General features: G+C 43.9%; 2 protein-coding genes across 7 annotated transcripts; one reads left to right on the forward strand and one right to left on the reverse strand.

The window, feature by feature from the left end:
- Positions 1–104771: 104771 nt before the first annotated feature.
- Positions 104772–223171, forward strand: LOC111157848 (sodium voltage-gated channel alpha subunit 8). Of its 6 annotated transcripts, none has more exons than XM_022519538.1 (27): positions 104772–105056; positions 131588–131706; positions 133792–133881; positions 134509–134637; positions 136156–136247; positions 146204–146425; positions 147498–147561; positions 149832–149973; positions 151496–151702; positions 152545–152838; positions 162352–162714; positions 163586–163588; positions 174730–174862; positions 180106–180344; positions 186622–186795; positions 188864–189220; positions 192642–193112; positions 193639–193756; positions 194288–194442; positions 197732–197905; positions 203224–203346; positions 209204–209488; positions 211368–211421; positions 211937–212074; positions 213097–213201; positions 215791–216061; positions 219702–223171. In XM_022519538.1, the coding sequence occupies exons 1-27, from the start codon at positions 104781–104783 to the stop codon at positions 220847–220849; spliced, it is 5946 nt and encodes a 1981-aa protein (XP_022375246.1). In that variant the 5' UTR covers positions 104772–104780; the 3' UTR covers positions 220850–223171. The 6 variants fall into 6 exon arrangements, with proteins under 6 accessions (XP_022375246.1, XP_022375248.1, XP_022375245.1 ...); XM_022519540.1 differs by lacking the exon at positions 136156–136247 and adding an exon at positions 136406–136497; XM_022519537.1 differs by lacking the exon at positions 163586–163588.
- Positions 223172–233712: 10541 nt separating this feature from the next.
- On the reverse strand, positions 233713–235683 carry LOC111157722 (fidgetin like 2). The gene has a single exon (XM_022519362.1). The coding sequence runs from the start codon at positions 235681–235683 to the stop codon at positions 233713–233715; it is 1971 nt and encodes a 656-aa protein (XP_022375070.1).
- Between the last annotated feature and the right edge of the window lie 8062 nt (positions 235684–243745).

Consider the following 243745-nt stretch of genomic DNA (forward strand, 5'->3'; position numbering starts at 1 on the left):
TGCATAGATGTCTATCTGGGTGGGGGTGCAGGACAGCAGGAAAAGAGCCCATTTTGGAGATACAACCAGACTATTGAGAGCCATTGCTAACACTGAAGGACTCTCTACTGCCTAGAAGCCCAAATTTCAGGGGCCCCTGGCTGGCTCAGTTGGGAGAGCATGTGACTCTTCATCTCAGGGTCATGAGTACAAGCCCCATGCTGGATGTAGAGATGACTTAAAAATAAACTTTAAAAAAAGTTACTCCTCCCTCAAAAAAAAAAATCTAGAATTTAAAAATTGCTCAGCCAGGTTTGGGTTTGGCGGGGCTGGGGGGGTTGCCTATTTATCTTCTTCCCAAATCCGTCTCTTGGAGGGTTGGAGAAAAGGGGAAGAGAGAGGGAATGGAATAAGAGTGAAGAGGCCAGTGAGCGGGGGAAGGCAGGGGCGCAGGGAGAGGCAGTCAGCAAGCCTCATGGGGTTCCTAGAAAGTCATCACCCAAAAACACCCTGAACATGGACCGCAGTGTGGATATTTTATCAAGGAGAACCAGGCCCAGCTGGGCTGTAGACCTAGAACTCACTAGCTCTGAGGACTTTTGTTATCTTTGGGCTATTTTTTCAAATATCCTGATCGTAGACATGAAATGCCGCTTTGTCTCAGAAAAACATGCTTAGGTTGTATTTAGTTGGCGGTAGTGGATGGGAAGGCTGTTCATGCGGGCACGGGCTGGTTCTGATGTGGGGGAGCACTGAGCACTCTCACGTCCAGAGGACTGGCCTTGGGGCTCTGAAGGATCCCATTAAACAATAGGTGGAAAGTACTTAGAATGGTACCTGGCGTGCAGTGAGCACACAGTTAAGCAGCGAGGCATCTGGAGGGAGAGGTTCCTGGAGCAGTAAGTTCGGCAGCCATCACCACATCAGGACTCCAGGACTCTGGTCACAGTTTATGCAGCTCCCTGGGTTTTCCCCTCCTAGCTGTCACGAGATGGCTCCAGAAGCTCCAGGCATCACATCAGCCGAATGCAGGAAGAGAGAAGGGCATTTCTCCAGTTTCTCTCTCTTTTAAAGGGGAAAATTATTCCCAGAGAACCTCCCACCCCCAACCCGGCCATGTCAGTGGAGAACTGAGCCACCTTCCCGTCTGTAACATGGGGAAACAGGGATGGGATGACCTTGTTTGGCTTGGATCAATGAGGTTTTGTTCTTGGGGGTGGGTCCATCTTCCCTGACTGTACTGGTGCTCTAATTCTTGTACAGAACTAGGATTCTGCTAGCAGGGAATAAGGCAGGAGCTAGAAGTGATTAAATATCCCAGGTGTGGGCTGCAGACACAGGAGCAGCCGAACCAGCGGCCCCGAGCGCAGCAGGAAGCCAGAACCTCGCCAAAGGTCAGTGGTTCTCCACCCACCTTGTCCAGAGCTTCATTCAAGGGAGATTTTGAACCTGCTGGTGCCTGATCCCCACTCTACACCAACTAAATCAAGTCTCTGCGGACAAGTGCGGGCACTAATATCTGTTACATTGTCTCCGGTCGGTTCCTACACACAGGCAGGGTCAAGGACCCACTGAAAACGCTGCATCCCCTTGGCCTGACTCTGTTCTTCAGTGTCTGAGCCACTTCCGGCCAGCTGCTCCTCAGCCTTGACCGTGTAAATGTTCTTCCATGCCGTAGCCCTTTGGCCACATTAGTGTCTCTGTGCCTGACCTGCCACAGCATTAGCCACCTACGCATTCATTCACCCTCACTGCCTCTCTGGTTCCAAAATCGGATTCCCAAGTTCGAGAACATGATTGGTCCCTTGGCTGGCAACATTATAGGTCCCTGACCGGCTTATCGATCGGGGGCCTCTCGGTCTGGAGCCATGCCTGGGCCAACCGGGAGGGCGTGAAATGCAAGCAGTAAAAAAGTATGGCAGAAAAGGGGTGTCCCTTTAGTGGAGACTGTGACTTGTCAGTCCCTCTTAGAAGGAGACAAGGGCCATGGAGACACAGGAATTGACATGTTGGACATTTTAGTGATGTCCAGAGGCTGATCCCTAGGTTACAGACCTGGCCACAAATTCACCCCTTGTACCCCATGGTTGTGTTTCATAACAAGGACACACAGGCACACGTTTGCAAGAAAAAAAGTGCAAGCTAGTGCACCACTCCCTTCTTCCCCACTGCCCCAGATGTCCCTAGCCGAGCACAGTCCCCACGGTCTCGCTGGTCTGCTGCTCATGGATGGGGGGAAGCACAGAGCTGCTGGCAGGAGGCTAAGGGGGTGTGACTGAGGCTCTTATCAAGCAGCAGTGTCCACACAGCTAAAGGAGGAACAAGGCTGCCTGGGTTCAAGCCCCAGCTCCACCTTGAGAGCTGTGTGACCTTGGGCAACTTGCTTCATCTGTGCCTCAGTCTCTTAGCTGCAGAATGGCAGCCATAATGCCACCCACTTCATAGGGCCAGTGGGGAGGGCCAAATGAATTCCCAAGCAGGGGGAGGCCAGCCCTCTCTCTACTTGCTCCTCCAGGCCTTGGCTGGGCAGCTTGGTGGTAGAATGGGGTCCTGGGCCAAGGGTAAAGGAGTCCCAGCACTGTAACCTTTGTCTGGGGTGTTTATAGGTATTAACTCCTAGGAAGAAAGAGGCTTCACTGGGCTTCCTGGCCTAAGCCTTGTTCTCTAGTCCAGCTCCCACCTGAGCCTTTCATCTGGGGTTTTGGGGTATTTGCCCAGTGATCAAAATGCTTGATCAGTCTTGTTTGGGTACAAACTCCCTAGGTCCAGAGAGGAGAGACAAGAGTGACCAGGATATTCCCAAGCCCCTGAGGGTAATGGCTATGTCTTTATTATTACCATAGTCTCCAATGCCTCCCCCCCACCCAGAACTTACAGAATGAATTATAATCACCCGATTTCCTTAATAGACACAGTGGATAAAGAGAAGATGCCCAGGTCTCGACTATCTAGCAAAATCAAAAGTTTTCTAGTAACTTCGGGCTCTATGATTCTAGCGCTGATTTTGAGCCTTGTGCCCTCAGTTTCCACTCTGCCAGATGCAGAAGGCTCCTGTCCATGGGCTCCACATCTAAAACACACACCTTCATGAGTACAGAAAAGTAAGCGGGCTTACTGAAAAATAAAAGCATTCGAGAAATAGGAAATTAGAGAACATAACAGTTACATCACTTGTAAATGGCGGTTGAGAAGATGAACTCAGTGTTCCGGCAAGGGTGCCTCAACGTGGCCAGGGACACAAGTTTTTTTAAATGAATGACCAAGGTCATTTGTAACCACTCCTGGGCAATCCCAGGAAAGTTTACAGGGTGCGTTGTAAAGATGTGAAGGGTCGGAACTGATCAACTCTACCAGGAACTGGCGTAAACAGCTGCTGGTGGTAAGATCGTCTGGTTGGAGTTTCCGGCAGCCCCTTGTCTGCATTTGGCGCAGGCAAGCTGTGGTTTCCGTGTACCCGGTCCCAAGGATAGGATCGTGCCCTCTTCAGACGCTGCTAGAAAACAGAGATGCCCAAAGCATGCCCCTGAGAGGGACATTGGAATACATGGAATACATGGGAAAGAGGCTCGGGGAGACTGGCAGCTGGGCTTATCTCATCATTGTCCTAGGAAAGTTGTGTGGGAAATAAAAGTTCTCAGAGGATCTACGATTGGCCCCGTCTAGAAAACAAGGCAGCCCATGTAAAGCACAGTGATGAGGACCATGGGTTCTGTGGGACAAGGAAGGCACCCTTGCAGAGCCTTGGAGGCCGGGGTGCCTCCAAAGATGGGACCGTGTTGGAAGAGGGAAAGAAGAGGGTGTAGACTGGATCCCAGAGGCAGGAGTACTGATGGAACGTTCTGCAGATGGCGAATTTGGCTGGTCTGCTTCAGTGAAGGGTTTTGTGTATGGAAGCAATTGTACGGAAAATTGGAGACACAGGCAAGAAGACCGTAAATGCCCGGAGTAAGGAGCGAGGGCTTCCTATAGGCTTCCTATCAGGAGGTGAATGCGCGTGTGCTGTGGTGCGGAGGACTTCGTCCTGCCTGCTTCGGCGGCAAGGAAGGGCTCCAGGCCTGAGGCGCTGAGGCTCCGGACCAGGGCCAGGGCAGTGGTGACGGAGGAAGGGCAGACCAGGGAGATGAACTGAAGGAACAGAAGTCACTGACTGCGGGCAGGGGGACGCAGGCTGAGTGAACACCTCTCTAACGTCACATGTCTGAGAGAAAAGCTGTCGTGTGGGACAAAGAGGACGTGCCTGACTGAGCTTCAGAGGACACGAGCAGGACAACCTCTCTTCCAAGGAGGCCGATTTGGGCTCAGTGATAGGACTTAGAGGGAAAGCTGCCCAAGACTGAAACTCGCTGCCCCAGGAGCTGTGGCGGGGCGGGAGGGTGGTTGCTGCCCAGCGCTGGGTGCAGGGGGGCCATGTGCAGGAGAGCTGCAGGTGTGGGAGGGTGGACACGAGGACCTGTGATGCTGCCACAGGGACAGGGCGCGAGCTGCAGACAGACGATGTTACCTGGGAGGAGGCTGAGCGATGGGAGGGTGGTGGTGAAGGAGTGGGTGGGGAACAGATGTCTGAGTTGAGTAGACGGAGGGAACGGTGCAGGGAAAAGTGAGTGGGAGGCGGTTGTCTGCTTCTGAGGCCGAGCATGAGGCTGGGGCCTCAGCACTGGGGGTCCCCGCTGCATCTTTGGGTTATGTGGGTCCCAGGTTACATAGGTCTGGGTTAAAAAAAAATCAGGTTCCAGAATGACATAAGAGGAGACTTTCCTGACTGTCCCCTGCCCCCCACCTGCTATGATAGGACCTCCAGGCTCTCTTAAAAGGCCCCAGAGCCCACTTCTGTCTGCTTGTGAACTTGGTGACCTCAGTGTTAACCTCTGTATCCCACGCCCTGGTTCCAGCTCTCTGTGCCATGCCTACTGCTGCGCGAGACCCTGCCACCGCTGCTGCCTCCGTCACCTGCCGCCGACATGCTGTGCCCATCTGTGCTGCACCGGGCCACCCCCCCAACGTGCTTGGCCCACCGGGGCCCTCAGGGCAGCAATGCTGAGCTGTCCATCCTGAGCCGGGCTAAGGAGCCTTTTCTCCCAGCATCAAGGCACCCTCTGCCGATGGATTCCCAAAGCTGGCTGATTGCTTTGGCTCTTCCAGTGTGCCAGAAGAAGAGAGTTCGTTACAAGGTGGCAACTGACTGGAAGCCCATGTCCCCCCCAAAGAAGAGGATGGAACACGTTGCCCTCTACTACCAATTCCTGACCCTGGTCCGACCAGTGATGTGCAATATCAAGGTCATGCAGGCAGCAGAGGCCACGAGTGGGAGTTGCTCCTAGCGGGAGGGATGGGTAGAGCTGGCGTCAGGGCTCGTGAAGTATCCCTAACGTAAGAAGCTATCACACCTTGAGTGCTTAGCATATGTCAAATGCTGGGCCAAGTCCTTTAAATGTACTGTTCATTGAACTCTCACAACAGCTCTTTGAGGCAAGCATTGTTATTCCTTTTTTACAGGTCTGGAAACTGAGGTTAAGAAAGGTAAGTGATTTGCCTGATGACGTATAACCTGTAGATGGCAGAGCTAGGATTCTGACCTAGGTCTTTCTGAGTCCAAAGCACATTCATGCTGAAATCCACATCATTTTTTTTAAAAAGATTTTATTTATTTATTTGGCAGAGAGAGAGACAGCAAGAGAGGGAACACAAGCATGGGGAGTAGGAGAGAGAGAAGCAGGCTTCCTGCTGAGCAGGGAGCCTAACCTGGGATTTGATCCCGGGACACTGGGATCATGACCTGAACTGAAGGCAGACGCTTAACAACTGAGCCACCCGGGCGCCCCTCAAAATCACATCACTGTGCATTGTTCTGACCACACTGGTCCAGCATGTCCATTTACCTGGTTCCAGTCTTGTCCTGCCCACCCCCTTCTCCTCCAGCACCACCCCTCCCCACACCGCCAACCTCATTCTCCCCACCCATGGCTCCCCTCACACGGGGCAAACATGCCAAGGGCTGTCCTGTCTCTGAGAACACCACGGGGCCTCATCCTCTTCACCCCCAGCTCCAGGTCTCACTTGGTTCCTGCTCCCGTGGATCTTCACAGTGCAAGCCCAGCAGGGCCCTCTCCTGCCTCCAGCTCCCCTCTCCTCTACCTCCTGCTCTCGGCCTCACGGGAGAATCAGAGCTGGGTGAGGTAGATGGATGCTGTTGGGCTGTAGGCAGTTTCAAGTGAAACATACCTTCGGGTGCACTGTATAGTAGGAATAATTATTCCTATTTTATAGATAAAGAAACCGAAACTCCAAGATGCTTAGTAATTTCCCCAAGATCGCCCAGCTATTAGGTGTCAGATATGACTCTGAAGCACTTTTCTCGTTCTGCTTCATTGATCTATCACCCAGAACCTCTGGAGGAGCCTTTCTTAAGCCTTTTAAACTGACGCTTCTTATCCAGATATGAAATTATTTCATAACACTAAACATGCTTTTTACTACTCTGTATTCTGTCTCCCCACCCAGGGAGGCTGGGCATATTCATAGGAAGGCATTCTTACCACCCAGACCCCAGGTTCCCAGAGCCACGAGCTACCTTGGAGTGGCATGATTCCATTTAGGGAAGGGCCCAAACTCCCTTGCACTCAGCCAGAAGAGTGAATCCAGAAAGAAGGATTTCTGCCAGTGCCTTAGGATGGGAAGCCCAGGTATGTCTGGGCTGGAATGAGCAGAAGCACACAAGAACCGCCCCTGGGGATCCACGGCAGGAACAGAGCCTGTCCTTCCTTTCTCCTTTGCTTGGGCCATCTGGGTCAGAAAGAGTTTGAGTTCCCCAGAGAGCAGCTCTTCTTCCACTCGGCTTGTCCTGCACTGGAGGGAACCGATCGGCCCAGCGTCCTTCTTCACAGCAGTCTCTTTGCAGACGGCGTCTTATTTGATCCTCAAAGTTTCCTGTGAGCAATTATTCTTATTTTCTTTTTTAGAGATGAGAACATTCAGGGCTCTAGGGCCCGTTAATGCTGTCCTTGCTGCCTCCTGCCAAGGTCCGTACAATTTCACACCCTGTCTTTTCAGAGTGGACATTTACCTGCAGTTTGTTTCATGAGTCAGATCTTAAAAATATACCATGAAAGGAAATCACAGAAGTGTGTTGTCAAAGATGCTGTCCATTTGCCATGTGCGGCTATTTAAACGTAATTAAAATTAAAAATTTAAAAATTCAGTCCCTCAGTCACACCACCCACTTCTCAGGTGCTCCCTAGCCATACGCAGCCAACAACGAGTGCGTTGGACAGCACAGAGGATAGCATTTCCATCATTGCAGAAAGCCCCATTTGACAACGCTAGTACCGAATATTTAGAAGGTACAGAAAATGATAAAGTCACATAGGAGTATAAATGTATTCACTTATAATTGCCGTGTAACGAGTCACTACAACTTTAGTGACTTAAATAACATTTCCTAACTCAGTTTCCGTGGATCAGGAGTCTGGGCACAGCCGTCTGGTCCTCGGCTCAGGGCCTCCACAGGCTGTAACTGGAGTGTTGGTCAAGGTTTCTGTCTCATCTGAGGCTCAGCTCCTCCTCCAAGATCTTCTTCCTCCAAGATCATTCAAATGGTTGGGAGAATCGAGTCCCTTGCTGTTCATGGTGGCCCTCAGCTCCTGGAGGCTACTCATCTCCACAGGCACTTCACAACATGATGCACTGCGCCTTCAAGGCCTGCAGGAAAGCAGCTCATCCCTCTAGACCTGCTTTGAAAGAGCTGACCTGATTAGGTCAGGCCCACCCAGAGCAACTTCCCTTCTGATTACCTTAAAGCCAACTGATTAGTCAACTTTAAATACATCTGAGCAATTCTTAAACTTCACTGTGTAATGTCACATAATCACAGAGTGACATCCCCTCACTTTTGCCATAGTTCATTGGTCAGAATCACTTGCCCCTAATCTCACGGCTTCTACCCACACTCAAGGACAGGGGATTGTACAAAAATGTGGATACCGGGGGCGGGAATCCCAAGGGCCATCTGATGATTCTGCTCACTACAATCAAGTGCAATAGTATGAAAAGACAAATAAAATGAACGAGGATGAAAAGACAAAAACTCAATAAATCCATAACTCTGCCACTGAAGGGAACCATTGCTAACATTGTTATATCTTCTTCCAGTCTTTTCTGAGCATGGTTCTTTTCATACTACTAAAATCATGCTGTATGTACAATTTGAACCTGTTTTTGTTTTTGGTTTTGTTTTGTTTTGTTTTTACCACTATCACGTAATGAGAAAGTCACTGCAAACATCATTGATGACTGGATAATCTGGATAATCCCCTACCACAGATATATTTATGATTATGTAACTATTTCCCTACTGCTAGACAAATACGTTGTTAATTTTTTACCTAATATTATAAGCTTTGATAAAAGCTTTGATAAAAGCTGTGACATACATCTTTTGCATAATTTTTTCTGTATGTCACATTATTTGTTTAGAATAGATTTGGCAAAGGAAATTATTAGCTTAAAGGGTATAGCGATTTGTAAGACTCTTTTTTTTTTTTTTAAAGATTTTATTTATTTGGGGCGCCTGGGTGGCTCAGTGGGTTAGGCCTCTGCCTTTGGCTCGGGTGGTGGTCTCAGTGTCCTGGGATCAGCCTCTCTGCTCGGCGGGGAACCTGCTTCCCCTTTTCTCTCTGCCTACTTGTGATCTCTCTCTGTCAAATAAATAAATTAAATATTTTAAAATTTATTTATTTATTTGACAGAGAGAGATCACAAGTAGGCAGAGAGAGAGGGACGGTTCCCGCTGAGCAGAGAGCCCAATGCGGGGCTCAATCGCGGGGCTCTATCCCAGGACCCCAAGATCACGACCTGAGCTGAAGGCAGAGGCTTAACCCACTGAGCGCCCCCAGGCATACTTGCAATTTTTAAGACTCTTGATACAACTGCTTTCCCCAACCAACTGATATGCCCCCAGCAGGGGGCGCGCGTGCCCATTTGCTGTGTGGGTCATGGTTTGGGACCTCTTGGTTTTGGTCCAGTTGAGATGGTTGAGCCTCCGTGGGCAGGACTGCAGGATCTCTGGCTCAGTGATACCACTGGACTGATCACCTCCTCCAAAACAGGTAGGGGTATCCCAGATCCTGCATTAGCCCCCAGGACTTGAACAGAAACTTTACCAAAAAGCACAACTTTTCTCCAGGCTGGAGAAGCTGATAGCGGTCAGTGTTTTACCCGCAGTTTGAGCACAGTGCAGGTGCAGGTCAATGGCAAGCTCAAGAAATATTTTGAAATTTAGAAAATCTGTGCCCAGATTCTGAGGGATGTCTTCATGTTTCAGGGAACACCCTCCCCACCCCACCTACCATTTTATTGGAGGGCAGCTTCCCCCTTTTCTCTTGAGATTCACATGACAGAGAAGAGAGGCTACTTTCTGGCCAGTACGAAGCATGTTGTAGGGAAAACTCTTCTGTTTTTCTATTCAAAGTCGCAATGCTCCTGACACTAGATGTGCGGGTTTTCCACAACAACAATTCGGAATGCCTGGAGTTAGCACAGACACCATGGTTAAGGGCTCAGTCCCACAGGACTGCCCCCACCCCCCGTTCCCAACACACACCTCAGATGCCACTGGTCGAGTAGTGGGTCCCCAGGTTACCCACAACTTCTGTCCAACTCGGCTATAAACCAGAGGTTCCCATGATCTCCTCTTTCAGGTTTGCTAATTTGCTAGAGTAGCTCCTAGAACTGGGAAAGCAGTTTACTTACTATCGCCAATTTATTGAAGGATATTTTGAAGGATACAAAGGAACAGCCAGATGAAGAGCTGTACAGGGTAAGGTCTGGAAGAGCCTGTCCACTAGCCATGTGCAGCTAATGTCCCCACAGATTTGAGGTGTGCCCCCCTCCCAGGAGGTGAATGTGTTCACAGCCTGGAAGCTCTACGAACCTGTACTTTGGGGATTTTTATGGAGGCTTCATCACTTAGCCACGATCAATTATTAACTCCATTTCCAGCCCAGCTCCCCGCTCTAGAGGATGGGGGTGGAGCCGAAAGATCCCAGCTTCTAATCGTGGCTCGGTCTCTCTGGTGACCACCCCCCATCCAGGAGCCCTCCAGGACCTACCAGAGTCACCTCATTAGAAACAAAACATGCTCCAATCACCTGGGAAATTCCAAGGGATTTAGGAGAAGTGTGTCAGTTGCTTCTCCGGCTCCAGAAATGATAAGGTTTTAAGAGCTCTGTGCCAAGAACTGGGGGCAGAAACCAATATGCATTTTCTATTATTTCATACTCAGCACCGTCCCTTGTGCTTCTGTACTTCAGTCACCCGATACACGGGCAAGGGCCCGGCGTGGAACACTAGTGAGTCTTCTCCCTGCGTGCCAGGCCCGGACTCCACTCCCCGTCTTGCTGTCACCCCAGCTCTCTGTCCAAGCTCTGCCACTCACCAGCTGCATGACCCTCGCTAAGACGCTTCCCTACTTGGGTATCAGTTTCCTTCTCTGGAAAGAGAAGATGCTGCATTTCAACGAGTTTAAGGCCATCTCTGTCCCTATTGCTTTATAATACATTTGAAATTACTCTACTACAACATAACGTACGTGATCTGTATTTATAGTTGATTTTGTAGTATGTAAATATCATGCAATGCCATCCACAGAGAGAATGGGTCTGTGCGTTTAATCCACAAGCACTGACCGGATGCGAGCGGAGCCGATGCTGAGTCCAGAGAGACAGAAATGCTGTAGAGTAAGAGAATCTGAGGAGCTGGCGGTGTGGGGCTTGGGTCGCAAGGAGGGTGGGCTGAGCCGGGGAAGGGGGACACCAAAAGTAATGACATGGAGATCTGCGAGCCTGGCTCCCTTATTCTTGGCTCCCAGCAGCCAGGGGACCCCAGCATTAGGCTGGAGCCCTACACCTTCTTCATTCTTGCTAGTTCTGGGACGTGGCCCCAAGGTCTTCCTTTCCCAGTAGAACCCTTGCAGGGCACCGCTCTGAGGGCCACCAGACTCTGAAAACAATGGCAGCCTAAATTCTACCACTGTGTCTGCCCTGCCTCCTGGAATGGGGTATTGGGGGTGTACAAGTTTACCAGCCCCCCCTTCATAGGGTCTGCTGGTCTCTTCTGGGGAGGAGAACAGAAATGGGGCTACCTCTACTGCCCTGGGACTCCCCAGGGCCACTCTGTGGCTCTGGAAGGTGCCCACTGAAAGGGGGAATGCGAGTTGGAACTCCACTCGCCATGCTAACGCACACAACTGCGCCCTAACACCTCTGTGTTTGGGCGGGAGTAAGAACACCTTTTTCAGATTTGCACAAAGATACCCTACAGGCTTACGGTGGCTCTGGGTTTCCCAAGTGCCTACAATTCCTCCTGTCACCCCCTTGGTCCATCATCCCTTGGCATGTGTCTTAGAGTTCCTCACCTCTCCTCACCCATTGAAATGTGACTCTGGGACCTTGTGACCCGCTGCTGAATCCCTGTTTACCCACTCATCTCTGCCCTAGCTTCACACTTCAGACCGATTCCATTTGAATCACTGCTGTCTCAGACTTCAGACCAATTCTGTCCCTGGCTCAATGATTACCTGGGCTGGGAATCAGGGTATCTGGGGAAAGCCCAGCTTCTGTGGAAGAAAGTGCCAGAAGCATTAAATAGAAAATAATAATTCTAATTATATAATAAATAATTATATAATAATTCTAATAAAATAATAGTGCAGAAAAGAATATAGGGAAGTATATTCTGAAAAGAGAGGGGTTCCCTAAGGACAGATGCAAAGGGACCAGTTAGAGAGAGGCCAAGGATGACGTGAGCCTGGCATGGAGGGCTAAGCTGGTGGGCACGTGAGAACAGGAAATCTTGATCTGGAAGGGGCTTCGGGGGCAGAGCAAGTGCTGTCTGCTGCTCTCCCCGAGACACACAGTGCACCGGGCATCAGGGAGCTGGGAGCTTCGAGCTGCATCGAGGGGTAGTGGTGGGCTGATATCTAGAAAGTGCCTGAAGCCATGCTTGGCTCACAGTAGCTGCCGCATACGTGTTTGATGCATAAACACGGGCTCAGCATTGACATTCCCTGGTTGCTCTTTCTCTCAGAAGGCAGCCTTGCTCAAGCAGCTCTCCAGTGTCCCAGGCAAGCCACAGGAGGTCCCTCCGGGTCTGCAGGCAGAACTGACCCTACATAGGAGTTTCTCACCCACACGTCTGTTATCTTTACTCCATGATCCTCTCTTTCCCCTGCCTACCTGTGGAATGGGTTGTCCTGGAAGAATCCTATACACGCCAGTCCCCAAATGCTCTATAATGAGACTGGACCATAAACGCCTTGAAGACAGGACCCCATTCTATCATGTCCATTTTCATATTCCCAAGAAAGTGCACAAGAGATGTTCATTAACTTTGTTAAATGAACACATGGCCCGACTCTGAGGCAGCATTAACCCAGAACAATATGCTAATTGGGTATGACGACATTTAAGGAGAAGTCAGATCTACACCAAATAGACAAATTACAGAGCAGGCTCAGCTGGGTCCATGCCGAGGGTCTGCTTCCTGGTGTAGGTGTGAAAAAGGAAAAAATCCCTGCACAGTCCAGAGAAAGTCCCGCCTTCACAACATGTCCTTGACCGGGCTCCTCGACGTAATGTTTGAGCCTGCACATGAAGCTTCGTCCCATCTGACCAAAAACAGAGAGACAATTCAAACACCAAAGCAACCTGTCCCCGGGGTCACAGTGTTTCGGAAGACGGGACGAAGTGAGAAGTGGGGAGGAAAAGCTGAACCTGTTTCCACGGCAGCCCGGAAAAGCATTCTTCTCCCTGCCCCCAGCCTGAACTGCCCAAACCTGCCTGGTCTGGGTTGTCTAGAAAGGATATTGCTAGTGCCCAAGGAGGAGTCGTGCCAGGGTTCAAATTGCCCAGAAGTCCGGGAAACTAATGGAAAATGCAAATGCAGTATCAATTGCAGGCAAAACCAAGGGTCTAAATCTGGAGCCCAGACTTGGGGCAAATAGCTTCAAAACTCACACAGAGAGGACTCACCCTTTACAGCAAGCCTAGAAAGCTGTCCAGACGGTTCAGGGCATTGAGACCAAGAGAACTTGTCCAGACTATCTGTCCCACCTTTGCTCAGCCTGCCCTCTGCTGGAGAGACTCATGTCTGGTGGGATGGAGCCGAAGGAGATTCCAGAATTCTACTCACATCCTACTCATCCTTCAGGGTCCAACTTAAACGTCATCTCCTCTGGGAAGCCTCCCCGGGTTCTTGCAGCCAGAAGCAAGTTCTTTCCTGTGAGCTCTCGCCAGACCTTAATTTACACTTCTCTACCTGTCTATCTTGCAGAGACAGGTGTTTGTAAGGTGCTGTCTTATGTCATATCATGGTTATACAGTTTATATGTTATTTCCCTGATTAATTTGTGAGCTCCCACGGGAAAAAGATTTTTTTTTTGAAGTTTACTCCCAAAGGATTTTGTACTTGCTAGAAATGTCTCTGACAACTAAACCCTGAATTTACACCATTAAAGACAGGCTCTCGGGGGCGCCTGGGTGGCTCAGTGGGTTAAAGCCTCTGCCTTCGGCTCAGGTCATGATCCCAGGGTCCTGGGATCGAGCCCCACATTGGGCTCTCTGTTCCGAGGGGAGCCTGCTTCCTCCTCTCTCTCTCTCTCTCAGCCTGCCTCTTTGCCTACTTGTAATCTCTACCTGTCAAGTAAATAAATAAAATCTTTAAAAAAACAAAGACAGACTTTTGAGGGATGCCTGAGTGGCTCAGTTGGTTAAGCATCTGCCTTCAGCTCAGGTGATGATCCCAGAGTCCCGGGATCAAGTCCTAGATTGGGCTCCCTGCTTGGCGGGGAGCCTGCTTCTCCCTCTTCCTGCTGCTCCCCCTGCTTGTGCTCTCTCCCTCTGCCCTGACAAATAAAAAAATCTTAAAAAAAAAAAAGACAGTCACTTGAATTCAAATGCATCTCCAAAAAAGACCCAGTTAAAACCTATCTATGAAAAAATGAAAACATGTTGCTTGCTCTGTGCGTCATTAACCACTTACGGCATTAGCACACTAACAGAGCCCAGAGCTCAGAGCCATGGTGTTATGGGAGATGTTTTCTGATGGCAAAGAGGGGAAGAAAGGAAGAGGGTAATGAATAAAGGAGGAGAGCACTGAGCATGGGGCACCTCTGAAGACAGTTGCCTGGGTAAGGCTGGGGAGAGGTTGGGGCATTAGAGGGAAACAGAAAGTGCTCCTAGGCACTGACCCTGAGAGAGACAGGAGTGGGACACATATCAATGGGGCCATTGTATCATTGTAACATGAAATCATTGGATCAAAATGCCAAAAGAAAACAGTAAAACAAAATTAATAAATACTTAATTACATGTCAGTAAAACATAACATTATGTCAATATCATTAATTGCTAAATTTAGCCTTTTAAGTATTCATTCTATATGAAAAGGACTTGTGGGTTAGATTTTCTCACTTCCTGGGTAGGATTCCTGAGTAGAGAAAGTGACTCCTTAGAACTCGTAACCAATTGCAAATTAAATATTACTCAGAACCAAAGAATTTCCAAAGCAAAATCATAAAAAATCCTTTCAAATTTCCAGGGCAAAATTGTATTTATTGTAGGATATGAGTACATTTTAATATATTTGACATAATAAAAGTAGGAGCCCCTGGGGCTTACAAAGTTTTTAAATGGCCCTATCAAAGATCGATTTCATTCACCCCCTTCAATTTCCCTCCCGGTGACATCACAGGCTTTGCCTGCTGCCGTCAAGCTGCTGGCTTCTCTAAAGGCAAATTTACCTTCTCGTCCACCTGTATGGGCCCATCCCTTACAACTAACTGAGCGATTAAATGCTTGGAATAGATGACTGAGAAGTTTCCCTGTTTCTAAGTGTTATCAATTTCTTACCTGCATTTACAAACAAAAACTGGATACATGTTCTCCACCTTCCCCGTTTCCATAGCTATTAATTTCTTACACCACCACGTTCCTTGTCCTTTCTACTTAACAGTTGAATATCCTCCTTTTAAAAAAGATTTATTTATTTATTTTAGAGAGTGGGGAGGAGCAGACAGAGAGAGAGAGAGAGAGAATCTCAAGCAGACTCCCTGCTGAGTGAGGAGCCTGATGGGAGTGGGGGAGGGGGGCTCTATCTCAGGACCCTGAGACTACAACTTGAGCTAAAATCAAGAGTCAGATGTCCAGCTGAGTGAGCCACTCACGTGCCCCAAATCTCCTTCTCAAAACCCATAATTGGGAGGAAAGTATTAGCAGCCCTCCCCCTCAAAATGGTCCGAAGTGGGGAGAAACATGTACAGCCCTTCAGGAGGCAGAAGCAGTTTGCATCTAGTCAGAAAACAGTGAGCTACAGAATGTAGTTAAAAAGAACCCAAGTCAGGGCCCCTGACTGGCTCAGTTGCTTGAGTGACTGACTTTGGCTCAGGTCATGATCCTGGAGTCCTGGAATCGGGTCCCACATCAGGCTCCCCACTTGGCGGGGAGTCTGCTTCTCCCTCTGACCTTCCCCCTCTCATGCTCTCTCTCAAACAAATAAGTAAAATCTTAAAAAAAGAAAAAAGCTCAAGGCATTTTATGCCGAAACAACGTAGACTACAGGACACAGAGGATGCGGGAGTGAGCCCCAGAGAGGCCTGATGGTCAAGAATGAGCATTTTTTAATTTGCAAGAGAGACAGTGATGAGGATCCTTCTCCTTCGCCTCCTTGTCTTCCTCCTCCTCCTTTCTTTCCTGTCTTACTCTTGCTAGAGATGGAAAAGATTGCCAAGAAGTCTGGAAGGATAGCCACATGGAGTAAGGAGAGGCCAGGGATTCAAAAAAGGCAGAGCAGGCAGTGGGGGGTTGGAGGGCCTGGTCAGAGTGAGGCTGCAGGGAGCTGGACCCTGATGCACCAGATCAGAGAGGCGGGGCTTAAGTCCACAGTTAAGGGAAAAAAGAAGAAAATCCAAGGCTTCGTAGTGTTTTCTCTGTTTGCATCTAAAAACCTAGGTGGGCCCTCGGGTGGCTCAGTCGGTTAAGTGTCTGCCTTTGGCTCAGGTCATGATCCCAGGGTCCTGGGATAGAGTCCTGCATCGAGCTTTCCACTAGGCGGGGAGTCCGCTTCTCACTTTCCCTCTGTTCTCTCTTTCTTTCTCTCTCTCCGAAATAAATAAAATCTTTAAAAAAATAAAAATAAAAACCTAGAGAATGCAACAAAGTGATTTTTATTCAGGGGCTAGTCTGTATCAGGCAGGAGGACACAGCAGTGAGCAAAATAGATCGAGTGCCTGTTTCATGGCACTGAGTTTCTAGTCTGGGAGAAAGACCACACGCAAATGCATGGCAAATAGATGTGATGTGATCCTGGGTTATGATCCCTGCTACAGAGACACAGAAAGCAGGGAAGAGGGACAGAGACTGACAGGATTATGGGGGGAGATGACTTTAGATAGTGTAGCCAGAGAAGGGACTGAACTGTTCCAGTATCTGCATAAGGAAGTGTCCCAGGGAAGAGTGACAGCACATGTGACCAAGTGCTAGGCTTGGAGGGAAACGAGGTTGGGGACCTGGTCATGTGAGCAGAGTCCCGGGCTCAGTAGTGTGGGGAGATCGACATGTAAAACATTGAAATGCAGTACAACAGGAAGGAAAACATCAGAGGGCACCGTGAGACCTCCAGTAAGTATCGTCATGGGAAATATTTGTTCCAAATACATATGTGTACATTCATCAAGTCATAACATACACAGTATCTTACACTAGGTTTCCTAGTCAGAAAGTTTGAAAGCCACTGATGTGAAGTTACTTAATCTGGACCTGGATCGTCTTTACACACACACACACACACACACACATTTATATAATATACATATACGGTTGACCCTTCAACAACACAGGGTTTAGGGGTGCCAACCCCTATCCAGGTATAACAAAATACTTAAAAGTTAACTACTATTGGCCTATGGGTTGACTAGAAGCCTTACTGATAACACAGTTGATTAACACATATGTATATGTCCTATGTATTATATACTGTATTCTCACCATAAAGCCAGCTAAAGAAAACCAAATCTTACTAAGAAAATCATAAGGAAGAGAAAATACATTTACAGTATATACTGTATGTATCCAAAAAAAATTCCCTTATAAGCAGAGCCACATAGTTCAAATCCATGTTCAAGGGTCAGCTGTACACATACACAGTGACCAACTTTTTATTTGGGAGTAGTTTTAGAAAAGACAATTTATAGAAAAGTTGTAAAGATAAAGTACAGACGGTTCCCATATGCCTCTCGCCCAGTTTCCGGCAATGTTAGCATCTTGCATTACCCACAGCAGATTTGTGAAAACTAAGAAACCAACAGTGGTACATCACTATCCATCATTTTTGCAGTTTTCCAGGTCCAGGATGCCCCCAGGATGCTGTGTTGCATGTTGGTGTCCTGTTGCCTTAGCATCTCTGGTCTGGGATAGTTTCAGGCTCTCCTCACTTTTCATGACCTTGACAATTTTAAGGAGTATTGGTATATGGTGTTTTGTAGACTGTCCCTCCATCTACAAACCCCCCAGAGACTTGGAGGGTTCATCTGGTGTTTTTCTCCTGATCAGAGTGTTGTTATAAGTCTTAGGAAGAATCCCACAGAGGTCAAGTGCCCTCTTCATCACATCCTGTTGGGGGTATGGGATGTCGATGGGATGGTAACCTTGATTATTTGGTTTAAGTTATGTTTGCCAAGTTGCTCCACTCTGAAGTGACTGTTTTTCCCTTTACATATGGTATTTGTTGGATGTGAGTCACTAAGTTCAGCCCACACTCAGGGTTGGGGAGGGTGTGGGGTGTGGAAAATCAGCTTTACCTCCTAAGGGTGGAGTGTCTACTGATATTATTCAGAATTTTTCTATAAGGAAGATTTGTCCTTTGCCCTCCATCTACTTGCTGAATCATTAATTTATATCAATATGGACTTAAGTGTATTCTATATTTTGGACTGTAATCCAAACCCACACCCATTTGTTTTGTTGCCCAGAGTGTTCCAGCTTTGGCCACTGGGAGATTTTTCAAGTTGTTTCCCATGTCTCTTTGACACCCTTCTGTTTTCTGAGCACCTTCTTGCTTTCTGGCACTCCCAGCAGCCGATCTTTATATTTTTAAAGTCCTGCTCTGCCATGTACCACTTTGTTGTTGTTTTTCGCCAGCAAAAATTTGCACATTTATGCTTTGATGTTAGACATGAGCAGGAAGGGGGGGGTAGTGCAGAGGAGCAGACTCTTGCTGTCCCCCCAAATCCATCCTCCCTTCCTCCAAAATGACAGAGGTCACCCAGGTAAACCCACGTCCTCTGGCATTTTGCAGCCAGAGGCAGCTGTGACAAGGCTCTGGCCAACGATTTGTAAGAGACGATGGAAGCCACTCGCAAATTCTTGCCCTTAAAAAGATGGAACAGGAAGGAGCTCCCGGGGCCCCTCCTCCTTCCGGCCCGCCCGACAGATGGCAGGGCCCACAGCCACCATTTACTGTTAGCTGCAGCAGCAAGAGCCCAGACCCGAGTCAGGGCCTGGCTCCCCTGCAGCTGCCAGGAGGGGCCCCCCCACCTTCTCTAGGAGTCTTTCTGACACAGCAGCAGCACAGCAAAGCAGACCACGCCAGAGCAGGCGTCCCCTGACATGTCGCATGGCCCAGTGGCCTGCTCGACCCAAGTCCAGGGCAACCGTGGCCAGAGATGGGAGGCCCGAGCAGGAGCAGCTGTGAGCCTCCACCTACCTCCACGCGCTTCCAGAAGGCGGCTGGGCAGAGCTGGTAGCCTCAGAGCTCGGCGGGCGGCCAGGTGAAGGTCTGAGGCCCAGCTCGTCGCTGTCACTGGGGAGTAAATTGCCTTGCTTAGCTGCCAAAAGGGATATGGTTCCAATTTCACCTTTTCCCTTCTCTCTCTTTCTCCCCCTCTCCCCTAGTCCCTTGAAGTTTTGACAAATGCTCAATGATCAGAGACTATGAAATGTTTGAGAAATAAAAAGAATGAAGTGATATTCTGAACCCCTGGGTAAGGATCAAGGAAAACGAACACCTACTGAGTTCCTACTATGTCCTCAACAGTGTGTCATGCAGATTTCTTGGTGGTCAGAAAAGTTAAGTAACTTTCCTAAGGTTGCACAGCAGGAATCCGGCAGAACTAGTCAAGGCCGCCTGTCCCCAGCTCTTTCTCTTATCTTGTCATCTCTTGGTGGGGATGCTCAAGGCCTGCTGTACGTTTTGTGTTTTGCTCCTTGACCCTGTTCTTTTGGTGGGGTGTGATCTGTTGGATCTCTGCAGAGGAGGCTTAACATCCAGATGTCTTGGCTCCCTTTCCTTCTGGGCATTCGTGAGGGACTCTCTCCCGCTCTGACACTGGACCTTCGCTGGCGTTATGTGTCCCCTGCTGCCATTCTGGAGTCCGTCTAGGCTTCCCCCGTATCAGCACCTGTGAGATGTGTCTGGAACTGTGGGGAGAGCTGTGGGCAGAGCCCCCAAACAGAAGCCACAGAGTCACGGCCTGGTAAGGTAGGCCCAGTTCAGGAGTTTGAGAAAAACATGGAAGATGACGATGGGTGGTTTGATTTTGTGTTGTTGGCCTGAGGATGGCTGCTGACATCACCTGAGTAGCCTGGTACGTAAGTGGATGTGCTCTGAAACCAGATGGCGTGGGGTCATCTCCAAGCCTCGCTGCTACTCCTGTTATCTATTTCTCTGTAACAGACTCTCTTGAAGCGTTGTGGCAACCATTTTATTATATGGCAAGCTTTCCGGAAATGGGAATCCAGACTTGGCTGGATGATTCTTGTGTCCACGTGGCATCACCTGAGGTGACTCGGTGATATTCAGCTGGCAAATGCACGGGTCCGAAGGGTCCGAGATGGCTTCATGCACACATCTGGTGCATTGAAGAGTCAGCTGGAAGGCTGGACACAGCTGGGCCCTTCCCTCTTTCCATGTGATCGAAGCTTCCCCCCCCCCCCCCCCCCCCCCCCCCCCCCCCCCCCCGCCGCCCGCTCCCCCGCCTCTTGTGGTCTTTCCAGCAGGGTGTCGGATTTCTCATACGGCAGCCAGTGCTCTGAGAGACCAAAATGTCAGTCCTCTTGAAGTCTGTGTCTGGGGGCACCTGGGTGGCTCAGTTAGTTGAGCACCCGACTCTAGATGTTGACTCAGGTCATGAACACAGGGTCATGAGATGGAGCCCCACTTCAGGCTCGGAGCTCAGCTCGGAGTCTGCTCTCTCTCTCTCTTTCTGCACTTCCCCTCGCATGCTCTCTTTATTCATTTATTTTTAAAAAGATTTTATTTATTTATTTGTTAGAGAGGGAGAGAGGGAGAGAGAGAGAGAGAGAGAGAGAGAGAGAGAGAGCCCAGCAGGGGGAGCAGCAGGCAGAGCAGGCAGAGGGAGAAGCAAGCTCCCTGCTGAGCAGGGAGCCCAATGTGGGGCTCGATCCCAGGACCCCAGGATCATGACCTGAGCCAAAGGCAGACCCTTAACAGACTGAGCCACCCAGGCATCCCTCACATGCTCATGCTCTCTTTAAATAAATGAATACATAAATGCATTAAAAAAATCTTCTTTAAAAGGTCTGGGTCTGGAACTCAGATACCACTCTTTTGGCTTGTCCTTGATTGTAAGTCAAGGCAACCAGAGGCCAGTTTTAAGAAGAGAGAAAAGATTACATTAAATGTGTAGGTCGCTTTGGGTAGTATAGACATTTTAACAATATTTGTTCTTCCAATCCGCGAGCATGGAATGTCTTTCCATTTCTTTGTGTCAACTTCAATTTCTTTCATTAGCATTGTATAATTTTCAGAATATAGGGCTCTCACCTCTTTGTTTAGTTTACTCCTAGGTATCTTATTGTTTCTGGTGCAATTATAAATAGGATGGGTACCTTAATTTCTCTTTCTGCTGCCAAAGCAAAAAGAGAGAGAGGGGCAAACCAAGAAACAGATTCTAACTATAGAGAATGGACGTGGGTGGGAGGATGGGCGAAATAGGTGATAGGGATGAGGGAATGCACTTGTCCAGGGTTCCCTTCTGCCACTTGGCACCTGTGACCTTGAGCTGGGTTACCTGACTTCTCTTCACCTGCATTTTCTCCTCTGTGCCTACCACACGGGACTGTGTTATTAAGGTTAAGTGAGATAATACACAGAAGCCTTGGCCCAGAGAAAACTCCAACGTGTTGTTTGGGCAGTGGGAGTGGGTCCCTGAATCAGAGGATGCATACCTTCCTCTCCCTGGGCTTCAGTGGCAGTATGAGTCTCTAGGTTAAGAACTTGGGCATTCTTCTTTTTTTAAAATAAGATTTTATTTACTTATTTCACAGAGCGAAACACAGTGAGAGAAGGAACACAAGCAGGGGGAGTGAGAGAGGGAGAAGCAGGCTTCCCACCAAGCCCAATGCAGGGCTCGATTCAAGGACCCTGAAATCATGACCTGAGCCAAAGGCAGACGCTTAACAACTGAGCCACCCAGGTGCCCCCACTCCTTTTTTTTTTTTTTTTTTTAATTTTTGAACTTGGGCATTCTTAAGGAAAACGAAGACAAAGTAGAAGGGCCATGTGACGCTGTTTGCTATCAGGGGTTCTCCTGGTGGTAACTGGGAGCCAAGTACCAGGTGAAGTAGCATAGAGGGCTACTTTGCCAAGGCAGTGATGATCCCATGATGGAACGGAACAGAAGAATCAGTGTTGTCTGTTGTCTCTGGACCTCAAGAAACAGACCCATCCCGGACAGGGGAAGACAAATCTTTTCCGCCCCCTGAAAAAGATCAGAAAGAAATCTCGGAACACAACTGGAGTGAAAAAGCAAAAGTGTCAGGGGCTTCCAGGAAGGACAGGTACCGGGTTGTGCCACCTAGCTAACATTTGGGGGTTTGCAGACCCCAGGGAGTGGCTGGAGAAAGGGAGTCTCTGGAAATGGTCTGATGGACTGACAGTTGATAATCCCCACATCACAGAAGCCCGAGGTAACAACACAAGGAGAAGGTATCATCAAATCTCAGAGTTGAGAGGCATCCCAGAGGCCCTGCCGGATGCATGAATAGCTTCCACGTTCTAGAACAGTGGTCATCAATGCCTGCCTGCATACCCCAGAGAAAAGCGGCTTCTTATGTCTCACGGTGGTTAGTTTTATTCATGTCCATCTCTTAATTTAAGGCTTTCCTGGAATGCCTACCCACAGGTTCTAGTTCTGGTCTCTGGTAACACACAACCCAGTCTAATAACACATACTAGTCTTCTAGACATTTTAAATCAATTCCCCACCCCCCCCTTCTCTTCTCCAGCACCAATAGCCCTAGCTCCTTCTCTTGTGTTTCAGTGATATGCTCTGAACTCTTTCCAACATCCTCCTGTTTCTTCTCTTGACCTTCTCATTTCAAGAAATGAAATAAAGGGGCACCTGGGTGGCTCAGTTGGTTAAGCATCTACCTTCAGCTTGGGTCATAATTCCAGGGACCTGGGATCAAGTCCCAGGTTGGGCTCTTTGCTCAGTGGGGAGTCTGCTTCTCCCTCTCCCTCTGCCTGCTGCTCCCCCTGCTTGTGTGCTCTATTTGTGTCAAATAAATAAATAAAATCTTAAAGATAAAAGAAAAATAAAATAACCCAGGTGCCCCACAGCCAAAAAAAAAAACCCCAAACCAACTTTTAATCCATATGTGTCCCCATCCATTCTTTATCTCTATACTGACATTTTCTTCTTCTTTTTTTTTTTAGGTTTTATTTATTTATTTGAACAAGAGAGAGAGAGAATGCAGGGAGGAGAGGGAGAGGGAGAAAGAGAGTCCTAAGTGGACTCCATGCTGAGTATAGCCCCATGACCCTGAGATCATGACCTGAGCCCAAACCCCAGGCACGCCAATGCTGACACTTTCTTTTATAGTGTTTGGGGGTTCTACTTTGTTCCCACCTTGTGGTGGATTGAAAATGGCCACAGACTCTTTCTACTCTTCCCGCCAAGAAATGGAGGCTTTTCCTCCACCCCTTGAATCTAGGCTGGCATTTTTATTCGTTTTGGCCAATAGAACATGGCAGAGGATGTGTGACTTCTAAGCCAGGCTCGCGAGACTTAGCCGCTCTCACTTTGGTCCTCTTGGGATTCTGCCCTGCGGCCATCATGCTGAGAGGACGCCCATGACAGGAGAGCTAGGGGAGAAACCAGCCCAGCCATCTGACACTCCAGCTGACTCAACCGACCCCCCAACCACACTGTGCCTTCCAGCCAGAATCCAGTTGTGGGAGCAGCGCCAGGAAAGACCAGCCTAAGAACTGCCCTTGTAACCCACAGAATGACTGAGTAATCATAAACTGCTGGTGTTTGAAGCTACTGAGTTTGGGGTGGCTTATTGTATGGTGGGTAACCCATACACTGACCACAGAAGTCGCTTTATTGAGTGCTTTTGCTCTACACTTACCCAGAGATTTTCTTCCCTTGCAATAGTAAAATATTTTTCTAGTGACCTTTGCTCCAGGTGTCCCCAGCTTAGGGCCACCAGCCCTGGGGGAGAGAGTCCACCCAGTTGTCTTGTTGGGCCACCAGCCACACGATTGCTGAGAATGCATGCCCAGCATGGGAATGAGCTCCCCAAGTTAGGAAATTAAACTCGTGTCTGAAAGGACAATTGTCACAGGGAAACAGGACTTCTGACATTGACATCAAAGAAGGGCATCTTCCCCAGTGGCTGGTATCTCCCCACCTGACTTTGGCAGGAATTTGGCAAGCCAAGGGGAAACACAATGGTGGATAGAAGAGGCCAAGTGGTGGCCTTTCTGGGGAGTCAAGAGAGGAACAAAATAACCTCCGTTTCCAAAAAGTTGTTTTGTTTTTTAAATATCTTTTTTGGGTCTTTGAATTTCCAGAGAGTGAGACATTAACAGAGGTATGGAAATCAACTCACTTCAACAAACAATTCTGAGCCCCTATCAAGTGTCACACCGTGTGCCCGGGGATGAAGCAGAAAACAGCACAAGCCCTCAAGGGGGTCAGTTCTGAGCTGTTCAGATCCAGAAGTCTTGGTTGCAAGGGGCAATGAACCTAAGTATTTCTAGATATTTGCAACAGCCGTGAAGTGACCTGAGAAAGCTGTGATTTCTATCAGACTTGTTGCCTACATTTATAGTTGGAGATACTGCTGATTTTCAGGTACTAATCGGAAAAAGATTTTTTTCCCCCATTCAAGTGCCCAGGCCCCAGATTGAGACCCCGTGTCCAGCCCGACAACTAAAGGGAACAACTAAAGAGAAAGCAAGACAGTTGTTCCCAGATTGTCGCAACCCAGGTTCTCCTGGCTTCGCCACACAAGAAGCAGAAATGGTCAACCTCGCTGGGGGAGCCCAAGCCTCAGAAGTCCCCACCCCTTCTCCCCCACCCAAGCACCGCTCTCCCTCAGAGCCCCCGCCTCCACGTCCCCTCAAGGAGCCCACACCGATCTCTGTGCTCACAGGCCCCTTGCTGGCCCTTAAGTTCTGCTCCTGTGCCACTTGGATTTGCAGTGGCCTTGGCTTGCCATGGTATCTTATTTTTTGAGGTCTGAAAGACATTTTATTTGAAAAAATTTCAAACTTACATTCAAGTTGCAACAATGGTGCAACTCAGAATACTTAATTCTTAATTCATAAATAATTAATACTTAATTCATAAATACACAGTTTGTGTATTTATCTATATATGTATATATTATATACATAGCTATGTATATAGCTACATCTATCTATATATGTATATATTATAGGCATATGTACATATATATACACATAATATTTTTCTAAACAGTTTGAGAGGATGTTGCATACATCATGTTCCTTTACTCCTAAATACTTTACTGTGTATTTCCTAAATATGGATATGCTCTTCTGGTTCCATACCATGGTGATCAAATTGAAGGAATTTTTTTAAAGATTTATTTATTTATCTATCAGAGAGAGAGAGAAAGCACAACAACATGTGCTCCAGCATGGTGAGAGAGAGGAAGGGAGAGAGGGAGAGGGAAAGCAGACTCCACACTCACCACACTCAGCACCGAGCCCAACTCAGGGCTTGATCTCAGGACCCCAAGATCACGACCTAAGCCGAAACAGAGAGTTGGACACTTAATCGACTACACCACCCAGGTGTCCCCAAATTAAAGAAATTTAACATTGATATATTACTTTGATCTAATCTGTAATACACATTCTGATTTTTGCAATTGACTCAGTAATGTTCTTCTTAGCAATTTTTTCCCCTAAGCAGGATCGATCCGGGAATCAGTATTTCACTTGGTTATCATGCCTTTTTGGTCACCTTGATTCTGGAACAGTCCCTCAATCTGTCTTCATCTTTCTAGTCATTAATACTTTTGAAGAATACAGACCAGATATTTTATAGAAAGTCCTTCACTGTGGGTTTTGACAATATTTCCTGGTGACTGGATTTAGGTTGTGCGTATTTGGCTAGAATAATACATAAGTTAGCTACTCTTGTTAGGGAAATCATATCTGAAAGTTTGTGAAATTCATCTGCCCCTTTTTGGTGATGTGAATTGTGATCACTTACTGTGTTGTCCGGTTTCTCCAGTGTGTTTTGACTATGTTATCTCTTGTAATTAATAACTAATGGGTAGGTAGAAATTTTGAGACTATGTAAATAATTAGTCATTCATCAAACCCATCCCCATTGAATTTACATACACTGATGAATCTTGCCTGAATTGATTCTTACTATGATGGTTGCAAGAGGGTTACTTTTAAAACTTCATTCCTTCCATATTTATTAATGAGTATTTTTTAAACTTTTTATTTTAATTACAGTTAGTGAACATAGAGTGTTATCTGAGGTGTACAATACAGTGATTCATCACTTCCACACATCACCTGGTGCTCATGCAACTACTCTCCTTAATCCCCACCATCTGTTTCACCCATTCCCATCCCTCCTCCACCCTGGTAACCAGCAATTTGTTCTCTATAGTTCAGAATCTCTATGGGGTGCCCGGGGGGCTCAGGGGTTTGAGCATCCAACTCTTGGTTTTGGATCAGGTCTTGGATTCAGGTCAGGTCATGATTTCATGGTCTCAGGATCTTGGGATCAAGGCCTGGGTTGGGCCCTGTGCTGAGCCAGGAGCCTGCTTAATATCTTCTCTCTCCCTCCCCCTCTGTACCTCACTCCCCACCTGTGCATGCTCTCTCTCTTAAAAAAAAAAAAAAAGGAGTCTCCATATTTATAAGTCAGTATTTATTTATCTGCTTATCTGGTTTTTTTTTCATCACTATGGACTCGTGGATTTTTATTTTATTCAAGGGATTATAATATACAACTCTCCTTGAGTATTTTGATGTTCAAAATTTTGATGTCCCAGATTTTGCCTGTAGAAACCTCATAAAGCTGATTCTTGTGTCTTTTTCATATACCCTCCATAATATTTTATCTTACTGTTTTTTAAAGATTTTATGTATTCACTTGACAGAGAGACCACGAAAGAGGGAACGCAAGCAGGGGGAGTGGGAGAGGGAGATGCAAAGGGCCCAGGGGGCCATGCTCTCTAAAAGGTAGAGTAGGCTGCAGGGGAAGTTTGTAAAAGTGGTAGAATTTCAGCAGAGCCTTGCAGGATGGGGGTGCATGGAGGGCAGGAAGTGCCAGTTGCTCCCCAACATCTGTTCTTCCCTTCTTCTTTGCCAGGGCTCATGGTCTTCCAGACGTAAGATAAATTTTTATCTCCCTTGCAGTTTCACACCGTCATATGACAAAGCTCTGGTGTGTGGGCTATAATGAGAAGTAGTGTTCTGAGCATTTCCTAGGTTGTACCCTTAAAGAGAGGGGGCAGACTTTCCTATTCCCTTCCTCCAACCTGCTGCTCACAAAGTAGTTGAAGTGGTGCACCATCTTGGAACATGAGGTCCAGGAGGCTCCGTACAAAAGGCCAAGCAATAAGATAGAAGGAACTGGGTTGGATCCTGGGTGTCTTTCTAGGGGCCACCATTCCAGTCCTAGACTGCAATCCAACTGTGACAAGAACAAAGAGTAAACCTCTTCCCCTGATAGAGCAGCTGTGGAAATGGAAATGTTAACCAGGGTCTCCACTGGAACATCTGATGTCTGCTGGTGCTGGGAAATACCCTGGAAGGGAATCCAATTCAACAAATGTAAGGACTGGAAAAAGTGTCAGGCCAGGGAAATGTTTCAGTCATTTACATATGGAGGAAGAAGGGAGAGCAACCAGAATAATCCCCTGAAGTCTGTTAAATGTAGGGTTACCTGGTATTTTTGAAAAACATTAACTCTCCATGTTTCCATGCAGTTTACTCAATGTAAGAATCAAGCAAAATGTGTTTGTTGCATTAATGATCAGAAGGCCTTTAAAAAGTGAAGTGTTTTCTATACTATTTTCTGCATATTTTCCTATATTATCTTGTAGAAGCTTTAGCATTCTTTCATTTACATTCAGATTTGAAATTCACCTGGAATTGGGTTTTCTGTATGGTACAAAGTAAGGACAAAGTTTCAGTTATTTTAAAAACCATCCTTTTGCTTTTGTTCTACAACTCTGTCACAAATCAAAGGCATCTGGCAGTTCCTACTAGAATTGAACCACAAACACCCTCTGATCCACTACGTCCCTTCTAGATATACACCAAACAGAAATGCATTCCCATGTACATGAAAGGACACATTGGAACATGTTTAGAACAGCACTAGTCCAAATAGCTCAGGAGAAAACACCATTGTATTAAAATCATCATGAACAGACACCTTTCCAAAGAAGACATACAAATGGCTAACAGACACATGAAAAAATGTTCATCATCATTAGCCATCAGGGAAATTCAAATCAAAACCACATTGAGATACCACCTTACATCAGTTAGAATGGCAAAAATTAACAAGACAAGAAACAACAATTGTTGGAGAGGATGTGGAGAAAGGGGAACCCTCTTACACTGTTGATGGGATTGTAAGCTGGTGCAGCCACTCTGGAAAACAGTGTGGAGCTTCCTCAAAAAATTAAACATAGAGCCAACCTATGACCCCACAATTGCTCTACTGGGTATTTACTCCAAAGATACAAATGTAGTGAAAAGAAGGGCCATATGCACCTCAATGTTCATAGCAGCAATGTCCATAATAGTCAAACTGTGGAAAAGAGCTGGGATGCCCTTCAACAGATGAATGGAAAAAGATGTGGTTCATATACACAATGGAATATTACTCGGCCATCAGAAAGGATGAATACCCAACTTTTGCATCAACGGAATGAAATGGAAGAGATTATGCTCAGTTAACTAAATCAAGCAGAGAAAGTCAATTATCGTATGGTTTCACTTACTTGTGGAGCATAAGGAATAACATGGAGGACATTAGGAGAAGGAAGGGAAAAATTAAGGGGGATGGAAATCAGAGAAGGAGATGAACCATGAGAGACTATGGACTCCAACAGACAAACTGAGGGTTTTAGAGGGGAGGGGAGTGGGGGAATGGGTTGGCCCAGTGATGGGTATTAAGGAGGGCACGTACTGCATGGAGCACTGGGTGTTATATGCAAGCAGTGAATCATGGAACACTACATCAAAAACTAATGATGTACTGTATGATGACTAACAGAACATAATTTTAAAAATAAATAAATAAATAAAAATAATCAAACTTGCTGAAAGACTAGAACTTAATGATTTCAACCTCTAAAAAGAAAGGATCATTATATAAGTGATAGAGATGCTAATTATCCCTATAATGGCAATCATATTACAATACAGGTATCTCATTCACACGTTGGACGCCTTAAATTTGCCCAATGGTACATGTCCAGTATATTTCTATTTCTTTAAGAGCTTCAAAAAACACCAAACCATCACAGCCCTAAAATGAAAACAGCCCAAATGTCTATCAGCAGTAGGGTGAAGAAATCATGGTATATTCATGCAATAAAATAGCACTCAGCTGCTAAGACAAGTGAGCTAAACTATACACAATAACTGATAAATTTCACAAAGATGTTGTTGAGTGAAAGAAGCCAAAAGTAAAATAATACAAACTATCTCAATTCTATTTATACAAACTTTAAAAATGGGAAAAACTCATCTGTGCTGTCAGATTATCTCTGGGGAAGGGGAGTGAATAGCAACTGGGGGAGGAAGCACTGAGAAGGATTTCCAAGATGCTATTAATGTTCTATTTCTTCATCTGGGCTGTGTTCACTGATAACGCATTGACCTGTATGTTTGTAATGTTTGCAGTTTTTAAATATGTATCATACATCAATCTAACGTTATTTTATAAAAGAATCTGGTCATTATGTTCCATGGAAATAGGGAAGTAAAGACCAGAAGTAAGACTGAAGGGAGGCCTGTGGAAGTGGCCTGCTTTGGTTTTAGAGTAGCTGTTACATTTCTGTAGCAAAACACCAAAACATACAAGATCCTTGATGTACATGCAAAGTATTGTATGATATTTGATATAAAGTGATGGATAGAAGAGGGGCATCTGGCTGGCTCAGACAGTAGAGCATGCAACTCTTGATCTCAGGGTTGTGAGTTTGAGCCCTACATTGGGTATAGAGATTAAAAATATTAAAAATAAAATCTTTTAAAAAATGGTGGCTAAAGGAGGACAATGAAGCTGGCAGTCAAATTTCAGCAAATCTCAAATACCACTGACTCTAAAATGTACCATTATTTTAATGAACCACTTATGGGGAAAAGAGCTGCTAATATGAAACCATGCCTTAACAATGATCTTGGGTGACACATGAAATGGTCATCACAGCAGTTTCTCATTGCTTTGAGATTTCTTTCATTTACTCCAAGGGATTTGACACTTTTCTTTCCTTTGGTTACCTTATTTGTGTATGCATATGTTTTAGCTACAAAATGGACCACAACTTCATCTAATTGTGGGTCTCTTCCTTTCTTAGGTCCCATGAGACTCTTGGTTGGGCTTTACAAGAGAATTGAGAATTTTGGCCATTCCTCCAGAGTGAAATTTTTGCTTTATTACTACCAACCTGCCCCTACTGCTTTGTTTCTCTGACTTCCTGAGACTATAATAACCTTTTGTTTCAATGAGCAATCTTTGAAAAGACATTTTAAACATCAGTTAAACTCATCCGCTGTGATGCCAGTGGGATAGCCATGGCCAAGTTCACACACGTGAAGGCAGTGACACAGCTGCTCCTGGCCAACGGAGACTATGGAGGCTTCTTAATTTCAGGGACGTTAAATGTGAAAAAATGTGCATCTTAGAATTCATGAATCAGTATGTTGAAGGGAAAGGCAAAGTCAGAAAATTACTATTTACAGAGATAGAGGAAGTCTTACATACTTGCATAATTTGGGCTGAAAATAAGCCGTGATGTATTTCAAGGATCTAGGAGAAAATCAGAGAAGAGGTCAAAAGAAAATAACTGAGTTTGCCTAAAATAAATATACTATGCTTAATGGGGGCTGGTCTTCATTAACTTGATGGGGAGGAGCATGGATGGTCTCCCTCTTCCCTTTGGAGGCAAGGTGGTATGATAAATTAGAGCAATGGAGTGCTAGTAAATGTTTAGCAACTGACTCTGGAAAAAATGTGCATATATATATATGTTTATCATAAGTTTTGCTGATATAAAGGATGTGTAACCCATGGTTTGCAAATAATATTAAATATATAGCACTCTGGGGGCAACTGGGTGTCTTGGTCTGTCAAGCACCTGCCTTTGGCTCAGGTCATGATCCCAGGGTCCTGGGATCCAGCCCCTCATCAGGCTCCCTGCTCAGCGGGAAGCCTGCTTCTCCCTCTCCTGCTCCCCTGCTTCTGCTCCCTCTGTCTCTCTGTGTCAAATTAATAAATAAAATCTTTAAAAAAATAAATCTGGGGCACCTGGGTGGCTCGGTGGGTTAAAGCCTCTGCCTTCGGCTCGGGTCATGATCCCAGGGTCCTGGGATCGAGCCCCGCATCAGGCTCTCTGCTCAGCGGGGAGCCTGCTTCCTCTTCTCTCTCTGCCTCTCTGCCTACTTGTGATCTCTGTCTGTCAAGTGGATGAATAAAATCTTTAAAAAAAATAAATAAATCTTTAAAAATATATATATATATCACTCTGTTATAAATTACTGTACAGCCAAATAGCCCGTTGATTCCCACAGAACGCTTTTGTGGATTTTTCCCTAACTCTGTATCCATAGCCAACCTGTGGTTGTAATTGACAAAGACATGTATGTTGGTCGGTGTTTTTGTTTACATTAATGAATAAGAGCAAAGTGAAACAGCAAAGACATATGCGGGAACTTCACTCACCTGTCAATGACATAAGTGACTTCTTTGTTGAATCAAGTAACAATCTTCTGATGCTGAATCTTTCCTCGATGTGTTTGCGTTGTGACAGCTATAGACGTAGAATGTTCTTTAAAGAAGATCTTATTTATTTATTTATTTATTTGGGGGCAGGTAGGGACAGAGGGAGAGAGAGAATCTCAAGCGGACTCCACACTGAGTGTGGAGGCTGACGGGGACTCAATCCCACAACCCCAAGATTGTGACCTGAGGTGAAATCAGAAGCCAGAAGCCCAATTGACCGAGCCCCCCAGCTGCCCCTAGACACAACACACTTCTAGGTTTTGTTTACATTATTAACCGTTCCCACCACCTTCTTCAGTCTAGACTATCAACAAAATGATAAACTGAGTCCTGAAGCGTAGTGTGTGCCAGCTGCTGTGTTGCAAATGCTCTTCTTGTGGCCAGTGTCAGGCTGTCCGTGTGACCTCCCTGAATGAGGAAAGGGGAAGAGATGCAGAGCAGCACAACATTATGTGGGATTTCCACGCTGCAGGTGGGAGAGTTGTAAATAACCTTCAGAGCATAGACACTAGTAAAAGGTAGTGATAATAGTTAGGAGGTGACGAATTTTGAGTATTTGTTACCTTGTTTTAAATATAATTTATTTAATTATAAGTTTGCATCATTTAATTTTTAATAATGGCCCTGTTTAACAAATGCTCACACATTTCCTGAAATTGTAACTTAGCAAGCCTCTATGAGTCAGCTCTGGCACACCTCTGCTTTGGAGTCAGACAATTTCAAGTTTATATTTAACTTTACCAGTTCCTTGTTCTCCAGCCATGGACAGTATGCTTAGCCCTTTCAAGCCCAGTTATTTCTCTGCAGGGGCTAATAATACCTACATCACAGAGTTGAGTTGTTGAGGATGGCACAAGGTCAAGTTCGTGAAGTGCCAAAGTCGGCACCAAGTCGGAGCACAGTGTTAACTCTTTTCTCTCTTTTTTTTTTAAATTTTATTTATTCATTTGACAGAGAGAGATCACAAGTAGGCAGAGAGGCAGGCAGAGAGAGAGGGAAGCAGGCTCGCCGCCGAGCAGAGAGCTCAACTCGGGGCTCGATCCCAGGACCCTGGGATCATGACCTGAGCTGAAGGCAGAGGCTTAACCCACTGAGCCACACAAGTGCCCCTGGTCTTCCTCTTGTCTGAAGCATCTGCTTGTTAAAATTGTTTTCCTGAAGCAGAGATATTGCTCCGTCCTCCCTCAGACTGACACTGGTATTGAGCGCAAACTTCAATTTGCTATCAAAGCCTCCCTCTCACCAATCTCAGCTTTTCATTACTCCTCAGGAGATTGTGCCCCAACTACAGATCTGTTGACATCGCCCACAGAGTCCTTGTGGGTCCCATCCCCACACCTCTGTGCCCGGTATTTCTTCCTGTTGGGATCTTTAGACCATCTGTGCCCCCACCTCTGTCCCCATCAAAGCACACCTCCACAAGTCATCCTTAGTTAGCCCCACCTGATAATAATTTCTAACTTGTACCAAGTGCAGGGGATATGCAAGGAGGTGTGCAGAGGGCTTCGTATTCGTTATCCCATGTAGTTAGCCCAATTTAAAGATGAAGAAACAGAGGCACAGCTAGAGTAAATAACTTGCCCAAAGTCACACAACTAGTAAAATGGTGGAGCTGGGATTGCATCTCATGTGGTCTGGCTCTAGAACTTGAGCTCTTAGACATAATGTTCTACTTAAATGCCTGGATGATTGCCTCTCAAAATAGATTATTTCTGTTGGTTTCATGTTAATATATCATATATGATGTTATATATCATGTTCTTGGCCTTTTCTATATCACAGTACGATCTTCTTGACAGCAGAAGTATTCATTTACCAAATATTTACCAAGTGCCCTCCGTATGTATCAGGTGCTATTCTAGGCACTGGGAATATAGGACCAGTCCTTGGTTAAGGACATGACAAAATATCCATATAGGAGAATACTATGCAGCTATAACAAAGAATGAGAAGGCTCTTTTTGTAAGTACATGGTAAGATTTCCAAGACATACTGTTAAGTGAATCAAAGCAAGGTACAGAACACTTTGCATTCTATGCCACCTTTTGTAGAAAGTATGAGGAGGGGTTAATCAGTTTTCCGTGTGTTTTTACCTGTTAAAATAGAAGACTCAGTCTTAGGGTGTCTGGGTGACACAGTCAGTTAAGCATCTGACTCTTGGTTTCAGGTCAGGTCATGCTCTCAAAGCTGTGAAATCAAGCCCCACATGGGTCTCAGTGCTCCGTGCGGAGTCTGCTTAAGACTCTCTCTTCCAGTCCCTCTACCCCTCCCTTCTCTCTTTTTAAAATAAATAAATAAATCTTTAAAAGGATTAAATAAAAGACTCAGCCTTCATTGTTATGAAGTTCATAGTGTAGACAATGTACTATCATAATGCTATAGTTGATGTACAATGGAATCTTGATCTTCAAATATATATATACTCTGAAATCTTCACAAATCCCTAAAATCATGAGTGCCCCCATGGCAGCAAGGGCTAACTGCTTAATGAAGTCTCACTGCCCCCTTCGAGAATGCGGAGTTGTTGCTGAGAAGTAGGCTTTCGGCAAAGCACTCTACTTCCTAACCCCCCTTGCATGTGGGACCATACGATTAAATCCTGGACAGCAGAACGTGGACCAAAGGGATGTGACCACTTCTAGGCCCAGCCATGAAAACTTCCTGTGGGGTCTACAGGTAGCACGTTGGCATCCAAGAAGTTCTTGAATGACTAGGTGGCACGAACCTACTTTATTTCTCTTTCTGGCTGTTGCCCATTGGGCTGCACTTGAAAAATGAAAGTCTATTGTGTTTAGCCAGTGAGATGACAGTGTTATCTGTAACTGAAGTGTCTAGCACCTTCGTTAATACCCTGTGCTAGCTACTGGGTATTTACCCTAAAGATACAAACGTAGTGATCTGAAGGGGCACATGCACCCGAATGTTTATAGCAGCAATGTCCACAATAGCCAAACTATGGAAAGAACGTAGATGTCCATCAACAGATGAATGGATAAAGAAGATGTGGTATATATACACAATGGAATACTATGCAGCCATCAAAAGAAATGAAATCTTGCCATTTGCGACGACGTGGATGGAACTAGAGGGTATTACGCTTAGCGAAATAAGTCAATCGGAGAAAAACAACTATCATATGATCTCCCTGATATGAGGAAGTGGAGATGCACTGTGGGGGGTTAAGGGAGTAGGAGAAGAATAAATGAAACAAGATGGGATTGGGAGGGAGACAAACCATAAGTGACTCTTATTCTCACAAAACAAACTGAGGGTTGCTGGGGGGGAGGGGGGTTGGGAGAGGGGAGTGGGGTTATGGACATTGGGGAGGGTATGTGCTATGGTGAGTGCTGTGAAGTGTGTAAAGTTGGTGATTCACAGACCTGTACCCCTGGGGATAAAAATATATGCTTATAAAAAATTAAAAAAAAAAGAAAAAAAATACCCTGTGCTAGTATACGGTTTTCCTCTCACAGTATAACTGAAAATTTTGAACGCCTCCTTCAGATGCTTATTCCTTTATCTTATGTGATAAGTGTATTTTTGGCTGGAACACTTGGTGAAAGAGTTTCACAAATCAATTTTCCTTCTTTTTATCCAATACCTATGGTGGGATCATCCATATCACAGAGCTATGCCAAGGGCACATGTGGCATCTCACCTTTTTATTTTTTAAGACTTTATTTATTTATTTATTTGACAGACAGAGATCACAAGTAGGCAGAGAGGCAGGCAGAGAGAGAGGTGGAAGCAGACACCCCCCCCGCCAGCCAAGCAGAGAGCCTGATGTGGGGCTCGATCCCAGGACACTGGGATCATGACCTGAGCCGAAAGCAGAGGCTCTAACCCACTGAGACACCCAGGCGCCCCGACATCTCACTTTTTAAAGTAATCCAATATTTCCATTTTATTGCCAGAACTACATTTTCCTAGACCTTTCAGCTTCTGTCTCTAGTGTTACCAGCTGCTGTCTTTCCTTTTCTTTTTCTACTTTTTCATAATTTTATTTTATTGTGAGATGATGCATCATACATACAGCAGAGGGCATAAAACAGAGAGTTTTTAAGAAAAGTTAGAAAATGAAGACCTATAAAGGCCACTCTAGTCAGGAAACAGAACACTGGAGACGCCTGGGTGGCTCAGTTGGTTGGACGACTGCCTTCCGCTCAGGTCATGATCCCGGAGTTCTGGGATCGAGTCCCACATCAGGCTCCCAGCTCCATGGGGAGTCTGCTTCTTCCTCTGACCTTCTCCTTGCTCATACTCTCTCTTTCACTGTCTCTCTCTCAAATAAATAAATAAAATCTTAAAAAAAAAAAAAAAGAAACAGAACACTGCCTTCCAGTTGTCCCTTTTCAATGACAATTTCCTTCCTTCCTCCTCAGATGAAGCCACTGTCCTCACCTTGGTGCTAATCTATTTCTTGTGTTTCTTTACAGTTTTACCACCTATGTCTGGTTCCTAAATGTAACGTAGCGGAACTGTTTTTGAACTCTGTACAGAGGTCATCATCGGCTCTGTCCACTTTGTGTCTTGCTTCTGTGTCCGACATGATGTCTGTGCGAGTCATCTGCATTGTTTCCTGCCGCTCTAGTTAGTTCACGTTCATGGGTGTAGAGCCGTCCTTTCTAGAGAAATGACATTTGACTATTGCAAACATTGCTTTTGTGAACATTCTTACTGATGTCTCCTGTGGCCAACGAGCATGCATCTCTCCAAGGTATGCAGCTGGAAGTAAGCTTGCTAGGACAGGGAATACGCTCTTCAATCTGGCTGGTTAACGCCATACTGCTCTGCAAAGTGTCTGTCTGTACCCATTTCTGTGCCCGCCACTGGTGTATAAAAGTCCCCTTTGTTCCTCAGCTATGCCAGTGCTTGGTGTTTGTCAGACTTTAATTGTCTTGTTTGTTTTCTCATCTTATTTTTCTTTCTGCCAATCTGGTAGGCATTTCATTGTGGTTTTAGTGTGGGCTTTTGATTATTATAAGGTGGAACACCCTTTTATGTGTTTAGTGACTATTTAGATTTATTTTGATGCGATGTACCTGTCTTTTGTCCAGTTTCTAATGGTGGTTTCAGTCTGGATTACATTAGTTCTTAATCCTAGACCCATGTCGGTTATAAATGTTCCAGATGTTTTTCACACCCAACACTTCATCTTTGTACTTTATGATAACTTCTGGAAAATAGATGCTCTTAATTTGATCAGGTCTGAATTTACTTTTCCTGTGGAGGTTGTGCTTTTTTTGTGTCTTGTTTAAGAAATCCTTCTTTTCCGTGAGGTCATGAGGTTATTTTCCAGTATTATATACAAAGCTTTTATAGTTCTGGCTTACACATTTAGAGCTCTAGTTTCCCCTGGAAGTCAAGGTCTATTATTTTCCATGTGGTTACACAATTGTTCCAGTGCCATTTTCTGAAAAGTCTGTCATTTCCCCATCGATCTGCAATGTCTCCTGTGGTCATACATCAAGGGTTCGTATACATGGGGTCTGTTTCTGGGATTTCCATTCTGTTCCACTGATCTATTTATCTAACTCTGTGCCAATATCATTTATTTATTTATTTATTTATTTCCCATTTCTGTTTTCTTTTTGTCATTCATTTAACACATTTGAGTACCTGACAGGTGCTATCCTAGGTACCAAGGATGGAGCAGTGAACAGAGTAGACAAAAATCCTTGCCCCCCACCCTGAGTTTATGTTCTAGTGTGAGAGTCAGGTAATAAACAAGGTAAATCAATAAAATACATAGGATGGTAGACAACAGTGTATGTTAAGGAGAAAAATAAAACAGGGAAGGGAATAGTAAGTGTTGGGGCTGAAATTTTGGATAAGATGGCCTGGGAAGGTGTCCTTGAGGAGGAGATATTGAGTTCCTATCTAAATGGAATACTGGAGGGCGCCTGGGTGGCTCAGTGGTTAAAGCCTCTGCCTTCGGCTCAGGTCATGATCTCAGAGTCCTGGGATCGAGTCCCACATCGGGCTCTCTGCTCAGCAGGGAGCCTGCCTCCTCCTCCTGTCTCTCTCTGCCTGCCTCTCTGCCCACTTGTGATCTGTCAAAAAAAAAAAAAAATGGAATACTGGAGTGCCCAGTGGCCCTCTGGAGGATGAGAGGTCCAGGCAGAAGGATCAACAAGTGCAATTTATGTGTTTAGTGGGCCTGGTGTGTCTGAGCGATGGGTGAGGCAGTTGGAGTGAAGATGGAGTGTGATGAGGTCAGCAGTTAATAGGGGCCAATCATGGGGGGCCTTGTAACTCACAGATTTTGGCTTCGACTGCTATTTGAGTTTTGAGTGGAATAACTTGATCTAACTTCTGTTTAAAAAGATCCTTTTGGGGTGCCTGGGTGGCTCAGTCAGTTAAGTGGCTGACTTTTGATTTCTGCTCAGGTCATGATCTCAGGGTGGTGCGATGGAGCCCTGTGTGGGCCTCCATGCTGGGTGTGGAGTTTGCTTAAGATTCTGTCTCTCCCTCCCAGCTCTGTCTATCCCCACCTCCAAGTGTGCTCTCTCTCTCTCAAACATAAAATAAAATAAAATAAAATAAAACAATCCTTCTGAATGCTGGGTTGAGGAAAGACTGAGGGGGGCCAGGGTAGAAGCAGGGAGGTCAGCTAAGAGTCTGTTGAAACAAGTCAGGAAAGACAGAGTGGTGGCTGGGACTCAAGGTAGCTGTGGTGAGAGAGGGCAGACTCTGGATTTGGTGATGGGTCAGATGTGAGTGTTGATAGAAAGACAGCAGTCAAGGGTGACTCTGGAGTTTCTTTTTGGGGACATTTTCCACAAAGGAACGAAGTTTTTATTATTTGCTGAGCATTGCTATCCACAAAATGCTTAGAAACAGAGAAGAGGAACTTTAAAACGGTGTCTTGTCCATCACATTCAGTTTTACCCAGGCCCAGTGGAGTGCCAGGAATGCAGCATCTTGGTCTTTGGAAATGCACATTATAGCTGGGAGGATGGACTGCTTATATAAAGTATATCTGTAATATACTGTGATTATTCCTGTAACAAAAATAATACTAAATGATTGATTTTGACTTGGGAGGAAGTTAGAGAAAGTGTCATAAAGCATAGAACATGTATGGTTCTTGTAGTAGTCAGCTACTGCTGCATGAATGTTGTGTAACAAACCACTCCAAAAGTAAGACTCAAGGGTCTGTAGGTTGGCTGCATCTCAGCTGGGGTGGGCTGGATTCCAGGGTCCAGGCAGCAGGCGTCCAGTTCTGTCCCATGTGATTCTATATTACCCCTGGACTGGAGACTGCGTGGGGACATGCTCTTCTCATGGTAGATCTCAGTGCAAGAGACCAAACCGAATGGTGCCCAGGCACACATAAAGCCTCTGTCTGGATTGTGTCTGCTAACTTTCTATTGAACTAAGCAACTCACACAGCCCCATCCAGAGTTACTGAGACAGGGAAATAAGCTCTGTTTACTCTAGAACATGGCAGGGTCCCATGGTTGGGAGAGGGAAGCAAAAAAGAAATTTTTAATTAAGCCTTTTATTTTAATTCTAGTACAGTTAACATATGGTGTTCTCTTAGTTTCAGGTGTACAATATAGTGATTCAACAACTCCACATATCACTCAGTGCTCATCACCATAAATGTACTCTTAATCCCCTACACCTATTTCACTCATCCCTCCACCTGCCTCCCCTCTAGTAACCATCAGTTTGTTCTCTATGGTTAAGAATCTATTTCTTGGTTTGTTTTTCTCTATCTCTTTTTTCCTTTGCTCATTTATTTTCTTTCTTAAATTGCACCTGAGTGACATCATATGCTATTTGTCTTTCTCTGGTTGACATTTCACTTAGCATTATACTCTCTAGCTCCATCCATGTTGTTGCAAATGGCGAGAGGTCATTATTTTCATGGCTGAATAATATTCCGTTGTATATATATGAACATACATACGTACATATACATACATACATATATATGTGTGTGTGTATATATTTACGCCACATCTTCTTTATCCATTCATCTCTCAATGAACACTTGGGCTGCTTCCATAATTTGGCTGTTGTAAATAAATAATACTGCAGTAAACACAGGGTGCATGTATCCATGTATCCCTCTGAAGTAGTGTTTTTGTATTCTTTGGGCAAATACCCAGTAGTGTGATTACTGCATCATAGACTAGCTCTATTTTTAACTTTTTGAGGAAACCCCACACTGTTCCCCATAATGGCTGTACCAGTTTGCATTGAGGGAAGCAAAATTAATAACAGTCCATTAATAATCCCCCTGCCAGGGACACCTGGGTGGCTCAGTTGGTAGCATCTGCCTTCGGCTCAGGTCATGATCTCAGGGTCCTGGGATTGAGCCCCACATCAGGTTCCCTGCTCAGTGGGGAGTTTGCTTTTCCCTCTCCCTCTGTCCTGACCCACCACTCATGCTTAATCTCTCACTCTCTCTCAAATAAATAAATTTAAAGAATTTTAAATAAATAATATCCCTGTCATGGTAGTAATGGCAAAAGACGATTAGGGCAATGTCAGTGGGAAGGAGGTTATAAAGTCAAAGGCATTAGGGAGCCCAGGATTTAGGATCCATTGGAAATGAGATAAGTCAAGCATAGGGATCTTGAGCATATGGATAATAAACTAATAGTTACAGAGCGCTTAGTAGGTGCTAGCACCATTCTCAAGTATGGATGTACATTGACTAATATAATCTTGTCATAACAACCCAATGAGATATCCATTTAACAGTTAAAGAAACTAACACAGAGTAGTTACATAACTTGCCCAAGATTATAAGGCTCCATGATGCTCAGATTTGAATTCCTGGCTGACCACTATGGCTGACCACTCTGACACTTGACTCTCAACTATGCCTATCAAAGAGCGGGCTTACTGTGTAAGATGCACAGCAGTGCCATCAGTGGGTCTCCAGATGCTGACCTTGAGGCAGGATGTATGCCCTTGTAGATACAATTTGACCCAAATAATTGGTAAATTATTTGCAAAGCTATAACAAAAAGTAGGATGAACCAAAAGTAAGGTAAATGAGAAGTAGCATAGTCCAAAAGTCCATAGGCTAACACACGAAGCGCATTGTGGCAAGGGCTTTCACACTGGCTGTAGTAAAAAGGAAGAATGAGTGATATCGTCCACATCGCCAATATTTCTGCAAGGCTTGCTACTGTGGGAGGAGAGTAGGAGTAATCTCAGAGATAAAGTCTTCAGACTGGAGTCTGCTGGCACCGCAGCAAGCTAAGGAACTAAATCCTGTTTCCACTGAAGGGAGCAGTAAATTTAGAGGAAGCAGTAATGTCTGGAATGAGAGATAGAAGATTAAGTAAATTATTATTGGGTCAAAAGGTAAAAAAGAGAAGTGGGGCAGAACATTCCAAAGGAAAGTACTTCTGCTAGATTTCCATCAGGAAACCCTAGATGACCTCTAAAGGTAGTGGTGAGGATGGGGATAGAACCAGAGGATGACAGGCTCTCAGAGGGGAAGAGGCATGGTCCTACTTCATATTTTAACATCTGTGTACACTGGACATTCTTAAGCTGGGATTCAAGGATGAGATTCACAACTGAACTGTGCCTTAGGATATGTGCACTTGTGTGGATGGGTCTGTAAATTTATCTGGGAAGAAGAATGATACATAGTTCTCTTCAGATTTGCAAAGGAGTCCCTGATCCTAAAAATGTCCAGAACAACTGATCTTACAGCATCTCCTTTAAAACACCTTAGCTCCTTTCCTCAGGGGTGGTCTGTTTTGTTGCTGATCAGCTCTGTAAGAACATCCTTCCTCATTGTGACCTGGCATCTGTCTCCTAGAAATTTCCACCCTTGGTCTTGGTTTTGCCCTCTGCAGCAACACTGGGCAAGTCTAATCCCTTTTTCAACTTTCTAAATGGAAACTCATTTCTCAGTGTATTGAGCTTTTTCCTGATATGAGCTTATTTGTTAAAGGAAATCCTTGACATTTTTGATGACTTCAAAGATTCTCATGGAATCAGCAAATATTCTCATATTTTGAAAAGTTTGTAAGTTTAGCTACCTGGAGCTTAAAAGTAACAGATTCTATTACTTGATCCCAGAGGCTTATTTTCCACATTTGTTAAAATATTGGAGAAAGGATATAGAACTCTGTCCTCTCTCACTGTTGGCAAATAATGTCTGATTATAGCTCCAAAGGGTCTGATTTCCAGGAAAAGCATCTTCAATAAGGAGGACATGCACCCTGCTTGTAACAACTAGAGATTTGGAAAATGCAAGATAAAAACTATTTACAAAGACATCTTTCATAAGAAAAGGATTTCTTTATGTTATGGGATTGCATTTTTTAAAAATCTGAGACCTCAAACTTCTTTTTCTAATGTATTTACACATTGGCTTTCTTAAATGATGTGCTACATAAAGCTTTAAAAATTCTAGTTTTAACCATTTTTGGGGGGGTGAATTTTTCTTTCTTTCCTTCTCTTTATAATCACTTTGGTTTAGTTACCATATTGGAAATCAGTGCTCCATCTCTTTATGTAGTATGGTGCCTGTTCTAATTAAAACCAACTTCTAGGTCAGTTTTCTGGAGACCCCTCAGAAGGCAATCATAAATGTCTACTGATAAAACATGAGAAGAAACAAATGCTCATTCTTTAAGTGAGTATGTGTTGAAAACCTACTGTGTACAAAGCACCCAAAGTTCAAGTAGTCAGAGAACTTACAGTTCAATTTAGTACCCAAGTTACCTTAACCAAGTTAAGGTAAATACTTAAATTTATATAGTGGTGAAATAACACAACAAAGAGTTACAGTTAATAAACCAGCCATATAGATAAAATGGAATGATAAAATATATTCTAGTTAGTCAAAATAAAGCAGAAAATAGAAAAAAATGAAGAAGGAACAAATAGGAAATAGCACAGTTAGATTTAACCTCAACCATATTAATGCTCACATGAACTATAAATAGTCTAACGACCTCAACTGAAAAACAGATTTAGATGGGGGGGGCAGGGAGGTGGGAAGACCAACCCTCAACTATATTTTGCCTAAAAGAAACCCACTTTAAATATAAAGATATATAATAAATAGGCTAACTTAAAAGACTGTAAAAAGAAATACCATGCTAGTCTACGCTACAAAGACAAAAAGACAAAGAAAAAATTTACAAAGCAAATTTCAAGGCAAAAATATAACCAGGGAAAAAAGAAGTTCATTCCATAATGATAAAGGAGTCAATTCATCAGGAAGACATAACAATCCCAAACATTAATCTACCTAATAACAGAACTTCAAAATATGAAGTAAACACTGATAGGATGGCAAGAAGAAACAGACTAACCTGCAATTATATTAACAGATTTCAACATACCTCTTTTAAAAAGGATAGAACAAATAGAAAAAAAATCAGTAAAGATTTAGAATACTTAAACATCACTATCAATCAACTTGACCTAATTGACATTTCCAGAGCGCTCCATCCAACAGCAAGAACACACTCTTCTCAAGTGCACATGGGAAATTTACCAAGATAAATCATTTGGGGCCATAAAACAAGTCTCAAAAAAATTAAAAAGACTTAAGTCATACAAATCATGTTCTCTGGCCACAATGCAGAAAATTAGAAATTGACAGCAGAAAGTTATCTGAGAAATTCATAAATATTTGAAAACTAAATAATACACTTATAATCCATGAGGCAAAGAAAAAAATCAAAGAGGAAATTAGAAAATTTCTTTAACTGAATTATAATGAAAAGCCAACATATCAGAATTTGTGGGATGTAGCTAAGGCAGTGCTTACAGAGAAATTTATAGCAGTAAATGCTAATTTTAGAAAAGAAGAAGGTCTCAAATCAATGACCTCAGCTTCCAATTGAGAAACTAGGGGAAAAAGAGCAAATGAAGCAAAGTAAGCAGAATAAAGGAAATAATAAAGGTCAGAAATCAGTGAAACAGAACATCAAAAATCAGTAGAGAAAAACCAATGAACCCAAGAAATCCTTCTTTGAGAAGATCAATTAAACTGATAAACTTACAGCAGGACTTATCAGGAAAAAGAGAGAGAAAGAGAAGACACAAATTACCAATCTCAGGAATGAGAGAGTTAGCATAATTACAGATTCTGAAGTCAAAGAATAATATGCAAATATTATGAACAATATTATGCCTATCAATTCAACAACTTAGATGAAATAGAAATTCCTTGAAAGATACAACTACCTAAGTTCATTGAAAAAAAAATTAAAAATCAGAATATCCCTACAGCTATTAAAGAAATTAAATCTATACTTTACCTTTCCTTTAGGGTGGCTGGCTGGCTTAGTCAGTAGAGCATGTGACTCTTGATCTTGGGATCGTGAGTTCAAGCCCCACACTGGGTGTGGAGCTTACTTTAAAAAAATAAATACAAATTTAAGAAATGAATAAAAAAAATAAAAACTTTCCCTCAAAGAAAACTCCAGGCCCAGATGATTTCACTGGGACATTCTAACAAATATTTAAGGATGAAATAATATGAATTTTATACAAACTCTCCTAGAAAATTAAGGAATAGAGAATACTTCCTAACCCTTCTATGAGGTCAGCATTACAGACCTGATAACAGAACCAGAAAAGGCATTATAAGAAAACTACTGATCAATACACCTCATGAACATAGATGTAATAATTCTTAACAAAGTGTTAATAAGTCAAATCTAACAATATATTAAAAATATAATACTCCATGATCAATACATTATTCTAGGTTGGTTTAACATATGAAAATCAGCGGATGTAATTTACCATATTAACAGACTAAAGAGAAAAGCCATATGCAGGAAAAGGGTTGCAAAGTCCAATATCCATTCCTGATAAAAACTCTCAGGAGAGTGAGAACAGATAGACCTTCCTCAACATGATAAAGGACATCTAGGAAAAATCTACAGCTAACATCATATCTTCAAGTTGAATGTCTTCCCCCCAAAATGAGGAACAAAGCAAAGACATTTCCTCTTTCTACTTCTATTCAACATATACATATGTATTTCCTTTCTACTTCTATTCAACATATAGTACAACTAGAAGTCCTAGCCAGTGCAACAAGGCAAGAAAAAGGATCAAAAGAGATTCAGATTGGAAGGGAAGAAATAAAACCATGTTTATTTGCAGATGACATGATTGTCTTTGTAGAAAATCTTATGGAACTATCAGATATTGAAATATAAAATATTCGTTATTAAAATATAAAAATACTGTTCAGTAGCACTAAAAATGTGAAATATTTAGCAGTAAATATCAGAAGGGTGAGCAAGACCTGTGTTCTGAAAACTACCAAACATTATTGGGAGAAATTAAAGAGAACTGAAATAAATGGAGTGATACACTATATGTTGTTGTTATGATGCCGGTTCTCCCCAAATTGATCCATAGATTCAATGCAGTCTTGATCAAAATCCCAGGGGGCTGTTTTGCAGAATTTGATAAGCTAATTCTAAAATTCATATGGCAATGCAAAGGATCTGAAATAGCAAAATCAATATTAAAAAAAAAGAAGAGCAAAATCAGGGGGTTTACGTTATCTGACTTCAAGATTTATTATAAAGCTAAAATAATCAAGATGGTATGGTATTAGTGTCCAAATAGACAGACAGATCAATGAAACAGAATATAGAAGCCAGAAATAGACAGTCGACATATCTGAATAATTGATTTTCAACAAGGGTGCAAGGGTAACCAGATGGTGCAGGAACAACTAGATAACCATGTGAAAAAAAAACCCATTAGGTATGACTACAAAAACATGATCCACAGAAGAGGAGAATATAATGAATCAGACTTCATAAAAATTAAGAATTTCTGCTCTTTGAAAGACACTGTTAAAAGAATAATAAGATACGCACAGACTGGGAGACAATATTTACAAATCACATATCTGATGAAAGATTGTATTTCAGAATATATAAACACCGCTCAAAACTAACAACTCAACTTTAAATATAGGCAAAGGACTTAAACACACATTTCACCCAAGACAGTTTACTGATAACAAATAAGCCCACGAAAAGACGCTCAATATCTTAGTTACAGGGAAAATGCCAGCCAAAGCCACAGTAAGACAACTACTCACCTGTTAAAATGGCTCAGAGAAAAAAGACTGATCATAGGTAATGTTGCCAAAGATGTGGAGTAACTGAAAGTCTATTATGTTGCTGGAAGGACTATAAAATGGCACATTCACTTCGGAAAGCAGGTTGGCCCTTTCTTAATAGGTTAAATATGCACACCTACAATTAGACTTAGTCATTCTTATTCCTAGATATTTACTCCCAAGAGAAATAAAAGCATATGCATACAAAGCATATTCATACAAAACCTGGCACACAAACACTCCTATCAGCTTTATTTTTAATAGGCAAATCTGGAAATAACCTAAATGTCATCAACAAGTGACTGGATAAACAGTATATTTATATTCCTATAATGGTATATTCCTATATGGTATATTCCTGTAATATTCCTATAATGGTATATTCCTATAATGAACACTACTGGCAATAAAAAGTCAAACCATCCATACAACTGAATCATCAACAACAGGATAATCTCAATAGAGTTATGTGAGTGGAAGAAGCCATACAAAAAAAAAAAAAAGGACATACTGTATGATTCCATGTATTTAAAATTCTGAAAAATGCAAACTAATGTACAGTAATAGAAAGAAGATTAGTGGTTGCCTGGAGAGGGAATGTGGGAGAGTGATACATGGAAAGATTACAAAGAGGCAGAGGGAACCTTTTGGAGGTGATGGGTATGTGGATGATGGTGATAATTTCTCGCGTGTACACATACGTCAAAATTGTGCACCCTAAACACGCATAGCTTATCGCATGTCAAATACGCCTCCATGAAGCTATTTAAAAATGCATGCAGTGGGCATACTAAGTGATAGGCATACTGTGCGCCAGGTTGCGCTGTAAATGTGTGAAATGCCTTATCTTCAGCCCTCACCACAAAGCGATCAGGTGGGTACTATGGTTGCTCCCTTTTTACCGAGGGACTCTGGAAGTCTCTTACTGAGGTCTGGAGAGTTGTTCAGGTTCCAAGGCTGCCCAGTTGGTAAGTGGCCACCTGACCCTCCTGTTTCGCTCTTAACTCTGAACTCCCGAGCTTCAGAGGCACAAGGAAGTGCGGAGTTCTCACATCCACTACCTGCCTCCTCCGCACGAGTGTGGAGTCAGCAGTTCAAATGTTCGCGCCTGCTTTACATACAGGCTCGAGGAGCTTTAGCCGGGTTAAGGTGGCCTTTACCCAGCTTCACACCGGAGGCTGTCAGGGAAGCGATGCGTCCCTTCTCCTCTTTCCAGGGCCCTGTCCACTGACTCACAGGGCTCCAGCTGCCGTTGATAGACTTCGGCGTTTTGTGTTTTTCAGTCGGCCAAAGACCATGTAGCTTGAGTTCTCTGAGCTTGTAGGTGCCAGAACCCCAACAACGGAGCATTGCCATATTGCTGGGCATTTCCTCTGCAACTGGCGTTCTGGAGACAGGTGAGACTTGGCATTCACCGGGGTCGCGAGGCGTTCGGGCCCACATAGCACCTTCGGGCTTCGACTTCCTGGAGCTGGCAGGTGGCCCGCCGCTGTCCAGCGGCGCGTCCCGGCGCTCAGCCCGGTGCCCCCTCCCGCGCGGCTCCGCGGGGGCGTCGGGGAGGCGGGCCCGGGGACGCTAGCGAGGCGCTCCGGCGCGGCGCCCCCTGCCGGCGCCCTGCTCCCTCGCCCCGGATCCCGTCCCGGAGGCGCGGGGACTCCGGCCTGAGAGCCAGCGAGCGCGCCGGCGGGCGGGCGGCGCGGCGCGCTGCGGGCAAGCGGGCGCGTCCTGCAGGGGTAGGTGGGCCGCCGGGCACCGGCGGGCAGGAGGGCGCGGGCGGCGCGCGCGGGCTGGCCCGGGGTGGGCGGGGGGCGCGCGGCGGGGGTCGGCGCGGGGGCGGAGCGGGCGGGGGGCCCGGCAGCGGGGACGCGCGCGGCGGCGCGCGGCCGGCTCGAGTCATCAATTATGCAAGGACTCGGGCGGCGCGGGGGGCGGGCGCGGGGAGCGCTCCAAGATGGCGCCCACCGCAGTCCCGCGCGCCGCAGCCTCGGCGCCTCTGCAGTCCGGCCGCGCCTCCCGGGCCCCGCGCTAGGGCCGTCGTTGCCTTCCTCGCCGCCGCTGCCGTAAGTCGCCCCGGAGCCCCCGCCCCGGCGCCGCTCCTTGCCCGCCGGCTTCCCCTTCTCGCCTTGGGACCCCGGAGCGGGGCTCGCCCATCTCCGGTTGGGGGCTTTGCCGCAGAGTGCGCGGCGGGGCTCGAGGGGCCGCGGAGCTGGGTTTCTGTCCTCCCGGTTTTGGACAGGTGTTTGGAAGTCTTGCTTCCTTCTACCGTGTTTACCAGGGGTCCCTGAGGGGAGCTGAGGACCACCGGCCACCACCCCCATACAACCTCGCTCTTCTCGTCTCTTGGCTGCATTGGGGGACACTGGCCTGCCCTCGGCGCCCCTTCGGTGGTGCAGCCTCCCTCCCCCCACCTCCAAGGGCCGGGACAGAGTCGGGGCCCCTCTCGGGGTTGCACTGGGAAGGGCAGTGCTGTCGGGATCTTCCTACAGCAGCCCCTCAGCTCTACCCCCTCCCCCATGTCTTACTGCATCCTTCTCCCCCATCCGGCTCCAGATCGTTACCAACTGCAGAAGCCAGGAGCTCCTGGGTTCTTAGGGCAGCCAGGACTCCCCCTGTCCTTTACTCGGATGCGTCCGTCCCCCTCCTGACAGGGTGCTCTGGGGCTGTGTTGGGGGCCCTCGGGACCTTCCTCAGCAGGCTAGAATTCCTGCATTAGGGAGTACATCACTTTCAGAATATCCCCCTTCCCCCACCCCCATCCCTACGCCACCCGATGCAGAGCTTGTTCCTCTCCTCCTTTCTCCCTTCCCTCCCCCACCTTACCAGGATCAGCAGCACCCCGGCCTTCTTAGCGTTTGGCTTACAGGACTGCCCAGCTCCACAGACCCCTCCTCTCTAGTTCTCTCGGTACTTGGGGGACCGCAAAGCCTCTGCATTTTTCCTCAGAGCTCAGCTCCATCCCCTCTGCCTGCGGCAACCACCGGTGGAGACTTGGCAGTTAACTTTCCGAGGGTTAGCTGGGGCTTTCAGACCCATTCAGAGGCCCCGGCTTAGAGGTCGGGTGGGGTGGGAATCATTTTTCAGTTTGATAAATACGATTCTTCAAACCATGCGTTCCTTCCAACTACTCCACCCTGTGCCCTCTTCCTCACTTACACTGCAGTTTTTGAAACACGGGGGAATGCATTTTATATCGGGAGATTCCAAGATTCTCGGCATCGGTGTTCATAATAAAAGAATGTCATCTGTTTGGGGGAGGGGGGAGAAACTTGGCGTTGCATCTGGCTAATCCAGGGAGAGGGAGAAATAATTAACATGAAGCAAACTCTACCACACCAGGAAAATTTAGTGGGTACCAGAGAAGCAGGAATGGAAGCAGGAAATGTGGGTGAGGGCTTGGGAGCAAAGGGCGATAGTGCTTTTTATAACTATTTTCTCAAGTTTAAACCTGGAGAGCCTTCAGAGACGTCTCCGTGTGTTAGGGCTGGGGGATGTTTTAGCTTTCCATAGGAGATTTCGGGTGTGGTAGACTGTTTCACAGTCTCTCTGTACTTTGCTTTCCTCCACGTGCATTATTAGAAGATAATGGAGGTGGGGGACTTTTTTTTCCTCAAAGAAAAAAAATTTTTTTTTTTTGATGTGTAATGCAAATGGCTGGAGAATATTAGCATCCGGTGCCATTCTGGTAGGAATCTCAGGGGGAATCAGACTTAAATTGCTGAAAGCTTTGTAGCACGTTGCCTGTAACCCGGTTCTTGAAATACTGCAGCATTTTTTCTTTGGAACTCATGACCCATAAGGCCTTCAGTTCTCCCTGAAAGAGGATTTGATTGCTTGGGAGGGGGGTGGTAGTGATGGTTTGGTATTCAGCAAGCATCATCTGTCCTAGAAATCGAGTCTCTCCCTGGAGAGGGCTCTGAGCATGTTCTATGTTTTCAACATCTGATTTAGGGTATGTGTAAATGTGCTGTGTTTCTTGGTAGGGCCGGTGGTGGAGATTGCAAAGCAGTTCTTGATAGTGCAGGCCAATTATTGGTTTTTTTGAATTCAGTTTGAGAGGCAGACTTAATATACCTTTGGTTTTCATTTGGGGTTTTGTCAACTTTCATCAAAGTACTTAAAGGATTTTATTTTAAATTAATAAAGGACTATGAAGTAGAATATAGCATACTTAAAAACAAACACCGTACAGTGCTTGTTGCTTTTTTTTGGTAGGAGCTTTAACAAATTTTTCTCATGGTCCAGCTTTGGGTGCCCGTGTTTGGGCTTGCACCAGGGTTTCTTGCTGTGGTGCTTAAAGGACAGTTCCCTGGTTTCTTGCTATGGTGCTAAAAGGACAGTTCCCTGGTTTCTTGCTGTGGTGCTTAAAGGACAGTTCCCGGACCAGCCCAGTCCTGAAGTACGCACATGCTGGGCACGATTTGGGTTTTTCTTTGATTTTATTATCAGCAGGCTTTCTTGTAGATGTGTGTGTGCATGCGCAGCTGGGTTTATTCTTGAGATTGCAGGCCTAGTTATATTTTATTACTCCCACGTAACTTCATTTTGGCTGTCCCTCATGGAGACAGTGTTTTACAGGCTGCAACAGATCCATATGTAAGACATACAGTGACATTTTGCTGACTACATTGTTTTAGCACATTTTGGTAATTTCAAGTAGCAAGGCACAGTTAATAATTATGGGAATTTGGTCTCCACAAGAATTAATCAGAGAGCTTGCTAAGTCAAGCCGGCTCAGAAGGAAATCTTCTCTGGGTTGATTTGAACAGTGAGCTGAGAAAAGGACTTGATACAACAGAGACCAGTATGCAATCCATTATATCACTAGAGTAGACTTGTCAAAAAGTTTATTTTAAAATTCTAGAAAGGGAAGGTGGCCATAAAATTCAGCTCTACAACCTCCCAGCACAGAAATTCCATTATGGGAGATCTTTGCTTTGAATAATTCCGTTGGTAGGGAACTTCCTTCTACGTAAAGTTAGCTCATTCCATTTGGGTTCACTGTGATTAAAGTACTTTAATGTCATTGAAAAGATAACACACATAATGTTAAAAGACTTATGGTTTGGGGCTATATCAAGGCCAGATGTCATTCTTGTGCTAATTACCAAGAAAAGATTGACTATTGATATTCTGTAGCAATTATACAAGAAATCCCCATCTGCTTGAAAAGAACACAGAGATAAAGACATATCCACCTAAAGCAAGAAAAACATTCCATGAATGGAGAGAAAAATAATTATCTTTAATGTGCTGATGTTATGTAACAAGTTCTAGAGGCACAGGCATGAATTAATGAATACATAATTTCATCAATTATATCTGACAAAGAAAAAATAACCCCACATTGTATAGAAAGTGTTAAAGATGCAAAGTTTATCCAGAGTGCGATTAGTTCCTGTAATTATGAAAATAACACATTCTTATTACAGAAAAATTTTAATATATGTAAAAAAAAAACAGGAAAAGGTCATCCTTAGTTTTAACTATCCTAAGCAAAATAGTTGTCAGTGTTTTATTGTATATTTTCAGTCTTTTTTTTTTTTCTATAGGAGGGCAAGAAGCACTTGCAAATGTTATTCAGAATAATAGTATTTAGACTATGAACTTAAGAGTCTAAAAGCCTTGGTTTAAAAATACTATTATTCTGAGTTTCTGAGCATGGTATCATTTTCTAAGCTGGTTCTTGCCACTTAAAATATGTTAGTGCGTAGAACATGGGGCGCCTGGGTGGCTCAGTGGGTTAAAGCCTCTGCCTTCGGCTCGGGTCATGATCCCAGGGTCCTGGGATCGAGCCTCACATCGGGGTCTCTGCTCAGCGGGGAGCCTGCTTCCCTTCCTCTCTCTCCCTGCCTGCCTCTCTGCCTACTTGTGATCTCTGTCTGTCAAATAAATAAATAAAATCTTTAAAATAAATATGGTAATGCGTAGAACAATGCCTCACACACAGTAGGTACAGAGGGAGAATATTTGTTGATTTGATAATTAAGGAAAGATTTCTTTATTCCTCTAGTTATCTTGCCATATTTAAATCAAGAGACTTTACAGGCCAATTCTAAGAATGAATTCTTTCACACTAAAGATAATTTTTTTGAAAATTTAAAAATGATTCAGAAAAAAGGTAAATTAAATATAACCATCTAGTGTTTAAGTCTCTAAATGAAACTATGGCTATTAAAGTGTACAAGGAAGGAAACAGAACTGTCACACTGTAGGTGTATATTAATTGCTGAAATGTGGTATGACAGGCTTTTAGGTCTAACCTGGTAATTCAACCTAAAACAATAATTTTTAGGAATAGGAAGTAAATGCAGGAAAAGGAGAGACAAACAGGAAGTCTTCTGGGAAATTTTTCTCTGTCTCTTTGTGAATGTATGGAAACACAGCTAGGACACACAGTTAAGTACCATGTCTGGAATTAAGGTGAAATGAAGACACTAGCAGGTTGCCATAATTAACACCATTGAGAAGAAGCAGCAGCAGTATGGGCTTAATTAAGTTCATGTCTCAACTCTGCTACTTACTAGGTTTGTGACTTTGGGCAAATTAATGTATTTGAGCTACAGTGTTCTCATCTATAAAAATAAGTATAATAATACCTATGTTTGGGTGTTTGTGGGGATTAAAGGAAATCGCTGTTACCTTGTGGTTTCTGACACATAGAGCTCAATGTATATTTGCTCCTTTCCCTCTAAGGATTTAGCAGCTTAGTGTGTGTTTATACACGTATTTGATATAGTATAGATATGCTGTATTAAATTTTGGTAGTCTGAAAGGCAGATAGTTGCTTTTATCTTCAGTCTGGCATAGAGGATAGGATCTGCAGATACCCTGACTTGGATGGGCATTGCTGGTCTAAGAGGAGAAAAGTTTTATTATATAATTGCAGTGCTGATCTCCACCACGACCATGCAAATATTGTTACCAAAGTAATTCCTCAGTCATTCCCAAACTATCCTAGAGTAGGATGTTACCCAAGAGAAATGCTCTGGCACTGACAGCCAGCTGGCAGGCCGTGAACTGTTTTTAGCTATAGCCTGGGATCTGAAGGCGGAATGGACCCAAAGAATGAGGCTCCCCTTTATTCTTCCTTGAGCTGGATATCTTAATTATGATGAGTGATTATCAAGTTTGGAGTTGCTTTGGTCTTCAGCACCATTCTAAGTTTTCCCATTATATTTGCACTGATTTATTTGAATGGGTCTCATATAGTTAGATCTCACAGCTGACCGTCTACCTTTGGTAATTATTATTCTATGTTTGTCTGTTTATCAGAACTTTTAAAAACCTGGGACGCCTGAGTGGCTCAGTTGGTTAAGCATCTGCCTTTGGCTCAGGTCATGATCCCAGGGTCCTGGGATCCAGCCCCACATTGGACTCTTTGCTCAGCAGGGAGCCTGCTTTTCCCTCTGCCTGTGTTCTCCCCCCACTCCACGTGTGTGCTTGCTCATTCTCTCTCTCTGACAAATAAATAAATAAATAAATGAAATCTTTAAAAACATTTTTAAAAAAGATTTTGTTTATTGGACAGAGATCACAAATAGGCAGAGAGGCAGGCAGAGAGAGAGAGGGGGGAAGCAGGCTCCCCGCTAAGCAGAGAGTCCGATGTGGGGCTCGATCCATGACCTGAGCCGAAGGCAGAGGCTTTAACCCATGGAGCCACGCTGGCGCCACTAAAAAACATTTTTTTTTTTAAAAGAACTTTTAAAATCCTTCTATCAGTTGGTTGTTTGAATTAGGTAAGGCAAATATTATTCTACCCATTTTACAGCTGAGAAAATTGAGTGTCCCAGAACGTAACCATATTGTCTAGGACTACAGGACCATTAAGTCATGGAGTGGAGATGGGTACCCAGGTTGGTTGGCTGACCCATGATTAAAGATTTTTTTTCCCCATGATGTTCATATAACTAAGTAACGTGAACAATTTTGGCTTTATTTTAAGAAATTATCATTATCAAAGGTAGCTAAATGTGTTTTAGTGAGTGGGCATAATTAAAGATTCTGGGATAGGCAGAGGGAGGGCAAAAGTACCTTTGAAGGATAGCATTTTGAAAGCAGGGAAAATGAACAGAAGATGTGTTACTTATTGAAGTAACACACGTGTTTTGTTTCTGCAGCTCTCCTGAGTACTTTTTTAAAGGTCATCGTGTCTGCTTGTCTTTCTTTATTTCTCTTGCACATAAATACATACATATAGTTACTCATAAATACTCCCATATTGCCAACAAAAGTTATAACCAGGACTGTAGAGGAATTATGGCCTCTACCACCTGACTTCTTTGTTTATGCAAAGCTGAAATTGGTGTAGGACTGTATACTGGGGATTGGTGCTGGGAGGGGTATTCAGGGTGCAGCAGAGAAAGGTTCTGGGAGGCTCTTGGGCTATAGCAGCAAAGGTGGAAGTGGATAATAGTTAAGATTTCCCTTAGGTGTTTGGAGATGTGCCCTATTGAGGAAAGGGGAACAAAATAAAAGCTGGGGGCTGAGGGTTGAAGAGGTACTCTAGGTTTAGGACTCAAGTTCTCTTGACCCTGAAGAGTATTGATTGGGTTAGGGTGACTGAAATGTTGGGGGGGGGTTCTGAAGCACTTTCATATTCACTGTTGGCAGTACAGAGAGGCCTCCCATGTTCAGGGGCTTGTTCTGGGACCTGGAAGTGGAAAGCACTGAAATCCCCCAGAAGACATATTAACAGGCTCTTTTCATGTTCAGTTGATTAGTGCTGTTTTTATGCTGTAAAATCTTTGGGTTCCTGGGGAGTAAGGATGTTAGAGAAATCTAAGTGAATGTGTATTTATCCAGGGAATGGATTCTCTAGGCTGTGAATTATACGTCATTTATTTCCCTCCCTTTTCCTACATTTTAGGTATTTAACTGATCATTAGCATATCCACCAGAATGAACTTGGGAAGGAAAAAAATCCAAATTAAAATGTTACTTTAAGTTTTTAGGTAGTGGCTGATAAAGGAAGAGATCACTACTACTTTATCAATGAAAAGGCAATTCATTTTTCAGCTGTTCTTATTCTCTTGTTATTTCAGCAGTTCACAATTGAAGGCTAAACTTCCAAAAGCTTAATATTCACTGGTAGCAAGTGTGCAATAGCATTTTTCCTTCATTTGCGCAACTGTCCTGTAAATAAATAGAGTTTCATATATGACATGGTTAGTTTCTTGTTTTAGGAGGAACTCTTCTTCAAGTAAGGATAATGCATTAGGCTTTTGCTTTATATTCACTGCTGTCTTTTTTGTCTTAACAAGAAGCTGAATAAAACACTTTTAAATGAAAAAAAAATTATGTATTATTATTAAATTGTGGAGAAAAATTGAGCAGTTTGCAAATGAGACTGGTAGAGCTTTCTCAGAAGTCAGAATACCCAGAAATCTCACTTGCTACAAAATTCTCAATTGGATTTCCTAAGATTTTGGCGAAGACTATAGAGGCGAAATGCCTTGCTTCTAGGAAAGAGGCATTAGAGAAAATAGGCATTTTTTTAAATGATTTGTGCTGTGATGAAGAAGAAATTATTGGGAGTGTGAGGAATCATTGGAGCAGACTTTGAGAAAGTATGAGAATGACTGTTGTGAATGGACAAGGGAGTTTGGACGTGAACTTGGGGAACTGCTCATTTTTTAAGAGAAGGAGTTATCTCTCTTCTGCAGACTCTTTTGGAAGCCTCTCTGTGGCCTGATATTCTGGATGGGGTTTGGAACCTTGGAAAGGTGTCTTTTTTTTTTTTTTTTCTTTTAATGTTATTTTATCCCTAGCCTGCTAGAACTGTGCTACAAATTGCTTTCTTTATCCCATCCTTACATTGGAAAAGTTAGGTAGTGTTTTCTTGCTTTATACTAAAAAATTTAGTAACATTCTTAAATATTATTTTGTTTCCTCTTTTTTAAAAAAAGATTCTAAGTCATTTAATATAAAAAATTTTACTCAGAAGGCTCTGTTGAAGTTATCTCTCTCATTCTATGTTGTAAAATATGTACTTTACAATTGAGTAGCTAACAGAGGCTGTTCAAAAATCAGAAGGTTCAAGGTTAAGTCTTCTTATAACTATCTACCAGTTAGTCAGTATGCACTCCACAAAGGCAACTATCATTACCAGCTTCTCTTGTATTCTTTTCTGTGTACATATACACCTGTGCACATTCTCTCCCCTGGCTCATACCCAGTTATTTCTAGTGTCTTTTAGAGAAAACTATTAAAATAGTTTCGGGATTTGAACTCTCCTTTTAAATCACCTTAGATTAATTTTCTCCTTATGATATAGATAATCCCTTATGTTTTATATTTCTTAGTGAAATTTCTTGGCTTATTTAAGGTAAAAAGTTAATTTGGGCCAAAGCACCCATTTCCTACCAACTAAGTTGTTTTTTAGGGTTTCCATATGAGAATTACATATGAAAAAGTATAGAGAAAGACATGGCCTCGAGAACTATTGGCACTTTGATTTCTGTGGGGAACTGTAGATCCCCTATCCTGACCATACCAATCGACAGAATTTTCATGAGTAACAACTAAAGGTGAGGCATTGTGACAGGTGTTGAAAGATACTGTAGAGATAGACCTTATGTTGCAGGAATGTATTTATTGGGTGAAATAAATTATAAACACAACATGTTAAATAAGAGGTGTTCATAATGGCTCATGACAACAACTGTAGGGGGTTTAAGTGTCATATAAATGGTATAGAATTTTTATTTATTTATTTTTTTTTTTAGAAAAGAGAGTTTTAAGCTGATATGATGAGAGGGTGATGGAAGAAGTATGACTTGAACTGAGCTTTACAGAATGGTTGGGTAAGACAGTGTGAGTCAAAGTAAGAAGGTGAGAATGCATGAAGTATTTTGGGAGTGCAGTGAACGAATCAGTGGGGCTGTGGTAGAATGTCACCTCCCCTTCCCCAGCGGGTACGCCTGCAAAAGATAGGATAAAGGTAGCCCAACATTAATGATTTTTCGAAGCTGTGTTTATCCTTAGAGACCATGGAGAACATAGAGGATTTTTGAGGTAGCACAGAATGACACATCATCAAAGCTGTGCTAAAATGTGTCAGGAGGATTGGGTAGCAATGTGTAATAGGACAGAATAGAACATAGAATGGATGTCCAGCTAATTGACTGTTTGGTTTGGCCTTAGATGGGTGGTGACAAGGGCTTGGACCAGGATTGTAGTGATGAAGATGGAAAGGAAGGAAAAGAGAGAGAATTTTGTATATGTGTGTCCCATGTATTTAAGTAATATTTCCCTAATGTAAGAAATAGTTTATAGGACGACTCAGTAGGACTTGATGAAAGACTACATGGGAAAAGGGAGGAGGAGGAGTTCAAGATTATTTTGCCATTTTAAAATTCAGAGATATAATCTTCTATTTAGAACATATGGGTGGGGGTATAGGCTGTAATACATGTTGGCAGTCTAGTCCAGACCAACTTGGTTATTAGCAAGCTATCTTTAATTTTAAAAAGTTTTTTTTTTTTTTTGTAATCTCTGCATCCAATGTGGGGCTCAAATTCATGACCCCGAGATCAAGAGTCAGGTGCTCTTCTAACTGAGCCAACCCAGCACCTTTATTTCTAATTTTTAATCCTTTCTTTGCAGAGAGTTACCACCCACCCCCCCACCCCCCGCCCTTGAGCTTCTAAAGTTTTCTTTAAGAGAAACCTAAGTGTTCCCACTTCTTTATTCTCTGTGCTCGCTCACTGATAAAGATTATTTAAACTTTGTAGATCTCTGTCCTTTTGTTTCTTATTTTGGAGTGTTAAATTCTGTCCATTTGTAGACATTTAACATGTGGTCATTTTCCTTGATATTCTCAACTAAACTTTAGTTTCATATATAAAGAAACAAGTATTATGCACCTTTTCATAGAGCTGGTAGATGACTGTTTTGTCCTTACTGAAACTCAGTGGCTTGCTTTCTTTGATCATTTGGTTATGTTCTGTGTGCTTCATGAAAACCATTGAAATTGCAGGCTTAATTAAAGGTAACAACTGAGAGGATTCTAATAGGTGAAAGCAGAGGGAAAGAGGCTCTATCAGCTAGTGCTGTTGCTTTTTCTTTCAGGTATTGAATCTTGGGCTGTGGATACAAAATGTCAGGCTTGACTTGCGTCAACTTCCTTGATATATCTGGGGTACCAGACAGTGGTCAGTGGGCCCTAATGTGCAACTTCAGTATATAGTGGTAATTTAGAGCAAAAAGTATGCTCAGGTTGCTCAGGTTCTGTTATAGCCTTTTGTATTCAGTAAAGGTCTTTGATAAAGAAAAAAAATAAAGGGTGATTGAAATATCAGAGCATGTGCAAGCAAATTAACAGAATACATGTAAGAAAAAAGCAATTTAATTTAATGCAATAAAATTTTTCATTTAATTTGTTAATATTTTCTTTCTCACCACTAAAATTACAGAGTTCTTGCAAATTCCATTAACATTTGCCACAGTTTGCACTCAGACAGTTGGCAGAAGTCCCCACGGTTTGTGTGGAACCAATAGAGCAGACGGAGTTCATGTACAAGATATTAGTAAATTTAGCACTCTATTTAGGGATACAAAGCATCCTTATGGTAATCCTGTTAGGAGAGTCTCTGTGCAATCACATTATAAGTTTGTACCTGTTTTTTAGTGTGAATGCTCAAAGTAACTGTGATTAAGAATAGTTAAGCAAAAGCTCCTTGGGAAGGCATTCTTAGGGTAGTCTGGAATGAGGAAAGTCTATAAAGACCTCTTAACTGAATGCCAGCAATCTGTTTCACTTTTTAAAAATATTTTATTTACTTTTTAGAAAGAGTGTGAGACATAGAGAGGCAGACTCCCCGCTGAGCAGGGAATCCAACATGGGACTCTATCCCAGGACCCTGGGATCATGACCGGAGCCAAAGGCAGATGCCTAACCAACTGAGCCACCCAGGAGCCACTGGCAATCTGTTTTATTAATCTAGATGTTCTAGAGCAAGTAATATTTTGGTAGATACAGAGATTTTTTTTCTCTTTCCTTCTATTTGTAGTAGTTCTTCCTTATCTCTGGAAAAGGAGGGGGAGGGATGTGTAAGACCAAAGAAGGGCACAGAATGAGTGATTTAGTGGGGAAACAAGGTAGAATAACCACATGAGTACTTCACCTACCTTAGAAGCTTTTTTTTTTTTTTTTTTTTTTTTTTTTTCTGACTCCTAAGAAAAGTTCAGCCATAAGTGCAGAAGGGGTAAGACTTCTATCATTTGGGGATCTGGCATTAGAAACTGCTGAAAAGTTTTATAGGTCAAAGAAAATAAGTGTGTTTTGTGTGATGACTGGATATCGAAAAGATGTTATTAATTAGATCTGAGTGTTTTCCACCTTTAATTTTAATTCGATTGCATGCAGCCTGACCCTTGGGGACTGATAGGCCTTGTTCCTTGCCACATGCTCCTTCCCAACCATTAGTAAGTTTCTGGCTTCTTTTGTGCCTTGTGCGTCGTGGGAGTTGCCACCACTTTCACCTCCCACTCCTTAGCAGGCTGCCGTGCTGCTTCCCAGAGCTGAGGCACAGCAGACATTCCAGGGGCTGTGACTCAGGTGCCTGCTTGGGCGCTGCTCTACAGCCCTGTCTTTGCTAAGGGGACTGCTCAGAGAGAGGTTTGTTGGCTTGTGTTCTTTTTTTTTTTTTTTTTTTGATTGATTGATTTATTTATTTGACAGACAGAGATCAGAAGTAGGCAGAGAGGCAGGCAGAGAGAGGAGGAAGCAGCTCCCTGCTGAGCAGAGAGCCTGATGCAGGACTCTATCCCAGGACCCTGGGATCATGACCTGAGCTGAAGGCAGAGCCTTAACCCACCCAGGTGCCCCTGTTGGCTTGCTTTTTAAGAGCCATACATTTATCACTCAGTACAATTTGTTGCAAAATCTCAAGAAAAAAATCATCCGCAGAAAGCAGTGTCAATTTCTGGCTGGGATTATAGACCCATCAGCTCCTTTTAGGTATTGCTTCTGTTTATAGATGTTGAATTGTCAAGGCTTTTCCAGTTTTGTTTTGTTTTTTCCTCGTTGCTCAGAGAACCCAGGAAGAACCCTTATTTGTGAAAACTGCTGACGTTTGAGGGTATTATAAAAATCCAGTGTGGATCTATAGAGTTCAAAGTATGGACACTAGTCTCCATTTTGGACGAAGGTATCAGATGTTTTTATGGACAAAGTTTAGGCATCAGAACGCCTGCAATCTGGTTGTGGCTTTGGGCCAGTGCATAGTGCCCCTGGGATGAACAGGGTCTTTTTTCCTATTTGGAAACATATTCCTATTAGGGTACTATCACCAAATAGGGTCCTGTTTCTTTCACAAGAATAAGTCCAATAGAATATTTGAAAAACTTTTGAAGTTCTAGCTCAACGTATGGCAAATATATATATTTTTCCTTTTAACATTTTTAACAGCTTTGGTTACTTTTCTTACTGTTACTTTAAAAATTTACAAACAGTACCATTGAAAAAATTTTGGTGTACAGTTCTGTGAGTTTTCACACATGTGTGAATTCATACAACCACCATTGCAATCAACGTACAGAACAGTTGCATCACCTCAAAAAGCTCCCCACTACTGTCCTTTGTAGTCACATTCTCCCTAACCCATAATCCATGCCAACCACTGATTGGTTCCCCATTCCTAGGGTTTTGCCTGTTTTAGAATATCATATAAATGGAAACATACTAGAGTATATAGCCTTTTGGGACTGGCTTCTTCCACTTAGCATGATGTTCATGTTGTATTTATCAAAATTTGTTCTTTTTTTTATTGTAAGTAGTATTCTACTATATGATTACATTACAATTTGCTTATCCACTCATTTGATGAAGGGTATTTGATATGAGATGTGTCCAATTTCAAGCAATTGTGGATAGTGCTCCTCTAAACATTTGTGTATATGTTTTTGCATGAACCCAAATTTATTTTCTTACTGTGAGTTTTGAGAGTTTTCAAAAAATACACATATTGCAGAGATGTCTTTTATCAGATAAATTACCTGGTTATATCTTCTCCTAGTTTGTAACTTCTCTTTTCCTTGTCTTAATATTGTCCTTTGTAGAGCTACAGTTTTCAATTTTAAGTCTCATTTGTCAGTTTCTTTTATGGATCATGTTTTTGATGTCATAGATAGAATTCTTTGTTGAGCCAAAGGTCACGAAGATGTTCTTTGTTTTCTTCTGAAAGTTTTATATCTTCACATTTTACATTTAGATCTATGATCCGTTTAAGTTAATTTTTGTATAAGGTATGAAGTTTAGATCAAGATTCATATTTATTTACTTTTTGCAGATAGATGTGTAGTTGTTCCAGCATCATTGCTATTGAAAAGGCGATCCTTTCTCCATTGAACTGGTTTTGTACCCTTGTCAAAACTCAGTTGGCGGTATTTGTATGGGTCTTTTTCTAGACTCTGCTCTGTTCCATTGATACATGTGTCTGTCCCTTCATAGTACCACACTGTCTTGATTACTGTAGCTTAAAGCAAGATTGAAAATTGTGTATTGTGAACTTTTCAGCTTTCTTCTTCTTTTTTTCAAAATTGTTTTGGCTGTTCCAGTCCTTTTGTCTTTCCTTATCAATTTCAGAATCAGCTTGTCTGGATCTGCACAAACCCCTGCTTGGCATTTTGATTGGAACCGCATTAAATCTGTAGACAATTTGAGAGTTGATACCTTAACTACATGGTGTATTGAATCAATGAATGTGATGCATGTCTTCATTTATTTAGGTCATATTTTATTTCTTTCATCAACATTTTATGGTTTTCAGCATATAGGTTTGTACATGTTTTGTTAGATTTTTCCCCATTTTTTTTTAGCTATTGTAAATGTTTTTATTTTGGATTTCAATTTCTAATTCATTCTTAGGATATAAAAATATGATGAATTTTTTATTTTGAATTTTATCCTACAATCTTGTTAAACTCATGTCTTAGTTCTAGGAACGTTTTTATAGATTTTGGGGACTTTTCATATAGACAATTATGTCATCTGTGAATAATGACGGCTTTATTTCTTCTTTCTAATGTATGTGCTTTTTATTTCTTTCTTTCTTCTACCATTATTATAGACTTTACAGACTTCTAGTAGGATATTAAATGAGAGTGGTGAGAGTGGGTATTTCTTCCTGTTCTTAGGAAAAAAGTGTTCAGTCTTTGGCCACTAAGTATGATGGTAGCTGTTAGTTTTTGTAGGTGTTCTTTAGAAGGCTAAGTTCTCTTCTCTTCCTGGTTTGCTGAGGGTTTTTTCAGGAATGGATGTTGAATTTTGTCAAATGCTTTTTCTGTATCAGTTGATATGATCATAGGATTTTTTTTCTTCTTAATCTATTAATAGAATAAATTACACTGATTGATTTTTCAAATATTGAACTAGCCTTGCATTCTTAGGGTAAACACCACTTGGTTGTGATGTGTTATGTTTCTATGTTGTTGGATTTGATTTGCTAATTTGTTGAATTTTAAGTCTGTGTTCATGAGGCTATTATCAGTTTGTAGTTGTGTGTGTGTGTGTTTTAAGATTTATTTATCTGAGAGAGAGAGGGCACAAGTTGGGGGAGGAGCAGAGGGAGAGAATCTTCAAGCAGACTTCCCACTGAGCACGGAGCCCAATATGGGGCTTGATCTTATGACCCATGAGATCACAACCTGAACCAAAACCAAGGATCCACTGCTTAACCATCTGAGCCACCCAAGGCACCCCTGTAGTTTGTGTTTTTCTTATGCTGTCTTTGTTTAGTTTTGGTATTAGGATAATGCTGGTCTTATAAAATAAGTTAGAAAGTGTTTCCTTTAATATTTTTTAGAATAAAATGTATAGAATTCCTTCTCTTTAAGTATTTGGTAGAATTCTCCAGTGAAGGCATTTGTGCCTAGGGTTTTCTTTGTATGAAGGTTTTTAACTGCAAATTAGATTTATTTATTAGATATAGGACAGCTCAGGTTGTATGTTCTTTTTGGGTGAGCTTTGGGACTTTGTGGCTTTCAAGGAATTGGTTCATTTCATCTAAGTTGTGAAATTTATGTACATAATATATACTGTTCCATTATTATCCTTTTAATGTGTGGAGGTTTATAGTGATAGCCCTTCTTTCATTCCTGATATCGATAATTTGTGTATTTATTCTTTTCTTTTTGATTTGTTTAGGTAGAGGCTTATCAATTTTATCCATCTTTTCAAAAAACCATCTTTTAATTTTGTTGATTTTTCTCTATTGCTTTTCTGGGTCTTTTAAAAATTGTTTTTTGTTTACACTGTTTTTCTTATATTTATTTTCTTCCTTTTGTGTACTTTGAGTTAATTTTCTCTCACTTTTTTTTTAAGGTGGAAATATAGACTGTTTGAGACCTTCTTTTCTAATATAAATTTTAAGACTAATATAAATTCCCCTGTAAGCACTGCTGTGACTATATTTTACAAATTTTGGTATGTCGAATTTTTATTTTCTTTTAGACTTCCTTTTTGACCAACGAATTATTTGAAAGTGTGTTGTTGTGGGGCGCCTGGGTGGCTCAGTGGGTTAAAGCCTCTGCCTTCGGCTCAGGTCATGATCCCAGGGTCCTGGGATCGAGCCCCACATCGGGCTCTCTGCTCCGCAGGGAGCCTGCTTCCTCCCCTCTCTCTCTCTGCCTGCCTCTCTGCCTACTTGGATCTCTCTCTCTCTTTCAAATAAATAAAATCTTAAAAAAAAAGAAAGAAAGAAAGAAAGAAAGTGTGTTGTTGTGAGATATTCTAGAGTCTTTATTTTATTGATTTCTAGTTTAATTCCATTATGGTCAGAGAACAAACTTTATATGATTTCAATACTTTTGTATTTGTTAAGGTTTGTTTTATCACCCAAGAAATGGTCTGTCTTGGTTGAGTGTTCCATGTGCACTTGAAAAGAATATATATTCTGCTGTTGTTAGGTAGAGTGTTCGGTAGATGTCGATTATATCCAAATGGTTGATAGTGCTGTTCATTTGTTCTGTATCCTTGATTTTTTTTTCTTCTCTCTTTTTTTTCTAAAAATGTGATTTAATTATTATTTAATTGCAACATTATATTCCGCCTTTTAGTTTTTGCAGCTTTTTTGAGTTGTAATTGACTAATAAGAATTGTGTCTATTTAAGATCTACAATTTATGTTTTGCTATCCTTGATTAGTTTTTATTTAGTTGTTCAGTTGATTACTGAGAAAGGAAGATTGAAATCTCCAACTGTAATTGTAGATTTGTCCATTTTTTTCCCTTAGTTCTGTCAATTTTTACTTGTTCAGTGCATATACATTTAGGATTGTTATATCCTTCAGTGAATTGACCCTTTTATCATTATTTAATGCCCTTTCTTGCCTGGTAATTTTCCTTGGTTTGAAGTCCACTTTGTCTGATATTAATACCAGCCACTCCAGTTTCCTGTTGATTCATGTTTTCATGTACATATTTCCCCCTTTTACTTAAACATTTTTTAAATTTTGAAATAGTTTCAGATTATTAAAATATTTGCAAAAGTAGTTTCTTTATGCCTTTCACCTAGCTTTCCCTAATATTAACATCTTATATAGCCTTAGTACATTTACCAAAACTAAGAAATTAGCATTAGGATAGTACTCTATTAAGTAAACTACAGAATTTTATTTGGATTTCACCAGATTTTCTACTAATGTCCTTTTTCTGTTCCATAATCCAATTCATATTGCATTTAGCATCCTTTTATTTTTAACCTACATATATCATGTTTAGTGGGTTTCCAGTAAACAACACGTAGTGTGTGTGTGTGTAAATTGAAGTCCATTATGACAATCTCTTTTCTAATTGATGTGTTTAGACCATTTACATTTAACATAATTATTATTTTGAATTCAAGTCTACCATTTTGTTATTTCTTTTGTTTGCTCATTCTGTTTTGTGTTTGTTTCCCTTCCCTTCTTTTGGATTATTTGAATATTTTTTAGTATTCTGTTTTAATTTATCTATTGAGTTTTTTACTGCCTCTGTATAATTGTTTCAGTTTTGACTGGGGATTACTATATACATACTTAAGTATTCAGCCTTCTTAGAATTGGTATTTACTACTTCAAGTGGAATGTAGAAACTTAAGCACCATTAGATTTACCTCTTTACCCTCTTGCTTTTATGTTGTAATTGTCATATGTATTACATTTACATTCATGGAAAACACCATCAGACATTGTTATAATTTTTGTTTTCAACCGTCATTTAGATTTTGAAGACTTAAGTGGAATGAAAATGGCTTTTACACTTATTCAGATATTTACCATTTCTATTGCTCTTCCTCCTTTCCTGAAATTCTAAGTTCCCCTTTAGTTTCATTTCCCTTCCCAAAAAATTTCCATTAGCATTTTTTTTGGGGGGGGGCAGGTATGCTGATAATGAAGTCTCTTCGTTTTCTTCATCTGCGAATTTATCTTCTCATCATTTTTGAAGGATATTTTCCCTGGATATAGAATTTTAGGTTGACAGTTGTTGGTTTTTTTCCAACATATAAAAATCTTGTTCCTTGCCTTTTATCCCTCCATGGAACATCCGGTCACTCACATTATTGTTTCCCTATAGATAACGTTTTCTGACATTTTTCTGACAGTTTTCAAGACTTTTTCTTTGTTTTAGTTTTCATTGGGCAAGAATCTCTTTGAGTTTATTCTATTTGCCATGCACTGAGTTTCTTGAATGTAGAAGTTTATGTCTTACCAAATTTGGGAAGTTCGTGGCTATTGTTTCTTCAAATATTTCCCCTGCACCACACTTTCTCCTTTCCTTATGGGCTTTGATGATATAAGTATTAGGCCTTTTTTATTGTCTGGTGGGTCCTTGAGGTTCTGTTAATGTTTTTGCAATCTTTGTTTCTCTGGTTAGCTTGGATAATTTTTGTTGGATCCATGTTCAAGTTCACTGACTCTTCTGTCATCTTAATTATACTATTGAGCCCATCCAGCAAATTTTAAAATTTCTATTATTGTATTTTCTAGTTTAAAATTTTCCATTTGGTTCCTGTGTGTGCGAACATGTGTGTGTGTTCTTTTCTTTTGTTGAGATTATGTATGTTTCCATTTACTTCATGCGTGTTTGCATTTGGGGCACCTGGGTGGCTCAGTGGGTTAAGCCTCTGCCTTCAGCTCAGGTCATGATCTCAGGGTCCTCGGATCGAGCTCCGCATTGGGTTCTCTGCTCAGCGGGGAGCCCTCTCTCTCTACCTGCCTCTCTGCCTACTTGTGATCTCTCTCTCTCTCTCTCTGTCAAATAAGTAAATAATTTTTTTTTTTTTAAAGAGTGTTTGCATTTATTTCTTGGAGCATGATTATAACTGCTTTACAGTCTTTGATAATTCTTATATTTTGGGGTTGGTGTCTGTTGATTGTCTTTTGCCTTGTGAGATGTTCAGATATTCTTTTGAGAGAGAGAGAGAATGAGAATGGGGTAGGGGGAGATTGGTGGGCAGAGGGAGAAAATCTTAAGCAGACTCCATGCTGAGCAGGGAGCCCAATGCAGGGCTCTATCTCACTACCTGAGATCATGATCTGAGCCAAAATCAAGAGTTAGACTTAACCAACTGAGTCACCCTTGTGCCCCAGGATGTTGAGATTTTTATGTTTGTTTGTATATCAGTTTGGATTTGTATCCTGGACATTTTGAATATCATGTTGTGAAACTTTGGGTCTTACATAAACCCTCTAGAGACTGTTTCCATTTGCTTGTTTGTTCTAGCAGGCATTCAATCTAGTTAGGTTCAGGCTGTAAGTACTTACCTGTCTTCTATGGGCTGGGGGTTCAGTAGCTGTTCAGTTTTCAAAGTATTTGTCATGCTATTTGTGTCTGTTCCATATGTGTACCAGCTAGTGACCAGTCTCGGACCTGGGCAGCGGTACACCCCATAGATCAGTTGTCAAAGCCTTTGTTTGTGTTTAGGGTCAGAGACATGCCATGTGCAGCTTGGGGATGAGCCCTGGAGTTCACACATAGCCTTACTGAGCTCCCTCCTCTTCCTGTCATTCTCCCAGACTGTCCAGACTCTCCTTTCTGCTCCTCTCACTAGAAAGCTCAGACTTTAACTTTCTACTCTACCTTGAACTTCTGGTGACTACATTTCCCTGAGAATCTCTCTGCTCTGCCTGGGATTGAAGTTCCTCTGGTCAGAGAAAAGTTTTCCTGTTTGGCTGCTGTTGTCATTGCCACTGCTGCCCCTTTGTTTTGGGATAAAGCAGGAGAGAACAGAAGAGGCACACAAAATCAGGGTGTTTCCTCTATTTCTTTTGACCTTTAAGGGCTCCCTTCCTGGTTTTTTGCACCAAAAATGGAGGTCTTCTTTTGGAGCTCTTTCTGTGTGCACCTGGTATACAATTCTGGATTTGGGCTGCCTTTGAGTTCAGTCCAGGAGATACAAGAAGAATGAAAAAGGAAAACTCTCTGTTGATTTCATGGCATTTCGAGCTTTGGTTTCTTATTCCAGTCCACTGGCGATCAGTTACTTTTCAGTTATCAGATAATGCATGGAGTTGCTCTATCTATGAATTTTAGTGGCGTTCAGTGGGAGTGAGAGGGTGGAATGGTCTTACTCCATTTTAACTGCTTCTGCCAAGTCTTTTACCAAAATTATAGAGGGAAAAAAAAACCTGAAAGTGCATTAGTTGGCATTTACCTTCTTTACGCCACCTTCTAATTCTGTTAAAAAACATGCTAACAATCTGTGGAGAAAATAGTGTAAAATGGCTATATAGTAAACAGCCAAAAGGAAGGATATAGTAGTTGAGGGGACTTGGATGGCTGGTTGATTAGACAGTGAGTTCCTAATTCTTACAGGTTGGTTTGGATTTAAGCCTTTCTTCTGAGGAACATTTTGTCCATCATGTATTTCCATCTGCACAGCCATGCCTGTGTCTGTCCATAGAGAGATCAGGCGAAAGCTGCCAGCGTTTATTTACTATATTTTTTGGGGTACAGAAGCCATACACATACAATAGTCATTTTTTTCTAATCCCTAAATCAGCATGTGTGATGTAAAAAGTTTTCATGTAAGAAACCGTCTTGGAAATGAAGTTAATATTGTGGAGAACAAAGTGTCATCGTTGAGGGTTTGTTTTTTTAATGGTTTATGGTGTTTGTTTGAAAGCCTTGCATTTTCTGGGGCACCTGGGTGACTCAGTTGGCTAAGCATCTGCTTTTGGCTCAGGTCCTGATCCCAGGGTCCTGGGATCAAGACCCACATTGGGGGGCACCTGGGTGGCTCAGTGGGTTAAAGCCTCTGCCTTCGGCTCAGGTCATGATCCCAGGGTCCTGGAATCGAGCCCCGCATCGGGCTCTCTGCTCGGCGGGGAGCCTGCTTTCTCCTCTCTCTCTGCCTGCCTCTCTGCCCGCTTGTGATCTCTGTCTGTCAAATGAATAAGTAAAATCTTAAAAAAAAAAAAAAAAAAAAGACCCACATTGGGCTCTCTGCTCTGTGGGGAGCCTGTTTTTCTCTCTCTCCCTCTGTTGCACTCTCACTCTTTCTGTCAAGTAAATAAATAAAATCTTTTTTTTAAAAAAGGGTATTTCTAGACCCAAAGAGCTATGATAAGTTTATAGTTGGCAAGGGCCATGCTTGCTTAACTTGCTTTATATGCTAAGCAGAGAAGGTCACAGAAATTTATGAAGATAAAAAGTAAAACATATAGCATTTAAGCAATAAGAGTTCAATAGTCTTTCCTCTGTTGTATTACTTTATAAGACCACAATGTGAGGAAAGACTGAGGTTACCCAGTAAGAGCCATATCTTAGGATCCTTCAGTATACTTGCTATACTCACGTCATTGTAAGAACCATCGATTTTTCCTTCCCATCCTGCCCTGTAGTGATGTCTGATCCTACAGAGCCTTTTTTAAATTTAATTTTATTTATTTGAGAGAGAGAGAGCATGAACAGGGTGAGGGGCAGAAGGAGAAGCAGACTCCTCACTGAGCAGGGAGCCCTATGAGGGGCTCAATCCAAATCTCAGGACTCCGGGATCATGACCTGAGCTGAAAGCAGACAACTGACTGAGCCACCCAGGCACCCCACTAGAGAGCCTTTTTAAAAAATATTTGACTGATGTGGAACAGGTTCAAAAGGGAAACTCAAACAAGAAATTCAATGTTTTATAAAATGACTCCTTCACTGTATTAAGTGCATGGTCTCCCAAGATAACTGTTTTGTTTTGTGTTTTCTACTGCATTGTACTTCTTTAAAAAATTAACACATGCTCATCCCCATTTTTCAGACAACGTGAGGTTAAATACATAAAAAGTTAAAATAAAATGACTATGAAGAGCCACCCAAACCAGTTCTATTACTTAATAATTAGGGTCTCCACTTGGAAAAAAACACTATTCACTTTAAAAAGTCTTTTTTTTTATATTAATGTTCTAGCTAATTTTATTATTTACTAAAATTAATTGATGCAGATTCCAATATAATTAAAGCCAAGTAAACATGAAAATTTTTAAGTACCTCATTGATCTGATTTTTGGTCTCAGGTATAAAGTCCCAAAGACTATTATTAGGGAAATGCAAGGCTTTCTCTCCCGATCTCTCTCTCTCTCTCTCTCTCTCTCTCTCTCTCAAGATGTATTTATTTGACAGAGAGGGAGCACAAGCAAGGGGAGTGGTAGGACAGGGAGACGCAGACTCCCTGCTGAGCAAGGAGTTCCCTTTTGAATGCTGTTTTCTGAATTTGGATTAGAGTTCAGAGCCAGTATACATCTTTCCCAGAGGGCAGCCAATGAATTCTTAGAATTTTAAATCATTAAAAATGTAGTGCTAAGTTTCATTTAGGAGTACTTTTTGAGTATAACCTCAAAAAACGAATGGTAATAGGGATGAGTGACAGGTGTTACTCATCAGTTCTGTTATCTTATGCAGAGCCTATGCTGTTATTTGGCCAGAGGCTAGGACATTGCTATTCTCAGTTCATGTACATGATGATGCTTCTGGAGTAGTTTAATTTGGGAATAGAGATACTGGGGTGGTTCAGCTCTCTTCAGTTCCATGTCAGAGCCAAGAGCGTTGAGAAGGAAGGGGCAGAATCTCAGCCACAGCCCTGGGCCTCTTAAAGGCAGTTCAGGGTCCAGACTAGACAAGGTGGGAGTCCTAAGAGAGGCCAGAGTTCTGCTATATAAGCCTGGGAAGCCCAGGAGTCTCGCAAGAGAAGAAAGGAGTCCTCATCAAAGAAAGACTGTGTATCCAGTAGTTTGGGTATTCTGCTTCTGGTCAGCAAGCATCTGACTGTGACTGTGCCATGGAGATGCCTTGTCTTCATCAACAGAAGTATCACTGGAACGGATTTAGCTTACAGGATAGTACTAGGTCGAGCGCCCTGTACTTGCTCTGTGTAACAGATGTGTCTAACCATGTGATCCTATTCTTCTGTCACACAGGAATCTTGCAGATAACACTTCAATTCGTTTTCTCACTAATCTGACCCTAAACCAGCATTAGGTTATTAAAAAAATCAACTTTTTAATTTTAGAATAATTCTAGATTCACAGGAAAGTTGCAAAGATAATACAGAGAGTTCTGCCTATGGTTCACTCAGCTTTCCCTGACGTTAACACCTTACGTTACTGAGTATAATTGTCAAAACTAAGAAACCAAGATTGGTGCCTTACTGTGAAATTCCAGACTTTCTTTGGATTTTACCAGTTTTTATACTAATGTCCTTTTTCTCTTGCAGGATCCAGTCCAATATATCACATCGCATTCAGCCATCATGTCTCCTTTGCCTCCTCTGGTCTCCTCAGTTTCTCAGACTTCCGTTGTTTTTTATGATACTGGCAGTTTGGAGGAGTACTGGTGAGGTATTTTGTAGACTGTCCCTCAGTTTGGGTTTGTCTGGAGTCTCTCACGATTAGACTAAGGCTGTGGGTTTTAAGGAAGTTTACTTGAAAGGTGAAGTACCCTGTCATCACAGCCCATCAGCAGTGTATGGTATTAACCTGACTTATCTCTGGTGAAGTTAACCGTAGTCATTTGGTTAAGGTAGTGTTTGCCAGGTTTCTCCACTGGAAAGTGACTCTTTTTCCCCTTGCCATACTCTAGTCTTTGGAAACCAGTCACTAAGTCCAGCCCACAGGTGGGGGAGGAGGGAAAGGATTAAGGCCTATCCCCTAGAGGAAGTACTATCTATATATATTATTTGGAATTCTTGTGTAAAGGAAGATTTATTCCTTTCTTCCCTGTGTGTGTTTTTTTTTTTTTTTTTGTGGTTGTTGTTAATTTATATCAGTATGGACTCATGTATTTACTTCATATTTTGGGTTGTAACCCTGCTGTTTATTTGGTTGCTCACATTGTTCCAGTTTTGGCTACGGGGGGCTATTCCAGATTGGCATGTGTCCCTTTGACATGCCATCATTCTTCTGTTACTTGAGCACTTCCTTACTTTCTGGAACGAGAAGATGTCCCAGCCTGTTTTGTACTTTCCCCATCCTCACTTTGGAATCAGCATCTTTGAAAGGAGCGCTGATTCTTTCCATGGGAGAAACCAAGCTCTGAGCATTAGATGTGTGTGTCACTAGTAGGTCTTCTCAGAGGCTAGAACTAGGAGCTACACATATGTATACCAACCCACATATGTATGCATATCTGCAATTATTCCTGAATCCGTCCGTCTGTATGTACGTGTTAAGCAGGGTTCATGCTGAGACCTCTATTCTAATCCAGTTCCACAGTCCTCATTCTAGCCTTCCCCTCGTTTGCCTGCATTTCCTCCTCTGACATTGAGGAACCTGCCTCTCACTGTCCACCACAGCGGATGGTAGATTTTCTTCTTTATTTGGTCCTGCATGCGTGTAAAGCAAGTTCTCAGTTAGTAATCATACTCCCATGAGCAACAAATATCCCAACTAAAATACAGTGTTTATGTTCAGTTTCTTTTGTCTTCAACCTTATAGTTTTTGGTTGAAACAACATTTTCCAAAGTAACAACTCAGCTCCTTTTCTCCCCCACCCCCTTCAGTGAGTTTATGTCATGCATTTATAATATATTAGGTTCATTTGTCATAGTATGCATTTTATCTTGGAATCCCCTGATATCCTTTTGATTTTCTTTTAAATTGCATACACTAATGTTCAGTGTTTGTAAGGTTTAGTTCTGTGGGTTTTGACAAATACATAAAGTCATGTATTACATAGAATAGTTCCATCACCCTAAAAATTTCCCTGTGCATGTTGTCATAGTCAGCCACCTACCACTGCACTGTCATTCTGTTTTATTTTTTAAGATTTTATTTATTTGTCTGTCAGAGGGAGAGAGAGAGCGCACAAGCAGCAGGAGCTGGGAGAGAGGGAGAAGCAGACTCCCCACTGAGCAAGGAGCCCAATGTGGGACTCGATTCCAGGACCCCAGGATCATGACCTGAGCTGAAGGCAGATGCTTAACCAACTGAGCCACCCAGGAGTCCCTGTCAGTCTGTTTTAGACATCGCTAATCTGTTTCCATGCCTATAGTTTTGCCTTTTCCAGAGTGTTACATGAGTGGAAGCCTGCAGTATGTAGTTTTTCAGTCAGCAAAATGCGTGTAAGATTTATCCATATTGGTCCATGGACCAGTAGCTCGTTCTTTTTGGTCATTGACTAATATTCCATTTTTCAGATATACCACAATTTGTTTGTCCATTCACCAGTTGAAAGACATCCTAGTTGCTTCCAGTTTTGGATCTTTATAGATAAAACAGCTATAAATATTTGTGTAGTTTTTCATGTGAACATAGTTTTCAGTTCACTTGGCTAATAATGTAGGAGTGTAATTGCTGGGTCATATTGTAGTTTATATTTAACTTTATAGAAAACTGCAAAACCATGCAGCATTAGAGTTTAATCACCCATTTTGGGGATTATTATTTTTTTAAGGGTGGGGGTAATTAATAATTGATAAGACTGAGGCTAAAGAAAGGTCAACTAATTATCTGTGTAACATCAGCATATCAAGTGACTGCTGCGTATATAGCATTAAATTTGGTGAGTGGGTGATACCTTGTTTAAGTCTTCAAAGGGGTTTGTAATCTAATAGGGAGGGTAAGTTTTTACAAACAGTGATGTAAGGCAGCCTTTAGGATTAGGCTGGGATCTGCTTCTTTGTGTCTTGTTGTGATAGTAATGATGGTATCCAGCTGATTTGTGTCTGGGTCTAATCTGTAACGGAGACTGACAGCACGGAGAGGTAAATGCCATTAAAAGAAGGGTTTATTATTTACAGTCCCCAAGAGAAGGGGTGCCCCACTGGATTTGGTCAGGAAGAGGGAGTAATGTGAAAATGAGGCCCAGAGCCCTTTTTCTGTTTTCCCGGAGACACACAAAGCAGGGCAGGGGAAATGGCATTGGATTAGCTAGTGTGAATCATTCTGGTGGGCTTGGGGGTCTGGGGCTGTTCCTAGTTGTCTCGTACCTGTTCCTGGGTTGATTTAGGGCAAGGGAAATATTGGCTTGGTATGTGAGTTGATAAAGGATATAGTTCAGAGTGTGGGCTCTGGATGGCAGGGAAGGTATAAAGGACCCTGGTTGTTAGTTTGGCCCTGTGATTAATGGATGACAAACTGAGAAATACAGAATATAGAAAAACACAGAATACCAACACAGACTTCCTGCCTAGAGCTCTTTGTATCTACCAGTTGAATAATTTAATTCAATGCATTACTGACTGCCTGCTTTGAAACAGGAATACACAAATATGTGAAATGAGGTCTTTGCCCTCAAGGAGCTCATGATATATCAGGAAAAAGCAGATTCATTCATTCATTCACTAATCATTTACTGAACATCTACCATGTGCCAGGCACTTGCCAGTCTCTTTTGGATGGAATGTGCATAACCAAATAGAGTAGGTTTCTTTCCCTTACAAACATTAATATTTAGGACCAAAATACATACTCTCATTTTGCTCTTTGTTTTCTATTTCCCTCTACCCGTTCCCCCAACTCTTCAGTTGTTTTCTAGACATACATTTAGATGTAGAGGAGCTTAGATTATGGATTTCACATTTATGAAAAATATAAGAAATGGTATATGAGTGACAGGTTTTCTTTTAAGAATATGGAGCACATATTTTTTTTTTCCACTAGAGCAGGTAGTTTAAAAATGTAAAATTTGGCAGGGGGGGGGTGCCTGGATGGCTCAGTCAGTAGAAGATGCAGCCCCTGATCTTAAGGTTATGAGTTCAAGCCCCACTTTGGGTATGAAGCCTAATTTTTCTTAAAAAATGCAACACTTTGATTAGATAGTTGTTTAGACTTTCTCTGCTATGTCTAAGAAGCAGTAATAGGGGAGGTGGCACAGTTGTTTGTGTGGCTGAAGGAGGAGGGAGAAGGGCTGTGGCGGGAGAGTTAGAAACTGGGGGCTAGAAGTCAGAACACTGGCTCTGGTGTCGGTATTGTTGTTAACATGTACATTTTGGGCAGATCATCTTCCTCTTTCTAAGCCTAGTTTCCATTTCCTCATTTAGAGAATGGGTTGATGGTTACCACGTGTTCTACCAATCTTGTATTGTGGTTAATGATGAACTGTGGTATAAATATAGACTTACTATGCAATACAAATGTGGGGTATATTGTAATACCTCATGCATAAAAAGCCTCAGAAAATACTGAGGGAATGAATGAAGCAATCCCTTTTTTCTTTTGTTTCTGATATTTCACTCCAAGGAATGAGAACTAAGAGACCTTGAACCTATTGTCTGAAATTGGGTAGTACTTAACCTCTCTAACTGTAACTTAGTAATTACGTGCTTTCTTAAGTTTAGCTGTGGTTTTGAGTGGGTTAGTGTTGGCACTTCAAGGAGAGTAACTAAAGAGGATACATATTTTCTGTCTCCTGTAGAATCTAGAGTACATTGTAGGAAGTCAGTAAATATTTGCTGATTGATTGATACATATTAAGAGTTTAACATATCTAAGTAAAACCTTTGGGGACTAATTCTAAAGCACAATATTTGTAAGTGAGTGAGAAGTTGGTATACAGACTGGGAGAGGTTATCATGGAATGGAGTTAATAAAGAAGACTTGATAGAAGGTTTGAGTGAGATCCTGATGTTCAGCTTAAAGGCACAGTAGGTTTTGCTTGGGAAGAAAGAAGAAAGGTAAGCCTGATTAGGCTTTCGAGGAGGAATGAGAATGGCACTTTAGAGAGTGAATGAAGTGCTGGGACTGTAGTAAAAGCCAAGTTGATGAGGTATTAGAATCATTTTTAAATTGTAGTTATTACTGAGGGTATACATTTATCAAAATCAAACAAGCCACCTTCCAACTTTATTCAGAAGTGAGTCCTTGTCACTGTATAGACTAGCTCTGCAAGGTTGAGACTCAATGCTTAGAAAGCATCTTTCTTCTGCAGAACAGTCTCTTAGGCTGCTGATATCATTAATTCTATAATCTGTGTAGAGTGTCAGAAGTTTCTAGTAGTTTTGTAGCCCAGCTAAGCAGATAGGCCAGGAATTAGTAGCCTTTTATGGAGATGTACCAAACTTTGGGTTACTTTCCTTCTAGAGGCTGAAGATGATTCTTACAGTGTAGGGAGTCTCACTAGCTGGTGTGTGTGTGTGTATGTGTGTGAGAGAGACAGAGACAGAGATGGAGACAGAGACAGAGGCAGCATGCTGGCCCCTAGCTGTAGGTGGCTGGTAGAGACCTCTTGAAGTGGAAAACTGAGCTGAGTATTGGTATCAACAGACTTGTGTTTGTGTGGAGTAGAGAAGGTGCTTCTCCCCTAAAGTAAAGGTGCTTTTCTTATCTGGGCATTGCGACAAGCTGGCAGGTACTCATCTCCTTCATGTTCACCATCAACCTAGTTATATTTTAGTAAGTACAAGTTACATACTACTGAGTACTAGTCTGGATGATATTTTTACTGGCAGTCTGGGCAACACAGTGTAAACATGCTACCTGCTCTTGAGAATTTCAGTGGAGGACTCTTAAATCTAAACATAAAAGCACAGATAGACGATTATATAAATGTCCATCTACTATTTTTATAAGGTAACCGTCTTCTGAATTTGAACACGGATTCGACTATTGTTTGACCTCAGAATTAGTGTGAAGACTGATAGATGAAGTCTTGTAGAGGCAAATTGTCATCAAATTTGAGGAATACACTTATTTGCCAACAGGTGAAGTAGGCTGCCTCAGATCACAGTTCTCTGTCCATCATAGGCATTGTAGCAGATGCTGTCATCTCCTGGAAACTATGAAGGAAGTGCAAGTGTCATGTGAGTGTTTGGGTGACTGGGGTGTCTCAGCCTTGGCACTATTGACATTTTTTTTTTTTAAAGACTTATTCACTTGAGAGAGAGCACAAGAAGGGGAAAGGGCAGAGGGAGAGAATCTTCAAGTGGACTCCCTGCTGAGTGCAGAGCCCAACACAGGGTTTGATGCCAGGACCCTGAGATCATGACCTGAGCCAAAATCAAGAGTCAGATGCTTAACTGACTAAGCCACCCAGGCACCCCACTATTGACATTTTTGAGAGGGATACTTTTTTGTTGTGGTGGGCTGTTCTGTGCCCTGCAGGATGTCTAGCAGCATCCCCAGCCTGCCACTAGATGCCAGCAGTACCCCCCCACACACAAGTTGTGACTCTCAAAAATGTCGCCAGACGTTGCCGAATGTTCCCTCCCCCAGTACGGAACTTCCAGGCCCAGTGACATTAAGGTGCCTCGGAACTCTAGTAATTTAACCTTTTTTTTTTTTGGCAAGCAAATTCTACATCATAAATTTTTTTAACAAGTGAGACTTGGTTAAAGGACCTACATAGTTAAAGTAGGAGTATTCTCTTACCTTCCAATTCAGGTGACTTTCTAGGGTTGGGAGGTTTTTCTGAATCTGTTGCGTGATATTGGTGAGCGTGGAATGTGCAGGACATTCCCTAAATAGGGTGCATGCTTGGGAGAGGGCTAAGAGATGAAAATGAGATGAGACAAGTTTTGAGCCAAGACTCCCCCCCCCACCCCCCATGACCAGTGTGAGGGAGAGAGATGTTAATGAGTTGTTACAGCAGCTGACCTGTGGTCAAGCAAAAAACATCAGAGTTCTCTTCCTGATCATTCTCCTTGTTCTTCTCTTTCTCCGAAACCCTGGACAGCTCCGTGGTCAGGGAGGAAGGGGTGTCCGAGGAAATCACAAGCTTTAAGCTTGGCTTGAATCCTGTCTCCTCCCTTTACTGGTTTTGACCTGTCAAGTTTTTTAACCTCACTATGCCTAATTTTTTTTGTTTTTCCTTTTAAAAAATTGTGATGAAATATGTAACATATAATGGACCATTTTAGCCATTTTATAGTGCATAGTTCAGTGCTATTAAGTACATTCACAGTGGTGTGCAACCATGACCACTATCCATCTCCAGAACTTTTTCATCTTCCCAAACTGACACTCTGTATCCATGAAACTCCCAATCCTCCTTGCCTCCAGCCCCTGGTAACCACATTCCACCTTCTGACTACTCTAGGCCCCTGGTATAAGAAGTATCTTAGAGTATTTGTCCTACCATGACTGGCGTATCTCACTTGTTGTATCGTGTTGTCAAGCTTCAGCAGTGTAGCCTGGGTCGGGATTTCCTTTCGAAGGCTCAACAATATTCTATTGTATATATGTGCCACATTTTGTTTATCTGTTCATCTGTCAACGGACACTTGGGTTGTTTCTACTTTTTGGCTACTGTGAATAATGCTACTGTGGGGTGTGTGTGTGTGTTTTCATTTAAAAATGGTAAGAAATGCTTCTTTCACAGAATCACGGTGGCTGTCTGTAAAGGCAGACAGTGCTGGGCATTAGCACATGATAAGTGGCACTTTCTTTCCTCACCCTTTTTTATGCCAGCTGCTTCCCTTTTGCTTCTTTTACGGTCTCCCCAAGCCTAGGACTGGTAATCAAACCGAAGCTGGGGCTAATGGTTTTTTTTCCCTGCTAATTAAACTCAATTCTGGGACTAATGTTTTGTCATCAGTATTCTCTAAACTATTTGTGTTACTTCAAGGCTAGTGAGTCTCTGGGCATTGGAGTCGACTCTAAGGTTGCCTGAAGTGCTCCGGTTTTTGTTTTTTTTTTCTCACATTTTTTTTTAAATTAAATTTTATTTTTTATAAACATATAATATATTTTTATCCCCAGGGGTACAGGTCTGTGAATCGCCAGGTTTACACACTTCACAGCACTCACCATAGCACATACCCTCCCCAATGTCCATAACCCCACTCCCCCTCCAAACCCCCCTCCCCCCATCAACCCTCAGTTTGTTTTGTGAGATTAAGAGTCACTTATGGTTTGTCTCCCTCCCAATCCCATCTTGTTTCATTTACTCTTCTCCTACCCCCTTAACCCCCCATGTTGCATCTCCTCTCCCTCATATCAGGGAGATCATATGATAGTTGTCTTTCTCCAATTGACTTATTTCACTAAGCATGATACCCTCTAGTTCTATCCACGTTGTCGCAAATGGCAAGATTTCATTTCTTTTGATGGCTGCATAGTATTCCATTGTGTATATATACCACATCTTCTTTATCCATTCGTCTGTTGATGGACATCTAGGTTCTTTCCATAGTTTGGCTATTGCAGACATTGCTGCTATAAACATTCGGGTGCATGTGCCCCTTCGGATCACTACGTTTGTATCTTTAGGGTAAATACCCAGCAGTGCAATTGCTGGGTCGTAGGGTAGTTCTATTTTCAACATTTTGAGGAACCTCCATGCTGTTTTCCAGAGTGGTTGCACCAGCTTGCATTCCCACCAACAGTGTAGGAGGGTTCCCCTTTCTCCGCATCCTCGCCAGCATCTGTCATTTCCTGACTTGTTAATTTGAGCCATTCTGACTGGTGTGAGGTGATATCTCATTGTGGTTTTGATTTGTATTTCCCTGATGCCGAGTGATATGGAGCACTTTTTCATGTGTCTGTTGGCCATCTGGATGTCTTCTTTGCAGAAATGTCTGTTCATGTCCTCTGCCCATTTCTTGATTGGATTATTTGTTCTTTGGGTGTTGAGTTTGCTAAGTTCTTTATAGATTTTGGATACTAGCCCTTTATCTGATATGTCATTTGCAAATATCTTCTCCCATTCTGTCAGTTGTCTTTTGGTTTTGTTGACTGTTTCCTTTGCTGTGCAAAAGCTTTTGATCTTGATAAAATCCCAATAGTTCATTTTTGCCCTTGCTTCCCTTGCCTTTGGCGATATTCCTAGGAAGATGTTGCTGCGGCTGAGGTCGAAGAGGTTGCTGCCTGTGTTCTCCTCAAGGATTTTGATGGATTCCTTTCTCACATTGAGGTCCTTCATCCATTTTGAGTCTATTTTCGTGTGTGGTGTAAGGAAATGATCCAATTTCATTTTTCTGCATGTGGCTGTCCAATTTTCCCAACACCATTTATTGAAGAGGCTGTCTTTTTTCCATTGGACATTCTTTCCTGCTTTGTCGAAGATTAGTTGACCATAGAGTTGAGGGTCTATTTCTGGGCTCTCTATTCTGTTCCATTGATCTATGTGTCTGTTTTTGTGCCAGTACCATGCTGTCTTGATGATGACAGCTTTGTAATAGAGCTTGAAGTCCGGAATTGTGATGCCACCAACTTTGGCTTTCTTTTTCAATATTCCTTTGGCTATTCGAGGTCTTTTCTGGTTCCATATAAATTTTAGGATTATTTGTTCCATTTCTTTGAAAAAAATGGGTGGTATTTTGATAGGAATTGCATTAAATATGTAGACTGCTTTAGGTAGCATAGACATTTTCACAATATTTATTCTTCCAATCCAGGAGCATGGAACATTTTTCCATTTCTTTGTGTCTTCCTCAATTTCTTTCATGAGTACTTTATAGTTTTCTGTGTATAGATTCTTAGTCTCTTTGGTTAGGTTTATTCCTAGGTATCTTATAGTTTTGGGTGCAATTGTAAATGGGATTGACTCCTTAATTTCTCTTTCTTCTGTCTTGTTGTTGGTGTAGAGAAATGCAACTGATTTCTGTGCATTGATTTTATATCCTGACACTTTACTGAATTCCTGTACAAGTTCTAGCATTTTTGGAGTGGAGTCTTTTGGGTTTTCCACATATAGTATCATATCATCTGCAAAGAGTGATAGTTTGACTTCTTCTTTGCCGATTTGGATGCCTTTAATTTCCTTTTGTTGTCTGATTGCTGAGGCTAGGATGAAGTGCTCCGGTTTTTTAATGGCTTTGAGAATCCTTCACTAAACTCATTGTCACACTTTTCTCTAAGATAATTTGTTCCAAAACCTTGCTAATGACAGCTTGCTGTGCCCAGGGTCCTGAGGTCCCTTCATCAAGGGTTTTGATTCATTTGTCATTCAAAAGACTATTGATATCCTGAGGGCAAGTTTTAGATACACTTGGTGAATTTCATTGCTTTGTTCTTTTGACTCCTGCCTTTAAACACCCAGGCTCCCTCCCTCTGTGGGAAGGAATATTTTTGGCTGGCCCTTTTCTGTCTGTGCTGTGCCATCTGTCACAGGGGTCATTGCTCAGAGGCTAGCTTCTTCCCTGCTGGGAGCAGGTGGTCAAAACCAACGGCTATTGACAGGGTCAGGTTGGGGCATCTTACCAATATGCCCCCAAAGCTGTGTGGATAGCTGTTATCCTTCAGAGGAGTAAGAGAAGGTCTCACTTTGTGGTCTTTTTCTGCGTTAAAGAGGAAGAGATGCAGATGTGATCCTAAATTCTTAGCTGATTCCTGTGGTCCAGCCACTTATCCTGTCTATACTCTTGCCTTTACCTCAACTGGTTCTGGACTCTAAGACTACTACCTGAAGCAGCCTACAGTGTACAAGGAACGAGACATCTGTGTAAATTATGGGCGATGTAATTACTCAAGCTGATTCATGTCTGAGATGCTAGAGGTGACATCCTGATCCTTGTTCAAACAAAATAAAATGCCCCTGATCTTCCAGTGATCTCGGGTCGTAAAGATCTTGGTTTTAAAGTCTTATTTAAAGAGATTGTGCTTCCAACCACTCAGGATTCTGGGCCTGACTCACAGGAGAGCCAGCCCAGTGCTGAGTCACCCAGCCAACTTCATTCATCGATCATGTGCTTATGCACAGCTTGGTTGCAAGGTGGGAGAGAATTACTATTTTCAAATGTTCCTTCCTGAGGTAGCATGGTCCAGAAGTGAGCTGAGAGACAGGATGCTGGAGTTCTATTCTTGGCCCAGCTATGCACCTTCAGCAAGATACATCCCTCTCCCCACTCCCCTGCCCCCTCCACCCCAGAGTGTTAATATAGAAGGATCAGGGAAATAAAACCAGGAAGACAGATAAGAACAGGATTTTTTTTTAAACTGGTTTTCCCAGAGAGATTATAAGGAAATATGGCCCACAAACCCATGACTCCCTGGTTGGCTGAGTTTGTTCCCCATTTGCTCAAGTAACTTGCCATAGCCTCCACTTTTAAGATAAAGAGGAATTTTTCCCGGAGAGATGAGCCCCAGCATTCCTAGTCTTTGTTCTTTTTCAAACCCGTAGTGCCTCTTTCCGGTAGTACTCATTGCATTGTGCGCTTGGGTACATTCAGCTGTCTTAAAAAGCACAAATGATTTTTTGCTTTAAGTGGGGGACTTACTTCAGAACAATTTACCAAGTAAATTAGGCCCAAGGTGTGTGGTCTCCCCTTACCAAAATCAGCTTGACCTAGTGTAAGGCATTGCTGGTTTCTTTGGGGGCTCCCAAGTTCCCCTGGAGGCCTAGTATTCGCATGGCTCTGTCCACCCTCGCTGCTGTGCTCTCATGTGTCCCATCCACCCAGACCGAATTATGCCTTTCACTTCTTCTGACCCTTGGAGAAGTCAGGTCTTTCCCACCAACGCCTCAGGTATTATCTCCTCCTTGGCATCCTAACCTCGATATGGTGGCATCTCTAAACTCTGCTGAAAGAATTCTTTTATTTTTTAAGCATACAGAAAAATGTAGTGAATAATAGACTATTTGCTTGAGCTCTTTTTTTTGAATGTAAGAAATCAGGGTGGATTCATTTGAGCCCATAGGTACCCTGTTCACCCCCATCCCCAACTTTTTTGTCTAAGGCACAGTATAGAGTGTTTCACCTCCCTGTAGCTGGCCTGCCTTCCTCCCCCTGTGTTCATTATTCTGTTTTCCTCAAATGCTTGCACAGCTCCCCTCCCCACCCTTCACTATGACCTTGGGCAAATTGCTTTATCTCTGTGAGCTTTTTGTTTTTTTTAAATGTATATGTGTGTATGTGTGTGCATATCTTTAAAAACATGTATATGTAACATATGTGTATATATGTATTTTGTTTAATTTTATTTATTTATTTGACACAGAGAGAGAGATCGCAAGTAGACAGAACAGCAGGCAGAGAGAGGGGGATGCAGGCTCCCCGCTGAGCAGAGAGCCCGATGCAGGGCTCGATCCCAGGACCCTGAGATCATGACCTGAGCCAAAAGCAGAGGCTTAACCCACTGAGCCATCCAGACACCCCTATATATGTATTTTTTATTTGAGAAAGCATGACATACATGTGGGAGAGGAGAGGCAGAGGGAAAGAGAATCTCAAGGAGACTCTACGCTGAGTGTGGAGGCCAGCGTGGGCTCAATCTGATGCCTGCAAGATCGTGACCCAAGTGCAGATCAAGAGTTAGATGCTTAATGGACTGAGCTACCCAGGTGAACCCACTCTGTGAGCTTTGTGTTTTATTTCTCATCTATAAAATGAGAATAATAGCAATAGTTGCCTTCTCCACCCAGTTATTTTGAGACTCAAATAGGGTAATATATGTAGAAGTGGTCTGTAAAGTTTTGTGTTACGTGTGGCATCAGTCGTCTTGTTTTCTAAGGCTGTGGGAGAGGGTGCTGGGGCTGGAGAGATGGCCAAGGGAAGGGATGGATGAGAATCCCCAGGGGCTTTTCCAAACTAGGACATAACTATTAATACTTGTATGTGTATACATGCCCATAGACACATATTCATGTCATTAGAAATGCTTTGAAGGTAGAGGCCAGTGAAATAATCTCTATTCAGACTTTCTTCTTCTATCATTTTCAAGGTTCTGTGTTATTTTTTGACCTATCTTCCACATTGTTTTGCATTTGAATGGCCATTTAAAAAAATCAATTTCTTAGTCTATCTCTGTTCACTCAAAGTTCAGATTTTCAGTAAGAGTCTTCATCAACTGTTTGGCTACAGAGGTTTGCTTTCACCAAGATGCTTTGCAGAATTCCTGCCAGCAGTTTCTTATTGCCCCAGAATATGTCTTTCTCTCCTATTGTGCTCTATCTCTTCTACAGAATGTAGTCTGAAGAGAGCTCTCCCGCTGTGCAAGAGTTAAGGATGCCTCAACAGTCCCTTTAGAGCACATTAAACGGAAGACAGTCAGGTGTAATTACTGTCTAGTCATTTCTCTGCCCCTGCATGTAGGCTTCTGAGTAGATCCTGCCTGCTGGTCATTGTCTCTTAGCCTTCCAGATTTAATCATTTGATTTATGGGCGCCTGGGTGGCTCAGTGGGTTAAGCCTCTGCCTTCGGCTCAGGTCATGATCCCAGGATCCTGGGATCGAGCCCTGCATCAGGAAGTTTGCGGGTGGGAAGTCTGTGGGAAGTCTGCTTCTCCATCTCCCTCTACCTCTCCCTTTTGCTCATGCTCTCTCTCTCTCTCAAATAAATAAATAAAATTTTCTTAAAAATCATTTGATTGGGGTGCCTGGGTGGCTCAGTGGGTTGAGCCGCTGCCTTCGGCTCAGGTCATGATCTCAGGGTCCTGGGATCGAGTCCCGCATCGGGCTCTCTGCTCAGCAGGGAGCCTGCTTCCCTCTCTCTCTCTGCCTTCCTCTCTGTCTACTTGTGATCTCTCTCTGTCAAATAAATAAATAAAAATCTTTAAAAAAAATCATTTGATTTTATTCAGTTATGGTACTCTGGCCCAAAGTAGAGAAGGGGTACATGGGTGAAGTTATTCCTATATAACTGTAGTAAGAACTATTCAGTTTTATTATTTAAAATGTTAAAGATTCAAGGGTAGAAGTTAAAAATGCTTGTGCTCTGGAACACAGTACTTGAGCTCCTGGTGTATACCCAAGAGGAACTTGCTTATTGAGCACATGGTGGCCTGGACAAGAATGTCTTTGGTAGCACTGTTGACAATACCACACAATCATTGGAAACAAAGGTTCATCAACAGGAAGGAGGATACATTGTGGTGTAGTCAGACAGGGAGATATGACTGTGAAGCCATGAAAAGGATGAATTAGGGAGCTATGTCAAAAGGAATCTGTCAGCCATACTGCGGTGTGGAAAAATGCAAGTTTTAGGATATGATCAATATTTTGCATTTATACAAATTCTCAGAACGTGCGAAACAATCTTTGAATTATAATGGATATACTGTTTAAATGGCAATAATATAAAATAATACAAGAAGTGGGAGAGTTTGAGAAACCCCTAATTCAGGATAATGGTTGCATTTGAGGAGGGTAGAGAGGAATTGTATGGGAAGTTCTATTACTATCTGTATGTTTTTTTAGCACCTGAAATATTTCATAAAATAAGTCAACTGTAATAAAAAGGATTCAAAATGTGTGTCTTAGTCGATTTAGGTTCCTATAAGAAAAATACCATAGACTGGGTGGCTTATAGACATTAGACATGAATTTCTCAGTAATGGAGGCTTGCAAGTCCAAGATCAAGGTGCCAACAGATTTAGTGGGAGGGGAGGGCCTCCTTCCTTTCATACAGACCGACTTTTGCTGTGACCTCACATGGTGGAAGGGACAAGGGAGCCCTCTGGGGTCTGTTTTATGAGAGCCTCTGTCTTTTGTAATTCAACATATGAATTTGGTGGGGGCAGCACAAGTGTTCAGTCTATAGCAATGTTTGAAGAATATGATCCCAGCTTTGTAAAATTGTAGGCAAAGGAAAGAACGTGGAAATATTTAACAGAAGTTCTGTGGGTATTAGGTTCATAGATTATCTTTATTTTTTTATATTTTCCTAGTGTTCTGCAATGAAACACATAACATTTTTATAACCGGGAAAATAACATAAGTGTTATTTTTTAAAGAGAGGTCACAGGATATCAAAATAAGGCAGTAAAGTAGTATTGACAGCCGCTGGGGTTTTTTCTCCAATCTGGACCTGACTATAATTTTCAAACACTTTAATTTGATGAGTGCTTTACTGTTTTTTTTTTGGTTTAAATTTTTGTTTTAAGGAATCAGGTTTAGAGGAAAAAAGCTGTTATGATTTTTAAAGCCGAAGGATGCTATTTAGTATTACATAAAATCATGTTAAGACGAATAATGATTTTTTCCAAGACTGACAGCATGGTTAATAAGCTAACCTCTTCCTAGTTAGAAGAAATTCTCATGGGTTGAAGACAGACTGGATCAAACTGCAGGGAAATAAACTTAATTTTAACTTTTCTGTTTGCCTTATACCTTTAACGTCCTACATTTCACATGTTCATAGAACAAACTTTCTTTTCTTCTCAGCTCAGATATTACTTTTAATCAGAAACCCTGCCTCCGCCCCATCCCACACCAATCTGCCCCTAATTCTGGATTATGTGAATCCCTGGTACCTGACATGGGACCGGGTACCTTAATGTTGTTGTGTCCCTGCATGGTAATTGGCTGGTAATCCATCTGTCTCCACTGGAGTTTAAGCTTCACAAGATCAGATGCAGATATTTTGTTCATTATAGAAACATTCCTTGGTATCTAGCACAGTATCTGGCACATAGAAAGTGCTGTAAATAATTCTTGAATGAACAAATGGACGAAAAGGTCACAGCTGAAGGGGACCTTCCGGAAACTGACCGAACTGATGGAAAATTTTAAACTGGGTTTTCTGCGTATAGGTACAAGAGAAGTAATTAGGTTGAGTAATAAGAATCCCAGAATTCTCCCTAGAATGTTTCAGTGGAGAAATGAAAAGCCAGAGTTTTAAATGCCAATGCCTTACTAGAAATAACAAATGAAGAAGCAGGGAAATGAAGAAAGTACACCCAGGATTGACATAATTAATGATAAAAAAATTGTTAAATTGGTTGCTCCTTCCTCTTCTCTGATTTCAAATGTTATTTTTAAATCTTGCTTTAAATGGTCTGATTTCTTAATAAGTTGTTTCATCAGTATTCATTTTATAAATACATCTTCTTGAAATACAACGCATATAGGAAAATGCAGAAATAATGAGAGTGCTCTGATAAAGTTTTGGTGACTGTACCTGTATAACCAGCAGCCCAGAAGTTTCCTCCTGCCTCTCCTAATCACTTACCACCTCTCTCCAAGGGAACTACTATCTTCAGTTTTATTTTTTCACACAGTTTTTACAGAATGCCTCAACCTGTCATGCTCCTATCAATATCAGGAGTTAGCCAGACTTCTGGGCCCAACTATTCAAATAGTCGCCATCTTCTGGCTGGGGATTTGAATGAAGGCATGTTAACTTTAGCCCAAGTGGATGCTCTGTTTTTTTGACAACGGATGTCATATTCCTAAATCATCACTTAACCTTTATCATGGAGATCTTAAACCGTGCCGTGTGGAAACGTGATTAGCAGAAATTTAGTTCTGTAGTTGATCTGAGCCCTGGTTGCCTTGAATATTGAAGATGTCAAACTGCTAGAGGCATTATTTAAGAGGTTTTAGAGACAATTTGTTTTCTACTGTAGCTTTTGTCTTAAGTAAGACAAAAGCACCATTCTTTCATTTATGCCACAAACATTTATCTGATGTCCTACTGTGTTCCTCTTTGTGGGCAAAGCGCAATGCAAGGCAAGGATGCCATGATTAATAAGCTCGATCCTTGCCCTTGAAGCGCTTATAATTAGGGAAAATGAAGCACAGACACATAAAACAATAATTTAAAATAGTATTTTAGGAGTTGGCATAAAGTACTGAGGGGCAGAAGTATTTTGAGGAGGGGAAATATGAACGGCTGTCCCAAGCAAGGTTAGGCAGGAGAGCCTTCTAGGCAGAGGGAATGGCACAAGCAAAGGTGTAGGCATGGAAAAGTACAGTAGGAGTGAGGGACGGCTTCGTGAAGCATAAGCTACAAGCAGAGAATAGCTATTAATAGGCTGAAAAGGGCCCTGAGTGCTCATTTAAAGATTTGAAATTTTAACCAAAAAGCAGTGGAGAGTCTGAAGATTTTTGAGCAGAAGGAAACCATGGCCATCAAAGTTAAATTTCATTTCAATTTCCAGTTGTGTCTATAGTTTAGAATTACTGTACTATCCCTGAACTTTGCATGGGTTGTGCCAGCTGTGAGGATTAGTCAAATTCATTTGTCATCGGGTTAACAATAGTTAGGGTACCATAACTGTCATGAAGAGTTTTCTGTTTTAATGTTTCCTACAGGATATTTGCTAGTCCCACCTTTCCTGAGTCGATACAGAACTTTGGACATCTTAGGGAAAAGTATAAGATTAAGTTTTGTTAATACATTACAAATGCGATTAGAAATCTATTTCTCATCTTGCTACCATTGTGTTTGTCCCATTATAACATTCTTTTCCTGACTGAGAACGTCATACTACAAAAAAACACTGGACGAAGAGCCACACTGACTCTGCTACTTGCTGTCTTTGTGACCCCAAGCAAGTCACTTAACTCCTGTGGGCCTGTCAGGAGGGTGGGTGTGAAGGGACCGTTGGAAAGTGCTTGGGAAAGCGTCCCTAGCAGTACTGGGATGCATCTTGCAGTGCTTTGTATTTGGAGGTGATGTTCCCACGCGGGCATAGCTGGCAGTGTTAATGGACGCTTCTGAAAAGCCCCTGTTCACATCACATCCACAGTGCTTCATGGCGGTGTGTAATCACTGGGGGAAAAGTGCTGGGGTAGAAGGCAGAAACACCGAATGCCAGCCCGCACCCAGCCACTTGCCCATGGCACTCAGATGTAACTGCCTGCTTTTGTAAGCTACCTTGAATTTGTCTTAAGATCCCGTAAAAACAAAAGCATGCAACAACACCATCACAGAAATAAAACACATGCAAAATACCAAAATTGCAAAAATTCCAAAAGACTTCATGAGTAAAGCAAATGTTTACCTGATGATTCTAAAGAGATTAGCAGGATGTATTGGGCATTAGTCCACTAGGCCTGCTAAAAGGCACTCTGTATCATCCTTGTCCTATCTCCTTTTTTCCTTTCTTTCTCCTTTTCTTTCCGTGCCCAAACATCCCAGCCCCACTGAAAGCCATCTTCAGCATCAGCTGCATTCCCACAGTTTGCCTTCCTGGCCTCTTTATCATCACTGCCATTATCGGTATGACCATGTGGCATTTCCCCCTTTCCCTTCTTACTCATTGTTCTGTTCAGCACGAGGAAGATGGCTGGTCTCAACAGGAAAGAAATTCTCCCTCCTTAGATGGGGAACCATTTAATATTTTGTCCCCGGGTCTCTGGCAAGGCAGTTAACCTCTCTGACCCCAAACACCTTTTCTGTGAAGTTGGATCTATCAGTGGTTGCTCTTTGATGCCCCCACCAGCGGGGATGAGATGAGGTAAAGCAGGAGAAAGCTCTCCGTAAATGGTAGAGTGCTGTGCAAATATGAGCAACTGTTTGCAGAGTCTGTCACCGTCAGCTCAGTCTCCCAAGACTCCTGGCAAGTCCGAAATCTCATTCAGGAAAGATCTATCCTGTTTTTAATCATGACTGACCACACCGGATTGTTTGCTGCTATGATTTCCTGAGAATTTACAGCGGGCTGCAGTGTATTACTGTATTTTCATGTGTCTGACACTTCAAGAGCTCCTGACGTATTCTCTCATCTGTTCCTTGCTGTAACCCTGTGTGAGGAAGATGATTTTATTATCCCCATGGCCGTCCCATTGTGTGCTTCTTCCTGCTTGTAGTCACCACATCTGAGTGCACAGTACAGTGGCCGCTTGAGTGACCTGTCTTCCCTGCCCCCTAACAACCTCATAGACATGTGAGTGATGCCTCTGAGTTTGGTCAGTTTGCTATCTTCTGGTGACCGTGTAGTGGGTCTAATCTGCCAGCCACTAGTGATGGATTGAGCAAGTGAAGAGCAAAAACCATAAGCAAGTTCTTATGCTTAAGCACGTTCTTATGCTTAAGCACGTTCCATGCTGTTTGGTCACATGGGTGACCCAGTTTGGGTGTCACCTTTTCTGACTGGTGAAGTGACCTGTGTGTTGCCTCCATAGCAAAACTCCATGCAAACTGTCAGTTCTCATGTTTTCATTAAAAGTCTTCCTCTGATCTGTAGATCTTTGGAGTAGGCCATGCTTGACCTTAGTCACTGTCAGGACATCATGGTACCAGGGAAGGCATGTGGGCTTTGGATGGAGGCTACTTCCTGTGTGACCATGGGAATTCTTATTTTTTCTTAGAGTCTCTCTTTCTTCACTTGTAAAATGAAGCTGTCAGTACCTGCCTTATGAGGTTGTTGTGAGGATTAAAGGTAATGTTTATGAAGTGCCTGGCAATATATATTATCCTAATCTTTATAGCTACTGTACGAGCTTTGCAGACAGGCACATAAGCACTTTCCTATACTGTTTTATGTCTATATCAAGTGAACTTTATTAGTGAGCCATTCCATTGTTCTAGGAGCTGTCCATTGAATTCTGGAGTTGAAAGAGACCCAATCATTATCTTGTGTACTTGTTTTGAGGCCATCCAGATACTCCACAGGGATGTCTTGAGGGGTGATCTGAGAGGAGTGAGGTAGACATTGGGCCCTGCTTCAGTTAGAGCAAAGTTACTTTTATCTGTATTATTGACATTTCATCCAGCATTTTGTTTGAAAAAGATTTCCACTGATTGAAAACAAAAAGCTTTAAAATTTGAATCCATCTTTCTACCATTCAATGCAAGAATCTCCTTTACAAGATTGACAGACAGTGACTTAGAATGTGTTGTGATTATCAGTCTTCTAAGTTCTAAGCTTTCCAGTTCCACATAGTAGACACGCAAGAAGTGTCTACTGAATGGGTGAATTCTCAATCATGGTTGTGGTAGCGGCCAACGGAATAACACTAGGCCTCTTTTGAGCTTCTATGTTCATTTCTTTTTCCAACACATAGTTCTTTCTGATTTAAGCTTATATGTTTAGAACCTCAGTAATTCTGGCAGAGAAGCCAACATTGCTTAGCCTGTCAGAGTCCAGGGCAGCTAATTAATTTATGTTTATGGAATCATAGAGCTGAAAGGGATCTTTGAAGGGGTGCAGAGAAGGGAAAAGAGTGCTGATAAGAAGTAGTATAGTGAAATGGTTAAGAACACAGGCCCTAGAGCCAAACAGCTTGGGTTTGAATCTCAGTCTAATCTCGGGCAAGTTACTTAACCTCTCTGTTTCAGTTTTCTCATAAATAATGTGCAATAGTGATAATACATACCTCACAGAGTTGTTGGAAGGATCAAAAAGATTATATAAAAGTTTTTAGTACTATGCCTAGCACATGTAGTAAATGTTCCATGTTATTATATGCTATTATTATTGATAGTATTATGATTATCATTATTTATTTATTGAGACCTACTTCACATGCATTATCTCACTTAACCCTTAAATGAGGAAATGGAAGCTCCTTAAGATTATGTAATTTGCCCAAGGTCAATTAGTTAGCTGACAAACTGCAGAGCTAGCTCTAGAAATGATTTCACTCACCTTCCCACTTTTATAAGTAAGACCAAAGCTTGGGTAGGTGAATTGAATTATTAAGGGCCATACAGCTGGTCAGTGACGATATCAGAATTATAATCATTAGTGACTATATATATCTATTTCTCTGTCTTGGTCTAGGATTGTTTCTCTTTTGAGTGGTGTGGTAGAAGTCTTGATCTGATGTCATAATTTAAAAAAACAAACTCTAGAGCAAAGGTAATGTCAGCTGTCCAAAACTGTTATGATTGGAAATTGTCCAGCTGTATGGAAGTGTATGGGCTAGCGTCTTACCAATCTTGGAGAGTAGTAACCTCATAACTCTTACTATACTCAAATGCCATATTTTTGAAGATGGCAAATATAAAGCCAGCTGTGAAATATTGTGCATTGACTTCTAAATTCTCTACTATATGAAAAAAGTGTATGCAGACAAAAATAATATAACCCAGTGATGCTAATGTTATCATAGTCCCTGACCATCATCCTCAGTTGTGGAAGACATTGTAAGTCCAGCAGGCATTTCCACCATCTCTCTGTTGAGGGTCAGTCATCTTCACTCCCCAGCTGAAGGTGGCAGGCATGCCTCTGGCTGCGAATAGTCTATAAAGTAGTAGAGAGTATCTTGCCCACAGTGGTCTACATTTGTCTTTTATACACATGATATATTGATACTCCTTAGCTACCTTTTATATCCACATTTGGAATTTTTTGGTATCAACTGAAAAAATGAATGTTTATGCTTAGTATTTCGTGTCACTGACTGCACACCAAAAATTTATTTCCATAATGATTTCATCTTTGTTCAGCAAGACTTATGCAATGATTTTCAGACATTGTTTTGGATTTTTATTTATTTTAGAAGATTGAACGAAATGAAAAAAATTAAACTGATGGTACAGACGGTCTTAACTAATATTTACTGTGTACTTTCTACTTGTTAGACACTGTATTAACTCCTGTACTTTCTTTGTTGTTTTAGTAGGTCTGATAGTCATTATACAGTAGGGGCAAAGCTTAAAACCATTAGATTTTTGGTTAGAAGGAGTGAATCTAACGCAAATCAGATACTCGGTATACTTAAGCTTGATTGACTATGTCCAATTGGAAAGGAAAAGAACAACATGAACTATGAGATGTGTTGATTTCTTTTCCTCAGTTATATAGCAATAACATAATAAAAATATAATGGCCTTTTTGTATGTACAACTGCTTTCTCCCTACACCCCCAACCATATTCCTTCATATGGAAGGATTTGTCCTGGTCCTACCATGCCCAATAAACACTGATGGGAGAATGTGTACAGTGAGTTTCTTACCTGGGCTCTGGAGCTGTACTGGAAGCCCAAGATATCTGGAGCAAAATGCAACTTTCCAAATGTATTGGTCTTCTTTAGACATAGGAACACCTGTTCGGTGACATTTCTTTTCTAGATGCTTAACCTGTGTCAGTATTTTCATTTCTTGGCAAACACAAACAGTCTAGTGGAAAATAAAACATTTGCTCCCTCTTTAGACCACTGGGGAGGGGAGGAAGGATGAAATAGGGGAGAGAGGAGAGTCTCAATATGACTGAAAGGAAGGCATAGGAAATGGGGGTTAAAATCTAAGGTGCATGTTGGGATTGAAGCAGAAGAAGTGGAGAACCACAGATCACAAATTGCAATTATAATGCAGTGAGCCAGAAAAAACTGCACTGTAACTTGAATCAGGAGACTAGTTTAGAGAATGACAGTAGATGTGGGGCAACAACCATTGTCTACAAGCATTTAAGGGGTGTACCTTGTGGAAGAAATAAAGGAACACAGAAAGCCAGTTAAATTTGAAAAAAAAAGAAGAAAGAAAGAAAATTGGTGATAGGGGTTAAGCGATAAAATAGAGGACAGTTTTGACTTGTAGTGTCTGCAGGGCCAGGGAGATGGAAGTCTAAGGACCTCTTGACTGGGCCATGTCTTGAGACAGAAGAGTAGGCTGTATGGTTGTATGGATATATAGACAACGTAGAATTCTCTCTCATTTTGGCCTGATGGGACCTGCCCAGAGAAACTTTTGGAACCATTTATATTCATTATAATCATTGGTTTTGACTTCATTTAAATGCCTTTTTATATCAAAACGTTCATGTACTCAAAAAGTATTAAGTGCTTCATCAGCCCCTCCTGGTAGACTGACTTACTTATCATGGTCAATCTTATGTTTATATCCATTTTAGGCCACTTTCAAAATAGTCCATAAATAGACCCTTTGAAAAGTATCTGCAGAAAGACATAGATGTAAATTATTGAAGAGTGACTGTCTCAAAGGGATTAGGAAGAGACCAGTTATTGAGAATCGGAAATGAAAACAGATCAGCTTTGGGCAAGTTTGATGTGTGTGAGGATTAGGAAGAAGAAGCCTCACAGTGGACTCCTGGGGTGGAAAGCAAGAAGAATGCACAGGGCAGCTCTCAGTCAGCACGGATGCTGACAGTCACCAGGGTGAGGATGGGCCATAAAATCTGGTAGCAGCGAGAGCCAGATTTTGATGTTATCAAGAGAGGGTTAGGACTGCAATTTTTATGTTTCAAATGAGTAAAATTAAGGTTTGACAAAATTGTTTTTATTTCAATTTCTAGAAGTGTTCTATGATTTCCCAAAATGACATCTGTAAGTGACAAAGAAAATTGGCAGGCTAGCATCTAGTTGTCACTTCAGGAGGGAGGGGCCTAGCGAGTGGGGACAGTGTCAACTCCATCCATCTGGCTGCCTGTTTCTCTTTGGTGATAAGAGCCGCCCACCTTCCTCCCAGTGCAGGGCTGCTCCTCTGGCTGATTCCAAACGAGCTGTATAGCAGCAAGCAGAGAGCTGGCTACCGGTTCTCAGGGGCTAGCTGCAGTTCTCCACCAGACTTATTCTCTTCTTTTTGCTCTCGTGGTTGTCTTTTCCCTTGAACTTCAGAACCACATATCTACTGCCTATTTCATGTGTCCATTTGGATGTACCAAAGCAACTGAGACTCAACATATTTAAATGTGAAGTCATCATCTTAACCCCCAAACTGTGCATCACCTCTTATTCTCTCAGGGAATTTTACTTACCTTCCATCCATGTGCCCATGACACAAATCTGGGCCTCTTGGTTTTCCTTCTGCTTTACTTCCCACTTCAGGTAGTCAACAGGACTGCTCAGTATATCCTCCCTACTTGCTGCTGCCCGGTTCAGGCTGTCATAATCTGTCACCCGAATGGCTACAACAGTCTTCTGCCTGGTCTTCTTCACTCTGATCTTGCTCCTCCCCCAGCCCAGCTCCCCATTGCCCACCTCATTCTGTACACTGTAGCTGGAATAATCTTTCTGAAATACAACTTCGATCAAGTCATTCCCTATTTAAAGACCTTCAATATCTCCTTATTGCCTTCAGGATAAAATCAAAACTCCTTCCCGTGATAACGTCTTTGCCTTCCTGATGTGGCTTATCTGTTAATTTTCTGAAGTCTGCTTATACTGAACTGTTTACAGTACCCAAGTGGCTTGATCTCCCTTGTCTGTGGTCTCTTTTGTATGTGCTGTTCCTACTTCCTGCAAAGCTCTATCCATTTTCCTGCCAACCCCCCTCTCCACTGGCCATCCTTCAGGCTTACCTGAGGTGTCACTTTCTCCAGAAAGCCTTCCTTGATCTCTACAGATTAGATTAGGTGTCCTGCTTGTGCATATCTATAAAAGCTTATTTTACTTTATTGGATTTATCATACTGTGCTTTGCCTGTTTACTTGTCTGCCACCCCCAGAAGACTTTAAAGGTCCCTGAAGGCAGGGAGCTACCTTGATCATCAATATAGTTTCTGGCATATAGTAGGGAACACAGTAAATGTATCAATTGCTTTTTTTTTTTTTAAGATTTTATTTATTTATTTGACAGAGGGAGAGAGAGAGATCACAAGTAGGTAGAGAGGCAGGCAGAAAGAGGAGGAAGCAGGCTCCCCACTGAGCAGAGAGCCCGATTCCGGGGCTGAATCCCAAGACCTTGGGATCATGATCTGAGCCGAAGGCAGAGGTTTAACCCACTGAGCCACCCAGGTGCCCTGTTTTGTTTTGTTTTTTAATTGTGGTGAAATTCACATAATATAAAATTTACCATCTTAAATGTACAATTCATTGGTGTTAAGTACATTCACATTGTTGGACATCCATCACCACTGTCCACCTGCATAACGTTTTCATCATCCCTAACTGAAATTCTGTACCCACTTAAATAATTTCACATTGCTCTCTCCCCCTAACCCCCAGTAATCACTATTCTACTGTTTGTCTCTGTGTATTTGACTATACGTCTCTCACAGTATTTGTCCTTTTTAAATTTTTTTAATTTTATTTTTTCTAAGATTTTATTTATTTATTTGACAGAGAGAGATCACAAGTAGGCAGAGAGGCAGACAGAGGGAGAGGGGGAAGCCGGCTCCCCACTGAGCAGAGAGCCCAATGCTGGGCTCTATCCCAGAACCCTGTGACCATGACCTGAGCCAAAGGCAGAGGCTTTAACCCACTGAGCCACCCAGGTGCCCCTGTCCTTTTTTTTAAAAGATTTCATGTGGGTGCCTGGGTGGCTCACTTGGTTAAGCGTCTGCCTTCAGCTCAGATCATGATCCCAGGGTCCTGGGATTGAGTCCTGCATCAGGCTTCCTGCTCGGCAGGAGGCCTGCTTCTCCTTTTCCCTCTCCCTCTGTTGCTTCCTTGCTTGTGTTCCCTCTCTGGCTGTGTCTCTCTCTGTCAAATAAATAAAATCAAATAAAATAAAAATTAAAAATAAAAGATTTTATGTATTTATTTATTTGAGAGAGAGGACGAGCGGGGGGGGAGGGGCAGAGGGAGAAGCAGACTCCCCACTGAGCAGGGAGCCCAACTTGCAGCTCTACACCAGGACCCTGAGATCATGACCTGAGCCGCCCAGGCACTCCCAGAATTTCCTTACTTTTTAAGGCTGAATAATATTCCATTATATGGATATAGCACATCTTGTTTATCCATTCATCATCTATCCATGGACATTTGGGTTGCTTCCACCTTTTGGCTATTGTGAATACTACTACTGTGAACACGAGTGTACAAATACTTGTTTGAGTTCCTGCTTTCAGTTCCTCTGGGTATATGTCTAAAAGTGGAATTGCTGAATCTTGTGGTAATTTTATGTCTAATTTTATATCTAAGCAATACAAGGGTTCCAGTTTTCCCACATCCTTGTCAATACTTGTTATTTTGTTTTGTTTTGTTTTGTTTTATATTAACCACTCTGATGAGTGTGAAGTTGATCTCATTGTGGTTTTGATTTGCATTTCCCTAATGATTAGTGATGTTGAGCACCTTTTCTGTGGTTATTGGCCCTCTATATGTCTCCTTTGCAGAAATATCTATTCAAGTCCTCTGGCAATTTTTTTGAAGGATTTGTTTATTTATTTCAGAGAGAGTGCTGGGGCTAGGGGGGGCCGAGGGAGAGGCAGTGAGAATCTTTTTTTCCCCCAAAGATTTTATTTATTTATTACAGAGAGAGAGAGAGAGAGACAGAGACAAAACATGAGTAGAGAGAGAGGTAGAGGGAGAAGCAGACTCCCTGCTGAGCAGGGAGCCTAATGTGGTGCTCGATCTCAGGACCCTGGGATCATGACCTGAACTAGAAGGCAGATGCTTAACCGACTGAGCCACCCAGGCATCCCTGAGGCAGTGAGAATCTTTTTTTTTTTTAAAGATTTTATTTATTTATTTGACAGACAGAAATCATAAGTAGGCAGAGAGGCAGGCAGAGAGAGAGGAGGAAGCAGGCTCCACACTGAGCAGAGAGCCTGATGCAGGGCTTGATCCCAGGACCCTGAGATCATGACCTGAGCCGAAGGCAGAGGCTTAACCCACTGAGCCACCCAGGTGCCCCGGCAGTGAGAATCTTAATCAGACTCTGTACTGAGTGTGGAGCCAGACATGGGGCTCAATTTAGACTTGGGCTTGATCTCATGACCCTGAGATCACAATCTGAGGGGAAACCAAGAATCAGATGTTCAACTGACTGCCCCACCCAGGTGCCACCCCCCAACACCTCAGTCCATTTTTTTTTTAAAAGATTTTATTTATCTATTTGACAGTGAGAGAGAGCGCACAATCAGGGGGAGCAGGAGAGGGAAAAGCAGGCTCCCCACTGAGAGGGGAGCCAGATGTGCGGCTCGATCCCAGGACCCTGGGGTCATGACCTGAGCTGGAGGCAGACGCTTAACCAACTGAGCCACCCAGGCACCCTCACTGTCCATTTTTTAATTAGGTTGTTTGTTTTTTGTTGTTGAGTTGTAGGATTTTTAAAAATATAGTCTGAGCATTAATCTTTCATGAGATATATGATTTGTAAATATGTTCTTCCATTCTGTGGGTTGCCTTTTCATTCTCTTGATAGTACCCTTTGAGGCACGGAGGTTTTCCTTTGATGAAGCCCAGTGTATCTGTTTTGTTGTTGTTGCTGTGCTTTTGGTACCATATGCAAGCAATCCTTGCCAGATCCACTGTAATGAAGATTTCCCTCTACATTTTCTTCTAAAGAGGTTTATAAGGTTAGCTCTTACATTTAGATATGTGGTCCATTTTGAGTTAATTTTTGTGTACAGTGTAAAATAGGTGTCCAACTTCACTCTTCTGCGTGTAGTTATCTAGTTTTTCCAGCACCATTTGTTGAAAAACCTGTCCTTTTCCTCACTAAAGGGTCTTTTCACTCTTGTTGAAAATCATTTGATCATACATATGAGGGTTTGTTTCTGGGCTCTCTATCTTGTTGGTCTATATGTCTGTCTTTATGCCAGTACCGTTATGGGATTGTGGACTGCAACAGCCTAGAAAGAATTCTTGAGATGGTGCAGCTTAGTTTATTTATGTAGGGACAGGACCTGTGGAACGAGCTGCACTTTTGCTGGATAAAATGGTCGTTAATATGCTGAGTTCTCAAGGCGTTGGGGTCGTGCAGGGAGTATTAGATCATAAATGTCTTCTTTGAATTTCTACTCATAAAACTACTCTCACAAGATTTCTCTGGTGCTTATCGTTCAGTTCGATATTAACTATTGGTAAGATTTACAGGCAGTCATGAGACCCTTTAAGAATGTAACAACCAGCACATATTTGATCCTTAATAAAACTATACAGGCTGTTAAGTCAGCCTTCTGGACACTTCTGGGCTACAGGTGAACATTTTTCTGCTTTTATCCTTCATCAGTACCACCCTGCTTTGGTGACTGTATCTTTGTAGTAATTGTTGCTATCATAAAATATAAGTACCCCAACTTTGTTCCTTTTTTTTTCAAGTCAGAGACAAATTTTTAATACTGCTTGCTATTGACCCTCCTCGTAACATTTTTCTTGAGTACCCTTGCCTATAACATTTCTGCTAACAGCTCTTCCTGGGTGACTTCTCTTCCTTCGTCTCTGTTATAACTACTCCAAAGCCAGTTTTCCTTCCCTCTTCTACTCCTCTCCCCTTAATTTAGATTCATTTCTAGTTGCGGGTACAGGCCACAGCTAGTAGTTTGAGTCCTTAATCCTCCTGGATCACCAAGAGAAGGGAATCCTAAAAATCTCTTTCCCCCAACTTTGAGTCCAGTCCAGTCTCTTTCAGAACTGCTAGGGTTAGAAGTCACTTTTATTGTTCCTTTATCATCAGGGTTGGGTGTCTCATCTTAGCACTGCACCAGAGGAAAGCTGAGACTGGGGTGCTGTGATGGGCAAGGTGCATTGCCTAAGAGGCTGTGTGATATGGTGAGAAGAGCATTTTGTTGGAGGCCAAGAGACTTGTGCCCTATCTCTACATCTACCACTAATTAGCACTTAGATAACTCAGCCTTTCTTGCTTACTGGAAACTTCTCTTATCTGTAAAGCAAAGAAAGTTGGACTAGGTGGTCTCCAAGTTCCTTCTAGATCTAAAAAGTTTATTTTTTACTTTTTGCAAGACAGTTTCCTCAGAAGAAGAATTTAAGCTGGTTTAAATGGATGAATAGAACTTAGATGAAAAGGAAAGAAAGACTTCAGGAGATTTAAAACAAGAAAATGAAAGTATATTTAGAAGTCAATGAGAATAACAGTGACCAGCCTTTTTATTGAGTGATACCTGGGCAATTAGATATCCATGTAGGAAAAAAAAAAAAGAAAAAGAACCTAGACCTCTATCTTATATATACAAAAGTCAATTCCAAATTATTTGAAATCTAAATAAGAAAGGTAAAACAACGAAGCTTTTAAAAGAAAAAAAAGAAAAGGCTAACAGCTGCATGACCTTGGGATAAGCAAAGATTTCTCAGAACAAAGAAAACATGAAAGAGAAGATGGTTAGTTTGGATTTTAGCGAAATTAAGAACTACTTTTGATCAAAAGATACCACTAGGAAAGTAAAAAGGAGAAAAACATTTGAGATATATCTGACAGATGACTTGTATGGAAAATATCCAAAGAACTCCCAAAAATCAATAATACAGGTGCCCAATAGAAAAAAGTGACCAAAGACTTAAACTAGAGTTTCACAAAGGAGGGTATCTAAATAGTCAGTAAGCATGTGAAAAGGTGCTCAATACCCTCAGAAAAAAGCCAATTAAAACTCCAGTAAACCAGCAAATAGGGAAAATTGCTCAATCTCTTGTCATTGGAGAAATGCAAACCAAAACCCATGACGAGACATCACGCACACCTACTAGGATGGCTGTGCTACTGTAATAAAAAAAAAAAAATTAAAAAATGTAAAAGGAAAATAAACGTTGGCTAGGATATAGAGACATTGGATCCTTATAACATTGTTGGTGAGAATGCAAAATGGCTCAGCCACTGTGCAGAAAGTTTGGCATTTCCTCAAAAAATTAAACATGCTCTTGAACATCTGCCTTCAGCTCGGGTCAGGATCTCAGGGTCCTGGGATCGAGCCCCACATTGGGCTCCCTTTTCAGTAGGGAGTCTGCTTCTCCCTCTCTCCCTCCCCACTGCTCTTGCTCGATCTTTCTCTCTCTCTCTTGCTCTCAAATAAATGAATCTTTAAAAAAAAAAATAGAAACTAAAAACAAAAACATGCTAAGTGAAAGAAGGCAGACCCAAAAGATTACTTATTTTAAGATTCCATTTGTATGAATATTCGGAATAGATCAAGAGAGACAGAACACAGACTGATGGCTGCCAGGATAGGAAGAGGAATGAAGAGAAACTAATTAATGGGTAAAGGGTTTTACTCTGGAGTGGTAGAAATGTTTTGGAACTAAACAGATGTGGTAATTGCACTACATTGTGAATGTACCAATCACCACTGATTGGTTCACTCTCAAATAGTTCATTTTAGGTTATATAAATTTCACTTCAATAAATTATTATTTTTTAAAATCTGTGCAGTACCTGTATACATACCCACTAGAAAGGGTGAAATAAAGAAACCTGTCATTTTGAAGTCTGGTGAAGATACAGAGCAACTGAACGTCTCTTACACTTCTGGAGGTATTATTAAAGCAAGACTAATACAAGCCCTCCTTTAACCCCAGCATTCCACTCCTGTTTCTACCTGAATAGAAATGAACACATAGATGCCAGCAGAAGACATGTGCAAAAACGTCCTGCTAAGGACCCTTAGCTAAGCTGCTAAGCTTTTGTCCATAATGGCCTAAAACAACAAACAACCTCAATGTCTATCAAGGTAAAATGGATAAACCATGCTGGATTCCTACATATACTGCCCAGCAATAAAAAGACTGAACTACTGGTACAAACACAACAGAGATAAATTTCAGAGAAAGAATGTGGATTGAAAGAAGCTAGACCCTGAAGAGTATTTGATGTTCTACTTATACGAAGTTCAGGAACCCGCCAAACTAATCTATGGAGATAGATGGCAGGCTAGCCCTTGGTAGGTTACTGGTTATGGTGGTGGTTATTGACAAGGGAGCTCCAGAGAGCTGTCTGGCTTCTAGAATAAATCTTCTATAACTTAATCTGGGTGCTGGTTACACAGGTGTATCTGTTTGTACAAAATAACCAGTCTGTGCACTTGAGATCTGTATACTTTATTATGTTCTACCTTAAAAAAAAAAAAAGCCTAGAAAATCAGAACAATAATCAGTCACTGGAGTAGATGTTCTTGCAGGGAAGAACAGAAGAGAATGTTTGAGAAGTGTAAGGTTGTAGAAGACCTTGAATGGCAGTAGAGTGGCCGAAATTTGGACTGTGTCCTATAACTCTGATAGGTTTGAGCGAGGGAAATGACATCATGGAAGCAGAGATGTGCCTGGTGGTCTGAGGACTGGTCTACAAGTGAAGGCTGGTCTAGCAGGACCAGAATGCAGGTGATACTGTTGAAAGTGGAAACTCAGAAGAAAGAAGGGTCAGTAAGGCTCGTCACTGGTTGGGCAAGCACAGCAAAGAATGACAGGGCAAAGATGACTAAGAGTCATTGCTAGATGGCTGGAAAAATGATGGCTCTAATAACAAAATTGAGAAATCCAGGAGAAAGAATCAGTTTGGGAAGTATAGAGATGAGTGGTTTTACGTGTTTAATTTTGAAGTGGTGACAGCCAGTTGTGAGACTCAGGAGAACAATTAGGCTCGTGAACAAAATCTGAAAATCACCCAGGGACAGATTATGCTGAGTAGATGAGCTCCCTGAAAGAAAGAGGGTGACAGAAAGATTGCCGAGGACCAGACCTTAGAGAAGAAAAGACTGTAGTTGTGGATAGGACCAGGACAGTATGGAATAGAATGAGAATCTTAAGCCACATGGAGAGAGAGTGGGGTGGGATATATAAAGGGAAAAGATGAAGAAATAGGAAAGGAAAAGTAAAAATTGGGAATGTGAGGGAAAGCTGGGATCATTGAGGGACCATGGTCTTGGGGAGGGCAGGAGGAAACAGAATCTGGAAGCAAAGGCTGAGGACTTAGCCTTGGACAGCTTGACCTATGAAGAATGCTGGGGTGTCCGGTCAGGCCCAGGCATTGTCAGCATCTCCAGTCACTTCCTCTTGCAGTATATTCATTTTTTCAGTTGGGAGTATAGCTGACACACAATGTTACATTAGTTTCAGGTGTACAGCATAGTGACTGGACAAGTCTAATCTATGCTCACCACGAGTGTAGCTACCATCTGTCACCACGAACTCTCTGACTGTACCATTGACCATATTCCCTGTGCTGTGCCTTTCATTCCTGTGATGTGTTTCATTCTTTCCACAACTGGAAGCCTGTATCTCCCCCTCCCCATCATCTACTTTGCCCATCACCCCAGTGCTGCCCCCCTTGCCAACCATCAGTTTGTTTTCTGTGTTTATGGTCTATTTCTGCTGTTTGTTTTAGAGTCTACATATAAGTGAAATCATACGGTTTTTGTCTTTCTCTGTCTGACTTACCTCACTTAGCATTAAGCCTTCTAGGTCTCTTTGTGTGGTTGCAAATGGCAAGATGTAATTTTTTTTTTTTTAAGATTTCATCCATTTATTTGACAGAGATTACAAGTAGGCAGAGAGGCAGGCAGAGAAAGAGGAGGAAGCAGGCTCCCTGGTAAGCAGAGAGCCCAATGTGGGGCTTGATCCCAGGACCCCAGGATCATGACCTGAGCCGAAGGCAAAGGCTTTAACCCGCTGAGCCACCCAGGCACCCAAGTTATCATTCTTTTTTATGGCTGAGTAATATTCCTGTGTGTGTGTGTGTGTGTGTGTGTGTGTGTGTGTGTGTTTGTGCGTGCGTGCACACCACAACTTCTTTATCCATTCATCTTTCTTTCTTTCTTTTTCTTTCTTTTACATTTTATTCACATTTATTTTTCGCTTTTATATCCATTCACCTTCTGATGGACACTTGGGTTGCTTCCATCTGGCAGCAACTCTTGCAGTATTCTTTGTCCTCTAGATAGCAACTGAGGATGACCCAGGGTCGAGAATGAGTGTGACTGTGAGAACCAAGAGGTCCCAGGTATTTGAAGAAATTATGGGTTTCAGGCATAATCCTATCATTTGTGAAAGGGATGCAGAAGGAGTTCAAGGCACCACTCTTGCCCTCTGGGAATTTATAGGGTGCAATTCGACTATGACCAAGAGACACAACAAGTGCAAATAGGTTGTTTTGAATCCTGGTTTGTCATTTTCTAGCTGTGTAACTTTGAGTAGGCTGTATTAGGTCTCTGTTTCCTCATCTCTGAAAAGGAAGAATAATGATATCTACCTCATATGTTGTCTTGGAAATTAAGTGAGTTAATAGAAAAGCAAGGTGCTTGGACCTTTCAGGACCCAGTGCCTGAAACATAGTAAGTGGTGGATAAGTATCAGCTAAGATCCTGGTAAAGCTTATAGGAGTTCACAAGGGGGAAAGGCTGCAGCTGGTGGGAAGGTGGTGTGGAGGAGTGGGCATTTACCAGAGATAATTCAGGGATACAGAGGAGGAAAGGAATGAGAGAAAAGGATTTCTAGCCTGAGGAAGACGTTGTGAATAAAGTCTTAGATCAGCAAAACCAGTGGCATTTCCCTGTGATTTACCTGATGATCCAGACTGTTCCTGCTGGGAGTACTGGGGGTTAGAGCAGGATAGGAGGGTGGGTGACTGGCACTGGTCACAATAAAAGAAGTATGAGTTGGAGAGTCAAAAGCACTTTGGCTGTGATTTTTATCCTGGCCCTGTGACCTTGGGCAAGTTGTCCAATCTCTTAGGACCCCAAGTTTCCTAATCTAAAAGATGAAATGGACTGTGTCTGTAAAATCCCTTGCATCTCAGAAATTCTGTGCTTCATACGTGAAAATGATTTCTTGGACCCTATGGTCTGGGGAACACTTTTTTTTTTTTTTCCTGGTGCAGCGTGGAGCTCTCTGATCTTTGTGGGGGCAGACTTGTGGTTCTGGCCTCATTAGTCCCACGTGGTGAGGGAGTGAGCTGACCAGCCCACATAGAGACACTACACACTGCCTTTGCAACACTTTGCAATCACCACCACTAGAGAAATCTGGGATCTCTGCAGGTGTGTTTTGAAAGGAGCCCTTGGGTATTTCACTCTCAAATTATTTAGAGTTAACTCTACTACTGTTCTCTTGAGGAGCCTCGAGTTTTATGGATACTTGCCTTGAAGTGGACCCTGAGGGCTAAGTAGGAGGGAAAGAACAATCTTTAGCCTTTTAAAAAAATTTCCCCGATTGTCTTTGTGGAGCTCACAGAACTAATGGCAAAAGCAGCACCATGAGCACCAGATGAAATGCTGGTAAAGCCTTGAAGCTTTCCTGGTAAGACTCCCCTGCTCAGGTGCTTTTGTGATAGGCAGTAAACACTGTTGTTTTTGATGTTAGGAATTCCTGTTTCAAGGTGTGCTTGGCATGGTTTGGTTTAAAGATTTTATTTATTTATTTATTTATTTATTTATTTATTTATTTATTCAGAAAGAGAGAGAGAGAGTGTGTGTGTGTGTGTGTGAGCTTGGGGAGAGGCAGAGGAAGAGAGGGAGAGAGAGAATCTCAAGCAGACTCTGTGTTGAGCCCAATGTGGGGGGTTCGATCTCAGGACCCTGAGATTCTGATCTGAGCTGAAGTCAAGAGTTAGACTCTTAACCTACTGAGCCACCCCAGTGCCTCTAAGGTGTGTTTTAAATAACCCAGGACTCTGTTTAAACATGGAAATGGACTTTTCAAATCCCGTGCTTAGAGATCATGGGGCCTAGTACAGCCCTACCTCATTTTTCCTTTTTTTTTTTTATTTTTATTTTTATTTTTTTCAAAGATTTTATTTATTTATTTGACAGACAGAGATCACAAATACGCTGAGAGGCAGGCAGAGAGAGAGAGGAGGAAGCAGGCCCCCCACTGAGCAGAGAGCCCAATTCCGGGGCTTGATCCCAGGACCCTGGGATCATGACCTGAGCCAAGGGCAGAGGCTTTAACCCACTGAGCCACCCAGGGGCTCTTCATTTTTCCTTTTAGAAGGAACGTTTGGCTTGTTGTTCTCTTCTCACTTGTGTCCTTCCTGGTTTGGAGCCCATCTGGGCTGCACGCAGCCCTCTCTGCCATCCTTTGCCCTGCGGCAGGCGCTGCAGTGCTGTGTTCAGAAGTTCTCCGAGCATCCCCTGCCATTTGGTTCTCCCGCCCCACCCCCAGTTGTCCCTGGCAGGATCTCAGTCATGGAATAGGTACTTCTGGACTCTCATACCAGATGGGCTTTACACATCTTGGTGAATTGAAAAATAACTTGAAATGGAAGAGCCAAAGTAGATGGCAGCTCTTTGATCTACATTTTGTGCAAACCCTAAAGTTTTGAAGGGTTTAGTGTTTTCAGAAACTGACATTGGAAAAGAGTGACAGTTTGCCCTTGCGTTGTATTTGGAAGGAAGAGTATTTCTTTAGGGACTTCAGTACCAGGAAAGGAAGGTGCCTTGAGCATATAAGGCTCCCCAAGCTAACATGTGCCCCTGGGTAACATTAAATATGCCTTATTAGAATAGGAGTTCCACGAGGGAATGGAATGTATCTCTGTAGTCATATGCGGGTGCAAACAATGAGTAGCATCTAAGTAAAGAAGAAAACCTAGCAGCTCAGGAACCTCCCATCTTGGGATCTCCCTGGCTAGCCAGTCCCCGGAGGGGCAGTTATGAGCCTCACCTAGCCTGCTCACGCCACAGATTTTCTGGAGAGAAAAATAACCGAGTCACGGAAGAAGCTGTGTGTTGCGGACGTTGTGAATAAAGGTCGGGAGTGAGATGGTTTGGTCTGGCCTCTTTTCAGAGCAGCGATTGATTACTGATGTCTGTGTTGCCGTTTCTTCCAGAGCTGACCTGTCCCGGCCGCAGCACAACTAACGAAGCTGCTGCAGGATGAGAAGATGGCAGCGCGGCTGCTCGCACCACCAGGCCCTGACAGTTTCAAGCCTTTCACCCCCGAGTCACTGGCAAACATCGAGAGGCGCATTGCCGAGAGCAAGCTCAAGAAACCGCCAAAGGCCGAGGGCAGCCATCGTGAAGACGATGAGGACAGCAAGCCCAAGCCAAACAGTGACCTGGAGGCAGGGAAGAGCCTGCCTTTCATCTATGGGGACATCCCACAAGGCCTGGTCGCGGTTCCCCTGGAGGACTTTGACCCATACTATTTGACGCAGAAAGTGAGTTGGAGGAGGCAGCGACCCAGCTTCAGACCCCCTGTCCTAACAGGCTTAGGGGAGACTGGGAGAAAGAGCTGTCCCTTTGCCCAAGTTTGGATAAGTAGCTAACCTTTTGTTTCAGTTCTGGTTAACGGGGTTTATTTTTCAGTTTAATTGCTGCTCAGGGTCATTCGTGGGTCTTAACACTGCTCAACTCTGTTAATAAGACTTCTGTATTTGGCTCCAGGCCAGATCAGAAGAAGATGAAAACAGATTAAAACAAAACAAAACAAAAGAGAACATAAATGCAATGGGACTGTTTAATAGAGTCCAAAAAAAGCCAGCATAGTGCAAGATGATATAGCCAGGTAGAATCTCTCCCACACACATTCCAAATTCTATCTTTAACTATAAAGATGCTGTAACTATTACAATATCAGCAAAGCCTATTGTTCCTATAAAGGAAATGAGGGATATGTACTCTGTCCAAACTTTCTCTGTCCCGTGATGACATTAGATCATAGCTGTTGGAGATAGGAGCGGAATAATGTGAACCAGACTGGGCCAGTGAAGAGAGCAGGTGTTTGGCCTTGTTACTCAGTTGTCTGGGTTGAGCCACCACTCATTCTTACATTAGAGTCCATTCTATTATTCCTACCAGTAAGAAGCAAAGTGAATAAACACTAGTCTTCATTTGGCCAAGAATTTCAGGCTCCCTTAACAAATATTTGACCAAACTGTGGGTTTCTTTCTCATGATTATCTTTTGAAAGAGGCAACAGGTGGAGAAGCAAAGCCCCCTAGTTAATCCACCAGCCAACTAAGGAGCCATTGCGTACTGAGGAATGACATCAGACACCCTTTTAGGGATCCCTCATTTGATAAATGTCATTTAAAGAATTAGATTGATAGGTGTTTCCAGATGAGGGGAGAAAAGGCTTTGTGTAATTACATATTCATAAATACAGAGCTTACCTGAACTGTCTTTATTAAAAAAACTGCCTCATAAACTTCCCCTAACTTGTTCTTCAGTCTTATAATTTGGAAGAAATTTTAGTTTCTTGGCTTAATAATGGGACAGAAGTAAGATGAGACCAGTAGCTCTCTTGACCTCGCTATAATTGTGGAGTCATTTTTGGTTCATGATGGTAAAAATAGTTAAGACGTTGTCTACACAAAATAGTCCTTCACTCACTTCTGTTGCAGCTCAGGACAGCGCCATAATAGAAAACAAAGTAGCAACAGTAATCTTTATCTTCCACTGAGAAATGCAGAAAGTTTCAGAAACAAGCATGATATGATAGAAATAACAGTAGACCAGAAGTAAAAACTCCTGACTCTACCATAATTCACCATGTTTATTATCTGTATTTCTCTTTTGTCATATGTGTATTGTTCAAGCTACCACAAATAGATTATAGGAAAAGAAAGTTGTAAATAAAGAAGAAAACTTCTCAAAACTAATTTATGTCCGTTAGCAAGCTATGCTACCTCTCTGGGCCTAAATTTTCTCATCTAGAACTGAGAAGTTGGACAGAATTTTTAAGGACTTTTTCACACATCAAGTTCTGGAACTGAGTAGTTTTCATAAACTTTCATTAATTTCCTCATTTCTTCTTCCCTTTTTTCAAGTCCGACTTTGTAATCTGGGCCTTTGCCGAGTGGGGTAGATGGGGGAGGGATGGGGTAGGCTGTAACATTCTGGATTAGTGAATAAGGGAACATGGAGTCTTGGGCTATTTTTAGACAAAAATTTCATTCATTGTAAAATTCTGAAATATTTTTAGAAATGTTTCCTTGTTCTTTCCTACCCTTACATCCATGATCTTAGAAGAGGTACAAAGCAGTGAAAAATCACAGGGCTTAAGTTGTGCCTCTTTAGGTGAATTGGCCAATGGTACAACTTTTTCAGAAACTCTTATAGCGGTAAGAAGGTAAGTAAAGCCCCTTAGACCCTGACCTTTCAGGTAGCTAAAACCTCTTTGGTTTTATTTGAACTGTTTATTTTTCTAACTCAAATGCAAATTAAGTCTCCCTTTCTTAAACCTGACTTAATGTATGAAGAATACATAGAGCTGTTAGTTGTCAGAGCCAGTGTCCTTTTGCATGCCTTTTCCCCTGGTTGCTGCCCCATAGATAGCCCCTTCTCTCCTCCAACACCCCAGGTGTCAGTGGCCCTGAAACCGGAGTGAGGCCTCAGACAGGGTGGGTCTCTGGCCCTGATAGGTATCATTCCTTGCATAGGATAGATGTTGATGGAGCTCCATTACGGACTGGCTCTTCATGATAGACGGGCTGACTTTAGCGTTTGGCCTCATCATAAGAGTAAATAGTTTGCAGAAAGGAGAACTTTAATTGTATTTTTTTTTCTAATTTTTTTTTTATTGTGAAACATACCACCATGCGAAAAATTCATAAAACATAAATGCATAGATTAATGGTTATAAAGCAGACACACTAACACTCATGACAAGAAAGAACATTAGTAGCACTTGAGAAGTATTAATTATGCTGTTAATCAAGGGATTTTTAAAAGATTTTATTTTTAAGTAATCTCAGCACCCAACATGGGGCTCAAACTTACAACCCCAAAATCAAGAATCACATGCTCCACCCACTAAGCCAGTGAAGCACCCCAAAGCAAGGGATTTTTTAGTTGATTAATATTATGTTTGCTCAAGTTTATCTGCAAATCTTCACTGGCATTACTAATACTTCTTACTAACTAGGCCTTTCGCTAGGCCAAATTAGCAAGGTCTCCTATACAAGGAAGCACACTGGGAATTAACCCACAAATCAAAAAATATTGAGAGTAGAAATGACTTTAAGGGGACATTTCCTTGCGCTTGTTTTTTGTGGGGACTGCCTTAAATAATTCTTGCAAAATAGAATTTCTTTGCTAAATGATACAATGGATTTCTTTATCTTTTCCTTATAGGTCTCATTTTCTACCCAATTAGTCATTTTTATGGCTCTCACTGAAACTGGTGTCTCATTTCCTTCCCTCTATTTTAGAGGGTGAAAGAAAACTACTTCCCTATTAGTACAGTTCTGGTTTTATTCCACTGTGGATTTCACACTCTCCAGGGACATAGGGACAAACCTGTGTGTCGTCTTTTCAAGATACTCTTGTGCCAGCTGGGACTGGTTTGAGCTGTCATAAACTTCTTGAGGTTCTTGCAGCAGTCTTGTCCATGTTGCATTTCACTCCCAACTGGTCCTCAAAAAACAGTCTAGGTTATCCTCTCTTTGGATTTCCTCAGTCCTCCCAGTGCTACAACATTTTCTTTGTCTCTTGGTACTTTGTTCTAATGTCTCCTTTCTTTGGCTTTCTTGTATTTCAACTGTTTCTTGCAAATAATTGAATTTAGGGGATGTTTATTTACTTACTTACTTACTTATGTTAAATAAAAATAAGTCATGTACCGGGGCGCCTGGGTGGCTCAGTGGGTTGGGCCGCTGCCTTCGGCTCGGGTCGTGATCCCGGGGTCCTGGGATCGAGTCCCACGTCGGGCTCTCTGCTCAGCGGGGAGCCTGCTTCCCTTCCTCTCTCTCTGCCTGCCGCTCTGCCTACTTGTGATCTCTGTCTGTCAAATAAATAAATAAAATTAAAAAAAAAATAAGTCATGTACCTACATGGTTAAAATTTCAATTGAAGATACTCAGTAAAAAAGTCTCCCCTTTACAGCTCTCCCTCATCGGCTCACTTCCTGACTCCTTGAACAGGTAACCACTGTTAGGAGGGTCTTCCAGAGTTTCTTTATTTATATGTATTGGCAAAAACAAATAGGTATTCTAAGGAACCTGAACTCTTCTGAATACCTTTGTTCTTGGTTTTTCTTTCTGCTATTTTCATAAGCCCATTGAAGTCTTAATTTTGTTATTTCTTTTCCCTTCTCTCAAGCTAGGAAATCTTACATTTTATCAGTGTAAATTCTCAACTCACTTCTCCCCCTTCTAAGCTTTTTTTTTGTTTTGTTTTTCAAAGATTTTATTTATGTATTTGACAGAGAGAGACACGGTGAGAAGGGAACACAAGCAGGGGGAGTAGGAGAGGGAGATGCAGGCTTCCCGCCAGGCAGGGAGCCTGATGCGAGGCTCGATCCTAGGACCCCAGGATCACGACCTGAGCTGAAGGCAGACGCTTAATGACTGAGCCACCCAGGTGCCCCTCAGCTTTTTTTTTTAATAAAGCAAATCAAGGACTTTCTATTACTTGAAGGAGTGTCTTTCTGTCTCTCCAGTTCTCAATAATAACTTGTCCAATTTCAAATGGCCACATATATTCCTGATAACTATCTTAAGTGGTGCAGTAGGAAAGTCTATGGATTAGCTTGAAAAGGCCTTCAGAGTTGGCTCGTACTTCTTTTCCCACTTCTTAAATTGGTAATTGATCTATGTGTCCATTTTGTTCCGTGGGGTATATCCTCTTATAAGAAAGTCTTATGAACAAAAAATCTCAATTATGGGTTGGACTGATGTGCCTTTAAATAGAGCATGAGCCTATTGCATTAAGAAATTACATGTAGGGGCGCCTGGGTGGCTCAGTGGGTTGAGCCGCTGCCTTCGGCTCGGGTCATGATCTCAGGGTCCTGGGATCGAGCCCCGCATCGGGCTCTCTGCTCTCTAGGGGAGCCTGCTTCTTCCTCTCTCTCTGCCTGCCTCTCTGCCTGCTTGTGATCTCTCTGTCAAATAAATAAATAAAATCTTTAAAAAAAAAAAAAAAGAAATTACATGTGGTTTCCAAAAGTTCAGTTTACTTTCAGGTCTTCATTTCTCTTTTCCTGCAAATTGGAATCTACCTAGAATCATAGAAAATTAGAATATTATATCCTTAGATATCAGGTAATTCAACTTCCTCCTTTTATAAATTTAATGAGGGGAAGTACTTGTCAAAAGCCACCATTAGGGGTGCCTGGGTGGCTCAGTCCATGGAGCATCTGCCATAGGCTCAGGTCATGATCTCAGGGTCCTGGGATCAAGTCCTACATCAGGCTCCCTGCCCAGCTGGAAGTCTGCTTCTCCCTCTCACTCTGCCTCTCCCCAGCTTGTGCTCTTTCTCTCTCTGACAAATAAATAAATAAAATGTTTTAAAAAAATGTATAGCCCTTCTTCCCCCTCCGCTCCCCACCCCCAAAAAAACAATAGCAGTGTTCATGGTGGAGCCAGGACTCAAACCCATGCCTCGTAACTCAAGTTTGTTACATTTCTGGTTCTCCACTTTTCTAATATTTTATTTTTATTATTTATTTATTTATTTGACAGAGATCACAAGTAGGCAGAGAGGCAGGCAGAGAGAGAAAAGCAGGCTCCCCGCTGAGCAGAGAGCCCGATGTGGGGCTTGATCCCAGGATCCTGGGATCATGACCTGAGCCAAAGGCAGAGGCTTTAACCCACTGAGCCACCCAGGTGCCCCTAATACTTTATTAATCGATCCTCAGCTTCATTGGCTCAGTTCTTCTGAAGCTAGGCAGGCAAATTTAGAGATAGGAAGAAGAACGTGCTTTTTCATTCACATTCCTGATAATCCCTCTGGTTTAATAACTCTTTTAAGGATGGGTCCTAAGAAGCGCAGGACTTCTGAAGGAAAGGATGGTGTCTTATTAGCTCCAGTATTTTATCTTCGGAAGTGAATGAGCTGAGTAGTCGAGCAGCACGGGAGAAGCCATTCCAGAGACTTGGGCTCAGTGTCAGTACTCCTGCAACTCCTCAGCTGGACATGTAATCTGAAGGCAGTTTACTTAACCTCCCTACATACTTTTACTTCTCTCTCTCTCTCTCTCTCTTTTTTTTCTTTTTAGAGAAGAAGAGGTGGGGGCATAGGGAGAGGGACAAGCGCGGCTGAATCTCATGACCCTGATCATGGCCTGAGCTGGAATCAGGAGTCAGACACTTAACCGACTGAGCCACCCAGGCGCCCCCATATTTTTACTTTTGATGGGAGCATGATCTCCCACCTGTCCCAGTCCCCCAGCCTACTGACAGATAGTGAAAAGAGCACCCAACTGGCAATATAAACACTTCCATTTTAGTTCTTCCTTTGCTCCTTGTTTGCCCTTGACCAAATCACTAAAATTCGTCTGGGCTTCAATTTCCTCACCTATAATATATGCAAGATAAGAGTCGGACCTTTATCTATATCCTTCTAATTCTATTTCACACATATGTCTATCACATAGCATATTTCAGCTGTGGCAACCTGCTTTCCTGTTTCCCAAGTGTCCCCTGCCTCCTGGACTCCATTTCCTCCTCTTAGAATGTACTGTCCTTTAACTTCACCTTTGGACACTCCACCATTCATCCAGACCCTAGGGCCTCTTCTTCCTTAGATCCTGACTTGATTCTCTACACCAGAACTAATCCCTTCTCCTTCTGAATTTCTATGATACATTAAGATTTTCAGCCCAACTTTTACTAAGAAGTGGTTTATAGCTTTAATTCACGTTAGCTATAGCAGGACATCCTGTTCCCAGCAATGCTTATACTTTTTTCCTTACACACATGCGCACGTGCACACAGACACACACACACACACACACACACACACACACATGCATGCACGCAGTCCCATGCATTCCTGGGAGGAAATCCTTGCTGAATCTATTTTCACACACTCTTCAACAGGTGTGCAGAGCAGAGACAGACTGTTAAAGGAGAGTTTATGTTCATTAGGTGTGATTTGAAGTATTGCTAATGAGAGGTGTTGCATTTCCTGCTTTTGCACGATAAGCCTGGGTGCTCCTTTCTGTTCTAAATAAAAACTACAGGGGCGCCTGGGTGGCTCAGTGGGTTAAGCCGCTGCCTTCGGCTCAGGTCATGATCTCAGGGTCCTGGGATCGAGTCCCGCATCGGGCTCTCTGCTCAGCAGGGAGCCTGCTTCCCTCTCTCTCTCTCTCTGCCTGCCTCTCTGTCTACTTGTGATCTCTGTCAAATAAATAAATAAAATCTTAAAAAAAAAAACTACATATTTCAAAACTTTATTTTTACAAAAAGCCATTTTGCAATAATACTTTTAAAAATGGTATTTCTTTTATTTTATCCTCCAAATCAAAGTGAGGCAGATGTTTGTGTGCTAGTGGGAGGCAAGCAGGTGATGGGTTAAGGATGTGCATGTGTGGGGTGCTTTTCTACTCTCCAAGCATCATTCCCTAGAGGGGAAGGAATTTAGTTGAACATTAAAACCTTAGCAATAGACCAAGCGTTGGGAAATCTGGTTTCTGATACTGTCCCCGTCTATTGCAAGCAATCTTGAGCATGTCACTTAACCATTCAGGCTGTCAGTTTCCCTAATCTAAGAAATTAAGATTTTGCTAATAGCTAATATCCCACCTATTTTGCCAGGTTGTTGGGAAGATCATTTCCTGACTAGCCTTTGTAAAACAAAGCAGCCTCTTGCTCCAGCCCTGCTTCATTTTTTTCCATAGCTTAGCAGCACCTGCTATATATTTTTCTGTTCATTGTTCATCCTCTTGTGTGGTCATCATATGGAGCAGTGCCTGCCCTACAGCGAGCGCTCAATCCATGTCTGTTGATTAAATTAATCTTAGGAGATAATGCATGTGGAAACGCTATATACTTTTCTGGGTGCTTTGAACATGGAAGGTGACACTATGATATTTTTTTCTAATAAAAATTTTCCCATTGACCAAAATGAATTGAACTCTAGAGGGAAAAGAGACTGATTCCTAGTATATCTTTTCCTTTCCCAGAGAATTAGTTTCCTTGAGGGACTGAGGAAGTAGATCAGTAAATAGTTTTCCTGACATTTTAGATATTTTCAGAGGGCTGAATGGCTGTTGTTAAGTGCTACCAGTCTTATCTCTCCTCTTGTAGAAAATTAGAATTGGAAAAGACTATCAAAAGCCATGGGTTAATAGCCTCCACTTAGTGCTTGAATCTCTTCTTCGTTTATTGGTATCATGTGTGTATTATACAAAGGATGTTATTTCCTGAATATTATAAATTGTCCTGTCCTGTCTACTTTTATTAAGTGTTTTGCTTCTTTCTGGGCTGTGTGAGTTGTGTTACCCGCTCTGTATTAACTGACTTGTAAAGGAAATGAGAGAAATGGACATTGGAATATATACCAAATTGGGTTGCCTCATATAAAACATGACCCATTTATTCAACAAAAATACATCTTGAGTGCTTCCTGTATGTGAGGCACTGTGGGGCAGGGGATCTGTTCAGTTCTTTTGGAGAAACAAAGATTAATAAAGTCCGCTCTTTATCCTTAAGTAGCTTATAACATGGCAGTGCATAGTATGAGACAATATTTGACAGTGGAGCCCCAGAAAGGGCCTTACATAATTCATAGTAAGAGTAGTCTTTGAATCAGGCTTCAGAATTTAGAAAAGAGGGATCGACTGAAACATTCTAGGCAGAAAGAACAATGCAAGCAAAGGCTCAGAGACAAGGGTGTTGGACAATGGAAGAAAATGCTGAGTAGTCTGATTTGCGTGGAAAGTGGGGAAATGAGTGAGGAGTCTTAGGAAATGAGGCCTGGGAGGGAGAGCTGGAGCAGGATCACAAAGGACTCGGTGTGGGACAATCAAGTTTGGTCTTTACTCGATAAACAGCAGAGAATTGCTGGAGGTGTTGGGGAGTGTGGATATGTGATTGAAGCAGTGCTTTAGGGACGTGAATGTGGTCTGTAGGATGGACCAGAGAGACAGAGACCAGCTATGAGGGGATGAGGGTCCAAATTATGATAGTGGAAGTGAAAAGTAAGGGCAGTCGATGAAGTCGAGCTGTTACGGAGATAAACTGATAGGATTGTGTGATTGATTGTGGAAGGTTAAGGACAGAGTCGAGCATTCAGTCATTCATTTGAAAATTTGATAAATTGTTATTGAGTGTTTTCTGTATGCCCAGGCTCTGTTCCATGCCCTCGGGAACAAACCAGACAAGCCCTTTCTGCTATTCTTAGAACTTAAGTTTTCGTTGGGGAGGCAGATAATAAACAAGTAAAGAAATAAATCATTACAGATAATGGTATGAGCATTAAAGATAATATGGTCCAGGTACTTGAGAGGTTGCAGTGCTCTACGTTCGTAAGAGACTAAACACGGAGAATACAGAAGAATCAAAAGGCTATGTGCTGTCTAAGTATTCAGTGTCTTAAATAGGCCTTTAGCAAGCACTAAAGTATAATATTTAAAAGGACCCATAATGCAGATATTCTGAGTTACTTAAAAACCAGAATCGTCACTCTGTTGAGAGACTTTGCCAGTCTTCGATTTCTGCATAGGCAGGAGTCCAGTACCTTTCAGCGTCAGTGTGAGTCACAGGGCCACCTGCAGATGAACCCAGCATTTGCTCCAGAAAAATCCCTCAGGTCTTCCCGACTCCTTGCACAAGTACAAAGTTGCAGTTCCAAAGCTCTGAGCCATGTTCGTGTAGAAGAGACACCTTCACCTGAATCCTAGAATGTGTGTGAGATTGAATGAGCTAGAATGAGCTAACCACCTCAGCCACACTGATTGACAGTTTTAGGTCTCTGATTGTTTAGTTAGTCTCTGATGGTTTCTACAGGATTGTGAAATATTTTTATTTTAACAAAAATTGACCTGTTGAATGGGTTAGTTAATAATGGCCTTTGGAAATAGTGGAGGACCTCTCAAGACCACAATGATATTGATCATCTTCTGATAGTAATTAACCATATTTTAAATCCTTTCTTAGTCATAGAGAACAAGCCTATGGCATCATTATAAAGAGGAATACCTCTCTTACTAATTGTTTACAAATTCACATGAGTTGTCAGTTCTTTACATATTGTTGTTTACATTTAATCAACCCTGTCTGACACAGTTCAAGATTAGGATTGCCCCATTATATGACCATTTCTGCCAACTCTGAATCTAGCAGTAGAACTTTTGATACAGACTCTGGTCAGTAGAGTATCGACTCTAGGAATATTCCAGACACTTTGTTGAGGTTACAAAGTTTGGCCTGTGGAAGCAAGTTTGAATTAAAAAAATCTCTCCAGTTTTAGCAGATGAGGTCCCCTGTCTACTGTTCAAGACCAGTCCCTCTCCCTGTGCCTTTGACCCCACCCATGCCTTCCAACCTTCTCCAGAACCTCACTCTCTCAGTTTTCCTCTCACTTTTCTGGTCTGTCAGTCTTTCCCTTCTCATCCTGTTTCCTTCACCTCAGCCTATAAGCACTCCCAAAGCCTCTACCATTCTATGAGCCCTCACTTGAGCTCACATCACCAGCTAGCCTAACCTCTCTTCTACTGCCGTTCAAACTTGTAAAGAGTAGCCTTCACTCATCAGGACAACCTGCCTTCAACCCTCTTCCCCATCCTTGCAGCCTAACTCTGCATCCTCACCTCTCCACTGACATTCTCAAGATAAGATCCTCTGTGACGTCAAATTGCCAAATTTATCAGATACTGTTTTACTTCTTAACCCACCAGACTTCTCTGCTGGATTTGATACTGTTGATTACTCCCTAATTCTTTCAGCTCTTCTCTCCTTGGCTTAGTGTTCCTTGTATCTTTCCTTCTCTTCCATTTCCAGCACCTCTCCCTTAAGGGCTGGTGTTCTCCCAGGTTCTGTACCCGTGTTTCTCCCATTTGGCACACTCTCCCTGGGTGATGTCACCCATTCTCAGTCCTCTTGAATCTGTCTCTCCAGCCTGTACCTTGCCAGGCCTCTCTAACTGGGTTTCCAGTCAACTCAGTGCGTTCAATATTGAACTCATTTCTCCCCTCAGACCTCCTTCTTTCATCTGCTGCTTTTATGGATGACACCACCCAAATTCTAGATATCATTATTGACTCCCCAGTTTTCTGCAGTCCTTAAGGGTTACCAATATTAGGGAGTTGTCAGTAGAAGGTTGCATATTTTTATAAGTAAGAAAATATTGTGGCTCAGAAATCTTAATTGCTCAGATTCCCTGAGCTAGTGTGTGGTAGAGTCGGGTTCCAGGCACAGTGATGTGTGATTTAATATTCATGGTCTTTCTGCCATACCATGCTGTCTCTGTAGCGTATGCTGCAGACTGATTTTTTGTTTTGTTTTCTTCTATCACTTTTAGGTAATTTTCTAGCATTTTACACTGCCTCAATATGAAGTTAGGATATGGCGTTTGGGGTTTTTTGTTTTGTTTTTTAATGTATTTGTTTCAGGCTGTATCTTTAGCATGGGACCTAAGACACAGAAAAGTTGAGAAGACTTTTCAAACTACAGCAAATCATTTTTATGGGTGGATGAGCTAAAGGGTAGAAAAGGTCAATTAGACACCTAGTGGAAAGTTGCATATAGTTATAGGTTAGTTGTATAGTTGTATGGTCAATTCCTCCTGTCTGAGATTAATTCACATATTCAGTATGCCTGTTGGAATTCTCCACCTTGTACCAGATGGCCATCATATTATGCACTCTGCTTGCTAAGCTGAGAAACAGCAGCTGGAAACCATAGCCCTGCCCTTACAGATCTCAGAGTCCAATGAGAGATACAGACGTGTACACGAAAATGACAACACTACATTAACTGCTCTAATTGCATTAAGTGCCAAATGGAGACACACAGGAAGGAAGGATAATTCTGTTTGAGAGAATTGAATGGGGCCACCTACAGAGAGGAGGTGATAGTTGAGCTGGACCTTAAAGTATTAAAATATGGTTTAAAAATTCAACTGTTGGAAAAGAGAAGAAAGAATAATTCAGGTAGAAAGACTGGTGCATGCAAAGGCAGAGAGGCATGGGAAGGCCTGAACTGTTTCCAGCAGTGAGTGTAGTTTTGACAAGAGCATGGAGTGTGGTTTGCCAAGACAGGAGCCTCATGTGGGGGGTCAGGTTGGATCCCAGGGTATGTGTACTAAGCCGTGTTTATTTTCTCCCACTTTCAGAGTTCTCAGGTCTGACATAAGATCTGGGGCCCGTCTTGAGCCAGTGCAGCCATAAGGGTGTCTCCTAGTGACTGGATACTTGGTCTGGCTTATCCTACTGACTTGTGCCAAGTGTGTGAGTACTAACGAACGTGAACGGTAGCCCTCGGGGTCTCCCTGTGGCCACCCCATGTTGGCAGCCAGAGGGCAGGAGCAGCTGTGGTCTGTGTGACCGCCGCGCGGCAGCCTCACCACGTCCTTTGGGGGTTTGTTCTGTGCTAGGCATGGTAGTGAGGACTTTTGGTGACTCTTCATTAAATCTCAGAACCTGGTAAAGTAGGTACTATTAGTCATTATCCCTATTTTATCAGTAAGAAAACTGAGTCTTAACAACCTAAACAAGTGGACAAAGATCATGACACTACTAAGCAGTGGAGCTGTGTCTTGAATCCAAGTCTTTGTGGCCTTCGAGCCTCCATGGAAACCACACTGCTGCTAAGAGAGAGGAGAGCAGGGATATAGACTCTCCTGGAATATGAATAGAGAGACTAGAGGGGCTAATATGCTTTATGTAATGAACATGCGTTTTGCTTTCCCCTAGAGCAGCTGCAGTCTGTGTATCCTAAGAGGGCAAAGGGGAAGGAGATTAAAGGCAAATTCACACTGAAGGGCAGCGAGGAAGAGGGGCCGTGGAGGAGGTTCAGAGCTGCCCGGCCTCTAGGGAGCAGCATCCTGCTGGCTCTGTGCTGAAGCAGGTGCCCAGCGCTACTCTTCTGCCGGGCTTGGCTTCCTGTGACCAGGGTGTGGGCAGGAAGCGTGTCAGCTGCTCCAGATCTGGGTTGGAGGGCATGAGGTTGCAAGGTCAAACCAAATCAGAAGCATTACCTTCATCCAGCTTAACTTGGGAAAAAGACTGTAACCATAACCAGCTGCTAGGATCTCTGAGGCCTGTGCAGAGGTTTTCCTTTTGCCAGAGTTACAGGTATTAAGTAAGAGAGATTCCTTCATTGCCTCAGGGATTGGACCAGAGGACCGGGTGTCTAAAAGCATTCAGGACCAGACGCCAGGAGATCTGGGCCCTAGGAATTCTCAGCCCTGTGGTGTCGGTGTGAGCAGAGGTACCTGTGCTTGGTTTCTTGTCTGTAAAGAGAGGAGTTAGATTTTTTTTTGAAGCTTTTTAAAAGTTGCCTTATGAAAAATAAATAAATAAATAAAAATAAAGTTGCCTTATGATGATTAAGAGCATAGGCTTTGGAGTTGGACCACCTCTGCTCAATTCTAAGTTTTGCCACTTAATAAATAATTTTGTGGTCTTGGGAAAGTTACCTGACTTTCCACCTCGATTTAATCATCCGTATTATAGTACCTTCCTATTTCACGGAATGGTTGCTGTGAGACAGATACTACATGGGCACCCTAGTAGGCTGCCTGCTGCAGAGTAAGTACTTAATGTTCATTGTTATTCCTCAGATAGGCTCACAGGTACAATTGTCAATGACCAAAAGCAATAAAAACATAAACATGGGATTTAGAGGTCTCTCTTGCCCCATCCTCAGTGTAGTGGAGTAGAGAGTTGGAGGACGATGGCTCTAAATATTCTTAGTTTGGGCCACTTGGGTGGCTCAGTCGGTTAAGTGTCCAACTCTTGATCTTGGCTCAGGTCTTGATCTCAGGGTTATGAGTTCAAGCCCCATGTTTGTGGAGCCTACTTAAAAAAATTAAAATTAAAATAAAATAAAGGGGTGCCTGGGTGGCTCGGTCATTAAGCCTCTGCCTTCGGCTCAGGTCATGATCTCAGGGTGCTGGGATTGAGCCCCATATCAGGCTCCCTGCTCGGCGGGAAGCTTCTTCCTCTCCCATTCCCTCTGCTTGTGTTCCCTCTCTCACTGTGTTTCTGTCAAATAAATAAAATCTTCAAAAAAAATTTTAAAAATAAAATATTCATAGTTCAAACGGAAGTACAGCCTAAAGGAAAAAAAATTGTCCATATTTCATGTCCTGCTTTAGATCAGTATTTTTAAAAAGGTAGCTTAGTATCAGGACACATGTACTGAAGAAATTCAGGCCAGTTGTGCCTTTGCTGGAGCCTTTCCTGAAGCACATGGGACTATAATAGTGATTTCACCTGAGGGACCCACTAAGCAGATGCACATTAAGAAAGGCATCTGGGCCCTTTTCAACATGGTGGAATCATTTCAGCAGTGCAGGTCATTTATTTCCCAACAGCTTCCTAGTCCGAAGTAGAATCTATTTAGATTTGGCCTTAGATTTTGCTTTACTAAAGGAGGGGAACTTTGAAGGAACCTTGATTTGTTGCCTGCTCCGTTGGCTCTATGGCTAGTTCCTTGGGAGTGAGCGCCAGATTGCTGTTGGTAAGTGGACTGTGGGCTGCTGCTGCTGTCTCTGCGGTAGCTGCCCTCACGTCAGCTGTTCTTAGATCATTATTGGGTGGAAGCCTGTGCACGCACACTCTGAAACCAAGAGGCAGAGATGATTTACCCCAGTAGTAGTCACCAGAACTCACAATTTATAGTTAGGCAGGAAGGAGCTAAGAACTATTACAAGTCCAATTGGCCAGTTGCCTGGTTCAGAAGAGGTACATAGGTCTGGGAGAAGAAGGTATGTATATAAGGTTGAGGCAGACAAGAACTTAAGTCTAGAGAATTCAGCTAAAAACGAGAGGGTCAGTCCCCTCTAGAGATCGAAATAGTTAAGATTCATGAAGCATACCCGGGGAGGTAGTCATATGTCAGTGTCAGTAAAAGCTGTGGCTAGCTAGACTCAAAGGACATTGGTTCCCAGCTGCCCTCTTGTAGATCGGCTCAATCCCTGGGCCCCTGGCTGCGCACTGTAGCCAGAGGTCATCGGGTACCTGCAGGTTACCTTTGCCCTGAGGGAGCTGATGACCTCACAGGGGAGGGAGAACTCAGTGGAGGGGAGAGCCACTCTCCTGGGCCGTGTGTCCCACAGCAAACCAGGGGCTGGGGACTGCACCCTTCTCTGAGAGGCTTTCTGGTCTGTGATATATTCCATCCCTGCACTGAGTACTTTTCGCTGTAACATCCTTTCATATTTGTGCACGCTTTATTATTTTAATCTGTACTTTTTGTAGGATTAAAAAAATTACTCTGATCCTAGGGTGGACTGAGGGTGACAAAATGCGATGATCCTGGCCGCACTATAGTACTTGAGTATGAGCGTGCATTTCCTGGACTCCATTTGCAGTACGCTAGGAATTGTTCGGTGTGTGCGCGAATGTGCTTGTCCCTGGCCGTGCACAACGTCCCTCCCCCTCTTGGTAGACCCGGAACAGAATACATCTTACTCTGCATTAGCAGTGGCAAAGCTCCTCCATCCTGGGCTCCAGGCCCCACACTGCTAATTAGAAATGAAAAGCCTGTGCTTTTCAGAAGGTTCATTTTATGCCGGCATGACATATTTATTAATACTCCATGCCATAACTCGTTAAGGGCTATTCCTGCTCTTAATGGGCCTCGTGCTCAAATGCATTCAGTGGCTGTTATTATAAACTGATATTTCCCCTTGGACAGTAAACCACAATTCAATTTCAGTTTCCCTTTTAACTCATTTACTTCGCAAAGATCTAATTTAAGACAGATTAGGTAAAATATTATTGGACTTCATGGACACCGAGTGATTATTGCTTAAGAAGCATTCTTGTAAGAATCCAAAGCTTGCTGTCCTTCCCATTCATTCTTCCTGGGCTTTGAAGAATCCAGTGTTGAACAAGGAACTAAACTCCTTTTCTAGATTCTTATCAGCGGTTTAATGATGATTACTAAGATTTTATTAGTCATGCATATGGCTTTAAAATGCTTTAAATATATATATTTTTTAAAGTCAGCCCGTCACCAGTCATCTCAGTTTGTTTTCTCTCTCCTATTCACTGTTCTGCCAAGAATGGGGCGTGGAGGTGGGGGTTGCCCTGGGACTGCTCCATGCTGCCCCCTGAGCACATATAGGTATAGTTTTCAGGGTAGTATCACAGCCGTTGACCCTGGGCTTTGACAGAGTATCGCATGAAAGAGCAAAATAACTAATTCAGGAGAGTTCTACCAACGTGTAATGTGAAAGAATAAATAATAATAGGCTTTCTCCTCAAAAGTATGGCTCGCTGCTTTGTTGCACTTCATCTTGGATACTTCTGCATGTTCTCCAAGTCACAGAATCACAGATCTCAGAGCAGGAAAAGGCCTGGGCATGCCATCATTTTACAGATGAGGAAAATGAGATCCAGAGAGAAGCGGGGGCTCACCCCAGCCGTACAGCTAGGTAGAGGCCGGTAAAGCAGGAGAACCTAAGTGTTTGAAGACAGGTGTTTTGGAGCCACCCCCACCCCCCCCCGCCCGCAACTTTTAGTGACCTGGAAGATGACTTGGTGGTTCCTAGATCCTGGTGAGCAAGATTCCTCTGCAGCTTATTGAATCCCAAACCTCTGTGGTGGGCCTTGTGAATCTGCATTTCTTTTCTTTTTTTTTTTAATTAACATATAATGTATTATTTGCCCCGGGGGTACAGGTCTGTGAATCATCAGGCTTACACAATTCACAGCACTCATCATAGCACATACCTCCCCAATGTCCATAACCCCACCACCCTCTCCCTATCCCCCTCCCCCCGGCCCCCCTCAGTTTGTTTTGTGATATTAAGAGTCTCTTATGGTTTGTCTCCCTCCCAATCCCATCTTGTTTCATTGTTTCTCTCCCTGCCTCCTACGACCCCCCCCGCCCCGTCTCTCAAATTCCTCATATCAGAAAGATCATATGATAACTGTCTTTTCCTGATTGACTAATTTCACTTAGCTTAATACCCTCTAGTTCCATCCATGTTGTTGCAAATGGCAAGATTTCATTTCTTTTGATGGCTGCATAGTATTCCATTGTATATATATACCATATCTTCTTTATCCATTCATCTGTTGATGGACATTGAGGTTCTTTCCATAGTTTGGCTATTGTGGACATTGCTGCTATAAACACTTGGGTGCACATGCCACGTTGGATCACTAGGTTTGTATCTTTAGGGTAAATACCCAGTAGTGTGATAGGGTTGTAGGGTAGCTCTATTTTCAACTTTTTGAGAAACTTCCATACTGTTTTCCAGAGTGGCTGCACCAGCTTGCATTTCCACCAACAGTGTAGGAGGGTTCCCCTTTCTCCGTATCCTCGCCAGCATCTGTCATTTCCTGACTTGTTAATTTTAGCCATTCTGATTGGTGTGAGGTGGTATCTCACTGTGGTTTTGATTTGTGTTTCCCTGATGCTGAGTGATGTAGAGCACTTTTTCATGTGTCTGTTGGCCATCTGGATGTCTTCTTTCCAGAAATGTCTGTTCATGTCCTCTGCCCATTTCTTCATTGGATTATTTGTTCTTTGGGTGTTGAGTTTGATAAGTTCTTTATAGATTTTGGATACTAGCTCTTCATCTGATATGTCCTTTGCAAATATCTTCTCCCATTCTGTCAGTTGTCTTTTGGTTTTGTTGACTGTTTCCTTTGCTGTGCAGAAGATTTTGATCTTGATAAAGTCCCAATAGTTCATTTTTGCCCTTGCTTCCCTTGCCTTTGGCGATGTTTCTAGGAAGAAGTTGCTGCCGCTGAGGTCGAAGAGGTTGCTGCCTGTGTTCTCCTCAAGGATTTTGGTGGATTCCTGTCTCACATTGAGGTCTTTCATCCATTTTGAGTCTATTTTTGTGTGTGGTGTAAGGAAATGGTCCAGTTTCATTCTTCTGCATGTGGCTGTCCAATTTTCCCAACACCATTTGTTGAAGAACTGTCTTTTTTCCATTGGATATTCTTTCCTACTTTGTCAAAGATTAGTTGACCCTAGAGTTGAGAGTCCATTTCTGGGCTCTCTATTCTGTTCCATCAATCTATGTGTCTGTTTTTGTGCCAATACATACTGTCTTGATGATTATAGCTTTGTAATAGAGCTTGAAGTCTGGAATTGAGATGCCGACAACTTTGGTTTTCTTTTTCAACATTCCTCTGGCTATTAGGGGGTCTTTTCTGGTTCCATATAAATTTTAGGATTATTTGATCCATTTCTTTGAAAAAAATTGATGGTATTTTGATAGGGATCGCGTTAAATGTGTAGATTACTTTAGGTAGCATAGACATTTTCATAATATGTTTTCTTCCAATCCATGAGTGTGGAACGTTTTTCTATTTCTTTGTGTCTTCCTTAATTTCTTTCATGAGTACTTTATAGTTTTCTGAGTATAGAGTCTTTGTCTCTTTGGTTAGTTTTATTTCTAGGTATCTTATGGTTTTGGGTGCAACTGTAAATGGGATCGGCTCCTTAATTTCTCTTTCTTCTGTCTTGCTGTTGGTGTATAGAAATGCAGCTGATTTCTGTGCATTAATTTTATATCCTGACACTTTACTGAATTCCTGTATGAGTTCTAGCAATTTTTGGGTGGAGTCTTTTGGGTTTTCCACATAAAGTATCGTATCTTCCACAAAGAGTGAGAGTTTTACTTCTTCTTTGCTGTAATTAACTCCTATGTAGCCAGTTGGGCCTAGGTCCAGAACTGGTGTTAGTGTGTGACAGGATTCACCCAGCTGTGCCCCGTGGGTCAGATCATCTCTGCCATTTGTTGTTGTATGGCCCATGGGTTCAAAGGGTTTTTATACTTTTAAATGGTTATGGAAATGTCAAAGGAAGAATAATATTTTGTGATGTGTGAAAATTACATGAAACTTCAATTTCCTTGTCCATAAATAAAGTTTATTGGAACACAGACACTCTTACTTGTTTACATGTTGTCTGTGGTTACTTTGCCCCACAGCAGCAGGCTTGAGTTGACTGTGCAGCCCACAGAGCCTGCAGTATTTACTGTGTGCCTCTTCATGAAAGAGATTTGCTCTCCCCTGATATACACGATGCTGTTTGTCACATGAGCACTGCAAATGCCAGTGTTGAAAGGGAGATTCCTAAGCTTCGAGCACTTGTCTTAGTCTACACACCATCTTGTTTTATGCTAAAGATGCAGTTATGAAAGGGGGCACCTGGGTGGCTCAGTCTGTTAAATGTCTGCTTTTGGCTCAGGTCATGATCCCGGGGTCCTGGGATTGAGTCCTGCATCGGGCTCCCTGCCCAGTGGGGAGCCTGCTTCTCCCTCTGCTCCCCACCTACTCATGCTGCCCCCCATCTCAAATAAATAACTAAAATCTTTTTTTAAAAAGATGCATTTGTTAAAAACTGCATATACATTAAGCATATGTACTAGTTATTTTAACAATAAGGTATGTTTTATCGTAATACAGCCGGCTACTGGAAGTATGAAGGATTCATCTTCACTGGACGTGGTTTTGTGTGGACCATGTGTTTATTTCTCTTTGAGTGGAAAAAAGATACCTTCTTTTTATACTTGATGAAGATCTAGGATGGAAATATTTAGAAAAGAGTGCTGATAAACTATTTTTACTCTATGCACAGTATTTAATACCTAAATTAATTATGAAATTTCTACTTCACATTAAAACGTAAAACATTCCTTTTTTTTCTTCTTTTAAAATTTACTTACTTTTTGACAGAGAGAGACCAGTAGGGGGAGCAACAGAGGGAGAGGGAGAAGCAGGCTCCCCACTGAGCAGGGAGCCTGATGCAGGACTCGATCCCAGGGCCCCTAAGCCAAAGGCAGCTGCTTAACCAGCTTAACCGGTGCCACCTATGCGCCCACATAAAATATTCTTTTTTTTTTTTTAAAGATTTTATTTATTTATTTAATAGAGATCACAAGTAGTCAGAGAGGCAGGTAGAGAGAGAGGAGGAAGCAGGCTCCCTGCTGAGCAGAGAACCCGATGCGGGGCTAGATCCCAGGACCCTGAGACCAGGACCTGAGCCGAAGGCAGAGGCTTTAACCCACTGAGCCACCCAGGCACCCCACACATAAAATATTCTTAATAAAGCCTTTATACCTATAAAACCATAGTTCTTAAATTCACCAAAATCCCTACTTTCCTTGCCAACTCCTCACTTACTAATTCAGAATCCTAACTGCCTCCTGGCTTTTCTTCAACCAAGACTAACAGTTTCTGTTCCTTCATGTCTTCTTTTTCTTTTGCCTCTTCTCTTAGTCCCTCAACTCAGACACACAAGCATTTGTTCATTAAGCAGCCAGCAGATAGTTGTTCATGTGCAGATGCTGATGCCGCGGTAGGAGGTACCCTCACCTCAGTGGACCTCTAGACCCATCTTTCCATGATTTTTCCATGATCAAACTCAAAGATCAGAGAAATGGAGGGTGCAGAGTATGCTACTTTCAAAAGTCCTGTTCCCTGTCTTCCTCTAAAGCAGGTGGGTGATTTTGTAAAGACCTGGCCTGGTGGTTTTTAGATCCTGGGACATGGGCCAGTGCTTTTTTCATTGCTGCTTAGCCTTTTATGTCGTGTGCCCCAGGGGCTCAAATTTCTCATTCACCAGGGAATCCATCCCCCATACCAGTCTCATTCTCTGCCACATTGCCACTAATCAGCCTCTCAATCTGGCACAGGAGAAGCTGTAAGGAGGCTCTAAACTTGGCATAATATACTGCTCTTTGCTGCATGACCTTTGCTGCGTGACCTTTGCTAGGTGGTGTCCCTCTCCTGAGCTTTTGTAAAATGCATAGAGGAGAATAATCCCTCCCTTACCCATACTTCATGGGAATATTAGGAAGCTGAATGAGGAGGTTATTTAAAAGGCTTGGCATTTTCATAGAGGGAGTTGCTATAGAAACCCAGAGGCGTACAAGAACTTCAGAGAGGGAGTTTCTGGAAAGTCCTGGCGTCTTTGTTTCTTTGGGTAACCAAAATATGGAAGACCTGGCCTCTGCCTGCTTCAGCTTAACCCTAGGTCTACTGCTTCCTCTTGCTTTTAGGATTCGGCTTTCCTGCAGCACGTCCCACCAGAGCCAGTACCCTCTGGTAACAGGAAGAACATTGTCACAGTGCAGTCTCGAACAGTAGGGATGGTGAATTGAGCATTTCCAGAATATATATGGCATAACACAAGCACTGCTTTCCTACTGGGAGAGAAAGGCGTGACTGCCAGATTAGGAAAGACTAGACGATGAGAGGAAAGGATTTTGGGCAGCTGTTTATTGGAAGTGCGTGGCGTGGGTTTGGGTTATTGGAACTGTGGGAAGAAATGTGAGATTGACTCCTGCCCTCTGAGAGTGTAAAACCTAGTTTTGAGGTAACTGGTTGGGGCAGTGGGAGGGTTAAAAAAAAAAGATTTAGAATGGAATGAAAGGCAAAAGAAGTCCAACTATAAATAGGAGTTCAGAAAAGGGAGAGCTCAGAGTAATTGGGAATATTTCATTAAAAAGTGGGACCTCAAGACGAGTTTCAAAATCATGCTTCCTCTGTGGGAAGGAGAGATGTGTTTGGAGAGCGTGAAGGAAGGAGCAACATTGGTAAGGCCTTAGTCTCTTCAGCTACTGATGGGTACATGGATGTTGGTGGTATTGTTCTTTAGGCCTTTCTATATGTCTTATACTTCTTAAACAGTTTATTTTTTTGTTCTGTTGCTGTGGTGTTTGTTTTTTACTGAGGTATCATTCACAAGTTAGTTCACCATTTCAAAGTGTGCAGTTCATTGGTGTTTTGTTCACATGTTGTTCAGTCGTCACCACTATCTAATTCGGGAACATTCTTCTCTCCCCAGAGAGGCCCCTTAACAGTGACTCCCCATTCCCTTCCCCATCCAGCCCTAGGCAACGTCTAACCAACTTTCCGCCATAGATCTATCTGCCTATTCTGGACATTTCATGTAAATAGAGTCCTACAGTATGTGGCCTTTTGTATATGAATTCTTTTCAAGATTTTCAAGGTTCATCCATGTTGTGACATGAATAATCCGTCATTTTCTTTCTTTCTTTCTTTCCTTTTTTTCTAGGGCCAGATGTCTTTAGTTTTCAAAAAGTTCCTCCAATCATTTTGAAGTTCAAAATGGGTTAGGAAACCACCTTTGGCTATTACTTTTCTTAATTCTATTATTTGGCTTGGAATAAAGCTGATTTTTATAAATTTGTCAATAACACCTTACTGAGCACTCTTCAGATAATAATGTATATATTTTTATTGTGGCAAAATATATGTAACATAAAATTTACCATTTTAACCATTTTTAAGTGTACAATTCAGTGATACTAAATATATCCATCATTTTGTACAACCATCACCACTATCCATTTCCAGAGCTTTTTCATCTTCCCAAAGGGAAACTTATACGCATCAGACAGTCTTTCCATATCTCCTCCTCCAGCACTTGGTCAACTCCATTCTAATTTCCATCTCTATGAATCTGCCTATTCCAGGTTCCTCATAGAAGTAGAACTTTATATCGGTCCCTTTGTGTCTGTCTTATTTCACTTACCATGATGCCTTGAAGGTTCATCTGTGTTGTAACATATAAATGAATCTCATTCCTTTTAAAGACTGAATAATATCCCATGATATGGGTAGACCACATTTTGTTTATTCACCCATCACCAATGGACATTTCAGGTCATTTCTGCTTTTGTACCATTTTGAATAATGCTTTAATAAATCTTCGTATATGAGTTTTTGTGTGAATACCTGTTTTCAGTTCTCCTGGGTACGTACGTACCTGGGAGTGGAATTGCTGGGTCATATGGTGACTCTGTGCTTAACTTTTGAAGAACTGCCAAACTGTTTTCCAAACTGGCTGCACCGTTTTACGTCTGCCAGTAATATGTGAGTGTTCCAGCTTCTCTACATCATTGCCAGCACTTGTTCTTTTCCATGTTCTTTTTTTTTCCATTACGATCATCCTGGTAGGTGTGAAGTACTGTCTCATTGTGGTTTTATTTGCATTTCCTTAATGACAAATGATGTTGAACATCTTTTCATGTGCCACTAATTTGTCTGTCTGCTTTGTAGAAATGTCTACTTTAAAATTGAATTATTTGTCTTTTTACTGTTGAGTTCTGAGAATTCTTTTCTAGTCTGGCTGCTAGACCATTCTTAGATTCACAATTTGCAAATATTTTTTCCCATTCTGTGGGGTTCTCTTAACTTTCCTGATAGTGTCATTTGTTGCACAAAATTTTGAATTTTGATGAAGTCTAATTTATCTCTTTTTAATTTGGTTGTTTGTGCTTTAGGTGTCACAAGTATGACACCACTGCCAAATCCAAAGATGTGAAGATTTACACTTATGTTTTTTTCAAAGTGTTTTATCATTTTAGCTCTTACATTTAGATCTTTGATCCATTTTGAGTTAATTTTTTTATAAGGTGTGAGGTAGAGGTCCATATTCATTCTTTTGGATGTGGTTGTCCAATTTTCCCAGCACTGATTATTGAAGGCTAGGCTACTCTTTACTCCTTTGAATTGTCTTGGCACTTCTGTCAAAAATCAATTTGTGTACTTGTATGGGTTTATTTCTGAATTCTCAATTCTGTTCTATTGATAGATATGGCTATCTGTATGCTAGTACCGCAATCTTGATTACTATAGCTTTGTAATAAGCTTTGAAACAGGGAAGTGTGAGTCCTCAAATTTATTCTTAATTTTCAAAATTGTTTTGCTCTTTTGGTTCCCTTGCATTTCTGTATGAATTGAGCATGAACTTGTTAATTTCTGCCCCAAAAAGCAGTTGAGATTTTGATTGACATTGCCTTGAATTTGTGGATTTGTTTGGGGAGTATTGCCATCTTAACAACATTATATCTTCTAATACCTGAGCATGAGATGGTTTCCACTGGTTTAGGTCTTCTTTGATTTCTGTTGATGATGTTTTGTAGTTTTCAGTGTACAAGTTTTATACTCCATTTCTTACATTTATTCCTAGGTATTTTGTTCTTTTGGATGCTCTTATAAATGGAGTTGTTTTCTTAATTTCCTAACTTTGGGATTGCTTATTGCTAGTGTATAAAAATACTACTGATTTTTATATATTGATCTTGTATCTTGAAACTGTGCTGAACTTGTTTATGAGCTCTAATAGTTTTGTGAATGTGTATCCCGTAGAGTTTTCCCTATATAGGATCATTCCATCTGCACACAGAAATAGTTTTATTTGCTTAATTGCCATGCCTGGAACATCCAGTACAGTGTTGAATAGAAGTAGTGAGAGGGACATCCTTATCTTATTCCTAATTTTAGAGAGAAAACTTTCAGTTTTATCATTAAATGTGATATTAGCTATATGCTCTTCATCAGGTTAAGAAAGTTCCCTTCTATTTCTAGTTTGTTGGGTGTTTTTATTATAAAGGAGTATTGGACTTTGTTGAATGCTTTTTCTGCATCTGTTGAGGTGGTCTAGTGGTTATTGTCTTAATTTTATTAGTATGTTGCATTACATTGATTGATTTTTACATATTAAACCATCTTTGTATTTCTTGATCATGGTGTATAATCCTTTTTATATGCTGCTGGATTCAGTTTGCTGGTATTTTGTTGAGACTTTTGTATCTGTATTCATAAGGGATATTACAGTTTTGATTTTTTTTGTGATGTCTTTGTCTGATTTTGTATCAAGTCAATACCAACCTTACAGAATGAGTTGGGCAGTGTGTCCTCTTCTGTTTCTTGGAAGAATTTGCAAAGGATTGGTATTAATTATTTAAACATTTGGTAGAATTCATCAGTGAAGCCATCTGGTCCTGGGCTTTTCTTTGTGGGGGTTCATTTTTTAATGCAAGGTGCAGAAGAGTATTTATAGTACAATCCCATCTGAGAGAGAAAGTAAGTCTTTTTAAGGCTGTATCTGTATGCTTGTATTTACACAGAAAAGTTCAGAAAAGATGTACAAAAAAAGATATAACAGCAAAGGTTATCTTTGGGTAATGAGATAAGTCTTCTGTGCCTTATATATAATTACAAGCGTGTATTGCTTGGTATATATATTTTTTTCTTTAAAGATTTTATTTATTTATTTATTTGACAGAGAGAGGGGTCACAAGTAGGCAGAGGCAGGCAGAGGGGTGGGGTGAAGCAGGCTCCCCGCTGAGCAGAGAGCCCAATACGGGGCTCCATCCCAGGACCCTGAGATCATGACCTGAACCAAAGGCAGAGGCTTAACCCACTGAGCCACTCAGGTGCCCTATTTTTTAAAGCCTACTTAGAATGGCTAACGTTTGACAATTTGCTCTTTCATCCACACAATGAGTTGCCAGTGCTATGTACTTGCCACTGGCCTTGTCTCCTTAGGAGCTCAGTCTCGTAGGCCCCTGCCTCTCCAGCTTCGTAGTCTGCTGCACCCCTTCTCTGTTTCTCCTCCATCAACACCAAATTACCTATCAGTTCCCTGAGAATGGCCCATGGTTATGTGCTACTGTGCTTCTCTACATTCTATTCTATTCCCTTTCCCTGCCAGCCCTTCCCCTTGTATCTTTGAAATGCCTTCCAAATATCAGTTCCCTTCCTTCATGAATACCTTCCAACTCACTCTCCTCCCTTCCATTCTTTACCCAAGGGGAGAAGAAACTCCCCCTCCTGCTGCCTCTCATACAGTATGCATATTTTTCTTACTGAACTTTGTATTTACCCTGCATCATAATCACTAGTTCACATATATGCCTTCCCTAAAAGTACAGTTTTATCCAATTTTGTAACCCAGAGTTTAGCACGGAATCGATGCTCAGAAGTACTTTGAATTGAATTCATGAGACAGGAAAAGGCATTGTGGGTAGGATGAGCAATGTGAGCAAAGGCCAGTTATGACTTACTATAACATGGCAAGACAGGAAGATTCACGTTGGGAAATAGAGTTGAATGATTTCGTCGAGGCTGTTTGGTCGTGGAGGCTTTTGAGAGCCAGAGAGAATAGACTCCGTAGATAAGCACCAGTGGAATGGAGAGCTCTTCTCACTTACTTCGAGTCTTTGCTCCATGGACCACCTCCTTCAGTATGGGTCACCTCTCCATTCACATGTCCCCTGACCCCAGCACTTTCTGTCTCCCCTTCCCTCATCTTCCTCCTTTTTCCATAGCTCTTACCACATTGTATATCATTTACTTATTCGTTATTTTTTTTTTAATATGTTGTCTTTCTTCCCCATTAGAATATAAGCTTCCGGGGTGCCTGGGTGGCTCGGTGGGTTAAAGCCTCTGCCTTCAGCTCAGGTCATAATCCCAGGGTCCTGGGATCGAGCCCCGCATCGGGCTCTCTGCTCAGCGGGGAGCCTGCTTCCTCCTCTCTCTCTCTGCCTGCCTCTCAGCCTACTTGTGATCGCTGTCTGTCAAATAAATAAATAAAATCTTTAAAAAAAAAAATTAAAAAAAAAAAAAAAAGAATATAAGCTTCCTGCACCATGGTAGCCTTGTTCACTGCTGTTTCTCAAGCACTTAGAACATTGCCTGGAACACAGTAGGGATGTAGAAAACAGTTGTTGGGTGAATGAATCCCAAGTTAATGAACTTCAATATCTTGTCCAGAACTGGCAGAGTACAGCCTAGGTATAATTCAAATATGTTTCTGAAAGAAAGAAAGAAATTTATAGAAGTACATAAAATTGCTAAGATAGTGCCCATTGTGTGTTATGTCTGTAATCTGGAGCAGGTCAGGGGAGGGATGGGAGGGAAAGACACAGTGTCTTAAGGTTTCTTGCCTTAGAAACCAGCTTGGGAAGTCAAAATTATAAATACATTTAAGTTTATTTATTTCTTGCCTAGAAAAGTGTTGTTGTGTGTGGTGACTAATTCCCATGCTTTAATAATTTCTCTTTTTCTTTCTCCACAGACCTTTGTAGTATTAAACAGAGGGAAAACTCTCTTCAGATTTAGTGCCACGCCTGCCTTGTACATTTTAAGTCCTTTTAACCTGATAAGAAGAATAGCTATTAAAATTTTGATACATTCATATCCTTTTCTACAAATGTGGGCTGAGTGCAGCATTTGCATGGTCGCTGGTATATAGAATATGTTTCTGAACTTTGACAATTGCATTGTATATTAAGTATCTTATCAGTAGTGTCACTGACAGTAGTGTCGGAGCTAGCAGTTTGCGTGACCTTCTGCCAGATCCTGGACTAAGCTTCAGCCAACTCTCTTTTCCCAGAATGAAATCGCGGGAATCCGGAATTTTGTTGGTATCACGAGGAAAGACAAATCAAGACACTAACCTGTAACTGAAACCTTACTCTTTGAAGTGCTCAGAGTTCAGTAATTTCATCCTGAGGCAAACGATTCAGGTCTTTAACACAAGTTCAATGCTAGAATTTTTTGGAAGGCCACTTCTTGAGTGTAAAGAGTTCAATGAATGCTTTAGAAATCTGCCTTGAATATTTTTGATTTCTTGAGCAGTGTGTATGGAAAGTGCCAGAGACAGTTTCTCACATTAAATGGCCCCTTCGAAAAAATAAATAAATAAATAAATAAATAAATAAATGGCCCCTTTGTATAGAGGTTTAGATCCAGATTGCAAGCCTAATATGAGTCTCTACTCGCATTCCCCGCCCCTTCAGCAGAAAATGCCCATTTACTCATGTGGCCTGACTTTCATATTTTTTTAATATAGGAGAGTGTATGACAGATGAAAAATTATGTGATGAGTTTAGCAACTTTGCATAGTGACTTTATATTTAATGGTTGGAGTTTAGTTTGTCAGGACTTAGTCCCGTGCTCTGAAGGATATTGTATTCTCCAAGTAGGATGAGGAAAGTGGCGATTGGAACTTAGTAAATTGGTTGGTTAAGCTGTTGGCACATTTTATTGACTCTAAGAATTTAGCAGCCCAATTCTGAAATCTGTGGTTTACAAGGAACATAGTTCTGAAACTTAAAGGTTTACAAGGAATAAATAATTCACAGTGGACTTCCTCCCCTTTTGTTGGATCAGAAGGCAGCATCTTTTTCTCTTCTAACTGGAATGTGTTATTCCCGGAAGAAAAGTTGAGCTGTAATGAAGAAAAAATCCAGCTGTAAGAAGTATTTTTTCTTTAAAAAACTCCATTAGTAGAGTGAGGATGGTGAAAGCTGTTAGCAAGAGAGAGAGTTAGCAACAAATGGAATATGGTTTCTGTGCTTGTTCAAGTGACAGTTTTTTTGAGTTTGAGTAACTCACATGCTGACCTAAAGGAGTTTATTTTTTTCTCAGTAGACAAAAACAGAAAGGGTTGAGAAAAATCTTGGATGGAATAGAAAAAGCAGCAAAATGGTTTGCTCTCCATAAACATTCCTGAGCACTTTGAGCATGACCAGACGCATCTTCCCCTTTACCTAATTCTTAGTATGGTGGTGCATATGTCCTTGAAATCCTCAACCAACAGGTCGTGACTGGTTTCCCAAACTGTTCAGATGCCACACATAGCGGCTGTTGCCTTGCCCTCTAAGGACAATTCAGCCCTTTGGGGACCTAGGAGTGAACCGTTGTGTTCTACCCCTGAAACCACCATAACAGTGTGTGCCAACTATACTTCAATTAAAAAAAAAAAAAAGTGAACCATTAATTGCATGTAGCTTTCCAAATAACTAGTTATGCAAGACAAGATAATTAACTTAACAGTAAATGAGTACTGAATAATATAGATTCGATTTAATGTGTTTTTTCACCTGATGATTTGGGCATATGGTAGGCCAGTAGATTTCTGGTTACTCTGTACACCGGGATTTAGAGACTTATTCCATAGCTGAGGCTGAAGAGGGAAGGGGTAGGGGGGAAGATGATTTATCCAAAAGGAGTAGAGCAGTGACAGCCCTTTTGAAAGAAAGAGAGTGGCTCTCCTGCTGTGTCCACCCACAGTTCTCTGGTCAGGTGTGGATACATATGGCGGCATTCTGTGTTCATGGTGGCTTTCATTATCACCTCGCCATTTCCTTGTCCTCTGTGCTTTGTCTCCTTTCAGGTTACTGACTTAATTCTCGTGATACCCAATGTGAAATGTGTTTGCTTTCTGAGGAAGAAAATAGGCCAGATTTTGTATATTCTCCCTTGACTCTTTTCTACAGTATTTAGCATGATCATTATGTGCACTATTTTGACCAACTGTGTATTCATGACTTTTAGTAACCCTCCTGAATGGTCGAAGAATGTGGAGTAAGTAGCTCATTTATTTATTTGTCTGCTTGCTTGTTTTAAAGATTTTTACACACCAAATCTTGCTTTGCACAGTTTATCCATCAAGGAAAAAAATTGGTTTTTTCCCACTCTTTACTTCACAGAGAAGGGTGAGGATCCATGTGGAATTTAGGAAATATCCTTAGAAGTCAACTCTAGAAAGAGAAAGTGCGTTCTGGAAGTTACTGCCCTTCACCTCCACCCTTACCTGTGCTGGCCAATGCCTTTGACTTGCTGCCCCAGCGCCATCTTGTGCCCTCAGTTAGTCTCTCATGACACTGCTTTCTTCTCCAACATGAGGTTTCCTATTTTTTTTTTTAACTTGTCTAAAGTTAAAAATAGCTCTGGGGCCTCCTCACCTGGTTCAAAATGATCACCTGCTAGATGGCACCCAGTACAGCATTCCAGAGTTCTTGGTTTTCTGTTTCGGTAAGTTTCTTTCAAAGCATCCCTTTCTCTCCTGCCTTCCTTTCTGCTGCATTGGCTGTGCCGTTCCGTTTTGTCTCTACTAGTTGAAGCCACATTTCAGGCACTGTTACCTTCAAGGATTCATTTAAAGTTTCTGTCTGTTTGGAAATTACCTCAAACTCTCCATTTCTTTGACAGGTACACATTCACAGGGATTTATACATTTGAATCACTAGTGAAAATCATTGCGAGAGGTTTCTGCATAGATGGCTTTACCTTTTTACGGGATCCGTGGAACTGGTTGGATTTCAGTGTCATCATGATGGCGTAAGTTGTCTGCTTACTTTACTGCTGTTCTGGGTGTGATTGTGTATGTGTGGTTGTATTCCTGGTTGTGTCTGTAAGTGTGTTTATAGACAGTTATAAGAGGAACTAATGGGTAACCATTTAAGGCCAAACAGGCTTTATGCCTGTGATTCTTGCTTGTGAGGACAATGACAGCATGCTTCCATGGGAGAAGGAAAGCCAAGGTTTTACAGCGAGGAAGGAAAGTAGCAAGTGATTTTCCATTGACACGCTCTCATATTTTCTTCCCCCTTTTAACACTGATCAAGGTTTGCCTGCTTATCACCGTGGGGCCTTGGTGAAGATTTGAAATTTTTTAGGTGTTAACCTTAACCTGAAAATCAGTTTCTTGGATATGTTATATCGCGTGTAATTTCATGAGGCTGGTCCAGATGTTGCAGACTTGAGAGCACATTTTAAAGTTAAAACATGAGCCAAGGTGTCCAAACTGGTCACTTCCTAAGGAAGTACGTACTGACCAGAAGTTCAAACTATTGTGAGAGGGCAGTATGACCCCCACATTAGTGTGCTAGCTGCATGTTTGCATACCTGTATCTCTTTGGGAAATGTAAATGATGGTTGAAGAGTTAGAGCAGATTTAACTATTTGTATTTTAGGTGCGGAAGCACTCTGTGGTATGGTGGGGAGTAAGGGCATTGCATAGATTGTTTGTGTGCGCGCAGATGTGTAAGAGAGTGAGTGCGTCTGTATATATACGGGTCTGAGCGTCGGAAAGATGGGTTTCAGCTGTAAAATGTGAATGAGTGAATGCTATGCACTGAATATTTGAAACTGAAACTTTGACTTTCTGTTATATTAAGGCAATTTCCAGCTTTCCAACATTATGAATACACAGTGGTGTTCATTTAAAATTTAAGTGTCCTTGCTGGGCACAGAGCTGGTGATAAAATGGGCACTTAACACACTATTTGCTTTGATCCCATGATCCTGAGCCCTGCTTTTGTATGTCACAGGCACTTCATCTGAGGGCGTGACTGCAAAGATATGTGTGCAACTCTTCGATAAGTCATATATGTAGACATTAAGGCACTTTTGCCATAGTCAACTAGGGAGCTATTTGATGTAAATTTGTTTTTATGGGGCTTCAGCTACAGAAATTTGCCTCCTTTTTCCTAAGAAATTATTCACAAAGCTTGGGGACATAAGCCTTTGATACATCCTGGCCTGCCTTTTTGCTAAAAATAATGAATGGACCGAGAATAGTCATTCTGATTGGGATCCACACAACACGATGCTGATTAAGAGAGTAAGCCCTCAGAACCTCCTGGTTGTATCAGTTCTTTCAAATATTCTTTTGAATTCTCCTTGCCCAACTGAAAAAAGAAATGTGTTCTTTAAGTGTTTATATTTAGAAATTTTCTTTTTCAACAACAAAAAGAATGAAATCATAGCTTGTGTATAAGACCCTTTCTTCCCCCCCAATTGTCAAACCCTCGCCCAGTGGTACCATTACAAGTTAACTTTGGTTTGATTCTGCAGGTATATAACAGAGTTTGTAAACCTAGGCAATGTTTCAGCTCTACGCACTTTCAGGGTACTGAGGGCTTTGAAAACTATTTCGGTAATCCCAGGTAAGATGGCCCGGGGTTGGTGTTAGGTGTTGGGTTAGGGCCCTGACGTGACGTATTGTACTTTTTGTTTTGTTGTGGTTTTGTTTTTTTTTTCCTCGGTGTTTGTGTTCGTGTCTGTGTTTGTCATTTGTGTCTGTGTGTGACCTCCCTTACTACAGATATGTGACAGAGTTTGTGGACCTGGGCAATGTCTCAGCGCTGAGAACATTCAGGGTTCTCCGAGCTTTGAAAACTATCTCTGTAATTCCAGGTGAGAAAATTTACACACACAATGGACTGCCTCATCGCCTCTTTGCCCTCCATTCATTGTGTCCACCACATTCTAAACCGGTGTCAGCACACTTGATATGGCCTTGCATTCCGCATGTTCTTCCTGGGAGACATTCTCTGGAATGGCCCTTTGGTCCTCAGGCCCTTGCGATGGCAGCGCTGGCCAGGCATGCAGCCCCCATTCCATCCATGCTTTGAGAAAGCACGTGCTGAAAAATCACTTGGATCCTCCAGTATCTGAAAAAATTGTCACAGAGCTAGCTGTCTCTTTACACATTGATCATTTGCTTCCTGGCCTCATGGAATTACAGTATATTTAACATTCACCGTCATCCCATTGCTTGTGGTTTCTAGGCTTCCTGTCGCATGGTTTGCTGATGGGATGTTATTCAATGAACTATACTTTTATTGTAACTGTGTTAATGGACTTATTTAACCACAGAAGACACCCACCCTGTTAACTAGTCCAGTTTTAGAGCCAAATTGAAGAGCCTTGGAGTTAGTGAACAACTTTAGTAATCACTATCACATCCTATTGCTGTCTGTTTCACTGGAGTAAGAACCAGTAGACATCTATTATGTATGTATTCAGAGGCCGTTCTCACACACAAATCCCAATGAAAGCTTGTGCAGACGCTGTTAAAAACAGTGAAAGGTAAGATAACATACATACGTCTGAATGTATGGGCAAACAACAAAGACAGAAGGAAAAGGAATCAGTCAGTGGGTGGCTGTGAAGTAGTTAACTGACAGTGGTTTCATAATTTTTGCCTCTTTCTTTTTGGTGCTGGTTGAACTAGCCAAATGCTTCTTAACCTTTTGAAAGTTTTAGGTCCTTTTGAGAAGCAGGGGAAAGTTCCCAGACCCTGCTGAAACCCACCCATGGACCCCACATTAAGATCCTTAATTTAATTTAAATCCTTACTACCAGGTAGTGCTTAACTATTTTTTCCAAAGGCTGGTCTTGAAATCTGGAAGGGAAGATATTTGAGCTAGTCTTGCTAGCCTGAGATACACGGGCAGGAACATGGCAGACATCAAGAGTGTGCAGTTGCTGGCTGGTCTCTGGTTCCATTCAGGGGCTTTCAGGGAAGACGCCCAAGGGACCAAGCTTCCCACTGTGCTCTTGTAGAAACAGGGACATGAAGAGCAGAGGCATCCTGTTCCTGGTGTCACATGGCTTTTCTGGCAGCCGACTCTGAAATATTCCTCTTTTCCCCTTTTCAACTTTATCTAAATATCAGACACAGAGAGAGGGAAGCCTAAAGATAGAGTCCTGGAGAGAGCTGACTTGGAATGTGGCTTTCTGAGAACCTCAAGGAAGGTAAACTTCAGTTTCTCCATTTACAAATCTAGGCATGAAGTGGGCCAGTAAATTCAGGCCCTACTAAAAATGAGTTCTTTTCTAGTTAGCAGGGGGAGCTTTCTCCCTGTCAGCTAGAGGCTGGGCATCAGTTGGAGTACATTTTTGGCAAAAAAAACTACAACCCTGACTTACCAAGGTTCAGTTCCTAGCCATTTTAAGTCTATTTGACAAAAAAGTGAAGCTCATTCTCCAGGCAACGTCACGCAGCTCATTGATGGAGGTTTAACCCTTAGGCAGGCCTTGTCTTATTTCTTCAGGCATCTGGAGCACCAAATCTGTACTTTCATTTTCCCTCTGCTCTCTTTCTTCTCTGGCCTCTTTTAAATATGATCCCATGTTTTCTGCTCACTTCCCCCAATGTACTCTGCAAGGCATCTGTCTCTTTATGTTCTTGTGATCTGAAAACTTCTCTTCCAGAATTAAATTGGAAAGCTGCGTTCTGTTCACTAACTAGGGCAGCAGATGCTATCTCTGGTCTAGCTTTTAGCTTCTGTCTCTGCTGTACGGTTAGCTTCTGACCACAGCACTTCTGCAAGGTAACTCTTGACCGGGATCAGACTACTTATCCTTATTATTAACCTATCTGTCTATTTGCAAAATCTATTTGTAAACACAGAGTAGTGCTCTATCAGTGATTTTTGTGTAGCAATTATTATTATAAAGAAGAAAGCTAAACCCAAAGAAAAGGTTTGTATCAAGCCTTAGACCTCCACTTCACAATTTGAAATAGATTCCAGATTCCTGTTTCTAGAAGCACCCCTACTCGAGCTGGCTTTGTGAAGTTAACTGGGATGCAAAATAACTCTAACGGCTAATAAAGTCAGTAATAGATCTATGAGTGGTATAATTGGTATTTGAATTAAAGTGTGACTTTTCATGCCAAGTCCTTTCTCTCCCCATTCTATTTATAGAAGACTGTGGCCCTGTTCCTACCTGCCTGTTAATCAGCTCTCCTTTCAAGATGGGAGCATGAGTCACTAGACCTGGTGCCATCCCTTGACTGGAAATCTCAGTCATTCTGACTCTACTGTAGAGCCAGGCCTTAGTCCCCTCTTAGTGAAAGCCATTGTTGTGCATGCCAAGTTTTTTCATGGGTCAGTTCAGTGGGACTGGGGCTCTCTTTACCTTTTCCTGTCCCCAGTTTGATTGTAGGCTTTTGCGAAAGCTGCCAGGAACAGAAGCAAGGGCAACCACATAACTGACATGAGGTCTGCAAGATCCCACAAAGCCTTCAGCTCCCTTCATGAGAGTTCTGCCTTCCTGGATAGCTCACCCACTCACCTGCCGTCCCTCTTAGAACTTTTGGTAGGTAGTCTGAATGTGTCAGCAAGGTCAGGACTCCCAGAAGGTGGGTAATGCAGTGCACTGGTTAGCTCCAGCCTTTTGGATAAGGGCTGGTTTGATTTAGAGCTTTCTAGTGCCTGAGAAAAGACCAAACCCACATTATGACCCTTTTTATTTGCTGAGTGGAGACTTAGATACGTATCACACATGGTGTCCTTTTTGCTTCCAAGGCCTTGGCTTGAAAAACTGTGCATGCAAACTGTAGTTACAGGAAAAGACCCTTTCTACATTTTCTTTGGTCCAGAATTTGCTGGATTCAACTCGACATTGAAGTATTCTGTGTAGAAATTCATATCTTAAAACTTTATTTTCAGAGCGCCTAGGTGGCTCAGTTGGTTCATGGTCCAACTCCTGGTTTCAGCTCAGGTCATGGTCTCTGGGCAGTGGGAATCGAGCCCTGCATCAGGCTCTGTGTTCAGCATGGAGTCTGCTTGTCCCTTTCCCTTTGTTCATCTCCCCCCACCGCCGTCTCTCTCTCTTTCTCTCTCTCTCTCTCAAATAAATAAAATCTTCAAACAAGCAAATAAACAAAAACTTTGTTTTTGCTTTATATTCATTCGGGGCCTGGGCATAAAAATGAGCTTCTGAGTGACTTTGTCAGAAGTTTGATCTTCTACATGTTTTAATCATGTGCCACAGGACTGACATACCCAAAGAAATTGTGGAAATCTCAAAGCAAGAATCTTGAGTTTTTCCTATTGAGTAGCATTTAGTGGTGTAAATAAAACCAGTTGGAACAGCCTTACTTGCCAGTTGCTTCTCATTTCTATCATCATTTCAGTGACTCCCCAAAAACACTGCATTTCTATTTGCCAACACTAGTTTAATATCATTTTGCTTTCTTTAGAGTTATAATTTTTTATTATTTTTCTCTTTGATTTTTTTTTTTTTTATTTCTGTGCTTTCATTTCTGTTACTTTCTCTCCTTACCTGTGGTATCAGGTAAGAAGCAGGAAAGAGGTTGGGCCCTTCTTCTTCCCACCCTGGTATTCACAAAGGAAGCATTTTCTTTAGACACATGCATTATGAAGATGGCAATTTCTGCTGCACAGTGAAGGGAGATAAAAAAGTGTTTTCATACTATATTTAGACTCCTTGTTTCCTTTATAATATTCTAGTTATTAATCCAGTGCCTCTTGTATTTCTCCTTTTCCCATTGCTTCTCAGAGAAGATAACTGAAGTTGAACACAATGGTCCTAAATGGGAAAACACTGGAGTCTCACAGGCTCCCACTGACCCACCTTTGGGAGCTAGTTTAAGTTTTGTTCAGACTTTGTGATGCAAATTTGGTCTTGGATAAATAAATCTACTGCCTTCAGATCTCTCCCAAATTATTCTTGATCTAAAGAACCCTCAAGAATATCATTGTGAGGCTTGAACCTGCAGCAGGAAAATTGACCTGGCACAACTTTACCCTAGGGCTTATCTGGACGAAGCCAGACTTTGGAAATTGGGGAACTTTTTCCCCCTGGGGTGAGAACTGCTTGTTACTGCTCTTGAGACCCGTTCCAATGTTAATTTTGTAGAATTAGCTCATGTGGCTTCAAACCAGACAGATTTCTCAACCTGAGCCACAAGCTAGGAAATATAAATTTACTTTATTTATGATCTGGCATCACCGCTGTGGAAGATTGTGATCCCGGGATGCATGGCTGATTTCTCCGGACTTGGCACATAAGCAGGCTTTGTTCATTTGTCCAAGGGGTTGGATGTCGTGAAAGGGGACGGGGGTTCAGATGCATTTGGATGTAGCAGCTTCACTGCTTCTCAAAATTCCTCAAGTGTCCTGACTTCCTCTCTGGTAGCTGACATTTCTGTACGTTGGGTCCAGCTGTCTTTTCTTGATCTGTAGTAAATGTATTAACTGCTTCTGCTCAGACTCATCCCAATACTATTTAATGTTAGCCTTTCCAAGAGTTCTCGCTGTCCAATTTGCCCCCATGTGGCTTCTGTTGCGCACTCTGTTGTGTAGGAGTTGTTTGAAGGAGCATTCTGCTCTGTTTGGGATAATCAGCTTCCAGTCAGTATCTTGCTTATTCTGGTGTGTGGTGGTGTGAGCCAGTAGAAGAAGCAAGGCAACTTCTCCTCACAGCCAGAACAGTGGCATTTTCCATTCTTGTATGCATCAGGTCAGGAATTCCACCAGCAGCTTCTCACTTTATTGACCTGTGTTGGTGCTAACAGGGAGCACTTTTGCCTGGCTGCATTTACTAGTGCGTGTCAGTCATTGCTGGCAAGACTGTAGAGGCTGAGCTCAAGAAAGGCATTATATGAAAGACCATCAGGTATATGAAAAGATGCTCAGCATCACTAGTCATTAGAGAAATGCAAATTAAAACCATAATGAGATATCAGCTCACACAAGTTAGAATGGCCATCATCAAAGAGATGCGACAGCAAACGCTGGCATGGATGCGGAGAAAATGGAACCTTTGCACGCTGTTGGGCTTAGTAAATTGGTGCAGCCACTATGGGAAGCAGTATGAAGGATCCTCAGAAATTAAAAATAGAACTACCATATGATCCAGCAATTCTACTTCTGGGAATATATCCAAAGGAAACGAAAACACTAACTCAGAAAAGATATCTGCACCCCATGTTCATAACAGCATTATTTACAATAGCCAAGACATGGAAGCAATCTAGGTGTCCATTGATGGATGAACAGACAAAATTGTGAGAGAGATACACAATGGAATATTGTTCAGGTACGAAAAATATGAGGAAATCCTACCATTTTTGACAACATGGATGGACCTTGAAGACATTATGCTCAGTAAAATGAGTTGGACAGAGAAAGACAAATAAATACTGTATGATCTCACTGAAATATGGAATCTAAAAACAAACAAACTCATAGAAAAAGAGATCAGACTTGTGGATCCCCGAGGCAGAGTTTGGGGGGAGGAGTTGGAGGAAGTTGGTCTAAAGTTACCAGACTTCCAGGTATAAGAAAGTGCTGGGGATATAGTGGACAACATGATAACGATAGCTAACATCACTGCATGATACATAGGAAAGTTGTTTTCCTAAGAGTTCTTATCATAAGGAAATATTTTTTTTTCTTTTTGTTCTCTTCTTATTGTATCTATTTGAGAAGGTGGATGTTAGCTAACCCTATGGTGATAATCATTTCACAGTATATGTAAGTCAAACAATTATGATGTATGCCTTAAACGTCTACAGTGACGTATGTCAATTATTTCTCAATAAAACTGTGGGGAGGGGGAGAAAGAAATGCATTGATAGCCCCATCTCCATAATCTGGTGTTGATGTCTGCAAATATGGTCCTTGACAATCATCAACCCTAATGGAAGGAAGAAGAGTCTTGGTGAAAGCCAGATGACCCAGTGACCATTTACATTTAACACTGCTGTGTAATTGTGGGTCTACCTCGGCAAGCTAACATTATGCCACACCACCTTTCTTCCTGTGGGACCTGAATGAAAGTCTTGGAGAGTAAATTTTTAGATGGCCATTTAGTGTTATTTAGTGGTTATTCTTGCTTAGTTAAGATATGTTTCTCTGAGCCCCTGTGAAGTAAAAGCAGCTGAATACCATTTCCAACTTAAGTTTTTACCTTAAACTTCTTGAGAGTTGAAAAGCTCTCACCAACACGTTGATCTAAACCTCAGACTTCAGAATAAAACACTTCAAGTGTTTTGGGGTTTTTTTGTTTGGGTTTTTGTTTTTGTTTTTTTAGCCTTCTTGACTCATGTTTACAGATTTCTTCAGCAATATCTTCTGGTTTATGGAGAAAAGATTTTAAACCTGCTGATTGAGAGCATTAAGGTTTATCCCCAGGAAAATGATGAGTGCCATGTATGGTTGGTGTATTAGTCGATCATCTTTGGTTGCAAGTGAAAGGATACATGAAGGGCTGGAACACTTTTAGGCTTCTGGAAGCCAGGGAAACCAGAATGCAGAACCAGAAAGCTCCAGATACCAGGAAGTATTTTTTCTTCATGTTTTCTGTCTCCATGTATCTATTTCCTTTTTCTATCTCTTAGCTTACTAACTGGCTTTACTTCTCAGACATCCTAATATAATGATAGAATAGGGCTACCACTTATTTCCCAAATTTACATGTTATCGTTCCTTCCACTTGTAAAGACTACTGGACTATCTTTTGTCCCGTTCTAAGTTCCTGGAGGAAAAGGATGAGGATTTAGGTCAGATGTCCACCCTGACATCTGGAACCTACTAACAGATGGTCACTTCCTGCGAGTAAGGCTGCTAGGGTCCCAGCTTTGTAAAAGAGGGGATAATTTGAGCCTCATGGACTGGAATTTCCTGTTACATACATGGTCTTTGAACTGTCTAGAGAGTTCCCAGCGCAGGAAAATCAGATTAGACTCATGCTAAAATTGTATGTTTTTTTTTAATTTGATTGATTGATATCACAAATGCATTGGTTTGACTGTTTTGTAGTATTACACTCTTGTTGCTAATACAAACGACAGATTACAGCTCCTTTCTCCATTCATTTAAAATGGAAATGGAAATGGCCTTGAACAATCATCAAGTGTTCATTTCAGATCAGTGATTGTCTGAACCCTTCAGGGGAGATATAAGCTCTCCTTAAAGAAATCCAGGAAAAGAAACTACAACCATTCTTTAGTGACCTATTCAACTTTTTTTTTTTTTTAATCATGCTTTGGCTTTGAAAACAGAGCTGTGTAATTTTAGGAACCTAGAATTAAATTATTGACCTAGTATAGACCCACCTCAACCAAACCAAATACAATGAAGGACTTTTCTATTCCTCAGCAACTTATAAAAATAAGGCCCATAATACTGGAACAACATGTACTTCTTTTTAGTTGCTTTCTGTTTCATACCACCAGTATCTTCTTTTTTTTTTTTTTTTTTAAGATTTTATTTATTTATTTGACAGAGAGAGAGATCACAAGTAGGCAGAGAGGCAGGAAGAGAGAGGGAAACAGGCTCCCTACTGAGCAGAGAGCCCGATGGAGGACTCGATCCCAGGACCCTGATATCATGACCTGAGCCGAAGGCAGCGGCTTAACCCACTGAGCCACCCAGGCACCCCCACCAGTATCTTCTTACTTATCTGTGTGACTGTGATATAGCTCTCAGGCCTTCGGAATAAGATTGAAATTTCAGCTGCTTAATCCCAAAGAAATAAATATCTCTGCCCTGTCTTGAAAGACTTTTAAAGAAGATTCTTCATCGTTTCCTCTACTGCCCACTGCCACATACTCCTGTGTTTGTCCACATTCTGTGTATAAGAAAATGAGGTGGCACCTTGAATTTGTTCTGATATGCCATGGATCATAGCTGGTGACTGAGCCAGGACCAGAATTCCTACTTTCTGATTTCCTGTCTGGTGCTCTTTTTGAACAGTCTTTCCCCCCACCCCTTTTCTTTACAATTTTATTTTAAGAGAGAGAGAAAAAGACCATGATTAGTGGGGAGGGGTACAGGGAGAGGGAGAAGCAGACTCCCTACTGAGTAGGGACACCTGCCATGGGGCTCAATCCCAGGACCCTGAGATCATGACCTGAGCCTACTGAGCCACCCAGGTGCCCCTGCACAGTCTTACAAGGAGAAAAGAATCAGGTTATGCTATTCAACTATAATTATTCCCATTTTAAAGATGAAAAAACTAAGATTCCAAGAGGTTAGGTATATTGCTTTGGTCATACTAGTAAGTAGTCTAACATAGTTAAGAGTAGTAATTATACAGCTGACTTCACACTTCAGAGCCAAGATTAGGATTTCTCTTGAATTTTAGTCTAATATTCCTCCCTTCAGAGGTGGTTGAGGGTTGAGATCACTCTTGAGGTCTGTGTGTCAGGGCACCGTGTCTGCCTCCCATCTATCCTGGTACACGGGCCTCCCTGTAGTGCTCAGTGCTTTGTTGCCCTTTTCCTGTGGACAGCCTGATGTCTGGGCATGCCCAGGAAAGCTTCACACAGAATCCATTTTGACCCAAATATCATGAACCCACCACTGTGTTTTCCTATGTCTCCTATCACTGATGCCGCCATTGCAATTAAGAAAGCTACACACAGGTTCAAATTTTAACCAGTGGCTTATACTTAAGTCTCAAATTCAAGTAGGTTAGATAGTTTTTTTATTTTGCTTTCAATCTAGGACAGAAAAAAGGCCAGTAGTAGAGAACAGGACATACATGTGGTCCAGAGAAGGTGTATTTGTAAATGGAAAGACAAACTGTAAATACTGGGTTGATAATAATTAACCTTTTCAACACATTGGTATTTCCAGAACTCCTGGGAAAATATTTACTGTATTTTCTCACAACTTGGCTTTTAAGCTTTCCAATAGTTCTCTGCCCAACCAAGAAATTTCCTCACCCTGATCTTCCCGTTTGTTTATTCAGTGAATATTTACTGAGTACTCGCCATGAGTTAGGCAGTCTAGATAACAGTTGTGAATGAGACAGACATAAATTACTAATTATAAGCATGATAAATGCTGTAGAGGGAAGTATAAGCTGCTATTAAATTATTAATAATAATGGGGGAGGGAGAAGAAAGTCAGAAGAGGCTTTCTGAGGGAATTCCTATATTATTCAGCTGAGCCTGAAGAATGAAGAAGAGATAGACAGGTAGGACAGGAGAATGGAAGGAAGCATTCCAGGCAAAGGGAAGAGCATGTCTGAACCCTCAGAGGCAAGTAAGAGCTTGTCTCCTTTGAGGAGCTAAGCAGCAGTCAGGCTCAGGAGGGTACTTCCCAGAGGAAAAGAGCCACATGTTGGAGAAGGAATTTCTTTTTCTTCTTAGAAATTATTGACTAAGAATTAATATTTCTGGAAAAAAATTATAATATTGCTGACCCATTGTTATTCCCATGGCATAAGAGAGAGAGTGGCCATGGTTCAAGGGTGGTGCTGTGGGGAGGAGTAGAAGCCAGTAGCTAAGAGGGAGGCTGGGGGAGGTGGGGAGGGTTCTGAGGTGACTCTGATTCTGGGGCTTCTATCTCCTCAGGCCTGAAGACCATTGTGGGTGCCCTAATCCAGTCAGTGAAGAAGCTGTCAGATGTGATGATTCTGACAGTGTTCTGCCTGAGTGTTTTTGCTTTGATTGGACTGCAGCTGTTCATGGGCAATCTGCGGAACAAGTGTGTTGTGTGGCCCATAAACTTCAACGAGAGCTATCTGGAAAATGGCACCAAAGGCTTTGATTGGGAAGAATATATCAACAATAAAAGTAGGTGGCCCCTTCTCTGCAAGGGGCGAAAGACAAGTCTGTCTCTAATTTACATGGTCTGAAGCCATCACTGGGCTTTGAAAAGTCGTTGGGGCCAGAAAGGAATCCAGGGCTACTGAAGCAGCCTGAGGAAGTTATTCCCTATTCTTGGGGTAGGATTGCGTTCAGAAGCGCTCTCTGGGCTTTTTCTCTTCCTTTAAAACACAACATGGAACTTTAAAACACACAGGCACCTAAACTTTTATTTTCAAAATCAGGCTTAGGAGTTTGATAAAAATACCTTTTGCTTAGGAATTTGATAAAAATACCTTGTAGTTGGGTTACCTCAGATGGTTCAGAATATGCCTCATAAGCTCTCTTCATATTACTAAGACCTTAGCAGTCAGTCCAGTGTGGGATGTCAGGTAATCTCTAAGTAACCATTTGAGCCCCTATATTGAAGAAGTTTTAATAATTTCATTTCGGGAACCACAGCACTTGGGTCTGCAGTAAGGAACATTTGGTATGGTAGTACTTCCAAAGAATAATGGGGAAGAGTTAGCAATATCACTACTCATCACCCTGGAGGAACTAAAGGCAGTTAAGTAGCCATAGGAAAGTGTTGCAAAGGTAATTTCAGGAACACGTATAGGAAAAGGAAACGTGCCTTCTAATTAATACAGGACAATGTAATGTGATCAGTGAGGGTTTTAGCTTATCTTTGGTAAAGAGAAGTTTTAAGGATAGAAGGCTAAGGTTGTATAGAGGAGTAAAGTGTTCAGAAAACTCCCTTTCAGACCCCTTAGACTGAAGTACCAGAAACTGGCATATAGATTTGAAATACGAGTGGAGGTCAAGGGTCTGTGAAAAGACATTGCATTACAGCTGTGTGGGAGCACTTTTCATTTGTAAGTATATATAAGAAAATAATTAATGGGAAAGAATTCTTAACAGGTCTTACTCTGTCAGGAAAGATTTATATGAGCTAAAATCAATGACTGTTTCTGCCGGGGCTAGTTAGGAACAGTGTAACCTTATTCTCTCATTCAGTTAAATCTGCCTTATTTATTTCTTGCTCTTCAAACTTTTCTAGCAAATTTTTACACAGTTCCTGGCATGCTGGAACCTTTGCTCTGCGGGAACAGTTCTGATGCTGGGTAAGTAGCTCGCCTAATTATATTCTTCTCCTTTAAAATAATGTGTCAGATGAAAATGGGGAGTATTTTCACTTTTCTTTGTGCTCGTGTAGTAGATACTAAGTGGGTCTGACATATTGGTTGGCTCAGATTTTCTTCTTGTTTCATATTTGTCCATCCAAATTTGGCATTTCTCTAGTAGGTGAATGTGCCTATAGTCTCAAGCCAAAATAAAAAATGTGAAAGGCTGAGGATAGAGTCTATAACACCAGATACCTTGCTTGTCTCTTGTAGACTCCCCTCATTCTGATTATAACATGATTAATAAAATATAAAGTAGGGAAACTGTCTTCATGATGAATTAGTAGCAAGGATGACCCAAAACATACCAGGCCTGATGGCATGGGAAGGGAACAGAATAGCAACATATTTTTCCATTTTTAAAAAGGATTTTATTTATTTATTTACTTACTTACTTACTTACTTATTTGAGAGAGAGAGAGAGAGTGCCCACAAGCAGGGGGAGGGGGATGAAGCAGGCTTCCCGCTGAGCATGGACCTGAAGTGGGGCTGGATCCCCAGACCCTGGGGTCATGACCTGAGCTGAAGGCAGCCGCTTAAACAACTGAGCACCCAGGTGTCTCTTTTTTTCCCCATTTTTAAGAAATCGTGGTAAAATATGTAGAGCATAAGACTTAGTCTTACAACCATTTTTAAGTGTCCTGTTCAGTGTTGTAGAACCGTCACCACCATCCATCCACCGCACTTTCCATCTTCCCAAACTGGGACTGTACCCATTAAACACTAACTTCCCATTTTCCCTTCCCCTCCCAGTCCCCTAGCAACCTCCGTTCCAGTTTCTGTCTCTGATTTTGATTGCTCTAAGTGCGTCTTGTAAGTGGATCATGCAGTCTTTTTGTGACTGGCCTCTTGCACTTTGCATGATGTCCTCAAGGTTTACCATGTGACAGCATATATCAGAATTTCCTTCCTTTTAAGGCAGAATGACATTCCATTGTCTGTATATGCCACATTTGTTTATCTATTCATCTGTCAACAGACACTCACGTTACTTCCATATCTTAGTTATTGTGAATAATGCTGCTATGAACACAAGTTTATAGCAACATAATGTCAATCTTAATTCTGCTACCTTTAGCTCTGAGACTTTCGGGAAGCCTTTCAACTTAGGTGAGCCTCAGTTTCTTCATCTATGAAATGGATTTAATATGTCTTGTTCTCACTTCCTCAAAGGTTTATTGTAATGATCCAATTAGATAACATACATGAAAGTGCTTTGTAAACAGAAAATTATATAAATGTAAGGGTGTCACTTTATCCAGAGTATATTGGTCCTCTAGGAATTAGTGTTTTAAGATGACTACGACAACTAGAAGTCCGTTTAATTTCTGTATCAAAGTAGATACTAGAAATTACATTGAAATAAATACCAGGTGAGTCTAAAAGCAGGAAAACTGATAAAACCAAAGTCACTGAAATCCCCAGTATGACTTAGGTTGTCATTAAGGTTGACTATTAAGAGAACAGATATGATTAAGAGGAACTTCTAGCTGGCCAAAAATTCCTGTCATTTGAGATCTTAGCTAAGATGAATTTGGTTGAATTGCACATTGATGTGAATGTAGGACAGTGATTCTCAAATTTTGGCATGCATAAACATCACCTGGCATGCCTCTTTAAAATGCAGATTCGTGACTACCATGTCCAGAGCTTTTATTCCTGGGTCTGATTAGGGCATAGGAATCAGCATTTTTAGGAGGCATGCCCAGTGATTTTGATCCTAGGCTCTTTTCAGAACGTCTTTTTTTTTTTAAGTTGACCTGACTAGGAATGCCTCAGTGGCTTATGCAGCTGAGTGTCTGCCTTTGGCTCAGGTCTTGATCTCGGGGTCGTGGGATCAAGTCCAGCATCCTGCTCCTTGCTTGGTAGGGAGCCTGCTCTCACTCTCCCTGTCACTCCCCCTGCTTGTGCTCTCTTTCCCTCTGGCAAATAAATAAAATCTTAAAAAAAAATAAAATTAAAAAGTTGACCTGACTACTTTCTTCTTTCTTTTCTTCCCTTCCCTTTCCTTCCTTCCCTTTAATTTCCTTTTCTTTTCCTTTCCTTTTCCTTCCTTCCCTTCCATTTCCTGCCTTCCTTCTTTCCTTCCTTCCTTCCTTCTCTGACTTTCTAGATGGTTACTTATTATCTCCACAGTCCTGGAGATGACTTAAAGTTGATGATTGGGTGGAATTATATTGAAAAACCCTGAACTTCCTTTCTTTTCTCAGGCAATGCCCAGAGGGATACCAGTGTATGAAAGCGGGAAGGAACCCCAACTACGGTTACACAAGCTTTGACACTTTCAGCTGGGCCTTCTTAGCATTATTTCGCCTTATGACCCAGGACTACTGGGAAAACTTGTATCAGTTGGTAAGTAGTAACACCTCTTCTTTTGAGTGCTGCCTTTTATTTCTTTGGTGACAGAATTCGCATGAGGGTTTGTGGGTTTGGAGACATTCTGTGTAAGAGACCTTCAGTGAAGATATTATATAGGATGGCAGGATGTTATTTCTCAGAGTCAGCCAGTTTACAAAATTCAGTGAATTCTCCCAGCTCTTGTCCCGGTTTCTTGAGTAACCAGTCACATATGGCCATAGAGGTTCACAGCCTTGACAGCCTTTTGCCTGGTCTGGGAATCTGCTATCTCTGTTTACTTCCTATTGTTCCAACAGACCACCTGCAGTATTTCTCTTCTCAGATTTTTGGCTGAGGGCATCTTTTTAAGGAATATCTATTAAACATACTGTACAAGGTGCTATACTAGACATAATAAAGATGAGATTTCTATCCACAAGGATCTTGGATTCTCAACGTATCAACATTTGTGAGATCTGTAACACATCTGAACTAGTTCAGGCAGGTTGTAACAGATTAAAAAAAAAGAAAGGTCTACCATTCTGTTGGGCTATCTTGGTGATTGTAGCAAGCAAGTCATTTAAATTTGCTGTTGGTGATGGAGAAGTAAGTCTAGGTGATTGCTAAGGGTCATCCAGCTTAGAAATTCCATGATAATTCATTGTTTTCTATTTGACTCTGTCTTTTGGTGATGCCAGTTTGAGAATGAGAAACATGTCTTGCTTAGACATGAAGGACCTCTTGAAGGGAAGCTTCTAATTTTCAGATCCCATAAGGAATCCTTGCTTTCTGTTGGATAGCCTTGAGTTCTCTTAGGTTCCAGTCTTTCTCTTGAAATATTTGTGGTCAATGCTAAGTTCCATTAAATAATTGTGATTAAAAAGAATAACACTGAAAACTAAGTAATAGTGGGTCACGTATACATAACCTAAAACCCAAGTGTTCTTTGATGTCTGTTTGCTCACTACTAGTGAAGGGGATAGTCCTAGGATCTTATTTTTCTCTACTGTTCTTTATGCCCCTTTAAAAATCCACCCTATTACAGAAGGATAAGGAAGGATGTCACTCAAGATGGGGACTTTTTGTGACTTGGACCTGATTCCTAAGATGGAATTTGTCTATTAATGCTCTTTGAGGACCCGTAGATAAATGAGCTGAAGTCTTTTCTTTATACTTGTTTTAGAACCAACTAACAAAGTCAAATATAATTCTTAGCTCAGAGCATTTTTTCCTTTAAAAAAAAGGAATCAAGTATTTTTCCATGAAAGGAGTATATTGGGAGTATTTGGAAATGAAGATAATTTTTTCTGTCACAATGAATGGGAGGTACTAGTGACATTTACTCTTGAGTTGAGGACAGACAAAGCCATTTGGCCATTGGGATGCTAAGTGCTCTGCAGCATGAAGGCTCACCACGCAGTAAAGGACTGTTCTCAAAACACAGCGGTGCCCCTGCAGGGGATCATTATCCCACGAGTGGTTTTCAGCCTGCTTCACTGGATGCACATGACTCAGAAAATTGTTTCTGTCTTTACAGACCTTACGAGCAGCTGGGAAAACATACATGATATTCTTCGTCTTGGTCATCTTTGTGGGTTCTTTCTATCTCGTGAACTTGATCTTGGCTGTGGTGGCCATGGCTTATGAAGAGCAGAATCAGGCAACACTGGAGGAGGCAGAGCAGAAAGAGGCTGAATTCAAAGCAATGTTGGAGCAACTTAAGAAGCAACAGGAAGAGGCACAGGTTGGGGATCAGTTCTTTGCTACAGTAACTTCCTGCCAGATCACGGTGACTAAGGCTCCATCTGATTGTCATTCCAGTTGATCTTTTTTAGGCACATGGTCAAATAGAAGTCATTAATCTGATTAAAATAACCCAAGTAACAACTTGCAGATGGTTGGTCCAGTTACTCCATTTGTCTTAGTGGCCCAATTGTTTGTTAATATGATCTCTAGTGTTCACTGCTCTGGTGGCTGGGGGACGACAAGTGGCCAGAGCAGGGTATATAGTGTCTCATGTAAGCACAGCCTTTTTGTTGAGGAAATCATTAGGATCTCCTTCAGAGATTCTCTGCAGTCATGAAAGTATTGGTTGTACTTGAAAAGAAGACACATGTAAAATGGTAACATAAGATTTCAAAAACAGACTAGTGATCCCACCACCCTAACACTTTGCTGTCTGATCCTTATCCAGATATACAAGTGTTTTTATACTGTTGGGCGTGTAATGTATAATATAGTTTCACAGCATTCATCTTCAGAGTTGCCCAAAAGAAATCTTGTGGTACCAAGAAGGCAGCTAAGTTCTTGTGTGAGAAACTCAAGAGAATAAATGCCAGAGTTCTCACCACTGGTTTCTGCTCTGATTGCCTAAGGCCATGTGCCACAACACAGATTAGCCAGAAAATGGAGATGGCAGATCCTCGCCACAGTCTCCTCTGCAGGCTGCTTCGCCTTCCTCCTTCCCTCTGTTTCCCCCATCTGTGGGAAAGGAAATGATCCTCACTAGTTGCTTGGCTTGGGGTGGAGGTGGGAGGCTCCAGTTAACTGCTTCTGACTGGCCTGTCACTGTGGCTCCTCCCCTAGGCCGCTGCCATGGCCACCTCCGCAGGCACTGTCTCAGAAGATGCCATCGAGGAAGAAGGTGAAGAAGGGGCAGGCTCTCCTCGCAGCTCCTCTGAAATATCGAAACTCAGTTCCAAGAGTGCCAAAGAAAGGCGTAACAGGAGGAAGAAGAGGAAGCAGAAGGAACTCTCTGAAGGAGAGGAAAAGGGGGATCCTGAGAAGGTGTTTAAGTCAGAGTCAGAAGATGGTATGAGGAGGAAAGGCTTTCGGCTGCCAGACAACAGAATAGGGAGGAAATTTTCCATCATGAATCAGGTAAACTCTTTGCACGGGATCAAATAAACCTAAGGAATTCTACTTTTCCTAATCTCACTTGATTCTCACATTCACCATTGGCTCTTCATTTTTGAGCCCCTTCTCTGCATCCTCTGGCCTACCTCTCCATAGAGGTAGGTGTTACAGGCATGTTAGGATGGTCCTCTGCTCCAAGGCTGCCCCCTGCAACCCCCAGGCTGACCCTTGGACCACGTGATCGCCTATGGCAGACTTACTTTAGCCAGAAGATCTATGTCACTCCAGTGGGCCTTCCATTCTAAAACTTCAGGAAGCACCTTTCTCCTTAAATAAAGCTCAGAACAGCAGAATTTAGCTTTCAAACATCTCTGCTTAAGAACTGCATGTTTAAAAAAAAAAAGAAGAAGAAGAAGAACTGCATGTAATTGTAGGTTAAAAAAAAAAAGAGTCCTGAAACTCTTTAGGTCACCTTATTTGAGTGTGGCAAATTCTAGTAATTAATTATTCTAGGTATATGGTGTCATGCTGATAAATTAGCCTATGGTGGATTAAAGCCTCCAGTTGTAGCCAACTTTGATAAATGGGGAAACTAAGAGGAAGAGAGAGGAGAGGACTTATGGATAATTACTGAGCATTCTGTTACTATAAATATCACCACATAACACCTATTTTTGGATTTCAAAGAACACCACCGAAATCCAGTTCTTAGTCCATTTAATTCCCCATTTTAAGGAAATGCTAGAAAGTTTGTAAGGTGTAGAGTAGATTACAGTTACCAGTTTTATGGTAGTGTACCCAGTGTCTCTTCTTATTTCCAGGAGATGCTTCATTGTGCCTCTCCCTGGTATCTCTCACTTCCCAGTTCATTCTCTGCTAGTCCTGTTTACTTTATCACAGCAGAATCTCTCGTGTCATCCCCTTCCTTCTATCCTATTATTCCTATCTTAGTTGAGACCTTTGTATTTTTCATTCTCCTGCAGTTAGCTACTGCATGTTTGTTTCCTCTGATCTTTCTCCCTCTCCTTCATGTTTTCTATACCGTTGACAGAGCGCTTCTTAGTAAAACAGAGCTCTCATTATTTACCCCCAAGAAGTCATGGAGTACCTGCCATGCACTGGGGATTTGACATTTCCTAGAGATTCATGGGGGTTCAAACACCATCGCTGTAGTGGAGTGGCCACTGAAATTTATTTCTGTAATAGCATCGATGGTTCCATATTGTTCCGTAATTGCACTAGGCTGGAGTATTTTAGAGAGCACAGATCTAACACAGCTAAATAGGAATTAGTCAGGTAATGTATGCATGTGTTGGTGAGGGAGCAGGAGGACAGAAGAAAAGACATTCCAGATTTGGAAGAAAGTAACTTCCGGTGTGGACACCCCAAGCTTGAATCACAAGTAGAGTGGTCTTTTAGACACACACATAGGCAAATGATGGCTTCTGTAAGAGGTCCTGAGGTGAGAGATGGTGGTTGGAACTGTTAGACTTGATGAGATACTCAAAGAGGTTGTGTGAGGTAAAGAAAGGAATGGTGGGCTAGAGGCACAACCACAGATATCCATGGGCATCAGAGATGAAGCTCATGCAGGAAAACAAATGAATGGTTATTAGAGGTGCTGAGAGCCAGTTCAGTGAAGCCCAGGGAGCAGAAAGGTTGGAGAAAGCAGGGGAGTGATCAGTGGATTGAAATTTAACAGAAAGGCGTCATGAGCTCAGAATTGGAAATATGTACTGGATTTGGCAGTATAAGTCCTTGAGAACTTCAAAGACACATTTCAATCTAGGAGAAGGATGGATACCATATGGAAGTGGAATGGGAAGTGAAGACAGTGAGTGTAGACTTCTCATACAGACTTCTTTAAAGAATATGTGGGAAATTATTTTTATAATCTGGGTGGGGAGCCCAGAGGAAGGGGAAGTAGAGGTAGAAAATGGAGTAGTACAGAAAAGAAGTGGAGCATAGGCTTAGCAGATGTGAAAATAGATGTAGTCTTTAATAGGAAAGGGGCCCCTCATCCCCAGATGTCAGGATTATAGGGGAGGGTGGGTGTAGATAAGTTTGTAGGTAGGAGGTAGGAATTTGAGGAAGATGACACTGGACAGTATCTAGTGTACAGTAATACAGGAAATTCAAAGTCCTACCGAAGGGAGTGAGAGATTGAGTAGGAGGTTTAAAGAAAATATTGACAGTGTAGAATAGTTATCACGAAGAATGGGAGAGGGAATTACCTAATCAGATTCACTCTGTCTACTGATGAAGGGCCAGCCTCTCCTGGCCTCAGCCCCCAGTCACTGTGCCCTGTCAGGCACCCTGCACTTACACCAGAATGAACTGCTAGATGCTTCTCATATACGAGGTTTGTTTCCTACCCTCGGTTTTGCTCCAGAAAGCCCCTCTCTAAGATGTCCTACTTTTCTCTCTCTCTCAATGTCCACACCATACCACCATATTTACTCTTCATATCCTTCTCTCAGAAAACCTTCTCGATCTCCCCCATTCCACACTTCGTTGGACATTACCATTTCATCTTTCCATTATGTTTTATACATACCTTATGTGTTGCTCTTTACTCTGCTTGGACTCGCATTCTTCCTCTCTTAAACAAAGTGCTCAAGGCAGGGCCTGCATATGGCTAGCGTTCAGATATTTGTTGGACAAATGAAGGGGGGAGTTTTATAAATCTGATTTCACCCCTTCTGGGACTTCTTTGTGGCCTGGAACCAGCTCTCCATCTCACCTTCACCTCACCTTTCTCATAATTCAGCCTCTTTTGGGGAAAAGTGTGATTCAGCTTTGTTGTCAGCCACCCCTTGTCTTGAGAGCCATCACTGAGCTAGTTAATGAATACCTTAGTGCGGTTATTGAATGGTCTCTGATTAATCTATAGGCTTTAGCACAGAGTTGCACTGATTACTCCCTAGCTCAAAAAATAAAACTGGGCCTCTGAAATGTCCTGCTTTGCATGAAAATGTTCACTTCCTCTCATTTCTCCATCTGAAAAAAACTGTAGATTCCTAGAGGCCATGGCTGTCTGCCAAGACTTGCTGAGAAACCCCACATGGAAGTCATATTCTTTGTCCCAGGACTCTTCTGCCATTTCTCTGGTTTTATCTGGAAGAATGAGGAAACTGAGGCCCAGAGAGATTAACTAACTCATCTAAGGTCGTGTGGCTAGTAGATGTTAGAGTCCGGATTTGAACCAGGTCCTTCAGACCGCAGAGCTTGTACTCCTGAACACTACGGTTTGTAGCCACCCCTCCCCACTCACCCCCACACATACACCCCTCCCCACTCACCTCCACACGTACACCCCTCCCCAGTCACCTCCACACATACATGACTATCTCTTGTTGGCTCATCAGCGAACGTGGCTTCCATTTCCCATGGCCTGTTCAAGTGTATGTCCATTTCCTTTATGTCCATATCTTCAGAGAGCCCCTTAAGTCATCTGCCTACCCCATCTCCTATTCAGTTCTCTATAAAATTACTGCTATGGTTTTAGGGCTTAGGACAGTTCATGAAAAGTAAGTATTATCAGTTTTTCATAGTATTTTAATTTTTCCACTGCAGCATTTCTCAAGTTTTTTGATCTTAGGACCCCTTGCTATCCTTAAAAATTGAGGACCTTGGGGCACCTGGGTGGTGTGGTCAATTGATTGCCCAAAGTTTGGTTTCACCTCAGGTTGTGATCTCAGGGTTATGGGCTCGAGCCTTGTGTCCAGTTCAGCACGAAGTCTACTTAAGACTCTCTCTCTCTCTTGCTCCCCCTCTATGCCTCCCCCTCATATTTTCTTGCTTGCTCACTCTCTTTAAAACAAATAAATCTTTTAAAAATAAATAAATAAAAATCCTTTGCTGTGTTAGCACCATAGATCTTTAACTCATGAATGATTTGTAGTATCCTGCATTTGGAAAATAGATGGGATCATCTGGGAAATACTGGTTCACAGTTACACAGATCTTCCAAGTACTGACACACAGTATTTAAAAATCGCATAAATTATTATCATGACCAGCTCATCAGAAAAGTCTAAATACTGTGAAACTGTCAGGCTCTCAGAGTCTACTCTATACTTATGAGAAAATGAAAGTGAGAAAGGCAGATATCATTTTAGTATTATTGTGAAATAGTTTTGACCTCTTGAGCCCCCTTAAAAGGATCACAGGACCCCTAGGAGTCCCTAGACCACACTTTGAGAATAACTGCTGTTTGGGGAAGAAAAAGTGAAGTGAAGAAAAAGTGAAATATGACATGACAGAGAACATTTAAATCACAATTTATCCCATCCTAATCGTCCCAGTCGCTGTAAGCCTTGTCCCAACAGACGGCTGACATGGGTGCCCTAAAATCCTCAGTTAGTTTTTCTGTGGGAAAATAGAAGGGCCACCTCCTCAAATCAAGAACACCCTTGAGCTATTCTCCCAAGCAAACGCCTGGACCTTGGGTAGTATATTTAGGGAGCTGTGATGTGCCTGCTTGAAAAGGACCAGAAGCTCCTGATGGGTGAATGGCTAAGACCCACGCATCTATAGCGTGGATCCCAGGAGCTAGTAGAGTTCAGGGTCCTGAGTCATCACTGAAACCCTCCAGCCCAGGGATGGTGAGACTGAGGAGAGGCTGGGGTGGCTAACCTCAGGATGTATTTCCTTGGAGAATAGACTAGAGCAGGATTGAATGCTGGGTCCAAGGAGAGGTGCTACGAATTCTCTTTTCCCCTCCCACACTTATCACAGGCAACCCTTTCGCCAAGAATGGAACAGGGGATTAAAGAATAATAGATTATTTTCTTTTAGCGTTATTGTCTCAGGATCCTGATTTCTATGCATTTGTAGGTCGCTGAATTGATCATTATCTTACTTATCACTTTCCTATCAGTTAGGAATAGATCTCATATAGTATATGTATTTCTGACTAGGCTGCAAGGTGCAAGAAGGCGGGAACCGTGCTGTATGTCTTCTTTATGACTGTATCTACATCACTTAGTACACACTAGGTATTTAATGATCATTTGTCAAATAAATGAAACCTCTTTCCTAATGTGGAGACCTAATGTACTGTGTAGTGTCAGCAGCCAGCATTGGCTTAATGCAAAATCCAGGAAAGTGAACTTCTATGAAAAGTGAGGCAGTGACCCAGTGCAGGTGTGGGGTAATGCCCAGGTGTGGGTGGCCAGTTTACAGCATATAATCTAAATACATGTTCATGAAATTGAACACTGCACCTACGATATTCAAAGCCTTCCAGGAGATAAAAAGATGAATCAGGCAGTGTGTCCTTAAAGAGCCTGTAGTTGGCTAAAAAGGGGAGCTCAAAGCAGGTATATAAAGAACTTTAGTTAAAAGTAGAGTGCAAGGGCTCTGAAACAGAGGCTGTGGAAGGGTGGAGGAGGTTTACAGAGGAAGAAGCTGAAGGGCTGGACCATGGACAGTGGCGAGGAGTTCCGCAGCGGGAAGTGTAGAGCATACAGACCCGCAGGCAGTGTGGCTCCGTGGTTGGGTCTCTGCAGGGAAAGAGTGAAAGATAAAATGGAAGAAGTTAGTTACAGTCAAAGCTGGGAGGATCTTGAAGGACATTTTTAGGACAATGATTGATGATATTAAGTGCGCTCATGGGATTTAGCGAAGGCACCCAAGAGTTACTGAGTCTTGTTTTGTCCTGACCATATTTCTCCCTAGTGAGCCCTGCAAGGGAGATACATATGCCCAAGGCACTGTTACTAACATCTATCACAGAACCTCAGAACCTTACACTGAACTGAACACATGGGTAGAAGCTCAAAGATATTTCCTATCCCCCTACCCCGCCATCCAATCTTGGGATCTTACTGTATTTTTTTTTTTTTTTTTAGATTTTATTTATTCATTTGAGAGAGAGAGAGACAGAAAGAGCATGAATGAGGCAGAGGCAGAGGGAGAGGGAGAAGCAGACTCCTTGCTGAGCCTGGGGCCTGAGGACATGGGCCTCAGTCACAGGACCTGGAGATCATGACCTGAGCCACCCAGGTGCCCCAAGGGATCTTATTGTCTTAATCATTGTTTTAATTTTCTGTGTATTATGATGCTTTGACATTTTAGGAGCCTTGCTAACTGGGGAGAGACTGCTCCTCCCAGTGCAAACTTAATTCCTAGACAATGAACAACTTGTCTGAAAGTGCGCCTTTCATATACAAATCAACCAATCCAAACCCTCAGCCCCAACTTTTTATCTAACGCTCACACATCAAGACACACAAAACCAGTGTTTCCTCTGCCCTCAGTCACTCTGAGGGCCAGGTATTGGACAGCTAGGACCACTTCTATAGACCAGAGCCTGCTGAAATTACTCAAACCACCTGATCCTAAACTTGTCAGATATGCCTACTCTGCCTCAGCCATTCCTTCTGAGGAAACCATCAAGCAGGCTCTGAACCATGCTTTTTCCCTGCTCCTTTTGCCTCCTAACTGACCCTAGTACCTCCCCATGAGGTCCTGCCTGGCATGGCATGGCATGTCCCCTTCTTTTGAGAGCTGTAAGTAATAAACTCCTCCAAAGGTAGCTGTCTGTGTGTCTATCACCTTACCATTTCTCATTAGAACAAAAAAGGTACAATAGCAAGGTTTTGCCTTTGGCATAGCACATCGCCCTGAGGTATAAAAATTTAGGGGATGGGGATGCCTGGGTGGCTCAGTTGGTTGGACGACTGCCTTTGGCTCAGGTCATGATTCCGGAGTGCCGGGATCGAGTCCCGCATCGGGCTCCCAGCTCCACGGGGAGTCTGCTTCTCCCTCTGACCTTCTCCTCGCTCATGTTCTCTCTCACTGTCTCTCTCTCAAATAAATAAATAAAATCTTTAAAAAAAAATTTAGGGGATGCCAGTCAAGGGACAATTGGAAACATTAGTGTCGGGGCACCTGGGTTGCTCAGTGGGTTAAGCCTCTGCCTTTAGCTCAGGTCATGATCTCAGGGTGCTGGGATCTAGCCCCAAATTGGGCTCTTTGCACAGTGGTGAGCCTACTTGCCCCCTCCCTCTGCCTGCCTTTCTGCCTACTTGTGATCTCTCTCTCTCTGTCAAATAAATAAATAAAATCTTAAAAAAAAAAAAAAAAGAAAACAGTATCTTTAAGTTTTCTTAAACCCAGGAAATTTAAATCCATTGTAAGGCTTTCTGAATTTACCTATCTTATAATCAGGGCCTTTGGGGATTTTAAATTCAGGAGTGGGGTAGATGTCACTTGGTTACATATTAGTATATTTATTAAAAAAAAGAAAAATAAGTTCATAATTTCTCAATTAAGAGAAGTCTGATTTGGCCAATTGCTTTGACAATGAGAACTGGCTTTGCTAACCTATATCATATGGTAGACATTTTTGTAAATAAAATGAGCTGAATCTTTAGCTTTAAGGTTTTGGTGAAAATATCTTTAAAGCATGTAGTAAGATAAAATTATTTTATTAAAAAATTAATGTTGGAAAAAAATTAACAGTGGCAGTGATGTATTAAAATTAATGATATTTTGATTATTCCAACCATTTCTTTTGGGTTAAATAAGGTTCCTCTAAGTAAAAGAATAACCTCTTTAAGAGTAACCCATATTTTTATTAGTAAATAAAAATGAAGCCTTTTTGGCATCCTCAGAAATCAAGAAATGGAATACTTCTAACAAATAGGTAACAAATCATTTGGCAGATTGGGTGGTTTGCAGTTCTTTGCTTTCAATAAAGTTGAAAAACTACCCGATATGATTGTCAGCCAGTAGATCATTAGGATAAATTTTGCTGATAGCTTATTATGTGATTCTGGTATATCATTTGAAAGGAGATGGAAGAATTGGGTGACATTACTGTAACCAAATTCTTCTGTTCCAAGATACTATTTATGTGAATAGAGTTTCTCAGCACTTAAAATCTATATTAGATAGGGAAGGGAGAGCTGATGTTGAGCCATATTTGATTCTAATAATAATACTGTCTACAAATATTTCATCACCAAAAACACCAATTGGAAAAGAACTCATTAAGAGACACATTTTAATAAAATTTTCTTTTAAGCTTAGTAATTACTTATAAAATGTATAATATCTGTATATATCTTGATCAGTTTTATTAATAAGAATTATAATTAAAAAAATCTGAGAATTTTTTAAAAATTCTAAGAGACTCATGGTCACAGAAAATTTTTAATTTTAAGTACAGTTTATAACTTTTTGTTGAAAATTGTTGATCAAAGGTGATCAATAAAATATAGTAAAGCATAAAAAATATACGTTAGCATACAATTCTCTAGGGAATGTGGAATTGGAAGTATGGGTTGAAAGAGAAAAAGAAATGAGGAGAAATTTGTGAGTGATAAATAAAAGTTTTATTTTAAAATGTCAGTGCAGGGGCACCTGGGTGGCTCGGTCAGTTGAGCATCTACCTTCCATTCAAGTCATGATCGTGGAGTCCTGGGATTGAGATCAAGCCCCACATCAGGCTCCGTGTTCTCTTCTCACCCTGCTTGTGCTCTCTCACCCTCTCTCTCTCTCTGTCTCAAATAAATAGATAAAATCTTAAAAATAATAATAATTAAAAAATAAATAAAATGTCAGTGCAGGGAGAACCTGGGTGACTCAGTTGGTTAAGCACTGACTCTTGATCTCAGCTCAGGTCTTGATCTCAGGGTTGTGAGTTCAAGCCCTCAGTTGGGCTCCACACTGCTTGTGAAATGTACATAAATAAATAGTGCTGGGAATTTTATAATTTAAAAATAATAAAACTTTTGATGGGGGCACCTGGGTGGCTTTGTCCATTAAGCATTATCCCAGGTCATTGGCTTTGGCTTAGGTCATTATCCCAGGTCCTGGGATGGAGCCCACATTGGGCTTCCTGCTCACTGGGGAGTCTGCTTTACCCTCTCCTTCAACCCCCCTTCCATCATGCTCTTTCTCTCTCTCTCTCTTGCTCTGCACTCTCTCTAAGTTTTTTTTTTTTTAATTAACTTTTGATGAAAAAAATGTTGACTTTAAAATGGAGTCAGAGGGAACATACATAATAGTTAACTGAACAAAAAAAATACTCCAGGGCCACAGTTGGCCTAGGTAGGACTTACGGTCAGGGCATGTACTCATTGAGAGAATAGCGAGCGATCGAGCACTTTAACATTCTCTCCTTTTTGCCAAGTGGGGCATGGAGGCTCTCTTGAGTAAATGAGCTCATAGTAATGGGAAATAGACACAACATGTGTTTCCTGGTGCATTAGACTCTACATGGAGCTCGAGATAAAAGCATCGTTGCAATGCACCGGTGAACAGTGAGTAGAAATTTTGTATGGTTAGCTGGTCAAAGACCTACACATCGCAAGGCGATGGGGCAAGAAGCGAGCGCATATGGGTGTTGAGTCCTACTAGGAACACAACATCCAGAAGTGCTTTCTGGGAACACTTGTGTTCTGATAGCAGGAATGCAAAGCTAGGGCCAGGTTGGGGAGGCCAACAGCCTCAGCTCAGCCAGTGCGGGGTGCGCTTCCCGTCTCACACCTGTCTGTGTCTTTTTCTGTCTCCCTGCCCCTGCAGTCCCTGCTCAGCATCCCGGGCTCCCCGTTCCTCTCCCGGCACAACAGCAAAAGCAGCATCTTCAGCTTCAGGGGGCCCGGGCGCTTCCGCGACCCGGGCTCGGAGAACGAGTTCGCGGACGACGAGCACAGCACGGTGGAGGAGAGCGAGGGCCGCCGGGACTCGCTCTTCATCCCGATCCGGGCCCGCGAGCGCCGCAGCAGCTACAGCGGCTACAGCGGCTACAGCCAGGGCAGCCGCTCGTCGCGCATCTTCCCCAGCCTGCGGCGCAGCGTGAAGCGCAACAGCACGGTCGACTGCAACGGCGTGGTGTCCCTCATCGGTGGCCCCGGCTCGCACATCGGCGGGCGGCTCCTGCCAGAGGTGAAAATAGATAAGGCAGCTACCGACGACAGTGTAAGGAAGTAAACGCATAGACCGAGGCTAGGCATGGCAGTCTCTCCCGCGCCCTCCTCTCTTCTCTCCCGCTGGCCTCTGGCTCCCACGCTCCCTCCCCCACTCTCAAGTCTCTGTCCCCACCAGCGCCGCCCGCTTCTGTCCTCTCCCTCCTGCTCTGTTTCTGTTTCTCTCTTCCGCCCCTCCTTTTCCCATTCACTTTAATCCCTGCTCTGTCCACCCCCGCCTCCTTCTCCCTGTTTCTATTGCCCTACCCCATCAGCTCCTTGCTTTCTTTTACCTCCTTTTCTTTCTCTCCATCTTTGCAAGTCTTTAGTAGCCTACTGTTTCCCTCTCCCCACCTGCTCTCACTGAATGCCTCTGGCCAGCGGATCCTGCCCTGATGGAATGAGAATTGCCACCACCAATGACCAAGTCTGAGCCGGTTTGGAACTACCATTGCTTCTCTCCCTCCCACCTCCTGTCCCCATAGGGAAACAGCCTGGAATTTAAAGCTCTGATCTTTCTGTTAAAAAACAACAACAATATAGCTCAGAATAATTTTCCAAGACTCCTCTGTAAGAAGGAGGTGTGATTTTTCCAAAGAGGAAGGTGGATGCCTGGTGTGGCAAGCACGAGGTGTGCACCAGGGAAAGCCAGGCAAGGAGAGGTTAGGGAAGCCAGTGCAGAACTGGAGCTTGAAATGGAAATAAAGGAGGGAAAAGTGGGAGGTTGGGGCAAGAACACATGGTGTATGGGGGAGGAAGGAAAAGGGAAGCGAAAGATGAATTTTAAATGTAATCAAATGTCAGGCTCTGGAGGAGCTGCATATAATAGCTTCATAAAATCACTTGTCTAGGGGGTTGGCTAATGGCTCCCCTCTTTGGGAAAAGCCATCTCTTCACATTTCTTTAAATTCTAAGCTGTTTATACCTTTTTTTTCTAGTTTCAAATTCTTATAACCTCAGCGATCCTAATCCTCTGTGCCTCTAACTCCCTAACTTCCCTCAGTCCTTCCTTAGCTGGCATAAGCTCCTTGAGACAGCATGCCAGTCCGTTTTGTTCTAACACTTCAGTTTCCTCTAACACAGCACGGAGACAGCCCATCCTCTAATTAGCATGATGCATGCGTGGAGGAGAACCGGACAGTCAAGGCTGGAATTATCCCAGTGATCTGTTTGAAACATTTCAGGACAGTTGTTGACTGTACAGATAAAAACTCAAAGGCACTTAGGATGTGTTTGACATTGTCTTTTCTCTCCTGCCTTTTAATTTAATAGCACAATACCCCCCCTCACACACACGTGTTTGTTTAGCGCTTTATAAGCTACAAATTACTTTTACGTTCATTATTTAATTTGCTCTGAATAAAAATTTTCCGTAAGGCTGACCAAGTGGAGGGCATTATTCCTGATTCTAGATGGGGAAGTAGGGCTCAGAGGATTTGGGCTCTTTGAGGTCCTACAGCTCATTGTTGATAGAGCCAGAGTCTTAGGGAAAAAATCAGTCTTCTCTTTTTCAGTGAATTTTAATGCCTTCTTTGTTTAGTCATGTGGCCATTTTTCTTCTGGAAAACTGTTTCTTTAATATCAACTATAATAGGAACAATAATAATAACAAATAGTGGTTCCAGAATCCCCCCAAAACCAGATAGTTGGCCAAAATAGATGTTACAGATGATTATCTTTCCTTTAAATATAATTTTGGATTGTCCCTAATTCTATATCTAGAGGTAAATTTTTAGGCTCCATAATTAGACAGTTATATTCTCTGAAAAAGCAAGAAATTATATCAGTAGAGAATGAGGGGTGGGTCAGCATGGACAGTATGGTTTGGGCAACTCAAATATTAAGAACCAAATTAAAATTTGATATTCTGGCCGCTTTTTTAAACACTTCGGCCAAATAACACATCTTGCTTTTTCTTTGAAAAGAAGGTATTAGAAAAGGTATCCAGAAAGGAAGAGATTGAACTTCAGCTGAAGGCAGATAAGCACGTCTGCTCATTGGTTTTGTTTTGGGGTTTTTTTGCTGCTTCTGTTATAATGTGTGGGGGAGAAATTTGAGAGACAGTTGAGCAGATGGCTGTCCGCACCGCCTCACATCGTAGCCTGCGGAGTGCTGTCTTTGGGTTTTGGGGGGCCTGCACACACAACACCCTATAAGGACTTAGGGGATTCATTCCAGTGGTCCCAAGCAATGATGGTGATAGTTTTGAGGATTCCCAAGGCCAGGAGGGCAGATCCCAGAGTGGCAGGATATGAGGTAGGCAGGACTGTTTCATTCCCAAAGCCTTCATAACTAGGAAAAGCTATTTCATTAGAAGCCATAAAGAAGCACTTCCTAGCTACTAATGGTGTGGCAGTCTACGTAAGTTATAGTAATAGGCCAAAAAGATAAAACAAAAACAAAGAAGACTGCATAGAGCTTGTGTATAGGGTTTGGTATGATATCAGATCTATGGAAAGACTGCCTACAGAGAAAGGATGACTGACTCGAAGTTAACAGTAGTTTCCTTTGGGAGGGGACATTATAGGTGACTTTTTTTCTTCCTCACACTTTTCTGTTTTCAGTTTTCTACAATGGACATAATAATTATAGCCACCATATATTGGGTTCTTGCTATAGTTACGCTCAGCACTTTATATGCATTTAATTTCTTATAACCGTTGTGTTCGGTAGGTGGTTTTATCCTATTAACAGGTGAGGTTCGGAGCCTTAGTGACTTGTGGAAATGGAGCTTGAACCAAGGTCTTCCCACTGTCAAAGAGAACTTCCTGGATGCTTGAATATTAGCTTCTTTGGGAAGTGGGGAAAAACATGTATCATTTATCTTAGAGGGAGGCAATAGATTCCTGTTATATGCAGCCCAGGCCAGAGGAGCGGCGAATACCACTATCGGCCAGGATGGAGCGGTTCTCACTGTTCAGACATTTGGGATGAGTCCCCAGTGGATTAACTTGCCTTCACCTGAACCACTAGAGTGCTTCCATGGTATGCTCATGCTTTGTGGGGTTGCATAGGAGCTGCTGAGGACCTCAAGCTGGCCTCACTCAGGACTGATGCTTAGGCTATGCCACATCCCTATTTTTTCCTCACACTCAAGGAATGTAATATTCTCAGGGCGCCTGAGTGGCTCAGTTGATTAAGCATCTGACTCTTGATTTTGGTTCAGGTCATGATCTAAGGGTCCTGAGATCGAGACCCACATTGGTCTCCACGCTCAGCAGGGAATCTGCTTCTCTCCCACTCCCTCTGCCCCTCTCTCTGCTTGTGCACACATGCGCTCTCTCTCTCAAATAAATGAATCTTTAAAAAAAGGAAAGAAAGAAAAAATATATATAATATTCTCTGTGGAAAAAAGATATCTGGGCATCACTCATTAGAGTTTCATCAGAAATGATTTCACCTGTTCATTAGTTATTCAGTTATGATTGGTGATTATTTTTCAGTAGTTTGGGAATTTTCACTTTTGCTTTTTGTTGAAGCAGAGGGTGAGGGGACATTCCCATGTCTTCATCCCTAAGCTGGAAAAGTAGGTGAGAATCTCATCACTCATAGAGAAAGCAGGTGCTGCTGACAAATCCAGAAATCCCAAGTAACTCAGAAATCATTTTGTGCTAGCTTGCAAATACACATGCACTATCTCATCTAAAGCTCACAGCCAATAGATCCTACTCTTGTGTGCATTTCACTGAGGAGGGTTCTCTAAACCAAGGCTTAGAGAAATAAAATGACTTGTCCAACATCACACAGTATGTGGTAGGCTCAGGGCTTGAACACAGGCAGTCTGACTCCAGAGCCCTGGCCAGTAATCAGTGCCCCACACCAACTCTGAAGCCCAGGTTTATTTACTGATGTGATCCTGGGAAATTAACATCACCACTCTAAGCCCATTTCCTTATCTGCAAAAAAGAAACAAAAGGACCTGTGCTATAGGGCTGTTGCAAAGATGAAATGTAATAACATTTATAAACTGTGAAGCATGTTATTTGGCCCACTCTTGGTGTTCAGAAGGCCAGTTTCCATTTATTTCCCTATACTTTTGTGGCCTTCTTAGCCCTGAGAAGTAGACATTAGGATTTCTCCTGAATTGCTTGACTTGGCGAGGGTTGCATTCCTCTAAAATCCTAAAGAACCTTTGAGAAGAAGCAATTATTGGGAAATTATTTTAAAGCAGATTACTACAAAAATTTGAGGAAGGCTTAAACGGGAAATAAATGGCTAGGTTCTAAAGCTACTTCTAAACTGCTCTAAATTTTAGTTCCAAGAAAGGTGCCTGCCTGATAAATTTCCATTCATGCATCTCCATTGGAAAGCAATTTAGTTGCGCTTCCGTTGGCAGATCTATATAAATGTGGGCAAAATCTGCCATCTGCAGGTGTCGTAGGACACCTCTCTGAGAAGGACAGCTACAATTCAGGAGGCTGGAAGTCAGGGGCTAAATGTCCTAATAAACTTTGCATTTGGGTTGAGAGAAACGGAACAAATTTGCACTGAGTTTAACTTTCAAAGAGTGTAATTAAGGTTCTCCATGGCTTCCTCTGTTACTGACAGTTTTACATGAAATCTCCTTAGGGACGGAATTCTAAAAAGGCAGAAACTCCTGCCTTTAAAACATTGTTAATTCTTCTCTTTCCTCCACAACAAAGTAAAACAAAACAAATAAAAGAAATAAACACCTCCACTTACAGGAATTAAAAAATGACCTGAAGAGGGAAGGGAAAGAGGATGTGAGCTTTCCTCTGGCCCTTGGGTCTCAGAGTCCCTCCCTCCCAGGTGGTAAGTAGCTGAGCCAAGAGCAGAGACACACCTCCCAAGCGGATTCTGGAAGGCCGCCTCTGTAGCTGCTGGACGTGGGAGAGTCTACTCCAGCATTCCTTCCCTCCAGTTAGCTAGAATCCATGGTAAAAAAGCAACAACCAACTACCCGGAAGGCGAGTGCAAAAAGGGGCAGCCACTTTGGAGAACAGTAGCAGTTGCTCAAAAAATTAAACACAGAGTTACCATATGATCCAGCAATTCTACTCCTAGGTAGAACTGAAAACAGGTGTTCACATAAAAACTTGTACATGAATATTCATACAATCATTATTCACGAGAGCCAAGAAGTGGAAACAACCCAAATGCCCATCAACTGAGGGATGGATAAATAAAATGTGACACATCCCTCTTATGTAATATTATTCAGCCATAAAAGGGAATGAGGTATTGATATGTGCTACAGCATGAATAAACCTTGAAAGCATGATGCCCAGCGAAAGAAGCCAGGCACAAAAGGCCACATAATATCTGATTCCATTTCTATGAAACACATAAAGTGGGAAATCTGTAAAGACAGAAAACAGATTGTTGGTTGCAAGGGCTGGGTAGAGGTGGGAATAAGGATGGGCTGCTAACCGGTACTGTGTTTTTCTTTGGTATGATGGAAATATCCTGGGATACATTGTAAATATACTACAAGCCACTGAATTGCACGCTTTGAAATGGGAATTTTAAATGTTATGTGCATTTCATCTCAGTGTTGTAAAAATTGAAAAGAAAGAAACAATAGCCTGGGCTTTCAGAGCCAGCTTCCACAACTTCACCTACGGAAGAAGGATTTCAGGAACTACATCCGTCTTGGATTCCTGTATACCCTGGTTTTAACAGACTAGACTTTTTTTAGGACAGATTTATTTTTCTCTGGATACTGCTATCTTAGTCCCCAGTTAGTGCTTAGCACTTCTAAGTAATGTTCTTCATAGGCAATTTTAGTTTATATCATCCCAGGCAGTTAACAGTGAGGAATGTATGTTTGCTCCCTGTCTCTCCATGAATTGCTCAGATCTGATGAATACTGACAATGAGCAGACCATATATAAAAACAGGACTTTCCCCCACAACCTCCCCAAGAAACCAACCCCCTTACCAATGATAAACAAGCCAGGCAGCCAGCCAGCTATCAGTCACACTTGGAGGAAGCCAGATTGCTGTCTCTAGCGACAGTCCAGGAAGTTAAACAGTAACTTCTTTAACAGTCAGCCCCAAACGGTCAGGACTTGATTGCTAAGAGACTTTTAAAGTTTTGTTTCTGCTTTCAACTTAGGACCACCAGAGAAAGCCAAATAGGTAACCCTAACCAATCACCTAGGATGCCCACCTACAGCTTCCATGTGTCAGCCAGCTTGAAATCAAGGCACACCCGAAGGCTCCCCTTTTTTCACTCTAAAGCTTTCCCTCTCTGCCTGTCTTTGAGTCTCTGGCAAAATACACCTGATGGTGTCTAACTCCCTACATCCAGCTCAGAATAAATTGCTTTTCCCATTTGATGGATCTTCATTTATTTCCACACCACAGATAACATTTTTTACGTATTATATACACACTCTGTGTACCATATTCTGTTTCAAAGGAATTCTGCATAATCAGTATTGCAGTAGAACCTTAGGTAACCCTCACCGAAGGGTTACCAAAGATGTGGGTACAAGGACAGTGGAGCACGAGCTGTCCCACCTGCCGAGAATTGTCTCCGACACCCCTTTGTACCACAAGACTCCCAGAAAATACCCTTTCCTACTCAATACCCTCACCTCTCTGAGCAACCTCTTCTGACATGTAGCACCATAGATTTGTTTTCTTTCATTTTCAAGCACTCATACAGTATGTATTTCTTATTTGGCTTCTTTCACTCAACAAGATGTGTTTGAGATACATTCATGTTCTTTCAATAGTTCATTCCTTGTTATTGATGAGTATTGATAAATGTACTTCATTGCATAAATACACTCTCATGTGTTAGTCCACTTTCCTACTGATGGACATTCAGGTTCTTTCCAATATTGGGTAGTTATCTCAGAATGAAATTCCTGGGTCATACGGTAAAGGTATGTTCAACTTTATAAGAAACTGCCACACAGCTCTCCAAAGTACTTATACCATTTTTTTTAATACTCCAAGTAACAGTGTATTAGAATTCCAGTTGCTCCACATCCTAGGCAACATTTGGTGATGTTAGTCTGATTTTAGCATCTTAGTGGGCATAAACTGTATCTTACTGTGCTTTGAATTTGCATTTCCCTGCTGATTAATGATGATAAGCATCTTTTTGTGTGCTTATTGGCTTTTCACAGATCTTTTATTAATCGCTTATTTAAATCTTTCGCCCATTATTGATTTATTTTTTTATATGTTATAAGTCCCTTATCAGAAACATAAATTTTTAATTTTTATGAAATCCAGTGTATCAGTTTTTTCCTTTTTTGTTGTTTTTTGCATCCTGTCCAAGTAATCTTTGCCAGTACCCAAAATTGTGAAGTTATTTTCCTTCTGTAAATTTTACAGTTCTGGGTTTTATATTCAGATCTCTGATTCAACTCAATTTGTGTGTATGAAATTAGATAGGAGTTGACTTGGATGAATATCTAGTTTTTCAGTACCATTTGTTAAAAAGACTTTCTTCTCTCCATTAAATTGACTTGGCACCTTGGTCAAAAGTCAGTTGATGTTCACGTGTGGGTCTCTTTCTGGATTCTCTTCTGTTCCTTTGGTCTCTTTGTGCTTATACCAATACTACACTTGTTTAATTACTGTAACTTTATAGTCTTGAAATGAGATAGCATAAGTCCTCCAAACAAAAAATATTTTAAAGATTATCAAATAATCTCTTAAGAGATTAATTTGCTATCAGATGTTTTGAAAAAATTATTTTCCTATTCTAGATCCTTCGTGTGTCCTTATGTATTTTAGAAGCATTTTCTGTCAGTTTTTTTCAGAAAAGCCTAGAATTCTTTTAGTGATTGCACTGAATCTATGGGTCAGTTTGGGAATAATGGACATCTTAATTATATTGAGTGTTTCAATCTGTAAATGTGGTATAGTTCTCATTTATTAAAGTCTTCTCAAGTTTCTCTCAGCAAAGTTGTATAGTTTGTAGTGAATATCTTACCCATCTTTCATTAGTTTTATTCCTTGGTATTTGTGTTTTTTGATACTGTTCTAAAAGGTATAATTTTTAAATTTTTTATTTTCAACTATTTTTGTTGCCAGAGTATAGGAATGCAGTTGATTTTTGTGAATCAGATTTTTTTGTATCTCATCATCCTGATGAATTAACATATTGGTTCTATTATGTCTTTTTTTTTTTTTGCCGATTCCATAGGGTTTTCTACATGTACAATAATACTTTCTGTGTATAATAGCAACTGCACCTTTATGCCTTTTATTATTTTTCTTGCTTTATTGTACTAGCTAGGACTTGAGATACAAAATTGCGTAGAAATGATAAAAGCAGACATTCTTCCTTGTTTCCATTATTAAAGGAATAGGATTTAATGTTTCATCAAGAAGACTAATGTTAGCTGTAGATTTTCATAGATATTCTTTATCAGATTGAAGCTGCTGCATTCTATTCCTGGCTTGCTAAAAAATTTTATTATGCAGAGGTGTTTAATTTTATTAAATGTACTTTTTCTGCATCTGTGAGATAATCAGATCACTTTTTTCCTTTATTCTGTTAAAGTGATGAATGACATTGACTTTTTTCCTAATGTGCAACTATCTTTCCTGATATAAACTCTGTTGGTAATGATGTATATTATCTTTGTAGATATTTGCTTATGTTTTCTTAAGGATTTCACATCATTGTTCATGAGGGATATGGGTCACTAATTGTCTTTTCTTGTGGTGTTTTTGGCAGGTTTAATATCAGGTCATGTTAACTTTATAAAACAGGTTGAGAAGTAGCCCATATCCTCTATTTTCTGAAGGAATTGGTGTTAATATTGGTGTTGATATTATTTCTTCTGTATATGCTTGATAGAATTCACTGGTAGAGCCATCTAGACCTATATTTCTCTCTTTTTTTTTTAAGATTTTATTTATTTATTTGACAAAGAGAGAAATCACAAGTAGGCACAGAGGAAAGCAGAGAGGGGGGGGAAGCAGGCTCCCTGCAGAGCAAAGAGCCTGATGCAGGGCTCAATCCCAGGACCCCGAGATCATGACCTGAGCTGAAGACAGAGGCTTAACCCATTGAGCCACCCAGGTGGCCCTATATTTCTCTTTATTGTAAGGTTTTTTCAATTGCAGTTTCTAATGTGAGCTATTTAGATTTTCTATTTCTTCTATCAGTTTTGATAAGTTGTGTTTTGGTAAGTTTGTCCATTTCATACAAGGTGAAATGACATGAAGTTGTTTACAATATATTCTTTTTTTTTTTTTTTTTTTTTTAGTTTAAACCACTTAGATTTGGGGGTTTATTTATTATCATACTTATCTTATACTTTGATATAAATATTGTACAGAAGATTTCCATCTTACAATGGTTCGACTTAAAATTACAGTATATTCTTATTATCCTAATAATGCCTGTAGGATTTGTAATAATATTCTCCTTCCTTTTCCTGAAAATTATCATTTGTGTTTTCTCTCTTTTTTTCTTGATCAGTCTTGCTAGGGAAGTATCAATTTAATCTGTTTTTAAAAAAATATTTGCCCTTTTTGATTGTCTCTGGTTTGTGCATTTACTAATTCGTTAATCTCCATTCTTATTTTTGTTATTTCCTTTCATCTACTTACCTGCACTTTAAGTTGATCTTTCTCTAATTTCTCAGGGTGAAAGCTCAGAGCATTGATTGTATATCTTTTTATACTCTAATATAAGTATTTAGCACTGTAAAATTTTCTCAAACCACTGTGTTAGCTGGATCCCATAAATTGTAAAGTATTGTTTCCATTATCCACAAAGTATTTTCTAATTTCTGTTGTGATTTCATTTTTGGTTCATGGATTTTTAGAAGTCTGTTGTTTAATTTACAAATTTAAGGGAATTTTTCTGAATATCTTATTATTACCATAAGATTTTTCAGTGGAATCAGTTATTTGGATCTGTGGTAAATGCTCTTGCCTATGTAAAAAGGTGACATAATGACTTTCTCTTTTTACCCTCTGAAGTTCCTTAAGTATGGTCTTTGAAATTTCTTTTTCTTGGTGTCTTCTTTCATTTCTTTCTTTTCTGAAACTGAAGGTATGTTCTGTAACATGCCTTACTCTGGAACAATTTTAACATTATAGAAGTTGTCTCCACATATCCCTGCTACAGTTTATTTTAATTTTACATAGAAAGATATAAGTAATAATTCTTCCATCTTAATATTAAGTTTGGGGATAAACTTTTCTTTATGTGGAGTTTTTAAAATCCAACCTAAAAATTATTATAGCTCTCAAATAGATAGCACTAAATATTAATCTAATGATTTGACTAGGTCCTTGAGACAGCATTTTTATTAACTTTAAGGTTAATGTTATTAAAGTCTGAAGAATTCATATCTTGTCACATCTAGCAAGTCCAGAAAACGATAAGATATACTTAGAACCAAAGCAGTTTTAAATGCAGTTTCATCCTTTCTTGATGAATCAACCAGTCCATCAGATCTTACATTACCTGGGAGTCAGTATTATGAAAATTTTCTACCATATACTGCAAAGAGCAGCTCAGTAAAAATCTAGAAGGAATAAATGCCAGAAACAAGAGTGTCTACTCTGTGGAGCTTTTCTGCATTCATTTTTAGATGATTTTCATTGTTAAAATGGAGTCATCTAATCTGATTTATTAGGTGTTATGAATACCGGGCTGACAATTGCACCAAAAAGTGGCTTATCAAAGAAATAGATCTTATTTGACCTGAGGAACTGGTCATCTCATCATTGTTACATATTCAGGTGTTTGTATAGTAATACAGCCAGGAATTCCCAAGGAAATCAGTTCTTTTTCTTTTCCATTTCTTCTGTAGCTCCGCCAGACAAAACAAAACCAAACCCTAAGGTAAACCAAATGTCTGAATCAGTGAAACAGTTTGATGAAACACTGTAATAAGATAAATTATAATCTGCCAGAAACTTTCTTCTGTACAGTTCTTAAAATCTAGTCATACCTAAGGGCAGAAAGCCTTTCTGATGGAGCTGTCTAGGGACTTTTCAAAACAGCTAGAGTCATTCTGATACTGATCCAGACCTACTTCTCTAGCTTCCTACAAACATGTATCTCCCCTGTGCTCTGAGAGATGGTGACTGTCTCTGCCCTCTTATCTTCACAGTGGAAGGGACAACCAGCATTACATGGATGACATGTTATAGTGATTGGTGTGGTAACTGGAAAGCTAGCTTTTAAGCCACTGCCTGAAGGCTAATCTAATGTAGTATATTCAGGTTGGCACAAAGAGCACAAGCAAGGGACAGTAAGAAACACTGTGCTGTAATCTTCCATGCCAGCACTGCCCACAGTAGAGCATGTAACAAATATTTTGTGTAACAGTCTGATGGTGTTTTCTGCCCTTTTTGTGTGGGAATTTGAATATCTCAGGTTAACTTATAAAGTAAAGTTTTATCAGGGCAAAATAAACATAGATCTAAAATAGTGAGACCCTTACCATACTTCTTTACAGTGCCTTGGAGGAGAATTAGGGTAGAACTTCAGCTTGCTAACATTCAGCTGGGCCCAGGTCTGATATTTGGAAGCAACAGTTTGAGAGAGTGATAGTGTCTCGTACCCATGCAGGAAACAACGTCTACAGTACTCAGTGTGATCAGGGAATTGGCCCTTAATGGAATGTCGAATGGAGGTGAATTCTACTTATTTTACTGTGTGGTCCAATTCCAGCCAGATGCTATGGATACGAGACTGAGACGGGAGAATTTAGGTTCTGCTTCGGATGGCATTGGCCCTGGAGATCTGGTCTTTCTGTTCCATGCTACGAATTAACCAGATGAGGTGCTTGGGTCCCAGCCAGATTCTTTGGTTCATTGTAGATTTGTACAGACTTCACCTGGTCTTGTCATCTTTAGAGCTGGGATGATCCATAGTCGTGTTTGCTTCTACTTCTTGAGGTGAATAGGATTGTAGGAGCAGAGTAAAAGGTATCAGGAAGAGCATCTGTTTCTGCTCACACTCTGGACTGTCTGTCCAGTAAGGCCCAGCTTTAATGTTTGTAAGACTTTACTCACCCGATTCACTATTTTTTTCCAGGCTACAACTGAGGTGGAAATTAAGAAGAAAGGCCCCGGATCTCTCTTAGTTTCCATGGACCAACTGGCCTCCTATGGGCGGAAGGACAGAATCAATAGTATATTGAGTGTCGTTACAAATACACTAGTAGAAGGTATGTGCCGTTGATGTCGGTCCAAGCCGCCAAGATCTCAAAAGTAGTGTGTGTGATAAATATAATCCCTGCCCATTGGCCTGAGTTTTGCAAAAATTAACTCTGAACCTTAGGAATAGAGTCTATGGGCTGTAGGAACCAACATCCCAAATCTGCATGCAGAGAATCAAATAAGGACTTCCGAGCTTCTACCAGCATTGTACACAGATAAGTAAGAATTACGAAGGAAATGACGGTCAGGAGTGAGCTAGAAGATCTCAAGAACACCATAATGGTCATGAGGAGCCAGTGGGGTGAGGGGAGGCATAAAGGCTGTAGACTGAGGAACTGTGAGGATAAGAAATGATGGCTTCCCTCCATGCCCTCTGCCCTACAACATACCTTCCTCTTTTCCTTGTTAGCTACCTGGGGCCCTCTTGGTTTTCCCTGAAGGACTAATGTACTGTGCATTTAGACGGCACCTAGTTCTGCCTCTTATCAAACACCCCCACATATCCATAAATATGTTTGATGTGTGAGAGGTAAGCCGAAACCCCTCTTATTTCGGCGCTCTGTGCCACCGGAGAACAGCCACTGTGCAATCACAGTGCACCTGCAGCAGTGTTGCTGTCGATGCTGGTGCTTGATGTTGGGTGCCCCCCTGCACGACACAGCCTGGCACGCTGTGCAGCATCAGGGTTTTCCACGACACTACAGTCCCCCAGCGAGTACCAGCTGTCTGTCCACCTGTGGTCTGTACTGCAGGCTCCTCTTGCTGTCTCTGGAGGTAGATTCAGTGACTGGGTTTTCTCTCAGGAGATGCTGTTTGATTCTGCATGAATCTTCTTGTTTTGATTCACACTGGTTTAGCCTAGCTGTCCCAGAATATTCTCAAGGCCTCGGATTGCTGTTCTTCAGAGTTCAGAGCCCCTGGGCTAACCCAGCAATAACCAGAGTTCCTGAGCTAAGGAGATTCAAAACTATCCTGATGTCCTTGGGACAAGTTATTTTTTAAGTCATTTGAGCCCAATACCTCTTCTACTCAGAGAGAGAAAGAAGGAGAGAGAGAGTGTGTGTTCATTCATTCAGCAGGGTCGTCTGTGATAAAGGGAGAATCCTCAGAAAGGAGCTCCCCTAGATCGTTTACATTACCACCTGTGAGCAACGTGTTAGACTATACCTAGAATAATCTTAAGAATGTATCAAGTAAGAAGAATTTGAGTTAACTGTTTCAGCTGCCTGAACATTTATTCCTGTTTTCCTCTAATTTTCATCGAGGTCATCATCCAAGAAAATATCTTTAAACTTTGTAGTTTATACTTTGAGATAACTGCAGAGCATAAGAATTTCAAGCTAAGAAGCACTAGCTTAAGAACCTTGGCTAATTTTATTCTTCACTTGGAGACAAGAACAGGATTTCTCTGGATATCTGTGGAAGTTGAGAAAGACAAAAGAAAGAGAAAGTTGCACCTCCAACAGGCATATTTTACGACTGGCACAGACATCAGAATGGAGGAACTATTGACGCAATACCACAGTTACTCAGTTGATTGATTACTAAAGGGGCCCAACACAGGGTCTAGTAAAAGTAAATGCACCAGAAATGTTTGTTAGACTGACCCTTGCCGTGCTTGGAATGGTGGGGGCATCTATGCTGCGGGCTTCCCTTTGAAGGCCTTGGTGCTTGCATTCCTCTACTGAGCTGGGTAGAAACCAATGGAGAGATAGCTTGGTCTTTTTCTTCTCCCTTCCTCTTCTCCCTGTGCCCTTCTTTCTCTTCCTGTTCTGCCCTCCTCATTCTCTACCCTCCACCCACCAGCACATATATGATAAAAAACAGACATAGGGGGCAGCTCAGGGGAGAGAGAGACCGTCATAGTTGTGTTCCTGAGTAGGAAGCCATTCCTGTTTTTTCTCCCTTTTCTAAGTCCTAATGTTCACGTAGCCTTTCACTGCGCAGACATTCCCCTATCCCCTCCCCTAGTATTCCACTCTCTTTGTTAAAGCTGATGAGACAGCACCGCTGTAAGCAAAGAACAACGAATGGCTGGAGCTGAATAATGTGAGAGGGAATTAAAGGACATTAAGAAAGATCCATTCCTATTTAACTGCTGGTCCTTGTATTCAATGATTGCTACAACATGAAAAGCCAGCATTGAATGAATAATTGTTCCTGCTTCTCAGACCTTCTGTTAGGAAACTCTGACATAATTTTAATCTTTGGATTACCAAACCAAAGAAGCAGGCTTCTTCTGCCTACCTGATCTCTTAGAGGGCACAGTGGAGAATTCCAGAAGCGTGTAAATAAGGAGAAAATCCTGCCTGTTGTGTGTCGCCAACCCCTCCATCCCGTTGTAGACATGCTCACCTTGATCCAATAAACTCAGCAGGATTCAGTCAGCAGAGCCATCAGCTTGGGGCTAGTTCAGAGGACTGGGGGAAGGGTATAAGCAGACTACTATAGTCTCACTTCTCTGAGCAGTGAAGCTATGGGAGAAGAGGAGGGAGTTGGTGAAGTAAGAATGAGGAAGTGATGGTACTTATTATTGGTTCTCAAGTAAAACAGGTTCAAAAACTGCCTCAGAGAGACAACTGGCCAGAGCTGTCAGCTGCCACAATTTGTTGACTCGCTCTTGTGTTCAACTGACCAGCCCCAAGTGTCGGTCAGCACCATTACTTACCCCGCTGTGTGTCTCTCGTGGTGTGGCTGTAAGCTCTGTGAGGGTGGGGACTCTTGTTCATCCGCGTATTCCCAGGGCCTTGCACACTGTAGGTGTTTCAAAGCAGTTGAATTGAACTGAGAGAAGCCCTGCCTTCAAAACCTCACGGTCTACTAACACCACCATCTTGGTGGAACTGTGAGGCCCTCTCTGAAAAGAATCCCCAGCACCTCTGAGGTTGAGACTACAGTAACCTCTCTGAGAATGTCCAGGAGCAAAGTAAGGGGAACCCCATAAACCTTTGGATATTTCTTTGGAAATATTTTTCCTCAGACAAAATTCTTAGCCGTTTCAGGCATGTGGGGCCAATAACAGTTGGTCAAGTTGTGAGTCACTTTATAAATCTCTGTTGTTACCTAACTGATCCTTTCTAGCTCCTAAAGCTCCATGTTGTCTTACCGTTTGTGGAACCCGAAAGATTATCCTGAGATCTTACCTGAGAAAATGTGGGTAAGATCCGCAATATCCCTGTAGGAACCTTCTTGGTGCCCCATAGGGTAGGGAAACCCCTCTTCGATATCTGGCAGAGACTTAGAACCTAGTGCACCGTACAACACTGCAATTGTGTCTACTGTCAGAGACGTGAACAGTCGCTGCTTTAACCTCCATGTGCCAGTGAATAGACATTTGGAGAAGGGAGGAGATTAAAAAGAGGAATGGAACCAAATTTCCAAATATGTACTGTAAGAATTTATGGAAATAAGAGAACCTTTTCATTTTCTTTTTTTGGTTAGAAAACTAAATTTACCTTGGGAAGGGAGGGAGTTCTGTGAGGAAGAAGCCAAAGCAAATTTTCTTCACAGACTTCCTTTCCCACGCAGACTCCCACGTGGCGCTTACTGTGGCCCTTAAATCTGAAAAACCAAGGCAACCATTTTCTTAGCAACCAGGGAGCCAATCAAAAACCCAACCAAAGCACCCCATCTAAATTAAAGCCATCACCATGGGCACCATCCAGCTGGTTGGAAAAAGGGAAAGTAGACTAATTTAAGGCAGCCATCTTGTTCTTGGTGAAACGCTGGGAAACTTTTTTTCATTCCTTGAATGATTTGATTTTGTCAGCAGAATTGGGTTGGGGTGTGCGATAGATGCAGTTATATTCAACCCCGTGGAACCAAGACCTTTCCTCTAAGGATTATCATGCTGACAGGTTTTCAAATCTCCATCTGTTAAAGAACATCCTTGGAGATCAAGGTCCTTGGACTTTTGTAATTCAGACTATTATGACTCATACTTTACTTGAGGAGGGCTTTGTTGCCTATGGTCTAATGCCCGGGTTGTCATGGTTGCCGGCTAAATGGTTCTCTGCCTTTAGTGTCTAAGGGTCCTTTTTCATCTTTGTTTTGTGAGTGACCTTGAGATCATCTTGGTCCAGTGATATTCAGTCTTTGTCCAGGATTCTAGGGAAGTGCCTCAGGGAAAAAGGAAGTCCGCCAGACTGGGCTCCTCTTCCTGCCTCTACTACAGCAGTTCCTGGCTTATCTGTTTTGTATGTTGGGGATCACGTAAAATCTTCTTGGAAACTAACCAGTTCTGTTTCTAAAAGCGAGAGAGCCAGACTGAAAGAAGATAAGAAAAAGGAAAGAAGAGAAAGACCAAGGGAGGGAAGGAAGGAGGGAGGACGAAAATGTCTCAAGAAGGGAAAAGAGGGGAGATGAGAAAGAGGAGGGAAGGGAGAGGAGTGGGAGTCCTGTGCCCACCTCACTTGTGAGTTGTGAGCTCACTGACTTGCACTTCTTTGGGACTGGAAGAGACGCCCTGCACAGGGTAGCCGGCCACCCATGCTGCCTGGGCTGCCCAGAGAATGAGTGCTAAGAGCAGACGCTTCTGTGACCTTTACTGTAGGCCAGGGTGCTCTGAGGTGCTTTCTGTCTTAGCGCATTCAGTTCTCTCCACTGACTGAAGAACGGTGCCCGGGTTCCCCCGCCCAGCAATGTCTGAGCGGCCAGGTAGGTCTGGCTTCAGAGTCTGTGCTTGCAGCTGCTTCTCTGATAATGATTTAGGGACACGTTGTATAATCTAAGACCTGCCGTTTACCAAGGACCTGCCACGCACCAGGCGCTGTCCAGGCTGCTTCACTTCACCACCTTGCTTACTCCTCAGTCAGTGCATGAGGATTACAGGACTCGTTTAGCCTTCCAGCCTGTAAAGTGTCATTTCAGATGATGCAAAGAAGCATAGAGGACCCAGCAACTTGCCTGAGATCACACAGTTGTGAGTGCTGAACCCAGGCAGACCGGGGAGCCAGACTCCAGAGGCCAAGCTCCTAACCATGACGCTGGGTTCCCAAAACAGACATATCAAACCCTAGTTTATAACCAGATCGTTGTTAACAGGGAGGTGACCTGTGACTGCCCCTGCTTCCTCTTTCCCTTCATGAGAAAGAAAACAGGATGGGGGGCGGTGACTACACACTCAGGAAGGTCAGCACCTTCCTTCGGACCACCTTTCTTCTTATGCTGAATAGAAGTGATAATGACCCAGCAGAGGGTGAAGAGCAGCCCCCTTTGTCTTCTCACCGTATTTGTTCTTTACTCACTACAGAGCTGGAAGAGTCTCAGAGAAAGTGCCCGCCGTGCTGGTATAAATTTGCCAATACTTTCCTCATCTGGGAGTGTCACCCCTACTGGATCAAACTGAAAGAGATTGTGAATTTGATCGTTATGGACCCGTTTGTGGACTTGGCCATCACCATCTGCATTGTCCTGAATACCCTGTTTATGGCCATGGAGCACCATCCCATGACACCACAGTTTGAGCACGTCTTGGCTGTAGGAAATCTGGTAAGATGGAACGCCGTCTCCGGATTTTATGATCCGAACATGTTTTGCCTGTAGGACATCTTTTTGCGATACTGGAAGCTGGAGTTCAGTTGCAAAGAAAGTAAGAGTTAATTGGAAGACAAATGCTTCCGCATATGGCGTAGCCCCAGCCGCTTCTGCTCACTGTTGTGATCCCTTGGCTGTTCCCTCTTTCTGCAGAACTTTGAAGACGTCATTTAGGAGCTATTGGCAGAAAACCAGTCATGGTGACAGAATGGGAGGCATGGTGCAGTGGGCTGCTTTCAGCAACCTGAGCCAAGGACTTCTGGATTTTCTTTCTCGTTCTGTTTCTCACATTGATTCCTGCATTACTCCAGCATCACTTCCCCTTTCACCTTCAGTAACAACCACCACAAAATAGGGGAGCTCTTTTAGTGCATTAAACAGAACTATAAATTTGCCTGCACTGTCATATCTTAATTATCCATATGGGGTCTATCTGTGGGAAACTTAATTCTAGGCTGGCTTCCCCCTCCCATCCAACTTCTGGGCTCTCATCCAGTTTCTACCATTAGTTGATCTGTGCCAAATTTATTTTAATGTTAGCTGAAGTCATATATTTAACTTATTATTTAGAAGATAAGAATGAGGTGCTTTGTTTTGTTCTTAATAGGTGGCACAGTGTATTCTGAAGTCAAATAGTTGTGATTTGGGGATTATCTGTTTTATTTCTTTAGTCCAAAAATCAGGAGTCGATTGAATTTTGGTAGATGGGAAAGATCTAGTTGGAAAGAATCTTCTAGGTCATCTGTGCTTCGTTATTCCTTGGGAGTTTCACCATGAGCAAGTCAAATCTAGTGGTTTGTTACCTTTTGAGTATGATCCCTGCCTGATGTTCTCCTTCTCCCTCCCTCCCTCTCTCTGTATACACACACACACACACATCTGACACACACAAAGAGTATTTACATTAAGCACTAACATACTATTAGAGTGTTATAATATCATTTTGAGTTTTGATTATGAAAACACACATGGCAAAGGAGATCCTTTATCTGGTTAGTCCTTATAGCCTATCGCATTCCCTGGTACACGTCCGAGATAATTCTGTGGTCTTTCTACTCTGCACGTCGGAGTTAGTGACACGCTCTAGGCTCACTGCTTTGATATAAACCCTCGTGTGCCACCCGATGAAATATGGGTCATCTTGAAATGGGACACTCTCGTAGGCTGTCCAGGAAATCTGCTGACTCTGAAGGGTACCTGATAGTGGGCTGCGTCACTCGCAGACCAGAAACTTGGCCATCAAGCAACATTTTGAAAGAATCAACAAGATGATACAGATATGAGCTTTATCTTATTAGCCAAGACTTAAGTAATGAAAAATACAGCTTGATAATTTTGTTGTTGTTGATGGTGGTGGTGGTGGTGGTGGTATTTTCCCTGCGATGTTTTGTTTTTCTCAAAGTCTTTACTCTTACTTGCTTTTTGCAGAGCCAGTCCCTGATTTTGAAGGGAATTTGAGAGGTCTTGTCACCTACCACCAGCAGAATTGCCCTCACACCAGACCAGCAGATAACACCATTTTTCCCTTTCTTAAAAATCTGTAGAGACTTAGGGTCACACCTAAATTAGAGTTGTGAACATTCAGAAGACTTTGCTCAGAATCATCCATAAGAAAGAGGAGAGAAGGGAAGGTCAGCAACTAATAATATTCAGGGACTTTTTGAAGCAAGTCAACCAAAACCGAGTTCTAAAATGGGAAAACACTCTGGGGGCAAGAATTTCCAAGGGATTGTAAAGAAAGCATGCAATTAGTAGTGGGGATGGAAAACAGTGAGTGGTTCAGGACACTTTGGACTGGCCAGTAGATTGGAGGTGAGCGTGAAGGGAAAGAAATGAAGACTGGTACCTAGATTTGGAAGTTTGGTAGCTAAGAGGGAAATAGGATGACTAAAGAAGGAATAGGTTTGAGGTTTAAAATCAGGAGTTCTGTTTTGAACATACTAACTTAAAATATGCTACTCATTCTAACCACAGATGTTTATCTATAAAACAAGTATAATACCATGTCCTCAGTATTTGGGAGGACAAAATGAGAACCTATAGAGAAGTTTTTGGAATAGTAAAAAGCACTCCACAAATCGTAGGAACCATATTAGTGTAATTCAGTAGCTTGGACATTTAAAAAAAAAAATCTAACGGGCTTTATTAAATGATTCATGAACCAGGCAGCATCCCATCTAACAAGCAGAGAAGAGCTCCCAAAGGCTTGGACATCTAGAGAGAGTCTTTGAATGAACCTGAGAAAAAGATGGAAAAGAGTGAGATTGACCAGCTTGTGAAATAGGGAACAGCCTATCTCACGGCTGGAACCCTAAGGACTTCCCACAGCTGGGACGGTGACCTGAGCTGTGTTTGTCCATAGATATACAGATGGAGGTTTCTGGTGGGAGAGAATGGTTTGCTGTAAAGTTTGCTGCCTCCTCAACCCTCCCACAAGGAAAAACGTTAATATGAGGAAGAACCTTAAAGATAATTCTATCCATCCCTCATGTTCCATAAAGGAAATGGAAGCCCAGTTTGGCTATGTGACTTCTACACCTTTTGTGTTATTCAGGAGATAAATGTAAGGATTCTTTTCTTACCTTTTTTGCAACCATTTGAACACAATAGTGAGTTTAAAAGGTGTTTCGTTTTGTTTTTTTAAACAATCTCAATCTTGGAGAAAGGTTTCAGGTACGGTCTAAGATGTTGTTTTGGAGAGGAATCTGCTGACACAGCCTCTGAGCCTTCTGCATGTGTGTTTAATGAACAAGTATGTTCTCATGCAAAACCGTAGTACAGCCACCAGACTCGGGAAATTCCCGTGCACCTCACAACCACTGCATTCTCGGGCCCCTTCAGGTTCTACCAGAAATCCCAGTCATGTCCTCTGTAGCAAAAGGATGCTGTGCCAGTCTCCTGTTGCATTCGGTTTTCCTGTCTTTTCAGTCTTCTTCAGCTTGGCGGACTTTCTCAGTCTTACATCAGTTTCTTGACCTTGAGACTAGGGAAGACTGCAGGCCAGTTATTTTGTAGAATTCCCTCAAATTCAGTTTGTCTGATGCTTCCTCCTGACTAGACTCAGCTTACACATTTGGTGGGAATGTCAAAAAAGCGAGGCTGTCTTCTCCTTGAACCTACCAGATGGCATGGTTTCCATTTGTCCCAAATTGATGGGACTCGGTCAGTTGATGAAGGAGGTGTCTGCCAGGCTTCTCTCCTGTAAAGTTACTCTTTTCCATTTATAATTCCATTTTAATTAGTAAGTGTTTGTGAAGATGTTTTGAAATTATCTAAATTTACTTTTCTTCATTAAGCTTTGGATTTATTCATTTATTTATGTCAATGTAGACTCATGGCTTTCAGTTTTATCTGGTGGGCTATAATCCATTATCATCTAAATGTTTAAACCATTCCTGATTTGGCCACTGGGCGTTCCTTCAAGCTGGTTTCTGGGTCCTGTCAACATATCCTCATCACTTCCTTTTATCCAGTATCATAGAATAGTCCAGGCTAATTTTATATTTTTCCCATCTCAGGCCTGGACCAGCCATTTCTCAAGGAGCCTTCATTGTTGTAGTGGAAATGATAATTAGAAGTCACGATCTATTGGAGCAATGTTCATGACTGGGCCCTCGCAGTATGAGGCTGGCTGTTTATCCTAGTCCAACATTACCGGGTTCATTCCGGTATCTCCGTTTCTATAATTGTAACTCCTCTGACAAAGAAACCTGGTCACCTCTATTTCTACTTTATTTATTTGATAAAAAAGCACTGTTACCTCTTGCTAGGTGATTGTCCTCCTCGCCCTTTTCAGGCTCTGGCTTCCTATGCTAGACCCCCAGCATCCACACCAGTGTCCTCCCTGTGGACCCTCTCCCCACACTCCTCAGGCCCTGACACCCCAGTCCCAATTTCTTTGAGAAATGCTACATTAGAGCATAAATTCCTAGGTGAATATTTGAGGACATTCACAAGAGCGACATTTATGTACAGCTGTTGGTTGATATGCTGCTTATAATTCTGTGATTATAATTATAATTCTTATCATTCTTATTTTTTCTCCTCCTCAAGAAGCATACCACAGCACAAATTAGAATGGCATCATAGGGATAACCTTAAAGCTACCCTTTTCCATTTGTAAAAAAAGTGTTCTTTCATACCAGCAAACCCCAATGATGGCACTCACTGTATGTTGAAAGAACATGGTTGCTGACCTCTGTCACAGGCATTTCTACCCGGCATCTGGGTGCCATGTATCCCACTGAAGAGCAACAGTAACTCTGCCATCGTTGATTTTCTCTTAGGAATCAGAGTTCCCACAGTATAAATATTCCATGGTCAGTTAGCCAGTGCTTATGACTGAGCATTTCCTGTGTGTCCATCAGAACCAGTGGGACAGCAAATCCAGTCTCTACTCAGTGTGCAGCAAGCAGGCTGACATGTCTGTAGAGAGAAACCTTCCCTGGGTTTACACTGAGGGAAAATGGCTGTCAGGATGTGCTTAGCTGCCCTCACAGTGATGTTCCGTCTGTAGACGCGTAGCAGGCACTGTGAACTTTGATTTTGCTTAATTGGGTCTCTCTAGGGATTATTTTCTTTCAGTTCTAGAATAACGGCATCTTCAGTTTAGGAAAATGGGGGGGCCGTGGAAAAGTACACAGACACAAAACCTTATAGCCCCTGTATCCATTTTGATTTCCGTCACACCGTTCTGTTTTGTCGTTCCTATACATTAACTGGGTCTCTTTCCCAACAGCATCTGTAATCTAAATATTTTTGACTACTTCCAGTTCTGTCCTCAGACCATATCTTCAAAGTTTTCCTTAAACTGCTTCCTTTGTAAACTTGGTAACCAGGTAGTTGCAAGCTATAATTTTATTATGAGTTTAAAACCCATTACATATGAAGCCTTCCTCTAAAATCATAATATTCAGTAAGAATCTGATGTTATTCAGTAAGAGTCTGATGTTATGTGGTTCGCTTAGGATGAGGGTCTTGTCAAACCTGGCATTTGTGGGATTTTACTTTCTTATAGTACATTATGTTACCAAGTCCTGTGGGATACAGGAGGCATTGGGAGACATGGGGTGCTCTGAAAGGTAGAAAAGTTAGGAGTCTTATGACACTGGGGAGAAGTCATTCTCTTACCCAGATGGACTCCTCACTCAGTGGGGAATCTGTTTGAAACTCTCTCTCTCTCTTTATCTCCCTCCCCCAGCTCACGCTCTCTCTTTCTCTAAAATAAATAAATTTTTAATAAAAAGAAAAGAAAGTTCTTTGAGGACATACTCAGTAGAATTTTATACAAGCAATATAAATGGGAATTCAGAAGACTATGCAGAAACATGGATTGAGTTATGATAAGTGAAAAATAAGACCCAAGATATTACGTACTCTATGATTTTACAACTCTGTCAAAATATATATGCATTTGAAAGAAACCAGAGAGGGAATATAGAAAAAATGATAGTTGTATGAGATGATGAGACTATACTTTTTTCCTGTATTTTGCACACTTTTAGCAGTGTTCTGTTGCTTTTACAACTCAAAATAAGAAACATGGCAGCATATGTCAACCTTCGATAAGACACATAACATTGGGAGGCCTGAGTGGCTCAGGAGTTAAGCGTCTGCCTTCGGCTCAGGTCATGATCCCAGGGTCCTGGGATCGAGCCCCACATTGGGCTCTCTGCTCAGTGGGGAGTCTACTTCTCCCTCTCCCACTCCCTCTGCTTGTATATTCCCTTTCTTGCTGTCTCTATTGAATAAATAAATAAAATCTAAAAATAAAAAGACACGTAATATCAAATCAGGAATAGTGCTGTATATTTTACATAGAATTACAATTCAATGAACGGTGTTTTTTGATTTTTGGTTTTGGTTTTTTTTAGGCGAACACCCCAAACATAAACATTCAAAATGGCTGCTGACCCTTTAGAAGGAGTCTGTCCCCTGTGTGGTCTTCCTATTGCTTAAAATAGCTTGTTAAATGCATTCTTGAGCAATGTGAATTAGGTGTTTCTGGCAACAAAGATGAGAACATTGGGACTGAGTACTTGAATCAAGAGCCAACAAGGCTCTCCTGCCCCATGTGGAGTAGTCATGCGACATCTAAGTGCTGATGTCCTCAGATGCACAGTTTAAGAAGGCTAGCTCTTGCAGCTTCTTGGACGTATTCTATCCAAAGATAATGATAAAGGCATTCTCTTTCTCTTATTTCTTTTTCTTAACCCCGCCTTCCCCTCTTTAGGTTTTCACTGGAATTTTCACAGCGGAAATGTTCCTGAAGCTCATAGCCATGGATCCCTACTATTATTTCCAAGAAGGTTGGAACATTTTTGACGGATTTATTGTCTCCCTCAGTTTAATGGAACTGGGTCTAGCAGACGTGGAGGGGCTTTCGGTGCTGCGATCTTTCCGATTGGTATTCCATATTTCTCCAATTTCTTTTTACATTTCCTATCTTGCAGCTACTAAAAAAGTTTTGCATAAGTTAATTTGATGATTAAAAAAATCCTTAGCTATATTCTACTCACAGTTTCTGTTGGCAATTTATTGGCTTAGATACTAAAATCTTGAAAAAATTTTTCTGCTAAGTGCCCAATATAGAAGTTAGTTTTTAATGTCAGTCAACAAACAGAGGACAATTTTAGGAAGTTCCTCAGAAAATAATGGTTAATCTAAAAGATGAAAAAGGATTGCTAAGGGCTATTCTGAGGTCTAATGAATTTGCTAGTAAAGCTGTTTCCTTATCTGAACATCTCCCTGAAGTGGAATTTCTCCTTGTTCAAAGAGGTCTCTCATTTCTTCCATCATGATGACCCCTTCCAGAAAACAGGAACAAAACAGTATTTTTTTAAAATGATATTGAAATTAACTATTAAACATTGGCTTTTTTTCCCCATAACATTAGCTGAGAAGGATTTTGTAATGTACTTGAGAAAATTAATGTTAAAATTATTAAAATGACTTTGAAACAGTTAATGATACCCTCAAAATAGCTTCCCATAAACACAGGCATAAGCTATGTTCTGATTAAGTCCCTTGAGAAGCTGAGTTACTTTGGGGATATCCCACTCAGAGCATCAGAACTGGCTTAGGTTTTTCTTTCCCCATCGGGAAAAATACCTTAGCATTTATAACTGAAAGGATTTTAGTTTTTTTTTATCAGGATATTCAGCATGTTGAAAAAAGAGAATTGGAATAAAATGGAATTATTTGTAAAACAGAGGTCTCATTCAGTCTCAGTCCATCTGGCAAGTTTCTGGAACCTCTGTTTACTAGTCTTGGGATCTTTACTAGTCTTAGGATCCAGCCCACAGTAGACTTTTTGAAAATCATTCTTACTATCTGGAAGATGGGATGAAGGAGTAAAAGGTGGAAGCCTGAGCACTAGTATTCCTAATAAATTTAAGAGCCAGTCAGGAAGGGAAAAAATATGAATGATCCAGATATTCATACAGAGAAACACCTGGTAAATCTTGAACTCTCAGATAAGACTCAAGCTTTTAATAGGAAAAAAATGTTCCACTCTGTGCTGTTGTCTTCTACCAAAATTCCTATTATGTCCTGTGTTAGTCATTAACTTATGACATCTGAAGATGACCTCATCATTATTATTTCTAGATAATGAATTATATGCATTATAATTCTAGACTATTTGCTGAGACCTTATAAATCATTTTATTACAGAATATAGAAATCTCATAACAGAAGTTTGTCCTCTGAATTAATATCACTATAGGCCCTTCTCGTAAGATGTTTGATATACGTGGAACTGCACCTACTAGGGCTTTGTGCTTTTCCTCCAAGTTATACCAAGCATATTCCACGGTTTCATATCAGCTATTGATTATTTATTGGCAAGCAAAAAAAGAGATACTTAGAATTTTTACGTGATTTTTTTTAAAGAGACAGATTATTTATTTTTCACTTTCCTTGCCATCCTGATCTTTTGCTTCACTACAACTCAACATTTTCCTTCATATGTTCTTTGAGAGGTCAAGGAAAAATCAATAGCAAAAGGATATATTCATGTATGGGTTCTTAAAAAGTGGATATAGGGGTGCCAGTGTGGCTTAGTTGGTTAAGCGTCCAACTATTGATCTCAGTCAGGTCTTGATCTCAGGGGCGTGAGTTCAAACCCCCTGTTGGGCTTTGCACTAGGCATGGAGCCTACTTAAAAAAAATTAAAATTTTAAAAATAAAACATAAAAAGCAGTTTGACTCAGAGACTAATATAGGGGGCTAGAGGCAATAATCTTGGTTCCTAGTTTAAGTTTTTCATGTACTGTGAAATTAATCCATTTTGCCTGTCTGTGCCTCACATTCTCCCATTTTAGTCTAAGACAGTTAGAAAGTCCTGGGAATTTCCCAAGGTCGCTCAGTAAATTTAAGCTTATCTCACTAATTTTATATATTTTTATTTTAGCCATGTGGAAGATAATGGATTGAGTATCATTTGATTTTTGTTTCGATTTTTCCCCCCTTAGCTCCGAGTCTTCAAATTGGCCAAATCCTGGCCCACCCTGAACATGCTGATCAAGATTATTGGAAATTCAGTGGGTGCCCTGGGCAACCTGACCCTGGTGCTGGCCATTATTGTCTTCATCTTTGCCGTGGTGGGCATGCAACTCTTTGGAAAGAGCTACAAAGAGTGCGTCTGCAAGATCAACCAGGACTGTGAACTCCCTCGCTGGCACATGAATGACTTTTTCCATTCCTTCCTCATTGTCTTTCGAGTGTTGTGCGGGGAGTGGATTGAGACCATGTGGGACTGCATGGAAGTGGCAGGCCAGGCCATGTGCCTCATCGTCTTCATGATGGTCATGGTTATTGGCAACTTGGTGGTTAGTACTAACTTGTACAACTTCTCATTCTTTGCCCAGAACATCATACCCTTGACCAGAAGCCCAATGGTCTTGGTCCTACTAGCTTTCATGCCTGTGCTAGTTTTTAATCCTTTCTTGGCTCAAGAGCCCTAAGGTACAAGTGAAGGAAAGGAGACTGTTCTTTACAGAGGCCTGCTGAGTCATAAGCCCCACAACCTGTCAACCCTTTTTCATAGCTATGGAAACAAACCTCAGCAAAGTTAAGTGACCTTCCTGAAGTCAGGCAACTGATATATGTCAGGGCTTGTATTAGATCCTGGACTACAAAATCTACACTCTTTCTACTACAGAAAAATTCATTTAAATTCAGAATTTCTCAACCTTGACACTGTTGGCACTTTGGGTTAGATAATTTTTTGTTGTAGAATTGTCCTACAATCTTTTTGTTGTAGAAATGTCCTACAAATGTGTTGTGGGATGTTTAGCAGCTTTCCTGACCTCTGCCTTTTACTGGCCAGTAACCCCCCCACCCTCCCTAAGTTGTGATAACCAAAAATGTCTCCAGACATTGCCAACTGTCCCCTAGGAGGCAAAATTGCCCTCCATTGAGAACCACTGATCTAAACCGACAGAAGGTTTTATCTAACTTGTATAAGTGGCAAGTCACTTTTTTGCTGTACTCTGAGCTGTCCGCCGGCTGTCTTCTGCCTCTGTATGTAGAATATTCATTCACCAACAGAGATTTTGACGCCATGTTTCTCAAAGTGTGGTCAGAGGACTAGCAGCAATGAGATCACTTTAGAGTATGTTAGAATCTTAGGCCTCACCCCAGAATTACTGAATCAGAATCTGCATTTTTAACTGGACCCCAAGGTGATTGACATGCACACTAAAGTTTAAGAAGTACTTATCTTTCAGATCAGGCCCAATCCAACTTGCCAGTCTAGAGCAAGGGGGGCTGGAAGAAGGCAAACCCAGAGGAACCCCTGTCAGCTCATCCAGAGAAGTTCTTCTTTTTGTGCCAGAGAAGCATGCCAGGAGGGGGTTCCTGCTCACCAGCCTCTGGACCAGCCGTGCCACCCTATTCTTTCCTATGATCTGTAAAAATGGACACTGTGATGTTTCTGTAATCCCTTCCTTTCTCCATTTCTGATCACCCTTCCCTCGTCCTACTCCTGCTAGACTTCCCACTTCTTCAGTGAATTTACCTCCTGGTAAATAGTGGCATCCACATTTCCCAGCCCTGGCCTTCCCACCCTTTCTCCATCCTCCTCTTCTCACTTGTCTCCGCATCCTCTCCCCGTTACTCTACAGATACCTGCAGGAGCACATAACATTACTTCTGCTTCTGGTAACACCTTTCCAGGTTCACCTTTGCTCAGTCCTTCTGCCCACCTAGTCTTTAGGAATCTGTGACTATAAGTCTCTTCTGACTCTCTTCTCTCCCTTCCCAGTAAACAATGGGATGCCTTTCGTACACCTTAATTAATAGTATTTCTAAGATCTTCCCCATCCTTTCCATGCCTGTAATCTAGCCAGTATTTCTGTAAGTGTGGTCTGAAGATCACAGCCACCCAATTTTCACTCATTAAAACAGGCGGTCCCAGGCCCTATACCAGATCTACTGAATCAGAACCTTAAAGGTGAGGCCAAGGAAATACGTATTTTTTCATGCAACCTCTCCCCAGATTCCTTAGGCATGCTAAGGTTTGAGATTACAGTAGCCTAATCTAGACTCTTATTAACTCATGCAAGTGACAGCTCTAACTGTATGTAGCTGGTAGGAATCATTTTCTCAAATCTCTATCATCTGTTACTCCTCTACTCAAAGACCAATAGTGAATCCAGTTAAATAAAATTCAAATTCCTCAGCCTGGCCTTCAAAGCCCCCTCCAACTCACCCTCATTTTACCAACCATACTCCTTTGTAATTCTACAAATGGCCCAAATAATTTGTGTATATATAGTGCATTTATTTGTTTCCATTCCCCCCACTCTACCCATACTATGATCTCCACCTAAAATGTATTGCTTGCTCTTCTTCAGAAGTGTGACAAAGTAAGGGCCAGGTGTAAATCAAGAAGTGAACACCTCTCCCAATTTGTAAAGTAAGTCTTAATAAAAATAAATTAATTAATCTTAATGTCCAATGTGGTAAAATAGGCTATTAAAACATAAATAAATAAAGTTTGGCTTTATTTAAATAAAGCTTGGCTGGACATTTAGATATACAACAGAACACAACAGTCACAATCACTGTCTTGTTAAACTACTTTATTTTATAAATGTTAGGAAAGCAAAGGAAATTAATTCTTAAGATGACATGAACTGTATTCCAGTTCTACTTTCTTGGCTTGTTGTAGGAAAGCATGGCTCTCCAAGCCTAGTTGTTTTTTTCATGTGGATTTCCAACACTTCCCCTGTCCGTGAATACATGGCATCTGTTTCTTCTTAAATCCTCCCAATAAGCTGTGTCCATCTTTATTTTCTGTTTGGGGAAATTTTTTTTCCCAAAATGTATATAGTTTTTGCTTTTTCTGATTGTAAGAAAAGCAATATATTTGGGGGTACATATATATGTTTGTAAAACTATAAAAGAACCAAGAAAAGACATATTAACCTTGTATTACAACCAAAACCAAACAAAGTTCCCACTTGGTAGAAAACAGTATGAAAGTTCCTCAAAAAATTAAAAATAGAACTACTATATGATCCAGTAATTCCGTTACCGGGTGTTTACCCAAAGAAAACAAAAACACTGATTAGGAAAGACATACGCACCCCTATGTTTATTGCAACATTGTTTATACTAGCCAAGATATGGAACCACCCCAAGTATCCATCCATAGATAAATGGATAAAGAGATAGGCGTATCTGTATACAGTGGAATATTACTCAGCCATAAAAAAGAATGAAATCTTGCCATTGGCAACAACATGGCTGGACCTAGGGGGTATAATGCTAAGTGAAATAAGTCAGAGAAAGACAAATACCATGTTTTCGCTCATGTGAAATTTAAGAAACAAACAAATGAGCAAAGAAAAAAAGAGACCAAAAAAAACCCCCAAAAACAACAACAACGCAGACTCTTAAATACGAAGAACAAACTGATGTGTACCAGAGGAGAGGGGGAGGATGGGTGGAAGAGATAAAGAGGATTAAGAGAATGCTTATTGTGATGAGAACTGAGCAATGTATAAAATTGTTGAATATTGTATACCTGAAGCTAATATAACACTATATGTTAATTATACTTCAATAAAAAAAATTTTCTTGATGCCCACTTAGTGACATGAGCACTGTCAAACCAAACATGATAGAAACTCTTGTGCCTGTCACAGAAGTCTGTGGGCTTCCAATTTTAATCCTAGTTTAATGGCTGACTTCACATCATACTGTCTACATTCACTCTCCTTTCTCCTAATGCCACTGGTACAGGTGCTGAACCTGTTTCTGGCCTTGCTTCTGAGCTCCTTCAGTGCAGACAATCTGGCAGCCACGGACGACGATGGAGAAATGAACAACCTACAAATCTCAGTCATCCGGATCAAGAAGGGGGTGGCCTGGGCCAAACTGAAAGTGCACGCCTTCATGCAGGCCCACTTTAAGCAGCGTGAGGCCGATGAAGTGAAGCCCCTGGACGAGCTCTATGAAAAGAAGGCCAACTGCATCGCCAACCACACCGGTGCAGACATCCACCGGAACGGTGACTTCCAGAAGAATGGCAACGGCACGACCAGTGGCATTGGCAGCAGCGTGGAGAAGTATATCATCGACGAGGACCACATGTCCTTCATCAACAATCCCAACTTGACCGTACGGGTGCCCATTGCTGTAGGCGAGTCTGATTTTGAGAACCTCAACACAGAGGATGTTAGCAGCGAGTCGGATCCTGAAGGCAGCAAAGATGTAAGGTCCCAGTCTAGAACCCAGCCCTGATTCTGTGTGGGAACAAGCGGCCGTGGCAGGTCCCGGGACTGGTTCAGCTATGGGCTGGGTAGAGAGATTGGGAAATAGCCAGCTAGGTTTGAGATCCAACCCTAATACCCACTGTCATTCTAGACCTCCCCGGGGTGACCTAGTTTCCTGAGATGTTCCTAGATCTGTCTCCGTTGCTGCTGGCTCATCTCAGTCAGAGGCTGGAGCAAACCCTCCAGTACTTCCCTGCCAGTAATCCGTCTGAGCCGTAGCGCTGAGACCCACCAATAGCCACCTTCCGTTTCAGGTGGACCCCTCATCTGTGAGCAGGCTTCAGTCCCAACAGAAGTTTTGAGGGCCCTCTGGTAATTGTTTGCCCCTCTGCAAGGGGACGGTGATGAGCTGGTCATAAGAATTGCAAAGAGTCCTGTCTGGTCCTTCGTCAGTGTCCGAGGTAGAGCACGGAGGGGAAGTGTCACGCAGAGTTGGTTAAACTCCCTTTTCTTTGCCACTCTAGAAACTGGATGACACTAGCTCCTCTGAAGGAAGCACCATCGATATCAAACCCGAAGTAGAAGAAGTCCCAGTGGAACAGCCCGAGGAGTACTTGGACCCAGATGCCTGCTTCACAGAAGGTGCAAAGGGGCAAGGACAAGGGGGGGCCGTGGCCCTGGCACTGCTTGCGGATTTCTGCCGGGGCCAGTGGTTGGCTCCGCGTGGGGGCTCCGTGGCCGCCCTCAAGAGCTTTGTTCCCCACCTCCTCCTCTGGAAGCCAGTTGATATTGTTTCCCATGTTTGGTTCCTACCTAGAGCAAGTTTCTATTTGCAAACATTTCTTTGTCCGTTTTCTCTTGGCGTCAGCCCAAAACTTCCGATAGCAAGGCCTGTCGTGTCATGGCTGTGTCTGCCTCCTGACTCCCCTTTTCTCCTCCCTCTCACGGCTTCTTTAGAGGACATCTTCCCAACTCCAGAGGGTCCTGTCCCCGTAGTGTTGCAGCGTCGCCCCAGCCCTGGCACCCTCCGTGGCTGAGGCAGGCCTTCTGATTCAGCCCCTGTGCTCCCGGCTGCGTGGTGGGGCAGCGCCTGCTGGGGTCAGGAGGCCAAGGAGGGGTCAGGTCTGGGCGGGGCCCGCTCCCGCGCTGACCTGCCTCTCCCGCTGGTGCCAGGCTGTGTCCAGCGATTCAAGTGCTGCCAGGTCAACATCGAAGAAGGGCTTGGCAAGTCTTGGTGGATCCTGAGGAAGACCTGTTTCCTCATTGTGGAGCACAACTGGTTTGAGACCTTCATCATTTTCATGATTCTGCTCAGCAGTGGCGCCCTGGTGAGTCCAGGGGAGAGGACGGGGAGGGATGGGCTGGGAAAGGCTTTGTAAGAGCTGGGGGAGGGTCCAGGTGGGGTGCAAGCCCAGTGCCTCTGAGAGCACAGATGGCTGTGGCCCCAAGCAGGATGGTCTGCCAGAGTGCTTTGGCCTGATGTTTTGAGCTTTTAGGATTAGAATCCACTTACCCACATCCTGATCTTCTTTACACTCAGCGTGACACCTCACACATCTAAGACCCCCTTTCTATCAGAATGAGAGCACAAATTAATTATCTTCACTGCTTAGTTTGCCCCGTTCTAAGCAACTTCCTCAAATGATCTTCCCTTCCTCACCTAGTATCCCAAATATCCTGTTCTTTACTTTTCACTTGCCCCAGATGGGACGGAGGTTGGCTTCCCCTACCCCATCTCCCCTCACACCCTAACTGGTTGGGAGAACTCATGGCATTAGCAGATACTTAAAAAGCCAGGTCTCTGGTGTAAAGGCTGTTCATATTCACAAAATTGGAAGTGCTTCTCATTGATCGGTGAGGCTCGGGGCACTGGACACGCGGGCTTCTCCCCTGTGGGAGCTCATTATCTGGGCTTTTGCTTTTATTTTAGCTGGCTTATAACTGAGGAGACCTGGACAGGGTCAGGAGTGAGGGAGTTGTTCCCCAGTTGGATAGATTTGAGGATAGTAGGCACTTAGAGACGTGGCACATTCTCCTTGTTTGAGTTAAGGGAAAGCTGAAGAATGCAGAATTTTGAAATGCTTTAAAAAAAGGCAGGCACATTCATGTAGGAATAGAAGCAAAGCCTAATCTGGGTGCAGAAAATAGCAAGAGAATGTTAAATTTACTGTTAAAGATCCCGTAGGAGGAGCGCCTGGGTGGCTCAGTGGGTTAAGCCTCTGCCTCCTGCTCATGTCATGATCTCAGGGTCCTGGGATCGAGCCCTGCATCGGGCTCTCTGCTCAGCAGGGAGCCTGCTTCCCCCTCTCTGTCTGCCTCTCTGCCTACCTGTGATCTCTCTCTGTCAAGTAAATAAATAAAATCTTTAAAAAAGAAAAGAAAAGAAAGATCCCGTAGGAGAAGAAGAGAAGAGAAGAGAAGCTGAAATGGAGGCAGTAGGTGGCAAAGAAGATCCCGTGGGGAGTGGGGGGCCAGAGGTGGGGGGATTATGCAGGCATGTGGCAGGACAAATGCAGGAGGCCAGATGGCTTGGCAGCCTGGATCTGGGTGGGGAGAGGGGTTAGTCACACTGTCCTGCCTGTCCTAGGCCTTTACTGCCTCCACAGGCCTCCCTCAGTGCTGGCTGAGGGGCTGTGCAGGCCCCCAGATAACAGGATGATCTCTGCCCATGGGAAAAGGGAGGGCCAGACTCAGGCCAGAGCCAGGAGAAAGGTGTTTTGTGACTGTCATCATCGCTCTTCCTCCAATCTTGTAAACAGAAATCCAGAATTAAGGAACACACCTCATCCTCTGACTCTTCTCTTTCTCATTGCCACAAAAAAAGAAAAGCAGAAAAGCAGCAGTGAAACAGAAGTTCTGAACCTTCTTTACTGCTCACCTTTGATAGTTTCTCTTTATTGTAGATGAATAAAACAGGGGACACTTGGCTCGGTACTTGAAGACCCTGTGCAGTTAGGAGGCATGAGACCTAAGAAGAGCAAAGTGAAGGGGCGCCTGGCTGGCTCAGTCAGTTAAGCGCCTGACTCTTGATTTCAGCTCGGGTCATGATCTCAGTGTTGTGGGATCAAGCCCCGCTTTAGACTCAGCGGGAGTCTGCCTGAGATTCTCTCTCTCTCCTTCTGCCCCTCACCCCCTCTCCCAGCTCACACTCTCTCTCTCAAAAAAAAAAAAAAAAAAAAAAGCGAAGTGAAGCCACAGCTAAAATGTCTGAGAGAAGCCGAGAGTGGGGTTATGACGGGACTTTGGGTGGGAGGGGTGGATAGAGCTGCCAGTGACCGGAAGCTCAGTCTTGGGCATCTCACACGTATTTGGGTGACAGAATGAATCTCTGCAAAGAGAGGTAAGGGGAAACTTGGCATGGAAGCTGTTGAGTATTTCACTGAGCAGAGGGGGGTTATTTGTACAAAAGACCCCTGAGAAGAATGATGGACCATGACCTCTCCCAGCTGTCCAGTGATGGAACTGGAGTACGTGATATGCCTCCTCGTTGGAAGTGTATCCGCAGCAGCCTGATTCTGTCCTTCCTTCTGGAACGGTCCAGAGCAGGACCTCCCATTGTAGGACACGGGACTTTTGTTCCCCCTGTAGTTTTCTCTCATGTTGCAGGACTTCCTGCTCTCCCTCCACAGCCCTCCACTCCAGTCATGGGAACGTTCTACCTTCATGTTAGGGAGTCACTTCATTCAGGAATTCCAGAGAGAGAAAGTTGGACTAAGATTTTCTTCACCTGAGCGTCTCCCACTCCTGTGACCCTCCCCCATATCTGTGGCATCAGGGGCTGCAGGGAGAAAAGATTTTATCACATAAGCACATAGAGTGTCGGCAAGGACACGGAGAAGCTGGAACCCTCAGACTCTGCCGGAGGACATGTAGAACGGTGCCACCACGCTGGAGCGCTGGTTGGCAGGGCCTCAAAAACTGAAGCCTACAGTCGCCACGTGAGCCGGTCGGTCCCCTCCTAGACATTATACCCCAGAGAAAGGAAGACATGTCCACATAAAACAGATGCACGAATGTTTGTAGCAGTGCCATTCACAATAGCCAGAAAGTAGGCACACAAGTGTCCATCAGTGAGGAAGGTAGACAGACTGCCACACAGCCACACATTGGAGTCTTCTTCATCGGTCAAGAGAAACGCAGCACTGATGCGGGCTGCAGCATGGATGAACTTGGAAAACTCTGTGCTCAGGGAGAGAAGCCAGTCACCAGGGACCACGTATCGTCTGATTGCCTTTATATGAAATGTCCAGAATGGGCAGATGGGAAGAGAGGAAATAGCATAGTGGTTGCCTGGGACTCGTGGGACGCAAGGAGGCCAGAGGGTGGCAGCTAGAAGGTGTGGGGTTTCTTTTGGGGGTGGATGGAGACACTCTAAACTTGATTGTGTAATGGATATACAAGTCGAACTGTACACTTGAAATAGCGGCATCGTATGCTATGTGGATTGTATCTCAGTAAAACATTTTTTAAGAAGCCACATGTGGCAGGGGGTGGGGTGAGAGAGACAGGAAGCCCAGCATAGGCCAGCCGCAGCGGGAGGAGCTGCCGAGGGGTGGGGCCTTCCCAAGCTGCTTGTCTCCCTTCAGGCACCTTGGGCAGCCACTGCTTCTCTTCCAGGCCTTCGAGGACATTTACATCGAGCAGAGAAAGACCATCCGTACCATCCTGGAATACGCCGACAAAGTCTTCACCTACATCTTCATCCTGGAGATGTTGCTCAAGTGGACAGCCTACGGCTTCGTCAAGTTCTTCACCAACGCCTGGTGCTGGCTGGACTTCCTCATTGTGGCTGTACGTGTCCTGCTTTCTACTTCCCACCCCTTCTTGTAGGGAAACAAAAGCAGGGATGTTCCTTCCTCTAATGGCCGGAGTTGCCTGGGCACCCAGGATGTCGGACAAGATGTAGGTGTAGTTTAGGGGAAAGCTCCTGTCAGAGCACTCAGAGCTTAACTTCGGGTGATGGAGCTCTGAAGTCTCTCCATTGGCCCCAGGGGTTAACCAACCAGCTCTGGGCTCTGGTGGTTTGGCTTGGAAGAGTCAGAGATTAGGAGCAGGAAGTGGAATCGTTGGTGCCAACGCCCCTTGTTATTAGGCTGGGAACAAACAGTTCTTGCCCTGCACCAGCAGGGTGCGCTCTTTCTGGTGCCAGGGGAGGGGTGAGGATGAGGTGGGGTACAGGTGTGGGGGGGATCTCAGTAAAGCTCTCTCTGCTGACCATTCTTATGGATACTTCCATCATCTCAAGGCTTCGCACCAAACTCCTCCGAACTAGTCCGCCTGTCCAGAAGCGGTGGTGTTCACACTGAAATCCACGCCCCTTCCCACACACTGCCATTTCCACAGTGGTGATCACACGAGAATCCTTTTCTCCTCCAGGTTCCAAGACCATCTCCAAGGCTTGCCGGCCATCACCTCCTGTCTTATTTTCCAGGGTGGAAGCTGCATCTTCTGTGATCGTTTCTCACCCAATAAGCCCTTGTTCCTTGTTGGCTTTTCTAACTGTGATGCATGCTTCTTATTCTGTGTAATCACTAAAGCTCTTTTCTTCTAGCCAAATCAGCCTTCGAAAGAAAGGGTGAATGGGAATTTCAGGACCAGGGCCTGTGGAGAATTCACTTCCTGCTGAGCTGAGCGCTAAGTGCCAAGCAAGCGGAGTGTTTGGAGGCTGGTTGGGTACATGTAGAATGCAGGTTTCCTCAGCCATATAGTAAAGCACCTAGAGCATGCCTCTGGGATCCGGAATGGAGCAGCGTGGACGCCTCTGTCAGATAATGGGAGCCCAGCACTCCGCACCAGTGATCTCTGCTCTAGAATACATTCCTGTTCCTGTAAATGTCTGTGACTTCTGACTTCCACGGTTAATGACTCCTTCCAGGGGATGTCACTCTGCTCCTATTTGCATTCCCTTTTCAGAAACCTGGCCTTTAGGGAGATGCCCAGATGAGGTGAGGAAGTCACCCCCTGCCCTTAAAGTGAGCCAAACAGGTACTGCCCCAGAGGGCGGCAACCCGAGGCCGTCCTGGCAGATTTCAGCACTCCTGTCAGCAGCCGCCACTAGTGCCTTCTGACGGAAGGGCTCCACCTCCCACAGATGGAAGGCTCGAGCTCTAAGAATGAAGGAGTGGGCTTGGGCTATGGCCCAGAGAATAAAGGGACACTGGGCCTGCTGTCTTTCACAGAACAGGACCCCCTGGTACCCAAATAAGCTGATAAAAACATTGAGGGTCGTGTGCATTAGCATTTATTTAGCAAACATTTTCATTCCCTTTTATACTGGTGGCAGAGAAACTGAAAGTATGAGACAGACACAGAGCAAGCATTTATCCATAACCTCCCCAGCTTGAGGGCATTGCTGGATTCTTACATTGCCGTGAGTCCTGACAGTGGTTCCTAAGAACTCCTCAGTACCGGTTATTAGTCAACAAATAGAAATCAAACACCATCCTGTGTGTAGAGCTGTCCCCGAAGCTGCAGTGAGCCACGAGGGGCATGCAGGCATGGCCCCAGCTCCTTAGGCGCTCACACCAGCTTGCAGGACCCCTCGGGACTGGCTTCACCCTTGCTGGGCCTAGCTCCAGCATTCTGGGAACAGGGCTCTCCTGGGACCCTCCCATCCACTGACTTCTCTTGGACACAACAGTGCATTTAGTATCATATGTTTACTGAGCACCCACAATGTGCCAAGCTCCCGCCAGGAGTTGTGGGGGATACAGAGAGCAGAAGACGTGGATAGTTCTCTCTAAGGGCCTGCAAGGCTGAGACATGTATGCAAACAATCACCGTATAAAGCAGCGTGCGCTAAGGGGGAAGAGGCCCCAGTCCGTCCCGCGGCTGCACCGTCGGCCACTCCTGAGTTATGCATGGGGAAGAAGGCTTACATGCACCTGCACAGCTGGAACCATCCGAGTTTTTTGCTGTCATGTGTCCTTGGCATTCTAGAACATCCAGCAGGTGTAAATTTTAGGTCCCACTCTAGCTCCACCTCTGAGAGAAGCTCTTCTTCCTATCTCATTCCCCAGTGACTAGATGTCCAAATCTGTTATTTGTCACCATGTTTGTTTCCCTAATGGATTCTCCTTCCTCTTTGATGCCCCTTAAAGCTGCTAAGAGGACTTTTTAACAATCACGTGGATAATCCAGACAACCTCCAAGGTTAATTCTCTTTGGTTACAAGCCATATAATTCCCAAACAGAGACAATGTTTCATTTTGCTCAGGTCCTTGGCTGCAGTGGAGACCTTGTCCTGTAGAAGAGTTTTGTCAACTTTCCCCCAGGGAAATTTATCCCATTATATCAAGAGGTTAACCAGCATATCAGTTCCAGGTACGGGAACTTTCAGAGCCCACACATCCTGAATTCAGACCATGACAAATATTCTCCATTTGAAAATGTTCACATCATTTAGAAAAAGTCACCTAGTGTCTCCCTTTTTTTTCTATTCCTGCAGCCATTGATACCCTGAATTTTTACTTCCCCTCAACTCCTTTCTTCTTTCCAGGTCTGATTCTTTCCTTGAAGTAGACTTTCAGCAATGAGCTTGTTACCTCCGGTGAAGGTTTAGCATGGGGACTCAGGATTATCAGAGCGCCCTCAGCTGCTAAGCACTAGCCCACATAGGCTCCTTGCTGACCCTGTCTTGGGAGATCTTGGCTAGATTGATCAGCTGAGCAGCATGATATCTCCGCACCATTTAGAGCCAAGCCGGGGAGCAGCATCTGTACCTCCATCCTTCTTCCCACCCCAGGCCTCTTTGTAATCAGACTAACCCACCGCCCTGAAGAGCTGGAGTGTCCCTGCCATGTGCGGGGCCTATCGTGCGTGCCATTGCCCCTCAAAGCTTAGTGTTTGGCCATCTTTACCTGGCATAGTTTCTCAGGGTAAGGTTGACTCAGGGGTATTTGATCTCAGGCACTTGGTGAAGATGGGAAGGCTCACCTACAGATATGCCTATTAAGGTCTCACCAAGAATCTGGCAATTGTAGATTATTTGGGGTTAAGAGTTGACTGCACTTGGCAATCATAGGCAAAACACACCTCCATCTAGAGTCTTACTGAGAATGATGAATGGAGGGGAAATGATTGGTTGGTGCTACTGTTCCACATAAAGCTTTTGAGACCCTTGTTTTAGACAAAAAATGAAGGGTACATGCTAGTGAAGCATGTACCCTTCAAAGAACAGGAGTAAATTGGGCAGGCTTTAATTCCAGATCTGTTTGGGATACTGCTTAGGACTCCAGGGAAGATACCTACACTGATGGATTTTGAGTCCATACATAGACAAAGGTTCACACCCCTTTTAAAAATTGAAATCCTTGAAAAAAAATTGAAATCCTTGAGCATGCTCATCCCTTTCTCTCACTAGGTCACGGACATTCCACTTCTGCCTCCTGCCAGTCCTCCTGCTTCATTATAAAAAGAAAAGAACTTATTTTTTTAAATGTTTCATATAGTTCCGAGATACAGACTCAAAGAATTAAAGCCCTCAGCTAGAGATAAAAAAACAGCAAATGAAACTGAGTTGTAGATTGTTTCCATTTTTCTCCTCTAAATTTGCTTTAAAATATCAATGTAGGCCAAGCAGATCTGTAACCACCACTTTCCAGTAGAGGGAATTTAAGAATGATCTATGGGAATATCCTAACATATCCCAGAATTTGTGGTGCAGTACACGGGAAAGACTGCTCCAAGAAACCCAGAGCCCAGACTGTCAGGATTCGATTGGCTAAAGGTAGTTCCCTTGGTGGGAACTCCGGTCAGGCCTCTCGGATCAGACCCAGGCAGCATCCGGTATAGTCCGGTATAGCATCCAGGTATAGTCGGCATCCGGTGTTATGGGACCACATGGGAACTGCTCTGGGAGCTCTGGTAGGACAAAGTGAGTTTGGCTCTGGAAGAGCAGGAAGGCATTTAACCATCATGACTCCAGGCCTGGAGACCTGCAGGCTTCTCCCCAGCAGGGTGATACAGTCGACTCCGGATTGTTCTGATACCGATAACCCTCTTGGGATATCGTCATTTTACCTGCCAGTCGGGGATGTGACCTGTCTGTGGAAGAAGGAGCTCTTGCCTGGAAACCAGGAGTTTCCAGGGTCTCTATTTCTGGCTCCAGAACTGCCAGTGTGACACCCAGCAGAGTCTTGTGTAGGGGGCTCAGTGTCCTCATCTGTGACTAAAATTTTTACAATTGCTCTAAGTTTATCCTTCCAGCTGTTTTTCTAACGATGAGAGTAGAAGATGGTCCAGGAAAGAACAGACCTGAGGCCAGTTCATTCTGAGCTGTTTCTGGAGAGAAAGAATGGGGATGATAAGGAGAAGTACAGGTTCAGTTTTCAGGCCCACCCAAGTTCTCATGAAGGCGTCTGGTTGTAGTTCAGAGACGGAAGGATTATTATAGTTGAAAGTGAGAGACGGAAGACTTGCTTAAGGGAGTTCTCGTAGAGCCAAAACTCTGTCTAGAAATTGCTTCCTTTGGTTCTTGCCTTCTTGGGAACGGCAAAGCCAGCTGTGGCGCTTACTGGATACGTTTCCTTTGTTGACGTAGTAACTCATCACGTTCTCCAGCAAATGGTTTCTTGTCAACCAGGAGCAAGAGAGCTTGTCCCTGTTGGAAATCCATGGTGAATGAGCTGAGGAGGGGGCGGCTTGTGTGGAGTGTGTGTATTTATCTGTATTCTTTTCCATAGGTACCATTAAATTTGTCTGGCTTAATTTAATGGCAACTTCTGGGAGCTGCAGAGGCTGTAAAGGGCGAGGGTAAGGTTTTTGTCATCTGTTCAGGCTCCTCTCCTTCCACTGGAACGTCCTCATTCCCCCTCTCCCTTCAGCCTCTTCCCTTTGCCAACCTGTATGTATGTTCTACCGCCTCCTCTCGATTTTCTCCTCCCCCTTGTGTTTTTTCTTCTGCCTCTCAACCTCCTTTCCTTTCAGGTCGTTTGAGTCCAAGTTGAAGTAGGCAGCTGGTGTTACCCACTCTCTCTCCCTGGGGGGCCCAATCTGTGTAATCAGTGCTAGGGGCTTTATTCTAACACTCTGGAACCTCTTTTCTTGTTTTTCTTTGTTTTGCTTTGTTTCCTTTTTTGTTTTTGTTTTTCTCTTCTGTTTCCGTGTAGGTCTCTTTAGTCAGCCTTATAGCTAATGCCCTGGGCTACTCGGAACTAGGTGCCATAAAGTCCCTTAGGACCCTAAGAGCTTTGAGACCCTTAAGAGCCTTATCACGATTTGAAGGGATGAGGGTAAGATACTAAGAGCAGCTGATCCTTCTGCATGCCGATGGAAACTGTTTACGCATGCTAGAACTGATCACACGGTGGGAAGATCATTCAGACACGATCTGTGATGCAGCTGCTGATTTGATCCTCCGCTCTCTCCCCGCACCTGCCCCGTGCGAGGGGGTCTCATCAAGCTGCCTCATCACATTAACATGGGCCCCGCCCCAACAACGTGCCATCGCAGAACATGTTAACGCTGGCTATTCTCATTTGGCCTGGCTTACCTGTAGCACTCGGGGCGGCTTTCTGGGCTGTTGATTTAATAGGGAGAATCACCAGGTGCAAAGAAGGGGAATTGTAACCCGCGGCCCCACTGAAAAGCAGAGACCGCAGGCAGGGCTAGTGCCGGGTAGGGCATCAGCCAAGTGGGGGCTGTGGCCGTGCCGTCACTGAGAACGCAGCAGAGAAGGGGACTAGAAGACATGATGGCAGGCCTGGCATTGGGAACGGAGCAGAATTTGGCATGGCCCTGGGAAAAGAAATGCTTTTCTTTCTATTCTGATTCCTCTTATTGCACCTTGTTGTTCTCAGCCCAGTCCCATAAGGACTGGCAGCCTCTGTCTGATAGCAAAGCTTTCCTCCTCACCCCCTACCCCTCTGCCCACGCTGTATGGTTCCCTATCCTGACACCGCAAATAACAATCAGGTATGGCGCCAGATGACTTCTCCGCTGGTTCTGAAATTTCCTGACCCCTGCTATTCCTGCTTTGGTGACACTCCACCCAGATCCAAACAGGGCAAGGTGCTGTCACCTTGCCAACTTAGAAACACGAGGCTCCCTCTTTTGGTGCCCTTTTGCTGTCTCTGTTGGTTTAAAAAAAAAAAAAGTGCATGTGTGTGCATGTGCGCGTGCACACACACACATGCTAAAAAGTCAATTTCCTAAAATCATGTGGGCAACTGTCTTTTAGTGGTAATAGTTGTCCCGTGGTAACAGAGAGGTCTGTTATACTTAACGAGACCAAGAAAACTCATTTCCATTCAGATGTTGAATACATGCAGGAGAGCAAACCGAGGATACGTTTTTTAAATGTGCAAATATCAGAATGTAGGAATGAAAATTAAATGGTTACAGTGGCCCCCAGGAAGCAAGACTGAGTGGAGGAACTAGGTACCAGGACAGTGCTGCTTCATCCATTCCTCATCTGTGGTCCCTGGGCACTGTTCCACAAACAACCCCCAGTTGGACAGGAAGGTGAAAACTTTACTGCGCCTCGGGAATTGTGTTCTGTTAGTTTCTTCAGACAAATGCTTTTCGCCACCAGTTGCGTCTCTGCTGTAGCACAGTCACGGTTCGGTTTACTGCATATCAGCTTTCTGCAACCCACGTGAAACCGTCTGCAGGAAAGTCAGGTCCATGACAGCACAGACTGCTTTCAATTAAAAAAAAAAAAAAAAACAAAGCAAAACTTGGGAGTCTAAGTCTTTCTCCCAGAGATCAGAGAGATGTTGGAACAAGTGCAGGGAGGTCACTGTAAGGCACAGGCTAGACTGAGGGAGAGAGAGTATCCCACGGACGACTCTGTGCTCCGGGTCATTAGACATGGGATTACCGTGCTCTCCCTTTTTCAGAAAGGGCTAGTGAAACTTTTTTCCTAAATCCTATCAGTTCTGTTTAGAGCGTTGATCACCTATGTTGGTGACTGAAACTGAGGAGTAAAAGAAAGCTGGTGGAGACAGTACTGGGCACACTGTAGCCGCGTCCATAGCCCATGCTCCTCCCCACCCCTCAGGGGTGATCCCGAACCTCCTAAAGCCAGACTGGTAGTACCTGAAGAAAGCCCAAGAAAAAACGCCCAGCTGACACTTGCTCTACCTTTCTCCACCAGCAGTCTTGTTACTGCCAGTCCCTGCCCCTGGCGGAAGTCGTCCTTGGTAACCAGCCAGGGCTGGTTTGTTCATGCCAAGGTTATTTGCCTCCCCTGGACTCAGGGGCCCTTAGGGTGGCCACACCTCTTCCCTCCAGCCCCACCCCCTTTCCTCACCTTCCCTTGGGCTCACCAATTCCACTCCCCAAAACTTCTGGTTGCCAACCTGCAAGTAGCTCAGGGACCCAGAGGTCCAGAAGTGGTGATCAGAGCAGAGAGGCATAAACTTTTCCTTGAAAAAGTATGAGGAAGTGAAACCTCTACATCGAGGTTTTTTCCAACAAAAATAACGTGAGGGAAAACCAGTTTGAACCAAAAGCCAGAATTTGGAACAATGAGTGTTCAGGAAGGGAAGCTCTGGTAGAGGAGTGGCCCTTGGTTTGGTCGTCTCTGGTCAGCCGACAGCACTGACCGCTCCTGGCTGGGCAGAGGAGAGGGCTAAGGATCCTGTCCTGTGCGGCTGCTTCCCAGCCCCTCCCTGAAAGCGTAGCTGCTGGAAGGAAAGATTGAATCCGCCTGAGCTAACAGTCAGCTTCCCAGCGATAAACAGCATTAGGTACATACATTTTATTTCAAGGTTACTTTTCTCTGGGGCCATATGTTTTCTGTTTTGTGGTTTGGATTCTTATGTACACCAACACTCAGCGCTTACCCTTAGAAAAATGCTAGCTAGGAATCCTTCACAAACTGAAGACCATCAATGCAGGTGGGCTCGACTGTCACTGTGCTGCTCCAGTGGTAGGCTCAGACCTCTGTTTGGGAGGGAACATCCAGCCCTAGCCTGTCCTGGGACACTGACTTCAGTTCTTCCTCTCCTTCCTCAAACCAAACACTGGAAAATTGAAGCACTCATGCAATTATTGGCAAAGGAACACTTAATGTAGTTCTTTGCTTTTCTCTCCTCCATAGTAATCTTCATTTAAAGATTTCGCTGTGCTTTTAAATTTTTGAGGGTATATAATGCTATGAAACATGCATGCCTTTTTGTTGATTGTCAGTACATAGTTGTCCATTAAAGCCATGTTCCCTCTGCCAGATATTAAAAGCTATTTGACAGATTTTATAGCATTTAATGAACAGTAGCGTTCTAGACATTATGAGAAGACAGTGCTCTAAGAATTCATATCCATTGGAATTTTTCCATCAGCCAAGTGATTGGAAGCAATCATTAAGTATAAATGTGCATTGAAAAAAAATAATTTTGTAGATTGCTAGACCCAAGCTTTGAGTAATATTTCTATACCTAGTTTTGAACAATGAATTTTATCATAACTAAAAGCAATGTAGAATAATTTAAGAGTTATTAGGGACCAATTCATGAAGTGATTGCCTGTGGAAACTTGAATTACCATTTGCACTACCTGTGGTGTGAGAGTTCAAGAAAGCATGGTTTTTTGCCCTTTGGTTGCTGAGAATGTCAGCCCAATGATGATTATATATGGAGCACAGTTAAACAATTTTCATTATTAGCTAGTGTCTACAGCCAGGAAGAATTATTAGTAAATTTCATGAGCTGTTTACTGTTCTATTCATAAAGCTAAGCTAAGAAGTTTTTCTTTGATTATAATTAATCAGAAGAGCATTTACATCATATAAGGACATTGGATTTTATAGGATTTTCATGTTCTACATATCAGAGAACAAGGCCCGTAAATACTTCCATGTATTGATTCTTTCGATCAGCTCTACACGTATAAAAGTAGGAAGAGGTCACTTAGTTAATTAGCTAATTATTCTTCCCTGCTATAAATATTACCCCATATTAAACTGTAACACGTAACCCTATCCAGGACAGGTTATACTGGACTAAAATAATCAGAAGAGTTCCCAGAGGAGGAACTGAACTGAGATAAAAAGAAACATTTCTGGGTTTCAGATCTTTTGGGGCCTACTTCCCCATTGCACACCTGTGATGGTCTAATAGAAGGTCATGATCTCTCCCCTAAGCTTTGCTGCAAAATGCTGTCACATGGACTTGATCTTTTGAATCTTGGTAATCTACTCTCTTATCGTCGGAGAAATGATTATTCCATTTGTGGATCATCCTCCTTTTGCCTGTTCTTTTGCACATTTCATTGCTTTCTGGTGCTCCACCAAAGGGTGAGCAACTGTAGAATGAGGAGGTAAAATTCAAATCTGATCACTGGACACATTCGGTAACATGTCAATCAATCAATCAATCAATCATTCTCCAAAATAACATGGAGGATTTTCCAGATTTCGGATATTCCAGCTTTCCTCCATCAAAGTAATGAACAGTTGAAGGATAATCATTTACACCAAAGACAGAGCTATTAAATCTAGAAGAGATTTCTTGGTCTAAGAATTAAGAAATAACTACCTCTCAATCTAAAGGCCTTCATATATGAATTGGGGAAACACAAAACTAATATTTTAATCTAAAGAATGACTCCTTCGCAGAATATCATTGCCTTTTTTATATAGGACAGAACAGCTCTTCTCAACCCCGTTTTCCCACCAGTGACATTGCAGTGTAAGGCCAGAACAGAAGATAAGGAAAACTCGACCCCAAGTCGGGCTCAAACAGAGCCCAGAGCTGCCCCCTGGCGTTCCTCCCACAGCACAGCCCTGTGGGCCCTTTGGACGCTGTGCATATCGGCAGTGTGTGTCCTGCCTCTTCTCCGCACTGAAAAACTGACGCAGGAGCATGCTGATACTTCTCACCTCCTCTAACAAGACATTAGAAAGCTGCGTTTACATCCATGGTTTTTATTTTTAACTCCATGTTAATTTTCCTAGGATATTAGAGAAAGGAAGACACAGTCTTCCCACGTTATAGGGTTACCTTTCTGGGCCTTAGCAGTCCCACTTAAGACAACAGCAAGTGAGGATCAGGGCAAAGTGAACACCAGCCTCATTTTCTGTGCCGACCCCGCCACCGCGCCCCCAAATGCTATTTTTGTGAGCCCTTTGAACTCCTCTATGGAAAACTGCCACCACAGTAGAAGTGTTGTCTAGCTACTCTCACCTATAGTGTGAATCAAAATGGAAATTAAAAACAACCCAGAAAGTTTGATTCCTGAATTTTTCCCTTTGCTTTTTTTTTTTCCCCCCCGTTCCCAAGCTTACCTACAGTCAGTGATTTTTAACAATATGCCGGTTTGGGGGTTTCAAGACCAGTGATATAACCCAGAACTTTCCAGAAAACGTAAGGCATTCCTATTCCTAATACATTGTGAATAGTCGAGTCCAGCCCTGGATTGACAGCAGTCAGCATTAGCCAAACGGGGACAACTCTTACATTCAGAAGCCTACAAAGTCAGGAGAGAGGGAAAAAAAAAAAAAAGGCTGAAGAAGAATAATGAACCTTGAGTGAAAAATACATCTGTTCAGATTTTATTTTATTCTGTTTGGTAGAGGGAATATAGCTTTTTTTTTCTTGAGCCTGCAAAATATGCATGCTCAGCTATTGCCTGAAATAAGATAACTGGCCTTGCATAAAAGAGACTTTGTGTACCATTGACTGATTCCCTGCTAACCCCGAAGGGTAGTTCTCTGTGATTTTGAACAATCCTACCTTGTTTTGCAGAGAGGGGAATGTCTGTTGATAGGCAACTGGTGAGCTTGAAATCAGATTTCCCCCACGGGGGGCATGTTTTATGAGCTGGCAAGGAGGGAAACAAGACTAAATAATTTTTTCAGTCCCAGGTTAGAGCCTGAGGGGAGAAGACCTAGGTCAATTGGGGCAGGGAAATTCATGCTAGATGAAATAAATATTAAGGAATTTACTAGTATTCCTCAAAATATTCTTTAGAGATTTAGAAAATGCTGGTTCTACTTGTGGATCCATCCAGCTACTCTAATTCCAAAGGGGGCATAACGTTTTTGTAGTCAGAACAAGCCACACAGTATCATTCCCCTCCTGGAAATCAGAAGAGTATGCTTGCCCGTACTTCCTCCCAACATTCAGCAACCTCCCCCTTCCAATGCAGGTGGTGGTGAATGCCTTGGTGGGCGCCATCCCCTCCATCATGAATGTGCTGCTGGTGTGTCTCATCTTCTGGCTGATTTTCAGCATCATGGGAGTTAACCTGTTTGCGGGGAAGTACCACTACTGCTTTAATGAGACCTCTGAAATCCGATTTGAAATTGAAGATGTCAACAATAAAACTGAGTGCGAAAAGCTCATGGAGGGGAACAACACAGAAATCAGGTGGAAGAATGTGAAGATCAACTTTGACAACGTCGGTGCAGGCTACCTGGCACTTCTTCAAGTGGTAAGCGTTGCCGTTTTTGCCAGTCCTGGGGAATTCCGACAGCTGGCGAAATCACATTTGGTTCCTTCTCATTCCTATCTCCAGAATCAGGGTTACTCCTTATAGGCCACAGAGAACAATGTCCTTTCCCAATCCAGTTCCAGGGAGACACCTTTCCTGAGAATTCCTGAATTCTCCAAGACCTCACTCAAGTGGGGGTGGGGGGAATCTCTCCCAATCCTCAGGACAGAGTTCTGAGCTGCTCAGCAACAAATAGATTCCTGCAGCATAAGAAAGTTGCAGAGAGATCACCGTCTTTCTCCAGGGCGAAGTATTTATTTAAAGAGAACGGGGGTGGGGAGAAGAAGGTAAGTGCATAGACACCAACCACACCAACAGAATGGGAATTCTGATTTAGCAGAATAACCCTATACAACAGCCACACTAAGTTAACTAAAGAGAAGAATATGGCAGTGCTAGGATGCTGCCGCTCATGTCAGCCCCTCCCAGAGAAAGTTCTCAAATTAACTTGTCACAGTAAGAAAGGATTTATTTTAATTATGTAGCATACCATCATGTCTAGTTTTCTCTTCGACTCTCACCAATTTTTTGGAATGTTTGACAAGACAGTAGGATGCAATGAAAGCTCCTAGGCTTTGGAGTCAGACAGATGTAGGTTTGAGCCGTACTGCGATGTTTATTGCATATATAACCTTGGACAAATGACTCAACTTCCCCACATCTGTTTCTTCATCTGTTAAATGTTGGTGATAATACTTTGCACTGTTGCTAAGAGGAGTCCTAATAATTTTTTAAAATTTCTTAGAACAATGCCTGGCACACAGCAGTGCTTGATTAATGGTATTTTGCTATTAGGTATTTTTGTTACTAATACAACCGTGCCTGCATCATATAGTCCTTGGGAGGACTGAATGCCATAATGCAGGTGAAGCTCTCAACTTGACCTTACAGATAGTAAGCACTTACTGTTAGCTAGCACTGTTAGCTAGTAGATGGCAAAGTTGATAGAATGAGCTTTATCCTACTCCGGAGTCTTTTGTTGTTTTATCCCAGTTGGAGAAACGGGACCTGCAAGTTGAATCTGATTTGGAGCACCTCCAGGAGACCAATACACATCAATCAGCCAGTTAGACACTGTATTCACACCTTGCGCACAAGGTGCTGTGCTTGGCACTACTAGGGCCATCTGACATATAAAGATCCACCCGTGCCCTGAAAGAACTTTGAATCTGGTTGAATAAATAAAACAAATGGGACAAAAAGAAAACGGAGAACACTGAATTGCTAACCACTATTTGTTTCCAAAATCAGAGGTCTAGTAGATGGAAAGACAGTGCGGTTAGGAAGGGCTGCCTGGGACGAAGGCAGGATTGCCATTGCTGTAGGCAATCCTAGGATGGGGAAAGTTCTGGCCTTGTCGCCTTGTGGCCTTGTGTTTTTGGTTTTTTTTTTTAACTGCAACTTAGAAATTTTCAGACCCCCATTGCTTATTTAACACCATGGTAAAAAATGACTCATGGGTGGTCGGTTACGTTCTCAGCAGCCTCAGTAGATTCCTGGCACTTGTTCATAAATACAAGTTTGCCCGAGCATTGGGCAACCTTCTCAGGCCTGTTTTAAAGACCTTTTATGAGAGTATTGATCCAGCTACCATTGTCAACATGTTTCTCTGCCAAACTTTGATGTTATTTCCAGGGACTTAGACAAAGCCCCCTCAGGACCTGTGTTAACTAACACAAAATTCTAGGTCCATATGAGACCACGCCCAAACTCAGTCCTGTGTTCACACCCAACCTGAGCCTGGCCTCTGTGACCCCTGCCTAGACTCCCACCCCCTGCCCCCAACGGGCACAGTCTAATGACTGACTCTGTTTGCCAGGCAACCTTCAAAGGCTGGATGGACATCATGTATGCAGCTGTAGATTCCCGAAAGGTAAGGATACACCTGGCGAAACCACAACCTTGAGAGAAGGCTAGAAAGCAAGCAGCATGGTGGCGAAAGAGCGGGTTAGGACACGTATTGCTGGTTTGATTGATTATAGCTCAGTTTCCTCCTCTCAGTCATCACGTTTTTACATCGGCTCTGGATGATCAGGCGGTTGGTTTTGACCTGGCCCCAGAGGAGCCATCTCTTCTTCGTGCTGACCCAAGAGTGGCTCTTAGCTGCCCTGCCTCCCCTCCCCCGGCCTCATCATTTGCATAGTCTCCACCATAGTCTCCACTCTCCATTTGCATAGTCGCCCGTGTTGGGGGGGGGCGGGTGGCTGCGGACCTGGGGGAGGACCCAAGCAGACAGAAAGTAGCACGCCCTCCACCCAGCTTGTGCAACAGCTCCAGGGGGCGGTTATGGCTGGTGGCAATGGCATGTCAGATCGCGGCCTCATCCCACCCCCACCCTCACCACCCAGGAGCTGATTCTCTTCTTTCCTCCCTGATCCTTTTTGACAGCCCGACGAGCAGCCTAAGTATGAGGACAACATCTACATGTACATCTACTTTGTCATCTTCATCATCTTCGGCTCCTTCTTCACCCTGAACTTGTTCATTGGTGTCATCATTGATAACTTCAATCAACAAAAGAAAAAGATAGGTTTCCTCCCCTCACCGCCAGCGGCCAGAGCTCAGCACAGATGAGAGACACCCCTGTCCCTATCTCTAGAAAGAAAATGCCTCTCTTTCTCTAAAATCCTTATTATCACCTCCCTGTGGCCTTGGCCCCACTATATATTAGTGCCATCAACTCTTTCGGAGGGGGGGGGGGTGCTGGATTGCACAGTGTGTGCTTTACCACTTTTCCTAGGCCAAACTAACAATGTCCTAATACCTAATGTACTAGCAATTCTTGAGGTCTTTGCTGGGTGTGGCTTCCCGCCAGGGGGAGGCAGGTCAGAGAGGGCCTAGTGATAGGGGTGAAAAGGACAGCATCAGCTGAGTAACTGTAGCAAGAAGTAGAAAGTGTCTAGACTTGTCATGACCGATGGGAATCCCTGGGCACCACTAGCAAACTAGGATTTGAGAGACCATCCTTGGAAAGTTCACTTCCTGCCTTGTTCCAGGTGGTTAACAATTCTTCCTAAACAAACTGAAGCACTCACTCTCGTCATCCATTGTAGAAGTCACATCTGTGTCAAGGACCTCCCCGTGTTGTTTTCTTACACCAGGATTTCTGAATTTTTAATATTGTTGGAAATAAATGGGCCAATAACCAGGACCTGAAAATCCTTTCGTTTTAAAATGTTCTTCTTTAGACTTCTGTCATGGAAAGCGGGTCCCCAAAAAATGTGTGAACCAGGAAGATTCAACTATCTTCAGTATCACAGCTCTCAAGTGTGCCCTTCCCTGAGGGCCCTCAGTGGGGCTGTCCATTTCCTTCATGCCTAGCCACTGGCAGACCTCAGGAATTCCAAGCTGAGGACGAAGGCTGGTGTTTCTTTGAATTAGAATAGTTGTCCTAGGTCTACCTCATTATGAGCCAACTATTAGCTTAACTGACCTCTGGAAAGGTCAGGGGGTCAGGCCCCTCTCAGCTCTTAGAGTCGAATCTTAGGTCCAAACCACAGCGCATGAGAGCCTATTGTAATTGCTTGTTCTTTTCTTTCTTCCTTTACTTTGGAGGTCAGGACATCTTCATGACAGAAGAACAGAAGAAGTACTATAATGCCATGAAAAAGCTGGGCTCAAAGAAACCACAGAAACCCATTCCCCGCCCCCTGGTGAGTGCCGGCTGAGGGCAGAGTGAGACCCCAAATGGCAAATACACTGGTAGGATTATTGCCAAGTAAAGAAAGAAAGGGGTAAGTGACGGGCTGCCTGTGTCCTCTGATCCTCTCCCAGCCAGCCCATTCAGAGGATCTGGGGAAGACAGCAGAACAGGGACTAAGGTAGGGGATGGCTTTTATATTTGTGCTTGACCTTTCCTCTGAGACTTCCTTGGGCTGCAGCAGAGAATCAGCCTGTTATAATCACATAGGCTCTAGCGATGGAAGAAAGATGTTTTAAGAGACTGCTAAAAATTGACAAAGGAAAGTGAAAATGAAAGCTGGTCTCTTTCTCCCACTGCAAGGTAGGATGTGACCACTCTCTTCTCAGCTCTCTGCCCAGCAAGTAAGTCTTTGCAAGACAAGATAGTACCCTGACTATTTGTGGGAGTAGAAGAGGGTAAAACTAGGAGTGTAATGTCCTGATTTTCAGTCTTGAACTGAACCTTTTGTCAAACAGATTTGGGTACTAGGATCTTGCTTTGCCTTTTGGTTGGTGCCTGCCCTCTAACGTCAGAGGACATGCTCTGCCTCTAAAGCCACATACCCAGCAGAGTGGGACACCACCCCCAGGCTCAAAGTTCCATCTTCTGTAACTTTCATTTAAAGTACCTTTTTAGGGCGCCTGGGTGGCTCAGTGGGTTAAGCCGCTGCCTTCGGCTCAGGTCATGATCTCAGAGTCCTGGGATCGAGTCCCGCATCGGGCTCTCTGCTCAGCAGGGAGCCTGCTTCCCTCTCTCTCTCTCTCTGCCTGCCTCTCTGTCTACTTGTGATCTCTCTCTGTCAAATAAATAAATAAAATCTTTAAAAATAAAATAAAATAAAGTACCTTTTTATTTAAAAACAGCACAACTCTTCAAAGCTCACCTGGCAGTCTAATTTGTAGAAATAAAAGTAGAGCTACTTTGAACCAAGGGTGGGAGTCCCTACGCATTTTCCCTACTTAGTGCCACCCTCTGGGCCTGGCATACCCGCCCCCGCCCCCACTTCTGAGGGGAAGGAAGCCCACAGGCCCCGTCGAACAGTTGGGAAACCAGTAAGTGAAAGTGATCCTCAAAGTAAGAACCAGCTTGAGTTCCTAGGTTCTTTAAAAAAAAAAAAAAAAAATCAGAGATCTTAAGAAAGAGAATGTTTTTGGTATTTGTTTGATATTAGAGCTTCCATTTTGTGATGGCAATGAGACTGAGAATGGAGAAGGTTAACATTTCTGAAGCTCTCTTCAGTCCTTTGCACACAAGAACTTGCATGTATTTTCTGTATTTTCTTCTGCTCTAAAATAGAAAAACATCCTGTGGCAGGAGACATTCAGCAAATAGTTATATGTCTCCTACTAAGTTCCAGGCACTAGGCCCAAAGTGACCGACACAATTCAGACACTGTTGTCAAGGTTGTTTTTAATACAGGAGGGATTTAGGTAATAAACGATTAAACCGCCACTATACAATGTGTAGTGTTGTGAGAAAAAAACAACCGGCGGTCCTGACAGAGAATGGGGAGCTTGGGACAGGGATCCACTTCCGTAAAGTAGTCCGAGAAAGCCCCACTAGGAAGAGTCTACTTGGGTAGATGAGAAGGAGCCAGGAGTGCTGGCTGTAAGAGCAGGAAGCATCCGTGTGGCCAGGTGGTGACCGGCTAGAAGAAAGGGCATGAGGTGAGCCAGATTAGACTATGCGAGGCATCTCTAAATCAGGCTAGCAACATGAACTTTGTTGCAAGCCCAATGAGAAACTGTTGAAAGGTTTTAAGTAGAAGCAAGATAGGATCCATTTATGTTTTTAAATAATTACACTTGCTACTCTGGAGACTATGCTGGAGGCAGGTGAGAGAGGTGGCAGGACACCAGCTGGGAGACTCTCCCAGAAGTCCAGATAGAAGATGGTGGTGCTGGGGCTAGTGTGGGGCCAACAGAAGCAGGATGAAGTGGATGAATTCAGAAAAATCCGTCGGACCTGAAGTGTATGCGGTGGGGGGACAAGGGAGAGGAAAGTGACAAGGGCGACCCTTAAGGGTCTGGTTTGGAGACTGGGTGGATGATAGAGATGGGAGAGGAGCGGGTTGGGTGAGAGGCAGGAGAAGGACTTGTTAGGTTAGAGATGCTTATGAGTTAACAAGGAAGAGATGCTTGCTGAGAAAGCAACATAGGAATTCAGAGGAAAGAACTTGAGAAACTGAAGGACACAGACACCATGTACACAGTAGGAATAGGTGAACTCTCCTGGGGAGACAGTGTAGAGAGAAAAGAGACAAGGTCAGGGCAGACATGGCCAGCAAATGAGGCTGAACAGGGGCCATTGGCAAGGCGCGAAGCCCTCCAGAAGCGTGTGATGGCATAGACGCAAAAGAGAATAGGGGCAGCGTTAGAAAGCCTTGGGGAAGAGAATACTGGGTGTTATCGGGGTCTGCCCCTGTGCCTGACACCCTACCAGAGCAGCAGCAAAGAGCTGGCCAGGGTTGCAGAAAAGAGAGGTGATGGCATCTTCCGTGGTCCATTCGGGGAGGCTCTCATGAATACTCTCGTGTCTTTCCTCCCCCTCCCGCCCCTAGAACAAAATCCAAGGCATCATCTTTGACTTTGTCACTCAACAAGCCTTTGATATCGTTATCATGATGCTCATCTGCCTTAACATGGTGACCATGATGGTGGAGACAGATACGCAGAGCAAGCAGATGGAAAACATTCTCTACTGGATTAACCTGGTCTTTGTCATCTTCTTCACCTGTGAGTGTGTGCTCAAAATGTTTGCCTTGAGACACTACTACTTCACCATTGGCTGGAACATCTTTGACTTCGTGGTAGTCATCCTCTCCATTGTGGGTAAGTGGGACCAGCAGGGGAAGACGCAGGGTGCCTGCCTGGCCTTGAGCACGGGACTCCTGGGTGAGCAGCCGGTTCCATGGGTGTCAAGTGCAGGCCCGGGCCTCTCATGGCAGAGGCCCACGTGCATCTCCAAGTCATCTCATGGACCCACCCAAAAGGTCACGTGGTCAGTGGGTTTCTAGTGAGGGTTCATAGTTGTCTTGGATTAGAAATTCCTGGTTAAAGGGGGAAAATGATAGAGATTTGGCTCTTGCTTTCGAGGTGTTAAAGGTAACAGGGAAAGTTAAAAGAACCCTGACTGCAGTTGCAATGTAATGTGGAAAAAGGAATGCTAAGAGATTGTTGGGTTGGATACTAATGAAAGTAGTCTGAGAACATTCTGGTGGGGACAGCAGGGCTCGTTTACCGACGTTTTACTGTGCACCGGCATGGTTCTTCACTGGCATGATCTTATTTGGTGCTTATGACAGCCCAGGAAGCAGGCTATTTTTTAATCTTTTGTGTGTCTAAGGTCACCCAGCTGGGAGGTGGCAGAGGCGGAACTCGGGTTGGATCTTAACAGCAACTGTGTAACATTTTGCTTCAACCTAGAGGCATGGGAGGGTTGATACTCTGGCAGGCAGACAAAATGCTGGCCTATTGATTGGCCTCCCAAAACTTATTTCCTGGCCTTCCTAAAATTCATCTCAATGGTAAAACACTGGCTTGGTTCTGGTAGGTTTAACTGACGTAGGCTGGCAGAGGAAGAGTGCCCGAGGCCCGAGGGAACCAGCCCCAGAGCTGGTGGCCAGGCTGGCTGAGCAAGGTGGTGACCAGGGTCGACTGAAAACAGCTGGCTCTCCCCTTGGCCTGTGCTAGTTTCTGGTTTTCTTGTTCTGTCTGCTGGAGCAGCACATCCAAAAGTGTGTTGATACATGGAGCACTATTCTCATACATCTCCCCCCAAGAAAAGAACTCCATGATGAAATTACTCTGGGCAGCACTATACATGGAATCTCCCTTTGAAGACTCCCAGGGCACAGTGGCCTATAGAAGGGTCTTGGAAATCCTACAGTAAAGAATGGTTGAATACACCATCCTACCTTTATTTTGACCACAGCACCCTTTTTTCAAATAATACTAATGGTATCTCATGTTTTAATGAAACATGCTATGTGCCGGTCTCCGTTCTAAGTGCTTTGCTAGTTATAATTCCTACAGTCCTCACAACAACCTTCTAAGTACAAGAAACTGAGGCACAGAGCAGTGACCAAGACATGAGGCTGGTGAGCGAGTGAGCGAGTGTTCAAGTCCAGCCCTGACCTCAAATCCACACTCCTGAGCTCCCACAAAACACACTTTGGACAGTGTTGCCCTGTCCACTGTTCTTCAATGTTTCCTGCCCACCCGTCATTGAGTGGGAAAACCCACAAACCAAACCATGTCCCCTATTCTCAGATGGTACTGAAAAACAAAGGGAAGAATAATTTTACTTTTGGTGATTAGGATTTTTATTAAATAGCATTCATTTGTTCAGAAACAAAAGTATAGAAGTCATCCTTTTAAATTAAGGGAACTTAGGGTAACTAGCCCTGGGACCTCCTAGAGGACCCCTTAAATGGTGTTCCTGCTCCCTGGAGTGCTGTCTCCCCATCTTTCTCCCCTTTTCTCTGGGGACAAGCACCCATTCATCAGACAGAACCTTACTCTAGCACCTTCTCCCTGAAGCCTTACATGCCTACCAGAATGCAGTAGTCCAGATACGACCTGACTTCTTACGGTCACTGGTTATGACTTACTTGAGCTGCAAAAAGAAGAGAGCTGAGAATTCATCTTGGGTGCTGGCTGAGTTTTCTTGAAAGCTCAATTACTCCATGCAATTCTAACTCTAGAAGATGCTCCAAGAGGCTGTCCGGCCTCCTCTCTGAACTTACTGCATCTTGTCCCTTGCTGAAGTTAAGATTTTTGTCCTGTGTTGAAAAAGAATCATGCATAAAGAGTCTGATTAATCACAAAGGCACCTTTATGAAGGAATGCATGGGGGAGTGGAAGTACAAAGTGGCATCCGTTACTCTGATATGTCTCCAGTTAGACACCTGTTTGAGGCTCAGAGGAGGAGGGAAACAAACAAACAGAAAGCAAAAGATGTTTATCCTACCTTCAGAAGCTCGGTGGGGCGCCTGGGTGGCTCAGTCGGCTAAGCGTCTAACTCTTGATCTCAACTCAGGTTCACCATCTCTGGGTTGTGGGATGGAGCCCCGAGTCAAGCCCTGCAGCAGGCTCCATGCTCAGTGGGGAGTCTGCTTGAGAGTCTCTCTCTTTCTAAACTTTCTGAACTTTCTAAACTAAATAAATCTTTTTAAGAAAAGAAAAGCGGGGGAGCTCAAATAAGGGGTTTGCCCAGTATTCTGCAGTTCATTATCCCAGTATTTGTGAACCCTTATTCAAAGTAAATCCTTCCTGTCCGTGGAAGCTCGTGTTGTCTCGTCAGGGCCTCGACAGCAGGAACAGGCGCTGAAGGAAGAGGGCACATCATTGCCTTCCCTTCAGTTGCAACCTTTGCATACCCTCTCCCTTCCGTGGCCCTTCACTGGGCTCCCATGATTGCTCCACGGTGTTCAAGGCAAGTGATCTGGCTGAGGTGGACCCCCCAGATAAGTGTAAACAGAAAAAGGCCCTCTGGCTTTACATAGTCACTCTTCCCTTTTATATCCTACCTACTATGCCTTGACATTTTTCTCTGCTGATGCTGTTTCTGATTTATGGCTTTAAACACAAAATCTAGAAGCTCTGAGTGAAAAGCCATTCCTGAGAGATCCCCTCTAGTTTTCTTGGCTACTTTGGCAGGGTAGGGACATGGGACAATAAGAAACCAAAAATGTCTTTTCAGAGCCAGGAAGAAGATACTTTGAAAATTCGCGGCATAGCAGAATAACCAAGACACCACAGCCTAGGGGCATGAGGTCCTGGGTGGTGCCAGGCCCTCCCATTCACTGTGTGTGGATGTGGAAATCTGCTAGCATTTTGGAGGGGAATCAGTAACACCTTGGAAAATCACACACGCACAAAACTGAGAAAAAACTAATTGTTCTTGAGTAGGAAAACAGATAAATGAGGACATGTTCATGAGATGGAATACTGCTCAGCCATCAAAATGAATAATCCAGAATTAGTGTAACACCAGAGATCAATCTCACAAGCATAATGCAAAGTCCCGAAATTAAGTTAGAGATCTAAAAACCTTGCCTTCTAAAAAGTTCTAAAAAGATACGGTGTAATTCTTTCAACATAGTAGGGCGCTAGGATGCTATCTATCTAGCTATGATCGCGCGGATTCATCTGTAGTGAAATTGTGAAGAAACTGGAACGATACTCCACCATCTCCAGGACCGTGGTTGAAGAGAGGAAGCAAATTTGGTAAAATTACTTGCATCTATTCAATCTGGATGTGAAGTGCACAGATGTCTATGTTATTGTTTCCTCTGCTTTTGCATACATTTGAAACAGGTGATTTTCTTTTTTCATCATGAGAGTCCCAATTGAATGGTAAGGCGCTCATTCTGTGAAGCCCTTTGGACATAAGGGCTCCAGTGCCAGGTGACCTAAGAGAAAGGGGTCTCCAGTCTCAGTAACATTTCTTCTTCTGTCCTCTTCTTAGGAATGTTCCTGGCTGATATAATTGAGAAATACTTTGTTTCCCCAACCCTATTCCGAGTCATCCGATTGGCCCGTATCGGGCGCATCTTGCGTCTGATCAAAGGTGCCAAAGGGATTCGGACCCTGCTCTTTGCCTTAATGATGTCCTTGCCTGCTCTGTTCAACATTGGCCTTCTGCTCTTCCTGGTCATGTTCATCTTCTCCATCTTCGGGATGTCCAATTTCGCGTATGTAAAGCACGAGGCTGGCATCGACGACATGTTCAACTTTGAGACCTTTGGCAATAGCATGATCTGCCTGTTTCAGATCACAACCTCAGCTGGCTGGGACGGCCTGCTGCTGCCCATCCTGAACCGCCCCCCTGACTGCAGTCTGGATAAGGAGCACCCAGGGAGTGGCTTCAAGGGCGACTGCGGGAACCCCTCCGTGGGCATCTTCTTCTTCGTAAGCTACATCATCATCTCCTTCCTGATCGTTGTGAACATGTACATTGCCATCATCTTGGAGAACTTCAGTGTAGCCACAGAGGAAAGTGCTGACCCTCTGAGTGAGGATGACTTTGAGACCTTCTACGAGATCTGGGAGAAGTTTGACCCCGATGCCACCCAGTTCATTGAGTACTGTAAGCTGGCAGACTTTGCAGATGCCTTGGAGCACCCTCTCCGAGTGCCCAAGCCCAACACCATCGAGCTCATTGCCATGGACCTGCCCATGGTCAGCGGGGACCGCATCCACTGCTTGGACATCCTTTTTGCCTTCACCAAGCGGGTCCTGGGAGACAGCGGGGAGCTGGACATCCTCCGCCAGCAGATGGAGGAGCGGTTCGTGGCGTCCAACCCTTCCAAAGTGTCTTACGAGCCCATCACGACCACACTGAGACGCAAGCAGGAGGAGGTGTCGGCCGTGGTCCTGCAGCGCGCCTACCGGGGACATTTAGCGAGGCGGGGTTTCATTTGCAAAAAGACCACTTCCAATAAGCTGGAGAACGGAGGCACGCACCGGGAGAAAAAGGAGAGCACCCCGTCCACAGCCTCCCTCCCGTCCTACGACAGTGTAACTAAACCTGAGAAGGAAAAACAGCAACGGGCAGAGGAAGGAAGAAGGGAAAGGGCCAAAAGACAAAAAGAGGTCAGAGAATCCAAGTGTTAGAGGAAAGCAAAAATTAAATATTGTACAGATGTAAAACTTGCAAGTGAAAGATTGTTTACAAACTTCCTGAATCTTCTCAATGCAGAACAGCTGTGGAGACACTTGAACTGAAGATCTATACCAAACGTAGTCTGCTTACCATGTAACACGGTTGCATCTTGAGCAGTGACCTGCCAAGGGCCAAGGACCCTGCTCCCCGGACTCACAGATTTTCTAACGCTTGGGCAGGTGGTTACTGCATGTTCCACATCAGTCAATGCAACTTAGGACAAAACCAACAGGATACAAAAACCAGAGGAGAGGCTGCCGGGACCAGCAGATTTCCGTTGCAGCCAAAGGGATTTTATTTTTTCATTTTGGTGATTCTCAGAAGCAGAAAGCATCACTTTAAAAGTTTGTTTGTCCATGAAAACTGTATTTGCATTCTTACATTAGTTAAGCTAAGCAGCAAAAAGAAAACACACACACAGACACACAGACACACACACACACACTCACATCTAGCCCGTGGCATTCAACTGTCAGTTTCTTTGACATAAACCGCATCTTCTCCACATGGGCTTCACGTGGTTTGGAGATGGGTGGGGGAAACAATCAGGTTTCTTCAGGCTGAGGAGGACTTGCTCAGGCCAATTCCAAACATTGTGCTCGTTCAATGCGTAGAAATGATTTGCATGATGGCATGCCGTGATCAGAAGTCATGCATGAGAACCATACACCACAGGACACTACTAATCCTGTCCCCTGCCCTGGGTCAGCCTTCAGAAGGGACCCAGCCCTGCACCGTTCACTGTATTTGGAGAAAAAAAAAAAAATGGTAAGAGTTCCACACCCGCTGCAAATCCTTATGAATTCTTAGAAGTCTTTCATACACCTTCTGGGTAGGGAAACATAAGCGACCAATTGACCACCACCACCAAAAAACAAACCCAGTCCAACAAGCAGACGGATCCGTTGTGTGTGTATGTTTAACAGACGTCTCTAACATACAGCCATTGTTGCACATTTCAAAAGATGAACTATTTAAATGCTGCTCTGTGTCCCTCCATGGGGAAACTTTGATCTCGAATGGCTTGTATTAGTAATGTCACTGTAAAACCAAATCCTAGGGCTAAAAACAAAAAAATCCAAAAAAAAAAGTTCATTTGTATTGCAATATTTATGATGATTGTTTAGCCTTCATACTGGAGAACTGACACTTACTTGGGGCAGAGATAAAAGTGCTACTCAAAGTGGCACATTATCTCTAGGGGGCAATTTGGGGAACTGAAAAACTTTCATGGGGGTTTGGGGTGCTCACTTCATTCAGTGTCCTGTCCTTCTGCACTGTGGCTTTCTCGGGCTCGGGTCCCGCTGGAGAGGGGTGCAGATCTTCCCGACGGGCCTCCCCACTCTACAGAGGGCTTGTCGCGAGCTCACACACTGCATGGTTCCTCTTGCCTCCATCTCATTTTTGCACCAAGCGGGGCTTTCCTTACCTACAGTGCTGGGTGAGGGCAGCAGCCCTGGGGGCTGTGGCGGTGGTTTCTTCCGTGCATTATAGAGTAGTCACTGGTGGGATCTGAGGGAGAGATGGAGCCGCCTCTGAACCAAGCCCACTTGGTTTCTTTATTGCACTGATTCTCATGAGACAGCGATTTAATGTGAATTCTTTAGACATCCCAGCTTCCCCCCCACCCCCTCACGCCGGCCCCTGCACAGTTCCCTCTCCGCCAGTTGTGCCATCTGCTTAGCGACCTGCCCATTGTCCTTGGAGGGTGGCTTTGCGGGGAGCACAGTGTCTTCCATTCCATCTCCCGCTTTAGGGAAAACAGTTTTTAGTCCAGGGGTCTCTCCTCTGATGACTAGCACTCACAGCCACGAGGCTGCACTTGAATGTCAGGAAGTCCTCACAGAGAACGAGGAGACTTGAGCAAGCAAACCAAATCAAAACAAATTCTTCCCGAACCATAAAACCGAGGGGGACTGAAAGCACCCTGTAATCAGACACGCCCGTCTGCCTTGCCGTAGAAGCACTCTGGTGCGATTGTACCAACCACCTGACTAGTTTTGCATAGAACAAACCACAGCCAGCCGAAGCAGAGCTTTCTCTCTTGTCGAACCGTTAGAAACTCTGCCCGGCTCTCATCAGCCTGCTTCTGTGGCCTCCTCCGTAGGACTTTTGTACTATCCCCCAACACCAGGCTGGAAAAGCATTTCTCTCAGTGACCCTGCTAACTGCTAGGACGAATGTATGGTAACATGTACAGGCTACATCGTAAACAGCACAAAACAGAAGCTGACATGTGTGGCTCTTCTTTTTAAGAGAATTATAAATACTGTAATATATCATTTTATTTTATTGGCATGCCTTTTTGTAAATACAAATTATTAACTTACCAAATAGGAAATGGCTTCTGGCTTATGCCATTGTCATGTTTATTTTTATTTTTTATACTTTTCTTTCTTCTTAGATCTTAGATGCTGTCAGCCAATGTACATCCCCAAACCAGACAGACAGACAAAAAATTTTTTATTGCTAATGGTCTTTTCCAAAACAACAAAAAATATATATATTTTTGTTCCAATGTGCAATAAATTCTAACCACTTCTATGCAAGATTTGGCTAAACTTCATAATTGTTCTTAGGTCTTGGGATGGGCAACAGAGCTATAAGATCCCACTCGGTACCCCCCAAGCGCTCATGCTAGTGATGTCATTAAGCTACTAGAGCATATTAATGAGATTTTTTCTAAGATCTGACCTTTTCCCTCCCCCCAGACCCTCAGCAGCTATCTCCTCAGTAACACACAAATGGGCCTTGGTATCTGACACCCATCAGCCAGCTTCGTAGGGAAGAAGCCCCCCCACTCTATCTGATGTTTCAACTTTTTTTTTTTTAACTTTTCCTACCTTCTTTTCCCTCACCCACCGTCCCTCCACCCACTCGCTTGCTCACTCTCTCACTCACCCGCCCTGCTCCACACTTCTTTGGTAGTAAATGACACCATCACCAGCAGTTTACACCCGCAGTTAACAGGCACTGAACTGAGTCGGTGACGTTTCCGTGCGCCTTCATTGAGTGGGTAAGTGGCAACGCTTTGCCAAATATTAACGAAGCCAATCAAAAAGCAGCCGCAGCCACAGTATCACTGCACATATATATATATAGATATATAAATATAATATAAATATTTATTTTTTGTAGCCAGGTCCTTGGTGCAGTATTTATACTCCACAATCCACCTTTTAAAAAAGGACAAAAAGCAAAAAGACGTGTGCGATGCTGTTAACTTAAAATGCAGAGCCAAAGCCACTGAGCAGCAGCTGACATCGTTGCTGGTTTGTGTGTGGAAAACACTTTCCCCTCTTCTTCCCTTAACCTCCTTGTTGCTGTAGGCTGAGGAGACTCCATAGTTTAAAGCAGAGGGTGAGAGCAGCGAAAACGTCCCGAGTCAACATGACCTACTCCCACTTCTCTAAATGAACCACTTTTGGCGTCAGAAGTTGACTGGGGAGAAATAAGCAGTCGCTCCCAGTCACAGCCCCCGGAACGACAGTGCCCAAAGTTCTTTTCTTTTCCGCCGCAACAAATGTAAACTTGTAAAAGACCACTAGTGAAGATTAGTGTGTTAGTGAATGCATGGAGGCCAACACTGCTCTAAATGAGACATGATTTAAAAAAAAAAAAAAAAAAAAGTACATCACTACTATAAGCCAAAAGGAAACAAAATAAAAATGACCCTTTTTGCTGTACAAGGGAAGCCTGTCTTGGTGTCCGTTTGTTGCTTGACTATCCCAATTCTTGAGTCCTGGGAGGGGTCTGGGAATCGGGACCTTAGCACATTTGGGGAAAGGAGGGGAACAGAAGGGAGAAAAGTTCTGGCTAAGAAGTAAAGACTGGAGAGAAGAGCAAGGTCCCACCCACCCCCTCCCCCCTACCCAGATCCCCACCCACCCAGCACTTACCCATTGCATGTGGCGTTCTTCCCTCTCCCGGGCCAGTGCTTCCGGGCCCACAAAACCCCTTCTTCACCAGTCCACCTGGCAGAGCCCCCAGAGATGACCTCAGCCAACCCAGCCATACTGGCCTCACTTCTGCCTTTTTCACCAGTATGTTAAAACAAAAAACCAAACAACAACAACAAAAAAAGAAACCCTATCCTAATGCCCCAAAGCTTGGGCAAGCACGATGCCCAGTAGTCTCCACTCTGCTAGCTAATGCTGGGCCCTGCCCTCCATCACCCCAACACATACACCAGCAGACTACGGCTGGTCTCGTTCACATTTGTGCAGGGAAGAGGAGTACCGCTCCCCTCCCTCACCCTGCCCTTCTTTGGGGACATCCCACTCTAGGCCATGTCTCCCCGTCCAGGAACACTCTCAGGAGGATTTTGAAGTGCCCACTCTAGTCCGCTCCAGTAGCTCCACTCTGGAGAGAGATGGCTGGTAGGTCAGTCCCCATCCTCCTCCCCTCGGCCCCAGCCTCCAGGCCTGCTGTGGAGGTGAGATTGCCATGGGTTATGACTTTGTGACTTGAGTCCTGGGCATCTTCTGTAATGATGCCTCTTTCTTTTCTCAGATGTTGCCCAAAGTTTTGCAAAAAGCTTCGTTCATTTTCAGGTACCCCCACCCCCTAAAGAATCGGCTGCAACTAGCCAGCCAGGGGGACATCAGGAGAGAAGAGGAAGTCTGGGTCAGGAGGGGCCCAAGGTGTGCACAGAAGTCTGCCCTGTGGCTCAGCTCTGTGCTTTCTTGGAGGTCCTTTCCAAGATTACCAAGATTTCCTCCATGAAAATGCTCCTGAGGCACCCCCTGCCCCTGCCCCCCACTGCTGTTTGCTGTACATAGAGGCTAAGTGGGGTGGGGTGGGCGGGTGTGCACGTGTGGTGTGTGTGTGTGAAGAATGTATATAGGTAAAGGGGAGCGTGGTCCAGTGGTTCCAGAAAAGGGACAGAACTCCTGTGTTCCATCCCAAGCTCAACCACTGGCTCGCTGTGTGGCCTTGGGCAAGTCACTTAACCTCTCTGTGCCTCAGTTTCCTCATCTGTAAAATGGGGATAATAATACTGACCTACCTCACAGGGGTGTTGTGAGGCTTTAACTAAATGTTTTGTAAAGTGTTTTGAGATACAGAGGCAAAGGCACTAGGGAAGGGCAAAGTATTATTTGGACTTAAGAAAGATGAAATGGTACCATAAATGCTGCTATTCTGAGAGCCATTTTAAACTGCACTGCTCCAACCACCCCCGCTTCTCATCACCAGGACAGCAGGTCGAGAAAATGTCTTTCCTTTCACTTGCTTCTGGGGTTTGTGATTATTCTAGACACTTAATTTTGTTCCCTTGCTGTATCTCCTCCTTCCCTCACCCCCTCGACTTGTTCCCTGTTCCGTTTACGCGGAAATGGCAGAAATGCTTGAGAAATGAGAATGCATAAGTGGATTGGAAGTTTATAGTCTGAAATTTCAATTTTACTTTGTACTGTACATCTTTTTACTTTAGAATTTGCAATAAAGGGTTACGTCAATCTTGTTTTCAACTCTCCTCTTGGACTGGCCTGTCATTCTGTCATTGTTCTCACACCAAAGCCCCTCGGCTGGGGGTGGACGGGGGGAGTCAAGCTCTCCCACCCAGCAAGACCCCACAGCTGTCCTCTTTGCCTTCCCCTGAGACAGGGGATGGAGTCTGAGGGCTCACCCATCCTCAGCTCCTCATATGGGCTGGCAGAGCCCCAGCCACTCAGGAGGGTGGGAAACGTTTGGGGCTCCAGGTATGGTAGGTCTTACTGTCTCCTCCATTTAGGGGGCCTTGCCTGAGTAGGGAAAGCAGCTTGGAGGCGGCAGCCCCTGAAAGCGGGGACACCTCTAGATGTCCTGGCCCTGCAACTGCAGCGGGGCATCCCAGTAAGCAGAAACTCCACATCTTGTCCGGCTCCCTTAGGTCACAGATCATACCCTCTGGAGTTCAACTTTCGGCTCAGGCCGCTCTGGATTCAAAACCCTGATATGCCACTAACTAGCTGTGGCCCGTTTTCTTTACGTGTCACGGAGAGCACACCTGCTTTTCTTGGGTTCTGAAGTGTGTCAAATCATGTAGGTAACTGCTTCGCTCGGGGCTTGGCGGACGGTCAGCTCTCACTAAGTGGTAGCTGTCGGTGCAAGAATCTCCGGGAGAGAAGAAGGCACTAGAGCTGGCAAGCGGGACGGCCTGCCTCCCACCCCGGGGGGACACGGGCACCGAGACCCTCCTCTCCCCAGGCAGCCCCGCTGGCGATGCGGCTATTTCCAAAAAACCAACGCTTGCTGCCTCCTTTGCGGATTTGGTAATGTTTATAACAGGGCGAAGGCGGCTCTCTGCCAGGGCGGCGCTCCCGTCTCACAGCCGGGGACACTGAGGCGAGGGGGGACCGGGCCAGCGCGCGGCCCAGGCCCTCGTCGGCGGTGGCTGGAGCCGCTCCGCAGACAGGAGCGGCCTCGCTTCCGCCGCGCCAAGCGCCTGGGCGGGCCTGCGCCGGGGAGGACGGGGGCCCGGCCGCGGGCGGGGGCCGGGGCCGGGGCCGGGGCCGGGGCCGTCGCCGTCGCCGCCCGTGAGCCACAGCGTGAGCACGATGAGCAGCGCCCCGGTGCCCAGCGCCCCCACGAAGCCGGTGAGGAGGCCGAGCGCCAGCGGCCCGACCCAGCCGGTGGGGCTGCGCTCGTAGGGCGCCTGCGGCAGACGCTCCACGATCAGCTGCAGCCCGTCCCAGTCCGGCTCGGGAAGCGAGGCGCGGCGGGGGCGCGGGGCCGGGGGCGCGGCGGCAGGACCGGGGCGGGGGCCGGGGCGGGGGCCGAAGCCGAGACCTGGGGCGGCGGGCAGCCGCACGTAGCGCTGGCCAAACTTGCGCAGCTGCAGCGTCGCCTGCTGGTGGAGATTCTTGCCCAGCTCCCGGGCCACGTCCGGGCGGCCGCTGCGCCGCAGAGCCCGGGCCACGCGGTCCCAAGACAGGGTGGAGGCCTTGGCCGCCAGCCAGGCCGCCAGCCCCTCCCGGCAGCCGTCCGACACCTCCGCGGGATCGGCCGCCGCCCGCCGCCGCCGCCACAACCGGCCCCGCGGCGCGGACGTGGACGCCGGCGTCTCAGGGCGGGCCAGCCGGTCCTCAGAGAGCCGGGACAGTTCGGCCTCGACGTCCGGCTCCGGCGCCTTCAGGAGAGACTGGAAATGATCGCACTCCTCCGGGGTCAGCAGCTCGGCCAGACGGACGGCCTCGTGGGGGCCCATGGCGTCCAGGGCTCCCGCCGGGGCCACTGCCCAGCCCCAGAGCACCAGCGCCAGGGCCCGGGCCTGAGTCCGCGCCGCCATCGCCATCACCATCGCGGGCTGTGACCGCGCCGCACCCACTATGGTGGGAGGAGCTCAGAACGCCCACGGGTGGGGGAGGGGTGCCTGGTACCCGCGGCGGGGGCGGAGGGGGACGGGGCTGGGGAGGGGGCGGCTTCCGCAGGCAGGGACTGGGGGCGAGGGGGCGACCCACACATGGGATCTCCCAGCACCCGGAAACTGGGAACTGAAGGGAATTAGGAGTGAGAGTTTCCTAACACCCAGTGGTGGGGGCACACCCAGTCCCCCAGGAGGCTGGGATCCTGGGCCCTTACGTTAGAACGCCCGCCCTAGGCCTGCGGCCTGGCAAGCCCACTGATGCCTCAAGTTACGTCTCCCCCATCTCTACTAATCCATTCACCGCCCCTCAGCCTCCAGCTCACCATCATCCAATACCCAATCCCAAATTCTCTGGATATCTACTAAATACCAAATATTTCTAGAATCACCAATTCCCATCCTCCCACCGTGCCTCCAAACCCTGGCCTTCTCTTGTCTGGATTAGGGAGACTCCTCAAGTCCCCACTCCCTAACCTTGTTTCCTTCCCTGAGCAAGATCCCTTCTGGCTCTCTGGTGTGGTCACTCCTCAGCTGACAAGTCCCTGCTGGGAAGCCCTACTTGACTACAATACACACCCTTCCCGCCTCACCATGAGGTATCCCTCGTATCTACTCCTACGTTACAGTGCAGCTCTGCCTTTTTGCTGTCTCCTCCATTCAAGTGTCAGGTCCATCTGCTGTCCCTGTAGCAACTAGTGAAAAGTAGGTGTTCAGTAAAGATTTGTTGGATCCATGTGTGCATTCTTTTTTTTTTTTTTTTTTTTATTCATTTGACAGAGAGAGATCACAAGTAGACAGAGAGGCAGGCAGAGAGAGAGAGAGAGAGAGAAGCAGGCTCCCTGCTGAGCAGAGAGCCCGATGCGGGACTCGATCCCAGGACCCCGAGATCATGACCTGAGCCGAAGGCAGCGGCTTAACCCACTGAGCCACCCAGGTGCCCCCATGTGTGCATTCTTAACTTGCAAATCAGTCCCTGTCCACAGGCTACCGACCTCCTTTCCTTCTAACACACACATGACTTTCAGAGTCTCAGCTCCTCACCGGCAGGAAAAGTCCTCAGGGTGCCATGGTGAAGTCCCAGTGACTCCTCCAGCCTCACTTCCTCCCACCCTCACTTCCTCCCATGCTTTTGTAACGAATCACCCATGGTGCTTTCCAACCTCTGGAGCTCTGTTTGGCTGCTCCCCATTCCCCACACTCCCTGGCTTCCTGCCCAGGAAGTTTTTCTTTCTTCTTCTTCTTCTTCTTCTTCTTTTTTTTTTTTTTTAAGATTTTATTTCTTTCTTTATTTGACAGAGAGATATCACAAGTACGCAGAGAGGCAGGCAGAGAGGGGGAAGCAGGCTCCCTGCTGAGCAGAGATCCTGATGTGGGGCTCAATCCCAGGACCCTGAGATCATGACCTGAGCGGAAGGCAGAGGCTTAACCCACTGAACCACCCAGGCGCCCCCCAGAAAGTTTTTCTGATACACCGCCGCCTCTGCCACTAGGAGGCAGGGGCTCTTCTGGGCATCCTTGTGATAGCCTGTTTTGGTTTTCTGTTACAAAACAGCCTGTGCATACTCCATTGGGACATTTCTCTGGAAATTGATTAATTGAAGGACTTATCTAGTATTTTAGTGTCTTCCATGTACCAAATCCTATACTGGACGTGAGAATATAAAATTTTTATAGGGTCCCTCCCCAAGCTGCTTCATCCACTTATTTTCGAATGATCCATTTTTGAGCTCTTCTCCCCTTGAACAGTGGCTGTGCTTAACCATTGCCAAATCTACGGTGCTACACAGAGTCTGCAAAGAATAGATGCAGAATAAACCAACTAGAGTGTGAGGGAGGTCTAGACCTCCAAGGGCCAAGAGGTCTGGCGGCGCTGAGTCCCGGGGCAATGCCCAGGGGCCCCCATGTGCAGGCACACAATTCTTTCTGCCACAGGGGAACCGTCTGCTTTGCAGGTTCTCCCCACTTGGGCTTGCTTTGCCTCCTGAAAGCCCAGGGCATGCCTCAGCCCTGAGCCTGCCTGCACATGCGCTGCTCTCCAAGCACGCTGGTCCTGGGTAATTTTGCTTAGAGCATTCAAAGACCTCAGGAGGTTGTGGATCCACACCTCTCACAGCTATCTCCATACAGCTTTTTCTTTTCTTTTTTCTTTTCTTTTCTTTTTTAAACAGACAGAGATCACAAGCAGGCAGAGCGGCAGGCAGAGAGAGAGGGGGAAGCAGGCTCCCTGCTGAGCAGAGAGCCTGATGCGGGGCTCTATCCCTGGACCCCAGATCAGGACCTGAGCTGAAGTCAGAGGCTTAACCCACTGAGCCACCCAGGCGCCCCTACATACAGCTTTTTCAACAAGCTCTTCCTTCTTAGTTCTCAGACTCTTGGTTTATGATGCACTGGCAAAGAAAGTTTGGGAATGGGCAGATGGTGATGGACAAAGGATCCCACGCACCCCTGAAGACTGGAGCTTAGCTGTCTCCACGCCCTGCGCTCTGCCCCCCTCCCTCCCTCCAGGACTCAAGTTTAATCTTAGCTCTAGCCAGCAAGGGCTGCTGTCCACACTCTGAGTGCACCGTCCTCTTCAGCCCCCCTTTTCTCCAAGCATTCATTTCCTCATCCATTCACTCATTCAACAAACATGTGAGCCCTTCTTTCCCCTGGTACTTTGGGACTCTGGAGATAGAAGTCTGAGCCTCTGGGAGCTCGTAGGGGGGCCTCCCCTACTCTGGTGCTTCTCACCTGGTAGCCTCTGTGCCCAATCCCTGGTAGGTCCTGGCTGGGCCAGAATGAGTACCTGGGGTCCCACAGTGCTGTTCTGCCAAAGGACTAGAAACACCCACAGGGCCACACCCATGGCACAGCTGGATGCCCAGGCATTTCCCCAGAGGGCTCCCCACATCCTGCTGCCCCCAAGAAATCCTCTGGAAACCACATGTCATCACTTTAATACTGTGTAATACTTTCTTTTAAAATACAGTCTCTTCTGAGGTAGACAGACCACAACTGCAGAGCATCGTCAGACAGGAGATAAATACGTCCATGTACAACACGCAGCAAAATGAGGTAGAAATGGTTACAGCTGGGGGAGAGGACCCCAACCCCAGTGTGGGCAGAGGATAAGGAGGGCCAGCTTGCCAAGTCCGCCCACCCTCCCCCAATGCCTGCCCCTGGATTCTTTGGTATGCCCCCTCAACATTGCCAGAGCTGGACCTGCCCTTACCCCCTTCCCGCCCCGACTCACCCCAGTGCCCATGAGGTAGGTGCTAGTAGACTGGGGGCCGTCTCCTTGTGCAAAGTTCCCCAAGGCCAGTAGAGGAGGCAGTGGGGGCCCTGGGTCTCAGGGAGCTCCTCCCTTGGCCCCCAGCTGCCTGCCTCTTGAAGGGAAGGCTGGGATCCCAACCCCACTTCCCCATGCCCTCCACCCCCCCGCATATACTTACACACACCTGAGAGAACTTCCTCACGCCCTGCTCCCTCCAAATGGCCCTGCACAGCAGTGTGAGGCACCAAAGCCCCGCAGCCAGCCAGCTCAGAGAGGAGGCCCGAAAAGACAAAGGATGAAAAGGAGGGAAAAACAGAGCAGCTTTCCTGTTAGCACTCCTAGTGCAGCACAGGCCCTCAGCATCTTGGCACCTGAAATGTCCCCCATGGACACCCTTCCAGCTGGGAGTGGGAGATGGTACAGAGACTGTAGGAGCTATAAGGGAATGGGGGAGGGGGGCTGGGAGGGAGAGAGAAGAGGTAAGGTGAGGGCTTGCGTCCTACTTTGGAGCAAAGGTCAGAGCTGTGAAATGGGCTCCCTGACGGGGAGGAAGACAAACCAAAGCCCTGTCAAGGGTAAGTTGCTGGGAAGGAGAGGAGTACTGTTCTCACAAGGAAGGGTCCCCAAGCCTGGCTTCCAGTAGAAAGTTTGGGTGGGACTGAAAATAAATCCCCCCCCCCCTTCAGGGAAAAATAGTCTACCCATCTCCTTCACGCTCTCACAGCTCCTGAAGCTCCCAACCTAGGACCCTAGGATAATGGGAGAGGCACGTTCTTCTAACCGGTGCTCACTCCTCCTTGGAGCCTCCCAACACACGGGGAAGCGGAGTCTGTAGTCAGTTTTGTGCCCCGCCAGACTTGTGGCCACACTGTCTTCTCTCCCAAGGGAATCCTCCTAAGGTAAGTTATAGAAGACCTCTGCCTGTGAAAGGCCAGGTGAGATGAGCTCTCTGGGGACTTCCTGCCTAGGTCACCCTCCCATCTGGGCCCTCTCTTTCCTGGGGCAGGAAAGGGGGCAAGGGGCATCCCTCTGGATAACACTAAACAGCTAACACTAAGCTTGGGGGTTGGGCTCAGGGGGGAGAGCAGCAGGACCTACCTCTTCTCAAATCCCACAACCCACCCCCCCACACCCCTGGCTACAACCTTGGACCTGGGGAGGAAGCCCTAGAAATACATTCCGCTTCTGTCCCAGGAAGAGCAGGGGTTTCAGTGTGGCTCTGGGTCTTCCTCTCCCCTTCCCCACCTCACTTTTTGAGTCTCCTGGGAGAATTTGCTCCCCGGGGAGGGGTTGGGGGCAGGGAACACACAGGAGAGCAGCCGAAGTCTAACATTCTTTCTGAGGTCAGTTTCTTCCTGAGTTGTCAAAATAAAACAACAAACAGCAAATTCTACACATCTTACAAAAATAAGAGGCCTAAAATATTAAACAAGCTACATTTCTGGGATTTCCCCCTCAAAAACAAACAAAAACCCTTCTTTGGGTGTTTTTTTTTTTTCCTTTTTTTTTTCTTTTCTTTTTTTTTTTTTTTTTTTTTTTTTGCTTGCCCTCCCCCCCTAAGACCCAAGGATACAGCTGGGTGAGGGATATTGGGGTGGGAGGGAACTCCCTACCCTCTCCACCTCAGCCCCTGGACTTCCAGATCTCCTGCAAAGGAACACTGCTTTCTTTTGAATGAGAGGGACCAAGAGAAACAGGCTGGAAAGCAAGAGAGGGACAGAACCACAGAGGGTGATAGATGGAGAGATAGGGGAAGGAGGAGCAAAAGAGAAACAGGGCTAGCATATGAGGAGGTCAGTGACAAAACCACGGAGAGAGAAAACTACGCTAATGCAGAGAAAGATGGGGAAGAAGGGAGCCACTAAGACTAAGAGAGCGAGGAGACAAAAGGATTGTGGCGAGTGAGCAGGAGTTCTTTAGGCCCCGGGTGCCAGCCCATCCCGGGTCTGCCCGTCGGCTGGGCGGAGATGGCGAGTTTCCCGTCCACAATAAATAGGAAAAACCTGAGTACACAGCGCATATGGCATCTATCTGCCTAGCAGAATCATTTTCCTTCCCACGAAAAAAAAAAAAAAAATCCACCGGCAGCCCCACCCCCCCAGCCCACTTTCATCACTCCGGCCCCCTCCCAGCCCGGTTTGGCTAAAGACAACCTCCCGAACGGAGGGGCGGGGAGAGAGGGGCGGCTGCTCCCGCGGCCTCAGGGCGCGCCGTCAGTGTCCGGAGCCGTACATTTTGTCCCATTCCACGTACGAGTCCAGGTCCTTGGGGGAGGCCCTAGGGCCCACCTTGGCTAGCGCTGCCTCCAAGTCCTTGTAGGAGAGGGGCCGCTGCAGCCCGGGGAGGCCTGCCCCGGCCGCTGCCTGCTGGCACAGCTGCCCCAGCTCGCCCCCGGAGAAGCCCTGGGTGCCCTGCACCAGGGCCGCGAGCTCCCGCTCGTTCAGCGCGCAGCCATGCTGGACCAGCGCCCGCTGCAGGATCTGCCCGCGGGCAGGCCCGTCGGGCAGCGCCACGTAGAAGCGGAGAGCGAAGCGCCGCCGAGTGGCGTCGTCCAGAGCCGCGGGCCGCGAGGTGGTGCCCACGACCAGCACGCCGTCGGCCCCTGCGCCGCAGCCGCCGTCCAGACAAGCCAGGAGCGGCGCCTGCAGCGCGCCTGCCGCAGCGGCGACGCCGTCATCCCGAGCCAGGAGCAGCGCGTCCAGCTCGCTGATGAGAAGCACAGAGGGCGGGCGGCAGCGCGCAGCCGCGAAGGCGGCCTGGAGGAGGTGCGCGCCCTCGGCGGCTCCTGGCGCGGTCAGCGTAGTTCCGCGCAGGCGCAAGAGCCTGGCGCCCAACTGCGTGGCTAGACAGCGGCCCAGCAGCGCTTTTCCCGCGCCCCGCGGCCCGAAGAGCAGCACGGTCCGCGGCGGGCGCGGGCTGCCGGGGTAGGCGGGAGGCCTGAGCAGGGGCCACACCAACTCCTCCTCCAGCGCCGCCTTGAGCGCGCCCTGGCCCGCCACGTCTGCCCACTGCACCGGGGGCCCGCAGTCTAGCATCTTGCTCGTCACCAGCTCCAAGGCCCCCGGGTCCAAGCCTTTAGGGGGCTCTCCCGACGGCACCGCGAAGCCCCCGCGGGGAGCCGGCGCCGGGGCGCGCTCCGGGAACTTCTCAAAGGGCTCGAGTTGCGGGCCGTAGACGGGGGAGCCCAGGACCTTCAGGGGGACGCCGCCACCGTACTTGCCCGACGCCTCCTCCGCGGCCCCCGGAGGCTTCGGCCGGAACCCATTGCCCCGACACTCGCCGTTGTCCGTGTTGGGGTAGGAGGCGCCGTCGGCCGCTGGGGCCTTGGCGGGCTCGTAGATGTACTTGCGGTAGCGGCCCTCCGCGCCCTCGTCGGCAGCCTTGCGCTTCAGCGACACACCGGCCTCGGCAGCCTGGAAGCCGTAGGAGGTGGGCGCCGGCCGGGGCGGCGCGGGCGCAGGTAGGGGCGTGGGCGCCGCCAGGCCGGAGGTCAGGTAGGGGGCCGGCGGCGGGGCGGGCGGCGGCGGGAGGGCCCCGTAGCCCGGCTGCGCCGCGTAGCCCCCCGCGGGGTAGTTGTACAGAGGCCCCGAGGGGCCGTAGCCCGGCGGAGGCGGAGGCTGCAGGAGCGCGGCGGGGGGCGGCGGGGGCAGCGCGGTGCCGGTCTGCGCGCAGTAGCCGGGGGCCAGGTACCCCCCGCCGTAGCCCGTCCCGTACTCGGGCGCCACCGACGGGCCTCCGCACGCGTTACCGGCATAGAGGGGTTCAGGCAGGTTCCCGGCTAAAACCGGGGAGCCCCCGAGGCCCCCGGAGCCGCCCCCGCTACCGGACTTGGTTCCCGGGAGGCCCTCGTGGAGGGAGGCCAAGGGGTAGGGGGGTTCCGGCCCTGGCCAGGGCTCGGGGTCTCCCTTGGCGCCGTTGAGGAAGGCGGCGTCGCCATAGCCGCCCAGCGCGGGGCGCTCGTAGGGTGAGTCCAGGACCCCTGAGTACTTCTCTGCGTAGCGCTTGAGGAGGTTGGAGGCTGTGAGGGCAGAGATGTCGTCGTGTGCCCAAGCATAGTGGCAGCGCTGGCGACCTCCCGGGGGCAGCTCCAACTTGTGGGCTGGCGACGGGGTAGTGGAGGAGACATCCAGGTGCTGCTCTGGCCACTGGTTGAGGGGCTGGGCGTGTTCCGGTGTCCAGTGCATCTTCGACAGAGCTGTGGGCGAGACGGGGAGAAGCGGCTAGAGGGGTCGTGCAGGGCCTTTCAGGGCCCACCAGCCCCAGGCAGCTTAGATGGCAGCTTGGCCCAGGCCAGTTTCCACCATCCACCACCCCCGTGCCACCCTCCAGGGCCTCCCCTCTGCAGGCACCACTAACACAGTATTTGCCTTGGCCGGCACGTCCCAGGATTAAAACTGTGTGAAAATACTTTCCTTAGAGAGGTATGGAAACGATATGTTTGACCCTGACTTCACCTCAAGAGGCAATTCGATGATGATTTTGTCCCAGCCACACAAGCCCTGCCCTCTACAACACCTGGTCCCTGCTTTCAGACCTAATGTAGTTAAGGGGTCCACGATGAGTGAGGCACCCTGCCCCCAGAAATAGTCAAATGCAAGTGGGGCTCCTTCAGTAAGGCCTGTTTGCTGCACATCCACCCTGTGCTAGGCAAATGCAAGTGGGGGACTTAGACACTAAAGCTACTAGGTTTGCAGAAAGATGAATGGCCCTGGAGTTTGATAGTCCTACCTAAACTATTCCCTGCAGCCCTCCCCAAGATTCCAGGGGCCCCTTTAGGCCTGAAGTCAGAGACTCCAGTGTGTGGGGGCAGTGCCGCATGGTCCCTGGGAAACTCCAGGGACTGACCCAGAAGCATTCACTTCAGTCCACCTAGTTCCTTTCAGTCTCTGCCTGGTGAAGTCAGAGCACCTGGGTTCCAGACCCCCATCTGCACATGCTGGCTGTGTGCCCCGGATGTGTTTCACCACAATACAGAACCGCGATTTAGAAGAGACAAATCCCATTCCGGAGAAGATGGGGAAAGTGAGTAGAAAGTGGGTCACAGATTTGTTTGCGAGCTTCCCAGAAACCACATAACTCACTTTGCAGAATAAAAAACACCACCCTACTCAAAAGAAGCAAAATGTTCCTGGCGTAGAAATCTTGGAACTTTTTTCTATAAACTTCAGGAAGCAGGCCTGTGAGATGTAATGAACCATGACCTCTTAAGACAGCCATGCCAGAAACATGGCAGAAACGTTCCACAGACGTTTCTTACACTAGCCTTGAGCACCAGCCAAGGCATGAGCCAAACGCTGGTAAAAGGGATTCAGGGTTTGGGGAACAACACTTTTGCAGGCACATGGATGGGTTGGCCCGCTCTGAGGATTAAATCTCAAAGACTAAATGGGCCCATGGCTTGCCAGAGAGGGTTTTTGCAAATGATTATTTCTCAAACCTAAGCTTTTGGTAAGATACGTTAAACTCACAGGGTTAATATTCTTTCTTCAAATTTTTATTAAGCAAATAGTAAGCGTTGTGCTAGGCAAGGGGGCAGACTAAAAGGCAATACGATGGTTTAGACAGGTGGAAGGGACAGGCAGACAACATCGTTTGTGAGGTGGTAACATAGAAGGGTGTGCCAGAGGCTCTGGAGCTCCGGGAAATGTGCCCTGTCTGCTTGAGAAGAGCTCAGCAGGGAGGTGGTGTCTTTACCGGACCTTGAAAGGTGAGGGGCCAAGTTGGGCGGGGGCCTGGCCAGCAGGTTCCAACGCAGGCCATTCAGAAAGCCAGGGCAGTGCTAGTTCCCACACCCTCCCTATTCCTTCAAGACCCTTTACTGCCACCTTCTGGAAAACTGTCACAATAAATCTTCAAATCTACCGCATCCGTGGGGTAAATCGTCCCCCTTTAGAAGGGCTCATGTTCAGTGTGCAACCTGCATGACCATACATTGCGAGCCTGGCGGGAGTGCTAAGAGATGCTGGGTTACTGGAGCCTTGGAAGTGGGTGTGTATGGGGGGAGTGGCAGAAGAGGCAGCAGATCAAGTGGCTTCTGGGGTTCTCCACAGTTGTCCTCACCTGCAGCAGCTTGTTGATAGCACCACCTCTGTTGACCTGACACCTCCTATGGCTGTGACCTGCTGCCAGTGGGAGGGGACACTCTTTGAACATAAAACCGTATTCTCATCTCCACTGCCCTAAGGAGGGCATGAGCCACATAGACACTAAAGCTAAAAAGGGAAGTAGCGTTCTTTGAGGTTTCATCTCCATCTGAGAGGTGATCCTGGCCACCAGGGGCAAGAGGTTCAGAGCAGAGACAAGAGACCGGAGTGTGAGGTCTGTGGAGGGCGGGTATGCAGCTCTCCAGCTGATGCTGAGGGGGGTCTCCAAAGAACAAAGGCATTACCTAGAGTCACCGGGGGTTAATTTCCCAGGACTTTGGAAACCACAAGTGGTCCTAGTTTGCCGGGTTCTGTGAGGTAACATCAGAGTTCTACAGATGCGGAGCACCTGATTCTTGATTTCGGCTTGGGTCATGATCTCAGGGTCCTGACTAGGCCCCACGTTGCTCTCTACACTCAGTGGCAGTCGGCTTGAGATTCGCTCTCCCTCTCCCCCACCCAGTACTCATTCTCTCTCTCTCGCAAATAAATCTTAAAAAAAAAAAAAAAAAAGTTCTACAAATGCAAATACTGTGTTGTGGCATGGACCCCAAACCTGTTTTGTTTTTTCTATTTACTATTATCTGTGCTTTGGCTCCTTAATATGGAGAAGAGAGATTTGATTTTGATCATACTTCCCCTTAGCATGCTGGGGAAAAAAGTGTGACCCCTCCCAGAAGGACACAAAGAAAGCTCTGGATCTGGTCTTACCCACATACTTCCTCAGCCCCTGCCAGACCCTCTGCTCCCCCTCGTCTCTGTCACGTGGTATCCTCCCTGCCCCTAGCACCCAGCTCCTGCTGTGGCCACTGGGCTCTCTCCAAACATACAGCCCAACCTCAGGCCCGCTCTCCTACTCCGGGATTAGCCCCTTTCAGGCAACTCCCAGCTGCTCCCTCGAGGGGCCCTGTCCTTGGAAGCTCATGCTGCTCGTGCTCCCCTCCATCCCTCAGATGCTTGCCCTTCCATTCCAGGTAATTCGCTGCCCATTTTAGCCAGGGGCACAGCTCCCTCACTTCTGGCCTTCCGTTTTCACCCTTATCTATATCTGCTTTGCAGCCCAGTAGACCTGAGGGGCCATCCACCCCAGCCCTTGACCCCAGTCCAGTCCAGGCTGGGACCTTGCCCCATCCATTAACTATTCCATCCCCTATTATGTCCCACTTCCCTCCCCACAGCAAGCTCAATTCTTTCCCACCTCTGAAAAGACCTCCTAGACCCTCCTAGTCCCCCCAATAGCTACAAGCCCATCTCTCTGCACCTTCTCCCCGTGGCTTCTGCTAGAGGTCCTTTAGACCACTCACTGGGGAGTGGGGGACCAGGTCAGCAAGTTCTACTGAACTTGTCACATAGATTGCATCTGGAAACTTCCTCTCACCCCTTCCAAGGGAAAGAACAAAGGTCTGGCCACAACCAAGCTGCCACAGGAGCAGGCTCAAGCAACCAACCCAAGGAAAAGGAGAGGACAGAAGTTTGCAGGAGAGGGCAGGAGGGGAAGTTGCCTGACCTGCACATAGGCTGAGGATGTGGGCCTACATGAACCTGAGGACACAGCCGCCCGCATGCCCCCACTGCTGGGAACATGCACTGTGCAGATGTGCACAGCTGCAGGCCACATGCGTGCATGTGTGCGTGTGCATTCATGCTCATCTCAAGCTTGCGGTGCGCCTCAGCTGGGTGCCTCCTGACACACCCATGCCCACCACGGCCTTGCCTTCTCTCCCTTCCAGACATGCAGGCCTGGGGCAGGCGAGGACAGGGGAAGACCGTGCTGTCTCCCTGCCCACATCCCCAGGCCACTTACGGCCCACAAGCTCCTGCCATTCAGCCTCCTGCACCCAGAGGGGGCCTCCTCCCCACTTTATAGGCCACACTCCAGTGCCCACATCAGCTAAGGAGGGCGAAGCAAGGCCCCCAGATTGGTCTTTACTTAAGTCTTCGACTTTCCCTGGGTCTGGGGAAGACCCTGGAGAAAAAACAATTCTCTGCAGCTGCACTGTTTGGGAAGCAAGGTCAGGGTCCTGATGAAGCTCTTTCTCTGCAGACCCATGAAAGCCAAGGGCCCTCCCACACGTAGGAGGCTGGAACTCCACTTGACTCCATCCACAGAGCACAGCCTTCGAACTTAGAGGTGAAGAATAGTAATGGCAAGAGTTACTGGATGGAAGGGTGAGTAAAGGATCCCTTAAACAACACTCCACCCCTTGTTTTTAGGAAGTCTTCCAGGATGGATGACAGAAGTGATCTGTCTTCACAAATGCCCAAAACACTTGGCGCACCTGTTTCCGTCCCTGTCGGCAGTGCCCAGGACACTCGGTGCGTTGGGCCCGACACAGGCTGGGAGAGCGTGATTTATAAGAAACACATTTAGTCTCTGTTCGCTCTTCCTGGCTCACAGCTCCCCAAACCCTTAAAATGTCCTAAGGGTAAGAGCAATGGGGGCATCTTTCCCTTTGGTCTCTTGTCCTCAGTCCCTGAAATTGCTTTGCAACCACAAAGGTGAAGTGGGTGGGTTATTCACAACAAGCCCTTTCCACTGCACCTGAGCTTATGTTAAAGCGGTGATTTTTGGAAAAGCCCCTATAAGCTAAGGATGGAGGCTGGTTGCCAGAGGAACCAGCCTTAACTAAAGGGTTGGAATTTTTAGTCACACCCCACACCCCCCCAACACCCAAGGGAGAGGGGTAGAGGTTGAACTCAATCACCAATACCCAGTGACTTAATCAATCACGGTTATGTAATGAAGCCTCCACAAAACCCCAAAAGGACAGGGTTTGGAGAGCTCTGGGGTTGGCAAACATGTGAACATGCTGAAGGGCCCAGAAGCTCCATGCACCTTGCCACGTGCATCTCTTCCATCTGGCCATTCCCGAGTTGCACCCTTTTAGAATAACCCAGTGATCTAGTAAGTAAACTGGTTTCTTGAGCTCTGTGAGCCCCTCTGACAAATTAATCAAACCCAAGGAGGGGGTGATGGTTTTAGCCATCGATCAGAAGCACAGGCGGCAGCCTGGACAGTTGATCAGCATGTGCACTGGGGCAGTTTTGTGGGACTGAGCCCTTACCCTATGGGATCTGATGCTACCTGTGGGCAGATACTGAGTTCGATTGGTAGGACCCCCAGCTGGTGGGACAGAGCTGGTTGACCTGTGGAAACCCCCACATGTGCTGTCAGAAGTGGGGCACGTGGCCGTGGAGTGTGAGGATGGGGGTAAGACAGGTGGGGAGGATGTTTTCCCCTCACACAGGCCTGTAGGCACTCCTCCTCCAGCCCTGCTCCAGAGTCCCAGGGCCACAGACCCCCTCTGCAGTCACAGTGACTGCAGGCAAGACACCTAACCTCTCCAAGCCTCAGTTTCTTCAGGAGTCAAAGGACAGTGGATTCAGGTGGTGGGCAGCCAACTTCTCTCTCTAGGAACCTTTTCCAGTCAATTTTATACAAGATGCAGCGGGAGGGGATCCCAAGCATGCAGGGCCAGCACCCGCCTCCAACTCCTTAAGGAGGTCCTGAACACTCCTTCTGGATCTTACAGAAATTCTCAGATTCTGAATGCCATTACCCACGCCCAGGGCTGGGGGCAGCACAGGGGAGGGGCAGCTGCGTGGTGGCTGCAGACCTGAGTGGAGAAGGGGCAAGGCCGCCCTCCTGGGCAAGCTCCTTTATCTCAGCCCGGGACAAAGGGGCCAGAGTGGAGAATCCCATTGTCGGGCCGCCTATGGAAATCTCATTAATCTATTCACCACGGCTCCCACAGCCCTTTTGTCCCAGGCTTTTTGTCTGCTGCTTACAACTGGTGCCCTGAGGATCTCTGGCCGCCTGGCAGAGCTCGAACAGGGCTGTCCACTCCCCCCCGCCCCACCCCGTCCAGTGGGCCCTGCCCCCTCGTGCCAACCCCTGTTACTGGGAGAGGAGAGGAGAGGAGAGGAGAGGGAGGGGTGTTGAGAGGAGCCGAGGACTGGTCCCCTGCTATAGCCTTGCATCCACCACACAGCAGGCTCTGTCCTAGCGTAGGCCAGAGAGCAGACCCCAACACAGCTGGACCCCCAGAACCCTGCCTGGGGGACCCCCTGGGACCTGGCACAGAGCCTAGCATGGGCAGGGCTCAATAAATGTTTAGGGAATGAGCCGGAGGCCAGAGGGGTGGAGGCGGGATTTCCTGTGGCGAGATGCCATTCTCTGCGGGGGCGCTGTCTTGTTGCCCAGCAGCCGGCAGACACTTTCAGGACACTGATGTGCCCAACTGCGGTTAGTGACACGGACCTGGATCAGACTGAGACCCATCCTTGGGGGTTCTGTCCTCTAACAGGAGAGAGAAGGTACAAGCAGGAGGGAGGGAGGAAAAGAGAAAAGGAAAGAAGGCATTCTGGCAGTTCCGAGTCAGGGAGGCTGCATTTGGATGGGGGGATCACTGCAGCACCTAAAATATGTGTCCGAGGCTGGAGGGCCCGGAGACTTGAGGCCAGTGAGGAGGAGTGAGGAGGACCCAAGCTGAGCAGGGAGCACTGGCATATCCAGCTCAGCCCTCCTCACTGCCCACAAGCTCCCACCTAAGCAGACGGTATTTACAGACCACAACACTAAGTTTGAGGGAGGAGATTCAGGATGCGAAGGAGCCTCCTCCCTCTGGCAGGTGCTTTTCCTGCCTCCACAGGCTGTGGTCAGGCAAGGATGTAAACTGGGGAGCTGGGAACAGCTCTTAAGATCTGAACTCTCCTTCCCTGTCCCCAGACTCAATCCTAGACTGAAGAATGGTAAAGAATTTGTAGCTGGCAAGGGCGAGGGAAGGGCCATGGACAAGAGAAGGACTGGGGGCAGCTGGATGGCTCAGTCAGTTGAGCGTCTGACTCTTGATCTGGGCTCAGGTCTTGATCTCAGGGTCGTGGGTTGAAGCCCTGCACTGCCCCCACACTGGACGTGGAGCCTACTAGAAAAGAAAAGGAAAGAAAAGAAAGAAAAGTTAAGTTAAGGACTGGGGTGCATGCCATGGGCTGGAGGAGTGGCAATGGTCACGACAGACGGGTGTTCCTGTTGGGGTGATTCCCTTCGTGTCTCAGGGCAAGTTGCTTGTCCTCTCTGTTTACTATCTGCGAACATCACAGACTTCCCTGATCCCTCCGACCCCTTAGTGCAAGCCAGATTTCCTCTCCATCCACAGGGCCTGAAGAAATCTAGAAAAAAACCCAGCTCTGCTCATTCGGACCTCCAGAGGGTTGCTCGCACAGTTCCGCCCATCAGAAATGCCTTCCCTCTGCCAACCAGCCCTCTCCCATCCTTCAGGGCCATGCGGGGCCCGCCTCTTCCATGCCACCTCCCTGGCCACTCCAGTCCTAAGGATGCTTTGCTCTCTTGGGCGAACTGGACTAGGTCCATCTTGGCAGCAGGAACAGAGGACTTTCCTCCTCCTCGCTGCTGATTCCATCCCCTTTCAACACTCCAGGCCAGGGTTCCCTCCATTCTCCCCTTTTCTGCATGGCCCGTTCTCCTGCTAGTGATCCTTCTCATCACACAAACGTGCTGGTATTTCTCCCATTCTAGGGGGGAGCTAAAAGCTCACACGAATCTCTTGATCCCCCTCCAGCTACATCTCATAGCTCTCTGCTTCCTATTGCCAGAACAAAACCGAAGCAGGTGAAAAGTTGCCTGTGCTCCTATTTCTGGTTCTCCCCTTTCGGCCCTGTCTTGCACCCCCCCCACACCAGGCTCTCACACCCAGAAACGCAGGTGCCTCCTCATTAAACCAGTGGTCAGCCCTCAGCTTGGCAACGCGAGCCTCAGCCCATCACACTCCCTGAAACTTCTTTACTGGGCAGCCCACTGCCCCCTCCTCCTCAGCTCCCTTTACTGCCCCTTTCACCACCGACCCTCCCCGACTTGGAGAGCCCAGGAGGCTCTGTTCTCGGAGCCTTCTCTCCACATTAATTCCATCCAGTCTTGCACCCTTGACTGGCGACCGTAACACTGAGGATTCCTAAACACGATTCTCCAGCCTAGAAGTCTCCCCTGCACTCCCCACTGGCACATTCAACCTTCTTCCCAACATCTCCATCCAAATATATATATATATATATATATATATATATATATATATATATATATATATAT

Source organism: Enhydra lutris, unplaced genomic scaffold, assembly GCF_002288905.1.
Source record: "Enhydra lutris kenyoni isolate GAN:26980312 unplaced genomic scaffold, ASM228890v2 scaffoldscaffold56, whole genome shotgun sequence".
Classification (NCBI taxonomy): domain Eukaryota; kingdom Metazoa; phylum Chordata; class Mammalia; order Carnivora; family Mustelidae; genus Enhydra; species Enhydra lutris.

What these genes read in the sequence shown, in the direction of transcription:
- LOC111157848 (XM_022519536.1), top strand. Translation starts at nt 104,781, where the DNA reads ATGGCAGCGCGGCTGCTCGCACCACCAGGCCCTGACAGTTTCAAGCCT. An exon ending in TCTTGGCTGTAGGAAATCTG is followed by an intron (nt 180,345 to 186,621) that starts GTAAGATGGAAC and finishes TCCCCTCTTTAG; the next exon opens with GTTTTCACTGGAATTTTCAC. An exon ending in CAGCTGTAGATTCCCGAAAG is followed by an intron (nt 211,422 to 211,936) that starts GTAAGGATACAC and finishes CCTTTTTGACAG; the next exon opens with CCCGACGAGCAGCCTAAGTA.
- LOC111157722 (XM_022519362.1), bottom strand. Translation starts at nt 235,683, where the DNA reads ATGCACTGGACACCGGAACACGCCCAGCCCCTCAACCAGTGGCCAGAG.